Here is a 216850-nt window from a genome sequence, read left to right as displayed (position 1 = left end):
GAGCGCCTCCTACCAGTCTTTGAGGAGCTTCCTCTTCCCTACCCAGGAGTTTCCCTCTGCCTAGAGCAAAAGGGCCCCCTGACAGCTGACTAGAGACACTGTGTGACTCCGCAGGTCACATAAAATGCAGGCTGGATTTGCTGCAGCAGTTTGGAATCTCAGATCCAGAAGGAAGATGGTAGTGACTCAAGGGGCCTATCCACCTATGCCGAAACAATGCACCAGAAACCCGGTGACTTCAAACAATCGTTTCCTTGTTCAGGAAGCCAGAAATCCAAAATAGGATGTTGGTTGCACCATGCATTCTCTGAAGACTGCAGGGGAGGGCCTATTGAACACCTCTCATGGTTTCTGGTGTTGCTTGCAAGGCTGGGCATGCTGGCATGCCTCCCTCACTCTGTGCACGGCTGTGTCTCTTCTTATAAGTCTTAGCAGATTAAGGGCATATACTTAACTGACTATATGAGTAACAATTCTGTTTACAAATAAAGCCTCATTTTGAGGTTTCTAGGAAGGACATAGATTTCTTTTTCTTTTTTTAAAATTCCATTTTAATTTTTTAATATTAATTACAGTTTATTCACATTGTATCCCAGCTGTAGCCCCCTCTTTCACTCCCTCCCAATCCCACCCTGCCTCCCTCATCTCCTCCCAAGGACATAGATTTCTATGAGCAGGGATACCGTTCAAACTGAAACACGAGGTAAGTAAGTAAAGGCAAAGAAGATCAAAGGCTGGTTGAAGAAGTTACCAAGGAAGACAGGGTTAAAGGCAGTTTTGGTTTTGTTTTTGTTTTCCAAGATGGAAGAAGTTTGAACATGTTTCTGTGCTGAATGAATTGAAGAGCTCTAGGGATGGGGAAGCTGAAGAATCCAGACAGAGAGCGATTAATGATGGTACCAGCTCCCAAGGGTCTGAGGTCTGATGTGCAGGTGGATGGATCAATCACAGACTTAGGTAGGGGGCAGGAGGGATGTGTGTAGGTGACGGTGTGGGTGGGGGAGGAGGAAGCAAGCAGTAAAGCTGGGTGAATCGTGCCAACACAGCTCTGGGAATACCGAAGGTGTTCAGGAAGTAAATCAAGAGCAGTTGTTGGTGTGAGCAGCTGCAATAACAGCTTGTGAAACGAGCCGTGCTCCATGGGTAGAGGATTAGTTAAGGATTCTGACCATGGGAACCAAGAGGGGGAGAGCAGCCTACTCACGCTGACAGATGGGACGGTGGGGCACCATTTCATTGTAAGCCCGAGTACTGCTCTGGAAGGCCACAGGGAAGCCCCACATTCCTGGTGCCTGCCTGTCTCTGCCACCCCAGCACTCCATCACACTCGGCTTTTTCCCTTGGTATGAGGGGGCATGCACCTGGTGCTCCACACGCACAATGCGTGGAGGCCAGAGGATGATGTTGAATGTCTTCTTCCTTTGTTGCCTGACAGCCTGAGTTTGCATCCCCAGAACTTGAGTAAAAGCCGGACACAGCAGCTCATATAGTCTGTCATCCCAGTGTCCCCTACATGGAGTTGGAAGCTGAGACAGGGGACCATCAGGAAGCTCCTGGGTTAGTTACCCTGGCTCAGCGCAGCATCAAAGAGACTTTGCCTCAAGCAAGCTGGGAAATTAAGGGCTGGCACCTAAGGTTGCCCTCTGACCTCTGCATGCACACGACAGCACTCACATGCCCATATGCTAGATCAGGCACACGCACTCATATACTCACACAACCACAGTACACATGAATGTACAGCTACATACACATTCCCCTATAATGCTCTCGGGACTTTGTATTGTTGTATGCAAAAGTGGACAAGGTAACTGAGTCTTTAGGCAAAAGTTAGTTGCTAACCATGTTCCTATTAGGACAAATATAAATCATCCTAATCAGAGAGAGAGAGAGAGAGAGAGAGAGAGAGAGAGAGAGAGAGAAACTTCTGTTTTCTTAAGATCTGTCTTGTAAGAAATCATATAAAGAGAGGGGACGAGGAGATAAATTCTGAAATGCAGAGGTCCAGGTAGATGTTCAGATACCGGTGTGGAAGGAGGAAGGCAAGAGGAAAAAAAAAAAAAGACAGAAGCAGCAAATTAGGCACAAGCTGTCTAGTTTTGCAGGAAAAAGGAGGAATGTGAGCATCCAGCGTGTGGTGACATACATGTTCAGTCTCTGTGAGGACATCAGGATGCTGGCCTCTACACGTGTCACAGAGGAGCTCGTGGTGAAATGAGCAGATACTCTAGGCTACAAAGAAGGACCAGTAAAATAATAAAATGAAGCCTTCATCTTGAGGTCACGCTTATTTGTATATCTCTTTCGATCTCCCCCAAACAGACGATGGACTTGAACAGGTTCGCTGGCTGTCCCCTGGTTTTTCTGGCTCCCTCCTGGTATTGGGATGCAGCGATCGAGTGAAGCACTGGGACTTACTCCCTAACTCACTGAAAGAGTGGAGGTGGAGGGATGGACAGGCAGACAGATCGTCAGACAACTGGTGGACCGTCTGTTTATCCATCTGTGGACTTTAAGGCCATGAGACTATTTACTGGTTATAGAATTTGTTCTTGCTTTGTCAACAATATCATTATGTATTGAGCTTTATTACTTCATGCTGACTACTTCCGCCTACTGCAATCACTGATGCCAGAAATGAAGGCTGCTTTAAGAACTGAAGTACAAAGGTTTTAACACAAGAATGTATTATCTGTGTGTGTGGGGGGTGGGGGGTGGGCCAGCGCTATGGCAGGTAGGCCACCGTCTGTATGGAGGTAAGAGTACACTTTGCAGAGGAAATTATTTCTTTCCAACATGTGGGTTCCGGGGAATCCAGCTCAGGTCATCAAGAATGGTGGCAAGTCCCAAGGCATCTTGAAGGCTCACAGGAAGAGTTTTCTATATAAACTGGGTGTTCATATCTTGCACTTCATCCTGCGCCCAGCTGGTCCCCCTAAAATTAATTTTTAATGGAGCTGTCTGTGCACTAATTAGGAAACGTGACAAGGCTTTCTTCCCTTGCTTCTTGGGTCTGCCTTGTTCCCTCTTGCCACCAGTGCAGGTTGCCATCCTCAAGGGATTAAAAAATAAATCCATTAATAATAGTAGTACTATTGGAATCTAACATTTACTCTTTATTCAACACATGTGAGCTACTACAATAAACCACTCGAGGCACCACAGGGTTTGCTTTGTTCCAGGGCATTTCAGGACGAGAGAGGGATGAGAGCACAGTGTGGGGCCCTAATGTCAGACTGTAGTTCAAGCTTGTTCTCTGGGCAGCTCTCAAGAGTGACACACCGAGGTATCTTTTCACAACTAGCAATGAGATGAGATCAGCTAAGATACACATCGGTTAATGAATGGGCAAGGAAAATGTTTCACATACAGACAAAGGAATTTTATTTATCAGTAAAGAAAAAAATGAAATGATGGAATCTGTAGGAAAATGGGTGAAACTGGAAAATATATGAAGTTATATGATCCAGGCCCAGAAAGAAAAACACCACATGTTCTCTTTCATCTGTGCATCCTAGCTTCTAATTCTTAATGTCTGCAGTAGAGAGTGTGTGTAAAGCCGAGGAAAACAGAGCGGGGCCCAGGAGAGGGGGAAAGAGAGGCTTTAAGCAAGGAGGCGTAGTACAGTCTGCCAAAGTGGAAGGGGGAGTACTGGGAGTAGAAATACTGGGATAGCGAGAGGAGGGTCTGCACCCCAATACCAGGAGGGAGCCAGAAAAACCAGCCAGCGAACCTGTTCAAGTCCATCGTCTGTTTGGGGGAGATCGAAAGAGATCTACAAATAAGTGTGACCTCAAGATGAAGGCTTCATTTTATTATTTTACTGGTCCTTCTTTGTAGCCTAGAGTATCTGCTCATTTCACCACGAGCTCCTCTGTGACACATGTAGAGGCCAGCATCCTGATGTCCTCACAGAGACTGAACATGTATGTCGCCATTTATAAAAATGCCATAAAGTAAGTCTGATAACAACAACAGCAACAACAACAACAACAACAAAAAAAACGAGGCTGGAGAGATGGCTCCGTGGTTAAGTGTATTTACTGCTCTTACAGAGGTCATGAGTTTGGTTCCCTGTACCCATGAAGTGTGGCTTACAATCACCCATAACTCCAGCTCAAGGGGATTTGACAATATTTTTTTTCTTCTTCTTCAAGGAACTGCACTCAAGTTCACAATCTTCCCTCCCCCAACTGCTGCATACATTTAAAAGTTAAAAAAAAAAAAACAGGGCATGGTTATAATTATTATTATTTTTTGGTACTTGCTTTTAATTCCACCACTCAGGAGGCAGAGGCAGGAAAATTTTCTTGAGTTCCAAAGCTACATAGTAAGATCCAGTCTCAAAAAAAAAAAAAAAAAAATCAGGTGGAAAGCTAAAGAAAGAATAAAAGAAAGAAGTGAAGAAGTGTATAGATAAAATCTTTCCCAGGAACTAAAGGTTATGAAAAGAAAATCCCTGCACTATGGGTTGATGATCCTGCTACAAGTTTTGGTCAGGGAAGCCCCCCCCAAACAATATAGTCACATGCCATTGCTATTGATTGCCCGCCAGAAGTGGATGGTGAGAATCTGTTGCTGAAGATACCACATACCTTATTCATTTGAAAGACACAGGGAACAAGTTGGAACTTGCCTGGAAGCTTCTACCCTTCTAGCTAGCTCTCATAGTTCTGGAAGAGATGCAATTCAGGCCACTGCTAAAGAGTTAACATCAGTAATCTGACCCAGCTGTCGACCCTACTGACTGGCCAGGCAATCCGCACGTCCTGGTACAATACTGGCACATCTGTTATATGGGTAACCAGCCACTTTTAAATTGGATTTGAGGCAGGGTGTGGTGGCACAGGCCTTTAATCCCAGCACTCAGGGAGGCAGAGGCAGGTGATTGCTGTGAGTTCGAGGCCAGCCTGGTCTACAAAGCAAGTCCAGGACAGCTAAGGCTACACAGAAAAACTCTGTCTTGAAAAAAAACAAAACAACAACAAAAAATTGGCTTTGAGGTCTGCACCACAGGAGAAAACTTATTTCTTGTACTGCAAATCTTGGTCAAAAGCCCCATGGCTAGGAAAGTCAGAGGTCCTGGTGGGGAAGCTACGGCTGTTTCACTAAATGGCATAATTTCCTCATAGAATTTCCTTGTAAATAAGCACATTTTTGCCCATATATCGGTGTTGTGAGTTTTGGCCAGAGAAGATTCTTCTCGCAGTGGGCAGTGGTAACCAAGGAGACTTATAACTGAATGAAGCAATGACAGTAAGTGACTGTTGGATGCTCATCCACGACTAGATCACCGCATCATCCTTTTCGTAGCCCGGGGAACACTGTGTAAGAAGTGGCATCAAAAATGTAAGCACCAGAAGGTGGACAGGGAGCGGTATGGGACGCTGACTTCTGGACATGTCATGGCTAGTGCACTCTTGAACTCATAGCATCTGTAGTAGCTTGGGTGAGAATGGTCTCCATAAGGCTTATATGTTGGATGGGACTGTTTGGGAAGGATTAGGAGGAATGTCTTCTTGGAAGAGGTGTGCCCCTGGGTGTGGACTTTGAGGCTTCAAGCCCCTACCATCCCCAGGTAGCTCTTTCTCTGCCTGGTGCTTGTGGATCCGATGAAAGCCCTCACCTGACTGTACCAGCACCATGGGCCCGCCTGCCTGCTGCTAGGCTCCCTCCACCATGATGACCTCGGACTCTAGCCTTCTGGAACTGTGAGCCCCAATAAACACTTTCTTTTATAAGTTGCCTTGTGGTATCTACCCAGCAATAAAAAAAAAAAAAAAAAAAACAAAACTGTGATTACCTGCACAAGACCTTTATAAGATGAAGCCTGTCATTACCCTGTCATGGAAGGAGAAAGGGTTCATGAGGCTCCACCCATCCCTGACAATTTCTATGTAATTAATGACCAGTGGAGAGGAAGAGACGTGTTCTTCTGTGTTGTAGCCACTGGCAGGGGGCCCATGCTACTGTAAACAACCTCTCATTTGTATTCTTATAAGCAACCCTAATGAAACTCATTGAATCGTTAAAAAAAACGACTCATAAAAACATTAAGAAAAAGTAGAAAGGAGACTAGTGGAGAAGAGAATGGAGTACAGTGGGGGTTGGAGAAGGACAAGAGAGAGTAGCAGGAGATGAATATGACAAAACGCATTACATACATAGAATAAAATATGAAACCAATACTATGTATAATTAACATATGCCAGTAAAATATTTTTAAAAAGAGAGAGAATGATATGTCAAGAAAGGATGCTATAGTTAGATGTTTTATAAAGAAGGACAATGAGGCTAGTTGCTCGCACTAACAAATGGTTGCTGAGGGAGGTCATGTAGGAGGCGGGGCCTGAGTCCTGTGCCAACCCTACTAGTATGTGCCTAGGGTGCCATGCTGTGGGAGAGGACCAGCTCCATGTTTGGAGCTCTGGGGCAAGAAGGGGTCAGGGGACACTGGTTAGAGCTAAGGGAGAGGCCAAGGCGAATGATGTGCTCTGCCAAGTGGAGGAGGACTCAGCAGAGCAGCTCAGAAGCCCCTGGAAGGGAAAGAAAGAGGATGCACCAGGGACATTTGAAGAGGCTGCCAGAGAGGGGAGGAGGGGGCAGCCCAGGGCCTAGAGTCTTTAACACCTGGAGTTGGTGAAGGACTGAGGAAATGGCTTTTCATTTCACTGCTGTGGGATTTAAGACTGGGAAGGGCTGAGGGGAGAAGGGAGGAGAAGAGCAAGTTGGGGTGATCACAGATGGAGCCTTATAGTTGTCTGAAGACCAGCAAGGAAGGAGGACAAAAAGGGAGGATGGAATCGTGAGAAGGCAGCGGAAGGAGGGTGATAATGCAAATCCCTCTTCTGGGTGGGATGAGGAATGGGCTGATCTGGAAGAAGGTTTACAGCTGTCCTGTTTTATCTCTGTTTCAAGCCTTCATCTCTGATTCACATTACAGGCTTCTGAGGATTAGACGGGAAAACACACCTGATGATGCTAGTACATCATGCTGGCTCGCCTCGTGGGCGCTAATTATTCTGTTTTGTTACCAAAAATCTGTGATGACTTCATCCAGAACCTTAAAGCCAAGGAAGGTGTCACTTATACGTTATCTCATCTTGGTACCTTCTATTTAACATTGCAAATAAGAGTTCTTTTTTACAAAAAGAACTACCATTTGACATATTTGAAAGGTAGGTCTAGTAACGTGCTCGAACACACATTGTTTTCTTTTATCTTTCATGTACATTTGAACAGCATACATTTCAATTAAGGATTCCTACATGAGCCAACCTCCCTCTTCGTGGGGCTTGGTTTTGATTTATTACCCACATCTGTGTAGAAGGATTAAGACCAGAATGCTCTCTGATAAGTGCTTGAACTATGTTTTTCCTGTTTTGCTAAGAAACCTCCTGTAGTCTGAGACTGAGATAACTCTGTGTGTGTGTGTGTGTGTGTTTTAAACTCTTCTTCTAGGGGACAAAATGATTTTAAGCAGCAACATGTCTTAAAAGAGACTCTTGCTTCAGAGAACTCTGACCTGTCTCCTTTTGGTAAGAACTCCATGGAAAAATAAAAGCCAAAAGGGGGAGAGGAAGAGAGCAGGGTGCAGAGTAAGCAGGGAGAAAAGGGGGAGAAAAGGAGGAGGAGGAAAAGGAAGAGGAGGAAGAGACCAAGAAACAACATCCTTTTCTTCTCAAAGATACCCGTGAAGTCTAGACACAGCAGAAAGGACCCAGTCACAGTCCTGAAAGGGACCCAGCACCCAGTGTCAGATTAATTAAAATGACAGTCTCAGTCCTGAGCTCAAAGGAGGCTGAGTTCAGCATGAGGGCCAGATGGACATAGATGACATCTAAACAAGCAAAACGGCAGCAGTGCACAGCTCAGTCTTAATGCTGAGTGCAGCAGGAAAAGGGAAAGGTGCCATTATGTAATGGAAAGCCCCACGCCCACATAAGCAGCGCTTCTCATTTCTGCAGAGATGTGAGCACATTTAAGGACATACGTGGAGCTTATTGGAGAGGTTGCATATCAGGGTGGGGGAGGGGAGATAGACTAGTGGAAGGCTTTGCACGGATAATAATGTGCAGTAAGGAGTGAGTTTTAAGGAGTGAGGAGCCATTGGCTGCTCCTTTTTATTGAAAACATCTGATTAAATTTCTTTCTAGATACCGTGTGCGATGGGGGAGCACACAAGTGTGGAGGTCGGAGGCCAGCTTGTGGGAGTCATCTCTCTCCCTCCACTATGTGGGTCTTGGGGGTCTAACTCAGGCGGTCGGGCTTGGAGGCAAGCGCCTTTGCCCACTGAACCATCTCACCCATCCCTGGTTCTTCATGCTTCTGTAAACTCGGTCTGGCAGAGCAGCAGAAAAATACTGAGCACACCCTCCCCACGCCACCATGGGTTTTGAGGAAAGCCTCCGGGAAGACCGGGGGGGGGGGGGGGCTTCCTGAGGAAACAGGAGCTGTGGTTGAGTCGAATGTCAGAGCTAGATCCCGGCCTGTGGCAGAGCTCTGAGGACCCAGCGGAAGAAGTGGTGTGTGTGAGGTCATCACAGAAACAGCGCTCACCTGAGAGGGGAGCGAGCCTGTTTCCTCAGCTTTGAGGGCTCCTCTCCAGCTTACTTCTTTATTGTTAACATTTCGCCCCTTGCAATCTTCCATTTTCAGTCTTCACAAGCCCAAATGTTATTTTTATTAATCTGCTCACCTTAATCAATCAATTGATCAATCAATCAATTTAGGCTCAGCCTAAACTCCAGACGCTTACCTGTGACTCCCAGGGGTGGAATCCAGGATCTGGACCTGGAAAGTCCCCAGATGGTTCGAGCCTGCTGCCAAATGAGAGCTCATTCCTCTGGGCCAGGCCTTGATAAACCTGTGCAGAGGAATCAACCGGATCTTGCTTAAGTGCATGGGGAGGGCTGGAGCGATGGCTCAATGGTTAAGGCTATTCTTCCAGAGGACCTGGGCTTGGTTCCCAGCACCCGCATGGTGATTCCCAAGTATTTGTAACTCTAGTTCCAGAGGATCTGATACCCTCCTCCGGCCTCTGAGAGCATTGCACACATGCACATATAAAAACATATAACTAAAATCTAAAAAAAAAAAAAAAAAAAAAGCAAAAGCAGATGGAGTGGGCTGGGTGGGGCCTGGGTGGGGCCTGGGTGGCTGAGTATTATTTTAAGTTTCTGGAATCTGCTACTGTCCTTGTACTTCCAGCCTCAGTTTGGAGACCCTGGCATGTGGGGAACAGGATCTCAGGGTCAGTAGTCCTGTCTTCCTGGTCAGGATTCTTCTGGTTGCCATCTTGCATCGTCAATTACATTTTCTGTCTGGTCCTGGGTTTATCCTACTTCAGGGATGCTGAGAGTCAACGCAGGACAGTTTCCTAAAGTGTGTGCACATACCCCATATAGATAGAGATTTTCATAATTTACTAGTAGCTGTGAGCTTATTGTATTTAGAACAGTGATACTGGCTTCCAGTGCATAGTGCCATAGTGCCAGTTCTTCTAGAAAATGTGTATTTGTGTGTGTTGTATGTATATGATGTGTGTGCTGTATGCATGAGAGTGTATGTGCCTGCCTGCATGTGTGTGTGTTGTATGTAGATGATATATGTGGTACATACATGTGAGTATATGTGTCTGTATGTGTATGTGTGCCTGTGCGAGTACATGCCCTATCTGGAGGCTGAAGGAAGACACTGAGCATCTTTCTCTATGGATCTCTGCCTTATTCCCTTGAGGCAGGATCTCTCACGGAATGGGAAGCTTATAGTTTTGACTAAGCTATCTGGCCAGAAAGCCCCCAGAATCTGCCTGTTACTGCTCCCCCAAATCTGGATTTATAGACAAGTGCAGCCACGCTCAACTTCTTATGTGAGTGCTGGGGATTCCAGCTCACTTTCTTGTGCTTTTGTGACCTGCAGGGCCATTTCCAGAGCCCTAGAAGATGTACTTAAAACATTTCTATTTACTAGTACTATGTGTGTGTACACACAGGAGCATGTGTGTGCAGACGCACACATGCCATAGTGTGCATGAGGAGTTCAGGGGACAACTTTCACAAATAGATCTCTCCTTCCTCCACAGGAGAGTGATGGAATTAGGTCATTGGGTGTGCAAGAGAGTGCTTTAATCCACGGAACCATCTAACGAGCCCAGTTTATGCCTTAAATTTAGAAAATGAAGCCATTTAAAAAATATCATCCAAGAGGGGGTTGGAGAGATGGCTCAGTGGTTAAAAGCACTGCCTGCTCTTTCAGAGGCCCTGAGTTCAATTCCCAGCACCCACAGGAGGGCTCACAGTCATCTATAATGTGATCTGATGCCCCTTTCTGGTATGCATGCGTACGTTCGGATAACATACACATAAAAAAATAAGTATTTTTAAAAACATCAAAGAAACAATACAGCAAAGTCATGAAGCTAGATGAGGATGAGCTAAGTTTTGAAAATGCTGAGAAAGCAGACACAGTGGGCTGTGAGAGCTAAGAGGAGCAGAGGGGAGGGAAGAACCCTTGATTTTGGCTGTCGCTCTCCTACGTTACCTCCCTTACGGGGTAGGCCTTTGGCCACCTTCACGTGCTGCGTTACTGGAGTCATTATTTACCTTAAAACAGGTGTTCCACATGTACTTACTTTTTTTTGCTAGATATTGTTTCAGTCAGACATAATAAAGACAAAAATAAATCATTTCTGTCTACCGCAACAGTAACAACAACAAAGCAGGGGAGCAAGGATATGAAATAAACAAGTGCACTCTTTTAATATTTCTCCACTAGTATGGGAGAAAAGGTCTGTTTGTCAACGTGCTAAGGAAGCAGTCCCAGCCTGACTGACACGTACGAATCAAAGCCAGAAGCAAGCACAAGGGTATCCCAAGCTTGCTGGCCGCTGACAACGGCCCTTCAGCTCAGGCCTACGGTTGATTTCCTCAACTAGCAAAGTCATCATTGTGTGGTGAGATGCCAGGATGCCTCGTGTCGGTGAATGAACTCAGTGAGCTCAGAGGGGAATCACAGATTCTGATGCAAAGTAAGGATTTTTATGATTAGAGTTTTTATTTCTGAAAAAGGTGCAGGAGTGTAGAACAATTTAGACATTGTGCTCCTGGGCCTCGGGCCTTCAACATGCCTCTACTTCCCTGGGCTTCGGTAGTTCCCTCCATCGACTTTTAGGACTGGCAGTCAGCAGGCTCTCTCTACACATGGCATTTTAGTTTCTGTGGCCTTTGAACTTGAGAAGGGGTGTGCTGTGGTTTGGGGAAGCGTCCCAGCAGCCCCCTAAGTTAAAGGCTTGGGCGTCAGCCTGGCCACTGTGAGGCGGCGGAACTCTTAAGGTGTAGGAACTGGTAATGGGAGGTTAGCTCAGTGGGGGCGAGTCCTAGAAGGGGACCAGGAACCCCATGCCTTCTTATGTTTCTGTTTCCCATCCTGAGGTGGACGGCTCTCCTCTGCCACATGCGCCCAACCATGGCAGACTGGCGTAGCAATAAGGCCAACATAGCGTGGGCCGAACCTTCTAGAACCGTGAGCCCAAGTACGCCTTCCCCCATGTTGGTTACGGTGGTGGAGAGCTGCCTGACGTGCGCTGTCTGGTAGGGCAGGTGAGAACGTTGTAGGGTCACGGACAGTGCAGCCAGGCCCTGAAGCCTAAGACCCGCTCCCCTCCGCCGGTCGTGACATAAAACGAACAATAAAACTTTATTCGAACTTAGCAAGAATGTGGGTTCTTCCCTTTGTTTTGAGCTGTACTAAGGGCTCCTCCCTGGGAAAACGAAGCCAGCGTCAGTGTAGGAGGCATTTCAACAAGGAACTGGTCACAGGAAGGGTTTAAACTCCAACCTTCCACATGACCACCGGAAGACTAAGATTTCTGTTGTCAAGTGTGGGGTCCAGAGGTCGAAAGGCGACCGTGATTGCCCGAGCCTTCCCATTTTGGCTGGCTTAGAAGCCGGTGGTCGGACGGTTTACAGGAGTCCTGCCTGAGCAAAGCTGCCATCTGCAGAAGAGAGCAGAGATCTGTTTTACACTAACCTTAAAGGGGCCAAAAAGAAGATGGGGCTGCCAGAGGGGACCGTTGCCCCCTGTGGGAACATTCTGCGGGGAAAGTGTGTGACGCTAAGGGGAACGTTTCTTTGTGCTAGGTTCCTTTTTAGTGGGAAGACTCTGAAAAGAATGAGCCAGGTGCAGTGGTGCAGGCCGGTAATCCCAGCACCCAGGGAGGCAGAGGCAGGTGGATCTCTGTGAGTTTGAGGCCAGCCTGGCCTACAAAGTGAGTCCAGGACAGCCAAGGTCACACAGAGAAATCCTATCTTGAAAAAACAAAACAAAAACAACCAACCAAACAAATGAATGAAAAAGAAGTTAGTTATGAATTAGGGGCAGCTCCTAAAGTATGGGTTTGCTTTGAATTTTGTGGGGAGTCTTGATCACAAAGAAGAACCTTTTCATTTCTTGCTCCAGATATAAGGCAGGATTCCTAGGCTATCGTTTCATATTTCAGGAACCTTGAATGGGAAAATATTACTTTTCTCAACATGGAGTTTCTTTCCATTGTTAAGTAGAGTCTGATCTACTATTTACTTCTAAATATATACTAGAATCTGTGCTCTTCTCAAATGATGACAAGCTACTCACACAGCCTTCCTGTTAATGTCACACTTTCTGCAGATACTGGGGAGAAGAGGGATGGGGTAGCCAGCTGGTTTCTCTTTGCCGACATACAGCTCTGTTGCACTTCTTGGCTCCTGCTGTAAGTGGCGCTGTTGGACCATTTTCTCCACTGGAGCCTCAGGAATGGGAGCGCGTTTGGAGGATGATCCTGAGATTGACAGAACCCACCTTCTTTCTGACAATGCTCTCGTTGTACCCAGTACGGATAGCCGGTGCTCTTTCTGCGCTGCAAGCCCGAGACATCTCTCAGATGCAATAAAAATAAAGACTTCTCAAGATGTAGTGCGGCCTGCTGCGCTGTTGCTCTGTGTGAAGTTGGCGGGTCGGCAGATGCCAGGCAGAAGTGACAGCCTTTAAAAATACAAATGGATAGTGAGGGGGTGATGGTGGCATGGGGAGATCTTCAAATCACAGAATATGGACTGACCACCTACGTATAAAGTAAGCTCCAAGAGGTAGAGTGACATAGTGCAGGGAAACAGAGAGAGGAAGATTTACCTTGGGGAATTATCAGGAGAGGTCAGCATGGGCTGTTACATGCACACTAGCCACTAACTGTTTTTAAATTTGTGTGGGTGCGCAATTCCATGGAGCTGTTCATTTTTTTTCCTTCTGTAGTCAGCAAACTGAGGTATTTTTCTCTTCTCATGGTCTTCCTCTTAAAGTCATCAGCCTCTTGAAAGGCCCGCCCTTTTAAATTTTTATTTATTTATTATTGCTATTACTATTATTATTTTGCCATCCTTTGATTCTGGAATACTAAAGGACAGTTGAACTTCAGGACTCTGGCTCTGGATGGCGCTGGCCACAAAAAATATAGCCTCTCTCAGGAGCTTGCTACTTAGGGAAGGGATGCCCCTCTTGAAGCTGTGACTCCTGCTGCGCATGGTGGCACACGTCTGAGGTTCTAGCCCTTGGGAAGCTAACACAGAATTGAAAGCCTAAGCCATGGTGACACCCTCCCTCAAAATAACACAACACAAAACTAACCCAAGTGTGACCCTTTTTTTTTTTTTAATTTTGCACTGCTTATTGCAAAGCAGTAGGCGACCTTGGGCTTGGCGTTACTGTCTTTCGTAGAGGAGTGAGCTGAGGGGACAATGTAATTGACAAACTTGCTTCCTTCACCCATGGTGCCAGCATCCAACATCCTGTGGCACAAGTCACAGGACTGAAGGCATATTTGAACCATCATCTTTTCAGAAGGAAGATGCGATAGCTTTTGTGTGGAGCGATCTGGAAGGGGCCCCTGTACTCTGTGGTTTCCTTCCATTATGTGTTTGGGGAGATAACTTGAACTTTTTAAATCAGGAGATTCAGTAATTAGAGCCTCCCTTCTCCATAGAAGAGAAAGGTATTTGCAGCTGTTTCAGGGAATGATAGGGAATGTGGCTCTCCCTGCATGCAACCTCTGGGTTGCATACAGAACAGAGCAAGCATGAGATTCTTGGTTTTAGGAAGACCTGGAGGTTCATTAACTATTAGGATGCGGGTGTGGGGTTTCTGAAAGCTAAACTGAAGTAGCTCTGGTAGCAAGGCCTCCCGGCTCCTCGCCTTCTGTCCCCGGATCGTCTTCTCTGGAAAACCAGATTTTGGCAAAAGAGTTGTTAGTGTGCAGCTGAAATCTTTAGGGAACAATGGGAAACCAGGGGGTAGGAGACGGTGCGTCATGCACTTCAACACTATTAAGAGGCGGCGGGCTTCATAATTGTAAGCCAAGACAGACAAAAATCCTCACGTACAATGAGGATTACGTTATCTAACATTACCTTCTCTTGTTAGATAGCCGAGGGTTGGCCCGGACACACATTTCCTCCACTGGCGACAGATTTTGCTGGCTGTGTATGTGATATCCAAATCATTACCCAAGTGTTTGTCTCAGGAACTGGTACTGACTACTGTACTGAGCTAACTACCCTTTCCAAGGTAAGGCCTCACCTCGGCTTGCCCACCATTCTGGTTTTTTTGGGGTTTTTTTTGTTTGTTTGTTTTTGTTTTTGTTTTTTTTTTTAGTATAAATATACCGTTGGCTTTCCAGATGGGCTTCAGGGAATTGACAGAGCATGTTTAGATATCGGCACAGTTTGGTTTGTAGTCCCTGAGTGAGCTATATACAAGTTTCCGCCCTTCTAGGCTCCTCTTACCTCTGGGATGTTTATGTCAAACAGCTGAATACCACTATAGTAAAAGTTTTGTATATTTTGTAGCGTAATTTTACTGACTGATTTGATCCATTCTAACTCTCTCTCTTTCTTTCTTTGTGTGTGTGTGTGTGTGTATAGAGTTTTTAAAGTTGTGTGTGTGTGTGTGTGTTTTCTGTATGTAACAAAACCATACTATCACTGGGGCTGGAGAAATAGCTCAGAGAACACTGGCTGCTCTTCTAGAGAACCCTGGTTCAATTCCTAGCATCCACATGGTGGTTCACAACTCTTTTTAAATTAATTAATTAACTAATTAATTAATTACAATTTATTCACTTTATATCCCCTCTGCAGCCCCCTCCCAGTCTCACCCACCCTCCCCCTTCTCTCCCACTATGCCCTTTCCCTAGTCCCCTGATAGGGGAGGACCTCCTCCCCTTCTGTCTGACCCTACCTATCTTATTAGGTCTCATCAGGGTTGGCTGCATCATCTTCCTCTGTGGCCTGCTAAGGCTGCATCCCCTCTCCCCCAGGGGATGTGATCAAAGAGCAGCCACTGAGTTCACGTCAGAGACAACTCCTACTCCCTTTATATTGGGGAGCCCACTTGGAAACCGAGCAGCCTATGGGCTTCCTCTGAACAGGGAGTCTAGGTCCTCTCCATGCATGGTCCTTGGTTGGAGTATTGGTCTCTGCAGCCCCCCCCCTCCAGTCCAAGTATTTTGGCTCTGTTGCTCTCCTTGTGGAATTTCTGTCCCCTCCAGGTCTTCCTATCTCTTCCATAAGGATTCTGGCACCATTTAATAAGGACATTTGCTCAACTATGTTCATAGAAGCTTTATTTGTAATAGCCAGAATCTGGAAACAAGCTAGATGTCCCTCAGTGGAGGAATGGATACAGAAAATGTGGTACATTTACACAATGGGATACTACTCAGCAATTAAAAAAAAAAAAAAAGAAAATCATGAAACTTGCAGGCAAGTGGTGGGAACTAGAAAAGGTCATCCTGAGTGAGGTAACTCAGAAGCAGAAAGACACATGGTATATACTCACTTATAAGTGGTCATTAGCCATATAATATAGGATAAACATACCAAAATCTATAGTCCTAAAGAAGCTAAACAGCAAGGAAGGCCCTAGGGAAGTTGCTTAATCCACATTCAGAAGGACAAACAGGATAGACATTGGAAGTAGAAGACAAGGAATAGTACAGGAGTCTTCTACAGAGGACCTCTGAAAGATACCAGGGTATTGAAGGAGGTACTGAGACTCATAGCCAAACTTTGGGCAGAGTGCGGAATCCCAACACTCTTTAAGGAGAGAATAGTCCTAGAAGTTAGGATGCCCTCTTCTGGCTTCCTGGGGCACTGCAGAAATGTGGCGCACAAATGTACATGCAAGGAAAACACTCGTAAAACAGCTATAGAATAAATAAACAAAACCGACCAACCACAACAATGAAACAGCTATGCCATGAGCAGAGACCATTTTCCTTCTTCTGCTCAAGTTGCTATTGAACCCTCCAGTATTGTGTTGAGTAAACGTGGTAAGAGCAGGCCTACTCTTCTTAATTCAAGAAAAGGAAAAACTTCCAATTCTCCACCATTGAACATGCTGTTCCCTATGCGGTTTTCATACATGTTTTTATATCTTTTCTGAGGTGTATTTCTTTTATGCTTAATCTGTTGAGAGTTTTCGTTATACAGGGATACTTGTTTCGCCTACATCAAAGTGATCGTATGGTTTTCATCTTTCAGTTTGTTCATGTGCTGTGCCAAGTTCATTGCTTTGTATATGTTGAGCCGTCCTTGCATTCCAGGGATAAGTCCCTCTGGATTGTAGGGATTCTTTTCATGTGTCGTTGAACTTGGCTTGTGAGTATTTGGTTAGGAATTTTTTTTCATCTGTGTTTATCAGTAATATTGTCCTGTCATTTTCATTTCTTGTGAGTGTCCTCATTTGGCCTTGGTGTCAGGGTAATGCTGCCCTTAGTTTTAGAAGTCTGAGAAGGATTGCTTTAAATGTTTGGTGGAATTTAACTATGGAACTAGCAGGTCCTGGTATTTTCTTAGATGGGAAACAGTTTGTTACTGAACCAATCTCCCCAGCCATTATTGGTCTATTCAGGCATTTTATTTCCTAACAATTAAGTCTTAATAAAATTTTAAAAAGATTAAAATTTTTTTTGTGTGTATGGGTGTTTTGCCTGCACGCCAACACGTATGTGCACGGCATACATGCACTGCTCCAGGAGGCCAGGAGAGGGTCTCAGACCCCTTGGAACTTGAGCTACGGATTATTGTGAGCCTCCTTGTGGGTGCTGGGAATCAAACCCTGCTCCTCTGGAAGAGCAGCCAGTGCTCTTAGCTGCCGAGTCATCTCTCCAGTACTGTTGGTTTTATGAATCTAGGTGTGTATACTCTTTTCTGTTATTAAGATATGTGTGTGTGCATGTGTGCGCTTCTATGCTTTCAGTGGGTCTGATGAACACGGTAGGATAACAAACTTAAACCAGGCTACACCGTCACCTAAAAATGAAATAGCATCGTGACTGTTGAGTCACCCCCATGCCTCTTCTTGGGCCATGACTCCTCTTCCCAGCAGGGCACCACGATTTGGACTTGAATGCTCACTGCATCATGGCAACCTTGGTAGTCACACTCTTGCTACACTCTCTGTGACTGCCACTTACACGCACACATGTGCTTGCGAAGCTATACGGAGTATTCCTTTGTGTGTTTCTGCATTTTTACGTAAGTGGTCCCACATGCCACTTTACAAACCAGTAAAGAATTTTTCTGTTCTTTTGGAAAATTAAAGGAACCAGGACCATGGAATAATGAGCATTAACTAGGGTTCTTTTGATTAAAAACAACAGAAAGTAACTCTGCTGCTTTAAACCACAGAGGGATTCAATGAGCACTAGGAAGGGCAGCCAAGTCCCACTCTGTGGACACGAGCAACGGGTAGCTGAGATTCAGTCTTCTCGTTCTCATCGTTGGTGTGGATAAACTTCCAAGCTTCTGCAGGTTTGGATCCTAGTCTTTAAATTCCCGAGGCAGTGAGAAAATTCAGTTAAGCCAGGAATTCTTCCCTGAGTCATCTGCCCCCTCCCCAGATGGTCAGGAATGTAGGGTGATGTGGTAGGGTCACCTTAATCAGAGCTATTCTCCAGCGAACTCGGGATATTGCAGAGGAAGGCCTGTGAGCTGGGCACCTCAGCAGGTGGTGACTATATGGGAACAGAGAAGAACTCGAGATAAGAAGGAAAACATTGTTTTTTCTTTTTTGCAAAACAAGGGGAAAATGTTACTATTTGTGAGTCTTTGCCTGGCATTTCAATTTATTTGGGTTTCTGAATTTTGAGAAAAATCAGTTGAGACATGAAGAAAATGATTCTTTGTTTAGTAATATGACCCCTTACTGTTTGTGAGAATCAAGAATAACTCAATAGCCAATATAGAGGATGTTCTTGATTAGAGGACATTCATTGACTCAGGGTCACAGACAGGTGGGGTTGAAGGTCAAGGTCTGCATTGCTGGAAATCAGAATCATAGAAGAGACCTCCATAGCAGTGACTGACTAGTCCCTGAGATCAGAATCAGGGCTCATCCCTGCCCACTGAGGACATGGGCAAAGGAATTACCAGCCATGGTCACAAAGCTAGCCTGACTCTTCTCCTAAGCAAACCAGATACATTTAGTTAAAGAAAGTGAAGCTGCTATCTTCAGTCTGGGGAAAGGGGAGTGCTCTTGGGTCAGGAGTATCGTTCCATGGTAGGGTTTGCCTGGCAAAGCTTATTTGAGCCCCTGGGTATGATCTCTTGTTCAGATAGGGGTTGGGCTGTGGGGCAGGAAACTGATTTTACACAGATCCCCTAAATACATAGTACATACACACACACACACACACACACACACACACACACACACACGTAAGGTTTTAGATTTTTCCCTTCTTTTCTCCCATTCTGCCCACCCTGCTTCTCTGGCTTCGGGGAAGCCAGGACGTATTTGGCCTACAGTAGTTCTATATTCCTATTGAGTCACTGTCCACTTCTGTGCGCACAGGGAGTGCTAAAAACATGCTGCTGACGCATTGACTCTGAGAGCAGAGAAATGCCAAAAGTACAGGACAAGACGAGGCAGAAAAAGCAAGTGTCACCGGGCAGTTCTCCACAGAGGCCCACATTCCTTTTCTAGCCTGCCTGAACACTTTCTGGTGGCGGGGGAGGGGGAGCAGTAAGCATATTCTTCAAGCAACATTTGAAATACTACCTTCTGCTTCTTTCCCCCAACAAAGAAAAGAGCCCAGAGAGGATTCCAGTGGAACTCGATATCTTCCTGAAGTCCTTCACAATGAGGTCACAGCATGACAAGAAATACAAAATGGAGCTTCATACATGTACCTTACAGATGTTGGCACACCTGTCTCAGCGTCCTGCATTCCTGGCTTTATTTCTCCATCCACAACTACCCACATGGCCTTGAATAAGCCTCACGTTCAGTTTTTGTATCTTTCGAGTGCACACAATGCTTCCAACCTCTTAGGTCTTGTGGTCTTATTTAAATAGTTGGGTACAGTGCCTGGCTTGCTGTCCTTACCATTATAAAATAAGATTGATTGCTATTGTGATCATTAGCATTACTCAGACATTATTACCAAAGCAATAGCGATGAACTGAGCTCTTCCATTGCTAGAATAATGATCCTTACTCTTGTGTCAAAGAGTACTGATTTTTTTTTTTTTTTTTTTTTTTTTTTTGCAGAGACTAAGCTAACCTTTTAGCCTGATACAAGTACAGTAACATAAATTAGGGAATTAGTGCTAATGATGAAAAAGCATTCTTCCTGACCCGTACATGCTCTGAAATAAGTTGGCATAAAGAGCCACCTGCCCAAAGTATAAAGAAAACTTTGGGGTTAAGCAAGTCGGCTCGGCAGGTAAAGATGTTTGCTGCCCAGCCCAGCAAGTTCAATCCCAGAACACACATGGTAGAAGGGATTAGATTTCTGGGAAATTGTCCTCTGACCTCCACAGGTGTAAAGTGACATCTGTGTGAATATAATACACACAGCACAAGAAATAGGCACGTGCAAAAAAAAAAAAAAAAAAAAAAAGATCCAGCTCCCTAGCAATTTGTTTTTGATGGTGGCCACAGGATACCTAGACTGTTTACATCTATCCATAAGTCTTTGGAGGCCAGCACTAGAAGTTAATGAGGAAAATTAACACAGGTGTTGATTTCCCACTCCTGTCTGCACTTGGCCCAATGTGAAAAACATTTAGTGATCATTAATTACTGAGTTTCAGAAATTATGGATTTTGGAAAGTAAATGATTTCATTTAAATTCAATTATTCATAAAGAGATGGGACTTTCATCCCACCAAGGACACGGATTGATTTCCCAGTGTCCTGCATAGAAACATCAAAGACACAGAGTAAGAGTAATTTAACATTTCAGAAATGGTCTCATCAAAGCTCTTCATACACAAAATAATTCATGTTTAATCTAATGGAATCCATTCTTTTTCCAGCTGTTTCCCTGGGCTTCCAAAGACTTGGGATTTCGATTGACAGTGTTGTTCTTTTCTCTGAAATCAGAAAGTGAAAGTTGTTTTCTAGAAAAGTGGTTACTTTTTATTTGAGACTGATTTTTACAGTCACCTGTAGGACATTCTTAACCAACAGCAATGAAATGCTTGGTGTATCCCAGATCCCCTCAGCACAGGTTGCTTAGTCCTTAGTGAAAATGGCTCAGGCCTCACAAGGCTTGTTATTTCTGTCACCATCTGTCCAGCAGAAGATTCTTATCCCTTTGGTTTCCAACAGACCTTCACCAGTGGGGCCTGGGGATGGAGAAAGACTTTCTGAGAATTCTTGGGAATTCCTGAATTCATCTGTTATTCTATGTTTTTTGTAATACTTGTTTTTGAAAGTAATAAATGATCAAAATAATAGAAATCAGCTTTCCTGTAAGAGTGATATATATATATCAAATATATATATATATATGCATATATATATATTATGTATATCTTGGTGTTTTTTGTTGTTATTGTCATTGTTTTGTTTAAAAAGATAAAACAAATGTATAACTCACTGTATTATTATCATATCCAGTACTTCAAGTACATCAGTACAAGGTTTATAAAATCTAATCACTGGAAAAAGATCTCTATGTGATCCACATATACGACCACAGAAAGCATGAAAGAAATGAAACATTTGTGCAAAATAAGTGTTGAATGAACATTAAAGCATGTCAGGGGCCTGGGGAGATGGTTCAGTGGCTAAGAACACCAGCTGCTCTTTGAGAGGACCTGGGTTTGAGTCCCAGCACCCACATAGCAGCTCACAACCATCCGTAACTACAGTCCCAGGGATCGAATGCCTTTTGGTGTCTGCTGGCATCAGGCACACAAGTAGTATACAGACACACATGGAGGCAAACCACCCACACGTTTAAAAAAGTTTTAATTTTTTTTTTTTTTTTTGAGTCAGGCTTTCTTTGTGTAGCCCTGGCTCTCCTGGAACTAGTTCTGTAGAACAGGCTTGTCTTGAACTCAGAGATCCACCTGCCTCTGCCTCTCCAGTGCTGGGATTAAAGGTGCGGGCCACTGAGGCCTGGCTTCTGTGTACTCCCTGATGTTGACTTTGTTTTTAGAAGGCAGTCACTCTTAGTAGCCAAAAGGGTCATGGACACACAACGACAGCTATCACCAAGGAGTGAACCCCTGCCTCTTGATCCTCCTGCCTCTGTCTGGGATTACAAGCATGCAGAGCCACACTTCTTTGTTTAACCTGGCAGCTTTACATGCTATGCTGCCCTTCCTATAATCCGACAAGTTCCTAATTGGAATAGAGATAAGACTAACATTTTAATGGTTCAAAATAGAAAAAAAGGAAAAGAAAAAGAAATCAGAATGATGTAATTGGAAGGGATCCAGAGATGTAAAGTATCCCACAGAATATGCTTTGATCTGTTCGTTGGTGTTTTGGAAAAGGACCGAATGGTTAAGCAAAGGTTGGAAATGCCAGACTGAAGTTAAAGCAGATTCTTTTTTTCTTTCTAGTTTTAAAATTTTTCTTAATTACAGTTTATTCACTTTGTATCCCAGCTGTAGCCCCTCCCCCACCTCCTCCCAATCCCACCCTCTCTCCCTCTTCTTCTCCTATGCCCCTCCCCCAGTCCAATGATAGGGGAGGTCCTCCTCCCCTTCCATCTGACCCTAGCCTATCAGGTCTCATCAGGACTGGCTTCATTGTCTTCCTCTGTGGACTCCCCTCAGGTGGAGGTGATCAAAGAGCCAGCCCATGAGTTCATGTCAGAGAGGGTCCCTGTTTCTATTACTGGGGAACCCTCTTGGACACTGAGCTGCCATGGGCTACTTCTGTGCAGGGGTTCTAGGTTATCTCCATGCATGGTCCTTGGTTGGAGTATCAGTCTCAGAAAAGACCCCTGTGCCCAGATTTTTTGGTTCTGTTGCTCTCCTTTGTGGAGCTCCTGTCCCCTCCAGGTCTTTCTATCTCCCCCTTCTTTCATAAGATTCCCTGCACTCTGCCCAAAGTTTGGCTTCTTTACTGCAGAGGCTCTAATGCCTTCAGTGCACTCACATGCTGTGGACCTATGAGAAGGGATGGGGATGAAGGCTTTCAACATTATGTTACCCCAGGTTCTCACTGGGGCAATGCAGAGCTTACTGAGTTAGTGTATGCTCTGTGTAAAGGTGGTGGCTGGCGCTGTCTTGACAGCAAGGAGATACTGAGGAAGCAAGGCGACACCAGGTGCTCCTGTTTCACACCAAGACTTCTGTGTGGTGCTAATCTCTTGGGACTCAGGGAAGGCTGAGAGGCAGCTCTAGGCCAGAGATCCTCCCATTCCTGTGACTCACCTTGCAGAGAAGCTCTGAGCTCAGCATAGGAGCAACCGTGCCTGGAGACTAGGATCAGGTTTTATCTCTGCCTACCTAGGATAGGACATGGGAGGATGTGTCACCAGCTGTGATCACAAAACTAACCTGGCTCCCTTTTCCTCCCATGTGGTGCGGTGGTTCTTAGAAAACACATTAGTTCCATGTTGCTGAGGCTGTCTATGCCTTGACCTCTGTCTCTCCACCCATTCTAGAACAGGCTCCTTTCCTCACTGCTTAGGAAGGGGAGAGGAGGCCTTTGCAGGTTTCAGTTGATGGCTCCATCGGTTCCTCCATCATAGTTCAGGGATACTAACGAAGAGAATAGACAATAGGAAAATTTGGGCTGTCTGCAAGCCCCCCCCCCCCCCCCGCAGTTCTCCTGACTTCACAAAAGGTTCTTTTTCCCTCATCCAAAAGATGGGCCAGTGTAAATGTCATTCCTTTTCTTTTTGATTATCTCTGAAGGGGAGGGGAGTGGGGTAGATAGAAAGCCTGTAGCTCGTGTGAGAATTGCTACTTAGTTATGCCACTGTAGCCAAATGGTACAGAGCCCTGCAACAAAGTCGGCTGTTCTCCCAGAACGGAGATAATCTTTTGGAGAGGAGAGCCGAAGCTCAGGCTGGTCTCCACCTCCCATGTTCTGCAATTACGGCTCTACTGCTTCTCGAAGCTTCGAAGCTTCGTCTTCTTCTCCTTTGGATTCCCTTTCCTGATTTTGGATTTGAGGTGGATTTTATGCAAAGAAGGTAGAAAATCTCTAGTTCCTGCAGAAGGAAATGATTCTGGCAAAAGGGCCCAGCACAGTAGGAGGCACCTCATTTTTGCTTCAGCTGGCTTTGTTCACTCATTCCTGGGAGACGGTAAATGGTGTTTTATCCAGAGACGAGCTCAGTAGGGTGGACAGATGCAGTGTGAAGGCAGCCGTCTTCTAAGCAGATGTTTAAGAGGGACAAGCAGGACTAGAATAAGAAAATACGTGTCTGTTGTAATTACAACAATAGTGAAGAACAAAACAAGACCCAAACTCCCCATCCCGAAATATGCTATGAAAGTGAATCCTGGGGTAGGTCCTGGGGACTGAAGGGGCTGACAGGGTGTGATTCCCCGCAACAAATGTTCCTGCAGAACACACACACACGGTGCCCAGCGGACACACACACACACACACACACACGGTGCCCAGCGGACACACACACACACACACACACACACACACACACACACACACGGTGCCCAGCGGACACACACACACACACACACACACACACACACACACACACGGTGCCCAGCCTCCAGTTTCACCTCTGGCAGAGCCAGAGCCTAACAATTCTCAGCTCTCCTTTCCAGGGTTATTTTTGGCTAGGGCTGTTCTCTGATGGCAAAGGGTTCCAGCCCCCTCCCACCTCCCTCTCTGTCCTTACTAGGGAGAGAAACTTGTGCTCAGGCTAAGCTGATTCTCGGGGTGCGGGGAGAGGGCTGCGGGCTAGGCCCTGGGCTAGCTCAGGCTAGGCTATCTTCTAGCAGAGAGTGTGCCTCCGGAGCAGCTGGAAGCGCTGGAACCGAAGGTGTGGCTGAGGGACGCGGTAGCTGGCCCCGGAGCCCGGCTTTGGGACACTTGGAAAGTCAGGCCAGCTGAGGAAAGAAATTGAGGACAGCTGGGTGATCCTCCGTAAAGGCGCTGGGCCCCCGCAGACAACTTTATCTGAAGGTGGAGGCAGACTCCATTCCGGGACATTGAGGGGACAGGCTGAGAGCGGCGGCGAGAGGGTGGGGAGGGGCGGGGAGGGCGCGAGGCGGAGCCGGGAGCGAGGCCAGACCGCGGGGGCCCGGGAGGACGGCAGATCCCCGAGGCTCCCGCAGCCGCGGCAGGACCGGCCGGCGGCGCGATGGAGGGGAGCCCCATCCCGGTGCTGACGGTGCCCACGGCGCCCTACGAGGACCAGCGGCCGGCCGGGGGAGGCGGGCTGCGGCGGCCCACCGGGCTCTTCGAGGGCCAGCGCAATTACCTGCCCAACTTCATCCAGAGCGTGCTGTCGTCCATCGACCTGCGCGACCGCCAGGGCTGCACCATGGTGGTGGGCAGCGACGGCAGGTACTTCAGCAGGACGGCCACCGAGATCGTGGTGCAAATGGCTGCGGCCAACGGGGTGAGTGACGTTCACGCCCGGCTGGCGGGTTCCCACGCCCGGACCACCTCCCCTGTGCTCTTCCCGGCTTCCCACACCGGCACAATGGCAGCCGCTAGGTGTACTGGGACCCTGGCCTCGAAGGGGCTGCTCTGCTCAAAGAAGGGTCTGGAACCTTCTCCCGCACCTGTTCCGCTTTCTCCTGCGTTTCCTCCCTCATCCGTTTTCCACTCCATCGCAGCTTCGGGTTCCCCATATTCTCCTAACCCACCTCCCTACACAGACTTTTATCGAGTCTGCCAACATGATCATCCATCCTGGTTTTCTTTTATCATCATGCTATTCTTCTTCTTCTTCTTCTTCTTCTTCTTCTTCTTCTTCTTCTTCTTCTTCTTCTTCTTCTTCTTCTTTTTCTTTTTCTTCCTCCCCCTCCTCCTCCTCTTCCTCCTCCTTCTTCTTTTTTTGCCATAAACCTCTCTCTTTCCAAATCTTAGCTCTCAAATGAACTGCGTGCGCTCACCAGTATGGAACCACGGCTCTATTTGGCAAGAGTGGACCCCGAGGGCTCGCTCTAGCTCAGCGGTCCTTTAGTATTACTTGGATTGGGACAGGGATGGGTTGGATGGTTTTGCAGGCTGGGCTTTCAGTTCCCAGGAGGCCTGTCTCCAAAGGATATAAGTGAAACTTGCTGTAGCAATCTTAAGGCGCGATCCCTAACTTCCCTCCAAGATGCCTTTGGCATTTGGCAAGCCAGGCCTCTTCTCATCTTCACCTTCGTTTCCTTTTTCTTTTCCCAAGACCTCTGTAGTTTTCCTCTGCAATCTGATTTCTTTCTTTCTGTCTGCTCCCTCTTCCTTATCCTACAGACAGAAACGCCTTCCAGTACTAACCCACTCGGCTCTTCCCACTTCGTCCCCTTTTAGCCCCAAATCCAAACACTAATTCTTGTGACTAGGAGACTTTAGGAGGTCTAGGAATTACCTGTAAGAAACAATGGTTTTAAAAAGTTTTTTTGAGCCTGGCTAACGTGACCAGATTCACACCCATGAAACTTTCTCTTGAGTGAAATCTCTTGCGGATGTACAGATGTAAACATCTTTAAAAGTGAAACCTGCCGCGCGGATCTGGCCAGCCCACCCCTCTGTCCATGCTCTCATTTCTTTTCAGTGTTTTTTCCTTAGGGCTATCCATGCTTCGCGTTTCCTACTGTGGTTTTTCTTTTCTCAGCGTTTTAGGAATGGAATTGGGGAAAAGGTGTTTTGTGAGGGTTTTGTTGTTGTTGCTTTTTTTTTTTTTAATTTTTAATATCCAAAAACAAGCAGGGGAAGTGGGAACAGGGGTGTTAGAGTGGATTCCAGACTGGCATTTATCTTTGGCTCTTCACCTGGGATTGATGAATGTTTGCTGGAGAGCCTGGAGTTGGTGAGAGGTTGACAAATGCTCTTTCCCTCTTGCCTGACAAAGCTATTCCTGGGAATGATGGAGGATAGTGAGTCCTGGGCGGGCTAGAACAGCATTCACCCTCCTCCACACTCTAGTTTGTTAGGGAGTGAGAGGGACATAGCCTGTCCAGTATTTATTGTGGGTCAGAATCTTTGCTGAAGATAGTTGTTGGTTTGTGTTTTAAGTTGTATGGACCAATCTCCTCTTCAATTTTTTTTTTTTCTTAATTTCTGGGAGGCTTGTTCTGAAGTAAAAAGTCAGGTGGTTGGCTCTAGGAGAAATGTTTGGCAGGACTAGAAAATAATGAGCAATTTTAGTCTTTCCGTGATCGAAGATGGGTGAGACAGCTATGCTGGACATAGGCCCCTGCACATATATAGCTGATGGGCAGTTTAATCTTCATGTAGGTTCTTTAGAGCATGGGCTGTCTCTGACATGGACTTTGTTGCCTGCTTTTCAATCACTTCCCCCTGGCAGGGCTGCCTTGCTTGGCCTCAGTGGACGAGGATCTGTTCAAGTCCAGACTTGACGTGCTGGGGTAGGTTGTTGGTGGTGGGGGATCCCCTTTTTGAGGAGTAGCGAAGGGGGGGGTAGGGGAAAGAGGGAGGGACCAGGAGGAGAGAAGGGAGGGGCTGCAATCAGGATGTAAAGCAAATAAATAAGAATAATAAAAAGGAGTTAGTTAAAAAAACAAACAAAAAAAAAAACAACAACCAAAAAAATGGATGGGAACTCACTTGCCTTCTAACCTGCAGGCTTCATGAGGCTGAGGGATGATCGACCTGGGTTTCTAAAGCCCTTAAAACAGACTTCTGACTGGACAGTCATAGAATATACAAATGACCAAAACTAGGCTTATTCTCTCTGAACTGGAAAATCTGACTATCAAGTGGCCTGTGGTCCTTTGAATAAGAATAGCTCCCTAGGCTCATTTAGTCATCAGATCGTAGAACTTTTTTTTTTTTTTTTTTTTTCCTCTGGGTGCAGTGAGCTTTTTGATGGTATTAAAGAGAGTTGGGCTCCCTGGGCCCCTCCTACTATTCTGGGGATCTGGGATGGAAACTGTGAGGGAGATTCTCAGTGTCAGGGGCTGAGTTGGGACAGGAACTCCTCAGCAGCTGAGGGCCTCTCTCTGGCTCTCCTGTCCTTGCTGGGGTGCGTGGTTCAAGGGCTTCTTACTCCTTGGAGGCCATGTAGCCCATGAGGGCCACCACCCTGTTGCTGTAGCTGAGTTCATTGTCACACCAGGACATGAGCTCTACAAAGTTGTCATTGAGGGCAACGCTAGCCCCAGCATCAAAGGTAGAAGAGTGGGAGTCACTGTTGAAGTCTCAGGAGATGACCTGTCCTCAGTGTAGCCCAGGATGCCTGTTAGCCCTCGGATGCCTGCTTCACCACCTTCTTGATGTCATCATACTTGGCAGGTTTCTCCAGTTGGCATGTCAGATCCACAACAGACACATTGGGGGTAGGAACACCGAAGTCCATGCCAGTGAGCTTCTCATTCAGCTCTGGGATGACCTTGCCCACAGCCTTGGCAGCACCAGTAGATGCAGAGATGATGTTCTGGGCAGCCCCATGGCCACAGCTTTCCAGAGGGGCCATCCACAGTCTTCTGGGTAGCAGTGATGGCATGGACCGTGGTCATGAGTCCTTTCACGATGCCAAAGTTGTCATGGATGACCCTGGCCAGGGGGAGGGGCTAAACAGTTGGTGGTACAGGAAGCATTGCTGACAATCTTGAGTGAGTTGTCACACTTCTCCTGGTTCACACCCATCACAAACATGGGGGCATTGGCAGAAGGGTCAGAGAGGATAACTCTTTTGGTCCTACCCTTCAAGTGGGCCCCAGCCTTCTCCATGCTGGTGAAGACACCAGTAGACTCCACAACGTAGTTGACACCATTGTCGCCCCATTGGATGTTAGTGGGATCTCGCTCCTGGAAGATGGTGGTGGGCTTGCGTTGATGACAGGCTTCCCGTTCTCAGCCCTGACTGTGCCATTGAACTTGCCATGGGTAGAGTCGTACTGGAACATGTAGACCATGTAATTGAGGTTGATGAAGGGGTCATTGATGGCAACAATCTCCACTTTCCAGAGACGCAGGCTGGCATCCAATACAACCAAATCCATTCACTCTGGCCTTCACCATCGTGTCTAAGGGATGAGATGTGCTGAAGAGATGTGGCTGTCTCTGGCACAGGGAGGAGCAAAGTGCCAAAAAGTGGAACTTTTAAAAAAGATTAGGAGGTGTGGCCTTGTTGGAGAAAGTATGTCATGGGGTAGGGGGAGGGGCTTTGAGGTTTCAAAAACCTATGCTGGGCCCAGTCTCTCTCACCCTGTTGCCTGTGGCTCAGTATGTAAAATTCTCACTACTTCTCCAGTACTATGTCTGCCTTTGTACCTCCTTGCTCCATGCCGTGATGATAATGGACTAGGCCTCTGAAACTGTAAGCAAGTTTCCAATTCAGTTCTTCTTCTTCTTTTTTTTTTTTTAAACAAGAATTGCTGTGGTTATGTCTCTTCACAGCAATAGAACATTGACTAAGACAGTTCATTTTACAAGGAAATTTTCTGAGAAAAGCTGTATATGATATCTGTAAATAAAATTTGTGAAGGAAATCAGAATTATAACATTTCTAAATTATGAACATATTACATATATCTTACTAGTTTATCAAACTTCAAATTGACATATTTCACACGAGTAACTGGTATGATTCGGGATTTGAACATTTCTAGGATAAAATTGTGAGTATGGGGCCAGAAAGATGGCTCAGCAGGTAACGTTCTTGTCTTTATGTCTGATGATCTGATTCCTGGCACCCATGTGGCAGGAGAGAAATGACTCTGGCAAATTGTCCTCTGACCTCTACATGTGCATTGTGATGTATGTATTCAGGCATGTGTGTGTGCACATACATACATACACAACAAATGTGAAAAATTAAAAATTATGGTTGGGATTGTGCATGCTTGCACTCTCATAACACACATACACATATGTACCTAAAAACAAATACAATAAAAATTATGAAAATTTCTGGTTTTCAGAAAAGTCGAAATAGGATTGATTGACGGCCTAAGCCTTGACTCTAAACATTTTGTAATGTTCGAGCTATTCTTTTTGCATTAAATGGTTTAAATTTTCTTAAGAAAAATATCATTTATCCATAAATTCTTCAGTATGGCAATGTGAATAAATAAGGATCTTTCCCCTACATAGTTATAACTCTACATTTGTGTTCACTCAGTTGTTTTGACATTCTTTTATGGGTGATTTACTCAAGCAAAATTATCCAAATCAAGAAATAAACACTGCAGCTGGTAATTTAGGTCAATTTTTAACCTATACAATACTCTCTGGCCTGCCCTTTTGTCTGTGAATCTGTCTATAAAACTGACTTGTCAAAGAGTCAGGCCAGTTGGCTTGTAAAATGTCTCTTCTGGACTCTTCAGATTTCTCTTTATGGTACCATTGACTTTTCATTTCACCCTTTTCTTGTTGCCTGAAAATTAGTTCCGAAGACTTGTCTTATTCCATTTGGGTTACTGTAACAACATGCCATGAGCTGGCTAGCTTATGTAAAATAGAAACTCATTTCAAAGTAGTTCTAGAGACTACAAGTCCAAGGTCCAGGCTCTGGTTATTTTGGTGTCTGACAAGGGCCCATTTCATGGCTAGCAGAATGGTGCTTTCTTACTGTGGCTTCACCTTGTGGGAAGGCCTAGCAAATTCTTGAGGACTCTGCATTCCAATCAGGAGGACTCCCTCTTCACCACCTAATCACTCCCTTTAAGATTTCAATGTATGAACTTTGGGGGATAAGAGCATCCAGTCCTTTTGCAAAGTTCAATGGACTCCGTTTTAACTTACTGTATAATGAGAGTGTTTCAAAGCCTCCTGTGGAGGTGCATGCCTCTGATGCCATCACTTGGGAAGCTGATGTCAACTTGGTCCACATAGTGAGACTGTCTCAAGAAACAAAAAAGCACGGAAAAACAAAAAAAACAAAGTTAATTCAATATACTCATTTTCCAGGTTTTTCCTCTACTTCATCCCCCATGTCCCACAGGTGGAGTTGCCTTCTGGAATGCATCCAGCAGCACATCAAAGCAACAAGCTGCACTTTGTGGGGCTCCGATTTGTCTATATCTTGTGGAACACAAGGTGTGTGGCCTCAGCACTAGTGACAGTAGAAGGACTGTGGGGTGCTGGTCATCCCTCTTTCCAAGCCCCACTGTTTCTTCCTTGCTTCCAGTCACTCGTGGGCACAACTTTATATTGTGTACATATTTAGTTTCTTACCAACGTTTACTCGTTGGCTTAAAATCCACTAATGACCATCTCTTAAGCTATTTCATTGGAGGCTTCAAAATGCTGTTTCTCTAATTCTTGAATTACATTAACTGGCACACACACACACACACACACACACACACACACACACGTTTGTGTGTATGTGTGTGAGAGTGAGTGTGATGGAAGTGAGGCATGTGTTGGGTCAGAGGACAACTTGTGGGTCTTGGGGATGGAATTCAGGTCCGCAGGCTTGGCAGCAGGTGGCTTCACCTGCTCTACCATTTTCTCAGCCCCACTTTTACATGGGCACTAAGTGTTGACCTCAGGTGTTCATGTTTGGAATACACTTTACCAACTGAACCATCTCTCCAGCCTTTAGCAGCATTCTTTTTATGAAACCAACATGTCCTCACAACTGAGCTATTTAATTATTCCTTCTGGAAAGAAGACACTATGTTTCTTTCCTTTTCATGCTGCCAACTTCGAAGCAGGAATTTGAGAAAATAGCCATCTCTTATAGCTGAACTTTTAACAACTAAATTTGTTTCACTTTTGGCCCTTGGGAATGCTCCAGGAATTCTTGGCTGTTTGTGCATTCAATTTTAGTGGATTAGTGAATAAATAAGATACTTTTAGCTTTCCACCTTCCACTCGGTGCCAGGGAAGAACCCCAGCCTTTAGGGATGTTGGGCAAGTGTTCTCTCATTTTTATGGTTTCTATGTTGTTATAGAAACTTACTTAAAACCTCCTGAGGAATATTTTATTTTCTCCCCTAAAGACACAACCATGCTATACCCTAGAGTGAAAGAAAAACAATGACTATATATTATAAAGTCAATAGGAGAACTGAGAAGTAAATAGTATTTGATATTTGGAACAAGATTAGTCTGGGACTAATTGGTCTTTGAACCTGTTTTTATTTTCATCTGGTTCAGAACCGCTTTGGTAGTATTGAGTCACACACACACACACACACACACACACACACATACACACACTTTAAAGAGTTTAAGAGCTGAATGAGCCACACTTGCTGTGAAAATGTTCTTTTCTGGGTGGGTTCACCTGCAGTTAGGATCAAATTTCTCTTTGGCTGGAATCTTCTTACTTAGCTCTAACTACCTTCAATATTGGGCACTGTGTTTTCCTCAAGATGTTTCTGGAGTTTCCTAAAATTTTCTGTCTCCATACTTGACCTTATAAGCAGACAGAGAGGTGACTAAGGTCTTCCTTCTCTGGAGATTATATTCTGTGGCATGGTTCTCTGCTGGTGGAAATGTCTTAGGATCAGCACAATCCTCAGCTCTATCCAAGTGTGACAGCTGAACATTCTGTAATGTAGCTAATGTGATCAATGAGCTATATTTTTAAATTTTCTTTCATTTTAATTAAATAAAATGGAAATAGTCATAAGTAGTTAACGGTGATGATGTTGGACGGCACAAAGCTGAAACTTAGCTATTAAACTCTGTGTGTGTGTGTGTGTGTGTGTGAGTGAAAATTGGAGTTGGTCTGTATACCCCAAAGCATTTGCAGGCTAAACATAGATCACCATCTTGGGGTCCTTGCAAACATCACAGCTTGCAGGAGAATGATCTGTCCCACGTGAAGAATGACAGTCGGGTCAGCACCAGGCACTGGGGTCAAAGCTTCCAGAGTCTGACCTCACAGTTTATTTTTCTTACACCTTTAAACACAGTAAAACTTTGGGGAAACGTCACCATGTTACAATCACCACAACAGAGCTTCAGGGTGGCTACCCTGAAACTACCTCGCAAGGAAGGAAAGCACCTGTGATCTTCAGAGTAAGAATGGCTTCTATTGACTGATAAAATTGCTCAGGGTAAGGGTGGAGGGAGGAAGGATTTGTAATAAACACAAGGATGGATTCTGTTGAAGGAGGATGCAAAGTACATGGGACCTCTTTGACACAGATGGGTTCTCTTCACTGAGAGACAAAGTTCAGGATTAGGGCCTCAACAATGCTAAGGATTTGGGGGGGTCCAGGTAAAGGCCAGGTCCATAGAAGAAGTTCGCCATGTTCTTAGACAACATCCATTCCACCCTTCAGGCTAACTAGGAATCGGTCATTTTTCTTCTCTCAAAAACAAAATAAAACCCCTGCATGTTTAAAATTTTAGTTTCTGGGATTGGAGAGATGGGTAGTGGTTAAGAGAACTGACTGCTCTCCGCAAAGCCCTGAGTTCAGTTTCTAGTACCTGCATTGCAGCTCACAATCAGATGCCCTCCTCCGGTCTGCAGGCTTACATGCAAAGCACCCGTACACATAAAAAAAATAAATAAATCTTAAAAAGAATGGCAAACAAGAGAGACCAAGCCTGGCTCCTCCACAGCTTTCTCTAAGCTGTGCCTCCTACAGCATCATACATTGTAAACACATACTTGGAAAGTTCACGCAAGGTTTTTAAATGTGACAACTGTGGAGGTAATGGTTTGGTAGAAACAGCCTTGCATCAGCAGCTGGAAGGTGGATCATGTTTTTCTTTCTTTGCCACTCAGGTTGCAGAGTAGACACGTTAACCTTGTTGGCATGGCTAGAAGCCACTTGTCTTCAAATTAGGAATGGTCATATCACTGAACTACCCTGGGAGTCCTATCAAGGCTTGTTCCAGAATGCACTTTGTAACATTTAAGCCACCACATTAGTCATTTTTCATTGTTGGGGCAAATACAGTGTTAGGGATAAAGATTTAACTTATCCCACCATTTCTGGGGTGTTAATCTGTGCTCAGTCTACTATGGGCCCATAGTGAAGAAGAAGACCATGGAGACAGGAACGGGGAGCTAATCAAAGTTGCCCCAGCAACCTCCACGGTGGTCAAAAAATGTAGGGATGTAGGACAGAGCCAGGGACAAGGCATGTGTTTCCTGGCATGCTCCCAGCTACCCATTTCCCCCAGAGGCCCTACCTACCAGTTTTGCCATTATATCATGATCCCATCAAGGGCTTAATCTTGAGTAGGTGGAAACTCCAAGGATTCAATCACTTCTGCTAAAGTCCATCAACCCACAAATAACTTTCTCAGCACGTGAGCCTTTGAGAGACATCTTAGCTTTAAACCAGAATACGTTTTAGCAAAAAGAAAAAATAATGTTGTTGTGGCTAACTGAATGTGTTTTAGATAATTATGATTTAACCGCATGTATTGAACAAAGCCTGCCATGGGTCCCTTTATGGTTCTGTTGTACATTAGCCACGAGAAAATCCATTTGCTGGTCAAGTATGGACTGTACGGACAACATGATGACCAGCAATGATAAACAAAGGGTACAGTATATCCAAGGGATTGCAAGAGCTAGTCAATATTAGTGAAATTTTTCAGAGGCGGAAGCTGGATTACTGTCACCTGAGGCAGGCTGAGTCAGCTGGGGATTTGGGACTGTTCTCCAGCCAGGTGCCCCCATAGACTGTATGATCCCGATTGCCCACGAAAAGCTGGTTGTTCCAAAAAAGAAACAAGAGCATACTTGTTTGCACACTTGTTGCAACCCTCTAGGGGCCTAATCTTGGTATGGTTCCAAAGAGGAATAGATGTTGAACAGACTAGATGTTGAAACAAGGTAGGTGTGCTAGTGGTGGGTGGGCTTGCAATGAGGAGGCAAGAGTGGCACTCTGTACCTCACCACCCAGGGCCTCTTTCCTGCATTAGATCTGAAAATCTAAGGTTGGGTGGCACAGGATCTTGCTTCCAGAAGAAGAGTGGTTGCTTTGTGTTTTTAGGTGGTGTTCGTTATAGAACCGATGGACAGAAAAAGCTTCTACAGGGTGATGCTAGGGAAAGCGGGCTCGTGGTGCACTCAGGGGAAGCCTGGAAGGAGCCTTCCATAACTTTGCCTCACTGCCCTTTCTGGATCTTCATCCCTGAGTGTGGAACAGGCAGACCTTCTGGGAGCGACAGCACACCTCAGGAGCCCTCGGCTGCCTCCATTTCCCTGGGTGACCAGTGTAAGGTCGACACTTTTAGTCTCTAGTCTTTATTCAATCTTTTTAAGGGGAATTTAAAGGAGGGGGAGAGTTTGGAGAACAGCTGGGCCCTCCCAGTTGCTGGGTGGTTATTTTAAGCTTTGGTTCATGTATCCAGAGCCCCAGATGGTGTTTTCAACTAAGCTGCTTTATTAAATCTTGTGATAAAATATAATGGTGTTTATTGAAAAGGCAGACACACATCCACAACATTGTGTGTAAAACTTGCCCTAAGAATCACTTTTGATCGAAAGTCTATTTTGATGGGGCCCTTTGTGAGTTCTGCAAGTTTGCTGATTACTTTACAGACTTGAGGACCATTGTTAGAGAACAGCAATATAAATAAGCATTGAAATAGGATTTTAACAAGATTTCTTGGGAAAAACATACAGGAAAAAATGGATCTGATCATCCCAGGAACATGAAAATGAAGGGAGGGCTCCGGTGTCAGGACCTAGGAGTAGATCTGAAAACACTCAGGCCAGGCCAGTGTATTGTCACTGCTTGGGCTTACATAGCCAAGGGGGCATTTTAACTTCTTTCATCTGATTTTCCTCTGCTAATTATGAATAAATGCATATCTATAACACACTCAGGGCTTTCAAAAGTGAAAGCTCACATTTTCTGAGTCCTTAAATATCATGTACCTCTTTTGGTTTTAGTGACATCACCTTTTGGAGCAATGTCTGTATTTGTATGAAGAGAAAATAATTCAGGAACACTCAACCATCAAAGAAGATCTTTTCCTTGGCCTGGAGTCATGGAGGTTTTTGACTCTTCCCTTTCCAAGTCTTTACTAAGAAGCGTTTTGTACAAACATAATATTGTTTTTGCCAATCTTGTTGTTTTCCTCTAACAAGGTTCCTGGTTTCTAGCTGGTGTTATCTAGTTTTATATTTAGGATTTCCAAAAGAAAAAAGAACTGAAAACAGAGGCACAGAGTTTAATTTATTCAATAAAATATCTCAAAAAATATGGAGAGGAGAACTTCAAAACTAATGGCTTGTATGTCCAAAGCAGAACACACTCTCCCAGATCAAGGAGAAAACCCAAACAATTTAACACTAAAATTGTCACCAACAATCACACAAAGAAGGTAATCAACCTCATTGTAACCAGCTAAGTCTGAATAAAAATAATCAATATGTTTAAAAAAAAATTGAGACTACTCAAGATTTGGTGTGAGTAGGCGAGAGTCATCACGTTTATTTCATATCGTTGGTGGATATTAATAGACACAACCTTTCGGCCAGTCAGCTTGGCAGTAAATATCTTCACTTAATAGAGTTTTTATGCAACAGCCCAGGCGAGTGTTAATGTAAGAACCAGTTCTGTAGGTGTTAGAGTACAGGTGTGGAAGCCCGTGTCCAACTGTGCTCACTGTGGCACTTTGCTTGGAAAACAATCTATACACTCCATACTGGGGAAGGGGCACATGACTTATGACATGGCCTCACAATGATACTAGTAACATCCGAAAATGGAAGAAGTGGAACAACAAAGATGTGAGTGGCAGCTTGCTAACTGGAAAAGCAACCAGTGGAAAGCACGATCCATATATATATATATATATATGTATATATATATATGGTCAGCAAATAAGGTTGGACTCCAACCAGGTACAGTGGGTGCATCTATGTGTGTCTGGGGTGGTGGTGGTGGGGGGGGAGGAAAACCCCTTCGCTTTCTACTTTACACACTTTTCTAATTGAAACACTCATACATACATATATTTGTTGATTCATCAATAGAGACATTAATAGGCAGATGCAGGGGAAATGGGCTGCTAGAGGATCGTATGAGCTTATAGGTCCAGCCTGGGCAACATAAGCTTCTCTCTATCTCAGTAACCAACCAACTAACCATCCAACCAATTAAACACACAAAAAAACGAACACACCGCCACCACCACCCAGGAGCCTTTCAAGAGACAAAGTGAAGGCAGGAAAAGGTCTGGATTTTGCTGTCGCTTGCAACCTGTATGACAAGGGGAAATCACAGAGCCTCGGGTTGGCTCATAAAGATGCAGAGAGCACTGATAACTCGCTTCCACATTTTTTAAGTTGCTCAGTGGCTTTAAGTATGAGTAATTAAAATTTATTTTTTAGGATACTCGTCTAACGCAGTTATTTTGCTTTGATGGAAAGGAGGCCCGGTGTGTTTTTTTCACAGTGGCTTTCCTAACCAGAGGCTCCTGTTGGTCTGGTGAGCACAGTTGCTTCCTAGGGCTTCCTCTTGACTTCTGGCATTTCTCCATGCTGCTGGCAAGCTGGGTGGCAACTGCTGAAGACACACCCCCTCCCTGCCCAGCTGTGCCTGCACACACATACACTCCTTTGAATGGTCCTTGAGGTGGCGGCAGTTGCTCCCATAAAGACTGACTCAACCCAAAGGACTTTCCTGGCACAGTCTCCGTGTTGTCTCCTGAGGGGAGCTAGCTGGGTCAACACTGTGCTTTTCCATATTTAATCTCTCTGACCCCCGAAGTCTTTGGGAAGACACCAATCCCGGCCTCCGGGCCTACCCCACTGCCCTTTCCTGCAGCCAGACCTTAATCTGCTTATTTCACGAAGATTTTCTGACCTAATGGACTGGGCCATGTGAGAGATTATTGAGAGGAACAGGCCCAGAAGAGGGTGGGGGACTCCATGCTAATCTAGTTAACTGGCCGAGGAGTCTGAAAATGCACAGCTGTGGGGGATGGACTCGCTTTCAAGCACATGGTTTAAAATGTTTGTCAGGGCCTATGTCTGCAGCTCTGCTCGGCGTTTGGTTAGGAGGCATGCTGTTCTTCGGGAAAGATCTCTCAAATGTACAGTGACAGATGCAGGCACGGAAGGCCGAGAATGGCTGTCATAAATAACAGTAAACTGTTTAATCTTGCTGAGTTGTAAATCTGATGGCGGAGGTCTTTAGTTCACCAGTTCACTGGAACATAGGAAGAAGGGTGGGGCCACTTAGGAAATGGGCAGTTACTTTTTCCCAATCAGGCAGATGCTGGTCTGAGGAGATTCATGTGGAAACACACATAAAGGAATTTTAATTGACTGTGATAACTACTCAGAGAAAATATGTAACTTTGAAGAGATTTTAAAACTTTTATGTAAAATCTACCCATAAAATGGGTGTGGACACATATGTGTGTGTATGTATACAATCTGTCTACTTTATCAAGTAGCATGTGCCCACTCTTTTACCCCAACAAAGCTGTATTTTTCCTGTAATATGTTTAAGAGGAGTCTTCACTTTTTTTTTTCTGTTGCTGTATAAGCTGCCATGACTAAAACAACTTAAAGGGGAAATGGCTCATTGTATCTCAGCATTCAAGGTACAGCCCATCGTGGCAGCAGGAGCTTGAGGTGGCGGGTCACATTGCATTCCAAGTCAGGCAACAGACAGGGATAATGCATGCAAGGTAGTGCTCAGTCCTCTCTCTCCTTTGTACAGGCCTGGATTCCCTGCCCAAGGAATGGCCTGTTGCACAATTAAGACGGGTCTTAATTAAACAGACAGTCTCCCCTCTCAGGTGAGCACAGAGGCCCCTCTCCAAGTGATTCCAGACTCTGCCAACTTGACAGGGAACACTAACCATCAGAGGACAGAACAGAATCCCAGATGTCGGAGATGACTGATGACATGGTAGAACCAAAATAGATATTCAGATCTTCCTTACTAACCTGCGCTTCCAGAACATTCAGCAGAACTTGGTGATGGAGTGAGAACAAGACTATACGGGGTATGACAGACGGCTCTAGGCAAGCCTCTCTCTCACCAGGATGGCTTTGTGAGCTGAGCTCAGTGACACTGAGGAGTCAGCAGCCCAGTCTAGTGCATGCAGGAGGACACAGTCAGTGAGGAGCTGAGGCAGGACAACATAAGATTTGGGTGGTGTGAGGTTGTCACTCCCTCATAGGCTTCAGCGTATTCTTAGTGACCAGGTTTTGTGGCTAAAACGACACCATGGTTATGGACACATTCTGTGGACTGACTTGCTTGTTAATTATTGGCAAATAATATCCAGCTTAAGTTCCATCTTGCAATAGCTTCAGCCTTCAAACATGTAATTGTTTTACTTATGGAAATTTTAGATAAAACACTTTTTTCATTGTCAGTCAATTTAAATACTGGAAAAGTATACACTCACGACAGTTATATTGACATTTTTCAATGCCATAAAAAGATAGAATTGCTCAGAAAGATAGACACCACATGTCTTCTCCTATATATATATCCTAGCTTAGAGTCTTTAGAGTTATGGGTTTGACTTGGAGTATCTGTAGAAACTGGGAGACTAGAAAAAGGCCAAGGGTAGGGAGTTTTAAGGAAGAGGTGTTATGAAGAGGTAAAAGGGGATTAATGGGTAGCTATTAAGTGAGGAAAGGGAGGAGAGGATAGAAGAGCAGATGGACGGGAGGATAACTAATACTAAAGATGCTTGATAAAGCCATATGGATGCCTACTATTATATAAGCCGAAAATTTAAATACACATGAGAGAGAGAGAGAGAGAGAGAGAGAAGATACTGAGCAATTATCCCTTTTGTAACAGTGTGTGAAGACAACTGTAACAGGCAGAGACCCAGGCTGTGCCTGGGAACGTTGACAACAGTGGTTGTATGTGGTAGGGTTACAGGTGGTTTGTATTTTCTTATTATGTACTTTGTACATCGTCAATAAAAATGGACACACGTGAAATATATTTCAACTTAGGACCTGATGAGAGTGACTCATTCATTCCCTGTTGAAGAACGTTAGCAGCTAGAGAAAGGCAGCGGGGTGTGCTGAAGGGATTGCTCAGTGCTGGGCATAGTCACCTGCAGATAAGCTATATTACTTCCTTTGCCCCCATCATGTGATCTTCCGGATCTTTCAGATATCAAAACTGAGGTGCAGGGGGACTCAGGATATTGCCCAGAGCCACAGGGGCAGGGGAGCAAAGTCGGTTTTAATAGACTTTTTGTTGGGTAGCAGCCTGTCTTGGCTCTATGACTTATTTCTGCTTCCTCATCCAGGGCGATGCAATGAATATGAACATTTTTTTACCTTTGTCTCAGGAGGTGATTACCTCATAGAATGCTAGCAGTTTACTGAGTCAAGCTCAAGGACAAGGCTACAGAGCATTCTCCAAGTGCTTAACTACCTGATTGCTAGGAGGGGCATAACTTCCAGTCTTTGCTCCACTTTGCAGCTGAAGGCAATTAGATTTCCTGATCTTAGTGAGATTTTCATAATGGGCTGACTGAACAAATAACTCGGGCCAAACTTCTATGTGCCTCTGAGTTTTCTTCACATGTTCAGACACTAGGAGTTGCATGAGAAATCTGCATTGCTTTAGTGCAGATTGTACCCTCACTCCTCCTTCCAGCTCTAGGGTGTATGCAATGCCTTCCAAGGGTCCAGGGAGCTGGGATGCGTCCGGCTTTTCCCATCTGGTCCCCATGTAAGAAAGCACATAGCTGACAATTACCCATGTGCAAATGGAGAAGTCCCTTGATGTTTGGGTAACCACATCCATGCCTTGCCTTGAGTCTGTTATTTCTCTAAATTCCACTGAGCCATCCATCTCCTCACTCACGCAGCACTCCTCAAGGCTTGGCACCCCTCTCTGACAGCTGGGACTTAAATGCTGAACACTTAGTATTCACGTTTGTGGCTGCTTGGCTTTGGCCTTCATATGTGTGCTTGTGTGTGTGTGTGTGTGTGTGTGTTAAACAAAGAGGATAGAAAACAGGCATCTTTGTATATGTTACTAGCCACAGCACTTCATAGGTGGACATGGATGGCATCTGTGCGGTCATGTAGGACACTCTGTGTAGCATGAGGTGTCTGTTTATTGCTCTCTTCACTTTCCCTGATTCATTTCTGAGATGTGAACCTATTAAAGTGATGTGAGTCCATTCCAAGGGCTGTGACATTGAGTAGTGTCATACTTACCTTTCTTTCCCCTTTTTGCTTAAAGCTAAAAGGGAGTTACAGTGGGGCACTTTTCTTGAGAGAGTTCACACATGAGACCAACCTGCCTTTATTAGTGTTATGTTACTGGGGAACTCACCCAACATCAAGGCTTTGTACCTACACTGAGATTTCAGCCTTAGGGTTGAAATGATACATCTCTGCTCTCAAGGACTTTAATTTGAGCTAGTTAGAAAATGAACTCACACTAAATCTAATTTAGAAGCACGGTTGTTAGCATTCTGAAAGGAAAGGAAAGAGCATGAAAAAAATAATAAATTAGTTGCACGCGCATGATGTAAAGTGATGAGGAGAAATCCTTTAGGTGGTAGAGTTTACATCTTAGGACACTGGTCTGTCGCCAGTGGAGGGGCATTTTGCTTCCCTCAGCACTCAGCATGTCCCTTCCTGGGTGAAGACAGTACCAATGTAGGCAAGTGATGTTTAAGGCTTCGTAGGAGGGCTTGGTGTCGTTAGGAGAGCAAACACGGAGCAGCATGAGGGGCCACCGCCATGTCTCTTTTCTCCTCACTTAAAGTCCCGCTGAGTGGGAGCTGGTTGACTCATCTCTCTCCTTAGCTGTGGATCTGGGGAGGTATGTGGCCCACCTACATATCTGCAGAGTCCTGTGTGACCATGTCTCTTCCCCACAGGTTCGCCTCTGCCTGGCTGCCTCCTGGGCTGTGACACCTCAGGGAACTAGGATCTGCCTCACCTTCTTTCCAGGCAGGGGCTGAAATGCTCTGTAGTGGCAATAAGGTTCCTCCAGGGTCATCTGGTTCTGCAGGGCTGGGTCGGGTCATCCTTAGATCCAGCCAAAGTCATGCAGTGGGAGGTTCAGGGTAGAGACTTGGGAATGTCGTAGTTTGCCCTTCCTGGTGAGCCTGGGTTTTACTCAGGAACGCAAGGCAGATGGTGCCCTTCAGTGCTGTACTCAGAAGCAAAGCTAGTCAGGGAAGTGGGCCTTAATTTCTTTGCAAGGCAGCTGTCTGCTACTTTGACAGAGGGTGGTATTTCTAGCACTTTCCCAGAAAGTGAAACAATGGATTAAAAGAGAACCTGCTACCTAGAAAAAAATAACTTTAAGAAGTTCCAGGGTTTGGGCAAGTATTATTATTATATTAGGTCATGTCTAAGTTTAAAAGAATTTTTCTTAAAGAACCTTAAGTGAGCACTTTTGGCCTTGCAGATAAATACATTAAACTCGCAGAGGTTAAATGGTACATCCTGTGCCACACCTCCAACCTGTCACAAGCTAGAAGTGTCTGGGAAGTGGGACCTCAAAGGAGAAGATGGCTCCATCCTATTTACCGGTGGGTATGTCTGAGAGGGACCAGCCCACTGTGGATGGTACCAACTCTGGATGGGTCGTCCCAGTATAAGACAGAAGGCTGAACAAGTCATGGGGAGAAAGACAGTACGCAATATTCCTTCATGGCTTCTGCTTTAGCTCCTGCATCCAGGCTCCTGCCTTGAGTTCCTGCCCTGACTTTTCTCAGTGATGGACTACAAGTTAGAAGCTGACAGAAATGCTTTTCTCCCAAGTTGCTTTTGTTCACAGGTGTTTTATCATAGCAATAGATACAGAACTAAGACATGTACAAGATTCACAGGTGGCTCAAGTTGGGTTCCTTCCCTTTGTTCTGTAAGCCTCAAATGTGCGTTTATCTTAACAGTTGCTAGATATTGAAAGCCATGACTTTTCTGATGACATTTGTCTTGGATTAGTTGGGAAACAACACAGATGTGCAGAGGAGAAGTTGATGGGAAGACAGGGGCCAGGGTAGATACCGGAAATCAGTCAGGTGCTGGAGGCCCCTCTCCAGGGACCGTCTGAGGAAGGGCGGCCTTGCTCACGCCCTTTTGAACTTCAGGTCTTTGGAACTACAAGAAGCCAACCTGCTGCTGTTAGCCCCTATGTTGTTGACAGACAGTTTGTTGTGGCAGCTGGAAGAAAGGGTCCTGATTTTATATTCGTTTGCAGATTTTGTATTAATTTGTTAAGTCTACCATAACAAATGGCCCATTTAGCTTAAGACAACAGCAACTTATTTTCTCACAGATTTGGAGCCCAGAAGTTGAAATGATGGTGTTGGCAGAGCCATGCTCCCTGGGGACTCTCTGGAGGGATCTGTTCCATGGCTCTTCTAGCTTCTGTTGGTGGTTGGCATTCTTTGGCTTCCTGGGATGGTGGCCACATTGCTCAGCCACAGCCATGTTGGCCTCTGTGCTCACCTTCTCTCTGCGTGTCTTCCTCTTTGCATGTTAGTACAAAGTGCTGACCTATCATGATGGAACTGGCCCAAAGGAATCAACCTGTCCCTGTCTGACCGACCCAGGGGAACGCTACCGTATTGGAACTTGGGGTTGATCTCTACTGTTGGCAGCTTGGAAGCTCAGCAGGGAAGGAGCTTCCAAGGGGAGGGAAGGAGGGCAGGTCAGCCTAACTGATCAGAAACGCATGTTTCTGAGCTCATACATGACCTCCTTACCACGGTGGTCACTTTCTTCACGAGGACAGTGCCAGGAGTGGGTAGGGAAAGAGGCTGATGGGCACTCCGAGACTGGGCCATGATGCCTTGATTATTGTGTTGGTTAGTTATGGTCAACTTGACGCAAGCTAGGCTCACCTAGGAAGAAGGAATGATAAAAGATTTGCCTCCATCAGGTTGGCCCGTGGGGATATCTGTGGAGGCATTTTCCTGGTTGCTAACTGATATGGGGTGAGAGGCTAACCTATTGAGGGGCAGCATCATGTCTTAGCAGGTGGGCCTGGGCTGTCTAATGAAGGCAGTGGAGCAGTGAAGGGGAGCAGCCAGCAAGCAACATTTCTTCAAGGCCTCTGCTTCAGCTCCTGACTCCAGGTTACTGACTTGGGTTCCTGCCCTGACTTCTTTCAGTGAAGGAATGTTCCTAGGGTTGTAAGCTGGAGTAAGCCCTCTGCTCTTTAAGTTGATTTCAGTTGTGGTTTTATCCCAGCCACAGAAACCCAGGTGGATAGAAGCCCATCGCCTACTCTTCTGTGGTCCTCTGCTGAATTTTCGTAGGCCGCTAACTATGTTTGCCACTGCTGGTCGGTTAAGAACTAATTACTTTTAGATGGCTAAGTAGCATTCCATATGTTTTTGAATTATGCTTTGCCTAATTGGTTCTTCATTACTGAACAAGATTGTTTTAAAATTTTAATTTTAAATGCACCATAAGACATATCTACATGTATATACTTTTTCCAGTTTTATCTATCTATCTATCTATCTATCTATCTATCTATCTATCTATCTATCTACCTACCTATTATTCTCTGGTCTCTTCAAACTGTGGTGTTTGAAGGGTTGGCCACCTGCCAACACCACATGCCATGCCATGCCATATTGTCTCTTTCTCAGCTTTCAAATTTATATCCTCAGAACCCTAGACCACGCCCCTCTCTGTGCTGCACGTGGAAGGCTATTCCCAGCTGGCAGAAGCCATGCCCGACACGAGACAATTAACAGCTGTGGACAAACTCTAGCCCAACTAAAATCCCACATGTGGGATTAAAACAAAATCATATTTACATAGCAAAACTGAGTTTTTAAAGAAACCAAACCTTCCATTAAAGACCCACATGAAGACCAAGCTGCATATCTGCTATATATGTGCAGGCATGGTTCAGTCTCTGTGAGCCCCCATGGGCCCGGGTTAGTTGACTCTGTAGATCTTCACATGGAGTCCTTGACCCCTCCAGCTCCCTCACTCCTTACCCCATCTCTTCTATAGGACTCTCTGAGCTCTGTCTAATGTTTGGCTCTGTGTCTGTGCATCTATTTATATCCACTGCTGGGTGAAGCCAGTAAGAGAAGTTATGCTAGGCTCCTGTTTACAAGCATTGCAGAGTAACATTAGCAGCGTCAGGGATTGGTTCTCTCCCATGGGATGGGATGGCTGTTCCTTCAATCTTTGCTCCATCTTTGTCTTTTCCAGTTTTTATTCATTAACTAGTTAATTTATTGTGCCAGCGATGGGATCCATGTCTTCGTGAAGCATAGGCAAATGCCTGGCTGCTGAGCTCTACCACGGCCTCTCGTCTACCAGTTAAAATTTATTTCTTTAAGAATAAGTATAGGCAATGGGGCAGACAAGCAATTGTGAGTGCACATCCTTAGAACATTGTAGATATTTTTGTGGGCAGTGGTTAGGTCCTGTGTGTCCCATTTGCACACTGCCTGTTGCATGGTAGATGCTCAGCGACATGAGTTGAGTGACAATGGGGATTTTAATGGAAGGGTATGGAAGGTGCTTTGTCATGGCCCTGGATAATAAATGGGGTGTCTCTGCCATCATCTGTCTCCCCTGCTTGGTTAGGAATTCTACTGTGCATCTGGTTCTTAAGGGTGTAAAACTGGGCATTATTCCTGGCTGCTTCCTCAGAGCTCCAGTCTTACCTACTGGTTAAAAACTGAGCATAGTCTAGTGGCTTCTGTAGTGGTATGCATTCACTCTCTCTTGCTTTGGTCAGACAGGAGACGGCTCACTTCTGCCTGGGGATTCTCATGACATCACCATCGGGAGTTGGTAGGAGTTTGTCCTATAAGGGTTCAATAGAGACCTGAAGATCTGTGGCAGGGGACTCATTTATGAGACTGCCACATGGTGTGGGCTGTTGGTGGGAGGCTGTGGTAGTTCCTCCACACACAGACCTCTCCACAGACCCTTGAAGGTCTTCAAAACATCGTGCTGCCAGGGTCTCCATGAGTAGGCAGTCTGAGAGAGAGCCAGGTGGGAAGTGTCAGCATCATTCTCAGCCCCGTGGTGGAAGTAGCTGGTGGGATTGACCACCTTGATTGGCACTGTTCAGGAACTGCACAGGGGTGCCATGATCAGAAGGCGAGGCTCACTATGGGCTGTGTGGTGACTGGCTGTGTGGTGACAGAGCTTCTCTCTGCCATACTTCATCCTACTTGCACATCTGTCCATTAGCGACATCTCACAAACTGAATAACTCTCTTTATTTCTGCAGCCTCTACCCGGGAAGCTATTTGCTTAAAGCCTCCGACAGCTTTTCACCTGGTCTTTAGCCTCCGTTCCCCTCACCCCTCCCTCTTGCACTGGACATAGGCTTGGTTTCACAAAGAGAGTTTCTTTCAAGTATGTTGTATCCTTTGACATTACTCCCCCCACATGCCCCCTCCCTCATCCTGTCAGGCTCCTTCCTTTTCTCAGTCTTTCTGCTTTCATGTCACACAAACACACACACACATACACACACACACACTCACTCATAACACTCAAACATATTCTCATACTAATACACCCACACTCACCCTCACATTCACATATACATAAACTCATCCACCCACACTCACACACATACACATTCACCCAAACACGTAAATGGTTTTATGGATCTTTTTAAGGTCTAGAATCCACAAATGATGATAAACTGTAATACTATCTTACTGAATTTGGCTTATTTTGTCCAATATAGTTATCTCTGGTTGCATCTATTTTTCAGCAAATAATGTTATTTCATTCTTGACTCCCCAGGATGACCCCTTACCTTGTCAGTTGTGAACAGCACTGCAGTGAACACAGAGCTGCAAATGTTATATGAGGCATTGACCTACTGTTGATGATTATTAATATTTAATATTGAATTATCTTTTAGTTAAACAGCAGTTTTTCCTAAACCAGCTGTATACCCAAATCACCACACAGAGACTAGGATTTATTTAACCTAGAGCACAATGCTGAGCAATAGTTACGCCATCCTAAACCTCCAAGCCCGCATAGCTTTGTCCCATCCAGATTTCCCACATTATACTTGCTTTTTAGTCGTATCTTAGGTCTGGTTCATCTCTCCTGATGTTTCCAGGTCCTTTCCTCTCAGATCTTTCCTCTCCCTCCTCTTTCTCCTTTCCTCCAGACCAGGATGTCCCACCTTAGTCTCTCCATTGCTCAGCACTGGCTGGTTGTTTTTATTGGCAATGCAGAGAACAAATGGTAACATGTTTACACAAACTTGAGACAGGTAGCATCACAATGGTGGTCCAGATTTAAACCAGATAGTGGGGTAGAGAAATCAGCATTTGAATGAACCAAGGGTAAATTGTATACATTCTACAAGAACATTATACCAACAAACCACACCTACTGGGCATGTTCTGAGGCGTGGTACAGCTGTTGAGACTGTTTTTTTCTGGAGAGGTTACATCAGTTTTCATGCCTACCAACACTGCTGACTCTTCTTTCCCTGACACTTGCCAGCATTTGCTATTTTCTTTCCTTATGGTAGCTGTTCTGACCAGGGTGAGTGGAGTCTCAATTTGCATCGCCTTGATGGCTAAGGATGCTGCCCAGGTTTTAGTGTTTGTTAGTAACTTGTATGCATCTTTTTGAGAGTGTCTTTTAGCCCATGTGTTCATTAGATTGTTTGAGGGTGGCACTGAGTAACTTTTAGAATCAGAGCCACCATTACTCTATCAATGATGCCAATTCATTGTGTATTTTAGTGTCTTCCTCAGATATTTTAGTTATTCATATATTCTAAACACTCATCTGCTGCCAGATAGTTAGCAAAGGCTTTGTCACATTCTCTTGACTGTCTCTTCATTTGGTTAATTGTTGTTGTTTTTTTTTGTTGTTGTGAAGAAGTTTTAAATATATATATATATATCAACCTATTTGCTAGTTCTTGAGATTGTTTCCTAAGCTTTTGGAGTCCTTTTCACGAAGTCCTTCCCTTGCCTTGTTCTTGATGTGATATCACTATGCTTTCCTTGAACACTTTTGGAGTTTCAGGTCTCACATTAAGGCCTTGATCATTTTGAACTGATGTACAGGGTGAGAGTTAGGGATTTAGTTTCTTGTTTCTGTGGATATTCTGATGTCCACATGAATATCCAATTTCCTTAGCCCTATTTATAGAAGAAACTGTCTTTTCTGCAATGTATGTTTTTGAAACTTTTGTCAAACTTCAGGCGGCTATAGCTGTATGGAGGCGTATGCTTGGGTCTTCCATTTGTTCTACTGGGCACACGGCTCTTTTTGTATTAGTGCTATGCTATTTTTGTTACTACGGTTCTGTAGTGGAACATGGAATCAGGTGTGGTGATACCTCGAGCATTGTTCTTTTTCCTCAACCTATTGCAGCCCTTTATGCATCCGCATGAATTGTAAAGTTGTTTTTCTATTTCTGTGAAGAATGTCATTGGAACTTTGGTGGGGGGCTGCATTGAATAGCTTTTAGTAATAAAGCTACTGTCACTTTATCAATGATGCCAATTCATTATATCTTCTAATGTCTTCCTCAAGTCCTTTCTTCAGTGTTTTGAACTTTTCAGTGTAGCAATCTTTCCTTTCCTTAGGCGTATTCCTAACTCTTTTACTCAGGTTTCATTCATTCATTCATTCATTCATTCATTCATTTAGGTTGTTGCTGTTGTTGTTGAAGCCCTTGTGGATTGGACTGAATTCCCGATTTCCTTTTCAGCATGCATGCTCATGGGACAGAAAGAAGTTGCTGATTTGTGTGTGTTGGTTCGTACCCCGCAGTTTTGCTGAAAGTGTCTGCCAGTGCTGACAGTTTTCCTGTGGCAGCTTCAAAATCACTCATATACAGAATTATATCATCTGCAAATAAGGATCGGGATCACTTACTTCTTTTCCTACCCATATTCATTCTCTTCTCTAGTCTTATCCCATTGGCTGTGACTTCAAGGATAAGAGTGGAGAAAATGCACACCTTAGGCTCCTTTCTGACTTTATAAACATGATTTCAGTCTTCCCCATTTAGAATAATGTGGGGCAAATGACATATACATCCTTTCCTGTGTTGAGGTGTGTTTCTTCTATTCTTGGTTTCTTCAGGGCTTCATCATGAAAGGATGTTGGACTCTGCCCAACACCTTTTCCGTGTCTGTTGAGGTGATCTCATGATTTCCATCCTCAAGTCTGTTGATGTAGTGCAGCTCACTTATTGATTTGCCTGTGTCAAAACCTTCCTCCATCCTGGAGTGATGCCAACCTGGTCGGGGTAACTAATGTGTAGTTGAGTTCAGCTTGCAAGTATTTTATTGAGAATGTTTGTGTGTGTATTCACCAGGGAGGCTGGCCTACAGTTTTCTGTTTTTTTGTGTCCTTAATTGGTTTGGTATTAGAGTGATTCTGCCTTTGGAAGAAGGGCGGCAGCATTCCTTTCCTTTTTATTTTATGAACTAGTTTGAAGAACACTTGTGCTAGTTCTTTAAAGGTCTGGTAGAATTCGGCAGTGACTAAGCCTGGGCTCTTAGAATTGGCAGACCGTTTCTTACTGCTTCAACCTCTCTCTTTTGGGTTATAGATCTAGTTAAGTTGTTAATATCCTCTTGTTTTAATTTTGATAGGTCATATATGTCTGGAAACTTACCAATTTCTTTTAGGTCTTCTAATTTACCAGAATATGTAATAAAATACTATCCAATGACCTGGATTTTATTGATACTACCCACAGTGGGCTGAGGCTTCCCATATCAGTTAATTAAGACAGTTCCCCACAAGTATGTTCACAGGTCAATTCAACGCAGATAACACTCTATTGAGACTTTCTAGTGGCTCTAAATTGTGTCAGGTTGACAAAGGTAATTGTCACACCATCATGAGTGTCATCTGCCATCTTCTCCTTTCCCAGCGTATTTTTCATACAGAACTTGTTCGTTAGTTTTAACACTAATCAATTCCCAGTCCTTACTACGCACTGTCTGGCACGTTTGTTCTAGGTTGTTTAGAAACAGTGAATAAGTGATTGTAGGGGGTTACAGACAGTGGGTAAATAAATAATGTGGAAAGCATTAGGTGATAATATATGACACAGGAAAGTTCATGAGGACAAACAGAAAACCAGGTAAGGTAGAGACTGGGAGTACTACGTTTCAGAGGGCTGTCCTGGTTTCTATCCCTCACATTGGAGTAGAAGCCCAGAGCCATGGCAGCAAGAGTGGGATGTGACTGGTCACACTGAGCGTTCAGTCAGGAAGCAGAGAGCTACCCATGCTCTGCTGGCTTTCTTCTCTTTATCAAGTCCAAGCCTAAGCCCGCAGAATGGTCCACGCACTCCGGGCATTTCTTCCTCCCTCAGTTAACCTAGGGAGGTAATCCCTCAAAGACTTGCCTGGAGATTGCTTTCCACAGTGACTCTAAGTTGCATCAATGTGGCAATCAAGATTAAAGTATCATGCAGAAGAAGCAAGAGAAGTAGGAAGCAGTCCTTTTCTCTTCTTCTTCTTCTTCTTCTTCTTCTTCTTCTTCTTCTTCTTCTTCTTCTTCTTCTTCTTCTTCTTCTTCTTCTTAAATAATTCCTAACACCTTCATCATTATAGTTTCTGAGTCAGACCTAAACTAAGAATTTACCTGAGCTCAGAACACTTACTGGTCACCAAAAGTAGATACTTCAAACTACCAGAGATCAATGATCCTTAAGTAACTACTGGTTAGTAGAAAACTAGATTTGAACACCTCAAATGGACTTGGACTTGGGTGGGGCAGATAATGCTGGAACTCCTTTTATTCCGCTTTCCTAACATAAACCTGGTCAATTCCTTTGGGTAGGAGATTTATTACCTCTTAACATACCCCGAGGCATTTTCCTGTTGAAATGTTTTCAGTGTCATGAACCCTGGGCTGATTTCCCTCCTCCCCCGCCCCCTGCTTGTTTAGATTGGACGACTGATTATTGGGCAGAACGGCATCTTGTCAACGCCTGCGGTCTCCTGCATCATCCGGAGGATCAAGGCAGCTGGTGGAATCATCCTAACAGCCAGCCACTGTCCCGGAGGACCAGGGGGAGAGTTTGGAGTGAAGTTTAATGTTGCTAATGGAGGTATGTGGTTCCAAATACGCCTTTCCTGATTCCATTCTTCATGTATTTCATCATATACTCTCTGATAGTAGGCAGGCGAAGTGGAGAGGAATCAGCTTAGAAAAACTCAGTGAGGTGCCCAAGGCAATGTCATTCTGAGGAAGCAACATATGGCCCAGCGTGCTTTGGTGTTAGCCTTCAGGCCTCATAAAGATAATATACACAGATAATGCAGTATGGCGCCTGGTCTCCCCAACCCCTCATGTCTGCTTCCCCCTTGGGGTATCCAGGCTCCTTGCGCTCTGAGCTGGACTGGAGGGAGGGGAAGCTTAGCTGGGCTGGGGTTAGTGTGTGAGGGACAGGCTTCTCAGGAGACAGCTTCAAGGAGACAGCTCTTTCACTGGGGAGAAACAAAAGCTATTTAAATCTTTCAGGGGTAGGTAGGGGCTATTGGGGTGAGTGTATGTCATTGGTTGGAGTTAGGGTGCTATAGATGCCTCATTTGCATAAGGAGGAATTCTAGGTGCTGCTGGATGTTACCTCATAAGGGGAGAGGAAGTTTAACCTGGCTGCCAGGCTATGTGACCTTCTCAGGAGGGCAAGGGTTGGGGCACAGGGCTATGAGTGCCAGGGCAAACAAGCCCAGGACATGAAAGGAACTGTCCTACTCCTGCCCATCTTAGGATGAGATTTCCAGGGTTAGGACACATCTTGACCCTACTCTTGCTCTGCTCTGGCTCCTGGTTGCATGGCTCCCCAGAAAATGCAAACACAAAACAAGATTTTTTTTTTTTTTAAGTTTTGTGAATGGAAAAAAAAAAAGAAGAAGAAGAAGAAGAAGAAGTAAAGAGTAGCTAGGGAGATGGTTCAGCAGTTAAAAGCATGCATTGCCCTTCCACAGGACCCAACCACCTATATCATATGACTCACAATTGCCTGTAATTCTGGCTTTAGTGAACCCAACCCCTATGGTCTCCGTGGACGCTTGCACTCATGCGTACACACCTACACACACATGCATACAAACACACACACAATTTAACAGAATAAAAATAAATAACAATTAAAAAAATTTTTTTAAATTGTAAGGAGTGAAGAAGTCTCTGAATTTCCTCCCTCCCCTCCGTGTATGTGTATGTGCGTGTTCGTGTGTGTATGTACATACATATAGTAATGTGCAAACATGAAGGCCAGAGGTTAATATCAGGTAGCTTTCTCTGTCACTGTCCACTGTCTTTTGAGACAAGGTCTCTCTCGCTGAACTAGGAGTTCACTGACTGGACAGACAAGCTGGCCAATGAACTCGATCTTTTTCCTGTTTTCCTGCCCTTGTTCCCTAGCACCAGGGTTGTATGTGTGAATTGTCATGCCTGGCTTTTACGTTATGTGACTGTTGAGGATCCAAGCTCAGGTCCTCATGGCTGTGTGGTAAAGCACTTTACTGACCGATCCATCTCCCAGGCTCTTCTGTGTGCTTGAGGTTTTCACTCATTCCGTGTTGATGTAACTGTTGATGTAACCTATGAGGCTCTCTTCTGCCCTACATGCCCGAGTTGAGCTGTTTGCCTTTCCTCTTTATAGGCATTGCTTCTTATTCTAAGAAGGCAGCTTTGTTCAATAGGAGTGTATTATGAACGAGTGTATATTATTTAAAATTTTTCTAATTGTTCTATTAAAATGTTTTAAAATCTAAGTAATATTATTTAACATATTATATAAGTATAAAATATATTCAGTATATAAACATAAAATATATAACTTGTTACATTGTTGCTTGTACTAACTTAAAATTTTGATATGCGTTTTTTACAATTGTAGCACTTTACAATTTTAGCCTGAATAGCAACATTTTGGGTACTCAGTAGCTAAATATGGTGGATGGTCATCAATGAATAGTACAGCTCTATGGAGGGGGAAATGAGAGGAATCTAGAAACAAGCTTTGTTACAGTATAGTCAGAAACTACTAACTAAAAAGGAACAATTCACACACAATACTACCTAGCTGTCTTTTATATTTTAGGCCATTCAACATACTTATTTATTTAATTCCTAACGTTCTCTAAGACCAAACAAACAAACAAACAAACAACAACTAAGGCTTGTGTGAAGACAATGTGTTTAAAAAGAGGAGGAAACCAACTAACGATTTCATCCTCAACTCATTTCAAATCTCTCTCCATCACTGTTACCAATTTGACCTTCTGAGGAAATCAAGTAGTTTTTGCTACCTCTCATTTTTACAAACTAAGTTGTGATGGAGAGTATGAACTGGGCACAATAATTTAGCTGGATGACTGCATGTATCAATGAGACAACAGTGAGAAGTAGAAATGATTTTTTTTTCTTTAGGTGCACTTGGGGAGCTGTGGTTTAAATCTGGAATTCCTCACTTCTGTCAAATGCATATCCTGTTTGTGTCTCATATCCTGAATAAAGCTGATTACATAACCGGGTCTCCCCAGCAGGTGTAAAACTATTTTTAGAGTGTATGTATCACTCTGAGAAGTGGATTAAAGCAAACATGTGGGTTGTTAGTCTACACAGAACAGGCAGGGCTGTTGAGATATCCTCCATAGTGAATGAAAACAACATGGGAAATTCATGGTCTAATTGAACTGTGAATCTTTGTTCATTGTGTAGAGACCAAATGAGTCCCTCCTCTCCAATGCAGGAAGCCGATAATGTTTCTCTGATAGAAAGTCTGGAGGCTTTAAAAGAAACACATTTTGCATATCAAACTTTAGGTCCTGCACCAGATGCCGTCTCAGACAAAATCTACCAGATCAGCAAAACAATTGAGGAGTATGCCATATGTCCTGATCTTCGAATCGACCTGTCTCGACTAGGAAGACAAGAATTTGACCTGGAGAACAAGTTCAAACCATTCAGAGGTAACAGATACTTTGAAATAGTCAGAAAAATTCCCATGCGTGGGGCAGTCTTCCGAGAGGAGTCTAGGTGTGTATGGGAGTGCGGGGGTCCTGGTTGGTGCTCAGTGGTTTCTGTAGGAGAGGTTACTCATGAGAATCACTGAATTAGCCACCTGAAGAGTGGCCCTGGATAAGTAGTTAAGTAGTTAGGTGTATGCAGTGCAGAGAGAAACCTCTGTCTTTAGATCTGGACCCTTTTAAAAATCACTCTCTAGACTGTATCATTTTCAACGTAGGAAAAGGTTTTTGTTTGACTCCAAAATAGCCTACAGGGATTAGGCCTCGGGTTGCCAAAACTTGTCTTTCTGTAATTTCTAAACGATTAAGGCGGAGATGTGGGTTAAGAGAGCTAACAAGCCAACAAACTCGTCATTAAATTCCCATGGGAGACAGGAGTTTCTTTGCCAGGCAAGAGCCACGCAGTTCTGCCTGACACACCCTGGTTGATCACCTGCTCTCTCCTCGGTACTGTCTCCGGAGATTTTACAAAGCAGTTCAGTTGCTAACAAGTGTGCTGAGGCAAGTTGTTCAAGAATTAAACAAGTAGTCTCCCATACAGTGTAGCCACCGTATTTGGGAGGCTGAGGAAGCAGAGTCAGAAATTGGAAGCCAGTCATAGCTCCACAGAAAGACCTTGCCTGAGTGAATAAACTTTTGAAGAACCCAGTTTATTATTTTACCAACTTCTTTTGGACACTATAACAATAGTCACATCAAGAAGGTGCACCTCACCCCATTTTATGCAATTAAAAATGGACAGAAGATACTTGGGTAGCAAAAGAACAACTACATTTTATTCTTTTAGTGCCTCTACAAGATTGTGTAGTTTGCATCACAATGGTGTCCTTACTTTCCAAGTAATTTAGTCTCTACCTCCTCTTCCGTATTGTTCTCTGTACCTTGCAGGGGGAGGGGGTAGCTAAAGATGTCCTATTTCAGGCTGAGCACTCAATAACCTCTTATCAGCAGCTGGACAAGTCATGAGACCCACATTAACTACTGTTTTTATAACTTCAGAAGAAGTTCCTGGGGTCAGTGTCGAAAGCAGCACTAATCAATGGATATAAATATAAATAATATAAATACTTACTTGGCAGTTTGGTAACATGTCCATTTAGCAAGATAACTGTTATAGATTTTCCCCTAGAGCTTATGATCTCCTGGCTTATGCGCCTTTGATCAGGTTTATAGTGCCAGGAATTAAAACCCTCCTGCAGAGCAGGCCTCAGATCCAATCCAAAAGCAATTGGTCACCCCTGTCACCTTCATGCCAATTTTGCACCAGTGAGAAGTTTCTACTTTTATTAATCTAGTTAGAGGTGCACGCATGCACAAATGTGCTCATGTGGTGTAGTTTTTGGGAGATTTGAGTCTTTGCGGAGCCCCTTGCTGTAGCTGCATTGTTTCCAGGGTGACCTCTCTAAAGTGCTGGTGATGGTCCTGAAGTAGAAGGGGGGTTTCCTGGCCCCCCAGGGTAATTTGGAGACAATACTTTGAGATAATTTCTGTGCTGCGTTCCTACTGTTTTCAGTGGTGAGTAATGCCTGAATTAATTGAAAACAAATAGTCCTTGGTGTCTCACCTTAAGGTGTCAAGAGCATGTATAAGATAACGAGAGTGTTTAATTTTCCCTGATCTTTGTTTCCTTGAACTGTCCCTTGTGGTTATCAAATCTCCTTAGGCAAATGATTTGAGGATGGAAGAACCAGAATGAAATTTCCCCAAATATCTTATGTTATAGAGTAAGTAAAAGGTCTAAAGCATAAAATCAAGCATTTTCAGAGGGGCAGTGGTTTTTAATTATTCTCTGAATTAATATTGTCCTCATTTCAGATGATTAAATATAGTCTGTACTCCTTAAAAAGTATTTAAATTTGAGTGAATATTCAGATGTCAATTTAAATATAAGGAAAGTATTATGAGACATGTATTTGACCAGATGAAGGGGTAATTTATATCATATATTAAATATTGTATCTGGATACGCTGAAAACTTATTGGAGGTTGATTGATACTGTCTTTAGTGCCAGGCTTGTGTATTTCATTTTCAAAGTAATATGACATTGAAAAGTAATATATATAATGCTTAAAAATTAATTATTGAGGTCTAGAAAAATGACTTATATTTATGAGCACTTACTGCTCTTCCAGAGTACCGAGTTTGGATTTCAGCACCCAGGCAGCATGCATAACCACCCACAACTCCAACTTCAGGGGATCTGAAGCCTCTGGCATCTGCAGGCACCTACACTCATGTGCACATACCCAAATGTGTACACACACATGCACACATGCATGCTTGCACATACATTTAAAGAGATAAATGGATGTAACTGCAAATTTAAAAAGCAAAGCAATACCTTTTTTTTTTTTTTGGACAAAATTTTAGTTCTACCAAATGCAAATATTTACTCCTCCAAGGAAAAATACTTTCTGAGCATTAACTGTGTCAGATAGATGTTTGAAAATGCTGCCATATTCTTGTGTGCTGGGTTTCCATGAGTTAAATAAAAAGGTTTGCTTGGACATCTTGGTGACATACTGGAGAGCTTTTGTGTTTACCGAGCAGCTACAGGTGTTTGGCATTCCCCTGGAAATTAGGTACTAGGTCCGGTGTGAAAGAGGGTTCATGTAAAATCAGAATGCTGCCCCGAATAACCAATTCTGTGCTTGGATCCAGTGCACATAATAATATTTGGAAAATAGAGGCCACAGCTGAGGTCACTCCTTTATGTATTTCACACCAGCTGAGTCATTCTTTGGCTAACCACACAGGAAAGATCTCCGTGTTTGTGAATTGCCTGCTAGCATTGTTGTGTGTGCAGGTGGGGGAGAGAGGTGTTGAGAAGGTCTGGGCAGGGAAGAGAGTACGTTTGTATTGTCAGTTCTTCTAGTGGTTAATTTTTCCCTTGCAAATCAAAGTAGAATGATGTTATTTGTACCATTACTTATCTGAAAAGCTCGTTGCATTTTGTTTGTGCGGTGATTTGAGTTTTTTGTCTGTAGATGGACATTTCTCTGCCCATTTAGCATGCAGGTTATTCTGGGATTTTTGAACAGAATTTCCCATCATTAGGCTAGGTATTCTTTTTATGCCTCTGAAGATCATTTTGGGTTGTACTTACTGACATCCCCCCCTCCCCATTTTCCCATCATCAGTGGAGATTGTGGACCCTGTTGACATCTATCTCAACCTCCTTCGGACCATCTTTGACTTTAATGCGATCAAGAGTTTGCTGACTGGGCCCAGCCAGCTGAAGATCCGCGTTGATGCTATGCATGGAGGTGAGCTTGAGCTTTTCTTTCTTTCTTTTTTAAAATTATTTTTATTAATTACAGTTTATTCACTTTGTATCCTCCCTGTACCTCCCTCCCGCCTCCCCTCCCAATCCCACTCTCCCTCTTCTCCACCTGTGTCCCTCTCCCAGTCCACTGAAAAGGGAGGTACTCCTCCCCTTCCCTCTGACCCTAGTCTATCAGGTCTCATCAGGACTGGCTGCATTGTCTTCTTCTGTGTCCTGGTAAGGCTGCTCCCCCTTAGGGGGAGGAGATCAAAGAGCAGGCCAATCAGTTCATGTCAGAGACAGTCCCTGTCCCCCAATACTATGGAGGCCACTTGGATACTGAGCTGCCATAGGCTACCTCTGTGCAGGGGTTCCAGGCCATCTCCACGAATGGTCCTTGGCTGGAGTATCAGTCTCAGAAAAGACCCCTGTGCCCAGACTTTTAGGATCTGTTGCTGTCCTTGTGGAGCTCCTGAAATCTCCAGCTCTTACTATCTCCCACTTCTTTCATAAGATTCCCTGTACTCTGCCCAAAGTTTGGCTATAAGTCTCAGCCTCTGCCTTGATACCCTGCAGGGTAGAGCCTTTCGGAGGCCCTCTGTGGTAGGCTCATGTCCTGTTCCCTGTTTTCTCCTTCCTCCTTCTCCCTCCTCCGATGTGGCCTTTAGAGAGGAAATACTTAAATCACTGAGCTGGCACTTTTCTAAAAGCAGCGGTTAAGAACTGTTAAGGACACTGTACATTTTCAGATATACAGAATGTCCTAAAATTTTTCATGACTCCAGTTACCATCTTTTGTTGTGAAAACAAAAACCAAACAAATAAATTTGGAGCTGTACCATGTGCGTGTGAGGTAGAATGATACTACCTATGTATTGACTTAAAAATATTTCTATATTTTATAATTTTAACAGCTGAGTAAAAATTATCATGAAAAACCTAAATGCTCAACTCCTTCCTGTAGTCAGTGTCCTAATTTCTAGTGTTAACCCCTTTCAGTCACTAGAGTGATTTTTTTAAGTATTTTTAGTATTTATCTCCTTGTTATGAAATACCACAAATAAATAGCTTTTTATTAGCTTTTCAATTATGAAGACTACAAGCATTTTACTGGGCTTTTCTAGTCAACCCTCTCCCTGTTTCAGCAGGGCCTGGCAGCTATTCATCTTTCTTCTGCTTTCATTGTTTTGCCTCTTCTGGAAAGTCATATATTGGAAGAATAAACTCAGGTGTCTTGCTTCACATTTCATTCAGAACACTATTTTTTTTTAATGGTGTTCATGTCCCTTGTTCTTTGTTACGGATGAGTAGTATCCCATTTTATTGATGTACCACAGTTTGTCAATCTTTTTGCTGTTTAAAAGAGATTAGCCCTTTGGCCCCTGGTGTTTGGCTATCACAACTAGAAGCGCTATGAATACTTACAAAAAAGGCTTTATGGAAATGTATGTTTCCATTTGTTTGGGGTGAATTTCTAGAAGCAGGATTGTGGAGTCCACTGGTAAGTATCTGCTGAGTCTACATGAGATGAGAACTCAGCTGTTGTCCAAATAGCTGCTCCCTTTACATACACACGGTAATGCTGAGGATCTCAGCGCCTCTGCATTGCTACCAGCAATCGGAAGTGTCAGTCTCTTCCATTTCAGACATTCTGCTCCACCTTGTTCATCTCTTTTAAGCCATTCTTCCTGTATGAAGAGGTTTCTCTTCGCTCTTTGTTTCAAACTCATTTTTAGTGCATTCTTCAGGATTTTGGTGGCCCTCGGTTGCCTGGCATGCCGAGTAACAGTTGGGACCTCTGAACACACTCGGATCTGAGCCTTTCTGGGCTCTGCTCTGAGAGTCCATTGTTGGGATTTTTTTTTTTTCCTTCTTCTTGGGCTGGTCCAACTCTCCAGGAGAAGCTCTTTCAAGCTCTTGGCCTGATCTGGCCCAGGGAAAAGACATCTCCCTCTTCCCAAATTTCCATATTTGCATCTCATTGCTTGTCTCAGACTGTATGTTCATCTTCAAATCAGTCACCTTGGTTGAGGACTGGGGAACAGACTGGCCGTCAGATGCAGGTCAGCTCTCTAGCCATGACGGAGTGAGACTTAGCCATATCCTAGTCATATGGGCTGATTTGGAGAAAGCTGTGGTTTTCCAAAAGAAACCCAATGCTTCCTCTGGAAGAGGGGCTGTGGGGACTGGGTCACAAGCAGGAGATGTTCATGGCATGAGAACTGTATTGTGTTGGGACAAAACACAGCAAAGTACATTTCAGCTGGCAGAGTGAGTGCATGGTGATCCTATCACAGGCTCTCCTCCCTTGATTTTAATGGCTTCCACTTGTGTGGTCCCCCTGCTCAAATTTATATTCTTCCTTCAAGTCCTGCTCAAAACACTGTTTTCTCTGGGAATTTCACCTATGGGTATCACTTTTTTTTTCTAAACCATTGAGTCAAACTAGACACTTCCCTCTTCACTCATTCTGTAGGTTAGACTTGTCTCACTATTAGATAAGAGCCAAGAAATGTAAGACTCATGCACCTTGCCCTCTTTAATCTGATTCTTTCAGTTCTGAACATAGGGGTTCAATGCCAGGATTCCTGGCCCATGGGACTGCTACCATTGCTTAGCATCCATTGTTTTGCAAGAGGTGCTTTGTTTTATCCTAAGCTTCTGGAATTTGGATGCTTAATGATATACTTGGCAATGTTGTAACAGTTGTACAAAGGGAATTACTAGTACCCTTTACTGCTTTTGATACACTCAGTTGAAGCGCTTAATACATGAAACACAGCAGGTCATAAACCATTATTATGGAATTGATTTCTTTAAGGCAATGTTTTTGGAAAACATAAGGGAAAAAAAAAAACCTCATCTCACTGGATGATTGACATCTTTTATCTGCATTACAGAGTCCCTGGCACTTGGTAGGTGCTCAGTAGGTATTAACTAATATGATTCTTATTTTATATTGTGTCCTAAAAAATGACTGTATAATTTTTTTTCTGGGATATTTTGCAAATTGTATCTCTTTCTAACCAGAGGAAAACACCTAGGGAAGAATATTCTTCAAGTATTTTTACATTCTCAACTATTTTTTTTTTTTAAGTCATGGGACCCTACGTAAGAAAAGTTCTGTGTGATGAACTGGGGGCCCCGGCCAACTCCGCAATAAACTGTGTTCCACTAGAAGACTTCGGAGGGCAGCACCCGGACCCAAACCTGACATACGCAACCACCCTTCTGGAAGCCATGAAAGGGGGGGAATATGGATTTGGAGCTGCGTTTGATGCTGATGGGGTAAGTGGGGGGGGGGGGTTCCCAGGGTTCCCAGGCTGCTGACCCTCTCATCATGTGTTGGAAGAAGCGTCAGACACCAGAGACCCTGGAGCTGGTATGCATGGGCGCGGGGCTCTGCCGCCACTGTGCCATTCAGTGCTAGGTAACGCCGTGAAACGGCCGCAGCTTTTTCAGATTGATGTACGTCATTGAGAAATTATTTCATTAAAAAATAGACAGGCGGTAAATTTTCATTCATCGCTGGCTTTGTTGAGAGTGCTGCATGCAGGGACCAGTTATTTATCAGTTACCAACCGCTCTCCAATCCATGTGGGGATGAGGGGACTGAGACCGTGGAGGCCACTGAAGGAGCTGTGCACAGACCTCAACAGGTGGCTCATATTGCAGCCGTATCAAGATTCTGGGCTCCTGAGGGATGTATATGGTTTCCTATGCTTTCTTTGGCCAATTCAAATCGTTTTAGGTTGTTTAAGTAGCAGGAAAGTGGCTTGTGTTGATGATGGGAACTGGGTATGAAGACCAGATGCTTCTCCCCGATAATTTTCACACATTCCTTCCCACAGGACCGTTACATGATCCTTGGCCAAAATGGCTTCTTTGTGAGTCCCTCGGACTCCCTTGCCATCATCGCCGCCAACCTCTCTTGCATTCCGTATTTCCGTCAGATGGGGGTCCGTGGCTTTGGGAGGAGTATGCCAACCAGCATGGCTCTGGACAGGTAAGTGAGGACATGGCTGTGACTGAAGTACTGAGTGGTAGGCCTCAGATGCTAAGGCCTCTCTGTTGGTAGCTGGCAGTCCTTCTTCCTGCTCCGCTGTGCTGTGGTGTAGCAGTGTGAGAATCAGGTGGCCTGAGCTGGGATCTTCTTTTGTATTTGCTCTCTATGTCTTACTTTAAAAAAAAAAAATGTAATATGGGGATGCCCCAGTGTCATCCTTACATAGTTTGTGGTGATGTATGGATGAGGTCATGCTTTCTGTCACCAATGGTGCTTGCCTGTTCCAAATGTCACATTAGTAGAATCCTTTACTATGGATTTCTTTGTCATTGGCTTGTCATGGATATTTTTTTGTTGTTGTTGTTCATCCGTGTGCATTTCACTGAAAGGTAGTAAATAGCTCATAAATGTGTAGTCTTCCTGAATCTGAAGGTATTTATATAAGTAAAATGAGAAGAGCATGGAGTCTGAGGTCAGATTATATTACATACAAGACTCAGCTTCCGCCTTCATCGGGTGAGTAAAAACAGGATGAAATGAGTAAGGATGAAATGATGGTGTGCAGAGAGCGCCCAACAGGAGCTTCACTCTGGAGGGGCTTCATAGTGAGACCTGGACTAAACCCAGAACCCTGGACACGCTAGGGAAGCGTGCCACCACCAAGCTACAGCCCTGTTCCTGAGCCTGATGCTTTCCAACAGTGTGTATTCTTCTAGGTGCGGAGCGTGCATTGCAGAAAGTTAGAAAGCACAGACCAATGAGAAAGCAGACTCTCATCCCATCCCTGGCATTCCCTGTGGTGACAGGTTCAACTTATACCTGTCCTGCATCTTGTTCTGTGCATGTACGTTGCAGCTACAATTAAACTTCCCAACTCTCCCATCTCTCTGGCTCCTTCAGACAGTTATTGCCATAATGACCATCACCATGGAGGCCTGCCTGTTTTCAGCTAGCCATGGGTGGCATCCTTTGCCATGCTAGCCTCCTTTTTTTTTTTTTAAATTTATCTTCATCATTGCGTATATCATGGACACATCTCTCCTTGCTGTGAAGTATGCAAATATGTGGAAATATCACCATTTGTTTTTCCAGTTTCTCACTGACAGACATCTGGGCTCTCTGCAGCTGCTAGCTATTTAAGGGTTTTATTGTTGTTGTCATTGATGACACATTTCAATCACTCCTGGGTAAATATCTAAGAGCAAATATTGATTTTAGGGTAGTTGAACATTCAAATAAGCTGACAAACTGCTTTCTATCTCACACTTGCGGGAGCTTGTTGCTTCACATCTTCACCGACATCAGGGGGTTGAGACAAACTTAACTTTGGCCATGCTGTTCTGTGTTAGATATTATTATATCATAGTTGGAAATTTCACCATCTAATAATAGCTGATTTTGAATTATTGCATGTGCTCATCAGCTGCTTGTTACCTTCTTTCATTCTATATTCATTCAAAAGGTGTTTGCCTGTACTTAGAGTTGGGCTACTGTATTTTTTGGTTATTGATTTGTGGAGGTTTTTATATGTTTTTTGATTAGTCTTTTGTCAAATATAGGATTGCCTGTATTTTTCCTACTTGTAACTTCCGCCCTTCCCCGTGTGTGTGTGTGTGTGTGTGTGTGTGTGTGTGTGTGTGTGTGTGACATATGGATGTCAGAGGTCAACCTCAGGTATCATTCCTGAGGTTAGCCACATTTCCGTTTTGAGACAGGGTCACTCACTAGCCTGGGAATCATCAAGTGTTCTGGGGATCTGCATGTCGCTGCCTTCCCGGGGCTGGATTGCCAGTCTGCTATCACACCCAGCTTTCTAATGTGCATTTTGGGCATCGAATTCAAGGCAGGCAATTTACTGACTGAACCATCTCCCCAGCCTCTGCTTTTCATTTTCTAATTAGTGTCTTTTGATGGGTAGAGGTTCTAAATTCTGATGAAATCCAGTTTACTATTTTTTTCTTGTGCTTCAATAACTACATTGTTACTATAAATGCTTTTGACTTCTATGAGAAATCTTTGTTTACTCTTGTTGTGTGATTCTGTTCCTGGGAGACCTGAACCTGTTCATCCCACTTAAGAGAATGACAACAGACCAAAAGATACCACCAAAGTCCAGCTTGGTGAACCGAGTTTTATTGGGGTTACTTACAAGAAATTGGATAAGGGGTTACTTACAGAAGCAGCAGTGACTAAAAGACAGCTACACCATCAAGGACCACCCAGCATGGGTGACAGATCATGGAAGCTGGAAGCCTGGAGCTCCCTGCACAGCCTCCAGGCAGTTCGGTAGGCTGGAAAGTGTCCTTTCCAGCAGCTCAGGTGGTCTGAGCCTCTTTATGGAGCTGCTGATCTGTTTCTTCCAGGTGACTTGGCTAAATCTGAGCTTTGTCTAGAAAGCTCAGCTTATCTGAGAGTCTCTCAACAGTCCTTACACCTTAAGTATGCTTGTGGGGGAGGGGGCCTGGTTTACCTGGCCATTTTCAGGGACTTCCTGAAGCCATTGACTTGTTTACTTCCTGAATCTTAATGAGCTTCCCACCAAGATGGATGGTTCTCAGAGGAAATTGCTATGCAACATTTTTGAGATCAGAACAATATATTCCCTGTTTTTCTTTTGAAAAATTGCAGTTTTAACATTTATATTTATGCTTTCAGTTTTTGGTTCATTATTATATGTGATGTGAGGTAACAGTTGAGGATCATTTTTTTTTCCATGTTCAGCTGTTCCAACTCTACTAATTGAAGGAATTTTTTTCTCCCCTGCATAGTAATGATTTTTTTTGTTACAAATTTACTGAATATACATTAATACATAATACACGCACATATAAATCCATTGGGTTTTTTTTTTTTTACAACCTATTCTAATTAATTTTGTTGATCTTTACAAAGATAGTACACTGAATTCAGGTCAATGCTTCAGTCATTTTTATTTTTTGTCTAGTTAGTACATATATCTACTCAGCTCTCTCCATTACTACATTCATTTTAGAACTGATGTGTCAGTTCACACCAGACCCCTTTGGGGCCTTGATGGAGACTGTGTTGAATCTTTGAAGCTATTTGAGGAGGATTACATTTTAATAATACTGGATCTTCCAATCCATGGCTATATTTCTAAATAGATTTTCTTCATTTCCTTGCAGTACAAACTTGAAGATTTTAGTGCAGATACCTCACAGTTTTTGTTAACTTTTGATCCTGTTGTAAGCGAAGTAGGTTTTTTTTTTAAGAGAATTACTTTATTATTTTTGATTTTTATTTATGTGTATGAATGTGCCTGTGTGAGGAAGGCCATATGGTGTAGGAGCCCAAGGAAAGGAGCCTGGGCTTTCTGTGGCTCATTTGATATTATAGGATTCTACGTAAAACCAGTTTCATATACCTCACTTATCTTGGCAATAGTTCCTTGAGGAAATTGTGTCAGTCATTCCTTTCTACATGTTAAGGATGAACCAAGCATCAGGAAAGTTACGAGCCTTGTACTAGATCCTGCAGGTAACCGGAAACTGGCAGGATTTGACCCTATGCAGTTACTACTGCAACTTTTCAGGGATCCGGAGGGGTCCCAGCCGCAACAGCTGAAAACATTGCCCAGCTCTCCTGTGGAGTAGACAACAGCTTCCCAAGCCCTACACGGGAGCAGGAAGTTTCATTCTGACAACAGAAACCATTTGTCCTCTCTCTTTTTTTGTGGAAATGTCCCAGCAGCTCTCGATTTCACTTTGTCCACTTTCCCAAGAAAACCTCCGCTCAGTCAGAAGCCAGAGGCCTTGCTTAGAGATTCACAAAGAGCCCGTTCTGATACGTGAGCGAGCGTTTAAAAGGATTATTCATGCTTGCTGGTTGGGATTCAGAATTCTGTGGGGCTCTGACGTGCTGATTTGTTTTGGGTATTTGATCTGTTGGGTAGCTCCCTCGTGGATTCTCATGATGGACACTTTATAAGCCTCTTTCTTCCTGGTGAACAAACAGTTTCTTGTGGTTTTCCAAGTCACTTGTTCTGATTATGATTATTATTTTAGGTGAATGAAACCATAGGATTGTATCCATAAATGCCAAGGTAACAGTTGAATGCTTGACGTATATCCAATGGCCCACTTAATTCTTGGTATTTCAGAATAGGCAGGGCACCTTCGAGACTTATGAATTACCCAAACTTTCATTGTTCACAGATAAAATTGGTGTATCCCAGGGAAAGACTTTCATCATTGTCTTTAGTTTCTATTCTCACAGTGTCACTGAAACAAAGATTGCCTTTACCCCCCAAATAGTAAAGTTTCAGCTTTGAAAATGGCATTCTTCGGGGACTCTGTCATCTGAATGTGTCTGATTTGTGGTACAGATGAGTTGCATTGTTGAAAACACGCTGGTGCGGATGATTTGAGAAGCAAAGCACATTTAAAGTCTATTTGTGGCCCGAGGTCCGTCTCCACCCACATGGAGGTATTAAATAATCCTTGGTGTCATCATCATTCAGTAATATTTATGAAGCTCCCATCTGTGCTTGGGGCCATGCCGAACATTGTGCAAAGTGAGGCAAACATGCAGGCTCAGGCCTTACTCACTAGGGAGAGGTCCGCCCTCAGAGGAGACTAGCATCCTTGAATACATCCAAAGGATCCAGCTATGAGAATGTTTTGACTACAAACAAGACCACAAAAGGTCCATATGTAGAAACAGGATAGTGACACATTATTGACCTTTAACTTTTTTTTTTCTCTCTCCCTTAATGCCACCTGTATGTTCAGTATTTATTCCTTAGGAAATATTTTTTAAGCACAATCTATGCCCTAGATGTGGTCTCCTGCTATGGCAAAACTCATTGTCTAGTAAGAAAACAAATCCAGATACGCGAGTTGTAATACAAGCCATGGGGATATGAGCTTGGTACCATAAAACTTGGTGAGGAGGAGGCATCTTGCTTAGAAAGGGTAGTTACAGAAAGACTCCGAGGAGGTCACAGGTAGGTCACAGGCCATCAGAAACATGCAGCTGGGCTGGCCTGTGAGGCTGGGATAAGGAGTCCCATATAACACATATGAAAACACTTACCCCCGAGCCTGTGGTTGGCTGCCAATGCGCAGTCTAAAATACAGACTGTAGCTTATCTTGATCGTGCTCAGCTGGTTCCTGGAATTCAGACAGTGTTAATCCTGCAAATATGCACATTTCTACTGATGTATGGTGACCTTGACCCTTGCCACATCCACAGCTCTGTGCTGTTTCATCTCCTGGATCAGCCATGATGTACATGGCAATGAGAAACATAGTGACATGAGTTAGTGCCTGACCACTCAGCTTCCACAGACTCCTTTTGCAACAGAATGATGGAAGCATTTGCCTCGGCACATGAATATGGCCGTGGCTCCTATACTGAAACAGCCGAGGGGAAAGGCAGGAAAGCCTTTAGATTGCCATGAAACTCTTCACACCCGTTAGGACAAAGGCAAGAAGGAGGTGGTGCTCTGAGAAGAGGTTTTACAGAGGTGTGGCGATGGCTTACTGGTTCAGAGCTACTCTTGCGGAGAACCCGAGTTTTGTTCCCAGCAACCACATTGGTCAGTTCACAACCGCCTCTAAGTCCAGCTCCTGGAAAGCTGATACCTTCTTTTGCCTTCCATTCATGTGCACATACCTCCGCATAGAGGTACATGCAGCACATCTTAAAAAGAAGAGGCTTAGCAAAGAGAATCTAATGGCCTACAGAGGCATGAATGAAGTTAGAAAAGCTCAGAAAAGAATGGGGGTGCCAATGGACTAGCAATAACAGATATGAATCCCTAGGACTGGGAGGGTCAAGGGCAAGGATCAAGGTAGCCCAGCACAGTAGGCTCTAGGGCTGTGAAGATGGCTGTTGCCCAGGGATTGAGCTTGCAGGGGGGGAGGGAGATAATGATCTCCGTCCTCTCACCCTCCAGTCTCCTTCTGCCTTCTAGATACATGCTGCTCATGGTTCCCCTAGTCTATGACCTACCTCTTTAGCGAATTCCCAGGTGCTTCTCTGTGGGAAGAGCGCTGTCTTGGCCTGTTCAACCCCATCTTATTCTTGTCCTTTTAAGTCTGGAACCCAGCATTACCTTTTCAGTGAGTCTTTGGTATCAAAGACCCTCCTCCACCTTAAAGCAGAACATGAGACTTGTTCTCCATGGATTCTTTGTCACTGTAATATCAGGAACTAAAAACACTGTCCCTTGCCTCATAAGTTGGCACAGTACGTGTTTTTATGTACACTTATTAAATGAATGAGTGGCATTCCTTTACTTTTTGGTACTTACCATTTTGGGAAAATTGCCTGCAGAACACCACAGATCAAGGCATATGATTCTGAGAGATTACTATGCACTGCCAACAGACTTTTGTACCAGGATAAACTTTGTGATGCTACCACTTGGCTACAAGGGAAAATAGACCCAAATCGTAAGAATGGAACAAAGGATGCCTAAGGACCCAGCCTTATCTGGGTGTTATAAACTGTGCTTGATTTGTGGTTTTCATGCACATTTGTGTGTGGGAGCTTAGCAATACTGAAGCCCATGTCATGTGTGACTTAATGTGAGGGGAAATGACACACAGTCACTTACTGGCTAATAATTAAAATCTGCTCCAACCTGGGATTCAGCTGAGGATGGTCTGCACGCCTCGGTAAACAGGAGGAGCACTGATCCTGCCCGCTGTAAGGAAGTTTAGAGCAGTGGTTCCCAACCTTCCTAATGCTGCAGTGACCCCTCAACTACAAAATTCTCGTTGCTGCTACTTCATAACTGTAAGCATGCCACCGTAATGAATTGTAATGTAAGCGTTTGTTTTCTGATGGTCTTCGATGACCTTTGTGAAAGGGTCACTGGACTCCCAACTAGTTGCAACTCACAGGTTAAGAACCACTGCTTTAGCAGCTGCTTAGCACTCCTTCCTGTGTGGATTTTGTGTTCACCTCCTGGAAAGGATGCTGAGAATGTTTGTGCCTGCTATCCACTATTTTTGTTTGTTTGTCTTTTGTTTTTTTGAGACAGGGTTTCTCCTTGTAGCCTTGGCTGTCCTGGACGCACTTTGTAGACCAGGCTGGCCTCAAACTCACAGATATACATCTGCCTGTGCCCCCTGAGTGCTGGGGTTACAGGTGTGCATCACTATGCCTGGCTGATATCCAGTAATTCTAAGCGTTGGGTTTCAGGTGGGACAGTGGCTTAACAGAGGGCATTTGTGTATATAGCTAGAGTGAGGAGGAAGTGAACATTTCTGAATAGAAGGTGCCCGGACTTCAGAGACATTGGATAAATCATCTTTCTTTCAAGTTTTCAGAGTCCTCTTAGGTTTATGCTCTGTGAGTCTGTAAGAAAACTGTTGGTTAAGTGACCTGAGCCTCAAAGTATGTCATTTTCCTTTTCCTCCCAAGTGAACGGAAAGATGAATGACTTCTGAAGTCCCCTCTCAGGTCTGCTATATTTGTAAGGATTCTTTGTCGTTCCTGATGCTGTTCTGGATGGCAGTGAGATTGGCAAAAGTGTTCAGAACCCCATCCTCAGCCCTTTCTGATGCAATACGATTTCCCTTGGCATTTGGGAAATCATATTGACCATTGACAGATTTCTCCATGCTGGGTGAATCCTCTTAGCATTATCGTGATATTGAGTGGGTCAAAGACTAAAGCAAGGTTTCAGAGATTTCCAGTAACTCAGTGGTATGCCGTTAATTGTAGCTTCATTTTGGTTTGTGCAGGAGGTGTTTGCTTAAATAACCTCCTTTTATTTCTCATGGCTTAAAATACTTATCTGTTGTCAAAAGCAGTCCAAGGGCTAGAGAGCAACGGGCAACCTGGACAGATAACAAGGCTTAGTGTCTTGGTGATGGTCGTAGTTACACAATTGTATAGACTTGCTAGGATCCATGGACCTGTGCAATTACAATTTAAAAGATGATGAATCTAATTTTTGTAAGTTATACTTTAATAAAAGTAACAGTAATAATTGGGGCAGGAGAGATGGCTCAGAGGTTAAGAGCCATCTTAATGGCTACTCTTCCAGAGAACCCAAGTTCAATTCTCGGCACCTACATGGCAGCTCACAACCGTCTGTTATAGGTCATAACACCTGTTCCAGGGGATCCAACACCTTCATACAGACATCCATGCAGGCAAAATGCTAACATACATAAAAATGATTTAATAAAAGATCGGCTGTTTAAAAAAAAGTAACAAATACTCAAACCCATTTATGTAAAAGAGAAGAATGTATTTCTTTCGAGTCTTCCTGTATGGCCAGCGGTAGGAACCATCATTTACTCCAGGAGACACCCCTTGTCATCGCAGAGCTTTTCACACACAGGCCTTCTGAAAATGTTGGAGTCAGGAGACAGGGGAGGCCTCTGGACTCCCCCCCCGCATGCTGAATTAGAACATAAATGTGTTACCAGCGATCTTGTTTTCTTTGACAAAGACTTCCCTTTCTTTTAGAGCTGGAAGTTTTTAAGATTTGAGGATCAGTGGTCAGATGTACTGACCACAAAAAGATTCAGGGAAGGCGGGCGGCACTGTATAACCCTGGCCTGTGTGCTTGGCGGGTAACCCTGCTTTTACAGGAAAGAGAAAGATGAAGGCATCTGAGGCCCACCGTGTTTTCCAGGATGTAAGAAGGTTGGGATTTTTGTATTTGCTTCTGTCTTGAAATGCTTTTGGTAACTCCCACTAAAAACAAAAAATTAGATGGTTTTTAAGTTCTAAGCTCTCAGGGTCATGGTAAGCTGGGCCGGTTGTCACTTGGCTCAAATGCTTGCTGAATATCATTGGTTTTACTTGAGGGAGGAATGAAATGTGAGGGATAGGGAACTGAGACGTGCCTGAGTCGCTGCCTGCTCAGCTAAGAGGAGAATAGAGTAAGACCTCATTTTAATCTCCAGCGAGCTCTGGTGTAAGGGTAGCATTTGTCACACAAACCCACAGAATCATCTGGAACAGGCTATATTGTGGCCACTGTATTTATTGAAAAGAAAATGTAGGATGCTAAGAGGTTACCTAACTTGTCTGAGGTCACATGACAATAAAGACCCCATCAAAGTTGTAACCATCAAATTGTCTACCTTAAGTCTTGTTTCTTTATTATTCCTGTTGCTGGGAGCAACAAAAGTTCTGTGTATAGCATGAATGGGTGTTACTTTTGTTGGTTGGCCTGGAGATCAGCACAGCAGGAGAGACATATCGCCTAAATGGTGGCGGATAACACCAGATACACATAAATAATTTTAACCCAAAACGTTTTGCAATTTTGATCTGTTTTTTTATTTATTTGTTTCTTGAGCATGTCTCACTCATTGGTTGAGCTTGGGAGGAAGCAGTTCCTGGCTTTAACTTGAGACTTCCAGGAAAATGTTGACAGGAGTCAAAGTGAAGTTTGAATTTACACCCTGGCCCCAGGATCTGTTCAAAGCTGTAAGAGCAGTGTCAGCGGCTACACAGAGGGTGTTTATGTGGTTTCAGCAGCTTTGCCAGGCTGCCTTCTGTGCAAGTGGGGTGAGCGGATAAGATTTCTTCTGTCTGAGAGTTTTAAGTCCAAGACAGACAGCACCAATGACCCAAAACATGATGGGTATTGATTAAGTGTGATGAGTTATTTTAGGTGGGGATGTGCTAGCCATTGCATTTCAAATACCCATGCCTAAAAAGAAAAAGAAAACAAAACAGAACAAAAGGCTCTTGTTAGTCTCTGTCTGTATGCTGGGCACAGGTGAGAGGGGGAGGCCAGGCCTGAGCATCCTTCATCTCGTCTCGGATCTGGTGTCTGGTACAACTGTGCCATTTAGATTTACAGAGTCTTTTAGAGTGCCCGATTGCATCAGTGGTTTCTATCCCGGCATTGAGGACAACTCTTTGGTGAGTTCAGGCCTGTATTTGAGACAGCAAGATCTCTATCCAGGACTCAGATTGTATCTGTCAGGGCCTTTGAACAGAATGGGAGAGAAACTAGATGAGATGGGACCTAAATAGTTAAGCAGTGTTTGGCCCACAGAAAGCATAGGCTGGCCTCAGGTGAACTGGGATCCGGCAGCTCGTTTGGTCTGGTTATTCCACTTTCTGCTCTCTCTTGGAAGGTGTCGCTCATGTCTACAGGCTGCTTACTGTGGCTCTCGAGGGCAGAGTTCATGTTTGCCCACATTTGTTCATGAGCAAATGTCCTCAGGATTTCTAGACCTCATACCCGCAGCACTCTGCCTATGAGGCTGAGAGACAAAGAAACTACGCATGTTTCTTTGAGACCCTGGTTACAGTTTTCACCAGGGCTATGGCCAGTAGGATGGGTGGACAGCCTTAAGCCTCTCCTCATCCTTCAGCAGAGCCTGGATGAGGGTCCTTCTCAGACCAAGTGATGAATAATGGATCTGTTCTGTTCTTTTTGCCCACTGAAAGTAGAAATTGCAGCAACGTTGGGATCCATTAGATGGCAAAGCACTGTGAAGTACATGAGTGCATTGGGGTACAAGTTCAGAAGTGAATTCAAGGTCCCCGTCTTTTACCTCCTCTGCCCCTTCAAATTCTTTACTACTCATAGATAATGAAAAAAGCGTTAAAATTGAGCAGTAGTGCTTGCCCATGACCTCTTTTGCTATTATTGTTTGAGACAAGGTTTCTCTGTGCAGCCACCCATGACATTTACACATGCTAGGTCATAGTCCTCTGCCCTTTCTTATCCCTTTGACCCCTTTCTTTCTCCCTCCCTCTTTCTCTTCTCTTTCCTCCTTCCTCCCATTCTCCTTTATTTTCTTTTACTCTGTTATAGTCTTCTTTCCTTATCTACTTCATTTTTTTTTTTTTACTTTAAAAGAAACCATTTTTATTGTTTCCTGCTTTCCTGGACCACTGTTTGGTTCAGCAAATTACTTCTTGAATTGATCTTTCTTTCCACCTTCTGCCTTACCAACAAATTTCACTAAAACACAATTAATGAATATTTTTGTAAGGTATTTGGCCTTCTGAAAGGGCTACCCATCTGAATTTTAAGGACAGACCAGGGGAGTGTTCTAAAATTATGATGGCACAATCTTAAAGATCTTTTATATATACCTAGGGTTTGGAAGAAGGAGAGGGAAAAAGAGGGGGTGGAAGAGATAGATAGATAGAGAGAGACAGAGAGAATATGATGTGAGAAGAGCAAGCATTTCCTAAATGAAGACAATGAGAGGTTGCTTCTTCCTGAGTAGTAAAGATGGGGAGATAGACTTGCTTAGAGCCGTGTTGTTCATGGTAGCATCTCAGAGAAGCTCGGCTGTTACTATCAGATCATTTACAGACAGCAAACTGAATCATGGTGGACTAAACTCATGATGGGTCTTCAGCTCTGTCTTGTTATTCAGCTCTATATCATTTATTTTTTTCCTTGCTTCAAGCAGATATTTGATGAAAAGCAATGAAGAGAGGAAGGGTTTATCCTGGCTTACAGTTCAAGGGGATCATTCCAGCCTCTGGGAAGTCATGAGGGCAGGAGCAGAAGGCCAGGCGGTCACAGTAGATCTACGGTCAGGTAGCAGGGTGAGAACAGGAAGCATGACCGGTCAGTAGAACCTCAACACTCACCCCAGTGACCCACTTCCTCTGGGGAGGCTCCACCAGCTCCATCAGCTGGAGGACAAGTGTTCAAACAAACACGCGAACCTATGGGAAACATAGCACAGATAAAAAACACAGTGCGCAATTAGAACTTAATATTTAAAGGTCAGTGGCTTGAGTTGGTCTCGGTATCTTCCACATAGAAAGATTGTGAGGGTTCTTGCTATGGGCCCTGTACACACCACAACACAGCAAGACTGCTCTGTGAATTTCAAATATCCACAGATTTTCTGATTATCTGGTAATTAGTGACATTGAAACTTCCTTAGCTCTTCTTTGTATGGATGTCAAGTTTTTAGCTAACAATGCAGGAGTAGGTCTATTGCCCTTTGATCCCTCTTTAAAACCTTGCAACAAGTGAGAAATCCTTGGTTCTTTGTCCCCTCTATAGAAACATGTTGACACCACAAGCCTATCTCTTTGGAAAATTTGCTTGGTGGGAGGATTTTTGTTGTTATTTTGTTTCTTTTAAAACACATCTGTGTCTATCTGCATGCTGGCCAAAATCTATTAAATCCCTTGAACATTTATCTCTCCCATTAATTGTGATGATATGTCTGTGACTGTATCATGCAGACATCCCACTAAAACATATGTGAACTGTGTCCATATTGTAAGCATTTGCTCATTTCCTAATCTGGTTAGCAGTTCAGCCAAAAGCTACAGAAGTAAAATATGAGAAACACCATAATGAATTGTTTTGTGATAAACTTGTTTATGGAGAGATTTGTGAGAATGGATTTCTTTGTTACTCTGTAATTTTTTTTAGCATCAGCCAACCTTAATTTATTGCTGTAACAGAGTTTATTTTCTGATTTTATGTTAACTTTGTCCTTTTCTCTGCTAAGCCACTATTCAAGTCTTCTGATGCATTATGCGTATAGACTCTAGAGATGGAAGTGTTAAATATTTAACCCCTTAATTTGGATTTCTTTAAATACATTCTATCAAATCAGGTGAGGCCAGGCACACTACAAACTTGAAAGCAATGAGTGATTTAGACAAGGCCTTAGAGATTTCTAGAGAAAACTCTCATCAAATGACATTTTTGGGGCCACAGGTTGGGTTGTAGCTCTGGTTGAACATGACTAAGTTAAGGTCATTGCATTATTACCACAACAAAATACCTGAGGCATCTAATGTTGTAAAGAGAAAAAGGTTTGTTTAAGTCATAGTTTTGGAGGTTCAAGGGCATGGCAAGGCTTCAATTCTGTTGACGCTCTTCCTAGCGACAGTTACATCATGACAGAGGCACATGTGTGAAAATGGTTAATGTTGACAAACAGGATGTGAGAGAGACAGGGATACAGGGATACATACCCTTTCCAGTATAACTTAAACAGCTCAAATACCCTCTACTAGGCCCTGTAATCCAGTGGTTCCACCACCTTGGAATTGAAGCTTTTCACTACATGGGCCCTCAAGGGATGCAGTTCAACAATTAAACTACACTCAAACTATGCCAGTAGGGATAGCTGCCGACACCATTACTGGCCTCCCCCACCCCCACCCCCTTTTTTTCTCTAGGGCTAAGCTTGGTGGCTGGCTCCCCTTGACTCACTTAGCTACATTCTTTTTATTTTTGGTTTTTAGGTTTTTTTTATTTATTACAGTTTATTTACTTTGTGTCCCAGCTGTAGCCCCTCCCTCATCCCCTCCCAATCCTGCCCTCCCTCCCTCTTCTCTCCCTATGCCCCTTTTCCAGTCCACTGATAGGAGAGATCCTCCTCCCCTTCTATCTGACTCTAGCCTATCAAGTCTCATCAGAACTGGCTGCTTTGTCTTCCTCTTTGGCCTGGTAAGGCTGCCACACACACCCTGCACCCTTAGCGGGAGGTGATCAAAGAGCCAGCCACTGAGTTTATGTCAGAGACAGCCCCTGTTCCCATTACTAGGGAACCCACTTGGAGACTGAGCTGCCATGGGCTACATCTGTGCAGGGGTTTTAGGTTATCTCCATGAATGGTCCTGGTGTCATGGGTGCAGGAGAGCTTGTTTGCTGACCAACTCACCTACCACCCTGGCCCAGATCCAGGGCTTTGAGTTGGTCCACCTTAATATCTACCCCATCTGAATGGCTGGGGCATGTGAAGGGGCTGGTCCTGAAGATCCAAAGCAGATCCAAAGCTGCAGGCTCTCCATGACACAGGGCAACAAAAAGATATCCAAGAGGAGCCCTGGTGAGGATCCAGTATTGATAGTGTAGCGGAAGCCAGAGGCCTCGAACCAGACCAATGATCCATCACAATGAACATTTGCAAGTAAAGCTGTTTGGGCAAAAGGGTGTGATACACACACCATGGCAGCTTCCGTGACAAGAATTTTTTGTTTTGTTTTGTTTTTGTTTTTAGGGGAGGTTGTTACAGGGGAAGAGGGGAGATATGGAGGGATGGTGATTGGGGTGCACGATGTGAAATTCACTAAGGATCAGTAAAAAGTTAAAAAAAAAATTCCCCTCAGGTCAATGTGATAGAGGCAGTTCTTCAGTGGAAACTGCCTCTTCCCAGGTGTGTTAGGTTGACAAGATTAGCTACCACACTTGGTCTGGCAGTGTAGCCAACAGACTCACATTTCTGACATAATGTGAAAGCTGGGTATCGGTGGCAATACACAGCATAGGAGGAATTCCTCCTCTATAGGCCATTAAGAAGTGGGGGAAAGCTGGGCTTTTTCTCCCGCTGTTGGGCCAAGGTGGCCGGGACTTGGTGCAACAGTTCTTTCTTCTTTTACATTTTGAATGCTGTTCCTGGGAACCCTTGAATAAACACCTTAAGAGTGGTCATGTCTTCTTTGTTTTTTATTTCTATCTGAGTAGATGCTCTGATTGTAGCAGTGACCCATTGGGCGAGGCAGGATGAGCTAGATCAGGAAGAGAGGGTGCATTCTGGAGCAGGCTATCCGCTGGGGTCACAAAGTGCAGCAGCGCAATGGCAAGAGCCAGACTTCAGCTTCATGGTGATCTAAGATTGAGCCTGAGACCCTTGTTACTAGCCATGGAGGGGATGTACCCCTACCTAACCTTTCACCCCCACCTAACCTTTCACCCCTACCTAACCTTTCACCCCTACCTAACCTTTCATCCCTACCTAACCTTTCTACGCTTATTTTCTCATTTGCAAAATGAAAGTCAACTTTATTGGGCTGTCATGAACTCAGATGGGATTATTAATGCAGGTGCTTGCCTGCCATGCAGGAGGCCCTGGATTCATCCCTGTCACGTGGGGATGGGAGTAGTAAAGTAATGCGGTCCATATGGAATAAAAACTCCGCGAATACTATCTGTTTTTTTTTAAGATCATTAATTAACGTCCTTTGCCTTCTGATTTTCTCCCTCGCTCGAGAATCCTGTATTATTGAACTGTTTATTGAAGACAGCCCTGTTTCAAGATCATAATCATAACGTTATGACAACTGGAAGTGATATGCTTTGTGGCTCCTGAACTGAAAGCTGTTGTGTTTACATTTCTGTCTGATTCTGATTACTACCTATACTAAATGCTCTACCTTCTCCTTCTTTCTTTGGCTACGTCCTGAAAGATGAAAGGGTCCCGGGTCAAGCATTGCTACATTCCCTCCTTGGCTTGATGGAACCGTCCTTTGTCAACAGACTAGTTTCTAGATCTTGGGGATTACACTTGAACCCCGCCCCTTCGGCACGAAAACTGTTGAGTAGTTTTGAGCCGTAGTATCCAGCTGCCCACAGCAGCCCCACCCATGAAGCTCCTCCTTTGTTGAACCACCCATGAAGAGTCCTCCTTCGTTGAACCATCAACTATCTTCCATTTTAAGAAGAGGATCCCAGAGTGTGGAGCCGCTGGGTAAGGGGTGGGCGATGAGATGGAGGGGGATGACCCTGATGCCGCTTACACGTGCGCTGGTGAGGGTAGGGGGAAATCCAGCGGTGCAGGGCTCTTTCAGGGACAGAGGATGCTGCTGTGCTCTTTGGGAAGGGAGTCACAGACGGACAGGAAACATCTGCTTCAGTCTGCTCCAACGTCAACAGAGTCGTTGTGGTAGGAACCTGTTGTTACTGTGCGGGCTCCACTTGTCCAGCCAGGGCTTGGCTGGGATTGGGGCTGTTTGGACAGGCAGCACCGTGTGGTCTCCGTTGTCAAAATGTGGATGGAACAAGCAGTGGTATTTGGGAATATCCTGTGGCTATTTTTCTAATTAAAGGGACTGTTTTCTTCTCAACCCGGCCAGCTATCTTTGTGTCCATCTCTTCCCTTTTATGTTTTCTCCTCCCCTCCCCACCCCCCAGAATATTTCCATCTTGGGTTTATGTGCTTCTCATCCTGAGCTCTACCACTGTGAGTAGCAGAGGCTCCCGGTGGTGCAGTGAGTTTGTGCCCAGGACTGTGAAGACATCTGGGATCCCTGGGTGAACTCACAGGCACACAGGCATGTCACACAGCCATGAAACCGGAGAGGTTGTCAACTGCCCCTAGGGCATACCTGCCTCCCTTTGCCCCAAGAATCACTTGTGTTGGGGTGATGGCTTACAGGGTCAAGGTGACTGCCGACAAGCCCGGACACCTGAGTTAGATCCACGGGATCCACGCAGTGGAATGGGAAAGCCACCTCCTGCAAACTGTCCTTTGACATGTACATGGTGGCATGCATAGCCCCACCCCTACACACATGTACGCGATGTCAAGGTGTTTGGCGTGTAAACCTAGTCACATGAATTGGATCCTAAAACCTGTGTAAAGATGAAAGGAGAGACCAAGCTCCACAAAGTTGTTCTCTGACCCCCCTCCACACAGGGGCGGGGCGGGGGGAGAGAGGAGAGAGAGATGCGCACGCACACATACATACCATATACACACAGACAATAATAATGGGGGGAAAGAAAACAGAATCTGGAATTAGCCAACGGTGTCGCTTTTGTTCTTGTTTTTCATTATTTGAAAAAGCAGCGTTGCCCTTGCAAAGAGCTCTAAGCATTCGTTGTGTGTTTTATGTATGCATGTGTATGTTTGTGCGTATATGTGCACATATGTGCGTGTGGAGGCCAGAGGTTGGTGTCAGGTATCCTCCTTAATCTGCTTTCCACTTTTCTCCCCACTTTGGTTGGGATTTTCATTGACTTTGTTGCTCGTTGATTTTCTAGACTGGCTGGCCAGCAAGCCCCAGGGGCCCTTCTTGTCCCTTCCAGAGTTAGGCAGTGCCGCTGTACCCAGCTTTCTGTGTGATTACTAGGGATCCAAACTCAGGTGTGTGGCAAGCATTTTACCACGTGAGTTAGCTCCCATCCCCACCCCGTAGAGATGTAAACATTCTTAGATCAGCACCCTTGTGATACAACTATGACATGGCTGACGAAAGCGGGACATGTTGACTCACAGCCCTGTTACTGTCCACCATGTCCTAGACATCATGAGCAACTGAACAGACATGTGGGCTGACGTCTCAGACAAAAAGCCTCAGTCATATTCAGATTAGATCCAGGTCCGTTTTCAGATGGTTTCTGGTCATTAAAAGTCAGCACTGGTGTCTAGTTGCTCCTCACAGGCAGACAGAAAGCCTGGCTAGACCGAAGTCTGAAGACCCGGGGACCAGGGCTGAGCCCTGTGCCCATACGGAGGGGAAGGACAAGCCATGTTCTGAGACCCACATGTTCTGGGAGGAGAGCATCCAACAGGGCAAATGTTTGCAAGAGAATGAAGTAAGAGATTAAGGTTTAGAACTGGGGACACCATAGTCAGGGCATTCAGAACACAGCCTGAAGCCTGGGAGGGTCTTTGTGTCACAGGAGGTGGAATGGGGCCACTGGTGGCCCTGAGCACAGACAGGACTTATGGTCCAGGGCGGGTGAGCATCGACTTGGCTTAGGCACAGCCCTAATTCATTTTGTTTCTTCGTTTTTACCTCCTAGCATTATTATACAGTCATACTTTAATTCTTTTGTGTGTGCATCTGTGTGTGTATTTGCACATATGTGTGATGTACGATGTGCGTACTCGTGTGAGTGTATGTAAATCAGAAGACAGCTTTCAGAAGTCTATGTCTTGTGTCTTGTTTAAGGGGGGGTCTTCTTTGCTTCTGCTGTTGTGTGCTCCAGACTGCAAGTTGCTGAAGGGTTCTCCTGCCTCTGCCTCTTACCTCATTGTAGACATTCTGGCTTACAGACGCTACAGCACCTTGCTTTTCCCATGACATCGGGGGATCCCAACCCAGCAAGTGCTTTTACAGACTGAGCCATCTTCCCAGCCCTATCGCTTCAATTCTTGATTATAAGTTTGTTACGGTAGAAGATGTCTTAACGTACTCTGCCTTACTAGTACATAATGACTCGAAGAGCTTCTACACATAGCAGTTCTGTCTAGATGTGCATATGCCATAAACATAAGTTTTTGATGAATTCAATTAATTCTCTTTCAGGAAAATTCCCTTTTCTAAAGGGAATGATTGCAGAAGAAACCAATGTTGTCGCTGAGCTCTTAATGATAGCAGTTCCAGCGTGGCTGGTGTGTATGGAATGATGTCCACATCCTGTGAGAGTGCAGTGCATTTGCTGTAGACCTGAGATCAGTTAGCCACCCACGGGAAGCTGGGGGAGTACAGAGGCTCCTCCCATAAGTGTTCTTCCTGGTTATTGGGTAGGCAATGGCTTTCTACCATCTACAAGAAACTGGAACAGTGAGAGAAGAGTAGACATTGGGTGAGGACCTTTTAGTCAAAGGAGTGCATCCAAGAAGTTGTAGGTGGTTCTGGTGATGTCATGTGTGGTTCTGATGACATCATGTGTGGTTCTGATGGTGTCATGAATGGTTCTGATGGCACCCTATATCAGCACATGAGGAGAGTTGCTGTGTAAATATTCCGACTACCTTTTGTGGGATCTCGAGATGGGTTTTTTCTTCCAGCTCCCAGAGAACCCATCTGGGATTAAGTTCTTGTCGCCCATGGAGAAAACTGACCTGAGATCCTAACTTGTTAGGTTTTTTTCCTTTACCTGTTTATCTGTGTTCTCACTGCTTTTCTTGCCATCAAAATGGGCTATATGTAGTTGAATCTTTGCAGGATTCAAGTCTCCCCCCTCCCAGAGAACTCAAAACAAAGGTGCAATTGGATTTTTTATTTTTTTTTCTCATTTGTTGTTGAGATGTTAAAGTCCTGCCAATTTTCACTCCGTACACAGATCCAAGTGTGGCTTTTGAAGAGCAGACAATTAAAAAATTCAAGCCCACAGACAAACATTCCAAATTACACTAGTTAACTCAGAGAGTGCCCAGCTCTGGGAAATTACCTTGGGCACTTGGACTAGGTAACCCTAAAGGGACATTTTTACCTTTGATGATTATATGTCATTTTATCATTTTATGAGATTAGCTGCTATGAAACTCTTTTATGGAAAGAGATAGAAGAACGTCAGCAAGATACTCATCTGCCACAAAGGAAATCTTATCTATAAGTGGGATTTCCCCTCAGCTCAGAATGCTGACTGATATATTTTTTCCTTCCCTTATGGGATTCAGCAGGTTGACAAGAAAGCCAGGATGAGAGACAGGTGGAGGTGTGAAGATTGGCAGGTCCCATGAGTCCCCATCCTTTGCTCAGCTATCTCCTTGCTAAAATCATCTCCTTCTAGCCAGACCCAGGGCTGTCCCTTTCAGCCTGTCACCGGGCACAGCTTCTAAGCTAGGTCAGCAGAAGTTCTTATGAGATGGGTTTTCTTGTCAAAACACTCAGAGACTCGACGCTGGGACAGTGTTTGGAGATCCTGTCATTGACAGTGGGTTATACTTGACTATTACAGCTGAGAAGCACTTCCGTTCCCTCTAAATCCCTGCCCATGATGAAAGAATTAGGAAAGAAGTCAGAAGGAAGTGCTTGCTCTCCTGACTCTGGGCTCCCTGGAACTTGTGTCTCTGTTAGAGGGAAATGCTGATCTGTCACCCTGGACGATCCACGTCATGCAACACAGTTCTTTTATCCCCCCCACATTCAGATCAATATCCAGGATACAGGACAGACATCTTTAGCTTCAAAATTGGCCTGAGATGCAAAATTAGTGCTGGAAATTAGTTCCTCTCATACCTAATCAAGCCAGGAAAGGCCAGGAAACCTGCAAGTTGATCAGGATCAGTGCCTGCCTTGTAACTTGTCCTACAAGGCTGTACATACTCTTTCTACCCCAACTGTCATGGAACATGACTCTTCTATGTGGCAACCCAGAATTCTGGAATTTGATGGTATATACCAATACACATACATACATACATACGTACATACATACATACATACATACATACATGGAGAGCCAGATGAGACCTCTTAGCTCTGCCTCAGTTGGACCACATCTGTCCTGTCACTGGCTTTAACTGCACTTTCTGTGGTGTAGGACCTGACAGCATCTGTTCTCAGCTTGGCTTTACTTTACCTAAGACATACTGCTGCTGCCAAAGTCCTCCCAAATGTCTCCAGGGAGCAGGGAACTTACGTCTCCACCTTTGCTTTCTCTCTTTTGCTCTGTTTCAGGCCTGATAAAAGCCAGAGTTGTTTTTGAGGGCTCAACTAAGGCCTTTCTCAGTCTTACAATGGACTGCTTGCTTGGTCCCCCTCCAACCCAACACCCCCCTCCCCATTTCCCTGGGCAGGTCAGCACAAGAATTTTCATTTACAGGACGAAGGTATCAGCTGAGAACTTGCCCTCTACACTTTCTGACATCTCCCACTCTGTTTTGGCTTTAAGCAAAGGCACCCTTGGGCTCAGAACCCAACTGAGATGTGCTGCTCAGCTTTATAGACAGGTGGGGTTATTTTTAGCTGGGACCTTTCAGCCGGCATCTTTGCAGTGTTGAGTGTGACGAGGTGCACCTGGGGAATTAAAGTCTGTCGCTGGTAGCTTGTCCTACACCGGAAAGGATGGAAGAAAGGGTGGCTTATGTTCAAGAATGAACACCGAGCCCCTGGTTTCTAAGGGCAGCCCTCTGCCTCTCTTGCCTCGCTCTGCTGGCTGCTTGGCACGATGGCTCCCTGCCCTCCGCTAAAGTGCTTTGTGAGGCAGAGACCCACAGCCCCGCACACCTGCAGTGGCATCTCACTGGGCCAGGGTAGGACTTACTGGCGGCTGACTGAGAAAGAACTATCATTGGGTTTCTCTCTTTCTCTCAGGACTCCTTCGGCCTGTTTGCCAAAACTACCCTAATAGCCGGTTTCTTGCTTTGGGTGTCAGAGCTGGAGGGAAGGAGGAGGTGCTAGGAAATGAGAGTCTGAGGGTAAAATGAGACGGTGTGAGGAAGCTGGCAGGATCAGGAAGCCTGTTTCACGGTGATAGTCACTTCACCAAGTGTCTCATCCCTGGGCCAGTGTAAACACAGAAGTGAGCTAGCATCTTGGGTCTATTCAGTTAAACATCTCCAGATTCATTTGGTTCAACCTAACAATTGACTGAAATTCTTTAGCTTCCTGCTTTGGGTTAATTAGGAGTTAGATAAAAGTGTTGGTGTGGACACTGAGTTGCCAGTGGCAGAAGACAGACAGAACGTTAAATGTCTGTTAGATATGGTACCTCAAGTTTAAAGACCCTTAAGATGTGACTATGCGGAGTCTTTATTGCTGGACACTTTATTGGCAAAATAGCAAAACACAAATAGCTGGAATGGTTAGCACCCAGCCCAGCTTGGCCCCTCCTCCATTCCTCTATCCAGGCATGTAGGATAGGAGAGGCAGCCTACCCAGGAAGACATGCTTGTGTGAGAAGGTTTGGCTAGAGGAGGCATCATATCAGGTACACTGGGACGTTGGGAAGCTTCAGTGGAGGAAATCCTCCTTGGGGAAAGCAGGATTGGAGGGGACCCCTCAGCTTCTCTGAAGATCAGTGCAGATAATTGGTTTCACACAGAAACATTTTACAGACCTAGCGTTGCTTGCTCTTTTCATATAGGGTTTAAATCTTCTTCGCCTGGCAGTCAGTGAACTGTATGGACCCTCGCCTTGCTCTATGTGTTTTCAGTCTCAAACAGAACATCTCCAGTGGAAACAAGAATGCAGGGCAGGTTCAAGTCTCTCATTTATTTAAATTGTGTGTGCATGTGTCTCTCTGTGTGTGTGTGTCTGTGTCCAGAAACCAGAGAAAGCAGAAAAGGCCATCAGAACCCTTGGAGCTGAGCTACAGACAGTTATGAGCTTCCTGACGTGGGCGCTGGAAACTGAAATCTGGCTGTCTGCAAGAGCAGCAAGCACCCTTATCTGCTGAGGCATCTCTCCAGAATTCTCTTGTGAGGATTCTGTAAGGGCCTTAACATTGAGGAGCCTGCCTCCTAAAATCAGCTTGCAGTTATACTCGAATTCTGTATGGAGTGCTGTGGCCATCTCTCACCTGTATGCTCTCTTACGAGCCTCAAACCTTAGCTTAGGAGCAGCCACAGCATTTAGACCAACTCAAATCACAGTCTAGCACTTTCCACAAATGTTTGCCAAGAGTAATTCCTACAGTGCAGTGGGGCCACCCATCCAGTTGTCCTGTCATGGATGCTGTCAATGCTGGCCGGCCCCTTGGCATCACTGGGGTTTTTACTTGCAATTTCAAACTTCTGAGCTGTGGTGTGGTCCCAACTGCAGCGGACAGACTCCTTCGCTGGCTATGATTCTGTGTGTTGAGGAAGAAGTAGAAATAAGTCACCGCTGGAGAAAAAGCGCTTGTAATCTTGAGATGATGAGGGAAGTAAATGAAGGAAGCCAACATCGTTGATTTCTGCACCAGCTCCCAAGGTTTAAGAAACCCAGAAATGGTCCCGTGGACCTTCAGCTGATGCACCATGCATGTGAGTTGTATTTGGCACTCAGCATGGTGCCAAATTAATATTAGCTCACGTGGGGAGGTGGGCCAGCGCTGAGTGCCATGTTTACACGGCTGATTGTTGTCAGGACTTTCTCTAACTAAAACGGGTATTGTGAGGCACAGAGTAGTTGAAAAGCTGACTATCACGTGTGATTAATTTGGCGTATCTGTACTGCCTGGTGTATGGCCAGATGTAATGCTTTAGAGCAGTGGTCCTCAGCTCTTCTAATGCTGCTACCCTTCCCTCAAGTCGTGGTGACTCCCTCCAACCATAAAACTAATTTTGCCAGCTGTGAGTCATAATGTAAATACCTGTGTTTCTAATGGTCTTAGGCGACCCCTGTGAAAGGGTCATTCTACCCTCAAAGGGGTCATGACCCACAGATTGAGTCCCACTGCTTTAGGACATATAGAGCCCTAAAGGCTTAGTATGCAGAGGCATGACCCTTAGGCGTTCATGGGTAGAACGGCCACCACACTGACCTTGGCGCTTGAAGAATGAGGGATCCCTTAATGCTTCAGTTAAAGGTTTCATCACTCCAATTTTTTCTCTTAGTAAAATAAAGGTCTTAGTACATTAATTGCCCTGTACAATAGTTGTGAAAAGGAAAATAAGGATGGATGATGAATGAGATGGATGAGAGTCTTGAATATGCTTTGAAATTTTGAGAAAAACAGCACCAACTTGGGATTCATGCTTAGCTCAGTTATGGTTTCTTTTTGGAAGGTAATGCAGATTGATGGTGTGTGTGTGTGTGTGTGTGTGTGTCCATACTGGAAATAAGAACAGGAAATTTGCATGCTGGTTCTTAGCACTCTTCTGTCTGGCCAGTTCTTCCAGAGTCCCCCCGCCCACCAGTCTCTCCCCACAGTTGGCATCTCTCCCTCCTGACCTGACATTGTGACAGTGTCCTGATAATGCCTAGTGGGATTGTCCTCTTCTGTTTGGTTTCTTTGCTCTTTCCTCTCCCAGGTAGCAGATTCTCTGTACTAAATTCTTCTGTTTGAAACGCCTGGAGTTGCTGCTGCTTCCCTGCCTGACTCTGCTTTCTTCATAGATGGATGTTAGACTAAGACATGGTACCACCAACTTGTGCAGGATTTAGTTTTATCCCATCTGTAAAAATGCAGCAAAAGCAAAATCATTAAACATGGTAGAAAGCAAAAGTTAGGATGTATATTAATAGGTTTCTTCTCCACCGATGATGCAAATATAGGACAGATCAGACCGGGTTCAAAGTAAATCAAAGCAGGTTTAATTGGTGTGACTCTCTGGTGGGTTCACTGGTCTCAAAGAAGGAGGCCATGGGAGTTGGTGTGCAGAGAGAGGGAGACAGAGAGGGAGCAGAGAAAGGGACAGTGGGGAGGCAGAGAGGGGCGGGGGGGGCAGGCATGGAGAGAGGGAGAGAGAGAGAGATACCTGGGGTGGCTGGCAGTCTTTTTATATGCAGCACAGACCTGGCCCATCTGGCAGCTGCCAGTGGAATTGCCTGTATACTGACAGGGCACATATATGTATATATGTGCATATGTGTGTATCTCTATATATGTATATATGTACATATATATATATATATATATATATATATGAAGCAAGGTAATCACATATATGTAGGAAGCAAGATAATAAAATGTTACCTAAAGCAACAGTGGCTCCCGTATTCATTTAAAATAGCTATCAGAAAAAGTTAAAATTTAACAACATCAACCTCCCCTATCAGTGGACTTGGGGAGGGGCATGCATGCAGAAATGGGAGGGAGGGTGGGATCGGGAGGGGAGGAGGGAGAGGCTTATGGGGGGATACACAATTAATAAAGTGTAATTAATAAAAAAAAATAAAAATAAAATTAAAAAATTAAAAAAAATTAACAACATCAAAACAAATAAAGAAATGACTTTTTAATATTAAAAAAAATCCAGAAACTGTACTAGTAAGAAATATCACCACAGTTCTAACTTTTGACAGATCACGAGAGCTGGGGAAAATCCCAGCAACAATAAACTTGGCCTGTCAGAAAGTATTTACTAGAGCCAGTTGACTCTAGAATGTCTCTGTAGGGAGCTTTGGGCTCTTCCCTCTTTGATGAAGTGGACTGAACGGTTTGGCTAGAAGCTGCAGGTTCTGAAAAAGGATGTTTTCATTCAGGGAGGGGCACGACTTTCTCGGGCAGGGCTGAAGTCAGGATTCCTCAGCAGGACCCCTCCCAACAACTCAAACACCAGTTCCTTTAGAAAGTGAAAAGGTAAATACCAAGATGAGATAAAGGAAGTAAATTAGCATACCAATGGGAAAATAAGTAGCGTGAGAATAGCGCTCTGCAGGAAGAGGTCTGAATTTGAAAGGACTCCTGGTTGGGGGGGGGAGACATGGGGTGGGTGGGGAAGGGGGAGGGGAAGGTACAGAAGCTGGACAGAAAGGTTTTGTTCGGTCCCGGTTTTTACCCCAGGCAGCAGCTCTATTATTTATTTATTTATTTATTTTCCAGGTGGGTGGGGTAGTTGTTCAGAAAGGTCACTTCAGAAAGGTCTATTCCTTGTGCAATAACAGACTATAACCACTCTCGCTCTCTGTCTTTCTACCCTCCCTCCCCTTCTCTCTCTCTCTTTTTCATCTTTTAGAGGCTAAGCCCCTTGAAAATTCTTGGCCATTGCACGAATAGTGAGATCTATCCCTTAACTATTAGACCACGTTATTCCCAGGGATAGACAGGGCAAGAGTTGGGAGGCAGAACCTATCTAGATGAGGAACGCTGGGCTGAGTTTATACCTCTGAATCCATTTCGGTGTCACTACTGCTGTGTCACTTAGAAAGTAAGATGCATACATCCCTGTGACCCTTTCTCTTCTAGTTGCACGTCAGAACCCTGTTTTTCTCTCTCTCAACCCACGCCTGCCCTGTAGGCACCTCAGACCTCATGTTAACAAGGCTGGACTGTCTAGAAAGCTATCCTAGGACAAGACAAGGAAATAACCTGAGATGTTAAGTGTACAAGAGACTCCGCTCTGTATTTCTCACCAAGTTTTTTTCTTGAAGGACGCCTTGTCTTAGTCTATTTGCGCTGTTGTGAACACAGAGTGGCTTATAAACAACAGAAATGTATCTCTCTGGCAGGGGAGGCGGCTCAGCCGATAAGAGTGCTTGACATGCAAGTGTAAGGACCTGAGTTCAAATGCCAGGAGCCCATGTAAATGCTAGACTTGTTGCTTAAGCCTTTGCAATCCCAGCAAGGAGAGAGAGAGAGAGAGAGAGAGAGAGAGAGAATATGACATGATAGGCATTCAGATCATATCATGTCCCTGAGCACTGTTAGTAGCTGTTCTAAAACAACACACAGGACCTCCCCAGACAGAACAACTCTAGCAAACAATGAAACGAAGACAGCTTTCAAGATCTCTTGTGATATTTCCAGCAGAAGACAACAGAATGCAGTATTCCCCGTGGTCATTTGAGCAAAGAACCTCCATCCCAGGTAGAGCCATTAGGAGCTGTTAAGGCACAGGTTCATTGGAAACCCCTCGGAGACTCCTACCTATATCAGCAACAGAATGAAAAGCTCTGGATTTTGTGCTGGCTGAGTTATGTCAACGTGACACAGGCTAGAGTCGTGTGAGAAGAGAGGGCCTCAGCTGAGAAAATGCCTCCAGAAGATCAGAGTGTTGGCGAGCCTGTGGAACATTTTCTCAGTTAGTGATTTCTGTGCGAGAGCCCAGCCCATTGTGGGTGGAGCCACCAGTGGGCAGGGGATCCTGGGTTCTATAAGACAGGAGGCTGAGCAAGTCAGGGAAAATAAGTCAGTGAGCAGCACTCCTCCTTGGCCTGTGCGTTAGCTCCTGCTTCCGGGTTCCTGGCCAGCTTGAGGTTTATTCTGTCTTTACTAGGAGGGCACACACTAGAAGCAGCTTTAAGGAGGGAAAATATTCAACAGGGTAAGAAAAGTATTGTTAGTGCCCCCATGTGAGGGAGGAAAGAGACACTGGACAAAAGCCAAACTTGTTTTTTTTTTTTTGGTCAGTACTGGAGGTTGAATTCAGGACCTCTCTTCTACTGGACAACCACACTATTCTTGAGCCATAACTTCATCGCTTAAAAGCCAAACTATTCCAAAGAACCTTTTAAAGTTCTGGTGCAATGTTTTCAGGTTGACCAGATTTTTGATGCCTAGAACTGACTTTTTTTCCCCCTTTCTTCCTTAAGAATAACATAATAATGCGATCAAACAAAAATTTCCATTAAGTTTGGTAGCCCTCTAGTTGGTCATTAAAAATATTAGGTGTTCTGAATATTCTGTGTATATAATTCTTTTTATATTTTAATTTTATTTTAGCATGGCACATGGGAGGAAAAGCAAGTTATAATGCATTCATGGTCAAATGGCACAACAGCTATTTATTCCAAATAAATAATCAGTAGAAAATACAATAGGAAATTTATTTTTTAGGATTTATTTATGTTTCCCTTCTAATTTAGGTTACTTCTCCCTTGTTTTCTGTTCCCCCCACCCCCAGCAAGCACAAGGACCAGTTTAAGAATCCATATTTAAAATTTAATTTACTGTTTAAAACATTTTGAATGGATAAAAATGAGTCAATGATTAAAAAAAAAATCCACAGAAGTTGCATAGAAACCACTTTCTTCCCAAAGCAGAAAGTGAGGTATGGGGAAAAAAATATTAGGATTTGATGTCTTTCTTCTATGTAGGTTTTTAACCCTCACCTTGGACAAGTCACGTGCCTACCCTGCATGTGGATTCCTCATGCACTAAAAAAGTTATCCTACCTGTTTCTGAGGACGGTGTGTCTTGTGAAGATCTTAACTTTAGCCTCCTTCCACATGCATGAAATCGTGCTGACTTCTCTCTAACCATCATTCACATGTATAAGGATCCAACACGCTGTGTTCTACATTTCACACCCACCTTTAAGCTGGTAGTGTCCCAGCTCTTTCTCTGTGATAGACATTTAAACAGTTTATGTGTGGTGATATTAGTGCAGTGATATACGTCTTTGCATACTTCGGTGTCTCTATGTATTATTATTCATTTATTTGGGGGACCAGTTTCTCTGGTAATAATTTGTGGAGTCAGTGTGAATGAGCATTAAAAAAAAAAAAAGATTCTGTCTTTTGAGCTTTCTTTATCCAAATACCCTTCCCTTTGGTAACTTTCCTAGAATGTCACTAAGTGTTTCAAGGCCTGTGTGAAGACAGCCAGAGAGATGTGGAATCGACATTTGGTGGCCATATTTCTGTCTTTAGACTCTCTTAGAGCCACATAGCTGTAAGGCCTCCTCCTGGAGTGTATGTTTCTTCAGGGAAGACTGTAGCTTAATCGTCCTTGTACCCCAGCCTGGCCAGGCTGACCGTCAGAGCTCAAAGACTGACGATTAAATGGCAATAAAGTCAGCAGATGGCTAACATGTGCTGGGTTCCTTGCTGTCACCCAGCTTGCCAAGCTGTTCATCCACTAGAGATCTATTAAAGATGCCATGCCAGGTACAGGTGCAAGAAACTGACAGGAGCAAATGGGACACATGTGGCCTCGTCACTCTAGCAAGTCCTGTTCCCCTCCCCCAAGGCCACGAGGGAAGACCTTGGTCTCAGATCTGTGAATGCCTGGAGAAGGGGTTTTGGGTAAAGCTGGCCTAACCCATGTACTGTGCAGGGAAGGCCCTTGCTCCACTCAGGTTTTTAATCACTGCCTCGCTGACGTCTGTCATTCTGCTGCATGGATCTGGTTTCAGAGGCTCCGCTATGTTGTTTGCTAACCATATCCTGTGTCAAAGAATCCCAGGCTGTGTTGTGAAACCTTGGATGTGAGAGCAGAATTCTTTGACGCAGCAGGATGGGGACGGTTTCCAAATCCCCCCCTGAAGCAGAAAATCCCTATGTGATCCTATTGAGAATCCTAAAGCCACCTGCTGGGGGCATGGATGCTAGGGGCAGGGTGTCTGGCCAATTCAGGCAAGATTTAGTTCTGAGCTTTCAACTTGTGTATGAGAAAATGTTTTTAAACCTTCTGTGTTTCCCACTTGGCCGTTGCTGGAAAATTTGATAAAGGAAATAGAAATTGGGCAAATAGTTTTGAAAGGGGTGTAGAAAGTTTTTTTTGGCCTCAGACTCTGGGTTATTTTGCAACCAGTTCCTTGGGAATCTGTGTAATTTATTGAAGGCTGGCTAAAAACCAATGACAGGTTTACCATGAAGCCTCCTGTAGTGTTGGCTTAGCTTGGATGCCTCTAAGGGCAAAAACTGTTAAGGGTAGGCCTGGCCTAGACTTCCAGTGACTATTCTATGTGAAAACCCCTGAGCACCCTCCTAGGTTTCTGAGGCTCCATGCTGAACCCCTGAGCCCGGGGTTCTTTGTGAGCAAGGAGCTATGGCTTTCCTTTTCCAATGCTGCTGTGAGCTCTCCAAATGTGGTTCAATGATTATACACGTCTTTATTATGTATCCTGGTAGTCATCTCTGTCCAGTTCAGTTAAGACAAACCTACTGGCATTTGTAAATAGATGGCACTCTGGAGATATTTCCTACATGGTTTGTTTTGGTTTGACCAGAAAGACAATATCTGCCTCAGACTCTCAATCAATGATGATGCCTAGGCTTGAGGACTCTCCGGGTTTCAGAGAGAATGATAGTTATCTGTAATTAAACATCACTCGGGAGACAGGTCTACAGTAGCTATGTTACGTGGGGTGTTGGTTATTATTATCCCATGTAAAAATATATTAACTTGGGATGTGTTTATTTCCAGCCACTTATAGGTGACTTCATTATCTTAATTTTATATAATGAGCAAGTTGTTTCAAACATTTAAACTTTACCTTCTATTTCACACATGTCTGTATCTTTTCCTTTGCCTCTGTTGACTGGCTTTCAGGCAGACACTAACGTCTATCTCCCCGAGCTAAGGTCACATACTGTGTTTCAGCTGCAAGCTTACGGCCTGTCAGAAGCGTGGAAATCTGTATCTGGGGTTTGTGGTTCCGTGCGGAATGGGGATGGTGAGGGGGCCCCTGCTGGATGGAGCTGTGTGTCTCCTGCCTTAATGCTGGTTCTTAATGTTAATTCAGAGCAGCTGCAGGAGTCTAGGAGTCTAGGCTGTCCCATCTTTCACATCCTGTGATTTCATACATGCCTACATATGTTCCATGACACTCGGGGAATTTCTGTGAGTATTTATGTTTTGTGGAATGCTCCCCGTAACTCAGATTTCATGCATAGGTTCATTTCATGCACAACTGGGGAGGAGGGCTTCTTTTTGTGCTGCCTTCCATGGTCATGCCTAGAAAAACAGCCTCATATGAGCTTGACATGGGGCGGAGTTGTAGCTGGTGTGATGCTGTATTGAATGCTGTTTTCACCTGTAGCTTACTAGTTAGGACAAACCTTTTGATCCTTTGCCTTCTTCACCTGCAAAACTGACGGGAGATCTCCTGGTTTTGGTGTCTTCCGGCTGGAGGTATGTGGCTAGAACACTCAGTGCCTGCTTCATTAAAGGTACCAAGTTATGGGGATGACAGCAGCATTGCTATAAAGACTGGATGATGAAGTAACACCTTAAAGCATTTAGAGCTGCCCCTAACACAGAATGGCTATTAGCATAAGAACCCTCATTGCTGCAGAGACTAAAATCGGATTTATTTTCTATCATGTGATGTGTATGTTTGTATGTGCTCCACATGTGTGTCTGGTGTCCATGGAGGGCAGAAGGGGCCACCAGATCACCTGGGACTGGAGTCACAGATGGCTATAAGGCACTATGTGAGTGCTGGGAATCGAACTCAGGTCCTTTGGAAGAATGGCCACTGCTCTTAGCCTCTGACCTATCTAGCCCCTACTATAAAGATTTTGAGAAAAGCCTGATTCCCCATTTCTCATGTGGGTCAGAGTTCAACTTAAACCGTAGCAATGCCTAAATGTGGGAGGCTCACTGTTGGCTTCAGAAGCATAAGCACAATAGTCCCTTTTCTGTATCTCTTTGTACCTGTACATAGATTTACATTGTCTTTTATACCCAAAAGACCAACAGAAGATTTAAAACCTTTCACGTGATTACTATTCTTGTCTAGTTTGAAGGTTCTTTTCTTTGACTCTTGAGTTGTCTTTTGAGAGTGGAGTACTCCTCATAATATGTCTCAGTTATTTACAGTTTTCAGTAAGGAGCCCTCCTTACCAACTGAAGCTTACACTTCAGTCTCGTTCAAAGGCATCAGTCCTGCCTTTCCCCCATAGACCACAGCATAATCTTTCCCCGTAGGTGACATAACCAGAGTCAGTCCTAGCCCTGTGTGACCAAGTCTCAGGACAGTGTGATATTCAAAGGCAGACGAGAGTGATGCTGAATGTTATTTCCAATTCCCAGAGCATAGTGAAAGAAGCCCCATTCCCAGGTCCCAGCCGAGTGCCCAAGATCTGCCTTACCCACGCCATTTCTTTGCACCTAGGGGTCCGTGCTATCCATTTTCTTTTTCCTTCCTAACTCATCATGTCCTATTTAATTTAATTGGCTCTCTTACTTTTACCCTGTCTCTCCTTCTCCTGGTTCTGTAGCTCAGGAACCAACTAACCAGGTACCCCAGGGATCAAATGTGACACTGTGGTCCCCTGAGAGAGGAGACAAAGAACAGAAGCTGAATAGGCAAAGAAGAAACATCTGTATTGGGAAGCAGAGGCATTAAGGCCCTTGGAGTGAGGCTGGGAATGTTCAAATAATAATAAATTTGCCTCTGTCACACAAGCGTTTTTTTACAAAGGGCACAAGGATTTGACACAGCTATTAAAGTTCTTGCATTACTTAGCAGAGGTCAAACTTTCCAAAAGAGGCCACCTGTCCACAGTCCTCAAGCCGCTGGCAATGGAGTATGTTGTGTGTTCAGAGAAAGCTCAAAATAATACATTTAGAATCTTCTAGAATTACCTTCTGGCAGCCAGAAGGACAAAGCCTGCTGTTAAGGATCTTCCATCACAGGATGATGGCCGGTTTGCCTGGAACTTGTGGTTCAGATTTTCAAAATTCTCTTCTGCAAGTGGCTAAAGAGGCAGCTGACAGCATTGCTGGGGAGTGTAACTTGGGTTTGATGGGTGCTAGACCCATACAGCAACATTTTCTGTATCAGAGACAAGACTGATGGAGAGCAATGCCATGCTAAAACCTGCCCTCCATGGCTTGGCACTGCCAGGGCTCCCATGGGTTGCTTGCAGATCGCTACCCATTCTTGCATGCAGAATCCCTCCCTCCCGGGGGGGGGGGGAGCTCGGCTTATTTTATTGTCTGTGGAGTTTCTGACTGTGTTGGCCCTTTGCTTTTAAAAGGTCCCTCTCTTTGCACTGAACCCCCGTTGACTGTAGAATGTGGCTTTTCTGACGCTGCAAACGCACATCTGTGTGATTGTGTGTACATGCCCTCAGGCACACACATGGAGGGAGTTTTAATTTGTTTTCTAAACAAAGGAGAACGAGGTCCTGGTCACCGTTTGATCTGAAGGTCGCCATTTCTACTTTGTAGCCTTTCTTGAAGGTGTGTGTCAGAGCATGCCAACGCCATCTTTTTAACAGCTGTGGGATTGCACTGCATGGGGATGCCATCTTGCACTCAACAACCTCTTTGTCATTGGACGTGGGGGCAGCAGCCAGTGTTTTCACCTACCCACGACAGTGCGGTGGATGTTTGGGTGTCTGTATCTTACCTTTACATGTGTATTATTTGATTTCTAAGACTGCAATTTCTGCATCAAAGAATGTGCTCTTGAGCTTTAACTGCTGCTGTTACATCTGTGGGTTCTAAAGAAGGAAACAAGTACAAAATGGGGTGAGCGTCCTAATCAAATTTAGCTGTCACCCATTTGCAGGTTACTTTACTGGGTGGCTTCTCAACTCCAACCTCCCCCCCCCCCCGCCCAATCGTACCACATACAAATAGATGCTGCCCAGCGTAAGAAGCTTATTTAGGGCTGTTCCAAACCAACATGAGAGAGAATCTTCTGTTCAAAAGATTGCTGAGAGCAGAGCTAATTTAGGCTCCTCCCAATGTCGCTTTGATTAGTAAACAGATCCATTAACCTCCCTGGAAGGATCTTTTGAGACATTCAAGCTGTGAATTTTTCCTTCAGAGCCATTTCAAAAGCGAGAACCGCTGCTGAGCGAAGCCCCATTTAGGCCAGACTGTGTTTATTTTGTCCAACTCAAATCAGTTTGATGGCCGTGTGTTTATGCATACCCTTAAGTGCTCAGCAGTGCTGGCGTGGGGCACGTCTGACCTGTTGGCCGGTGGACAATTTGGTTTTAATCAAGTTCCAAGTCAGATGGAACACCCCTCACGTGGTAGCAATCTTTGAGCTGCAGGCCGTGTTTTGCTCACTGATCCCTGTAAAAATCAGATCCATAAATAAAGCGAAGAGTCTGGGAAAGATGCTGGGTTGGTTTCTCTCAACCCCCTGCTTATTGAGGAATCGGGGCCCAAAGGAGGGGGTACATAGGCATGTGCTCAGCAGGGCAGGGCTGCAGAATGGCCGGTTCTTCCTCTGTAAAATACAGTAGTCTGTCCTTATCCTTTGAGGCTGTGAGCCAAGACCCCAATGGATGCTTGAAACCACAGATAGTACTGAACTCTAAATAGACTGTTTTTTCTACACACACACACATACACACACACACACACACATCCCTGTGATAACGTTTAGCTTATAAATTTGGCACAGTAAGAGGTGAAGGAATACAATGCAATAATGAAAACAAACAACACCACCCAAGCACTTTGGGGTCATTATTAACTACGCATAGGCCACTTGCTCTGAGGTACTGCAGCAGTCGGGCCGAAGCCAACAGGGCTTTACGGTAGTGACGAGTGGGTAGTGTATACAGTGTGGATATGCTAGGCCAAAGGGATGGTTCACAGTCTGGATAGGGCATAAGTGTGACAGCCGGAGACTCCATACAATTTAAGGCATCTGAATTACTTCCTGAATTTTCAGCATCACGTTGGTGGGCTGTGGTTGACCCTGGGTGACTGAAACGGTGAGTAAGGGATGGGGGCAGCTGTATACTGCTCGGGATTCCCTAAAAGATCCTTAAGGAAACATTCCTCATTTAGCTCAGCTGTCGAAGAGCACATCTGAAATCTGCTTGAGCCAATATAGGGAAGATTTAGGATTTTGCGTGAATAGGTTTACTACCAGGCCCAAGATACGAGATCTAGTAAATAATCCCTATGTGCAGATTTAGCCAAAGGTTGTGAAATCTGGTATTAGAATTTATATCTCCTTGACAAGATGACTATATCTTACAAGTGAATTCTTTTAGTACTTTAGTAATACTTTTAGTAATTTCATAATGAAGGTGCCAGAGGATGGTGTTGATATGGTTTTAAAAACACAGTGGAGCTAAGTGAAAATGGCCTCTGCTGGCTGTGGCGGCATTACAACAGGCATCTCAGCACTTGTGAAGCTTACACAGGACACTCATGAGGATGAGGCCATCTTGGGTTACACAACCAGATTAAGCTCAAAAGAGAAGAGGAGGAACAACAAATAGCCTTTGTCTCAACACTGCTCTTCGTCACTTGCGTCACAAGTGGAAGAGGAGGACGGTCACCATCCCGCTGAGCCCTTTTCTGCTCCTGGCTTCTGTGTGGCCTGTTTCCTCTCCCTGCCCCTGCTCCTCTCAACGCTGCTCACTCCTAAGAGAGGCCTTCCTCCACCCCTCTCCATAAAAGAGAGCCTTCCTGGGCTACTCTTTGACTCATTCTCCTGAAAATTCTAAAATAATTTTGACGGCTTCCAATATCACTCACCCGCCATCTAATTTATGCACATGAAGTTCTTCGTCTATATCCACAGACCTGGGTAACCATTGCCACAGTTTGAGGCATGGTGATTTTGCAAAGACACCCTGTTCCCCTTAGCTGTCACTGCTCATTATCTCTCTGTCCCTAAGCGCCCATGAGCCCACTTGATTTTTAATTTTTCTGATTGATTGGAGGATTTCCTCTGAAGGAACTCATGTAATATGAGGCCTTTTTGTGTCTGTCTTCTTTAGTGCCATATTATGGCATACAGCAGTATTTGCTGCCATTCCAGTGTGTGTGTGTGTGTGTGTGTGTGTGTGTGTGTGTGTGCCATGTTTGGCTTCTCCTCCTCTCTACCAATGAATGTTTATGTGGTTATTGTGAACAATAATGGCAAGTTTGTGCATAGAAATATGTTTCCTTTTCTCTTGATTAGATATTGAGGGGAATCACGGGGTTTCTTGTAAATTTTGTGGCTTGTATATTGTATAATTCCTTCCATTAGATTATAAGCTCAATAAGGGTGAAAATCACATCTGACCTGTCGCTGTCATAGTTTCTGCACCTATAATTGTACCTCATAGGCAGTAGGTTCTCAGTCAGTACTTGATGACTTGGCTGTTTAGCTAACAGACGTTGCATCTGACAGGCATCAGACACATGCTGATAGTATACAACTGATGTGCTCTGAAGAGGACTGTGTCAGAAGTGCCAACCCTAGTGCCAGCATCTACACAGTTTTTGAAGGCTTTAACCCTCCCTCACACCTGCCAACTTCATCCCAAGTGACTTTTTTCCCTTACAGCAAGACTCTAGCTTTGCACATAATGATCAGTCCAGAGTGGATGTCTATATCTTACAATATCTGTTGAGACAGAAAACCAAAACCAACCAACCAAACAAACAAACAAAACCCTTCTACCCAAACAGAGACTTTGAACCCTGTGAGAGTCTTAGTTTTAGTTACCTTGAATTTAGCAATCTGACTGTTTTTGTTATCGCGCTATTGCTGTGAGGAAACACCAAGCAACTTATAGAAGGGGGCGTTCAGTTGGAGGCTTGTGTACAGCTTCAGAGGGGGAGTCCTTGGTCTTCATGGTGGGGAGTGTGGTGGCAGGCAAGCCGGCGTGGTGCTGGGAGCTCACATCAGAGAGAGAGAGAGAGAGAGAGAGAGAGAGAGAGAGAGAGAACTAACTGAAAATTGCCTGGGCTTTTGAACTCTCAAAGCTCACCTGCAGTGACATTCCTTCTCCAACAACACCACACTTCCCAATTCTTCCTAAATAGTCCACCAACTGGGAACCAAACATTCACATATATGAACCTGTGGGAGCCGTTCTCATTCAAACCACCTTACTGACTTTGTAAGAACTAGCGAGAGAAGGCTAAAGCTTTTTAAAGGTCCTGAGGTATAGGGATACTGGTGGAGTGATGATAGTTAGGAGTGAAGTTGCAGGGAAGAGAGTATGGAGAGAGCAGAACCTGGAGGATTAAAAAACATCCACCTCCATGAAGACACCAAGGCAACGGGAAGGAGTGTTCGCGTGGAGGTGGTGACAGGCCCATCAGAGAGTTGCGCGTACTCCTGAGACCCTGAACAGCGTGAAGTGTTCTTCTCCCTGAGGCTTGGTTGCTCACGTTCCCTAGCGGCTGTGATGGGGTGGTTTTATGACTGAATTGTCATTATCCTGGTTCTTTGCTGTATTTCTGAGAGCTGCATCCCCTGCCAACTCTGCTTGACTGTGTGAGGTCACTGCAATCTGGGAAAGGTGATTCAAGCACTATTGTTAACCATATATTTTTTTAATTAAATTGTTTCTTTCCTTTGTTATTTCTTCTTTTTAAATTTTCATTATTTGTTTATTTAACTTTATTTTATGTGCATTAGTGTTAAGGTGTCAGAGGCCTTGGAATGGGTATTACAGACAGTCGTGAGCCACCATGTAGGTGCTGGGAATCGAACCTGCGTCCTTTGGAAGAGCAGCCAGTGCTCTTAACCACTGAGCCATCTCTCCAGCCCCCAACCATATATTAATAAAATCAGTGCTCAAGGTCGTGTGGTAATAGGAAGAGGTGCTGGCATTCGGGTCCAGGTTTATCTGATTTTAAGGAGTCTGCCCTGTACCACACACTTAGATATTCTAGGTCGGGGGTGAGGGCGTATGTTAGCTAAGTGAGCCAGCTTGGAACTAGGCATGCATTCAATTGTATCTGTGAATTTTTTCACGGAAGTAAAGAAATTGTTTTCCTCACATAGAGCTCGCCCCCACTTTTATTACTGACAGTAATAAGATCTGCGTTGTAGACGAAGCATTTGCAGTATACACCAACCTCTTTACCCCATCAGCTCTCCTTGGTTTGAAATTAAAGTCAAAGGAGACATGACACACTCTCTTCTGTGACTTGCAAACTAAAATCCCTCTGCAGCATAGGCTGAGACTTTTTCTTCTTCTTTTTTACCAATTCTCTCCTCTTGTTTCATTTCCTTTGGGTTTGTGACGAAGGAAGAGGCTCTGATAGTGGACCCTGTTAGTGGAGAAAAGGAATCCAAGTAACTTCCATGAAATGATTCACCTTAAAGAGAAAGGGTTTCGCAGCAGTGCCCAGGAGCTCCAGCACACGGGCAACCGTCTGCAGAATTGCCGAGTGTCTTTCTGAATGTGTTGTTTTTGACATCTGTTAGTTCACCGCTGAATTTCTGAAGATGGTGTTGCTCTGAACCTATGGGCAGGGTCTCCAGGATTCTGAATGTCAGAGGTAAAGGAACACACACACATACACATTATATGCACACACACACTCTATAAGCATACCCAATTATTCTATAGAAATTCTAACAATTACTTTCAAGATCCAAGCCAGCAAAAGCTGATAACCTTGAAATTTTGCTTCTGAATTATGTTACTAATGTTTTAAAACTCGGGAATTTCACACGCAAGTTCATATGTGTGTGATTGAAAAATTGCAGTTCTAATGCTACTGGGTTTTCAGTCTCCCATAGCTCAACAATATTTGTCTAAACCCTTTAGACACTGGAAGGAGAGAGAGAAAGAGAAAGAGAGAGAGCTACAAATAATTCTTCAGGAAAAAAAATGCAAAAACTTCAATGAAATGGACCAATTCCTTGGATGCCACAAGTTACCAACACTAATACAAGATGGGATAGTCCTGTGACTGTTAAAGACCATCTTGATTGAGGAAGAATAGGCCTGAGGGTGGGGCCGCATGTGAGTGTGCTGGGTTAGCATGCATGAGGCCCAAGGATGGAGCTTCATGTTAGCGTTCTGGATTAGTATGTGTGTGGGAGGCCATGTCTTTGATCCCCGACAGTATTTTTAAAAAAATTCACAGAAAATGAAGAAGAAGAAAGAGAGAAGGGAGAGCAAGGAGGAGGAAGAAGAAAGAGGAGGAAGAAGAAGGTCACCCTTTAAGGATGAGGGAAAAGAAGGAAGAAGGAAACTCTAGAAAAGTCATGTTTTTTGATGAGTAGAAAGCGATATGATAATGGTGAACAAACAGATCAGCGAAACAGAACAGAGACCCAGAAAGAAACCTAAATAAACATGACTAGGTCATTTTGACAGTGGTGCTAAAGTAATTCATTGGAGAAAACCACAGTGTTTTCAGGATAATGGAAGAGTTAACACAGCCATTCAAATAAAAATTATATGGATAATTTGAACAGACACTTCACCAGAAAGGATACATGTATCTCAAATAAGCACACAGAAAGTTTTTGAAAAAAATATTATTGAAAAAAAAATATTTAATTCTGTTAGCCAGTAGGTGACATAAATTAAAACTACTACAGAACAATTAGAATAGCAAAAATAAAAATTAGTGCTGATATTAAGCCAAGTGCTGATGAATTTACGCATCATTGGCACTTTTATACAGTGCGCGATTTGTGGGAGTGCCAATAGGAGAGAAAGCCAGTCTGGGAAATGGTTTGCCAATGCTTATGAAGTTAAGCAGATGCTTGCCATATGACCCTGTAATCTCACTCCCATGTAGATACCCCGGAGAATTAAATCTTACATCCACATAAAACCTGTATACAAACATTTATAACAGCTCATTCATAACAGCTCCAAACTGGAAAGAGCCAAAGCCATTTAATAGGTGAATGAGTAAACAAGCTGATACATCTGTACCCTACTCCACAATAGAACTGAGCTAATGGTGTGCCCAAGTTGGATGAACCTTAAGAGGACTTGCTCAGTGAAAGGACCTGACTCTAACGTCACATCATGCATGCGTTCATGTGTTTTGTGTTCACACAGATGGAACTCTAAGGACACACATAGAATAGAGATGGGGAGGGTGCAGCTGTGAGTTCACAAAGGGTTTCTTTGAGCAGTAGAAATGTTCTGGACCCTGATTGTGGTGCTGGATATGTGACTCTACATATGCCCAAAGCTGAAAAAATCAGGAGACAACAAAAAGGCAATTTCACTGACGGTGGTGGTGCACACCTTTAATCCCAGCACCCAGGAGGCAGAGGCAGGAGGATCTCCGCTAGATCAGAGCCAGCCTGGTCCATGCTGCCCAGGGAAGGGAAATCCTGTCTAAACAAACAAACAAACAAACACCCACAAATATGGGGTTAGTAAAATGACTTAGTAGAGAAAGGTGCTGAGTCAAGGCTGAAGAACTGAGTTGGATTCCTAGAGTTCGCATGGTAGAAGGAAAGTACTGATTGCCAGGAACTCTCCTCTGACCTCCACATGTGCCATGGCATGTGTCTGTACATACATACATACATACATACATACATACATACATATATATACACACACACACGTTCTCTCTTTAAATAAATGTAAAAAACACATTAAAAATTAAAATATATTTTAAAATATTTGCTCATAATGCTAATGTGCTGTTCAGGTTATGTCCCCCACTTCTCTGGGCAAATGCCAGGGGTGGCCCTCTTTAACAGCGGAACTTCAGAGAATACCTGAACTCGGAACTTGTTCGGGAGAATCACAGTCAAAAGCAAGAAATCTGCAGCAAGAGACAGGCAGTTGTTTCAAAGCAAGAGCGGTAGGGGAATCTACAAGCGCACCATGCTGCCAAGTTAAACAGAAAACACAAATATTTGTGTAGCTTTGTAACAGAAGAGAAATATGGGTTTTGGCAGAAAGGTCTTAATGGTACTTGTGGCTTTAAAATAACGAAGCCTTGCTCCCATTATGTGGAAATCACATGCAGATGTACTGTATGTCAGAGACCATGGGGCTGTCCCAGCAAGACAAAACCAGACTGACAAGCAGGACAATCCATCTCCTCGTGGAGATCCAGCAAAGCCCAAGAGTGTCTCGGCATTGGTTCTTGAAGGAATGTGTGCAGCTTAGAAGAGCTGATTGGATCACTTTGCTGTGTGGGTTTGTGATCATTTCTAGCTGCAGAGATAGAACCTTAAGATTTTTTTCTTTGGGGATGTTGTGTTTGGGGAATCAAAGGCAGAAGATTCAGGCCATTTGGAGTGGCAATGGGTGTGGTATTGAGGGGACAGTGGTTTTCAGCATGCTCCTCATCCCCCCCTCCTCCCAATACAAATGCAAAGCCTCAGCACCCGCTCTACTTCCCAACAGGGCTGTTTAACACTCACTTCCCTTCGTATTGGATTGTATTTGGATTGGATGAAATGCTTAGATAACAATGGCGTCAGGATGAAGAGGTCAGGCAGGGTCCTTTGGATGCAGGTGATAAGATCAATTTTAGGGGAATTAAAAAGGATGTGATAAAAGGATAGAGTCATCATCAATGGAATGACAAACAAACAAACAAATAACAAACAAACAAACAACAGTACCCTGGGTGGCTGCCTTCCATACCAGAGAAGGGAAAATATACATTGCCCCCATCTTCACCTCAATTGAGATTCAGCATCTTCTCAGAGTAGGGTCACATGCCCAATGCTCCCTCCCACCCCACCCCCCCCCGTGGGATAGGACATTGTTTTGAGAGACAGGTCAAGGAAAATTCTACAGAAGTAACCTAAGGGTCTGTTTCTTAGGCAGAAGTTGGGATGGCTCAGGGAGAAACAACGGCTTCCAGCCATCACTGTGGGTTTGAAGCATTCTTGTGGAGTGTAGGGATAGGTCTGGGCTGGGGACAGGAAGGTGTGATGAAAGCGCTGGGTGTTATGGGAGAAAAAAAAATGCATTGGCCTAGGAACTACATGGATAAGAACTCTCCCTGCTGGGAGCTGTGAGAGATTTCCGGGCAAGTTGCTCTTTGATGGTCCTTTTGCTTTTCTCACTAGAAGATAGAAGGGCCTTAAGACTCTTGCTATGCTTTGGATATGGCTGAAGTGGGTCCCCCAAAGTTCATGTGCTGGAAACTTGGGCCCTAGTGTGTCAGTACTGAGGTGAGCTGAGGCCTGGTGTATAATTAGCCCACAAGGTCACCATCCTTGGAAGGGATTATTAAAGATCCTGTGGATAGAACTAATTTCTATGAGAATGAGCCACTGTAGGAAATATACCCTTTCCTCTGAACCCCTCTTCTGCATGATCTACCACATTTGCACAAGGATTTGATCATTTGGCTCAGAGTGCACATCAATCAGATCAATTCAGAGTCTTTACCAACTAAAAGTGAGTGATCCCAAGTTAAATGAGATCATAATTTATGCCTGATTTCAAGCTACTCATGGTGAGACCAGCAGCATTCCCATATCTTTGCATTGGGTTTGCACCCACTATCTTTATTAGCTCCAATTTTAGGACAGAATTTGGATGGCAAGTTTTGGCTCATAACTTCTAACAACACAGCTAAGGCCTTTTAGGTCTAAAGAACTCTGTAGTTCATGGTCCTTTGTTCCATTCGTGTCTTCATGAAATTGTTGCTTGCCCCATGCTTAATTAGCTCTGCCTGTACTAGCATATTTTACACTTGTGTGAGTCTGTGCTTTGTGTAGGTCTGTCTGTATGTGTCTGTGTGTCTGCATGTCTCTATGCATGCCTGTTTGTGAATATAGTGTGTGTGTGTGTTTGCATCTAGTACCGTGTGTGTTCAACACAGAAACAAGGAGAAAAGCTAGCTCATAAAGGCCAAAGCCTAGAATGTTCTTGTTGTGCTTTTCACTTCCCCAGTGTGTGAGAGGAGCCCTGCCTAGTTTTTGGCTTCATGAAATGTTGACATTCAAGAGAAGAACGGAAGTGTTTATTCTTCAGAATTAAAAGCAAACAACCAGTGAGGACACATTCTCGTCCCAGTTGGTCTTGTGCGTCCTTTGCCAGCAGGATGAACTTTCTATCTTCCCTGCTGAGCCATCCCCGCAGCTCCTGATCAGCATTCCTCTATTCCTGTGCTTCATAAATTAGAAGGGGAGAATGCCACGGTGATACTTGACCATATATGGGGGGAGAGAGGCCCAGCTATGATTCAGTTCTGCCCTTGTGTCAGAACTGTACATACACTGGAGGCCTTTTAAGGAAGTGTGGTGCACGCAGGGGAATCATCCCAAGGCAGTCCATCTGTTTTCTCTGCTATTGCTGAGTTGGTACCTACAGGCTCCATGTGACTCTGCAGTATAAATCACAGGGGGCTGTTGGCACCAGGCTCTGGGAGGACAATTCAGAGATCATGCTCCCTGCTGAATGCAGTCAGCGTAGCACTTTCTATTAATGGCCCAACTCACACTTGAATTTCTGACTTTTAGTGAACACTTCACCAGTGCTACATCCTGACCTGGCGTGGGGTGCTCCTCTGTCTGTTATGATTATGAATGATTATGATGGCTACAGTGACACGCTCTCTTTTTTTTTTTTTACTTCCTTTGGGCTTCTGATTAGTTGTGTCTGTGTGGTTGTGTTCACTTCTGGAGAAGAATGGAGATAGATACAGATATAGATAGATAGATAGATAGATAGATAGATAGATAGACAGATAATATAGGCAAATGATAGATGGATAGGTAGGTAGGTAGGGAGGTAGATAAATGATAGGTAGATAGATAGATTTAATAGATAATAGATATATGATGGATAGATCAGTAGGTAGGTAGATAAATAAAAGATAGATAGATAGATAGATAGATAGATAGATAGATAGATGATAGAAAGGTGGGTAGAACTGCTTTGAGCCATAGATTGTTCCCTTAGTGCTCCAAGATCTTAGATAAGTCATGTAACTCTCTGAGACTCAATGTTCTCAACTAAAAATAGAGAAAATGAATGTGATGAAGTGCATTCAATGTGTTTAGCACAGAGCTGGAAACATAATCAAAGTTTGATGAACGGCGGCTATTGTTGTTGTCATTGTTGATATTCCTGTCACAGCCAGGTGAGAGCTATAGATTTGGTGTCTGCAGACAGTATTTTCTGCAGCCCTGCTCTTCTGATCTACGTGATTTTGACAAAGTGATTTTCTTTAAGGAATAAACACATTCAGAAATGGCCTTAGAATCCTTGAAGAATGTCTTGGCACAGCTCTGCAGAGCAAGCAAGGTGAGGTAGGCCAGGGCCTGGCTCTTTGCCCAGCCACCCTTCAGTTTATGGAACTGGACAAACTGTCTAATCTCCTGGTACCTTAGTTTTGTAGCCTGTGGTCTGTTGGTGAGAGTCGTTTAAATACAGGTGTTTGGGTTGCCAGAGGCAGAAACAAATGAAATCAGAGCAAGCACAAAAAGAAAAGATTCACTGCAAAACTCTAGGGGTTTCTCTGAAATAAACTGTGTCTTATTTCACAAGAAGAAAAAGAGGGGTCCCAGGAGGTGGAGCTCCTTCTCCTAGGCAAATACACTGCCTGCCCCACTCCCACCAGGCTCCATTGATCCTAAACTAACTTCCATCTTGAAGTCTACCTTCTTGAGTTCCATTCAACAGGAAACAAAAGAGAAGATTGCTTGGACAGGCCCAAATGACAGACACATGATAGTGTGTATGTGTTTAAATGCCCATGCTCCCCTCTTCTGGGACAAGCACAGTGGACATGATGTCGCCCTTACAGCAACCAGTCTTTGCCTCATGCAGGCCCAGGTATCCACTGCAGAGGCCTGTCCTAGCAGGGGCTTCCACCCAGCACCCAAGAGCCCCATGCTGGACTTTTTAAACAATGGCTCAGCTAGCTGAAACCCTTCTCTGGCTGGAGCTACTGGAAATGCACAGAACCATTTAACATGAGAGAACTTACAGTACAGTGCTGTGTGAGAACCAAGCGGGTAACTGTGGCAGGGTGCTGTGCTGACCTGGGGGCGTCTTAGGGGTTATTTCCCCTTCTGGATGCCTTAGTCTACTTGGGCTATGGTAACAAAGTTTCATAGTCTGAACATCCTGTAGACAACTGTAATTCATTCCTTACCTTCTTTAGAGGTGGTGGAGTCCAAGATTAAGGTGCCAGGAGATTCAGTGAGCAGTGAGGCCCTTCTTCCTGCCTCTTGGATGACGTTGTTTCTGTGTCCTTCATGGAGAAGTAATAATGCAGCTTTCTGGCCCCTTTAAATGAGCTTCAGTCCTTTCCACAAGCGCTCTTCTCCAATCACCTCTCAAAGGCCCCACCTCCATCACTTGAGGGGTAGAATTTAACTGTGACTTTCAGTTGGGGCACAGAATGTCATTGCATAGCCCTGGGCTCCGGAGGAGTTTCCCAGAAGTGAGAGTGAAAGGACGGTTAAAAATCAGCTGGCTGATGAGGGAAGTGACGTCAGCAGGTCACTAGAGGGGCCAATGCTTGGAGCCTCGAAGGTACAGCTGAGGTTGCGTTTTTCCAGGGAGGACACTCTTTCCATTGATGCCAGGCACAGCTGGGGTACCCTCTGTGGGGCACTACTGTCACAACCTTCTGTGCTGCACCTCTGGGAAGCAATGGGACCCAGAACCATGGCTGGTGGCCAATCCTGAGTCCACACAGTCATCCGTACATGTCCTCCTGTCAGGTCCATATCTTACTTAGCAAGCTGCCACTGAAGTGTGGACACTTTCGTTGATGCCCTCAAGAGTCCCCCTTTTTCCACAAGAGTGAAAGTTCCCCTACTTCAACACACCAAGGCTTGCCAAAACACAGAGGCCTATCAGAGTCCACGAAAGTGTGAACCGTGGAGGCAGAATTTGTGATCAGGATTTTGCAACTAAGAAGCATATGGTCTTTTCACTGTGTTGACAGCTTCCCTCAGTCAGCGCCTGAGAAACCAGCAAGGAAGAAAAACCATCCCCTTTCGTTAGCATAGATGTTGACTGTAACCCTTTAAGTGTGTAACCCTGATTATCACGTGATGGGCTTCCTGGACAGTACCTACGCCTGAACCTTGAACCAGCTAATATCATCTGATGATTTCTTGCACATTGTAGTATGTGCTCTGGAACTGTTACTGTGAATAACATGTTCTTTTCTATCTGTTACTCAGTCACTGTGGTTTGCACTTTAGGGCAGTCTCCCTCTATCTGTAATCTCAGTTATCCATGGGCAACCATGTCCTGAAAACATTAAATGAAAAATTCCACAGACAAACTCTTCATAAGTGTTCAACTGTATATTTCTCCAAATAATGAGATAAAAGTCTCGTGCTGGTGTGTGAATCGCCCTTTGTCTAGTGTTTCCGCATTAGACGCTCTTCACCTACTAGTCTTCTCAGCTATCCGACAAATGAGGGTATCTCGGTGTTTTTAAGTAACCCTTATTGTACTCAGTTGCTCCTCAGAGCACATGAGAAGTGGTGGCTCACGGCTCTGATCACTCTACTTTATTCTTCAAATTGAATTCTTCAAATTGACTGTTTAATATTAGTTGTCGTATTTCATTATTAGTTGTTGTTGCTAATCTCTTATTGTGTCTAATTTATGCATTAAGCTATCGCAGGTGTATATTTATAAGAAAACTAGAGCGTACTTCATGTAGGGTACACAGTCTCAAACTTACCATAGCGTTTGGACACCTTGGAACAATCCCTCTAGATAAGCGGAGCCCAATAATTTTTTTAATACCCTTCCCAGAAGAATCTCCAAAAATAAGAAATGCTACTTGATAGAAGTCCAGACTTCTTGTATCCAACAAAGCTACATAACTCAGAATTATTCAGGAGGGAAAGCCTTGGAATTTGCATTTAATGAACTTTTGGGGTGACTCTAGGAAGTGTGAAGCCTCAGCCTTCAAGAAGCCAGGTGATTATATGTAGCAGATGTGCAGTTTGGTTTTCATGTGGATCCCTCAACAACTGGAGTGGGGGAGGGGAGCCTCTCTGACTCCAATACCTCCCTTTGGATCCCATTCCCCTAACATGGCTGCCTTGTCTGGCCTCAGTGGAAGAGGATGCACCTAGTTCTGCAGCGACTTAATGTGCCAGGGTGGGTTGGTATCCATGGAGGATCCCTCCCTTCTCTTAGGATAATGACAGGGGAGAATATGAGGGGAGGGGTGTGAAGAGAGGACTTGGAGAAGAGGGGGCTGCCATCAGAATGTAAAGTGAAAAAATAAATACATTTTAAAAAAAAAATCAAAGCTACTATGAAAAGGAAGTCAGGTGATTAACCTCCCCACCCTGTCTATCAGTGTTTTCCACCTTGACAATGGTAAGGAAACCTTGTCCTTTCTGGTGCTCTATGTTAGACCTGGAATGCTACCATCTGGGACATTATTAATGCAGGAGTGGGAGACGGCTGGTCACATTGCAACCACAATCAGGAAGAGAGAGGTGAACGCTGGTGACCAGCTTGCTCTCTCTTTTTCATTCGGTCTGGGCCTCTAACCCATAGGCTGGTGCTGCTCACGTGGGGACGTCTTCTCATCGCAATTAATCCAATGTAGAAAAGCCCTTACAGACATGCCAGAAGTGTGTCTTCTAGGAGAAGTGTCCAGTCAACTGTCCATATTAACTGTCGTAAGGGACTGACCATGTTTTTCATTCTATTTGTTTAACTTTATTTATTTTGGAAGTGTGTTTGTGGTGTGTGTGTGTGTGTGTGTGTGTGTGTGTGTGTGCTTATGAAACTGGCCACCTTTGGTTCTGTTTTGATCTCTTCAAGAAATGTGACCAATGTTTCAGTAGTAGGCTGCGATTCTGGGAATGTTTGCATCTGGGTCTGATATTCCTAATGGGCATCTGTAATTGCCCTGGGTATTGACAGCGGGAAAAGGAACATGCTGAGGGGACTGTGAAACGCAATGCTCAGAAATGTCTTTAGGGCCCTCTGGAAGCAAGTATAATGTATAGCAGTAGAGTGGGGGAGGTGCAGTGCTGGACAGGAAGCAAGCAGCTTTATTCTTCCAGCTTTACCACAGAGGAGTTAACCCAAGGTTCTGATGATAGTTACATCCTTCTCTATTGCCCCCACGTATGCACCTACCCATCTATACACATGCCCAATTATACCAGGGCCATCTATCTATTCCTTGCCTCAGGCTTTTGCTAGCCATAAGCCTTTGAGTGCAAGTGACCTAAATCCCGCTATGAGCTCCAAAATGAAGAAAATTGCAGCTCTCCCATGATTAGCTGCCGGACTGAATACATGAAAAATGCAGCATGTCATTTTATTATTAAATTTAGTACTCAAGAACTCATTATAACACTTGAAAATAATTTATAGGCTCTATTTTCTCATTCTGGAAGGACTCTTGAGTGTGCACAAGGGATGAGAGATCGTTGCCAATAGTTAATGAAATGAGTGACTTGGAGGTTCATCATTTCAAATGCAAAATTACGGAAATCCTTTCAAGATGCATTTGAAGCAAAAAGTAAAGATGTGAATGTGAGATGTGAGTTTTTTTTTTAATATGTTTGACATGATATGGGATGGGGCTACAAAAGAACACATGCACACATACCCTCACACTTAAAGACTTATTTGTACTCACAGAATTTCCCACAATGCAATGCTATTGAACAGGACACAGGGGTGCGGGAAAATGAAATGCTTTGTCCTAAATGTTTTTGAAGGTAGTGAAAGGCCTTTAGGGATATTGTCAGTGATATGGCCATCTTGGGAGAGTCCCCTCTTTCTACTCCAGGTATGTCGTGAAGGGACTTGAAAGCAGTCATTTTTACTCTGCCTTAATTTGGGTGAACCGACAAATTGCTGCTACATAGAGCTGTGTTGGATGTACACTTTACAGGAGTACTACTTAGCAAAGAGGTGGTCACGTGGATAGCACCCTACATGCAAAAGCTAATTATAGGGATGTTTTATCAGACGATCTTCATGTGTTCTGGTCTAAGGAACTCAGTGTAATATACTTGGATAGCTGGAAATGGGGTTTGGAAGAAAGATGTGCTGTTCCCCTTTCACTGTAATGCATGCCTGACATGTGGGGAGGACCGTTTTGTCCCCCTGCTTCTGAGGTTTCAGCACATGGTCAGCTGGCCTCCTTGCTTTGAGCCTGTGGTGGCACAGTACATCATGGTTGGAGCGCGGAGTGGAGGTATCCTATCCACATCATGGTAGCTGGAAGGCAAGAGTGGGATTCTGGGAGTTGGGGAGAAAGAAGAGGAGGAGGAAAGAGAGGAGGAGCAGAGTCCAAGGTCTCAAAACTCCCTTAAGGACAGTGCCCTGGTGATCTAATCACCTTCTATCAGGCCTCTCCTCTCCTAAAGACTCTCTGCTTCCCAACATGTTTTGGAGCACAGACCAAGCCTTCAGCACACAGGTCTGTAGGGGCACAGCTACCTAAGCTGTGACGGAGGAGTCTGAAGGCTCTAGGCTTTAGTTCTGGCCTGCTGGAGCACTGACCCTGCTCTGTCATTCCCGTCTCTCCTCTAGGTATGAGATCTTTACCGGAAGAGAGTTATTCTTCCCCACATGAGGTTGTTCTCAAAGCCAGAGGCCCTGGTATTTCCATAGGCTTTCCCACCTGCCTTTGCTTCCTTGCACCAGCAAGCTGGCTCGCTTCCTGGCAGGAAGTTCTTGAATTAAAATCTCCCTGCTCTTGCCCTATTCAGGCATTCTCCTGAAGTTCCCAACGGGCTCCACATGGAACGGAACTTCACAGATACAGACTCTCCTGGTAGGTCTCCAGGGAAGAAGGAAGGGACATTTGAGTAGCCTTCTTATTTCCCTAGGAGCATCTGCTTCTCCCATTAGTCTCAAGAACTCTATATTCTTGCCAACCTATTTTGGTTCCCGTCCCTCGGCGACAGCTAGGCCCACTGAGAGGATCTGTCTCAGCTGTATCTGGCACAGTGACCCTGACTATGAGCAGCTGCTTTTCCAACCTTCTTCTCTGCCCTGCCCCTACTTCCCTTGGGATCTCACCTCAGGGCTAGACTGCTCAGGTCATTCAGATACTAGGGAGCCTTGTCATCAATGTGTTGGGCAGGCATGTCCCGGCTGGCTCTGCCCAGTGTGGACTCTCCTGTTGTCTTGCTTTCTCTGCTGAGCTCAGTTTCTTGCAGTTCCAGCCTACAGGGTGAGTTCTCTGCTTCCTGGCATTCTCTTCCACTTTTTCTCTCAAGCCTCTTTAGAGAAATCAAAGTGCTTACAATCCCTGAGGTGAATGAACAGGATTTGACATGTTCTTTCTTCTTGGTTTTCACAAATGTTCAGAAGGAGTAAAAGCGTTTGAACCACACAGGTGTCGGGGATGCTGAGTTCATTTGAGCCAGTGTTTCCCAACATGTGCCGAATGAAACTGTCAGCCCCGTAGGTGCTCTGTGAGAAGTGTGTGCTGTTCCTCTCAGGATTCCCCGAGAGGTGAGTGCTTGGTTCTTACTCTACACAGGGAGAGAGGCTTCGCCAGACTTCTGGCCTATTTCACAGTGAACTTCAGGCTTTAGTAAACTGACAGACACCCTGTACATAACAGCAGGGAGATTGTTAACACTTTCAGCTGAATTTCGTGCTGTTTTGGAAATCTGCTTAGATTTACTCTCGGCCTTTGGTCATCCTTCGTACCTGCTCATGCTTGCATTTTAAGAGGCTCAGGGGTGTAAATCACGTTTTACACTCATGGTTGTATTCTGATGACTCCTGTGACATCTGCACGAAGTGAACAAATGTCTCTTCCAGCCAGAGCAGTTGCCCTCTGAGGCCAAGGTGGGGGATGGGACCAGATGGCTGGACATCCGGCACAATAGTCCTCTGAGTTTCTAGCTGGGCTTGCCGGGCTGCCAGCAAAAGAAGAGATGGGCTAGATCATGCTGGAAAGTGAGGAAAGAGCCAGCGATGGGGAAAGCCTGTCACCAGTGGCCATCCAGGGCCAGGGAGGGTGTTCCTAGGTTCTTGGCCTCTTCTTCAAGAAACTGAAATAAAGGCTCACACAGATTTGCCAAGTATCAAGGAAACTATTTTAAAGTGAGGCAATATTGCAGATAAAAAAGAAATACACTATTAAGAGCGAGAGTAGGTTGCATGAGGAACAGGACTGAAGGGACCTAGTTATTGTTCAGGGCTACCCCCCATTTATCTATTTTATTTACTTTACATCCTTGTAACCCCTCCCCTCCTCTCCTCCCAGTCACACCCTTTTTCCTTTTTCCTTTTTCCCTTCCATCCCCCTTCCCTTTTTCTCAGAAAAGGGGAGCCCCCTTTCCCATCCACCCCAGCTCATCATGTTGCATCGGGGACTGAAAGCGTTCTCTTCCCCTGTGGCCTGTCAAGGCGGTCCTGCCAGGGAAAAGTGATCAAAAAGCTAGCAAATGAGATGTATCCAATGTAGCCCCCACTTCACTTACTAGAGGACCCACGTGAAGCCTAAGCTGCCCATCTACCACATCTTTGTAGGAGGTAGGTGCAGACCAATGAGCCACCCTATGGGAGAATGCCAGCCCCTGACACTATGAATGATACTCCACTAAGCCTGCAGACAGGAACCTGTCAGAGTTGTCCTCTGAGAGGCTCTACCCGGCAGCACCCCAGAGCAGATGCTGATACTCACAGCCAAACATTGGTCGATATGTAGGGAGTCTTGTGGAAAAGTGGGAGGAAAGAAAAAAGGACCCGGAAGTGACAGAAGCTCCACAAGAAAGCTAACAGAGACAACTAACCAGGGCCCAAAGGGGTTTGCTGAGACTGAAGCATCAATCAGGGCTTCCTTTTATAGACTTCAAGAGAAGGAGGGACATAGCAGATTCTTTTTTTTTTCAAAAATTAAAAATTGCATTTTATTTATTTATTTGTGTGTGTGTGTGTGTATGTGTCTGTGTGTGTGTGTGTGCCCTAGAGGACAACTTATAAGAGTCAGATCTTATGTGTGGGTCCTGGGTCTGAATTTGGGTCTTCAGCTTTGGTGACATTCTTCTTTACCTAACAAGATTTTTGGCTGGCTCATTCTCTGTTTTAATAGACAGGTTTAAATTATGTAAGTATTTCCTCATTGTACATTTTATCCCATGATGCATCTGATTCTAATATTTAGGTTCAGCTGTGTATAGGCATTAGATAGTAAGTAGGGGTTTTCTTACCCTATCACCCAGAGGACAAAATTTGTCTTACTGAACATTGCACCCCAAATCAGTCTAGGCTGGATTGACCCCGAACATTCATGGGTATCTTCTAAAGTACATTTGAATAGAAACTGTCCACGAAAGAGGAATTTTTGATGGTTGTTAAGAAGAGAGAGAACGTTATTCCACTCTTCAGAGAGGAGTATGTATGCAATTCAATGCAGGTGGGAGTCCTAGGTTGCTGGATTCATTGTTCAGAGAAGTCTGTATGCATAGTACACACAGGGTCTCGCTGCCAGCTAGATTATTACATGGGGTACAGGCATAGCTCAAGACAAGTGGAGTTCTAGGGTCTTAAACTATTCCCTATGCTGGCCTATCTCAAGCTGGTGTCTTCTACAGTCCCTTTTTCTATTCCTCTGGCCTGAAGGTTAGGCCGTATATACTATCTGTAGACTCTTCTCCAGATTTCAGTTAGAGTTGGCTAAATAGGAACACTGCAGATGTCTGGCATAAGAAAATGTTGTCAGGCACTTATTTCTCTCCCTACAGATTTCCATCAGTTGGCAACATGCCTTTCTGAGGGTCCTGGCCCGTACCAGGCAGAGCCTTTAGATCCCAGTTATAACTCTTCAGGGTGAGAGAATGTAGCTTATCTGGTCCCTGCCCGGAGGGAGTGAGCTTTCTCCTGTACCTTTCTTCTTCACTTTGCAACCTGTGTGGACAGTTCCTGTACAAACTCTCTTAAGATTACATAAATGGAGTTTATAAATTCTTCCTGTTGGGACCTTCACCAGGACAAAGCATAAATGACATGAACCTGAAGCTGCAGGATTGAAGAAGGCCTCATCAGAAGACCATTTTGCTATGATGGAGGTTGGAAGCAATAGAGGTGGAGGTGGGGATGCTCATCACTATTGATGATGGTTCTGGAGTCCAGGGCTTGTCAGGAATCCTTCCACTTGGTCCCCTCTGAGCAAGGGGGTGGCTTGCTATTCTGTTTCACAGGTAGAAAAGCTGAGTCTACTGAGTGCAAGTGTCTTAGCCAAGTTCACAAAACCAGGAAGGGGTGGAGTTGGAAGAAGACTAGGGTCTTCTTCCATGCCAAGAACCGAGCAGGCAGTGAATGTTTACCTGCTCTTTTTGCTCATGAAGCAGTACCTTTAGGTGTCCAACTCTATTTCCCAGGAAAGTCATTGGCTTTTCCATCAGATGCTTTCCTTATGACTCTGACTCATTAAACAAAATCTTTTTAAAAGATAATATTAGAGCATAATTAATGTGAGCTGACCTTTCCTGATATTTGCTGGCAAAATTAAATTCAATCCCAAGGGACAGAAGAAGCCAGGAAAGATAGGCACGGCCTCAAACAGTCCCTTGGTGGATATTTATTTTCCCAGAGCCCGTGAGGAGATGGCTGTCTGGTAACTTGGTCTGGCTTCAAGAGAAATAGTTGCTTGAGTCACCTGATAAGACACAGATCAGAGTAATGTGAGGGAATGAGGGCTTAGGTAGGAAGGATTGTTCAGTCCATGGCCTTCTGAACTTAGCATGGTAGCTGTCTCTTACTCCCAGAGGCATCTTCTGGGACCCTAAAGGTCTGCTTCTGGCCCTACTCAGGGCACTAACTCATGGAAATTGGAGAGTTTGGCCCTTAGGAATGTTCAGTCTTTGTGTCTAAGGAGCAGGACCCTCCGACAGAGAGCTAAACAATTAGGAATGAGATGCAGACACAGTGCATCTCTTTAAGGAGGTCACTGGGCTGATTAGCAGGAGGGAGGGAGTGAGGGAGGGAATTGCTTGCTTCTAGTACAAGTTTAAAGTCAGAAAGGGCTTGAGTTCTGTCTATGCAAGTGAAAGGCACGAAAACTCTCAGGATACTCCCAGGCTAATTAGTTACAGCTGGCCACATCTAGCATGCTTGGACTTGCTGGCTGGCTGAAGAGGCAAAACTGTAGGGCAGATACATCTTCCAAGTTCCTGTGTGGCTGTGGTGGCATTGGGAGATCCTGGCTGCTCCACTGAGCCAGATGATGTTCGGCCAGATAGTGTTGGATCTCTTCTTTCTGTGGCTGAATAATTCTCTCTCTCTGAAAAATTACTCTTCAGAGCTGCAAATATTTGAAACCCATTACCAGAGAGTAGGAATGCTATCCCCCTAGGCTCTCTGCTCAGACTGTTGAGGGGTGGCAGTAATTGGAAGACGAAAGTCTACTATGATGTGAAGAAACAGACTATATGATTTCTTTTCCGAACTCTTTTGCCCTCTGAACTTTAGTTCTCTTGAGCCACCGTGTCTATGGGCTGTGTTATAAATAAACTATAGTTTGTGGGGGTCCTGTTTGATGGCTAATAAGGTTGCTTCTGGCTTGGTTTTATTTCTCTCAAAGTATAGTGCTGGAATAGACACCTTTGAGCAAGCATTCACTTTTCTGTAGGGAGTTACTCAGTGGTGTGCTTTCTGGATGATAGAACACGGTCAGTTCTATTACAGACTCTCAGATAACTGGATAATCTTGCTGACAGTGTTTGGGATTCTGTTTTCCCATGGACTCCATGCAACACTTGGTGCTTCCTCTCCCTCTCCCTCTGCCTCTGGCTGTGGCTCTTCCTTTCCCTCTACTTCAACTTCTTCTTCTCTCTCCCTCTTTCCCTCCCTCCTTCTCCCTTCTGTCTCTCTCTTTCTCTCCCTCTCCTTCCCCCATCTTTCTCCCATCCCTTTATTTTGCTGGTTTTGTAGGTGTGAAATGTTATCTGACCACTGTTGTATGATTTACTATCTCTTTTCAGATTGGCCAATGATTCTTTTTCCTGTGATCCTCACAGGTCCTTTGAGATGTTCTTACTGATTTATGGTATTTTTTTGAGGTTTATAAATCCTTCAGCATGCATTGCAAGTATCTTTCATAACTCTACGGCTTAGCCTCTTTTCAGGTACCTTTGGCAGAAATGGAAATTTTTGTAATTTTTAATGCCACTAAATTTACCACATTTCCTTTATATTTAAATAGACACATGTTCTCCACTTGTTCCTTCTAAGTCTCACAAGTGAGACTTGTTCCCAGTCATCCATAATAAATTATGGAAGCAAATTACCAATGCTGTGTTCTGTCAAAGTCTGCTTTAAATTAATGAGTGTAGGTAAGAAAGGGGTTCATAGCATGTCGGGGACAGACACTGAAGTCTCTGTGGCCCTGCTGAAGCTGAGTCCAATAGGAAACATCAGAACTAGGAACAGATGTTTGCTTTGGGAAAACTGACCAGCCCGTGACACTTCCGTGAAGACTGCTGCCTCCCAGGATCACTCTGTCCTCATGCAGTGGTGGTGCACCCTTATACAAATGCTAATTTTCTCTGGTCTCTGTTCTTCCTTTACAGTGAGCATCTGTGTACAGTCTCTTTGTGTTTACTGACCCAGCGCCGAGGTGTCTCTTCTCTCCTGTGTCTCTTCTCTCTTGCTTACAATGTAGACTCCATAGACCCCTAGGATACCATTCAAGAAAGGATGCTAACAGAATACAGAAGAGGAGAAAATCAACTTTTCTACAAACCCAGGAGGCTTTGCTGTACTGAAAAGTTTTCTCTCCTGGCTTGGAGCTGTCTTGTTAGTTCTCAATGCTTTTGGACTCTAAAAGCAAATGAGTTGATTCTAAGTCTCCTAAAGATATTAAATATGCTTTTTTTTTTAAAAAAAATAGCTTCAATGAGAAATCCCTGAAATTCAGAAAACATAATGCAAAGTGAAAACTAAGTGATATGATTCATTTTCCTCTATTTTTAGTACACTCTCACAGGAGTCTGAAGGACACAGGACGATTGTCTCTTGGCCACTTCTTGCTTGGCTCGGGAACTCAGTTTCAGCTCCTAGGCAATTTTTAAATTATTATTTAAAGACAATAAGAACCAGACAGTTACATCAATGTGCTCAAGCACAGGAGCTGTTACTAGGAACTTAATTTCCCACACAGAGGCACCCCACTCTCTTCCTAGTCAAAGAGAACAAACCCATAGTTGTTTCAGTTCTGGGTACTCATTCTCTTGGCTCTTTGGTCAGTTTTCTAAAGCTGAGATTATTATTTTTTTTCTTTGAAGTAAAATCAGAATCTTCAGAAATCCACCTGCTTTCTGTTGCTGGACACTCTAAAATGTGACAAGGAAGGGTCCCCTACTGTCTCACACAGCACAGACAAAATGAATATGCAGAAGTGTCAAAATGAGGCATCAAAGGCTCCTGGTCTGGGAATTCTCCATTGCTTTAGAGTTGGTCAACACCTATGAGTTGAGAAGGACAAGAGACACACCATTGTCTCGTTGCCTTTTAAACATTCTCAAGAGCTAAGTCTGCTTCTTTCGGGTCAGCAAAGATCCCACACTGAGAAGAGAAATGACCTTAACTCAGGGGGCCTTTCAATAGCTGTGAGAATATTTTCTTTTCATTTGCAGGGTGCTATCCCATCTGATCCTCATAGCCTGTCTGATAAGACAGGCGGCAGGTGTTATTTCACACGAGAATTTTGAGGTTCCGACAATGCTGAGATGACACAGGCCCCAGCGCACAGAATACTGCTAAAGTTTATATATGTTTGGGGAAAAAAAAAGTTTGCTGTCATTTTAGAGGGACAGCTCAATGTTTTTTTGTTTACTTTACTTGAGAGCTTGAGTTGTGCCATCAATAAAAGTGGTGTGAGTAGAGTTAAGATTGCGATTAGAAGGCTTGGGAGTATAGCTCAGCGCTGCAGTTCTTGCCTACTTTATGCAAAGGCCTGAACTCAAGCTTGATCATTGGAAGAAAAAAGGAAGGAGGTGGGAGGAGACTGTTGCTAGAAAACCAGGTTTGGGTGAACTCAGCCTTGTTCATATTTGTGATCTGGGAAGGCTTCCTTTCGAAAGGATTTTAAAGTACAAGTTCATATAAGCCTTTATGAGCAAGCAGCCTCAGACAGCAGAGCCAGGCATCAAGAAGAGCTGGGAGTGAACGCATCCAAGTAATGACGCTGAAGAGCTAACCTGCCGACCATGCTCCATAACTGCTGAACATTCACAGCTGATGGGAGCCTTTTGTTTCCAAGCAGTATGAAAATGCTGCTAATTCAAATGTGCATTTAATCTTAAATATTCCAGAGGGATTTTTTTTTCATACAAATAACTTTTAAAATTAGTTTTTGTTTTTTTTTTTTTTTTTTTTCCTCAGATAAGATACTCTTTGAAGTAAAGCTGGTTGGCTTCAAATTCCTGGTCCTCTTACTTCAGCCTCCTGAGTTCTGTGCCACCATGTCGAGCTGTAAAATAAGCTTTTAATTGACGTAGAATGTGCATGTAAAAAAGGCTCAGGGCAGCGTATGTAGTTTAAGGGATTTTCATATAATAAACACACACATGCAACAATTACTGCTATGAAGAAACAACCTTCACGCCTGCCTCATCACCGCTCCCCATTCACCCCAGATAACCAGCACCCTGATTTCTGCCACCACTGACTTCTTTTGTCTATTTTGCATCATGTCTAAGTGGAATACTGCAGTATTCCTTTGTCTGGCTTCTTTAGCTCCACTGCCTTCATTGCTCTACATTATGGAGGTTTACACAGTTTGTTGTCCTATGACACTGGACTGTGTTGAAGAAATAGACTGTAGTTAGTGTGAATCTGCATGTCTCCATGATGAGGTCCCTATCTTCTCTGGCATTGGCAGTTCCATTCTTTTCCTCTAGGATTGTGGGTAGAAATAATTCACTGTGGGTTTAACATGGAATCCCAAGTGTTTTTCATATGCTAATTGGTTCTTTGAATATCATCTTGTATAAAGTGTGTACTTTTTACATTTTGTTTTTCTTTTCTTTGGGGATATCAAATTTTTAAAAATGATTCTTAGGAATTTAAAATATGGAAAGTGCATGAGAACTTCAGTGGATATGTGTGATATGGATATCTTCTCCCAGACTTTGAAGATGAGGGCTTTTAAAGAAGGGCCAAGAATTAAGATCATAGAACATGGTCCTGTGGACTCCTCTTGGTTCTTTTTGTTTTTCTCATTTATTTATTTTATTCATTTTACATCCTTGTAGCCCCTTCCCTCCTCCTCTCGCAGTCCCACCCTCTCTCCCTCCTTCCTCCCTTTCCCCTTTTCCTCAGAAAAGGGAGCTTCCTTTTCCATCCTACCAAGTTCATCAAGTTGCATTAGGACTGAGCCTGTCCTCTTCCCCTGTGGCCTGTCAAGGCAGTCCCACCAGGGGAACATGATCAACAAGCTAACAAGTGAGTCCGTGTCCAATGCAGTCCCCACTTCCCTTACTAGAGGGCCCACTTGAAGCCTAAGCTGCCCATCTACTACTTTTTTGTAGGGGGCATAGGTCCAGTTCATGTATGGTCCTTGGTTGATGCTTCAGTCTCAGCAAACCCCTCTGGCCCCTGGTTAGTTGGCTTTGTTGTTTTTCTTGTGGAGCACCTGTTACTTCCTGGTCCTTTTCTGTTTCCTCCCACTATTGCCAAAGACTCCTATGCATTGATCAATGTTTGGCTATGAGTATCAGCATCTGTTTTGAGGTGCAGATGGGTAGAGCCTCTCAGAGGACAGTTCTGACAGGCTCCTGTCTGCAGGCTTAGCAGAGTATCGTCCATAGTGTCAAGGGTTGGCACACTCCGATAGGGTGGGTCTATCTAGGTTGAGCCAAGCATCTGTTGGGCATTCCCTCAACCTCTGCTCTATCTGCTCTATCTTTATCCCTTCACATCTAGTAGACAGGGTAAATTTTGGGTCGAAGGTTTTGTGGGTGGGTTGGTGTTTTTGCCTTTTACTAGAAGACTAGTCTAGCTAGAGGGTGTCCCCTTCAGTCTCTATGGTCTCTGCTACTAGGAGTCTCCTCTTAGTTCTTAAGAAAGGTGATATCTGAGTATATGTAAAGGGACCCAGATCTTGTCACTTTTAAATTGTTTACAACTTTGCGAGAAGTGTCTCACCAGGCCAAATATAGGCGTTCTTCCCTCAGTCATCCCCACCCTCCAGAAGGACAAGAAATAACCTTCTGTTCTCTATAAATGGCCCAGCCTCAGGCTTGCTATTTTAGCATGACAAAATGTACCCAGACAGACTTTCAGGTGACAGGTCATTTAAGACAGATTTTTAACTGAGATTGGAAACAGAGGGTTAATCTGAGTTAAAGGAACAGCACGGAAGGACTAAAGCACTAAACAACAATAATCAGAAGACAGGAACATCTCTGGGAGACAGAGAAGAGCTCAGGCTTTAGGAGCACAGAATACAAGAAGGAATGTGGGAGAAGCTGTGAGTCTAAGATCATGTCCACCCAGAAGCCACTTTTCTGGAAGTGTGCAAACCCTGCCTGAGGAGATGGCTAATATTCTGTTAGCCAGCAGGGCTCATTCTCCCTGGTAGGAGAGTTTCAGCCTCAAAAGTCTTCTTAATCTGTCCTTCCTTAGGCATATGGTGGCAGTGGTCAGGGAGAGGCAGCATGAGCAACCTCATTTTTAGCTCTTGTGTCAGGGGATTGTAGACTCCAGGGGCTTCCTGCCAACAGGAAGCCTAACGCACAGTGTCTATTGAGTGCCATTCTTGGGATGACCCCAAGTTCAAGGTAGGGATGTAGGGACAGGAATTCCTTTTTGACCCCAAGACACAATCAATTTATGCTCAGGGTCCTGGAATGTATTATCCGTCTTATCTTAGCTTGCATAGCTGCAACTGTGGCTCATATCTGGTTCTTCACAATCCAACCACAGCCACAGCCTGGTGCCCTCCCGACAGTGATTAATTGAGAAGGGTGGGAACTGGGGAAATCCTTTCCCTTCCTTCAGTCCTGCCAACTTGGCTTTGAATCCACAAGAGTATTTTGAACAAAGATTACGTGTCCTTATGCCTGCTCCTCTCTTTCTTACCCTCACCGCTTCCCTGTGTTGTACATTCTATTTGGCACTCTTATGCATTTACATTTGTTAGATTAATTGTGGCCTATGTTTTCCTATGTGTTCCTTTGGGCTTCTGTGTGATTTATTTCTTCTTCTTTGGGCTTTTGACCATGAAATTAGCAGCCTTTTGTTCTAAAGTTTGTGGAGAGGCTCTTCCATTGTTCCTCCCTATGTGCAATTACATATTTTTCTTAAAAGAAAAGGAGATAAGCTAAATCCTTTGAGTTGAATGAGAATCTAAGTATTACAGAACAATAAGGCATATATTTCTTTTCTGGGGGGGGGGCTTCATTTTCTGTACATGTTGGTGAGATGCATTCAGGGTACTGCATAACACAACAGTCTGTTTGAAGGTATTTATATATTCATGTTAGTAAGCTTTCGTTACCATGACAAAATACCCGAGAAAGCAACTTGAAATAAAGAAAAATAGTTATTTTAGGTCAAAGTTTCAAAAGTTTTAGTTCAAGTTGGCTAGAGCCATTGTTTGGGACCTGAAATGAGGCAAAATATCATGACAACAGGAATATGTGGCAGCAGCTGCCATAGTAGCCAGGGAGCAGACGAGTGATATGGCCCTCAAAGCCATGGGCTTAGGGACCTGCTTTCTTCATCTAGGATTCGTGTTGTACAGTTCTGCTACCTCTAAACAATCTACTCAAGATGTGAATCCATCAGTATGTTGAACCCTTACAGCATAACCCTCGTGACCTCATCATTTTGGAAACACCCCTGCCGAAAGAAAGGCGTGCTTCACTGATCTTCTTGGTGTTTCTTAATCCAGTCAAGATGACAATTAAGATTAGCCATCTCAATATCGTAAGTTATTTGTCCATTCTCCTAGGACATTGATTTACATTGTTTCAGTTACTGTAAATGGTGATTGATCAGTCTTGTAGAGTCTTGTGTTATACTCCACTGAGTAACATCACACACTGGGCTCTCCAGGAAATGGCTCTAAAAGAAATTTCCTTGTAGGAAGTTTATTCCTTTCTACCTTAAAGATTATCGTGGCAGCCACAATCAACACTATGTGAGTTGAGTTTCTGCTACCGTAACAACATGCCTGTGGCAGTCAACTTAGAAAGAAGAGATGTTTGTTCTGGTTTTTGAGGTTTTATTCCATAGTAACTGGACCATTTTGCCTTTGGGCCTATGGTGATACAGCCCATAGTATTGGGAGCACAGGGTTCAGGAAACTGATTACCTCTTGAGAAGTTTAAAAAAGAGAGAGAAAGAGGATGAGACTAACATCCTAAAATTGTTTTGTGCCCATAATGACCCCAATACTCCTGCTGAGCATTATGTAATGTTTTTTTTTTTTCCTCCCACAATATTTAATAGTGTTGAGCTGAGGACCAAACCCTGACATGTGGGCATTTAGGGAACACGCCACATCCAAACTATAGGAAAGGGACAGTTAGGGAGGAGATCAGACAGAGAGATGTCTAACTACTGAAGACACGTAAAAGGCCTCAGCCAACACCCGAGGAGCCCTGGAACTGAAATGACTTCACAGAGTTGTGAAATGAGGAAGAATGACAGACCTTTTACTCTTCCTCCCCCCCCATCACTAGCTGGGTTGACCTAGCAGTGTCTGACTTTGAGTGAAAGAGAGACATAATTGTGAGCTGGAAGCCATAAGCATTTCTAATGCTGCCAAAGTGACTATTCCGGCCATGAAAACTCTAATACTCTAGTGTGTATGTGTGTGTGTGTGTGTGTGTGTGCATGCGTGGTGTAGGTTGTCCATGTGACCATGAGCAGTGAATTATAGTGTCTACTATGTATCAATTTAAGAGTTGAATTCCTGTTTTATAGGATATAAGCAGATTCATACTGGGTAGGTATTGTCAAACAATACCCTAAACGTTTGTGCTTAAATGCTATCTTAATTTAAATTCTCTTGTCTCAAGTAGACTCTTAGCAAAAAGACAAAGAAAATGAATAGGGACACTGATATTAGGACAGCTCAGACATTGACTTAGTATATATCGTATTATAGGAAAAGCAAAGGCGAGAGCATGGCAGTGTGCTACTTACTCTCTGACATATAGCTTAAGACTGCCAACAGCTCTTCAGGTTGTTCTAAAATATAGCTATGGAACAAACACCTCACAGGACTTCCTAAGAAGCCGAGAAAATAAAGGAAATCAGGCCGGCGATCTGATAGTTGCCTCAACTTTCATTTTTCAGAGTGGCCAAATCAATGAAGGTTCCTGTGTACGAGACCCCTGCCGGATGGAGGTTCTTCTCAAATCTGATGGACTCTGGGCGATGCTCTCTGTGTGGAGAGGAGAGCTTCGGCACTGGTAGGCTTGGCTGGGCTATATTACCGGGGGGTGGCTGAAATTACACGAGCCCATTCAGGACCTGTAAATAATCTTCCTGTGCATCAAAGGCTGGAGAAAGAATTACTTAGATGCCAAAAACTAAAAAAACAAAAAACAAAAAACAAAACAAAACAAAAAAACCCAGAAAACCCTAATAGGATATTCCTTTCTTTAAAAAGAAATTCATTATGAAAATTTAAAAATGATAAATGTAGACAGAATATCATATTACTCGTACCACAATGATAAAGAGTATTATTTTTATCATTGTTCGATAATAATTTTATTTTGCAGTACTGAGGTCTGAACCTTTTAAAGTTTATTTGAGACAAGTCTCACTACACAAATCAGCTTCAAAGCTGACCTTGGCCTCCAGAGTAGTTAAAATTATAGGTGTGCTTCACTGTGTTACATGTTGATATTTTTTTCCTTTTTGTTTTTTCAAAACAGGGTTTCTATGTGTAGCCCTGGCTGTTCTAAAACTAGTTCTATAGACTCACAGTACTCTGTAGATCTTGAACTCACAGAGATCCTCCTGCCTCTGCCTCCCCAGTGCTAGAGTTAAAGGTGTGGGCCACCTGCATCCAGCCTCCCCCTCCACCTCCTCCTGATCCTCTTCCACCTCTTCCTGCTCCTCCTCCACCTCCTCCTGCTCCTCCTCCTCCTGCTCCTCCTTCTGCTCTTCCTCTTCCTCCTTCTCCTGCTCCTCCTCCTTCTCCTGTTGCTCCTCTTCTTCCTCCTCCTTCTTCTTCTGAACAAGTTCTTTCTATGTAGCTGAGGCTAGTCTAGAATCCACTATATAGCTCAGGCTGGCCTTAAACTTGGACTTTCATCTTCCTGCTCCAGAATTTTTGGCAGGTGCCACCAATGCCCCTCCCTCTTGTCTTAAAATTAATCATCAATATTGATTTCTCATCTCTCTCCACAAAGAAAGTTACCTTTTCTGATTGTTATGAAACAATACCCTCCCCAAAGCTCATCTTGTTATTCCTGAATATTTTAGTGGGGGTCTTTAAATATAAAACCTCGCTGGAAAAGGTGTATAACCATGGCACCATTGTCACAGTTAAATTGTTTAAAATTACTTCTTTTAGTGCCTTAAAAATGTTACTCCATTGCTTTGCATATTTCTAGGAATTCTGATATAATTTGTATCTTTTTTCTTCTATATAAAGTCCTATACCTCTAGCTACATTTTTAATTTTTTTTTATTTTTAATGCCTAAAATTTAATGGTGTGTGTTTGTGTATGTGCGTGGGTTTAATCCTGCTTTGAACTCTCATGTTTCTGGGTTTATGTTTGTTGGTAATTTCAGAACACAGTCACTACCTTTTCAAACATTTAGCCTTTATATTCTCTTTTTCTTCTGAAACTCCAGTCACACTATATATTAGATCATATATATTAGATGTTGGCTTGAAGGTTTTGTGTGCAGTGATCTGATTTGGTTTATCTTTCTTTCTTTCTTTCTTTCTTTCTTTCTTTCTTTCTTTCTTTCTGCTTTAGTTTAGATGATCTTCATTGAAAACATATGTCTTAGGTTTCTGTTACAGTGATAAAGACCATGAGAGAAAAAAAATTATTTCATCTTATAACTTGTAGGATATCATGAATGGAGTCAAGGTGGGAACTCAAGGTGAGAGGCCAGAGGCTGGAACAGCAGTGGAAGCTGTGAAAGAATGCTGCTTATGTTGCTTACTGGCTTGCTCTCCATGGCTTGCTCAGCCTACTTTCTTAACAACCCAGGGCTACCTTCCCAGGAGTGACGCCACCCCTAGTTGGCTGGACCCTCCTATGATAATCATTAATCAAGAAAATACCCACACAACTTCATACAGGCAATCTGATGGAGATCCCCCCCCCCAGTTGAAGTTCCTCTTCCCGAATAGCTCTAACTTGTGTCAGGCTAACAAAAAAATGGAACAGCAGAACATATCTTTATATCTACTCTTTTCATTTCTTAGTTTCCAATGTGATGGTAAGTCTATTGAAAAAACTTTGATGTTTTGTTATCAGTTGTTTTTTTTGAGATGGAGTCTCACTATGTACCTCAAGTTGGCCTTGAACTCCCAATCTTTCTGATTCTGCCTCCCAAATATAGGGATGGTTAGTGTGTGCCAGCATATCTGGCTTTGCCTTTTATTCCTATAAGTTACCTTTACTTTTGAAATAGTACCCATATTTCCAAGAAAACAGCCTATTGATATAAGCTGATTATCTTCTCCATTAGATTTGGCTGGTAGCTGGGTCGTCTCTAACTCTAGTTCTAGTGATTGTTTTACCTCTCGACAATTATTTGCTTTTTCTTGCTTTTTTTGTGGGTCTCATAATTCACAGTATGTGGATAAGAATGGTAGATATGTAGGCAAATAGTATTTGAGTCCAGAAGATGACACACCTCTTCCTTCAGGCCAATTAATATGGAATGTTAAGTTCATCTAGGCAGAAGTTAAGTTGGGTTTGGCCTTTATTGTTTATGTCATAAAGTTTAGTGTGTCACAGGACTGAAATTGTTCTAGAAGAGAGACACTTGCTGTGGAAGCTGAGAAGCTTCAGGGAGGTTGCTTTGCTTTTGTTATTGTTATGTTTTGTTTGCTTGCCTTTGTTCTGTTTTTTTTTCCTGTTTGCTTCTTTATTTTAAATGATCCCGTCTCCTTCTCAGCGTTCACCAGTCACTGCACGCCTGAAACACCGTGCTCTCTCCTCACACAGGGCCTTTTGCTTCGCATTGAAACATGAGTCTTGAGCCCAAAAAGGTTTATTGCTCTCTCCATAGGAGCAGAAGTCTTTTCACCTTTGCCCCTCATACAGCAGTGACAGATCTTCTGGGCGCTTAGGGTGGAGGGTGAGGTTTTCAACCTGTTTCAGATGAGGGGAGTCTAGGGGTTCCATGCAGCCATCCTTCCCGCCTACACTGCTGCGTCCCCCTCTACATCCTGGGCCTTGGATCAACCAGGAGAGCCTGAAGCACAGAATTTGGAAGTGTTTCCCTTTACAGCCGGCACTCCAACTTATTTTTAACCAACACCACAACCTACCTTGCTTCTTTCAGCATTTTGTAAAAACTCTCAGTGATTTCTGAACTGCTCATGTAGCAGCTCCTCCGGCTTCTTTTTGCCCTTCAATGGTGAGACCAGTGTTCTGTTCTGTCTGTGTCAAATGGCTTGCTACTATCTCGAATTCACTATCCTCTGCCTTGTGCTGTCAGATATCTAAGGAGTTCAGGAAAACTATGTAGATTTCCTGGCCTTTTCTTATTGGTGAGATTGTAAGACTTTTCTTCTACAGACTCCATATATAAGGGTGCAGAAATTGAACTGCAAACACTATTTCTTAATAAGTTCATCTGTTTTCTGTCTTGATCTCCATTCAGTAGTTTTCTCCTATCAGGAGCCAAAATATCTTAGAACAGATCTGGTGAATACATTTCTTAAGTCTCTTTCAGCCTTTGGAGAAGTGTTTGCAGAAGCTCAAACTCAGGCTTTGCACATGCCAGGCAAGGGCTATGCAACTGAATCTCACTTCGAGCCCAGAAGTCTTTTAAAGCTTGTGTTGCATGTTCTACTGAGCTTTGCTTATTTTAATTTTGACATTGTCATCCCCATTTTTTTTCCTAAGTCAATTAGTGCTTACCCAGAAAAGTACTATCTACTGCTAATATCATTTTAGCAATTCTGTTATTAACTTTAGTGCTTTAGTTTCCCCAAACTATATATTATAGGTTTTTTTTTTCTGGTGTTCAGTAAAATATATGATCATTTTTTGGTGTTTTTCCCCTAATACTAATTTTTTTGCTTTATGTTATTTTATTACATAATTACCATCTTCAAAATAATAGTCAATAACAACTAGGTTTTTTGTAATTTAATATTTTTATTAACACTTTTAAATTTGCAAAATCTGTATCATGCTTAGGTGATTTTTTTTCTATTACTGTTTCATTTGCAGCTGCATTAGGAATGACTGCTGGATCCATCAGACACCTCATGAGAATTTGGTGATACATTAACCAAATGTATCATCCTCTTTCTTATGTGAAAGTAATGAAAACTATTGATCTCCCCATATCAAAATATACTTGAATTACTAAGAATCAGTCCTAGTTGCTAGGCTGAAACAGATTGCAATAAAGCCGCTTTAAATGATCATAATGACAGTCTTTTAGGCTGTATTGGAGTTCATAAAGAAACCTTTTTCTTGGAATATTTTCTTCTCTTATCAAAACCAATTACACTTCAGTAGAATTACCATTAATTCCGGGGGGGGGGGGGCGCTAGCATGTTCTTTATTTCTTTGGACAGAAAAGAGACCATAGCAAACTTTTTCAAGTATGGACTGTCTGAACTCTGGGTTAATGACAGCTCTGCCTGGTACAGCTATGGCTGTTAAGTACTTCTCTGTGATGCCTGAAGGACAGAACTGTTTTCTCCCTCTTTTAGTGTTCTGTGTGCTTATACCAGACACCATGATTCAAAAAAGATCACAAATCTCATGCTGCATGTAGTAATTCTGCTCAGTCGCCAGTGAAATAGCACAAATACAGCAGCCCGTGTAGAAACTGAAGTTCTAACAATCCCTTCTCCTCAGTGTTCATACACATTTACAGATTGCTTACAAGGTCCCTTGCACTTTGTAACTTCTCTATAATTAAGAGGCTAAAATATAACATTTACAAACCATGTCATACCTTTATGGGATGGCTAATTTCTGTCAACGTGGCACAAACCTAGAGAAAAAGGTTTTCATCTGGGAAGAAGAAACCGTAACTGAAGAATTGCTTTGATTGTATTGGCATATGAGCATACCTGAGGAGTGTTTTGTTGATTGCTAGTTGATGTAGGAGGTCCCAGTCCGCTGTGGGTGGTGTCATTCCTGTGCAGGTGGGCCTCAGGTGTGTATAAGAAAGGAGTTGTACAAATCAGGAACTAGTGCCTCTCTGTGGTTTCTGCTTCAGTTTCTGCCTCCAGGATCCTGTCTTGAGTTCCTGCCCTGATTCCTCAGTGATGGATTATTACCTGGAGGTTGTAAAATGAATAAATCCTTTCCCTCTTGGGTCGATTTTTGGACAGTGTTTTGTCACTACAACAGAAAGCCAACTAGGACAACTTATTAATGCATATTTCAACTTAATAAACATTTATTAATTGCTCCCTGATTATAAAACATCATATTGGGTGATCTGTTGACTACAGAGTGATGAAGACCACATCCCTGTGGATAATAAGATGTCCACAAAGCAGGGACTTTCCAGGGCCACAGAGAGGCATAGAGAATGTACTTTAGAAGATGAGATGAGGAGTAAATGCATTGGGACTGGAAGTTTAAAGGGTGGTTTTTTGAAAGAGATAGAAGCCGAGTTTGTACTTGAAGAATGGGGAGGTTTTTAAACGTGGACATGAAAGTCCAAGGCCCTGCCAGGTGGCAAAATGTCAGAAAGCCAATGGAGGTGGAAGAATAGGGACTTGCCTTAGAAGCAGTCAATTGCTCACTTTTTCAGGAGTGCTGTTTTTCAAATATGGAACATGAGATTAATATACTATCATCATTTGCTTTAAGGAATAGAAGCTGTGAAATTGCATTGCTATTCAGATGTTGCTTGCCAATTCCTGCGCATATGTAAGAATAAACGTGAGCAAGTATGCGTGTGGAGTTCTCTTGGTAGAATGCACTTATTATAGATCATGGTAAAAATAACTGAAAGCCTCTTTGGCTACAACCACGAAACTTTTCACAAAAGGCAAGTAGAAATATTTCAGGCTTTACCAGCCATAAGGTCTTGGGGGGTGGAGGGGCGGGTCTCTGCCAAAAATCACTCAGCTCCATGACTGTAGCACAAAGCATTCAGATGATGAATAAACAAACCAGAATAACTGTCTTCCTATAAAGTTAGTCCCAAAGACAAACATGAGGACCGAGTATGCTCAAGGGCTGTCGTTTGCTCCCTCTGAACACAGGGTCAGGGAGAGGAGAGAGTTTCAAGAGAAATATCACGGGAAAGGAAGCCTATTGCCTTAGACATTGAGCCCAAAGCAGACACAGCTAGCTAGCAGTGGGAGGCCCCATTCCGCATGTGTGGGGAGGTCAGTCTGCCAATGCTTTCAGCGAGCTTTGCTTTGAGATAGTGATGTTGACTGCAACATGAGGGCTGGACTGGATGGGAATTTTAAAAGGCTTTCACTTTGGGAGTTGTCTGTCATTTTCCTTTCATGGAACACAGGAGATTTTTTTTTTTCATGTCAAGGGCTTTAATATTGTTGCATCTTCTGCCATTTTGGCAGGTTGAAATGATATTAGCCTACTTTGATAGATGGGGCTCTGAGCCCAGGGAAGAGTGAAATGGGTCTCCCAGGGCACCAGAGCCTGGAAAAGGTTTTCACTTTCATTAAATCTAGCAGAACTAAAAGGCAGTTTTCTGGCTCTTTGGTGCGTACTGCTTCCACCAGGCTTGTCAGTCTTTCCATAAAAATAATGACTCTTGCCTCTGAAACAGTCAGCAGTATGTGACCATTCTAGTGCCTGCAGGAACAGGGCACTGAATTTAGGACAGAAATATGGCTTCATTCTGCTCTTGTATCAGGCTTTCTTGATGCCAGGTCTTAGAAAGGCTCTGCGGTGGTGGCAATATAAGAATCACAGGGAAGCTTGGTTGAAATATATTTCTATCCTGTACCAACTTTGTATCCCCTAGAGTGAATCAAATGATGCCTGGGGCTTTGCAGTAGTTCTGGTGTATGTCCACGAACAGGGAAGAGATAGTGGTGTTTTTGCTTTGCATCAGGCCTGGGAGAATGAGTTTGTTGGAGATTCCACATTGGGTTGAATGAATTAAGCAGTGCAAGGGCGCAGGGATAGGAGGCTGGGACTCTCATCCAGGACCCTTGTTGGACATTGAAGGCCAGGCAAGTCACCTCCGTGTCCCTCACTTACAACTTGTAAATATTGGCCCATCATAAGAGCCATTTATCCATGTTAGGATACGGTTTTCAGAATCAATAGTTAATCATAGGAAGAGACATGGAGAGATAGAAAGGTTCGAGAGGCTTTTAAAGTGCTTTTCAGCTTCTCAAAGTAGAGGCTTTTTCCAGTGTCCCTGGGGCACGGGACTGGGTACCAACTAAGAATGTACAATGCAGTGCCAAGAAAACTTGGAAATAAGACTCTACCTCAGCTCAAGGATGCCAAGACATGCCCCAGGGTTAGGTCCAAAGGAACGAGAGACATCCTGAACAGAAATGTCCCTGCTTGCATCTCTGGTTCCCAGAGCTTGCCAAAGTATCAGGCTAGTGGACAGATCTGTGTTCAGGCTTCTCTTGTGTGAGAATGCCAGGTTCCTGCATTCATTGCTCTATCAAAAACAAAACAAGACAAAACAAAACAAAAAACTGGCTAGTAGAAGCCTAGCCATCTTTTTTTCTAGGACCAGGTGTCCACCCGTGTCCTGGGAAGGATCTGGAATGCTGCTTTGCTAGGGAGCATTTTGTTCGTACTCCGTCAAACAGAAGACTATTCATCTAAATGGCATTTGGGCTTCTTCTTCCAATTTTAGAGGAATCTGGGCTTATTCCAAACACAAAGAGAATGTACTAACATACTAAAATTGGGAATTAAAAAAAAAAAAAAAAACAACTTAAAACTCAGGAGAAAATTTCTCTTTGCATTGTTGAAAATGTTCCTCCATTTTTCATCATTAGCGCCAGTGTTCTAAGAGGCCATGCTGTTTTCAGAGCATATGAATTGACCTAACCCAGAGTGTGTGAGCTTGTCCTATTGCAAGCAATGCTGAAGAACTGCCCTTCATGTGGAGGTTCTCCAGGCTTGACCACCAGCCTCAGTAGTGTCTCCTACATAGCAGCAAAGGCTCTTATACCTGCCAAAAAAGAAAGAAACAAATAACACACACAACAACAACAACAACAGAGTATGCAGCATAACAAATAGTGGTTATTTGTGAGCGTATGCTGTGTTGAATTTTCTAGAGTAATAACTTTGTTTATTTGTTTAAGGGAGCCAGGGGAGCCAGTTATTCATGCACCCCTCACTTTCTGGAAATTTGGAATTGCATACAGCTCTCCTGAGGGTAAATACTTATCAAAACTCTCCAGATTTTCCTTCTGTGAATTCTTGGGTACAGCATCATGTTCTTGAATTGACAGCTTCTGTACCTCACATTTTAGCATAATAGAGAGAGGGTAGTGGCTTGCCTTGCCATAGAGTGTTCAATATCCTTCCAATTTCTTGAGGTCTGCTGAATTTCTCAGGGCAGTCATTCTGTTGCTTTAAGCTTTTCATTATTGACTTGTCCTTCAGCTTTTTGTGTAATGGAATTTTATTTCTCCCAGTAGTTGTACAGTTTATTATACTCTCAGGTCACTGTCTTTCATTTCTGCTCTCACTACATATGAGCCAAGCATATATTTTAACTCAAGACTGGGTTCATAGCTGGGCTGTGGCACAAACATTGAACAGGCTTAACTCCCCCATGTTTGTCCAACTATTTATATTTATAGCCAAGTCAAGTGAAGGAAAGCTTACGTTTGTTCCCTTCCAAGGGATCTTTAACTTCACATTTGTCTGTTTTCAATTCTGCCCAATCAGCAGGAGAGAGAAAGAGACCAATGTATCTCTGAGTTTCAGATGATCAAGTACAGTGATTTTTCTTCTCTGTGGCCAGTGCTTCTAAGCTTGGCTAGATTACAGAAGGGGGGAAGCGGTTGTAATGACAGTACTGTCAGGGCTAGGAGAGCAGTTTCTCTGCAGGGCTGTTAGAAATGTGCTGTGTGCAGTTCTGTCTGGGTTGGGCAGGGTGTAGCAGTGGCTGTGTGATTGACATCCCCAGGGGACCCCTTGTAAAGTTGGAAAACTGAAACTACTTTTTGGATCCTCTACAAGCCATCACCTGCTGTGTTAGAAACAAAACTCGCACCGCGGTGGGAAGAATGTCTCTATCACATGATCCCTCTCCATGGGGTTTTCATGGGACCTGTTCTATAGACCACTCAGTTAATACTGCATGCTCATGAAAGGTGGCAAGAGAGAGCGCTGTGTAAATGGAACATAGGATGGGTGTTTTTGAGACACATCTACACTTTCCAGTGCATTCTGGGAATGAGTGCCTCGAAGATCATGGCCAGTGGTCACAAGCTTAGGAATTCCAAATAGAATGAGCATTACTTTGCACAGTGTCTATTAAGGGGCTTTTAAAGAAGGTGTCCTGTCCTTTGGGATTTAGACATAATCCCTAAAATTGTGCTTTGAGCCTTTCCTAATGGGCTTTGGGAGATTACTGGTCACCAAGAGGCCTTATTGGGGAGAGGGTGCAATGACTGAATGAACCTTCAGCCTGAAAGTCTGCAGCCTGAAAGTCACGGGGGATATTCCTGGTTTAGCGAATGTCTGATTGGGAACAATTCTTAGAGAAGTCCATTGCTCTCATGAGCCTTGGTGACACAGGAATAGTTTAGAATATGTAAGTTGAGAGACCTTTATTCTGGAGTTAGTGTGTTCCTGTAGGGGAAGTGTGTCCACTGGCAGGCCATAAAACTGCTAACATGATCCACTGTCTGGTCCGGATGGTCAGTCAACCAGGAAAGAGTCAATCAAATAGCGCTAGTAAGTGTTACTTACGGAATCCTCCTAAGCAGTAGACACAGTGCCTAGCGCTCCCTGTACTTTATTCTCCACCCTGAAATGAGGAAGGGGCCATAATGGTCCGTGTTTTGCAGATGAAGTCACTATGGCTTAGGGAGGGTCAAGCCACTGGCTAAAGTCATCTTGATCAAGTGAGGATTCAAACTCACTCTTGCTGGTCCTCCAACATTTGCCACTGATGTTTCGGTGACACTAAACAAGTCAGTCCCCAAGGCCCTGTTATTTATTTATTTATCTATCTATTTAATGAAGGTGGAATTGATTCCATGTAACTTGTAGAATGGTGCCCTGCAAATGGCTCAGCAGCAGGATCTGGCAGGGCCGGCCCCAGTCTTGACACCTCTGCTGTGCCGCTCTGTTGACTTGGATGAACGGCTTTGCTCTTCTGCACCTCTATCTTCTCACTCATGAGACGGATCTTTTCAGGCAGATGACCCTGGAGTTTCCCCCATTGCAATTGGTTAGCTTGCTCTGGCGAGGCTCAGTTTTAGGAAGGAGCCAGCGGTTCATTCTGTCATTCATTTATTCTATCAGCAAACATTTCCTTCATACCTTTCAGGAACCAAGCGGGGGATACAGTGAGGAGACCTTTCGGATGTTAGCCCTTTCCCTGTAGAGTTTGCAGGATGATCAGATTAGCCAGTTCAGGTTGTGTGAAATATCATTAGTAATACCGTATGTTGCATATTTTCTTGTATTTCTACAACTCTTACTTATCAAGAACCATAGAGCCAACAGAGCAGAGGACATGAGGGCCTTTCTGAACTCACAGTTGGCGCTGGCCCTATTCTAGGCAGATGAACTTTGCTCTTCACTGATGAGCATCTGTGCATTTCAGGATGCTTATTTTTAGCATAAAGAGGTGACTGCGTTTCTTGTTTTGTTTTGTTTTGTTTTTAGTGAGTCTTCCTTTTTGATCAAATGTGAGAGAGGTGAATATAATTGATTTGAGAAATGGACAAAACAAATTGTATCACGATTACTTAGGAGTTTCTGGAGTCTATCCGAAAAGGATGTTGATCCCCTGGTTTTAGTTCATGGTCCTGCTGTTTAAAGAAAATAAATCCCTGTCTTGGGTAGATGACATGAACACGGAGAGAATTTCATCACAGTTAAATGAGAATTAGAGTAAGCAGAGAGGAGCTCCTGAGATGTGGAGTGTGGAGAGAAAGAATCGCAAGTCCATTCCCCGGATCTTTAGAAGGATGACCTGAGTTCTTACCACTTGACCACTCTATCTGCTTTCTTAAAGGATGCTGGCATCACTGTGCTAGTCCAGTGGTCAGGAAATCTATACAGGATTTTGGAGACAAGCTGCCCAGATTCAAATCCCTTTGTTACTTGATAGTTGTGTATGGATAGCTCGACTCCATCCTTTTTCTATAAGAAAGGTCGTCAAATTGTAAACCTCAGGAAAGATGTATGAAATAGCTGAGACTGGTGCCTGGTGCCTCACTGTTATCTTGGAATGGAATTCATTCAGCCTGGAATTCTGCTTTTGTAGTCACTGTGAAGTTTACATACATATTTCTACGGCTGTATATGCCACCTGTCATTTTGGGTTTCAGGGAGTGTGTGTGTGTGCAGAAGCACATGTGCAGAATCTCTTTGAACAAATGGTCCTTTTTATTGATGGCCGTTGTTCTGCCTTGCTAGGGACTTAGAAGGTTCTTAGGATATGAGACTCCTCAAACCCAAACTGGTAAAATCCTCGGATGAATTGGTCACCCCAAATTGGCCACATCCTCAGTTTTCCAGAGGCACAGAACAGAAAGAAACCACAAGACTGGAGTGGGAATTACCCATATGGCAAGGCCAGTGGCGTCTCTTGAACTGGAAAACAGTAGCTATTTAGCTATTATCTTTGTCTTCACCTAGAGCCAAAGGAGACAGATATGGAGCCCTACCCTAGCGTGAGAGTGCAATTCCTTTGCTCCAGCAGCCTCTCCCAGCCCTGACTGCCGGTGACACTCACCCAGGGAGCTGTTTGAAAGGATTCCCAATGCCTGGTGTGACTGGCCCTTCAGGTTTGAGAACTGCTAGTCTGTGCTAGAGTTCAGTCAGAGTCTTGACAGCCCTGCTGTGCCAGGTGTGAGTGCAGGATGCCCTGGATTTCCTAAGATAATAATAATAATAATCATAATATAATATAACATATTATATATATATTATATATTAGATTCAGTGTTCCCCAGGTGAATTGCTGAGTTGACTCAGTAGCAATGAACATGCATGGCGCTTTATTGATTTGCCTACTTGAAGAAATTCCTTCTGCTTTCCTTTATTGACATCTTTTATTTCTTTCTCATCTATTGTCCTCTCTGGTGAGTCCAGCGTGTGTATTGGCATACCACTGACCTTAAAGAACTTTTTATGGTGATAATGATGGTGATGATTGGGTACGTATGTATAGTGTGGGTGGGGCATCACGTGGAGATTGGTTCTCCCTTTCCACTGTGGGTTTTAGGGATCACGTTCAGGTTATCAGGCTAGTGTGCTAATGCTTTTTACCCACTCAGAGGTCACGCAGGCCCAAGGAATGTGGTTTTAAAGTTTGAAAAAGTCTGAAAATTTTCCAGGTCGAATTTGAGAAATATCAGTGATATTTCTGACAAGAAAATACGTCTTTCTTGTGTGTTGCCTTTTGCTGGAATCTGGCAGGGAAGAAGTGTGCCTCCTGTAGTCTCTGGCATGATGGCTATGGTGCAGGCTGGGAAGATGAAGATGGAGTGGACTTGGGTCTGGCTGCCTTTGATGGAAGAAGGAAAGCGGAATGGTGCCTCCAGACTTGAAGTTAGGGCTCAATTCTCCTTGCTTTGTCCCAACTGAATGGCAGGTTTGGGCTGTAGGACCAGCCAGAAGCTAGAAAAAGCAGGCTTCAAATATTGTACTGCTCAGTGCCCCGAGGTGAGCCAACCCAGCCATGAGAAGACAGGAAGGACACAGACAGGTATATTCCCGAGGGGAAAGGACTCGCCTCAAAAGGCTGCATGCATACTGGCTGAACCAACTACACGACACTCCGGAACACACATCTCACATCTAAATTTCTGTGTAGCATTGGCAAATTTAAAACTTTTAAGTTTTGAAAACAATGCATACATGTTTATTGCAGAAATAAAAAAGGAGGCAGAGAAGAAAAGCGACCTGAATTCTCACATTTCGGCAATATGTGACAGTTGTCAGAGGTTCTGTTATACCCCTGTGCCCCACACATCTCCAATATTCCAATATATTTTCCACAAGAATACACTTGATATTATTTTTAAGCTATTATTTTTTTTCATTTATAAAAACTGCATGAGAGTCACTCTATGTTACTGAAGACTACTGGAGTGTGAAGGCTTTGGTTACTAGTCTCAATCTACTGGCCCAAACTGCCCTCATCTTCATTGGTGCTTTATTCTTGCAGGGACAGTTCCTTTTTGAGCCAGCCTTGGTTGGCGTGACCGCCTCCAAATGCCACCCCACTCTATTGGCTCTTCTTAGACCACAGTGAGACCAAACATTTCTTCAGATGTTTTCTGGCCATTATTATTTTCCTCTTGACAGTTGCTGGCTTGGGGGCGTGGTTTATGGTGCCCTGGCTTAAAAAATTAAGTGCTTGCTTGTGACTTTCCCACAGCTGTCTACTGAGAGTCCTTGCAGTGAATCCTGAAAACATTTTATAGTATATGGTTTAGTATGTATGTATGTATCTATCTATCTATCTATCTATTCTGTGTGCATGTGAACATTTTCGCTTATTTATAATAAGCTTTTAGAAAGCTACTTGCTTCTTAGTGTGTTCATATTCCTCATGCAATTTACCTGACGCTGAGAGGGCACTGGAGTTCACTTGCCTTAAAGATGTGTTAAAGGACTCCACCCCCACCGAGCATTGCGATTATCCAATGGAAACATCTGAATAATTACAGCATGATTTCTTGTTTCTCTCACTTCCTCAACAAACTAGAGAGCACAGTTAACCTCACTTGATCATCAGCTCCTTATGATTCTTGGCAATTGTTGGCCCTGTTGGCAAAGATGTCTGGGCCAGTTCACAATTTACTATGCCTTATCTGCAGATGACCAGGGTGGGTTTTATCCATCTAAGAGAACTCTGTGTCTCTGGGCCACTAAATTCTGACATCTTATCTTAAGGACTTAATAGCACCTAATGGTTCTATCTCTGGTAATGTGATCCAGCTGGAGAGCCAAGGTATGCAAAGCCCTTGTTTTACACAAAAGAGTATTTTTCTCCAGCCAGTAAGTGAAAGTGACTTTTCCCCCCAGCTATAAAAGGACAAGAGGGCTTGAGATGATTGCACTGGGCAGGGTTTCCTAGACTTGTTGTTTTGGCAGCTGGCCATATTGCTAAGCCTGAGCCTTCCAAATTTCTTCCTTTTTTTTTTTTTTTTTTTTTTTTTTTTTTGAGCAGCATGAAGGACTCACTGGCTGGGATGAGTCTCTTTATGGTGTGATGATAAATGCCCAGGGTCTTCCTAAGCTGGAGCCAACCTCAGTGGGGCATCCACCAGTGTCCCTGGCAGACCATTCATCACTGTGTGTTAAGAACTAAAGACTAAAAATGCGTCTCTTTTTCCTATTGATTTAAGTTGCTTTGCTGCCCTCTCTGGTTTCATGTTTTTCTCTTCAAGGGAAAATACTTAACATTTAGTACTGTAGGTAGAAGAACAACTCTACACACTCTGTTTCAGCTTTAGTTCTTGCAGATGATTAACTTAGCTAGCAAACTATTTGGTCCCATTTTTAAGGTTTTAAGAGTTCTGTGGCATGAGTCTGCTTTGTTGATTTTCTATGTCTATTTCATCATCTTGAAATCAAGAATGAGCTTGTCCATTGTCAGTGCCCGATTGCAGTAAGAGATGGTCCACTTCTGGTCCCAGTTTCAGTTCTTTCTTTCTTTCTTTTTTTTTTTTTTAACAACTTATTTATTTCTGTTAGGTGCATTAGTGGTTTTGCCTGCAGGTATGTCTGTATAAGGGTGTCAGATCCTTTGGATCTGGAGTTACAGACAGTTTTGAGCTGTCATGTGGATGCTGGGAATTGAATCCAGGTCCTTTGGAAGAGAAGCCGCTGCTCTTAACCATCTCTCCAGCACTCCCCACTCCCAGTCTCAGTTCTTAAGATGTTGCTATCGCTAGAGTCAGAAGAAAAAGAAAGAGGCTCGTGTTAATAATGGAATTATTTGTTTTAAAGCAAGTATTGAGAAATCACCATTGTAGGCACTTTATGAGAATTACCCTCAGCCACAACCCCTGTGACATCTCAGTCACTTCCAAGTACTTAATAGTTATGGCTATTTAGTTGATTAATCCCAGAAGAAGCTGTAGGGTAGAGGGCATTACTATTATTTTATTATAGACAAGTATTGCAAACAGAAGTTAGTGGCTAAGGCAGGACCTGAACATGCAAAGTTGGTTTCTAGAATGTTCCTCCTTTCACTGTCTTTTAAAGGACAGGCTCTTACTCTGTTACCCAGGCTGGGTTAGCTGGGAATACAGGCATACACTGCCACCCTAGTGTCTGCCCTTTGAACTTGATTATATTGTGACGGGATCGCAAAATTGCTGATAGTGTCATATTACTGCTGAGCAATTGAGGCCTGGAAGGAGTAGTTACTTCTAAATGATATTCTATACCTGACAAGCGGGAGAGGTTTGTTAGGTTCTTCATTCCAAAATCTTTCTCATGTTTTTCTCACACTATGACAGTGTTCCTTTCAATTCAGAGCTTTGTCTACTTCAGAGAAAGCTTGTGCCTGGACAAGAGACAGATGATAAATGTCCTCGCAGTCCAACTTGCTGGGTCCCTGTGGCACAGTGAACTCCCCAGTTAGGCTGCATGGGTTATTTTTATGAGGGCCACAATGAGAGATGCTTCTCTTTGCAGCCTTTCAGTCATCCCTGCCTCTGGGATTTTGGCTTTGCTGTCCTTTGCTTTGGATGCCTACTTCTCTAGCTGTCTGCGTGCATTTTGCCATCCTGATGTCTTATTCTCCGGTGTGACTAACTGCTTGGGCCTGACTCTCACAACTGCAGTAGACTCTAGGGTTGCACAAGCTGGGCGGTTTGGATGATGGAAATGTTCTCTTTCTCAGTCCCAGATGCCAAGCATCCAACGCGAAGGTGCTGTCAGGGCTATGCATACAGTGAGGAGTGCAGTGCAGAATCCCTTCTTGCTTCTTCAGTTTCAGCTGCCTCTGTGTGCTTCTTAGATCACACAGTGTCATTCCAGGCACTGTGTCTATGCAGCCTGGGGCTGTTTCTCCCTTTTCAGGACTTTGGTCATAAGAACACTACTACTGGATTTAGGATCCACCTGGATATTCCAGGTTGACTTTATTTCAAGACCCCTAACTCAATCACACCTTCAAAGACCATTTCCCCTAAATAAACCCACATCCATAGATTACAGAGGGATGTGTCTTTGGGGCAAACCACTGCCTTTCTTGCTGCCCTCTGGTTCTTGAAAGCATCTGTCCTTATTTGAAGTGTCGTATTCTTCTGTCTGCTTTGGTTTTGCCTGCCTCCATGTACTTGCATTCAGATTACGAGTAAAGAACTTTCTTGCTTACTCCTCTATCTCCAGGATATAGAAAAATGCTTAGATCATTGTAGGAGTTATCAAGTATCATTTTACTGAGTAAAATGATGAATAAAAGGTAACATTATGTCATTCTGGGTTTTTCATTTCTTCAACAATTTTCAGGATTTTATCATATATTTTGTTGTTATTTGATATTATTTGAATTTCAGTTACATAGTTTTAAAGGAAAAAAAAACTGCCTACATATATTACAGCATACCAAGTACAACCATTTCAATTTATCTCCAGGTTGCTAAATGGGCTTATTCCCTTTGCTTTCCCCAGGAGAGAACCCTCAACAGAATCTCTCTTTTTGCCTTAGGATCTGATCACCTCCGAGAGAAAGATGGTCTCTGGGCTGTCTTGGTCTGGCTGTCCATTATTGCTGCCCGGAAACAGAGTGTGGAAGAAATTGTTAGAGATCATTGGGCCAAATATGGCCGCCACTACTACTGCAGGTGAGAAGGGGCAGGGTCTCTTAAAAACTACTCTTAAAGGTGTTTTCTAAAACTGATGGGCTAGAGTTTAAGAAGAAAGCATCTTTTAGAAATGTCTGTCATTGGAAGACCGGGGCTGTCTGTTTGCGAGTAGTGTCAAGGGGCTATTAAAATTAAGGGACAGATTTTACTTGCCCTGGTGACATCCTTCCATAATCTTCTCGTAGAAAGTACAAAGCAAAGTGAGCTGTCCTGTCAACAGGGCATCAAAATGCAGAGCTTTGAAAAACCCCTTGTCATCCGTGGGAGCTGTGAGTCCTGTAGTCAAAGCATTTCTTGTTTGTTCCACATCCATCTTTTTTTTTTTCTTTTTTTAAGATCTATTTCTTTATTTTATATGAGTGCTCTATTTGCATATACGTCTGCATGACAGAAGAGGGCACCAGATCTTATTCTAGATGGTTGTGAGCCACCATGTGGTTGCTGGGAATTGAACTCAGGACCTCTGGAAGAGCAGACAGTGCTCTTAACCTCTGAGCCATGTCTCCAGCCCCCACATCCATTTTTTTAAGGAGTGAGCAGACACAGAAGTTCATAGTCTGGTGCCTTTGGAGTCTTCTCCCAGCGTGGGTCTAGTCCCCACCCTAATGGTCAGAAGCATTCTGACATGGCTGAGCCAGGACTCTTTGTATGGCCCATGAGGCTCAACATCCCCAGAGTTTTGCTAAACTCTGTGTACCCCCATGAAAAGAGACACAGAGAAGGGAAATGGTACCATTGAAGGCGGCAAATGAAAGTACAGTGGGCCGGAACTCAGGATGGGTCGTCTACCCATTTCCTTTGTCAAAGTAAGAAAGAGTCAGAAATTCCAAGGTTATGTTTCCTAGTACCACACCATGATTAGAGGAACGGGAGGTAGAGAAATTGTTGATTATAGGCAACTCTGTGCAGGAAAAGAGGACATTCATGTGGCCTCAGACAGAGATTGTGGCTCATTCTGCTTTGCTTGTGTTCAGTTATCAGCTTTGGGTATTCAGTTGAGTTTCAAGGGCTCAAGGGCAAAGAGCTTTAGACTTTTCCCTTATATGGAGATTGTTACTTCTTTTGAGAAGCCATTTACTTAGATAAATACCAGAGAATAAGGAAGGCCGAGATGGTGCTTATTAAACTCGAAGGAACTGCAATGTTCTGGAAATACAGACAGCAGCCGTAATAGCTTTGATTCCTGGTTAGTTAAGAAGACTAGGAATGTGACAATAAATAAACCAGCACATAATTTATTGAGTCATAAAACAGAAATTCTTAGGTAGGACGTTGTCTTGCTCATCAATATTTCTGACATGGGCCACACACCCCTGATTCTTGGGGAATTTTATTTACATATTTGTTTAATTTATATTCAAAGACTAATTGGAATGTGAAATTCTTCTGTTTTATGAAGATCTTATAAAGATTCCAACCTGATAAAAACATATTGTGCTTGCTAGCTGGCTGAGCGAGTCCTCTTAAGTTGGAGATGTGCTCTTTATAATTTGTGGGATGTCTATCTAGGTTCCTGCCAGCGTTCTGAAGAAATGGTGTGATGATAAGTATATTTATAATATACTTCATGTTTTGTGGCCAAGAACTTGTAATGTTAATTGCTCTCTTCATAACAATACCATATTAGAGAATACTATGCAATGGAGATTTAATTTCTTGCAGGACATTGAATAGTATTTCAGATTTTTGTCCAAAAAGGTCACAGAAATTAAGAAGAAGGGAGTAGGGAGCAGGTATAGCAAAAGACAAACATCTCCTGCAATCCCAGCAAGTAGCAAGTTGGGTGGAGGGGTTCTTGAAGTAAGTGATTTCTAGCTGACATTTTCCTTGGAAAGGAGAAAATCATAAAACAATTTCAAGTGTCACTAATTCTGGGACTAAAGTTGTAGCTGAGAAAAGTCTCCAATATTTTCTGTCTGTGTCAACCCCAGAAGTTGTTCTCCACTTAAGGTTGTATCCCTTGAAAATGTGGTCCTGGTGGCGGTGACTGGAGGGGTCCTCAGGCTGGAGGGAGGAGAGGGCAGGGAGGAGAGAGGAAGGAGGAGAGAGGAGGGTGGCTTCGGGAATCACTTGTACACAAAGATGACCACTAGGTAGTTCAAGTGCTCGGACATGATCTGAGCGTTAGACTCAACATGGTTTTCCTCATTAGTAAATATTCTCAAGTTTTGAACTTTTGCTCTCCTGTCTTGTCCATCTTCCTGCCTCTTTCTGCTTGCCTTGCATTTGTTTGTTTAATAGAATCTTACCGTGGAGCTAGGCTGGTCTTGAACTCATATTTAATTCTCTTGCCTGAGCTTCCTGAGTGCTGGTAGTACAAATCTGTACTGTCATGCTTGGATCTTAGATCAGTCTTTCCTCTTCCAGAGTGGCTGTCTTTAATGAGAATTCCATGTCTGGACTCATTTACTCAGAGCGGTATAAGGATTTCTCTGTTATCTTGTCCCTGGAGCTGAGGAAGAAACACCTGGAGTAGGAGGAGGAAAAGGATATCGTAGATGAGGTGTCATCTCATGTCCCCCACTTTGGCAAATGTTCTGATGTTTAGTGGACATCTTTGAAACTCTCAAGTTGATGAAGTGGTAGCAACTATTAAGGGTTTCTATCTTTCAGCTTACTCTGAGCATTCTCCATGGGGCAGGAAGCCCAGATGTAAAGTCCTAGTAAAATCACTTGAGCTCAGCTGCCCCTCCTCTGGCTCCATTTGCAAATAGCCATCCCTGCCATGGTATGCCAGTTGGATATGGAGACTATTATCTAATGTTTGGAGAGACTTTTTTTTTTTTTAATATTAGTGACTAAGGGGGGAAAAAGCAAGCAAATAAACCAATGAAAAACTTTTTTGTTTTGTTTTCATCTCTGATGCCTGGCATTGTGCCAGCTGTGTGGAATGCATCATCATATTTCAAACTCCAAAACAAACAGGGAAAGAATATTTTTCAATCTTTTTATTTTTTTTCTAATCACCACTCCAGCCCTACTATTAGATTTGGTGCTTGTGGCTAGGGAGACTTTTTTGAATGGAACAATTGTGACATTTCTTTCAAGTTCTCCAGGGATTTTTATAGTATGCTCAGTTCGCTTTCTCCTTCCCATTTTTTCTTCCCCACCCCCAACTGGCTCCTTATCCCAGACTACTTCCATAGCTCCAGAAACTGCAGAGAACAGGAGAGCTAAGGTCTGTGCCCTCTTGAACTCACATTCTGGAGGGCAAAGACAGACTAGAGTAAAGAAATACAGAAACAAGCCCAAGGGGATCCATAAGACAATGCAAAAGAAAATGTACAGGGGGTGATAGGTGAGGGGAGAAAGGGAAGAAGCTACTTGGATGGATGGATGGATGGATGGATGGATGGATGCTTAAGAATGTCATGTTCAAGAGATTTGGATATTGAAAGAACAGGATGAGCCAGGTACAAAGATGTCTAAGAACAGAAGGGACAGAGAGAACAAAGAGCAAGGGCAAAATGTCAGGAGTGGCTGTGGTGTCACCGAGGACTGATCTGGAGGCCATGGTGCCTGGAGTGAGTGAACCAGGGTGCAAAGTGAGACAAAGTCAGCTCAGATCAAGCTAAGTAGAGCGGGGTTGGATCCTCCGGTGTGTGATAGACTGTGGTTGGGGTCTTAGGTTTTATTCTCAACCTGATAGGAGTTTGGGGAAGGGCTTCTAAGAAAGGTGCAACGTAATTCAGATTTTGCAAGGAATCCGGCCACCATGCGGAAACTGCACTGGGCAGGCTGTGAGGAGAAAGCGAGACCTGTCAAACATGCTTTTCTGTATTTCCTGGAACCAGAGCCGTGAGGGGTCTACCCAATTGCTGGTCCTCTGGTTGGATTTTGTTTTGCCTCCCCCAACAGGTTTGACTATGAGGGACTGGAGCCCAAGGCAACGTATTACATCATGAGGGATCTGGAGGCCCTGGTGACGGACAAGTCCTTTGTCGGCCAGCAGTTTGCTGTGGGGAGCCACATTTACAGCGTTGCAAAGACAGACAGCTTTGAATATGTGGACCCTGTGGATGGCACCGTGACCAAGAAGCAGGTAATTTGCAGGGGAATCCGTGAAACTGGTGGATCAGGAGAAGCTAGTGGGCAGAGCTGGAGCAGTCTTTGGGGGTGGTCTTCTCTGTGCTCTCCATTTTGAACAGCAGAGGTCTCCAGCTGGGAAGAGCAAGCCCTCAAGGAAGGTTACCTCATTACTGGCGGAGGGTGGATTAGAACCTGGGCCACTTTGTCCTATATTCCGTACACCTGGTAACTATTGGACGAAGACCTCAAACAGAAATAGGCCCCACATTTCCTCTCTTAATGGTGGCAGCCTACAGGTGCTTTTGTGTGGTGGATATTCTTGGTGATAGATTCAGAAATGCTCCTAGAGCAAAATATTCTTGTCATTAGGATTTCGCAGTGGAGGGATGCTTCGTTTTCTATTCCCTTATGTCATCAAGGAGCCACAGGGCTTAGATGAGTTCAGTGTCCCTGGTAGGGAAGGAATAGTTGGAAAGTTTGCCCTGGAATCTCAAGTCGAAGATTCATGGACAAACGCTAAGCTCGGGCGAGTAGGAAAGCCAACCGCAGCTTTCATCGTGGTCTTGTCTTTGAATTTGTGTGAGAAAAGCTGATGTCACTACAATGATTTTCTTCTCTCCGTCTTGTGTATTTATCGGTGATGGCAAGTACTGACCCCTCTGGGAGCACGTCACAGACATTAACATTTACAGGGTATGTAATACAACCCGGGTAATGTGCAGAGAGGTTCAGTTCTCAAATCCCCAGGTTCTTATCTTTTTATACGTTCTTTAGAAGTGCTGACGGTAACTTGGGAAGACGCTGCAGGTGTTGGTGACTAGATAAAATGCGTTAGAGCCATCTTCATTTGAGTAATGGTTCCCTGCTGTCTTTGTTGTGAAAGCCCTGAATTTTGGGTACTCAAAACCCTACTGCATTTTTTTTCATTCTCTTAGTGTATTACCTCCAGTTGGCTTAGTTTTATAATTATTTAAAAATTCTTCATCAAAATACCAGTCCCTTGGGCTGGAGAGATGGCTCAGCTGTTGCTATCACAGAGGACCGGTGTTCAGTTACTAGTACCCACGTGGCAGCTCACAAACATCTGAAACTTTAGTTCTGGTGGCTCTTCTGGCCTCTGTGGGCTCCGCACGATGTGCACAAACTTGCATGTAGGCAGAACACTCATGCGTTTAAAAAAACAAAGAGAAGCAGTCCTTCATACTCCAAGTCCTTAATTGTCAGTGTAGGCAAATGCAGACCAGAACACAGGGTTTAGGAGGCATGCCGCTTGCTACATGGGACTGTAGTGAAGTTCCTTGGTTTCTTAGGCCCACACGTCTCCAACCACAGCATATCACTGCACACAGTTTGTTTCGGAGATGGAACGAAGTAAGGTAGAAAAAAAAATGTATGAGTTTTCTTTTCTAAGACAGACAAAAGCACTAGTTTTCCTTTCAGTAAGAAATATCCCAAAAAGCTTCTGCCTTGTGGACTGGCCTTATTCTGAATGAACAGCAGTGATTTAGGCCTCTGGGATGGGAGACAGTTGCTCATGTGAGGTCTTGAATCCCTGTGCCTTGAATAGTGTTTTCTGGTTTTCTTTTACTTTCCCTCTGGACGAGCCTTCCTCATGCTCAAGGCTCACTTTGTGTTGTGTTGCTATAGGAGTCAAGAGACTTGAAGTACATGCTTTCTCAAGTTTACATCTGGGCCTATGGCTAGGATGCCCTGCATCCCAGCCCCATCTTGTCTAAAGTATTCTTGTGAGGTTTCTGGGGTTTTTTGGAGAAAGCTTGATACCATGTGTCTAGTCTAGTCATAGAAGCTTGTCTGTTGAGATAACTTGTTTGATGGTTGAGTCAGCATTTCTCTACCTTATTTCTTTTCCAGGACATTCAGTACTCAGTTATCTCTTCCTCCTCCTCCTTCTCCTCCTTCTTTGATGCTCTTTAACCTGTTACATCAGGGCACTTTCTCAGCTCAGATCAAATTCTGATCCCCCCCCACACACACACACACACAACCACAGACACGATTTCACTGAACTCTGGAGTATATTAACATTTGCCTTCCTACACTGTCCATCCTGAACTCAAATGTAGGTATAAATAGATCAGTGTTGCTAGGACCTGCTTTTGGGAATTTCCTCCTAAAGAAGAAAACAGACTGTTTCCTTTTCTCACATATTAGGGTCCTGTGAGTGACATCTCTTAAGGGTAGCTCTGGAGCTTTTCTGCAGGCCTGGGTTTGGTTTAGTAAAGGTGATGAGGGACCAGTTAATACTGAGCTACATGCATCATCAGCTAATCGCTGTTTTTGACACAGTTTGTTCTGTTGGGTGCTGCATAGGTGCGGCTGAGCACAGTATGGTTGGGTTATAGCAGACACCAAGATCCAGCTCAAAGACAGATGAATCTGGGGCACAATTCAGGTTATATTGTGCACAATCAGCATACTTTCTGAGTAGGGGACACCTAAAAGACATAGTTGGGTTTAAATTAACTAGAACAATTTCAAAATAGAAAATAGTCATAAAGTATTTTGATGAAATCACTAAGTAGATATTTATTTAGAGTATCAAAACATTTAATTTGTTGGGGTTTTTTTTGTCCTTGTACAGTTTTCTAAACAAATATACAGTGGCTTTATGGCCACGTAGCCCACACACTATCCAGTTTGTTCATATGAAGTGCAGCTGGCATCAGGTTTTGCAGTGATGAAGTAGTGCAGTCACCAGCACCTCAACTAACTGCAGGACACTTTTATCACCGCACAGTGAGGCCTTCCTCATTGCATCTACTTTCCAATACTCCTCCAGCATCTAGGTCCTAGTGAGCCCTGGTCTACTTCTGTCCGTTGGTTTGCCCGTTGTGGACATTGGAATCATATGTGATCTTTGTGACTTGACTGTCTACTTTCCCTTGTCATACCGTCGCCCTGGCCTTCCATAGAATTCTGTGTATCAGCGCTTCCTTCCTTTTATGACTGAGTTGTGCAGATGGCCACATTTTGTTTTCCGTTTGTCAGGTGATGGATTCTACTTCCCAGTGCAGGTTCCGTTTTTGACTGTGATAAGGAGCGTGGTGTGGATGTGCACATGCAATTGTGGTACAGGCGTAGGTCGCTGCACTCTTGGTTATGCTACCACAAGTGGAATTGTTGGGCTGGGCCTTAAAGGAACCTCAAGTTCTACCACTTCACATTCTTGCCAGCAGTGTATGAGGGGTCCAGCTTCCCCACATCTTTGCTCACATTTCTTACGATATCTTTTTTAATTTTGCAACTGTTGTTTTAAAACGATACACTATATAGTGGATTCTTTTAAAATTAAGATAGAAGCAGAACCAGGCATAGTCTCCCTCTCTCACACACACGCAAATCTTGACACTCAAGAAGCTGAGGATCATGAGTCTGAGGTCAAGCTGTATAATGAGATGCTTCTCTAAAAAAAATTTAAAAAAGGGGGTGTGTGGGGGGAAGATTTTATATCCATAAGGGAAAACAGAAGTATTCCAAATACTAAGAAAACGTAATAATCCTATAACTGCGTGTGCTATAGGCAGCAGCTCACTGACCTCCTTCCTCTGTGTCTTACTCCTCTTCAGTAACCTGTAGTCCTCTATAGAATCCTATTTCCCTCCAGATATTGGATGCAGCTTACTGTGGTCCTCTTTGGAATCCGATTCCTCTTCAGTACTCTATTGTTTGAAATCAGACAGACACAGGTTTAAAGACTGTCTTTGTCACTGTCCAGATATCTGACTTTGGGTGCTCTTGAACTACTTTGAGCCTCAGCTTGAAAGGCAGTGGCGTTGATAATCTGTGTGTGGGGTAATAGTGGATGCCTGAGGAAAAAGTTCTGTAAAGTCCCAGGTGTGGTGGCTGGTTGCTAATCCACACTCAGGAAATATTAGCTCCTTCTCTTTATCCAGAATCCTTAACTTGACTATCAGCGTGAGGGAATGATACACTATTTCCTCCTCCTTCCGGCTTTCCATCCTCTTTATCCCCAGAGGTGTGTGCACCTACACACACACACACATTCATGAACAGGTATACGGCTTGAAAATAATATAAAGTGTATATTAGCACTAGAAACCATCATGCTTTATTTTCTTTATTTTCTCCTAGCCTTTAGATATTTTGCAGTGAAATTTGAGGTTTGGGTGACTGATCCATGCTAGTGGAAGGTTCCTAGTCACATGTTGTTTGGTCTAAATTTGACTTGCTGGAGAAAAGATGTATGTAACAGACATGGCTTCCAACAATAACTTCTTTTTTAAAAAAAAACTTGTTTGATGCCGAAGTTGTTTGTAAGCACAATATTGCAGTAGCCTATGCCTCCTGGCACTGCTGGAGATCCACAGGCAACTTTGAAGTGCATGGTCAGGAAAGGACTGGCATTACTCCGCCATCTTAAAAAAAAATCAAAGTTATAAGTTCTAATTTCTGACTTGCTTTCCATTCCAGTTGCTGTGACAAAATACACCTTATGAATGTAACTTAGTGGAGAAGGGATTCATTTGGCTCATAGTTCCAGGTTACGGCACATCATATCAGAGATAAGGGAGAGGCTTGAGAGAGGTTGTCACATAACATCAGTGATCAGGAAGGAAGAACAAAAAGTGCATGCATGCTGCTCTTACACAAGTCAGAGCTCCTGCCCGGCAGATCACTCACAGTGGGCAGCTCTTCCCATCTCCATTTATGTAATTAAGAGAACCTTCCCAGACCTGCTCATAGACCAGCTAATCTAGACAATCCCTCATTGAGGCTTTCTTGCTAAGTGATTCTAGTTTTCAGGAAACTGACAATTAAAATTAAGCATACAAGGTCAAGTGTTTCATTGTGACATTTTCATGCAATTTTGGCATATATTTTTTTCATATTCATCCTATTCTTCTACCCCATTAACCCCTCCTTGCTCTTCTGTTGCAGGATATTTGATCCCATTGTGAACTCCAAATTCGTGAACTATAAAACCCTGTTCTTGTTTGTTATGGTTGAGTCCTAACACACACCTTTAATCCAAGAGCTTTTTGTTTATTGCAAACAGGTGATTATGGTGTGGCTCAGCCAGTCTTAGTACACATACCTTTAATCCAAGAGCTTTCTGTACACCAGATTTAATAAAAATTAACCTGCTTGCTCAGAAAGGTACAGAAAACACCCAGCTGACTTTCATTCTCAGTTCACATGTCAGATGAAAAAAACCCAAAATGCTTACTAGCTCAGCTGACAGCCCAGAAGGAAAGGACCAAACAAAACAAAACAACAGCAACAAAAAAAAAAACCCCAAAGCCAAAGGCTTGCTAGCCCTTTCTTTTCCCCAACAGTCCTTCCTTCTGTTTTCATGTCACATATATTCTGATATACTCTTGCATTCCCTTCTCCCTTCTCATAGATCTCTTTCATTTCCTCACATCGACATGAATTTAAATCTAGAGTTCATGTATGAGAAGACACATGGGAAATTTGTCTACTTTATCTCACTTAACACAATGATCTCCAGGCCTATCCATTTTTCCGCAGATGAAATAATTTCGTTTTTCTTTATAGTTGAATGAAATTTCATTGTGTACATATGCCACATTCTCTTTATCCATTCGTCTGTTAGTGGGTACCCAGGCTGGTTTCATTTCTGGCCTGATGTGTGTAGTACAGCAATAAATGAAGATGTAATTGTTTCTCTGGGGTATGATGACTTAGAATCCCTCAGGAACATACCTAAGATTGCTAAACTGACCAAATGATAGTTCTAATTTTAGTTCTTATTCCCATAGTGAATATTCCAATTTATAAGTTGCCAGCAATGGGTAAGGCAACCTCTTTCTCCACATTCTCACCAAAATCAATAAATAAATTTTTTCAAACAGGGTCTCACACCATAGCTTAGGCTGGCCTGGAACTCACTATATATCTTAGGCTGGACTTGAATCTGCCACCTGAGTGAACTCTCTAGGTTCTCCTCTAAGGTCCACAGTTAGCCAGCTAGGTTAATGGTTCCAGGCATTAATTCCCTCATGTTGAGTGGTCCTTAAATTAATTGAGGTGATCTTCCAACTTCTTGATGAATTACCTTATTTCTTCTCCCTACCTGAGATATCCTATCTGAGAAAATAGGAATAATAAATGGCTACCTCATGTAATGACTGGGAAAAATCAAATACTACTTGTAAATTTCTAACACAGAAAGAACAGTTAAACAATTAACTAAGCTTACTTCAGCAACCTTGAGAGTACTGGGAATGTAACAGAGGTTGAGCATTGTACTATCTTGACCCCCGACACTACAGCAAATGAAACAAAAAGAACACTGCGTGATGGAGAGATCTGAACGTTTGATGAGTCACACGTAATAAGAAAAGCAAAGGGAAAATAGACTTGTCGGGGTGTCGTGAAGATATGAGCAGGCCTCTGGTTTCTGAGTCATCTCTCAGTGATTCAACACACATCACCCTCCACCCCTTGCACTTCATCCCTGCTCTCTCTGCCCCCTCTTCGCCAATACATACGTTCTAATCCAGAAAGGGAAAGGTTCTTTGAGGAAGCTTAGTCTCCCTTTTTTTGTCCTTACTTTGAGGTCAGAGTCAGGAAACAGATAAGGGGGACCAGTTAGGAGGGGAGCCATTCCGCATGCATCTCTAGAGATAACGTAGAAATGCTTTTCCATCCAAATTGAAGATAAAATCCTATTGCGGTGATAAGTCTCTGGCCAGCCCCATGGCCCTGGAAATGTTCAGGAAAGTCTGCCTTGCCTGAGACTCCATATGGGTCATGCCAGAAGCAAGAAGGAAGCCCTGAGGCACTCCACCCCAACTTGAATTCCCTGAATCCTTTGTCCTTTTGTGGCTTTCGACCTTTCATGGGATTTACTGACTGCTTTTAAGCTGCTGGGTACTTACTCTATTTGGAATCAGTAATCTATTGGATTTGGAAATAGCAATTTAATAAGGCTCGGTACCATCCCAGTTATTCTACATTCTTTTGGAAGACGCTGTCATTGTTTATTCTCAGGTATAGATGAGTTATATGAATGACCAATGTGCTTTCTTCAAATATGAGTGAGAAAAAAAAAAATAAGCCAATACCTATAATGTGAATAAGGGAGGAGCTTGATTAAATTACTGAAGAGTCTAAGTCGTTCCCAGTATATGCCTTGCAACAAGATGAGGGGAAGTTTGGCAGACCCTGGGGGTCTGAGTCTTGCTGCAAGGCTCAATTTGCTGTGCAGACATCCAAGGTTCCATTGATGTTGCTGCTTCTCTCCCTTTCACCACCAATATCCCAGGGAACACTTTAATACCAAGATAACCTCCTACCATTGCCTCATCCCATCTCCTACTTTTACCCTCAGGCCTGTCTTCTCTGTGCCCATAGCTATGAGACTCTTTCAGTGTTTGCGCTGGAAAACAACAGGAAATTTTTAGTCTTGGTCCTGTGAATGAAGGGCAATTGGGAAAGGTGATCAGACACTGGAACTATAGCCTGTATCATGAGAAAACTTGACATTTCAGGAGCAAAATTTAAGCAACCAGGACTACTCACTCATATAGATCTTCTGCATTTTCACTTGGCAAGCTCAAAAATCAGAAAATCCTACCTGTGATAAAGTAATTTGCAAGTAACAGTCCAGCTGGGCATGGTGGTGCATGCCTTTAATCCAAGCACTAAAGGAGGCAGAGGCAGGGGATCATTGTGAGTTTGAGGCCAGCCTTGTCTACAAAGCAAGTCCAGGATAGCCAAAACAAAACAAACAAACAAAAAATAAAAACCAAACAAACAAACAAAACCCGAAAACCCCAAAACAAAAACAGTCTAGCTGATATTTAAAATTTGGTATAAAACAGGTGTGTACCAGCTAGCCAGTAACGAAAGCCAAGCCCAATTTGCTTATGCATAACTCTGGGCTATCTCTAGGCATTGTAACACTTCAAGTGACACAGGGCGTATGAAAAGTTGGGTGTTCTCCTTAATCTGGGAGAAAGAAGTTCATTCAGAGGAAATCCTACTTTGAAGAGCACTTGCTTTCAAACTTGTTTTAACATGCAGGAACCAGGTCTGTCCTTTCTCATTTCAGTATTTAGAAACAGTTTACATGCCCTGTGTCATGGAGATCTGGTGGGTCTGGAACAGCAGGACTGGCCCTTTCACTCTTCCAAACCATTCATAGATGATTTAAACTTTGGGGTGGTGCAATTCAGAGCCCTGGATCTGGGCCTGTGTGGTAGCTGAGTTGCTCAGCTGGCCAGCCCTCTTTTATCCATACCACCATGACAAGCTCTCCAAAACTGCTCTGGCTAGGCCACCCAATGCCATCATTGGTGGGAGGTAGCTTCAGCTCTCTTACTTTTATGCCCTTTGGGCTGTCTTACCCACATCCATGCCTCCAAAGCCAGCTCCACTGTGCTTTCCAGTCAAGGTGTGGGACTCACTCATCCAAGGTCTGCAGCCCATGAGGATCTGTGCACGCTGTCCTGCTTTTACCCCCTCGAGGCCAGGTCACCCTGCCTTCATCGTCAGGGCCAGCTCCACTGAATTGCCTAGGCCAGGTGCATGGTCCATTCTTTTGAGTGCTGCAGCTAGTGGTGGGACAGAGCTAGCTCTCTCACTCTCCTGACTCCAGGACAAGCTCCCCCAGCTATTGCAGGTGGTGTGGGGGGAGGGGAGGAGGAATGATAACGGTCCCCAGAGGCTCAGCATATATTTGAATGCTTTGTTTGTTGTTGTAAAACAGTTTGGGAAGGAATAGCAGGTGTGGTCTTGTTGGAGATGTGTGTCATTGGGAATGGGCTTTCAGGTTTCATAAGCCCACATTATTATATAAGCCTGTTATCGAACTCTCTCTCTCTCTCTCTCTCTCTCTCTCTCTCTCTCTCTCTCTGCTCTCTGCCTCGTGCCTGTGGATCAGACATATTGCCACTCAGGAGGGGTCCCATTTTGTAATTCATGCAAAAGCCCTGTATGGGCTAGCTGCTGCCTTACTCAATTATTTTTGAACTCATGTTTCCAATTAATTCTCTGACTTAAAGAAAAGAAAATAGGCCATTCCATGTAGTTTTTTTCTTTTTTTAAATGTGTTCCATCCAAATCCCCTGTTCTATGGGCTGCACGCTTTCTTCTGCAAAATATGGTTCAGATGTTACGTGGCAATGTTTTCACCTTGAAGCTTTCCAGATGAATGGCCAGGATTTCCTGTGGGAGATGATATCCACATTAGGCTCAGAGTATCTTCCAAGGTTGTCCTGCCTCCGGGTTCACAAGCCGCATGTGGCCAACGGGCTGTACATGTGATGCTGTACCAGGTTTCGGGGCCATATGCTGTCTCCCCTGGAACCCATCCTCCACCAGCATTTGACGAACTCAGATGCTGCCAATAGTTGTTGCTAACGTACAGTTCCTCCTCCCGCCTGGCTGCAACAAGTCCTATAGTCTCCAAACTAACATCTGGTGGCTCTGCATGGATTTAGCAACCAGCATATCTCTCTGCCTTGATTTACATGCGTGTTAAAAAAAAAAAAAAACAACCAAACCAAACAACCAACCCCTCCAACATTCATTTATCAAATGCCTATCAGAAACTTACTCTGCATAAGGCTCTGGGCCAGCTTTGAGGACCGGACACAACTGGAGAAATTGGTCAGACATTTTTGCGTGAGAAGCGAAGCACAGAGTGCTTTCATGTGGGGTAGCGTCCCATCATCTGTCTGAAGTCAAAAGACCCAGAGGCTCTTCCTAACTGTGTTGCAACACCGGGCCAGTTTTCACAAAAAGAGGAGAACCAACTCCTAAAAGTTGTCCTCTGACCTCTACACATGCACTGTGCGTGTGCATGCACACCCCCACCACCCCAAACACACCTACAAGCACAATAAAATACGATAAAAAACAAACAAGTGCAAACCATCCTAAGACACCAGCATTGAGGCTTTAACCACATTCAGAATCATTCGACTTTAACATGGGAAGAATCATAGGAAGACTTTTATGATGGCTGATACTTTCCAAAGCACTTTCCACACACATGTTCTGATATGATGCTCCCAAGCACCCTATAAGTAAGGCCCATGCTATTTTTCATCCAAGTTAGGAAACTAAGGCTTAGAGAGCTTAGATGACTTACACAAGACCACCAGCTAGCAAGAGGCCAAGCCAGAATTCTAGCCTGGGTGTATCTGATTGCTATTCCTGAACCATATCCAAACTGCCTGTGTGCAGTAAATCAAAGAGGGGTAAATCTGAGAGGTACAAAAGAAATGTTGTGATGGTGTCTGAGCACTGACTGGATATTTGTGTAGAGACTACTGCATTCATTTGGTGATGTTGCAACAGAGGTAGGCCAAAGCCTTCTCCCAGCATTGAGGTGTCCACTACAGGTAAATCAGAGGCAGAACCTTTTATGTCCCCCTGACCCTACGTGCTCATGGAGATAGCACCCTCTCCTGTTTGTTCGTTTATCACGGCTTTGTGTCTTTCTGACACTCTGGCTGTTATAGCTGCTACGGCTTCAGAGGATCCTTGAATTCTTTCATGGCTGTTCTGGGACCTCCTTAGAATATTGTTCTAAAAACTAAAAACTGACACATAGGCCAGTCCAGGCACCTGTAGGATGAGGCATTGTCACTCCAGGTGTTAACCGTGTAGTGACATCAGTTAACAAGTTCTTCTGGAGGGTCTAGTCTGTGTCCTGACCCTACAGCTAAAGCACAGGTGAACAAGGTGTGTGAGTCTCTCCCTCCCAGTGCTAATGAATGATTTGAACAAAAGGCACAGTAGGTCAAACACTTAAGTGTCAAGTTGCCATGGGAACTCATTTTACCCATTTGCTCCAGGCCTTGTCTCTTCAAGAGGATTTATGGCTGCAGAAACACACAATGAAGCTGTTAGACTATAAATAAGAAACAGAAATCAAGATGGGGAATGTTTAAATCAGAGCGCCAAGGACAGAAGAAGAAAAGCTCATAGCTTCCCAAGTCACAGAGACCCACTTGGACTCAGCTTCAAGTTTAGTGTTAAGTGTCCTGGCAGCCATATTGAGAAGGGAAATATGGTTAGTTACAAAGTGTTTATTGTCAGAAAGCAAAAGACAACCAGTTCCTTGGGGAAGGAGAGGCTTTCAAAACACTTGGCTTCTGAGAATGTCTCACATCCAGCTTCATACCGTCTTCGACAATATTCTTGCAGGATCATGGAAGTGGGACGTTATAAGACAGTGTGGTGTAGCAGCCTGCGCTGAGATTGAGAACGGCAAGCTAGTTCCATCCGTTAAATCTACTTACAGCAGGGGTAGGTGGTCAGAAGTCAATTGATTCGGGACATGGTCCAAATATGCACCATATAGGTACATCTGTAGCTGGAGTGGGAGCAGCTGGGAAGTGGAGGGGCTGAACCCCCGATCATCTTCATCATCGTCATCTCCCTCCACTGAAATTGTGGTATGGCAACTGGCCACGTTTTCTGTTTTCTGCTATAAGGTTGAAGGGCAAATATTCCAGGCTGTGCGTGATGTAATTGCTTATACCCGAGGCCAGCAGACACTTTTTGTAGGGAACTATACGATAAATATTTTAGGCCTTATGCGCTAGATGATCTCTGCCACAATTATTAATCTCTAAAACTGTAATGCAAAATAGCCACAGGCAATCCATAACTGAATGGGCATGGCTGTGTCCCAATAAAACTTGATTAAAAAAAAAAAAAAGAGGGCCTGACGAATTTCACCTATAGGTGGTCTGTTGCCAACTTCTGAAACAACCTAAAAACAAAACAACGAAAACCAAGGGAAGGCACATTATTGTTATTCTTTTGGTGAAGCTGAGGAATGGTAAGAAGCTTGGCGAGTCTTGTTTAATAGTGACTTTGGCCTTACTCTTTTATTCACAGTAATAATGATTCATGCTGGCAAGAACATGGCTCATGTTTGGACCGCAGATTCATTATGCTCATTGGAAGAAACATGTGGATCTTGGGGAAATCCAATCCCCCTACTCAGACATAGAGGTGGTGCTTGGCAGACATGGCATATTAGTTCTGTTTCTTTGCTCTAAGACCAATACCTGAGAAAAAGCAGCTGAAGGGCGGAGGGTTAGTTTTGGATCATGGTTGCTGTAGGTAACAGCCCACCACGGTGGGAAGGCATGGCAGCAGGCACACCAGGCTGCTTGCTGGGGAATGCTGGTGCTCTGACGCCTTTCCCCCTTTCCCTGTTTTAATTAGTTGGAATCCGAGCACTCAGGATGGTGCCACCCACACGGAGAGTGGGTCTTTCCTCCTCAGAGAATTAACTCTGCAAACACTCTTACAAGTGTACCTCTTAGGTGATTCTAGCTGGTCAAGTCAACAGGGGACGTTGTTCTTATACGTGGACATGGCATTGCAAGGCCGAGGTCAGATGGGTCTGAAAGGCCATGCATCCCATGTCGAAAATAGAATTGTGATGCTGCTGGCCCGTAATGGCTTGTCAAACAACACTCATTCTCAAGTAAGCTCTTGGGGTTGGTGTGCTAGGGAAAGAGAGATGATGGTAAACTAGTCCCAGGAGGCAGCCGAATGCCATTCCCTCCATTTTCACCTTTCCAAGTTCAAAATCTCTTCCTTCCTACTAATTTCTATTGGTCTTCTATGTGTGTGACATGTGGTATGACCAGAGGGAGAATGAGATTTCATTTGTAAATGTTTAGTTATGGATATATTACAGATGACTCAATATGACTTGAAATCCTCTATACCTCTTACTGGCCAGGAGGCTCACTGTGTGATGGTAGCTGCCTCAAAGAGTTGAGTTCGGGAAAGGACCAGAAAAGGTAGCCGCAGGTTACTCGGCACTTGCAAAAACAGGTGTGTCAAGTTCCTTGGCCTTAGAATTGCTTTAATCAACTTACAGAGAAGCTGTGCTTCATCCTGGGAGTGGTGAGTTATACACTGGCATGCCCCGTATTGTGACAATGAGAATGTAGGCTTACACGTCAGTAACAGTTTTAAAATATCACTGTGAGCACAGCTGTGACACTTTGAGGGGTCTGCGGTTGGTTTGAATATCCTTTGGCAGCAGGTGTTTTCTGGAGCGTAGGAAATGTGTCCTTTTGCTCCTTGTGAGGTTTTGTTGGCTGTTCCATGCTCTGGTGGCAAAAGCTAAGAGACAGTTTTCGATGGTTGTAATAGATGACTCCAGGTTTATGAAGGACACACATTGTGTCTTTACCTTTCTATACCTAGAACACAGCCTGGTGCTTAACCCATAGAGACACCTTTGTATGTTAATCCAATAAATGAAAACTATTACTTGGTTGCCAGTAAGGGAGATGATTCCTGCTGGTTTGTGTTGAACAACTCTAAAAGAAACAAAAGCTTTGCGTTTGGGGACTGGGACAAAACTTTAAAAAGAAAACTAGGCAGATGGGATCAGATGTCCTCCTGTATCAGATGTGGTAAGGTCTGGGATGGAATAAGGAACTGGCCGTCAGATTTACAGAGCAGGAATGGTGTGATTTTAGTAATGGCCAGATCATAACTGAGGGCTGAGGGCTGAGGACATTTTAATGATAAATTACTTAGGGAAAATGTCTGACATTGAGGTCACCTAAGATATCTTTTTAAGAAGCAGCAACTGGCAGATACTCTGTCTTTTCCTCCAGTCTCTCCAATGCTTTTTCTGATCAGACTTACTTTATTAGCCGACTTAGAACATACTTCCACCAGAAGTCAGAATATGATCTTATGGTCATGAAAATATGGTCATATTTTTAACTCTCCTCATCACTAATAAGAAAAAAATACATAAAGTACGTGATTTTCAAAGCTGAAAACAAACAGACATTAGTCATGGACAGCACTTGGTCCGAGATAGCACTTAATTCACCTGGCTGGAGTTCTGCACTGTCCCCGAGCTGGTGCCCAGCACCTCCAGGTAAGAAAGAAGGGATCATCTGAGAGTGTGAGGCTGACCTCAGCAATGCTCAGAGCTGGGGTGAGGGAGCAGCTGAGGACTTCTTTGCAGACTTCTTTCACTACGAGAATGGGGAAGGGCAAAGCTAAGCCCAACAGTATATGGGGGAAACCTTAACCTTAAAATGAGGAACTTTTACTCAGCATGTTGGTATATACATGTGATATGGGCTCTTGACAGGGTCTTGCATTCAGGGCCAGCTTGGGTGACATAGCAATGCTCAACCTACAGAAGCGGGAGGGAGGAACAGAGTGTTTCTTGTTGCGATACATACCTTGCTTAGAGCCCTGTGCGTTCAGATTTCTGAGGGTTACTCCCTGGCTTTGGGAACATTTACTAAATGGTTCCCCATCCCTGTTATCTCTACTGTTTTCCCAATTCTCATATCACTAGACCAAGAAAATCTGAGCATATGTTCATAGTTTGGCTCTTCAACATCTGCCAGCATTAACCGCAGAACAACAGAAATAGAATCAAGAAACAAATGGATGACCTCAAGTAGCTTTTGGTTTACCACAGCGTTGTGTTTGAGAGCAACCAGAGCCAACTAGAAGTTGGCATGGCGCTGACGGGCTTCAGGGTATAGAACCATTCTGGTTTCTGTGGCATGTATGGTATCGACGCCTGTGTATTCACTTGCTCACTGAGCCTTTTGCCATGTTCTTGCCCTCAGGGCCTGAGGATCATTTTCTCAGATGCATCACGGCTCATATTCCGGCTCAGTTCCTCCAGTGGTGTGCGGGCCACCATCAGACTGTATGCAGAGAGCTACGAGAGGGATCCCAGCGGTCATGACCAGGAACCGCAGGTACACAAGCAGAGCTTTGTTCTTGGCACTCGTGTCTTCCCCTTGAGAGTTCCTGCGGGACTTTAATGAAAAGATACGTTGATAGCTTCAACAGAAGGCAAATTGTCTATGGCCTCAAACAAATTTAATTCATTTCTCTCCAGGATCTGTGATGAGTTTAAGCCACAATTTCCCAAATACTTTGTCTCTCTTCAGCATCCTACAGATTAACCTGGGTGCTTATTGTATACACAAGAGAAGATAGTCAGATTTATCAGACCCTTGACTGTGCTGAGATAAATTATGAATGTTTCGGTGTTAGGAAAGCTTTGGCCTGGACCATGACATTGACATAACCATACAAATACTACTCTGGGGTTCTTCTCTCAGACTGAGGAAGCACTCCCAAGCATTTCAGCCATAGATCGCTGTACTTCTGCACTTACTCAGACAGACTGACTAGACAAAAAGAGCCCACTCCAGCATGCAGTGCACCAGTGCGGCACTGCCAGGAGCTCCTGTTTCCCGGTCTTCCCTTCGATCTGGTTTTGTGGGTGCTTCCCTGGGCTGACACATTCTCCATACTTCTTCTTGGAGAAGTGGATGGGCAGAAAGTTAGGTTGCTTCATTGTGCAGTTGTTCAGAATTTCCAGCTCTAATCTGTCACCTTGGGCCAATCGCTTTCCCTGTCACTTTAGCTTGTTCAGGCTGTGTTTCTTTGGAGAATCAAAGAACTTGGTCATTCATTGCTGTGTTGTGGATTCTTCTACCTGCTCCCCAAACTCAAAGATCTGTGAGAGCAAAATCATCCCAGGTAGGGAAGTAGAGGCCTGAGAGCTATTCTCAGGATCACCAGGGGATGAGGAGACAGAGCCCGTGATCAGTATTTAGCCCTTCCTCTCAGGATTACAAACTTTTCATACAGGGATGGGCCATACTCTGCCAAAATAATTTGCTGGTGAGCACATTTAACCCAACATAGTACCAAGCTATGCAAGAACTAGATGGAGACTTACATTCTCTTTCCGAATAAAACTGTCTTCTGCATTTCACACTGAGACCAGAGAGGAAAGGCAGGAGCTCCACACTGGGTGAGGAATGATACCCCTGGCCTCCCAGCTCTGAGTCACTCTGCCTTGAGACTATTTTTTTTCCTTAACATTCTTTTCCCCTTATTTACCCAGGGCAAGTGGTTAAGACACTTGCTTGTTTTTATTTACCTCCCTTGCTAGGCTCCCTCCAGGCCGTTAGGCCCCTCTATATACAAATGAGTCTCCAAGGTGGTCCATAAAAGCAAATAGCACTTTTGAAAAAGGTTTCTCTTGAAGCCAAACATTCTCCACAGGCTCGCTTTTAGATGGTTGTGGGGGTAAATAAAACATAAATAGCGTTTGTTTTAATCCCCATTACTGCATATTTTCCATCCTGTTGATATACAGGTTTGCCAGTCTGAATGTCTGAGGAGTCCCTTAATGTTGCTCTTTGGATCCCAGTCATTTTCTCCTTTTCTAATACAAGGAAGAGTCCTCCCCCCACCCCCCAGCTGGATGGGGCTGAGCACATTTATTTTAGCACATGATCTAGCTAAAAGTTCTGTATTAAAATAGAATTCCTGATTAAAATAGCACATATCATTGACTCACTAACTGAAGCCCTTATTGCATAATGCATTGGGATCATGATATAATAGTCAAAATTTAAAAGGATTCTAATCCCATTAGGGAAAGGGAGGGGAAGAGAAAGAAGGGAGAGAGGACTGGGGATTGAAAGGGAGGGGAGAGGAGGGGAAGGAAGGGAAGGGAAAGGGGAAGAGGAAGGACTTGGGGAAGGGGAAGTAGGGGAAGGAAAAGGAAAGGGGAAAGGAAGGGAAGGAAAAGGGAAGTAAGAAGGCACAGTTAACCCTCGTTAATGTCTGCTCAGGTCCATCTAGGCCCTTCCACTGGAGAATTTAGGGTTTCTGGGAACTGTTGCTTTCTAGCACAAACTGCTTTCTCCTTCTGAGACTTCCGAGGGAAAGAGGCTTTAGTTAACTGTTAACGGAGGTAAAGATGTGACACTGAGAAACTGCTGGGTCACTACTACAGGCAGTGTCACAGGCAACGACCAGTTCGTACTTTCTTAGATTCTACTTCTTCAGTTTTGTCGCCTATATTGCAGAGAATATACACCTGTATGTGTGTGTACACACACAAACACACACACATACACACACCTGTTAAAGTGCTTTCCAGTCCACAGTTCTCTGACACAATCATGTATGTTTTGCCCATGTAGCAGTGCTACAGCTATCTACATTCTAGCTACTTTGTGTGAGGACAGAGTTCCCTTCAGGGTACCTTATTGGTATCTGGCTATTTCACTTTGCACATAGATTGTTTCTTTTTCAGATAATTCAAGCGCAAGAACAAGGCAGGTTTAAACATTTGGACTTATTGCCTTCAGGAGAAAGTGTTCAAATTAGCCTAGTGATTTCACTGGAAAACCCTGTGCTGTCTTCAATGCTCACGTTACTCTAGACCCCTCCAGCTAGAGTTTCCGCTGTGTCCTTTTGTAGAGGTAATTGTGCCATTTGTTTTAAGTTGATGTCAAGTAATCATTTACCTACATCAAACCTACATTAAAATATTCTATCCATGAGTTGGTGGTGAGTGAAGGAAGACATGAGGAAGGTTTGCACAGCTTTGGTCCTTGGTATATGAAGAAAGAAAGCCCCTACAAGAAGCCGATGCTGAAATTTGACCAAGTTTTCAAACACAGTTGCTTTAATTTTACTGGCAACCAGACCCCTAATGAGCTCTCAAAGCAGCTGGTGGAAATTTGTAATAACAGTTGCGCCAAAATGGTTGAAATTCATGGGTAACTGGAAACAGTCTGACTGTTTCTATATTCTTTTCCTCCCAGTTCTCATCAGGATTGACAAACATTGTGTTCACTTTCTTTCCCCGTCCATCGGAGCCCATGGGTGGAGTAGCGAGTGCAAAAAGACAGCCAAAGGGAAAAGGAAGACAGTTTTAGTGAGAACTAGGTTAACAGAGAATGAAGGTCACCATGGGACTAATCAAGATGTAACCACACCCAGCCCACTCCAGTCTCGGAAAGGAGCCAACACTGTTTGGACCTTCCCAGGAACTGATGGTATGATGTATTTCCAATAAGTTGCATCCAGCAGAGGAGTACCTAAAGCACCAGGAGGGGTTTGTTGTTGTTGTTTTGTATTTAATTCATGTGTCAAGCCCAATCCCACTTGCCATTTTGTTCTAACAGTCTTTATAATAATTTATAGTTCAGAAATAGACAATATGGAGCCATTTTGCTGTCTATGGAGAGAATGCCCAGGCCAGGGCGCCTTTGAGAGTGAAGGTATCTACTAATATTTATGTTGAGATTGGCCATTAGCAACTGACTGTGTGCTTACTCCAGCTACACGTTTCCATCCTGTTGTAGACCTGCATGTCGTCTTAGGTGGGGGGCTTCTGAGAAAGAGGCAAGGAGTGAAGAGCTGTTAGATCAGCAGTTAAGACACTTACCTTTCTGGGCTGGAGAGATGGCTGGCTCAGAGGTTAAGGGCACTGGCTGCACTTCCAGAGGTCCTGTGTTCAATTCCCAGCAACCACATGGTGGCTCACAACCATCTGTACTGAGATCTGGTGCCCTCTTCTGGTGTGTAGGCACACATGCAGGCAGAACAGTGTATACATAACAAATAAATACATTTTTTTTAAAGAGCTTTATCTTTCCACAATCACCAATTCCTTGAGTCTCTAACATCAACCGGGTCCCAAGAACTCATTAAAATTGAATTCAATTCAGTTCCACTTGACCTCAGGAAAGGGCTCCGCTTGACTGTCGCTGGTTTGTTCCAGAAGTACAGCTCAGGCAGGGATGGCCAAGAAAGAAATGTCCAGGTATGGCGGAAGAGTGGGGAGTTTCCATGCCTCCTCCAGCACCCCTTCCCTCTGCAATACCTCTAAGTGTGCACCTTCCCATTGAAGAAGAGGGTTTTGCCAACCCTCTTCTTTTATGGCGGCTTCGTTACTCAAATTTTATCGATAAAGCCATTGTTGAACTCACCCTAGGGGTCAGGAAGTCACCACAAGTGCAAACTATCAAACCACATGTGTGTCCCTGTCAGACGGTCCCCAGCCTAAAGACACTGGAATATATTCAGCACAGACGCTCATCACCCAGGAACCCCCATAGTGTTGGATCTACGCTGGGAACTGGGAACAAAAGCAAATACGGTTTTTACCGTTTCCGGTGTATAAATACAGGCAAATGATGAGTTTTCTGTCCCCTACTTTTTATTAGCAACAAGTAGCTTTTTACAGCGTTATTGAAAGGATGGTGTTCTAGATACATACCAGTTGTGTTTTTCAGCTAATAAACACTCTGTAATTGTAAGTCAGAAACATGAAGACTAGAATTAGAAATTGAGACATTTATGACGTGAGAGTTAAAAATACGACGGACTTCAAAGTGACACAAATAGGCATTACTTGGCCTGTTTTCACGATGCACTGAAAATGTCTGGGTATGAATGTGTGTGCACATGTGTATTTGTATGTCTGCAGGAGAGCATGATTTTACAGTCATACAATAAGCATATAATAAAACACCATTTTGTTATTTATAAAAAAAATGTGCAGGAATGTCTTAACGGCCGCATGTTTGAAGAAGTCCACGAGGAAATACTTCATTTTTGCCTTCTCCTTAGAATTTAGTACGTGTTGCTATAATGTGGCACAGAGCAGGAGGGGGAGGTGCTGCGGAGAGAATTTGGAGAAGAAACAGTTGGTGAAAGTGTTGGACTATAAACTCTATGGCCAAGTCAAGGAGCTGGCTCATTTCCTTGGGAGAGACGGATGACCCAGACATCTTCAGAAACTTAAAAATAATACGAGGTGGCGACAGATGACCAGCTGTTCGCCATGGCTAATGAATATGTAATTTGAGGAAATAAACTCAAGCTGAAGGGGAAGAGGTTCAGCTTGGCTGTCAGGACTGCTTCTCACAGTGATGTTTCTACCAGCCCAGTAAGGATAACCTGTTTGTGCTCTTCTAGATGTCTCTATACTTGTAAGGATCAAATAATAACTTTAAAATATGGGTGAGGATGTAGAGATTGAGTAACATAGTGTCTTAAAGTATTTTTCTGTTGAGAGAGAGAGAGAGAGAGAGAGAGAGAGAGAGAGAGAGAGAGAGAGAGAGATCATGTTCAGGCTAGTGGGTGGTTAGATTTCCCTCTAGTGGTGCAGAAAAAAACTGCCCACATTTCACAAATCTGCCACAAAGAAGAACGTTATATAGGCTATCTAGTTTGTTGTTGTTGTCACTGTCCTGTGTGTCTCTCTGTGGAGTGTGCATGTGTGTCTCTGTGTGTGTGCTCACACATGTACCCATGCTGTGTATGGTCGAACTTGGGTGGTGGTGGGTGGTGGGGATCTGGACTGAGGCCCTTGTGTCTGCCCAACAAGCACTTACCCACAGCCATCTCACCAGCCCTGTTGTCCAGGATTTCTTATATTCCTGTTGCCTGAGTTGAGTTACTTCCTGAGAAAAGCCAGAACAAAATCAAATGAACCACCAGGCCCACAGTCCTCCCTTCTCTGGCTTTGACACTGAAGTCTGGACCTGACCCAGCCGTTCTGTGAGTTATTTCCCTGGAGCTGAGAGGCCTCCTGGATGGCCAGGAGTCTGATGACTTGTGAAGATCTGCTTCGGGCTGGGAGTTTGGCTGGCGTTTCTCAGAGTGTCACACACCAGTGCTGCTTAGACTTTGGATAATAGGCCCTTTCCTCAAACCAGCCTTTGTGATGGGAACTCTCTTCAGGGTACTGCGTGTGTGATGGCCCTGCCCATCCTCAATTCACCTTACCTAAAACTTGTGAGAAAATAGAGAGGCATGCCCCTCATGTCAGTCCTACAACAGAACCATGTCCTCTAGAGCAGTATAAAGAGAAGAGACCTTTTTCCTAAATCTCATGACAGAGTCTCAAGTTGACAACATGTCAAAAAAAACCAAAAAACCCTAGTGTTGTTAAGAACACACAGAAGAGGTGAACTTGGGTTTTGACCTTGGTATCAGGTTGGGTTTAGCTTAAGGTTTTGGAAATCCTAAAGGTAAAAAGAAAAAAAAAAAAAAAGGAGATGTGCTGTTGTCAACTCGACATGTGGAGTTCAGAACAAATCCCAAAGTAGCTTTTAAAGGAGTGTAGAGAAAACATAACATTTAAATCTTTTCCTTCTGTTGCTATCCTGGTTTTCTCAAATTAAGATGCAGTTTCAACTCTGAAGAGGTTTCTCTCGAGCCTCTGCTTTGCTGTGTCCGAGGCATACGTGTAACCAGCCCTTGGTTAACCCTGCACTGTTTGTGTCTGCAAAAGATCTCGCTTACTCAGCCTCAGAAGAAAGCATGAATGAATGTGTACTGGTCATCCAAGGGCAGAAGGTCACTAGTCACAACTTGTCCTCCCAGGTGAATGGGTCTGACGAGCTGTGGCCAGCACAAACTGGCTTTTCTAGCATCATGTTTGTTCCAGCCCAGCAGTACAACACCACAAAATTTCAGCCCCTTTTCACAGAAAGCTGCAGGAGTCTCGTGGCTGCGGGTGGTGACTCAGGCTTTCTTGGGAGCAGTGTCTTTTTGTGTGGCTAGTAAATCATTGGCTTTGCCTACAAACAGGAGTGTATCACGGAACACGAAGGCTAACGGGACTGGTCAGTGGCTGAGACCTTTGGTGGAAAGCCCTGCACAAAGCATAATCAGCTGGCACCTAGCTGGCGCCAGGCTTCGCCACGGTGAGGCACCAACATGGGAGACAGCACCCTTTGTCGGAGAGGAAGTCAGCTGGCTCAGCTCTCCTTAGGCTCTTGGCTGGCTTTAAGTTTGCCATCCTGGTGCCATATTGAGACATCCTGTGCAAGATACACATCGGGGGAGCCTCCCGTTCTTGTCTGTGCCTCCTAGGGATGCTGGGATCCAAGAGGGAGTTCAGGGTGGGGGTAGGGGCCGGGGTATCTTGATGGCAGAATGCTTATGTCTTAGGAAGAAGGAAAGTGAAGAAAGGGTAATGAACATCAGGTTTGGAGTGTGAGGGAGGGGCTCACCTCTGAGCACACCTGTTGTTGGTAGACATTGTCACGTGGGGTGCTGGTTTGGTTGGCTGGAACCTGTGTCCTCCATACTTCATGGTTTAGGAATAGAAGTTAGATGCGACTGTGAGAGTGGCTTAAAATGATGGTTCTGTTAACGTTGGATTTGAAAGAGCCAGTTCAGGAGATAACTGCCAGTGATGAAATGATTTATTCCATAGAGTTCTGAACAGTAGAGAACACACATGCCACACGAGATCACATGGAGTGTACACAGGGCACCTGAGAGAACAAAGGGAAACCTTAGGCTAGGCAGATAATTCCATCCCTGCTATTTCAATAACCTCCCCATCCATGTCCCAGCCCCCAGCCAATGCCATCCGCCTTAACCGTCCTTATCTGGGCTACCTTCCATCCATAATCTTATAAATACTTGCTTGTAGTCTTCATCTGGATCTTTCCACACTATTATTGGCCCATATGGTTTCTTCTCCATGCTAACCCATTGTGGTGTCCTCCTTCCTTCTCTCTTCCTGTCTGTCTCTCTCCTGTGATTCTCTTGAACCCAAAGCTTGGGACTCTTAGCCACACCTACCCCATTCTGCTCTGCCCAGGTTTTAGCCTTTAATCGGTCAACCAGGTGTAATGTCTTAGTCAGGTTTACACAACAAGGATAGGTTTATCCAGACAGTGACCAGGTCTTGAGGGCCAGTAATTAGTATCAAAATAGAAGCACCACACCAACCCCCAACAAACCTCTATTTATTTTTCTGTTAAAAATGTAGGCTAGGGGAGTCAGGCTTGGTAGTGCACGCCTGTAATCCCAGCACTCTGGGAGGCAGAGGCAGGCAGATCTCTGTGAGGCCAGCCTGGTCTACAAAGTGAGTCCAGGACAGCCAAGGCTACACAGAGAAACCCTGTCTTGGAAAAACAAAACCAAACAAAATTTGGGCTAGGCCAGGCAAGCAAATTTAGGACTAGTTAGTTTGAATAATTACAGGAAACTCCATTCTGGGACAGAGAACCTGTCCCTAACTGGCTCAGGTCTGGCTTTGGGAGCTTCAGAGCAGGAGAATGATGGCCTAAGAATGAACCTAATGAAGTGACCTAGAGGGCCTGCAAGTACAGTGCCCTCTAGTGTAAGCTGTGGGGAACCTGTAAGACTTAGCCGGCTCTGGGAGGGCAGTCATATCAGTGAGACACTGAGATATCAAAGTATCAGGATAAACATAGAGGCTGAAAACAGTAAATCCAGCCAGTTCTTCAGCTGGCTAAAATTTGAGATGTTCCAACAAGGGTCTGGTGGGGTTTTTTTGTTTTTTGTTTTTTTGGAAACATACAGTCAGCATTAGATGGATGGTCTCCGGATCAGAGGTCAAGCTTCAAATTCAGGAGTGTGGTTTTCAGCCCTATTTCTTCTAGTTCCCAGTTCCATAAGACCACACAGCTGAGCTTGTCTTATTGGGTGTCATACTATCAGTTAAATGGGACACTCAGATACCTTTTATTTTATGAAAAAAAAATTATAATAATATGGGCTGGGGAGATTGCTCAGTGTTTAGATCACTGGCTGCTCTTCCAGAGGACCGGAGTTCAATTCCTAGCCCCCACATGGCAGCTCACAACCAACTTTAACTCCAGTTTCATGTGGCCTGACACCGTCAGGCAGACATACATTCAGCCAACACATCTATGCACATAAAATAAAAATAAACAAATAATTTATAATAATGTTATTTGTGTAAAAAGTCTACCCAATTCATGGCTCATGAATTTGCTTAATGAATGCCAGTTTTCCTCCATTACTTATGTTTTTAATAACAATGTGGGCAAGATTCTGCCCACATGATGATAAAAGATTCTCTGGATAAATAGTAACATTTTTTAAGAACTGGAATTAAGCTGCCATTAGCGTCTAACTGTGTCTAAGGCACCTTCTGTGGGAGTTGATGACGTTTGAAAGCCTGGATCTTACAAGAGGTGCCAGGCCCTGTGCCATGGCATTCTCCTCATGCTGTGCTGGGGGGGAGGCTTTGAAATGAACTTAAGAGTCCTTACTAGCTCACTTTTACCATCTTTTTGTTTCCTCACATGGGTGGATCACATTCACCGTTGCCCTGGCTTGGCTCAAGGTATGATGAGTTGGGCATGCTCACTGATCCAATTTATCTAAGAAAACCTGCCATTTGTCGGCCATTTCTAACACATGAGCATAAATGCTAGAGTGGGTATGAGATGGAGGGTGGGTCATCCAAGGAAGAATTTCTGAAGTCTCTATTGCTGGCTACCGGGCATGTGCTTGTTAACTTTACAGCCGAGCAGAAAAACCAGTCTCCTAGAGCAGGGGCCAGCAAGCTTTCTCCATTAAGTTTGTCGGTAAATCATAGGGCTTTGGTAGCTGCGTTAGTTTGCAAGGGCTGATGTAACAGAGCGCTGTAGGCTGGTGGCTTGAACGAGAGAAACTCAGCATCTCACAGTCCTGGATAGAAGTTCAAGATCCAGGTATCAAAAGAGTTGTTGCCTTCTATGGCGGTGTTTCTCAGCTTGGGGGTGGGATGACCCTTTCACGTGGGTCACTTGTCAGACATCCTGCATAACAGATATTAAACGATGATTTACATAGTAGCACAACTACAGTTATGAAGCAGCAACGAAAGAGTTTTATGGTTGGAGGTGACACATGAGGAACCGTATTACAGAGTCACAGAATTAGGAAGGTTGAGAACCACTTAACCAGGGGCTCTGAGGAAATGGGTTGTTCTGGGCCTCCCTTCTCAGTGTGAACACAACTGTCTTCTCTGCCTCTGGCGTTATTTCCCCTCTGTGTGTTTCCATGTCCAAATCAACCTCTCTATATAAGAACATTAGTCATGTTACTCAGCTTTCCATCACCGTGACAAAATACATGAGGTAATCAACTCATAAGGAGTAAAGATTTGTTTTGGCCCCTGGTTTCAGAGGCCTTCGTCCATGGTTGGTTGACTCTACTGCCTTCTAGCAGAGACAGCATATCAGGTGGGAAACACGTGACAGGGTAAAACTGCTTCCCTCCTACTGGGCAGGAAGCAAAAAAAAAAAAAAAAGGAGGGAGCAATTGTCACAATATCCCCTTTGATGGCAGGTGCTTGGTGTCCTAACTTTCTTTTGCTAGACTCTGCTTTCGTGTGGACTAAGTGCCATGGACTGAGACTGGGATTTTAAAAAATGGGCATTTGGCAGACATTTGAAATTCAAATAACAGCACAAGCCATAATAGAATTAGTGATCTTGGTTTACCTTGATGATTTCGGTCTCCAAGGACGATAGCAACCTATGGCATGGCGGTTGGAAGTACAATGTAGGGATGATGGGGAGATGGGCACAGTCCAACCCGGGACACTATTCACATGGTCTGTGTGCAACTTCTTGACTGCTGCAAAAGAAAACCTAGGCATGTATTGTTGTTTTTAAAAAAAATCTCAATCATTTCAATTTTACCAATATAGACTCCGGAGCCAGATGCTGGGGTGAAAGCCTGCCAGCTCAGAGAGGCAGAGAAAGCACCCTCCCTCCTTAGCTCTGAGCAGGACTCTCTCTTTCTCCCATGCCTGCTCAAAGATCCCTCAAACTCAATGTCCTTCCCTTCTCCTGACTGCACACCTCTCTATCTGGCCTCTTGACTTTCTCTTACTGTCTATGGTTTTTTTCTTAATAATCCTATGTTTACTTCCTGTCAACTGGTTGCTTGCGCTGCCTCTTAACCTATGGTTGACTTTATTTAATCTTGTTTACAATATTTAAGCAGAAAGCTCTTGGATTAAAGGTGTGTGCTAGGGCTGAGCCGCAGCACAATCACAACTAGAAACAGTTTTTTTTTTTCCAGTAAATAACACAATCTTGATGTTCACAGTGTGATCAAATATCCTGGAACAATACACGAACAGATCAGTGAGGCTGGGATCCCAAATAGAATTATATTATGGGTGGCTGCAACTTGAATTTCAAATTTTAACATGCCATTGATGTATTCGATATTTTAAAAAATCAGTTTAATAGCATAAAAACTGTTTTTTAGTTCATAGGCCAGACCCACACTGAGCGGAGGCCAGGTTCAGACCAAGGGCTGCATCATGTGACCTTTGCCGTACAGTGCCTGAATGTGACAGCTACAGAGTTTCAGGTTGCATTAGTGATGCAGTATCCAAATGTCTTTGTCTAAAGTCTTCGTTTTATAAAAGGTAAAATTGCAGGGCTGGAAAGATGGCTCAGAGCACTGCCTTTTCTTCCCTGGGACCTGGGTTCCATTCTCAGTATCTACATGCCAGTTCATAGCTGTCTGTGACTTTAATACTAGAGGATCCAATACCCTCTTCTGGCCTGTGTGTGGTGTATAGACATATATTCAGGCAAATACAGATGCCTTAACGGTAACTCCTAAATCCACTTCCAAAGTCAGTATCTCCTACAAGCAATGAGTCTGTCCTTGCTTTCTGTACTTTGCTTTTAGGCATAGCCTCAGGAGCTATAGTCAGGATGGCCAGTGTGGCGTTCCCAAAATGCTAAGACACTTTGATGATGTAGTCCTGAGATTCTGCAGCTGTACGTGTCATGCTGGCCTTCACCCTGTAGGTGTTTGTGCGTGGGTACATCAGCTGTCCATGCGCACTTGTGTTAGCTTTGTCTAATTCATACTGACGGGCTTCAGAATTTGCAGTTATTGAAAATTCACCTTTAAGAAGTAAAAATTGATAAGGGACTACAAAACAAGCATTTTTTTTTAATGTTTATCAAATGACGTGGAACTTTCACTACCTAAAGAATTCTTGATTCGAGGCAGCAGGCAGCTGGTTAGAATTGCAGGCTCAGGCCCCCTCTGAGACCTACTGAGCAGATCCGTACTGTCAAAAGCTGGCAGGTGACTCATGTGTACTTAAAAGTTAGAGAGGCCTTCGGCAGGTGACCTTTGAGATCCTTATTTCTGCCTCAGCTTAACAGGATTGGCTCTCCTTCCTGATAAATCCTCAAACGCCAGCCCAACCACCATGTGCTTATGGAGGTAACTGGCCTCTGCCATTTCTTCCCACGGCTGGAAAATTACCAAGAGTGTAGAAAACAATCCAACAAGCGAAGTATTTCTGAGGATCTTGGAAAACACATCACTGCTTTTCGGGTCAATTCACAAAAAGGGAAACAAGAAGATCAGTTTCACTTTGCGTCTCCATGGAAACCGTACCTCAGTGTCAATCCACAAGTGAGCTTGTTTTCTTTGCTTGCTATCTTAGCTAAGCTGGGAGATTCAAAATAAGCCCTGGATGAAGTGAAGAAACTTCTAATTTGATATTTTTCCAAGACACGGAAGTCTTGCTAAATTTGTTGGTAGACAGTCTAGCACAACTTGCATTACTAGGAAAAGGGCAATTATTTAAAACACTTAGGGTTTGTATGACAGCTGACTCTTAAAGGCACAGAACGTGAAAAAAAATCCACGCCCCTATGATTAAGTACACTCATAAAATGTACAGTGGTTGTCTGTGGACCCCACTGATGGCTCTGTGCTGCAGGGAAGACTCCTTTGCCATGGTGGGTGTCTCCCCATCTTTTTTAGTCCATGGTATGAATGAGTGCCCTGCTGTGATGCCTGCTTCATGAGACTCAAGCAGCCTTCGTGGTAGGAGTTCTCCAGTCTCTGTGCTTCTGGCCCTCAACCCAGAAGTTGAGCTAGCCCGTTCTCACCATAACCATCCTTGCTGATGCTCTAGGAAGCTGGTGTGTCCGTAAGGAACATGTGCTCACAGATGTGACACTCGGACTCCACTGTTTTCACCATTGTCTGGTCCAGTTGCAGTCTGAGGGTGTTGCCTGTGGCTGGTTCCAGGGATCAGTGCAGGGGACAAAAAGCAGGCTGGGCACATCCCTGACAGCAGAGGCTTTCATTCAAAGAACTGAGAACTCTGATATTCTTAATCTCTTTCTTATCTTATATTTCACTGGAAAAGATAAATCAACTTTACTTTGATAAAGGGAGGAGATAAAGGGAGATGAAGATCGTGCCGTAGTTAGATGAAAGGTTTTCTTGGTTCTTCTTACGATCTTGGCATGCAGGCTTCCTTCTTCAAGAAAAACAGTAATAGTGTTCCTTGGCATATAGCCATGTATTTGCTATGTAGAATATTATGGGTCTCTACATGCCATATCTTATTCCTACCTCATGCCAATGACATTGGTAGCCATAGCAAGCCATGTTTTACATATGAGGAAACGTTGGCCCTGAAAACCTCAATAATCTGTGGGGTACAAATAGTACAACTGGTATTTGAACCTAGATTCTGGACACAAGCCCACCATCTTAACTATGGTGTTGCACTACATGACACCAAAAAGGAGAGGAATGCTCCTCCACCTCTGAACAATGACCTGGAGTACCCAGAGTACCCTTCAGTCTGGTATTAAATTACCAAAACCAACCCATCCTCCAAGCACCTTCTCCTCAAGCACCACAATTCCAGACTAGCAGGAAGTCAGGTCTAACTCTGACCCCCTTTGTCTCCAAATCCCCTCCAGAGGACTAGCCCTCTTAGAAAGCCGCATCGTGTAGGCATGAGGACTAGCACACGAGATCAGGCTCTGGGAGAGCTGCTGTGCAGAGATCCTGCTAACTCTTCCCAAGAGAAGCAGTGTTACCAAGTCCAGGATGGCCTCACCCAAGGTTGGCCTGAAAGGACATGGTGGTACTGGGCCTCCAACATGGAAGCAATGAAGGTTCTTGCCTTGGCCTTGGCAGTTCTTCGGGTGGGAGGAGAAAGGAGCTGGCACCTTCAAGGCTTCATTCAGTAAAAACTCTCCAGGGCCTGGGCAGCTCAGTTCAGCTCATCCTTCTCACAGTAGTTTGTCTTTGTTTCTTTCCCCCATTTTTTCTTTTGTTTACAAATATTTATTTATCAAAATAACACATACAGTTTTCTGTTTTGGTCATCTTTGGCTTCTAACTTAAGTATCAATAATAAATCAAAACGCACATATTCCAGAGGAATGATTGACCTACCAGTAACATCCGAATATCTCTTTGCAGTCTACTCACTCTTCGTTTGACTTATCCCTATATTTCTCCACTTGACTTCCACCATTTCTTCTTCATATTCTGTGGTCTATCCATACTAAATATGTGGCTCCTAGTATTATCATTTGCAGATGTTTAGAGTTTTGCTATTGTGATGTTTTGATTTACAAAGAACGTTTCTAGTACCTTATAATTTTTTTAGTTACCCACCCATTGGAAATAGACTATTTGACAGGAAAGTATATATTTTTTTCTTTTTCACAAAATTCTCAAAGAATAAAAAAAATATATTTACCTAAGAAAATAATCACAGACTGTCTCACAGTGCTTTTTCAGGCTGTAGCATAGCCTAGGGAAGGACTGGGGTACATGGGGACAGTTGTAGATAACAGTTTTATATCTGAGTCAGTTCTGAGTAGTCCATACTGAGAGTTTGCATCATTGGAACAATGTGGTGAGAGGGGCAAATCTCAGTCCCCTCCCCACTAAAGGTTTCTGGGCTCCATGTATAACCTGTCAGACTTCCCTAGTCATCTTCAAGCTCATAGTGAGACTATGTGTTGAAAAAAAGAAAAAATTTAAACTAGGATATTCTAGATTTTTGGATATATAATTATCCAGGTATAATCCATGTTCACTTGCTCACTCACTCACTCACTGGCAATATTTTACTGCCTCTGCTCCATTATTGCTTGTTCATGGTAACAAACCCAGAGACCAACTAACATAGGCCCTGAGTGTGGATTGGCATGAGTTTAGGACAGTAGAGTGGGATGGGAACTGGGGGACACTGGTCTCTCTCCAGTTATATTTATATGTGGCATTAAGGTTGTTAGATTTTCTGATCCTAAAAGAATAAAAATATTTGGATTTTCATATATATTGTTATTTTTAGAGCTGGCAGTAACATGACTACAAAATATAAAAAGCCTTGCATGAAAAATTTCTAGCTTCAGGTAGCAGTAGTCTGGTTAATTCAAACTGTCTGAAAATAAGACGGCAAAAACAAACCAAAAGACTTCCATAAAAGCATCCTTTTGGGTATCGGACGGGTCTGATGCTCTTTGGGTGGATGACACCTAAATGAACATCTGTACAAAGTCCCAATTTATTTCTAATATCAGAGATCAGACCTCTACTCTTGCCTGATGCGTCTAAAACAAAAAGGGGGAACTGTAGAGAGCTGCGAAATGCTATGCCTTAAAGATGGAGCTGGTTTCTGCCTTCCACCTTCCCGATGGTGAGTGCTCTCTGTCATGAACAATTCCACATTTGGCTAAGGCTGAGGATCTGGCTTGCTTCCATGTATGTGGACCTATCTGCATTGCCCCCGTGGCACGCCTGGGTTGGCTACCCAGAGGCTATTTAAGCTGTGGGCTGGCTTTCCCCGGGGTCCGAGGATTGTTCAATGTTCCTGAATAAACTGCATTGAAAAAAAAATATAAAAAAAAAAATAAAAAAAAATGGAAAAAAAAAAAGCATCCTTTTGGAGGCATCCATCAACACTGGTTCCATAAGGCAGTAACAGAAACAAGGGAATAGAGTGTTGGAAATGGGGCAGGACCCTTCTGTCTAGGACATTTGCCTGTCTGAGAGAAATGCTAAAGAACTAGGTGACAGCAAGAGGGCTCAGGAGGGCAGCCCACCTTATTACTGCCCAGCTCTGCTAGGAAAAGGATTAGCTAAAGAGGTGCAGCGAGACAGACCTGTGGCAGCTTTATGTAGCTGCAGGAAAAGCAGGTAAAGTTCCCACCAAGGCAAGAGATCCTCAGGGCAACCCCTGTTCCAGGTGTCAAGACAAAGGGAGCCATGATAAAGGTGGGGAGGAAAGAGTCACAGCCCAAGAACTACTGGATCCCCCAGAAGTTTCACAGAAGGAGATGAAGGAAGCCGACAGTAGCAAGATGGACAGCAACCAGTTGAAGTCTTCAAGTCACTTAAAGAGACAAAGCATCACGTACCGTAATCAGCAGACCTTATAGACATCTACAAGAGACCCCCGGTGTGGGAGTTTGTCTGACAAGACTATAAAGCACTTATTTTCATTGTACTCGTAGAATTCAAACACCAGATAGAAAGTCATCAGCAAATAACTAGAGATTATTGTTTTTGAAATCAAAATGTTGGAGGCTGGGGAGATGGCCCAGCAGTTAAAAGTACTTGCTGCTCTTTCAGAGGACCCAGAGTCAGTTCCCAGCAAACACAAAGTGACTCATAATTGTCTGTAATTCCAGAGGATATAACACCTTCTTTTGGGTTCCTTAGGCAACAGGAACACATGTGGTACGCACACAGAAAAACAGACAAAACACACACATAAATAAAAATAAACAAATCTTTAGAATACAAAAAATCAAGATGTTAAAATTTTTAAAGAACTGAAAATGATAGCTCAGATTAAAATATAATAGTTTCATCCACAACAAAAGAGATTATGAACTTAAAATATTCCTGAAGAAACTAGATTACAATACAGCTGGAGAGAGGGGCATAGAAGAGAGAGGGTGTGAGCTGTGAAAGTCACTTGAACAAGTCTAACATGATTAATTAGTTTCAAAAGGGAAGAAGAAAGCACTGGGGTACAAGCAAAACCTGGAAGGTCATATGTCCAGTGGAACTAGAGGGCAAAACTGAGGTACAATTGATGATCAGTTCATGTCTAGATACACCAGACTGAGGCCAGAGAAAACGAAAGACAAACATGGAACTGTTTGGTTGACAATTTTTAGCAGCAACACTGGAAATCAAAGGACTGAAACAAAACTATTTAGAGTCTAGAATTCCCAGTGTGGTGAGACTCTTCTTGTAAAATGAAAGCAAATGGAAGGTCTTTTCCAACAACTGACACAGAGAAGTAATGTATGAGTTGAGCCGCACATTAAGAACCCTCCCCCAAATAGTGTTGTGTCGGGGAGGCATTTTCCCAGATGGATTTTGGAATAAAGCACAACAAGGAATAAAAGCAGAGAGGTCAGTGTCCTGCATGGTTTGGTCCTGAAAACCTGACTGAAACTAGGACAGACACACAGACAGAAAAGCTGGAACTGGGTGGTCTGTGCTCAGTGTGATGACAGGCACCAGCTACAGGAGCACCCCAAAACCAGGGGTGTTTACTTGATACATCTGACTCAAGAAAGTAGATGTATTATACACAGATGAATAAGGGGGAGGGGTGGGCTTGTGGTACCCAGCTGAGCAAGAGGCAGCTTTAGCTAATCTGGGTAGGAGGTCTCTATTGGGAGTAGCCTTAGTCTGTGGTCATTCCTGAGGAGGAAGCTGTGGCTGATAGTTTCTGCACACACCTCAACATTCACGCATATAGGCTCTGCCATCCTTCTGAGCCTGACAAGGGAAAGATGTTGTTGCCATTTGCATGTTTCTAAGGCACCGAGGTCCCTGGCATGGCTGTGCCCATGCAAGACAATGCACATTCACTCGGCCCCTCACATTCCCCACACAAGATATTTTCAAAGGATGCAATATAAAAGCCGTGTCAAACAAACAAAAAATTCAGAATTTGAGCTTTTTAAAACTGAGAAGTTTGTGTATGTGTGTGTGTGTGTGTGTGTGTGTGTGTGTGTGTGTGTCTGTATTCGCACACCTAGTAACCAAAACAGCATTAGTCATTTCAGATAAGGTAGACTTTAAGGTAAAACTCATTGCTAAAGATAAAGAGGGACTCTTCAAAATAAAAACCAGGTTTAATTTCTCCCAGGAAATATAAATGTAAAACTCCAAATCAAAAGACTGGAGAAAGCATAAGAAAAAAAGCGAAGACATCCTTATTGATCCTAGAATATTTCTAAATATATCAGTGATTATTAGAGCAAGCAAACATACTGTTAGTGCTAATATAGATTAGTTAACACACCCAACTTAATGGGCATATGTAGATACCTCACCAAGTGACATAAACATAAAATTCTTTTCATGACACCGGAACACATGTAAAAATTAACCATGGGCAGAGAATGAAAGGGCTCGGACACTATCGCAAAGGCAATTAAGTTAAAAAGCAAAGCAAAATAAGCACAGAATGCATTTGATAAAACGTGGCACTCATTTATGGTCAATATTCTAAAAGGAACAGGAGAAGTCTTCAGTTTCATGAAACAGTAGTGCCAAAGAGAGCCTGCCAACAGGCTTATTATGTACATCAGGTTATTCTCAGAAGCGCAAACATCAGTGTTACATATAATTCAAGTAGATTAAATTTAATAAACCTGTGTGTGGTTGTGACAGTTTACAATTCTTTCATTTTACATGTGTGGGTATTTTTGCTTGCATGTATGTCCATTTATCACACATGTGCCGTGCCCTCTGAAGCCATAGCAGGTTGTTGGATTCCCCTGGAGCTGGAGTTATAGCCGTTCACAATTATTTAAGGGCCAATTTCAAATGCCATACCTGAAGCAGAACCCTTTCGCAGGACAGTCTTTCAGATAACTCTTAACCAAACAAAAAGGCTCCTCTCTGTTCCAGAGACGGCTGCATCTACCGTTGTGGTTCCAGCCTCATCCCTGAGACACCATGGTAAAGGTTAGATAAACAGATTTATATTGGTTACCAGGTTATCCACTCTGCTGTCTGGCAGAGTGGATATTCTGCATGGTCTAAGGTTCCAGTAAGACTCTACCCATGGCAAATTCAGCCGCACAGTCAGGGCTGAGAACAGGAAGCCTGTCATCTACGGGAAGCCCACCACCATCTTCCAGGAGTGAGATCCCGCTAACATCCAATGGGGTGATGCTGGTGCTGAGTGTGTGGTGGAATCTATTTACATTTTTACCACCTTGGAGAAGGCTGGGGCCCACTTGAAGGGTGGGGCCAAAGAGTTGTCATCTCTGCCCCATCTCCTGATGCCCCCATGTTTGTGATGGGTGTAAACCAGGAAAAGTTTGAAAATTCATTCAAGATTGTCAGCGATGCTTCCTGAATCACCAACTGCTTACCCCACCCCACCCTCAGCCAAGATCAACCCTGACAACTTTGGCACTATGAAGAACTCAGGCCATCACTGCCACCCAGATGACTGTGGATAGCCCCTCTGGAAAACCATGCTGTGACCATGGGGCTGCCCAGAACATCATTCCTGTGTCCAGTGGTGCTGTAAAGACTGTGGACAAGGTCATCCCAGAGCTGAATGGAAGCTCACTGGCATGGCCTTTTGTGTTCCTACCCCCAATGTGTCCTTCATGGATCTGACATGCTGCCTGGAAAAAGCTGCCAAGTATGATGCCATCAAGAAGGCGGTGAAGCAGGCATCTGAGCACCCACTCAAGGAAAGCCTGGGCTACACTGAGGACCAGGTTGTCTCCTGTGATTTCAACAGTGACTCCCACTCTTCCACCTTTGATGCTGGGGCTGGCATTGCCCTCAATGACAACGTTGTAAAGCTCATTTCCTGGTATGACAATGAGTACAACTACAGCAGCAGGGTGGTGGACCTCATGGCCTACATGGCCTTCAAGGAGCAAGAAGCCCTGGACCACCCACCGCAGCAAGGACATGAGAGCAAAAGAGAAGCCCTTGGCTGCTGAGGAGTCCTGGTCCCAACTTAGCCCTCAATACTGGGCATCTTCCTCACAATTTCCATCCCAGATCCCCAGAATAAGGGGAGGGGCTTAGGGAGCCCTACTCTCGAATACTGTCACTCTACCCCCAAAACCAAGACAACAACAACAGACTTCGGAAAAGAAAAAGTTTCCTATATATGGATGAGTGGTTATAGCCCAACTTCGAGGCTCAGAGCAGAGCACTAGCAAGCCCTGTGACTCTCAGCCTGTTAACATGATGCCTCTGGACTTCAGTTTCTTCATCTAGAAAGTGACAGAATGCCATCCCCTCAGAGGCCGTTATTAAGATGAGCCCAGCACAGGGATTCAGAGCAGTGTTGGATTCACAGTGGAAACTTCAGTGTCCACTACTGAAAACTTTTGGAGAAGAATCAAAACGTCAGAATTCAAAAACAAAGCCAATACTTCAACTCCCTGCCTAGCTGGAGGCAGTTGTATTGCCTGTGAGCTAAGCCCAGCCAGGTGGGGGTGGAGGGACATATTTTCTCATGTCCAGATCTGCTTAGGGAAGAGTGAAAAGGCACCGCATGTGTGGAATCCTACTGGTGCACTTACATATGTACTTGGGTGAGGCCTCTTGGCCCCCTCACTGACGGAGTATTGACCACAAGGTAGGATGCTGCTGAGAAACAGGCTGTGTATACATCTGCCTTCCTGGTAACCACCGTGCCAGCCTGGTTTTTTAATGTCGTTGTCAGCTGTGGAATGTGTTGACCAAGAGGACCCCTGCTATGTGATGAGTTGAGAAAAAGATCCCTTCATCCATACTCATTAGCACTAATTTGCAAGAACAGCTCTGAAATGCGGCCTGGTGTCAGTTTAAAGGCAGACGGGGTATGGTTTGCAGAGCTGAATTTTAATTGCTGGCCCGTAGAGAAAAGAGCCAGCCAGACATTGTGTATCTGAGAGGTTCTTGATGCTTGCAAAAGTATCATGACTTAAAACTGCCTGGAAGCATTTGATAATAATATTATTAATGCATGAATCTCTACCATTAATTGAATGTTTACTGTGTGACAGGCACTTTGCTAAGTACAGTCATGTATCATCTTGTTTCATGCTCCTGACTCTGGGCAGTAGGAGCTATTATTAGATTCCAATTTGGAAAGTAAGGCACAAGAGATTAAATGCCTTATCTAGTTTGCACTCAGGTTGGAAATAGTGCCAACCTCACCCTATATGGGCAGTCAACCCACTCTCTTATGGAGTGTCCTCTATCATTCAGCTCTTAACTCTTTCCTTACCTAACAAAACACCATGACCTTGACTGTCAATATCACTGATCTTAATTTAACCAGCTTCCTCACCACTAACAACTCACAAGGCTGGGAGAAGAAAACCTGCCTCTTTGTTTTTTATTTTATGTGTCTGAGTGTTTTTCCTGTATGGATGGATGAGCGACACTTGAATGCTTGGTGCCTGTGAAGGCCAGAAGAGGGCATTAAATCCCTGGGTACTGGAGTTATGAATGGTTGTGAGCCACCATACAGGTGCTGGGAACCAAAAGCAGCAAGGAACCTTAACTGCTAAGCCAGATTCCAGCTGCAAACCCACCATTTAATGTAAGACATGCCGAAGATTTGGTAGCCACGTTTTAAAACTGCCCTACTATTTGTATTATTTAATGTGTTAGTCAACTTTGCATCATTCTGATGAAATTTCCCAGATAAGTTCCCTAGAAGGAGACATGGCATATTTTGGCTCACAGTTTTAGAGGGCTCGGGACTGAAGCCCATTGATTTCAGGACCTGGGTGAAGGTGTGAGATAACAGTGACAGCACGGACTGCCCACCTCAAGGCTAGAGGGCAAAAGCTAAAGAGAAGGCTGGGGTCCCACACTCTCTTTAAAGTTCATGTCCCGGTGATGACATGACCTCCCACAAGGCCCCCTCTCCCAGAGGTGCCACTGTACTGAAGACCAAGACTTTAAACACATGGATCATTGGGAAGCATGTATCTCTGACCTATAGCAGTGACCTTCAGGGTATCCAGTATAATAAATATGGGCCCAGGTCTAAGAGCCAAAACCCTTCAACAGCACAGAGGGTCTAGCACACTGTCTCTTTCCTCATAACTTCTGGTTTGGAAATTGCTTTTGAGATGGCATTTTCCGTTACATAATAGTGAATAGTGATGTCGCCAGTCAGGATGAACTGAATGCTGTGGAAAACTAACAACTCCAAAATCTTAGTAGGCGGGTATGAAAATGAGGTCATCATGGCTCAGTTTGGAAGGCTGCAAGTCCAAGATCTGGCAGCCCCATTTGTTCTGCCTCTGGGCCTGCCAGAAGATCGTGTCATAGCAGGTACAGGTATCAAATGAAGGGATCCTATGTCTAGCCAGGAAGCCAGAGAGGCTGTGTTCCCACAGTCCCTTTGAGGGCATACCAACAGTTTGTTTAAGAACCTAACACTAGGCTCTGTCCTTTAAAGGCCCACCGTCTCTCAACATCACCACCCAAGGATACGTTTTTAATACGTGGTTCCTTGGGGACAAGCTCAAACCATGTGTGAATAGTAGCAAGGGCCTTGTATCCCTCAAGCCAAGCCAGGGAGGGTATTTCTGGCCAGAAGCTTTCAAGTATGTGTCTACTGTGTCTCTGCACTCAGGAGTAGCTCAGTGCATTTACACACCACACTGATGACACACCCACCATATCACTGCAGAGGCCAGCTTCTCAGGAAGGGCCACTGGGAATGCAGGGCATGGTCCTCTTGGCAATCCCCGGGGTCAGAAATCCAAATGACAGGCTGACAACTCAGCAGAGCAGAAAGGACAGTCAGACACGATGACAGGACGCTGCTGTTTTGAACTAGAATTCGTTTGACATTTGAGAAAGTATGTGGTGATTTTATAATAAAATGTCAGAGTGTCCTAAGCAGCCACTTGACTGCCAGTTTGCGTGTTCCAACTCCATTCTGGGTTTTAAAATAATAATAATAACTTATGTATCTGCCCTGTGTGCTGGGACTGTCCTGTTTCCTGCCTGTGTCTGAGGTTCAGTGACTTACCCAGGTCACACAGCTCATGAGGGGTAGAGCCAGCCAATGCAGGGAAGCTGGGCTTCAAAGCCCATTTAACCGCCACCCTGTTCTGCCTGTCCTAGGAAAAGGAACACAATGCTGCAAAAGAGGGCTTCAGACCTAGGTATACATCAGGGTCGTGTGGAAGCTTGTCAGAGCTACACATTTCAGGAATCAGGAGCACAAACACTCTCTGACTAGAACTCACAACAGTATCCTTGGATGATTCTTGGCTGGTCCTTGGGTAGCAGGCTGATGACCGACCTTAGGCAGACCTGTGGATGCTTTTTTTTTTTTTTAAAGGAACAAAGCTCTGTAAGCAGAGTACCAAGCTAAGCATGTCACTGTTGCAACCATAGGAAGTCAGATCGCTATAAACGACAGAGGAACCTGTGTAGCTCACCTTCTGCAGCCTCAGGGAGGAGGAAGAGGAAAGGCTCACAATAACAGACTTTACAGATTACAGCCCTTTTATTTTAACTTCTGGTTTCAGTCTTTTAGCTCTATTTCTTCTAAAAATTTTTGTGAGAGGTAGGGGGTCTTTTCCCATTAAACTAGTATATTCCACACAAAGGAAAATTTGAAGTGTGCTGTGGACGTACTCAGTTAATAGGAACGTGAGGACATAGTGGGAATCTTTGGGAGGACATAGGGGGATCTAAGCCTGTTGGTAATTCCCCCTCCCTTTATGGTGCGCCTGGTGGGATGAAAAGTGAGAGGTGGCCTAGTCGCTTACTCCCTACCTCATGTTCTCCAGAGGCCTCCATGTGGGAAGCAAATGGAGCTCACACGTGAATAAATAGGACAGTTGTCTTCACGATCCTCATATTTTTTTGGTAGGTTCATAAATTAAATGCCATCTCTTAGCTAAAAACCTAGATCAATGGCAAAGGTGGGGAGGGGAATAGAAAAGGGGGATGACCCCACCTGCTTGTGTGGCTTTTGTGAGTGTCACATTGAGCTCCCAGAACACTGGCTTGGTTTTGCTTTGATGAATCTCATTGGAAGTGTTTTCTCTACTTCAATCTAGAGAGGGATTTTCCCTCAGAAGAATTTTTATGGAGGCCTGTTTTGTTATTTGATTCTTTTAGTGTTGAGTTCTGAATTCTGGTTTATCTATAGGGATTTTTTTTTCTTGTCCACTTTGATTGGTTTTAGGTACATTAGGATAACGATAGTTAGATGGCATGAAGTCGGGGGAGCTGTTAAGGATCATAAGAACACCAGGAGCCCGGCAGCCACAATGAGAATGGCTAGCCACACTTTGAGAAGCCTTCTGAGACTTACACATCAGAAGATCATTTCCAGAAAGCTTGGTGTAACAAGGGTGGGAGAAGCTGATTGTCATCTAAGAACCAAGGATGCCAGGAAACCATGTTAGGGAAAAATCCAGGAGGAGAGGAATATGGGTGAGGAGCTACTGGGAGAATAGGACCAGAGGGTTTGATGACAGCAGGTTGGGAAGGAAGAAAGACTCAACAAAAAGTGCTCTAGCCATGCTAACAGACCCTGTGGTAAAGGTATGGCACATGGACCCCGAAGACCCGAGGCCTAAAATGCTCCCAATTTCTAAACTGAGCCCAATGTGCTAGAAGTTGAAAATTCTACTCTCTGACTCATGTGATATGGTCACAATCAAAGTGAAGATGTATTATAAAATTACCTCAGGGCATGTGTCAAAAAAAAAAAGCATATGTGAAAAACAAAAGTGAATTTTGCCTTTAGACTTGGGTTCCAACCCAAGATATTTCATTATTTATGCATACATTCCCAAATAAACAAAAAAAGATAGAAAAATAATTGGAAGCATGTTTCCAAGCACTTTGAGTAAGGGCTACCCAGTTAACACGAAAGGTAAAGGAGTCACCATGATCTGCTTCTGTGAGCTGGCCTGGTTGCCACTGACGGCCCCATGCCTGATACAATCAGAGCTTGAGACAGGTTTGGCTCTTTAAGACAGAAAGACTTCACAGAAGCCACCAGATGCATACACGTCACACGTGTAGGTCTATGTGCTCATAGCCCAGTCATTAGTTTTGGGTCAAGACATTTCTCTTTGAATACACCGTTTAGAATTGTGACCCTGTTTCACCTTCTATAAGGTCCAGCTTTTACTCCTAGTTAGTACCATTGGAAGCTAAATGAAACTGAGAAGCAAGCTGGATAATTCTTTCACACTTATGGACTTCTCATCAATATTTTACAATCTATCACACACATCTAATTCAGCGAATCATCATTCTCTGTTGTCTCTAAAATGCTAAATTTCATTATTTTCCTAGAAAAACGCCTCTGTGTGTATACTCACACCTTATGTTTATTTACATAGTGATATTGAAATTATTTCGGTTTAATTATGAAATTCTGTGGTTGTTCATTATTGAGGTGGTGCAATTTAATTATCTGCAATAGCCCCAAAGAAATACCTTACTAGAAATGCCCCTAGGTTAATATTTTCACTGCTCTGACCATGGAGCCTCCGACTCCAAGGTTGGTAGCATTCCCCATTGCATGGTGAATTAAATTGGTGCATCCCACCTAACCAGACTGGCTTTTTCAGTCTCTTAGGATTCTTTATGTACTCACTGCACACCCAACTGCTTGTCCTATCTGTGTCCTGTGCATGTCTTTCTGTCTGACCGCAACACTCGAACATCCTTCACGCTTTTATCTGCTAGGAACAGGTTAGGTTGCTAGGAGCAGGCTGCGCCCTCGCTCAGCACAGGCTTTATTTTCCAGAATTATGGGATCTTTACTTATTCCCTTACTCCACTACTGCCCAATTCTTCTCTATCAATACCTTTGTTTCGAATTTCATCTTTAAATGGACTCACTTTATATATACCTGCTTTATGTATATGCTTAGATCAGTAATCCACGTGGAAAAACAATATCTCCTGATAAATTTGAGTGTGCCGTACACATAAATTTACTAAAAATATACACAAGAATGTCTTCAGGTGAGGTAACTCTTTGAAGTGCTAAAGGTCAGCAATAAATTCTTGTTTGTGGGAGTATCAGGGCTGAAGAATGCAGACAGAACAGCTTCCTCGCTGCTTTCTAATTTATGTCTGTGGGTGTGTGTGGGGAATGAGCGCCACTCTTCAGCAACCAAACGTGCGATTAAAGGTCAAGAAGTGATCCTTGGTCCTTTGCTAGACTGTGTTGCAATGCTCTGTAAGCCACCCCCACCCATCTGGGAATAATGAAGAAGACCGGGATCCAGGATGGGATAGGACAGGAAGATGAACCCACTAATTCTACAGCGTTAGTCTGGCGCCATCTTCTCTCAATCATCAAGATGGTGGGAGGATGAGCAATGAGCTTTGCTCTCACACTGAATGAGGAGAAATGTTTGTTGGGGCTAACCCTTGGAAGGGATTAATGTGCCAGAGGAGGAATGGCGGTTTGCCATATTTCCTGAATTCACAGTCTTGTTTAACGGTGCCCTGCCTCTTTGTCCTGCCCATCCCAGCCATTGCCGACAAAATGCAAAATGCAATCTGAGTTCATACCTCTGAGGTAGAAATCCATCCAAAACCAGTATTGTAGCTGATCTCAAATTGATCATCACCCTTCTTCTTTTCTCTTTTCTTTTCTTTCTTTTTTTTTTTCCAGGCAGTGCTGAGCCCTCTCATAGCCATCGCGCTGAAAATATCCCAGATTCATGAGAGAACTGGCCGGAGGGGACCCACTGTCATCACCTGAGCACAGGGCAGAAGAGCACTCAGAAAGATGCTTCACCGTGCCTTTTTGCTTCCTGTTTGTGCCTCTTAGGACTTTGTAAAAACAAAAGCTACTCGGCTGTTGGGGTTGGGGGGGTGAAAGGAGGGTGGGAATGGGGGAAGCACCCCTTTTGTTTTGATTTGTCCAGTTCCTCCAAATGCAGCAGGGTCTTTAGTTGTCTGTTAGAGCTTCACTATTGTTTAATATCTCTATTTCCTTACAGCCATGGGCTTCCCCTTTCTAGAAAGATAGGTAAACTAGGGAAGTATTTCTGGTGTCTTGTGAGAAAAAGATTCTAAGAGGAGAGAGAGCGAGAAAGAGAGAGAGAGAATGCAGAATTAAGCTGATTCTAAGTTCAGGGCAGGCGAAAGACCTCAGCAACATGGAGGAGGACTCAGCGTTGTATCCCTGATCAGATCTACCCACGGTGAAGGTTTAGGACTTCTAGGACACACCCCTCTCCCACCAGCCGTCCAACGGCCCATGCTCCCCAGCCTCCCGACGTCTCTGCACCACTCTTTCCACTCGTCTAGAATTTTCTTTAATTCACAGTGACACACCTCCAACAAGACATATAAAAAGGGTATTTTCCTCTCTCTTCTTTTGCATACGGTATTAATTTAGCTACCAAGCTGGCTTCATCCCTCTGAATGTAGCCATTTCCTGTGCAGTCGGGGAAGAATTTTCTAGAAAAGACTAAAAAAAGAAGGGGAGGCTTCCTTGATTATGTCACGGAAGCCAATACATGAGTTTGCGTAAATCCTTCCAGGAAGAATACCACTGTGCTGTGTTCTGATCTTGGTCACAGCGGCTCGATGAAGGAGAGCAAAAGGGCCTGGGATAATTGGTGGGGTAGTTGTGGGTCCAATGAGACAGAGAAGTGGATTGTCACAACTGGCTTTCTTTGCCTGGGGGAAAAAGGAACCTGGCAGCTCCAGCAGGCACACAGACAGGGGCAGAGTCCTCAGGCAGGCACGGGATGTGCTTGTTTCTGTTTGCCTGCCTTGGGAACGCAGATCCACTTATCACACCATTTGCGGAGATGACCTAGTGACCCTTCACTGTTAAGCAAGGCATAATTGCTGCCTTCAAGGTCAGTGCTGCAAGGAAACATTCCCAGCAAGGTGTTTGTTTCCATTTTTGCTCTGCGCTTCTGTCAAAAACTTGCTAGAATATTTAGAAGCCAATAAAACAGAACTTCTTATGTTAACCTCCATGCAAGATTGTGGGCTTCAGTTCATTTGTGCCTCTTGCCACTTTGCAGTTCTAGTAGTGGCCGCCTATCCTGATGAATCAGTCATTCAGAACACTGGCAAGGGCTGTTGTTCTTTCTGACGACTCGGGGAGCAGATGTTAATAATAGGACAGGAAAAAAAAATTGAATTGCCAGAAATTGGTTTTGGGATTCAACAGAAATTAAAATGGCATCCAGTCTTTCACCATAACAGTGTTTATTTCAGAATAATTGGAAAGTGGGTTTCAGCTGAGATTATTTTTTTTTAAAATCCTATATAACGAATGGAAAACTTTGCCTTGTAGCTTGCATTCTCACTATCTCTGGAGTAAAGGTCCCTGATAACATCCGTCCATTCACCCATTGCGGACGTGTTGTCAGTGCAATCTGGCAGATCCTTCGGCTTATCAGCTCTAGCTGAGCAAGCAAATATTTTTTTCTCCAGTTCCTGAACTTAAATCAACTCTAGCTTTTAAGATCAAGTTATTCTACTTAAACATTCTATGTGTGTGTAGTAGCCCAATTTATGGTCACCTATCAAGTTATTTGCTTATTCATTCATTTATTCATTTATCCATTCATCAAACACTGGTTGTGTAGCTACTTCAGACACATTCCTCTCTTCTATGGAGCAGGAAGATGGATGAAGTTATTCATGCTCTTAGGAATTTACAATTTGGGGAGAGTTGGCCGTGACAAAACCCACAAATAATTGGGGAGGCATAGAAATCACAGTAGAAGTGCAGTCACAAGCTATGGGGATACAGGGAGGGTAACTGAGTCAGAAATGATGGGACATTGAGAACAGGAGACTTTTCTTTAGGTATAGGGTTTCTTAGGATCTGTAAGCATTTGTAGAATTTGCCAGAGGTGAATGGCAGCAGCAAGACACAACAGTCATTGCTAGCCAGGACTTACAGAAAAAGTTGACCTTGGGGGCCAGAGGTTGGTGTGATGGGTGACATTCAGGCAGACACAGGATATGACATGAGAGGCAGCAGATCTGAGCGGCCACTATTTTCTCTGTTGTTTTAACAAACAGCACATTTCTCTCGGTGATTCTAGGATATGGCCTGTCTCTGGACCCTCTCATGTTTACGTTTATGAGCTATTATTTCTGCCTTAACCCAAGATCATGTGCATGTTTTCTTGTTCTCATGAGAGATTAAAGCCAGCTGCACACCATGTCCTTTATGATGCTCCTCTTGGTTTTAAAGATGAAGGGCCAAAAACCAGCTCTTAAGATCAAATAACCCAAGGGCCAGTGAGATGGTTCAGGGATAGGTAAAGGTGCTTACTGTAAAAGCCTCGGGAGTGGCTTGAGTTCAATCTCCATATCTACATAAAGGTAGGAAGAGAGACCTGACTCCACAAAGTTGTCCTCTGGGCTTCACATGTGTCCTGGCATGCAAACTGCACTACACACGTACACTGATAATAATTTAAAGAGAAAATAAGAGTAAGTGACATGAGACCTACAAGAATTTTGTGGGAACCGGGATAGTGAATCATAGAAGAGGCTACAGTTAAAGCGAAGTGACTATTGGGGCTACTCTGTGATTTTCTAGCACTGAGGGCTCTCCTCACTGCAGCACATACCTCTGGAAAGTGGCAAGCCACCATATGTACACAGCGGTTCTCACCCAGGATCTCACCCCACTCACCTAGGAGATTTGGAAATGTGTGTGTATAATAATGGCAGGAAGGCATTTATAGGAGGAACTGCGCCTGCCTGGTGTCAGCCATTCCCCCAAAACAAAAGGCTGCTTTGTTTCATCCAAGGTTCTTGAACTTCATCATCCTTTAAAAAACAGGATGGGGTAGGGTGGGGGGAGGGCTATGAGGATGGCTCAGATGGTAAATTGTCTATTTACTATTGACCTCTGGCCTGCACATGTGCATTCACACATATACATAAGGGTAGCCATCTTTAAAGAGAGACCATTGATCAGATCTTGCTGTTGCTAATTGCTGATCCATCCATCATATTTGAAAGTCACGAATGCTTTCACAGAGAAGCTTTAGACTGATTGCCATGCTTGATGGAATCCTGAGCTAGATCCGGCTACCCTGAAATCATGGCAAGAATAACGGTATCATGACTTTGGCCACCCACGGGTCAATATAAGGCTTGAGATTTTTGGTGGCCAGATCCATATTCTATGGTTGATGAAGAGGATGAGAAGCATTTGTGGAATTGATAACGACAGTAAGACAAGTCCATGCCAAGGCTAATAAATCAGTGTTTGGACCATCAATGTTTCCAAACTGCAAGAGATTATCTGAGGCAGCAGAGCTTAACAGAATGCCTGGTTCACTTCAACCAGTTGGAGGCTTTACCCGCAGAAATATTTCATGCAGTTGGCAGCTCACTGGTGTCTGAGTAACCCTGAGTTTTCATGAAACTTTATAAAACACAGTGGAGACATAGTTTACAAACCCACAATTCTTTCACTTCTTTCAGTGCTTGGTATGTGCTATGCCATGTAAATGAGCTTAAATGATACTTTACCACGCACACATGAGAGAGAGAGAGAGAGAGAGAGAGAGAGAGAGAGAGAGAGAGACTTAAGTAAAAGCTTGATGGATAAACGGGTGTATCAGTAAAAAAACATGTGTGAGTTTTTACACAAAGGGGTCAGAATGGAGCCCAGTACAACTCAGATATTCAAAGATCCAGCCAGCATTGTATGCTCTATACTGATCTTGCCATCTTGATCTTCTAGGTGCTGGTGGTAATCACTAAAACGGTTGATCAAAGGAACAATATAAAAAACTACAAGTTGGGGTGTGGGTAGCATTCCCACTGGAGATGAGAAAGAATGAGTAACAGTCTCCACCATGGAGACTTTCTTCTCTTCATTGTCTCATAGTCCAACTGCCCTCCCCTCTATCCATGGAACCAGACCTCTCAACCCAGCAACATTTCATTTGATCACAAACCTGAGAAAGAATGAAGATGCCAGAGCTGCTTTAGTGCATCCTTTAGGGGATAGTGATGTATCGTTTGCTACAAGAGGACACATTTGTTTGACTGGCCCACTGGATTTTAGTTGATGGGATTCTAAAATACAAGACTGCTTTGCATAATGCCCAGATTCTTGACTCTTGAATCAGAGTACATGTGTTTTAGAAATATATCAAAAAATATAAATTAGTGTTGTTTTTCTTTCTTTCTTTTTCTTTTTTTCCTTCTCCCTCTTCCTCTCTCCCTCCTCTCCTTTCTTTCTTAACAGAGTTTTGTGTAGCCTAAGGTTGGTTTCTAACTTACTATGTAGCCGAGGCGGACTTGAACCCCTGATCCTCCAGCTTCTACGTCACAAGCACTTGGGTTACAGGTGTGCGCTATCAGCCCAACTTTCGTATTCTTTTTTGAAAAGGGAAGAACCAGGTTGTTTTCTGAATCAAGAGCTGGTGTCAGTTTGAAGAAATATGAAGTCATCTTGATACTGTGGAGAATGCTACTATGATTTATGTTCCTCTACTGATTCTTCCTGATACAAAAGGTGACAGAAAGAAAAAAAGGAAGGGAAGTCAGAGGTAACGCAGAGGTGGCCCAGTGGGTAAGCATGTTTGCTGTGAAAGCATGAGGAGCTAGCTTAAATCCTCCCTTGTGCCAGGTACAGCAGGAAGATCCATGGAAATTCACCTGCCAGACAACCCTATGTGAAAGAGCAACCCCTGACCACCCTATGGGTGCGTACGTACATGCACTCGTGGATATACCCATGTATGTATGACACACACCCCACAAAATAAACTTTAAAAAGACCCTGGATACAAAATGTATTGACTTACATAGACTAACACAACTTATGCAAACCAAATTGAACATTTGCTTGAGCCAACCCCCAGTGGCAGAAAACCACCTATTCGGTATGCAAATCTGGTTAGAGGTCCAACAATGGTGGTCAGTCAGACTTGTAGGGCAAATTGCGCCGTAGAGGGATGAAAAGAGACGACAAGAAGGAATAACAAATTTCACTGCTAACAGATGATCACTCTCTTTCCTGTTAAATGATCACCAGCGGCCCTCATGTCTAGACATCCCCTCACTGTCATGGAGTCAAAGCAGAGATTCACACAGCTGTACTTCACGGACTAGGGTTTTGTTTATGGCATCTCGTGTTTACGGGGACGTTCACAACCTGTGTACTCAGCCTTGACAGGGAAGCAGAAACGCGGACACCCAGTCCCACCTGGTTGACTCTTCCTTGAAAAAAAAAATTATCCTTTCCTGTGAGTTTTCAAAGGTTCTTCTATGTCTGTCAGTGTGGCTGTCCCCCAGTAGGATGCTGGGAAACTGCACCCTGAGGGCAAGAAACTCACAGCTCACAGGCAAGAAACGAGGCTGACACGTTTTAAGTGAGAATCCCAATAACCCGAAAGCCACCCAGCGTCTTCTTCAGGGGCGGAAGATATTGCAGTGACCTGGAACATCGCTTTCTGTTAGGACCACTTTTGAAAAGGAGACAGAAGTTTAAGCTGCTTCCTGGAAGGAGGAAAAAAACAAAACAAAACAAAACCATAGCTGCCCTAACTCGAGTGTGAGGTAAGTAAAGCCTCTCCTACTCCTTTAGGGTCTTCACCATCCTTGAGGTCACTGTTTTGTCAAACAGATTTCCTGAATTCTCGAAGCCTCAGTTGATGCTAAAACAAGAATGGCCATAGCCTTTACCTTGTAAGGATGGAGGCCCGGGCTAAATAATATGCATGGGAGGGTAAGTCCAACCTGCTGTTTGAAGGGCATGCCGTCACTGTCAGACAGCAACCTCAACCCAGATGCTCGTGTGGAGGCCATCGAGACCCTGAGGCCAGCGGGTGAATATACTCATCCACATTCAAAAGCCTCGGCCTGGGTGTCCTGCTGGCATCCTTCTCCCCAACATGCGCTCTGACTTTAAAAACTCACACAAAGAAAATAAAGCCAAGGGGGGACCACGGGGTTTTTAAGTCTCGAAGTCTACTTCTCTGTGTTGACACACACACACAAACCCCGGTAATGGAGACATGGCCTTACAGGTTTTAATTGCTCGCGTTCTGATTTTTTTGGGGGGGCGGGGGTCGTCTTGAAAGTGCATATACACATTTTCTAAACATCACAAGATTTTTAACAATGTTGTATATTAACATCATCCTTGATGCCCTGCTTCACGAATTAAGTATTCTATCTAGTCAGCTTGAATCTGTAAGAGCCCCTATGTGCTTGGCTGAGGACCTCTTTAAGAGATAACCCAACATTTTGTGTTTGAACCATCTGAAAGCAAAATATTACAGTCTCTTCTCCTTTATGTAGAAAAAAACCCATACATATTTAAAATAAAATGGTACAAAACAACACTCGTATGTTCCTAGGACAACTCCCACGCTGTGCGTGAGCTCTGGTGTCACTCAGGTAGCACGGTCGGTCGGGTGACACCAAGGCTGCCTCCCAGGCTCTCTCACCTTTGGTTCTTCAGACACAGTGGGTGAATGGCTGTGGCATTACTACCAACGACAAGCTGCACCCCTAGGCTGGGCTCAGGTGATGAGGTAAGGAGGGAGGTGGAAGGCCTGGCCATACACCTTCTCTGCGGTCTAAGGTTCTAGCTTGGGCATTGTGGGAATTTTCTGCACCCACTTCCTCCTGGTGGCTAAACATGAGTCCCCAGAACCGACGCTGGCCTTGGTCCAGTGCAGGGTGGCAGAGCAGCCTCCCAGTCCCTGGTCAGCCTCTCTTCTCTGGAGCTGATGAGTTCTGAGTGCTGGAGAGCAGTCCCTTCCCTGAGCACTGTGCTTGGCCCCACAGCATCCCATGCCTTTGCTGTAACCGTTATGCTTTCTTGGTAGGGTGGTGGAGCCTCTGGTTGTAGGTCATTTTCATCTTCAAGTTCAAGGCTTGTCTCTGTATACAGAGGAGGAGGAAATCCTAGGAGCCCTCTGCCTGTAGGGCAGTCCTGTTTTTCAGCATCCAGGCTCTCTTCATAAGCCGGGGGGTAGAAGTCAGGCCTGTGGGATGCAACGCCACAAATACGCATGTGTTATTTAGGCCTCGGTGGTGAGGAAGCATATGTCTGCCTCTCTCAGCTCACACTGTGTGAAGCTAAACTGCTAAGAAACAGTTTGAAACAGATGTACTTTTCTGATGTCACCAGTTTCTAAAAACTGCGCACCCTTCCAGAAGAACCCCCTGTCAGCCATGGCAGGCCCTCCTGTTCCAGACAGTATTCCAAGTTATTCCTCCTTGCTTGCTCTTTTAGTCAGGACCCATCCATTCAGTGCACTGTCCCTCTCAGCTTTAGATGACACAGCGACTTTTACCATGGCACCTCCCTTTAGCCAGTACTCAATCCTTGTCACCATCCACACACTTCATCTTCTGCTCCACTGCTCTCAAGGCCTCAGATCTTCACAAGCAACAAATCAATGAATGGAAACCATTCATTACTATACTGGCCTGCCCCAGCTGATGGACTTGCTGGTCATCTTGCCCATCTAACTAACTACTAAATGCTTCTGGCTCCTCCACCATGAATGAAGGTGGGGGTGGGGTGAGTAGAAGAAAACAGGGTGAGCTCGCACGAACTGTATATAAATAGAGGTAGTCTACCCAGTGCCAAAGGGAGTGTTTATGGTGGGTAACCACAACAGAATGGGGCCTGCCATTTTAAGCCACTGCTCTACTCCAAATACCACAAGGCCAAGAGCCAAACAGTTGAAGGAGCTGTCTACTGTATGATGGAATTCATGACCTTTCCCAGGAATAGCCAGGGTGGAGTCATGGGGACAGAAAGGTGAGCTCTTCCCTGGAACCGTTTGAGAGACCGCCAGGACTGCTGCCGCGAATCTCCTCACTGGCGGAATGTTCACAGGGACACCTCTGCCTAGTTACCCGCTGGAGCACGAAGCTTTTGAGATGTGGAACTTTCCAGTTTGACTCTGCGGGCTGAGCATCATATGATGCGGCAGGAAGGGACAGCAAGGAGTGTCAAGATATTCTTGATTTCCTTTTGAATACTCCAGACAAGAGAACATACGAATGGGTTGGTCAATTTCAGATGCATCATTTACTATTAGCAAGAACTCACATTGTACATATAGATACCCACATACCCACCCACACACATACACACACACACACACACACACACACAAACACACACACAAACACATGCACAGATATATACATGCAAGCATATATACACACATGCATGAACACACAATGTACACACACAAACACAAACATACACACACAATCACACTAGAATCACCTTCTAAATCACTCTGTTATCTTAAATTTTTTTATATAAAACCCAAAGGATTCCTAGTTAGCCTAACTGACCTTGGAAATGGGCTCTGATTGTTGTCTCTGGTGTGATGGATGTCAGTAATGCAAAGTCACTGGTGAGAGAACTCTCATTCAAAGGACATGAGATAATTAAAACATTTTATGGTCTTCCTACTCCTGCATGAAGAGGGCAAAAGGACTTATATATTCTTATATCCTATACTTTGGGGGGGGCAGTGAAACAGGGTTTCTCTGTGTCGTAGACTTGGCTGTCCTGGACGCCCTTTGTAGACCAGGCTGGGCTCAAACTCACAGAGATCTGCCTGCCTCTGCCTCCCGAGTGCTGAAATTAAAGGCGAGTGCCACCAGCTACATCCTATGCCTTAAGAACAATGGTTTGTGTTTGGACAAGAATTAGAAGATTGATGTTACGTTAACCAACCACAAAGTTACCTGTATCCTTGTTTGTTTGTTTGTTTGTTTTTTACCTTTGGTTAAAATATAAATAACCTAACATGTATTACTCATAAGGGCATTAGTGATCTTATATTGCTGCAAACCATCCCTAGAACTGTTTTTTTTTTTTTTTATTACTCCAAACTACAATCACATATTCATTAAATAATTACTCTTCATCTTCCCCCACGCGCCAGGTCAGGGAGCCGCTGTTCTACTTCCTGTCTGTGGTAGCTACTTGTGTGAGTGGCTGTAGTGATAGCAACTGTGATAGCTACTTGGTGTTGGGGTAAGTGGCTGTGCTGTGTCTATGGTAGTTCTTGGTGTAAGCAGAATGATACAGTGGTTGTTTTTTTTTGTTGTTGTTGTTGTTTTTCTGACTGGTGGGTGTTTCACTTGCCATGTTTTCAGGGTGCAGCTATCTGTGGCACATACCAATTAATTTGTTTTGTCTTAAGGCCAAGTGATACTGCAATGTGTACATAGTCATGATGTCCCCCCCCTTTTTTGTCATTGATGAACACGCTACCCTCTTGCCTTGAATGCGTCCTTCATACGACGTGAGATCAGGACACCTACAAGGACAGTCATCTAGAACTTCCCTTAGTCACCGAAGGTGCTGGACTGATGTGATGTCTGCTTGCTCACTCATTGTGGACAGAACTTGCTCTGGGAGTTTCTTCATGACTCATTAACCAGGTTATAGGGACCACTTGGCCATTGCCCACCTTTAACTAAAATCACCCCTAAAACATAGGAAGGACCTATGGGTTGGGCCCCTTAATTTGTTTCATGTGAGTTTTTACTAGGGTCGTGAGGATTGAGCCCTAAGAAACGTCTCTCCTACCTCATTGTTTCTACCCGAAGGCAGCCTTGCTCTGCGCTACAACCCCAGAGCCAACTGCCGAGTAGCGTAACTCCGAGCCTAGCTGCCTAGCCTTCTCTGAGTGGATCCGCTGTGGTATTTTGCCTCACTCCACCTCCCACACTGTGACTCCTCTCAGCCCTTCTCATGCCCCCTGGCGCTCAGCACGTACCTGTCTATTGTGGCCAGGGGCAGGTCCTGGGAAGCAAGGTGCCGCCTGAGCACGTGGTTGAACATCTCTTTGTTCTCGTTTGCTTGGCGGTAGGTGCCCCAGAAAATTCCACTCAGGAGGACCACAAACCCCATAGGCAGAAGCACGTAGGCCACGACCAGATTCCTCTGCGAGTGGAATATGGAGTTGGAGATGAAGAAGCCCCCCAAGCAAATCATCAGGAAGCCTGTGAGGAGGAAGAGGGCACAGACAACCAGCCCAGCCCTGCTCTGCATCCTTTCTTCTCTGCAGCCCGCCTGACCCTGCCACTCCTCTGCTTCCAGGCCTGCTCAGGAAAGTGCACTCATTAGCCAGGTCACAGCCTTATACACAGGAACAAACGGCCTTTGAACAATTAAATGAAGCAGGCACCGGGAAGCTATTCATTAACCACTGAAAGTTACTGTAATATCCTCCAGCGGGAACCTGGAAACAACACTGTGTCCTCCAGGAAGGAGACTGGCTGCACGTAGCCAGTTCGCTCCTGGTTGGTGGGTGGGGCCTCGGCTGCTCCCACGTACTGGAGGAGAGAGGTCCTAAACCTTTCGGTTATGAAGGCACTGTCCCTCGACCCTCACTGTAGGGAATTCTCCACTAAAAGCTAGACAAGTTAACATCTCTCTCTAAGTTATTGCTTCCGTTGTTTGGCAAGGAATCCCTTCCTGATCTCATTTTCTCTTTCTGTACTAAAAAGACATTTCTCCAAGGCGGTGTCTTGTCTCCCTCAGTGACTCTGCCCTGCGTTGCCCCAGTGCTCTGATCCTGGGCACGTGGTGTGATAACTGCTGTTTGAATTCTGCTTCTGAGCTGGGTGCCGGTGTTGCAATCCCATCATTACCTCTGGCTGACAGGCGTTTGCTAAGTATTTACTCTGTATGGCTTTAGAGCAGGCCACCATTCCCGGTTTGTTATGCGTGTTTAATCTGAGCCTCTTCCTGCTCTCGGAAAGACCCACAGGCATTTGCTCTAAGAGCGTTCCCTCACACTGTAGCCACCACGTATACCAAGGAACTACACGTCAGAAACGTCTCCTATCACGTCACACCCTCTGTCCCCCACAGTTTCACATGGCACGCTAGCCTAAGAAAGGCTCTGAAAAATCAGAAACCTTCACCCCTGAAATATGTCTTAGGTAAAAATTATCTTAGCAAATGCTGCCAAACAATGTTCCTTGCCTTCTCCGACACATCTTTGCTCTGTGTAATATTGCCCTGGGAATACTTTCCAAGCTGTTTTATGTACCCTGCCTGAAGTGTCTTTCCTTCATCTTGACAGTCTGTGGTTGTAAGCGCCTTACCCCAGATCTGCTTCATGCCTTACTTCCTACCCTTTCTACTTGACTGCCTTGGCACAGCCATCCCAAAGGACCTTTTCCCACAGGGGCTTCTGAGTCCTTTTTGCCTAAATGTTTTCTACATTCCTCGTGGTCATCTCTTGTCTTTTGCTGTTCCAACGGGAAAGTGCCATAGTATTTCTACTTTACATTCTTCAGCCTTGCACCCATTTCCTTAGCTCCACCTACATGTTAGGGCTAGGAGAGACAGGAAGACACTGCAGATCAAAGCAATAGCAGGCACTTCCTCAGTCTACCTACCGACCCTACCTTTATTAGCTTCAGTCCCAACTCTGAACTACTTCCATCTTCTGTGCTATCTATTATCTTTGCAGTCTGGCCTTTATCTCCCTTCTTCTGCAAACGGTTTTCAGGTTCCTATGATGGTCTCTGATGGCTCCCGCCTCCTATATAAGTAATCCCCTCCATTAGACTATGGCAGAGATGACTTTGCTTCCGTGGTTAGGTTACAAAAGGAGGGCGGCGGTATCCTGCTGGCAGATTATTACCTCTGAAGCACGAGGCTGCCATACTAGGAAGACTCATCTGGCATAGTACTAAGAGCACCTTCTAGTCAGTAGCTGAAGAAGTACCCTTTGCTAACGGCCCTTAGTTCATCAGCTGTGCACAAGAACACTCTGTAGACAAGCATGTAGAGTGAATGATCCCTTTCACTCCGTTCGATGACAGGGGCACGTGTGTTCACGGGGACCTTTCTAACACCCCTCCTTCAGCACCACCAAAAGAAGTGGTTCCCCAGGCGGGGCTCTTCCTCTCTAGCATCCCAGAGGTGGCTCCTGTCCTTCCAGAGCAGTCTCTCATTTGTGCTGGTGGTAGTGGAAGCGATGGTCATGTCTCTCTGAGAATGTCAGTGAAATAAAGCAAAACTAAACGGCATTGGGGGAAAGGAAGGACTGAGTTCCTTCATATCAAACGTATATAAAAGTAAGCTTCTGGAGCCAGGGTATCTTAGGAGTTTGAGGAGAGATGTGGCATCAAGGGAGAAACTGGGGGAGAATGTTCGGCCTCCAAGAGAAGGAGGGTGGAGAGGAAACTCAACTCTGGAATTGTAAGTGCATCAGAACCACGAATCTCTTCCATGATGATCAAGGAAAATCGATGACCTTGGAGTGCTTACTGTGTGTCCTGTTCATTATCAAATGTTTACATTTAAATAGTTACATGGGCATGGTTTTTCATGTGTTCTAAGCCAGGTGGATCACCATTAGTCATTAATCCTCTTTGGTGCTTCAAAAATTATCAAGGACCACTAGGACAATGACTTTACAGTTTTATAAAGCTCTTGTTCATTGGAATCTTCTTATTTGTGGTGCTCTTTTTCCCTCCAGCCACTTGGCAGTAAAAACAGTTGAAAAAATAAAGTAGTGGAGAAATTCCATGTTAAGAGGAGGCATCCTATTCCTTAGACGTATAAGAAAGATAGAAGAAACCTGAACAGAAAAGTTGTAATGATGGAAGAGAGCAGAATCCATATCCTCAGAACTGAGAACAATTAAAAAGAATCCAGTGGAGTCAGCAAGCACCAGGAAGCTTCTTTAGGGGGTCATTTTCGGGAACCTTTGACCCTTTGCTGTGCTTCTGGTCTTAGCCTGTTTTCTGGATCTGTCCCCTTCTCGGGCCATTGTCTACTCTGTCTGCTTGTTCCCACCCAGCACTGATGCAACAAGGGGCTACTGAAAGAGAAACTGCAGAATGATGATGAGGATTTTCACGCCCACAGAGAGGGTCTCGGCTGGTGGAAAAATGGAGCCCATGGATTGAATGCCACAGAGAATGAATCTAAGGACCAGGGAAGCCCAGCCTAGTTCCTCAATCCCTGTTTCTGTTTCCTCTATATTAGACACATACAAGAAACGATGCCTTGCCTTTAAAACATTCTATGCCCCGCCACACACATCAATCGGCGAAATTGTCTGGCAGTAGTATAAGCTGATGACATGACTGCTGAGGGGCTCTCTAACAGGCCCAAGCATTGCAAACATGGCGCCATCATGTCTTGCCTTCCCCTCTTCCCTGGGCCTTGTTACACCGTTAGATTGCATTCATAAAGCTAGCCACAAAGGTCTATTCCCTTACTTGACCACTTCCTTATGCCTGACTAAAACTCCAAGGTCCAGCTATCAAAACACCGAGGTCCAGAAATCAAAATTCATTGTTTGGCTACATTGGCTAGCATGACCAGTCAGGATTTACCAACTTTACCAGATTTACCAGACTTTCTTTTTCTGCTGCAGAGACACTTGCTGTTATCTTTGCCCAATCCAGAGAAAACCCCCTACTCCAACTTGTCTCCTCTGGGGTAATAAAATTCCCTTTGTGCTGAGAATTTTTTGTCTGGGTATATTCTGTGCCAACTCTAAGGCCCCTTCAACCACTCCATGGTATGGTTAAGAGGAAGGATTTTGTTATAGATATGAGAGAGAGAGAGAGAGAGAGAGAGAGAGAGAGAGAGAGAGAGAACAGCCAGAGGAATTTGGAAGAGTCCAGAGCAGAGAGAGAAAGAAGTAGATTGAACATGGCCAGCAGACTGGACCTGGCCATGAAAGAAGCAGGAAAAGACAGAGAGAGAGAGAAAGAGAGAAAGAGGAGAGAGGAGAGAGAAGAACATGGAAGGAGGAGCAAGAGGGGGAGACAAAGAGAGAGTGCATGTCTAAAATAGCAGGGTTATAAGGAGAATGAGTAGCTGGCAGGTGGGGTGGGGAGAAAAGCCATGAGCTGGAGGGAGTTTTAGGGGAGGAGGTGAAAAGGGCTGGGAATCTGGAATGTGTAAAGGTATTAAAGGTATTTGTGATAGGAGAAAGCCTGGAGACCAGCATGGCCTTTGATAGATGCCACAGGTAAGGATTTGTCCCTTCTGCCAGTGATAAGGAAGTAGGTCCCTCTGGTAGAGAAAACCTGGCTTTTCAAGTTCCCAAGAAATGCTGGCTTTTTTAAAAAAATTTTTTAATTATTTTTATTTTTATTAATTACAGTTTATTCACTTTGTATCCTCCCTGTACCTCCCTCCTTCCTCCCCTCCCATTCCCACCCTCCCTCTTCCCTACCCATGTCCTTCTCCCAGTCCACTGATAAGGGAGGTCCTCCTCCCCTTCAGCAGGACTGGCTGCATTGTCTCCTTCTGTGACCTGCTAAGGCTGCTCCCCCCTCAGGGGGAGGTGATCAAAGAGCCAGCCACTCAGTTCATGTCAGAGACAGTCCCTGTCCCCATTACTATGGAACCCACTTGGAAATGCTGGCTTTTATCTAACCACCAGAGATCCTCCTATAGGTCAGATTGTGCTCATGTCTGGATATCTGGACTCCCTTTTGGAATTTGGGGAACTGGAGTTTCGCTTAGACCTACCAACAGTAACATGTTACTTGGCCATTAGCCAAACATTTTAAGACATAAATAACTTTCAACACTGTTCCCTTGAGCATGACAGACCCATGAGCCCTGTTCTGAACATTGTGTGCGGCCGAGTTCCAGGCACTGTCCTGCCTCCAGGGTTCACATTAGAACATCCTGGAAATTGCCTCCCCCCAAACACACACACATTCTGTAGCACAGTCAGGGCCTTAGGGCACTGCACAGTCATTTACACCCAGATTTCTGTTTCCAGGGAGCACAGGCCAGTGCCTTGAAAACAGGCCTGGGGTAACTCCGCAGCAGCTGGCGACTTGTGGAGGCTGTGGCACAGGAAGGGCCTGGTGCCAAGCACAGAGGCCGAGGTGAGGATTTGAGAAGGTGACCTGGGTTCAGGAAGAGGCTCTGCAGGAGGTGGAGGAGGCAGCATGTGCGTAGCAGGAGATGCCACGGGTCTGACCTCATGGTGGTTTTTGGATTAGCCTTTCACACTTGAGGGTTCACTGAGCCCCGGGCACTTCCTCCTCCTCCTTGTTTTCTTTGCTTTTCAACCTCTCCCACTTAGGAGAAGACCGAAATGAGGGGAGTTTTGCAGACTGTCAAAGGACAAACAGCAAGTCAGGAAATTTCTAGCACTGGAAGGAGGCAGCCAAGACAGAGACACTGAGCAGGTCCACAACTGGATGGGGGATGTTTGTGGGATTGTAGGCTAACCACTGCTAATCATATAGATTCTATTTTCAAGCAACGTTTGAAAAGTCTAGTGGGCACCCCTGCTTCTGATTCTGTCAAATCCGGTCATGTTCAGATCTTGTCATATCTGTGGACCAAACAAGGAGAAGAGTTCGTTATAGAAGGAGCTTGACCTCCAACATAATCTGTTGTAAGATTTGATTTCTTCAGATCCTTAGAAATCTGACAAGAGAACACCCTCCAGGGCTACTCCAGAGCAAGACAGGAATCTCACACCATGGCAAACTCATACGGGTTTTTACCAAATGGCGTGATGGCTGGAGACTTGTAAATATGACACAGGTCTGCATCCCATTTCATGGAACTTCCTTTAATATTGAGCTGCCACCCCCCCTTATCTTTTAGTTGTCCATTTTCTTCTTCTTGAATGACTTAAGCAAAAATTTTCATGTCCCTCAAAGATGTTATAGAATTCGCACATAAAGCCACTTGGTCAGAGATCTTTCTATTTTCTTTTTTCTTAAAAAAAAAAATTTTTTTTTTTTTGCCATATATCATTGAATGCCAGATACTGTGGGAAAAAAAAAAACAAAACAGTAGTGATTGAGATAAGTAGTTTTCATGTCCTCACTGGATGTAGCACACAGACCTCACTGCCCATCAGTGGGTGTAGAAAGGTGACTGAATGTGGTGCTTTTGGGGCTCTTTGATGCTTAATGAGTGTTTGTATGAGAGTCCTCAATGTTCCTCCTTCATCCTGACTTCAGATCTTCACCACACAAGAGCACCTCACGGGTGGTCCTGTCGTTCTGGCCTGTTCTCTCAGCAATAGGTTACTGCCTGTTAGTTAGTTAGTTAGTTAGTTAGTTAGGGTTTCTATTACTGTGAAGAGACACCACGACCTCAGCAACTCTTATAAAGGAAAACATTTCATTGGGGCCTGGCTTGAACTTTTAAAATGTTAAAGCCCACTTCCAGTGTACCTCAGGTTTCAGATTGGGTTAGGCACAGCCTTGGTAGGCACAGTAGTTAACTGGAGTTCCAGCGAGGCTTCAGCGCTTCCCTGTAACAGCATGGCCAAGATGGATGGAGCAGAGTCTATAAGCCTCTATGTGTCTGCAATGCCCACAGTTTCTGTGCTCTCACTCTGGGGACCAAACAACTTATCGAAGGTTTTAGCTGGGGGTCTGGAGAGATGGCTTAGTGGTTAGGAGCACAGGAGGCTCTTCCAGAGGACACAGGTTTGATTCCCAGCATCTACTTGGCAGTTCACAACCTCTGTAACTCCAGTCTCAGGCTCTTCTTGCTACCACAGGCACAGCACACATGCGATGCATAGACATGCGTGGAGGCAAACCACACTTTTTTTTAATTTTTTATTTAACTTTTATTAATTACACTTTATTCCTTTTGTATCCCCCATAAGCCCCTCCCTCCTCCCCTCCCGGTCCCACCCTCCCCCCCCTTTCTGCATGCATGCCTCTCCCCAAGTCCACTGATAGAGGAGGTCCTCCTCTCCTTCTTTCTGATCTTTTTTTTTTTTTGTTCTTCTCAATGCAGTTTATTCAGGTACCTTGAACAATCTTCTGACCCTGGGGAAAGCCAGCCCACAGCTTAAATAGCCTCTGGGTAGCCAACCCCAGCGTGCCTTGTGGGCAATGCAGATAGGTCCACATACACAGAAGCAAGCCAGATCCTCAGCCTTGATGCCCCAGGTCCCGCTTCTGAGAAAAAGGTATCGGATGGGTCTGATGCTCTTTGGGTGGATGACACCTAATCGAACATCAGCACAAAGTCCCAATTTATTTCTAATATCAGAGATCAGACCTCTACTCTTGCCTGATGCGTCTAAAACAGAAAGGGGGAACTGTAGAGAGCTGCGTAATGCCGCGCCTTAAAGATGGAGCTGGTTTCCGCCTTCCACCTTCTCGATGGTGAGTGCTCTCTGTCACAAACAACTCCATATTTGGCTAAGGCAAACCACACTTACACACAAAAATACATAATAAAATAAAAGTTGCAGCTAAATTAAACTTCCTGAATTGTGTGGTCTTCAGGTCCCCACTTCCTGGGCTCAGCCTCAGGTCATGCAAGGCTTTCTGTCCCAGGTTGCTTTTGAGGCTCTTAGTCTTTTGGTTAGCTTTCCACCTCAGCTCCCCAATAAACTCTAGACAAGTTGTGATTTCCAGACTACCTTCCTATCAGAAAGAGAGAGAGAGAGGCCATGTCCAGCTTTCTGCATGCCTAGCAGAGATTTTTGGCACCATTTTTAATGGGTATGCTTTTCAAAAATTTGCTCTTCAAGTTCTTCTGGTAATTTTAAAGTTTTCCTATTTTTAAGTCAAATTTCATAATTAACAATTTCCTGGAAATATTCCATGTATTGTCTGCCAGTTTTACAATTGAGCTATACGCACACATATGGCAGAGATGGGTTTGCAGTATGTATTTATGCTGCTCTAGGTGTTATTTACTCACAAATTTTCAGATCTCCTCAGACTCTAATGCACTGTCCACTGCTTAGCTTTGTATCCGTATCTTTACTTATCGTTCTTGATGAGACCACCCAAACCAGTATTTCTGCTAGATATTCTCAAAGCCTGTTCATGTATTGATCTTCACCACGAAGCAGCGCCTAGGCCCCTCAGGACTTTCATTTTTAAAAAGACCTTGTTTTGTGTCTTTATTTAGTAATTTCTGCTTTCAACGTTAGCTATTCCTGAAGTCTGCTTTCACTGCCCTTTCTGTACTTTCTCCTGTAAATCAGGACTTTTAAAAGCTTTGTTTTTATTAATTTTGTATTTCAACTTTTTTTGCATTCAACCTAAATAATCTCTTTAGTAGACTTTTGATGGTTGTTTTTTCATTCATCTTTTCAGAATTGCCTGTAGAATGCCGGTTTCCAACCATTTTTCTAACATAAGTGGAGCTGCACATCCCCTTGCCACTTCAGCCCAAATTTCATGTTCTCATTGTTATTAATTGACAAATAATAAATAATTTAAGCTGTTATGAAAAATAAGGAAAAGGGACAAATACATGACTGACAAGAAAATTTCGCTTATGAGAGGGAAACAGTGAATGACTTTTCCCATATCATACTAGAGAAATTTTCAAATAGTGGCCATGTGCTTTGTCTAATACGTTGCTGGTGGAAATGCAACATACAGCAACTTTGACCCACAAGGATCTTCTGACAGAGTGGAGATGTATCAGTGGGCAGATCTCATGTCACAGTAGCACATTTGTAGCTACACAGGACTAAAAACGTTCAAGTGAAAAAAGAGGGGGCTGTGCTAGTTAGGCTGTTGTTATCTGTCACCTTGGCATAAGCTGGCGTCACCTGGGAGGAAACCACTTCAACTGAGGAGTTGCCCCCGTCAGCTTGGCCTCTGTGCAAGTCTGTGGGGGGCATTTTCTTGATTGGTGATTGAGGCGAGAGGGTCTAGCCTGCTGTGGGTGGTCCTGCTCCCGTGTAAGTGTCCCGAGGTTATGTGAGACAGCAAGCTGAGCAAGCTGTGGAAGCAAGCCAGCAAGCACGGCATGGTCTCTGCCTCAGGTCTGGCCTCTAGGTTCCTGCTTTGAGTTCCTGCTGTTGCTTCTCTCACTGATGAGACTATAAATCAAACAAACCCCCTCCTTCTCCTAAGTTGGTGTTAGTATGTATCTTATCATACTTACAGAAAGCAAACTAGGACAGGAGCCGGTTAGCAAACAAAGGGACACCAAAATACCAAAACTCCAGAGTTATGCTTAGGGAGACAGTAATCAGGCTGAGGGGTCCCGTAGCCTTCGCTGTTGGGATGTTTTGAACCATAACCCTCTGTGTCTGGGACTCTCCTGCATATTGTGTTTTCACACTGTCTAGTCCAGTGTGAAAAGGAATAGGTAATATCCTTACATTATACAGAAAGGTCTCTAGGATATATTGATAAGAGGACAAACCAAACCACAAAGTTCATGCTGCGTAAACATATGAGTGTGCATGCCTGTATTTTCAAAAAGAAGCAAATTATCAGCAAAATTAATTTTAATATAATTACTTTTAGAAGGAGGTGGGAGGAACCAGGTTGGTTAGATGACAAATGAGCCTGAATGTGCCCTTTAAAAATAGTCTTGACATTGGTGCTAAGTACATGCCTCACATAGGTAAAAGCCAAACTAAAGCAGGACTAAGAAGCACAGCGATGCTTCTTTTCCTCTGTTTTTCATAGGAAAAAATAATCTTTCTTCTAGGGGTGATCACATACCATAAAGTAAGCAATTGTTTTAAGAAAACATAAAATAAGGATGTCTGTTTAGTGGGAGAGATCCGACTATAAAACAAAACCCCACAAATTCAAAAATGCATTTTTGTAATAGTGTTCATAAAAGCATAAGGTGCCATTTAAATTTTTATGTATTATTATATTTGCAGTGCATCTATAATGAACACAGACCAAAATTTCTAGCACAAGAGAAAGAAAATAGAAATAAAAAAATCCAAGAACTGAGAAAAATATGGATAATCTTAAATTTGAACTTAAATAAGTATGAATTTACTTATTTTGAAAAATGCATGTCATCTAGCACGGAGGAAGCTTCTAAAAGCAATGAGAGCTCCGTGGCAAACAGCACTGGTTGCACTCAGACTGCGCATGCTACAACTGTTTCCCAAAAGGCAGCAAGCATCAGCATCCAAATGTCAGAGCGTAGGTCTCATTCACAAAGCCCAGGAGACAGAATTTTGAATAGGAAAACAAGGGAGGAAGTATGCTTGGAGGGAGCAACAGCCTTTGAGCTGTGGGGGCTTGAGGCGGAACTCTCCAATGCTTTGCACCCAGTTTGCCAGCGACTCTGGTTTGTTCTCATGGCAGTCAGCATCACCTTCCGACATTGCTGCACATCTTCTGGGGACAAAAATTGCCCCTAGTCATGAACAATGGAGGTAAAAGTTTGGTAGACTGAAGTGAATCAATGAATAAAAGACAAGTTTTATAATGAAAAGTCATCTCTGGCATTTGTTTTTTGTTTGTTTGTTTCTATATTATTTTTACCTAGTCCCTTTGTCTCCTCCCTTGCAAACTCTGAGAGGCTTACAAAGCTTCTGAAAAATCCTCTTTTCTCTCTGTCTTCCAGAAGAGCTTAGTGGCCAGTTTTCTCACTACTTAATTTAATATCATATGTTTATTTCCCATATGCATCGACTATATACAAAGGTGTCTTCCGTGATATGGAAATCTGAGCATTTCTTCTGCATCGTTACATTTCTACGACATGGCTGATTCAACCTCCCTGTGAATAAAGACTGTGGCAGAGGAGCCAGCTTCTGGATTATAGGATAGAATTGTCAGGTATACAGTCAATTACTTTTGTGGGGAGCTTCTTCTCCCCGGAGTAAAAGATCTGGGAACCTCTGACATCAGAAGAAGTTCATGACTTCTTGCCTTCTCCTCACCTCTAGCTTTGGTTCATAGAGTATCTCCCTCTCTGCCGGCATCTCTGCTCAGTTGGCCTTTCTGAAGGACACTCTGGCTTCACTGTTTCAAGCAGATGTTAAGGCTATCGCATGGGAGCCACCAGAACTCCCTCAGGACCATAGCCTAAAAGGGACCTGGGAGAATCTTGGTGGGCCCACCAGCTCACAGTGTGATCTTTTAGTTTAAGGCCAGACAATTACCAAGCCCCTACATGCCCTGACCCCGATAGACCTAAGCTTTCTTTTTGTAATTTCAGTGTAATTGGAGGACAGGAGAAAGCACACAACTATGCTCAGGCTGCCAATTAGACTTCCCATTTTCTCCCCAAGGGCACCAGGATATGAGTGAATATTGTTTATAGAGCTAAGATGGTGTCATGTGGTCTGTGTGGCTTTATATTTTGTTTGGTTATTTTTACCACTAGAACAACATGGTTTTTGAAAATATTATTTCTAGTTATTGTATATTTTGTGTGAATGCATCATTCTGGGATACACTTAGTCATTTTATCTCTTCCACACCAAAGAATGAGATGTTGGAGAAAAAAAGAAAATGCCAGCTTTGGGAGATCTGGGCTATTGTAGCTTTATAAATGTTTCTTGTACATTTATAAATTCTTACTTCTATCAAATAAGTGAGTTGAGGACAGGCTAAAACAGAAAAGAGCATACCTGACTGGCTGAGAAGGTCAGATGTGTTTCCTAACCTTTCTTCTCCCATGTTTTGGTTGCTTTCATGGAAGCATTTGTCCTTAGCAGAAATAGGAAAGTTGAGATTTTTCTTTTGGTTATTAATATCCTAGAAACAAACACTAACCTTTGGAACACAGTGTTTCTTCTAGAAAATATCACAGGATGTATGAAGTGTTTCTGAGAGGTGCGTTGCTCAGGTACAGGTGTATTCAGATGTGAAAAGATGATGACTCGTCCTGTATTTATGCCGAGAGACATTTTCTTGCAGCCGGGAGCTTAACTGAGCTGTGAACTGTCTTGACAGTCACTATAAACTCTCGTAGGATTGTGATTTTTAGAGATCTTAATTTAAGCGTATCAGGATAAATAGTTCACTGTACTTGAATATGGGTTGGAAATAATGAGGCCCAGAACTTCTTGTTTTGTCTTATCAATAAATTGAAAGCTTCAGAAGCAGAAGATCCCCAGTTTCTGTCTAAAGTTAACTGAGAAGCAAAATGCTGGCTCCTTTTTCTTTTCTTTACTCTTTACTCAACCCATCTGTTTATTGAACGTGAGTCACTGCTGTCTAGCACAGAGGAAAACTAGGTAAATTCCTCACAAATATTTCCAAGATGATAAAATGGAATTTAAACATAAATGATTATTCCTACCCTTAGTAGGAGCTTTTTTTTAAAAAAACCTCAGATTTCTGTATTTTTCTTTAAAGATGGATAAAAGAAAAACAGGGAGATCGCACTGCTACTGATCTATAGGAAAAAAGGGCAGTGAGTACCTTGGCTTATGGTTTCTTAGACTTCTTACTTTCACGTGATCCATCATGAAAAACACACCTAACACAATCCCTCTGGTCTACTGAGCATCACCATATTCTAGACACTTCTGCTGACCATTTCTAATCCTCACAACATTTTATAAATAGGTGTCGTAAGCTCCCACCATGCCTAGAGAATGCTGAGTTCTGAGAGGACCAGTGACCTCCTGGAGATCACATGCAACCCTTTCCATCTCACACCACACATTAAGGTTGTCAATTTTGCTTAGTAAATTTACAATCAATGGTAAAATCATTCATTGCAGCTTCATAGGGGTTCCTAAAACGCAGGCTCACAGTATTTATTGAGAACATTTCTTTCTGAGTTAACAACCGGAGCCCAGAAGGCCTTACTTCAGAGCAAACACTTCTGGGTCTCAGCATGTTTAAATGTTGAAAGTTAGTTTCTTGTTTATTTACAGTGCTCACCATCGTTAGTCTGGGGCCCTGCTGTAAGCTGACATTATTGTCACTTTAGGACCCCGCTGATCAGTAGCTGAACTGTGGCAGCCACAAGAGAAAACAGAAACCTCAGGGGTCCTGGACTGGCAATTAACATTTTGCCCAGACATTCACAAGTGTCTCTGTTGTGACTCATTGACAATAATTGGCACGATATCCTCAACCAGCCCTGAGGAGCCAAGAAGAGTAAATCTAATAAGGACCAAGACAACTTGAGTAGCCAGAAACATTCGGTGAATGGCCTAACCCTCCTCACCAGGCTTGTAAACAGGAACCGAGTAGAACCCAGAGGATGAGATGGGGTCTTTGTCTTTTGATGAGACAGACAGGCGACCTTCCGGAATGGAAAGAAGATGGTGTGCTCATTAATTCATAGTGAAGGCATCACATTAGAGCAATTGTTCTCAACCTGTGGGTCATGACCCTCTTGGCAAAACTCTAATTCCAAAAGTATTTGCATTACAATTCATAGCGGTACCAAAAATTATAATTATGAAGTGCCAACAAAATACTTTTATGGTGGCGGGGGGGCGGGGTCACCAGTCGATGAGGAACTGTACTAAAGGGTCACCACATTAGGAAGGTTGGGAATTTCTGCATTAGAGGTAAAAGTTGGGAAGGCTAAATGGCCAGTTGCAGGCTCTTATAGATGAGCTTGAATTCTTGAAGAGTTTCACATCATCGAAGGGCATGTTAGGGAGATGGGAACCTGCTTAAGGGAGCTTCGTTTTCACATTTAAGGCAAGAGTGAACAGGCAGCAGGACAGCAGAGGCAAGCAAGCAAGAGGAGGGGCAGAATAAAGTGACTGGAGAAACAATCTGAAGACAGACTGCTGAGGTCCTGCGCCATGGAGGGAAACAGTACCTCATACTGAGATGGTTGCAGCTTTTCCAAAATTATGTCAAAGATGCTGTCTGCAAAAAAACTAACATTTCCATCTTGACACATTTATGTTTCCTACAAGAATATGTTCTCTTGCCTGTTAAAGTAAAATAATGAGGCTGTCAGCAGAGAGCGCTTGATGCTTGCCTGCTAGTCAGTAAATACGAATAAATAAAATAAATGAAGGAACAGGGAGAAAGTCAGAGAAAATACAACATCAGTCCTTTTCACTTAATCAGGTTCTGAGTACGTTCCTCACTGGGGAGAGCTGCTTGGATAAAGCACGATGAAATATCATCCAGCTCCTCATGGCAGTGACTTTTCAGTCTCCCTTTCTTCAGCCTTGGCATGTGAATTCTTTTCATGGTTCCTCTTAGGTTTGGTTTTGCAGTTCTTTAACCAAGTTTGTTATTTCTTGAAAAACAAGAAATAACAAGAAATGTGTGTGTATGTATTTAAAAGTCTTGAAGTCTCAAATGCTTGACCATGCTCATTAAAGGAAACCCTGTTGCACTAAGTATTCTTGATCTGGATGCAAGGAAGAGGGATTCCTCACAGAGCTCAGTGTAGAAGCTTTGATTGGAATCTGCAACCTCACAGACTCAGGAAAAGGCACCATTAAAACACACAACTAAATAAGCATTCCATGCTGCCCATGGAGACGAACATGGCATATACTCACTTATAAGTGGATATTAGACATATAATATAGGATAAACATACTAAAATCTGTACACTTAAGGAAGCTAATCAAGAAGGAGGACCCTGGGTAAGATGCTCAATCTTCATTCAGAAAGGCAAACGGGGTGGACATCAGATGAGGGAGAAAACAGGGAACAGGACAGGAGCCTACTACAGAAGGACTCTGAAAGACTCTACCTAGTAGGGTATCAAAGCAGATACTGAGACTCATAGCCAAACTTTGGGCAGAGTGCAGGGAATCCTATGAAAGAAGAGTGAAATAGAAAGACCTGGCAAGGACAGGAGCTCCACAAAGAGAGCAACAGAACAAAAAATTCTGGGCACAGGGGTCTTTTCTGAGACTGATACTCCAAACAAGGACCATGCATGGAGATAATTTGGAACCCCTGCTCAGATGTAGCCCATGGCAACTCAGTGTCCAAGAGGATTCCCTAGTAATGGGAACAGGAACTGTCTCTGACATGAACTCAGGGATTGGCTCTCTGATCACCTCCCCCTGAGGGGGGAGCAGCCTTGCAGGCCACAGAGGAAGACAATGCAGCCAGTCTTGATGACTAGGGTCAGATGGAAGAGGAGGAGAACCTCCCCTATCAGTGGACTGGGAAGGGGCACAGGAGAAGAAAAGGGAGGGAGGGTGGTATTGGGAGGGGATGAGGAAGGGGCTACAGCTGGGATACAAAGTGAATAAACAGTAAATAATAAAAATAAACAAATTTTTAAAAAGAATGCAAATCATTTCCAGCAGCCAAGTAGCAATGTCAATCCAGGCTGTAATTTCACATCTTAAAATAGCTTCATCTGGTTCAAACTAAAGCCCTGTTCTTTCTCTTCTCTAGAAAATAAAAAGAAAAGCCATTAATGGAGCAGATGAAGCAACCTTCATTGCTTTCATTGGTAGCACTCTGGGTTTTGTGGCAGATGAACTAGTGAGGGAAGAAATAAAGAACTAGATGATGTGACCAACATGGCAGAAACACCACTGCCATCTAGGCTGGTGTTTCTTGGACTCAGGACATGTGTTGATAGTCACCTGGAGAATCTCAAGAACATGCAGACTCCGGTTTAGCAGGCCTGGGGTAGAACTTCATCTCTAACAAGCTGCTAAGTGGTAATGGTGGTGATGGTTAAGATGATGATGATAGTGAGGATGGTGGTGGTCATGGTGGTAATAAGTCTATATTGGTTCCACTGGGGTGAGGATATTAATCAGTCTAAGTCAAACATGCTCATTTTATGCCTTCTGGCTGTGCCTGGTTTGAGCTTAGTCCGGTGGCCAGTCTTGATCAATGAAACAAAAGTGAATGTTGGGAGGGGTGGATAAGGTCCTAGCTGCTTCCTGTCTTTGGAAGTTACAGGGAGAGTTGTGATCTTCAGAGCTGCTGCATTCATGTCACAGTATATAAAGACTTCCCTGGTCCTTGGGTTCTTTCCCCCACAATATTATTGGATACTACCTGTCATATGTATACACATTTTATCTCCCAAATCTTGCATCTTTAAATTCACTTCTGTCTCAACTTTTATACCATTTATACCAATCTGTGTCTCCCTGTATGCCTATATGAATACCAGATCTTCAACTGCCTACACAATATGGCACCCAGAAAGCCCACCACAGGTAAAACCAAAGACAGGCCCATGAATGGGTTGTTAAAGTCCTTCTTAAACACCCCACCAACCTTACCTTTTCTTTAATTAAATATGACCAACCAGTGGGCTCAAACCACTACTGGAAAGGAGACTAGATTGGAGACTAGAAAGGAGCTTCCTGGCAGGCATCCTTAGCCAGTGAAGCTGGGTGGGGTTACTATCGTGGTCTCATTTGGGGTTTCCCACACCCCCTCTCTACTGGCATTCCAAAGATGCTCCTTCTTCTGGATTTCCTACACGAGGAAAAGACAAGTTCACCTTCCCAATTATGTACCCTGAAATCTGGGAAGTCCTTCTATGCCCTCCAAGCTTCTTTTGCATCTAACATTCTCTGTCACTATGTTATGTTTAATTTACCCCTACATCCCTCGTATCTGATAGGTAATTTTTAAGTACCTTTCTTCCTCTCCATTACACACTGCCATCTTGGCCAAAATCACTGCCATCTCACTTTTGAATGAGGACAGCCATTTGCTAGCTCACCTTCTTTCATCCTCATCTCCACAGAGGAATTGATTAACTATGCCACTACCTTTCTTAAATCTAAAAGTCAACCTCTTCATCAGTAATCTGTCATGGAAGGCATTCTGGGATAGACTCTTACCCCTCTCTGGCCTGTCCTAACTACCAATCTGGCTGTTTCTGATAGTTCACACTCTCTCCACTGGCTCATACCTGAGCCCCTGTAAACTCTTTTCCCTTGTCTCTTTCTGGTTATTTATTTATTTATTCATTTATTGAGGCAAGGATTTTCTGTGTAATAGTACTGGATGTCCTGGAACTCACTTTGTAGACCAGGGTGGCCTCAAAACCAGAGAGATCTGCCTGCTTCTGCCTCTTGCATGCTGGGATTAAAGGCATACACCACCACTACCTTCTTTTTGGCTTTTCTTTTAAAAAAAATTATTTACTACTTTTTGAGAATTTTAGACACAAGTAATATATTTATGCTACCTCCACTCCTTCTTCTCCACCTTCCAGCTCCTCCTGTGGTAACCCAACTCCATCTCAAATTTATGACCTCTTCTTTTTTTTTACATAACTGCCATATAGGCTTTTATTAAATAGTCATAACTTCATTTAATCTCTCTCATTTGCTTTTTATTGCTATGATAATAGCATGAACAAAAGCAACTTGTGGAAGAAAGGATTTATTTGGCTTACACATTCCATTACTGAAGGAAATCGAGGTAGGAACTCAAGGCTGAACCAGGAGCTGAAGCAGAGGCCATGGTGGACTGCAACTTTCTGACTTGTTCTGCATGGCTGACTCAGCCTGCTTTTTGATACAACCCAGGACCAATAGCCCAGGGATGGCACTGCTTGCAATATCTATTGTAGGATATTTTTTTTATTTCACCCCTACATCAATCATTAATCAAGAAAAATGACCCATAGACTTGCCCATGGGCCAATCTGATGAAGGCAGTTTTCTTTGGTCTTCCCAGATGACTCTACTTATGTCAAGTTGATAAAAAATACCGAGCACATAAGTATTTTAAGTACACATGAAATAGTATGTTTTCCCGTGGCTTTTTAGTGTTATTTGTTCTGCCTAACCCCTCTCCTTCTGATTAACCCTTTCTCCTCCTCCCCAGTTAAGGTCCCCACTGTATTTCCCCAGCTCCCCTCTCATAGCATCTGTATCCTCCTATTCCCCACTCTAGAGCCCCTTCTCCCGGCCCTACCAAGTCATTTTATACTTTTCTGGTTTCTGCAGTTACCCCACGCTATCTCGTCATCCCTTGAGATTTGGAGTTGGAAACTACAGTTGAGAGAGAACATGTCTGTCCTTCTGAGCTACCTTACTCAATAAAGATCCATCCACTTGTCTGGAAAGTTCGTGATTTCATTTTTCTTCGCAGCAGAAAAGAATTCCATCGTGAATATGTAGCAAATTTTCATTATCATCTCTTTCATCAGTCGAGGGACAATTATGTTGTTTCATTTCCCAGCTATTGTGAACAGAGCAGCACTGAACATAACTAAGCAAAATCTCAGTAGTAGAATGCCACATGCTTTGAGCATATGTCAAAGAATGGTATGATAGGGCCACATGGTAAATCTACTTTTTGTTTTTTGATGATTCTCCACACTGATTTCCACAGTGACTGTACCAGTTTACAGTCTCACCAACTGTAAATGAGGGCTCTCCTTTCCCCACATCCTTGCCATTGTTAGTTACCAGTTATCTTCTTTATCTTAGCCATTCTAACTGTGATAACTCTCAAAAATCACCTTAATTTGTGTTTCTCTAGTTCTTAAGGATGTCGATGCTCTTTTTGCATTTTTTGTGTGTATGTGTTCATGTGTACATGCGCATGTGTGTAGAAGCCAGAGATCAACACCGGGTGTCTTCCTGTCACTCTTCGCCTTATCTTTTGAAAAGGGATCTCTTGCTGAACCTAAAACTCACTGATTGACTAGACTGCTGGCCAATGAGTTCCAGGGATCTTCCTGTCTCCATTTCCCTAGTCCTTGTCACTGGGCATTTTTACACAGCTGTGGGGATTCAAACTCAGATCCTTATTACTGTCAGGTCAGTACCATCTCCCTAGCTCTTCCCTCAGCTCTTATTTGTTGAAGCCTCAGACGCTGTCACCTCAGGAGACTTATTTTTTTTGGGGGGGGGGCTTGAATAAGATTAGATCTTACCAGAATAACATACAACCAATTGTAGTTTTTTCATTTGTTCTCTGATTTCTATTCCCTACAAGATCACAAACACTAGCAAAGGAGGGGTATGCCTGTCTCAGCCCTTTACCGTGGTACTCACAGCACTAAACCCAGGGTCAGGTACTTAGCAGAGGCATAATCATTGCTTTTTTTACTAGACACATGTGGTGGCTTGAATAAAAATGGCCCTCATAGGCTCATATGTCTCACTACCCAGTCCCCAGTTGGTGGAACTGTTTGAAAAGCATTAAGCAGTGTGGTCTTGTTGAAGGAACTGTGTCAATGGGAATGAGCTTAGAGATTTCAAAAAGTCCATTCCATTCGCCGTTAGCTCTCTCCTCCCCATGATTGTGGATCGAGATGTAAGCGCTCAGCTATTCCCCTAGAGCCATGCCTACTTTCCTGCTGCACATTCCCCGCCATGATGGTCATTGATTCTAACTCTGTAAATCTGTGAACCCCAAATCACATGCTATCTTTATCCCCAAATTAAATGCTGTCTTTCACAAGTTGCCCTGGTCATGGAGCTTTGTCACAGCAATCAAACAGTAACTAAGACACTATATGACATAAGCTATGACCAACATGTTTTTTAATTACCTTTGTGAACCACTATAATTTTATTTCCTTAGATGGACACCTGATTTCCAACAGGTAGACTATTAATACTGGAAATGTTCTAAGCTATTTGGAGCTACTTAAAGTAAAGAATGTCAAGTGTGGCTGAAGTTCATGTGTCATCCTCATAAGACATCCCTTCATCTCACGGTAACATCCTGGCAAATAAGATTCCGACAATGACTTGTCCCAGTATGATTTCTCTGCTCCTCAAGGATGCTCAAAACACATCCATGCTGTGATCCTCTTCCTCATTCCTACTGTCACTCATTATTAGTAGGTCTCTTTTTGTCCCAGGTTAATGCCAGGCCTATAAAGTGACAGGAGACAGCCAAGTAACTGGGTTGGATAGTAATGACCTTGTTTCTTTTACTTTATTTAATGCTCTTCAACCAGGCATTCCTTGATATGTCCTAGTGAGATACTATAATAATTTTCTCAGCCTTGGCCTCTCTTTGAAGTTGAAAATTAAAATGAGGTTTCTCCGGTTGTTGTAGGTAATATAGTTAAATATTACAGCGTGGTTGACCCCTGCCTCCCAACTGCTACCCTTATGACGTGATTCTGTCTTGTGCTGGCCAGATGCTGATTAGACAAACCCGGATAAGCTGCTGAGGAGGTAACAGGAAAAGGGATGTACTAGACTTTAATAAAAAGAGCAATTGTGCGTAGTTAGCCTTGGACAGGCTGCGGAGGGTCATGGACTGCTTCATACGAGACCAAACCGCATCGTCTTTTCTTCTCTTCCAGCCAATGGAATGGGCAGCGGAAGGACATACTCTCACCTGCTGCAGCCTCTTCTCTGTCCGGCCAGGAAAAGTATCAGAAATGATGAAAGCTGAGAGGCCAGCCTGGGATGTAGACAGGGAAAAAGAAATCTCTCCTGGAGCTGTGACTTCAGCAGGATCTTTGGTCTCTGCTCATTGTCAGCCCAGCACTGCTTAATACAGAGAAAGCACAGGCCATTTTGCTGAAATCCTCTGATGCTGGCCAGATGAAGAACAAAACAAGCACTTGATCCTTCATGGGGCCACGGGAGGCCTCTGCCAGAGGAGGTGATTCAAGGCCCATTCTAAGCAAGGCCCAGTGTTTCCTCTAGTCTGTTTTAGAGAAGGCTGAATGGTTAGTGTGTTTTGCTGACCTTAGGGAATGCTGTATGTGAGGCTTGTGGAAAGCTCCAGGGAAGCCATCTCACCCTTGGCCACTTAGCTTTGGGGTACGCTTCACTTCGTTCTATTTAATGTTTAGTAAAGATTCTCTCATTATTCTCTCTCTCTCTCCTTTGTTCTTTGTTCTTTACCAGCCTTTCATGTCGTGTGTCCCCTTTCCCGGTGGAATATGTTTGGAGGTCCTGTTTCTGTTTCTTTCCATGCATCACGTATGATAGCGATGGTGCTCTACGTGCTGAACTTTGGCAGCCGTGGCTTAGTCTGGGCTTCTGGGAACATTGAGAGGGAGTACCCGCATACAGTAGCAGTGAAGAAGGAAGAACTGGGAAGACGGGGAAGCTGACCCTAAGGTTTTAGTCAACTCTGTAGGGAGCTCTGGATATGCTAGACCTCTAGATCAATGGTTCTCAACCTCTGAGTCATTACCCCCTCGGGGGTTGACTGACCCTTTTACAGAGGTCACATATCAGATATTTATATTATGATTCATAACAGTAGCAAAATTATAGTTATGAATTAGCAACAAAAACATTTTTAAGGTTGTGGGGGGCACCGCAACATGAGGAACTGTATTCAAGGGTCACAGCATTACGGAGGTTGAGAACCACTGCTGTAGAGTCATCCCAAGTTGAAACAAGAGGTCCAGGACTTTGTCTTCCTGGTCAGCTAGCTGCTGATAGTCTCAAACAAGCGTACTCCACATCTCCGATGGCTCGTCTAAGCCTCAGAGCCTATTCTCACTTCAGACAGAAAACGGAAGCCCAGGTGCTACGAGGCAAGGCGGAGATCATCGGGATTTGGGCATCATGTTCCTCCTATGAGAAAAGCTACTGTTTGAAAGCCTTGCTTGGTTATGGTTCTGCTAAGGAGAATGTGTTATGAATGCATGCTCTTGTTTATTCCTTGGCTCTGTTCTGTGGTCAGGGCATGGTTTGTTTTACACATGTTGCACACCTCTGGAACACTTGCTTTTTTCCATTTTCCTTTTTTTTTTTTTTTTTTTAATAAGGAAGACACAGAAGTGTCCAAACTGGTAGAGGAGAGACCCACACAAGAATTTAATCACGTTGTTTTCCACACATTGTATCCATTTTCATAGTCACTATTTATAGGAAGTGATACTGAGTTTCCGTTTACAGTAAAGACATGAAATTTCTTTTTACATTAAACTTTAGGGCTGGGAATGCAGTTCAGTGGTAGAGGACTTGCTTAGCAGATGTGAGGCCCTGGGTCCAATCCAGAGTCCCATAGAACCAACCAAACAGCCAGCCAAACAAATTAAAAAGTTGTGGGGAAGCATAAAAATTTGCTAAGGAGCAAAGGAAAAAAAGGCATAGCCTAGGATGGGGGCAGTCACAGGTGTGGTCATTCACTTCCTGAATATGATTTTAAAATGTATACATTCTAAGAGGACAGAGAACGAGTGTGAATGGTTCTGAGGGGTATAAGAATCAGGAGGAGTGGTCCGGATTAACTCTGTATGGAGTTTGAGTGAGCACAAGGGACAGACATTATTCAGTAAGGGAAATCCATGGAGGTATGGTTAATATCCCCCGCCTTTTCTGGCTAGATCATGGAGTTTACCTGATGGTAGGCAATTGTGCTCCATTTATAGTCTGTTTTTGTTTGATGAAGATAAAGCTATGGGTGAAGAAGGTCTTGCTCTTAGCTTTGGGTAAAGGAAGCCAGGAGGCCTTTAAAGTCTTTAAAGTCATGTGGGTCAACATGCTTAAAAAAATCTACCATATTTAGCTCATCTTTCTATGGGCCCCCGCACCCCTCGCCATCTACCAGGGCGTGGGACAGCTTTATCATGACAGGCAGTCTCAGTTCCACTGGGATCTGATTTATGGGGAGAGCAGGCACATGAGCATCGTCAGATGGGCTCTTTGGCTGTTCGACATTTCCAAAGCTCTTAGGGTTCAGTCTTATCCAGAGTCACCTTGAGCCAGGGGAGCCTGGCATGCTGACAGGCCCAGGTGGTGGCCCAGGAGGAGGCAGGATTCAGTCTCCTCTGCCCCATCGATGACTATTTTAGCTATCTTAGTGTTCTGAAAGAATGTGAAAGTCCCTCTGGGAATCGGCTCTATTTATAGCATCGTTTCTATGGGAAAGCGTTCCAAGAGACAATCAGTGGGAGATGGATGGCAAGAGGATGGCTGGTAATTGTTTCTTCACATGCAGGGATTGCGTTGAGGCTTTAAAAAAAATCTAGTAAAAACAAATACAGCGAGGAAAAATTGGATGCTGCTTCTTGCATTTTTAGAGGAGTTTCAAAAGTCGTCTTCTTAAGTAGACAAAACTTTAAATGACAATATTTATTGAGCACTTGCTGTTTGTTCACTGGCAATTGAGTTATAGGCTGTATGTGTGTTCTCTCATTCAGACTTCACAGCAACTCCTAAAAGCTAATAAGTAAGGAATATGATCTAGTCTTACTTCCCTTATTAATTTGTTGTTTATTTTCAGAGTACTATAGCCCAACCTGACTTTGATCACATGACTATCCTCGTGTCTGCTGCTTTCAGTCTGGGCAAACTAATGAAAGAACCCAGGTAGATGCTTCTCCTCAGCCTGGGTGGAAATTCAAACCATATAAATACCACTTGCAAGGAGGAACTTTCATCCCCTCTTCATCCTTCTGCTACCGTGAAACGCTTCTACCCCTATGACAGAGCATAGGAGGGAAGCTACTTTAAAACAACAAAGGTTTGTGTTGCCTCTTGGGTTTCAGAAGTTTCTGTTCCTATCTGCTTGGATCTGTTGCCTTCAATGGTGGTGAGTTGGGGAACTGTGGATGGTCATGGTGCAGCAAGCTCTGTCCAGCCAGCCTTGTCCTTGGGTCCAGAAGTTTACTCTCCTCCTTACCTCTGCAGCTTGCTAGAGAAATCGGAGAGGATGCGGGCCACCACAAGGCACAGGCTTTGAGGCCTGGGTATAGAGGCCTGAGCATGTACAGGCCTGTGTTTCCAGCATGTGTTCACAGAGCAGACTAGTGGTGACAACACTCTGGCCTTCTCCCTTCAGGTCAGTGTTGTCATTTGAACATTAATGAACAGAGCT

The 216850-nt window shown here is 44.0% G+C and overlaps 2 protein-coding genes, 1 long non-coding RNA gene and 2 pseudogenes across 3 annotated transcripts; 3 read left to right on the top strand and 2 right to left on the bottom strand.

The window, feature by feature from the left end:
- The first annotated feature begins 24531 nt into the window (after nucleotides 1-24531).
- On the top strand, nucleotides 24532-184452 carry Pgm5 (phosphoglucomutase 5). The gene is made up of 11 exons (XM_021627444.2): nucleotides 24532-24879; nucleotides 50215-50377; nucleotides 53103-53249; nucleotides 56448-56573; nucleotides 59670-59860; nucleotides 60424-60578; nucleotides 121186-121301; nucleotides 137884-138019; nucleotides 141899-142082; nucleotides 156670-156804; nucleotides 183129-184452. The coding sequence occupies exons 1-11, from the start codon at nucleotides 24619-24621 to the stop codon at nucleotides 183216-183218; spliced, it is 1704 nt and encodes a 567-aa protein (XP_021483119.1). The 5' UTR covers nucleotides 24532-24618; the 3' UTR covers nucleotides 183219-184452.
- On the bottom strand, nucleotides 27477-28460 carry LOC110540698 (glyceraldehyde-3-phosphate dehydrogenase-like; annotated as a pseudogene).
- LOC132653761 (glyceraldehyde-3-phosphate dehydrogenase-like) lies at nucleotides 168905-176451 on the top strand (annotated as a pseudogene).
- Nucleotides 184453-189473: 5021 nt separating the features above from the next.
- Tmem252 (transmembrane protein 252) lies at nucleotides 189474-193667 on the bottom strand. Its single transcript, XM_021627499.2, has 2 exons — nucleotides 193231-193667; nucleotides 189474-190458 (listed from the first exon to the last, which is right to left on the bottom strand). Exons 1-2 carry the CDS (start codon nucleotides 193503-193505, stop codon nucleotides 190104-190106), a joined length of 630 nt encoding a protein of 209 aa, XP_021483174.1. The 5' UTR covers nucleotides 193506-193667; the 3' UTR covers nucleotides 189474-190103.
- A 19543-nt stretch (nucleotides 193668-213210) lies between these two features.
- On the top strand, nucleotides 213211-216464 carry LOC132647117 (uncharacterized). Its single transcript, XR_009585402.1, has 3 exons — nucleotides 213211-213237; nucleotides 213369-213673; nucleotides 216257-216464. It is a non-coding gene; the product is annotated as an uncharacterized LOC132647117 (long non-coding RNA).
- The last annotated feature ends 386 nt before the right edge of the window (nucleotides 216465-216850 follow it).

This window comes from Meriones unguiculatus, chromosome 1, assembly GCF_030254825.1.
Source record: "Meriones unguiculatus strain TT.TT164.6M chromosome 1, Bangor_MerUng_6.1, whole genome shotgun sequence".
Classification (NCBI taxonomy): Eukaryota; Metazoa; Chordata; class Mammalia; order Rodentia; family Muridae; genus Meriones; species Meriones unguiculatus.
This window is presented reverse-complemented; position numbering and strand designations above follow the sequence as displayed.

Excerpts from the sequence above, each read along its gene's own strand:
- Pgm5 (XM_021627444.2), top strand. The coding sequence starts at position 24,619 with ATGGAGGGGAGCCCCATCCCGGTGCTGACGGTGCCCACGGCGCCCTAC. Across the intron at positions 50,378-53,102 it reads GTTTAATGTTGCTAATGGAG|GTCCTGCACCAGATGCCGTC; the intron begins GTATGTGGTTCC and ends ATCAAACTTTAG. Across the intron at positions 53,250-56,447 it reads CAAGTTCAAACCATTCAGAG|TGGAGATTGTGGACCCTGTT; the intron begins GTAACAGATACT and ends TCCCATCATCAG.
- Tmem252 (XM_021627499.2), bottom strand. The coding sequence starts at position 193,505 with ATGCAGAGCAGGGCTGGGCTGGTTGTCTGTGCCCTCTTCCTCCTCACA. Across the intron at positions 190,459-193,230 it reads CCCCTGGCCACAATAGACAG|GCCTGACTTCTACCCCCCGG; the intron begins GTACGTGCTGAG and ends TGCATCCCACAG.